Source organism: Lynx rufus, unplaced genomic scaffold (genome assembly GCF_022079265.1).
Source record: "Lynx rufus isolate CCGP_SWC_20201006 ecotype Redwood Valley unplaced genomic scaffold, mLynRuf1.p SCAF_2, whole genome shotgun sequence".
NCBI lineage: Eukaryota > Metazoa > Chordata > Mammalia > Carnivora > Felidae > Lynx > Lynx rufus.
Genome location: NW_025814834.1, coordinates 58,555,257 through 58,843,614, shown reverse-complemented (window position 1 = coordinate 58,843,614; position 288,358 = coordinate 58,555,257). Strand labels below are relative to the sequence as shown.

At 41.1% G+C, this 288,358-nt stretch overlaps 2 protein-coding genes, 1 long non-coding RNA gene and 2 pseudogenes across 4 annotated transcripts; 3 read left to right on the top strand and 2 right to left on the bottom strand.

Moving 5' to 3' along the window:
• The first annotated feature begins 22,955 nt into the window (after nt 1–22,955).
• On the top strand, nt 22,956–29,880 carry LOC124514193 (NF-kappa-B inhibitor beta-like; annotated as a pseudogene).
• Nucleotides 29,881–33,269: 3,389 nt separating this feature from the next.
• Nucleotides 33,270–48,375, bottom strand: CHRNA1 (cholinergic receptor nicotinic alpha 1 subunit). The gene is made up of 9 exons (XM_047085105.1): nt 48,333–48,375; nt 42,707–42,852; nt 42,560–42,604; nt 41,387–41,496; nt 39,108–39,303; nt 38,375–38,612; nt 35,088–35,311; nt 33,696–33,935; nt 33,270–33,401 (listed from the first exon to the last, which is right to left on the bottom strand). The coding sequence occupies exons 1-9, from the start codon at nt 48,373–48,375 to the stop codon at nt 33,270–33,272; spliced, it is 1,374 nt and encodes a 457-aa protein (XP_046941061.1).
• Nucleotides 48,376–92,175: 43,800 nt separating this feature from the next.
• LOC124515684 (uncharacterized) lies at nt 92,176–142,065 on the top strand. Its single transcript, XR_006962860.1, has 3 exons — nt 92,176–92,350; nt 106,079–106,299; nt 141,571–142,065. It is a non-coding gene; the product is annotated as an uncharacterized LOC124515684 (long non-coding RNA).
• Nucleotides 92,761–233,490, bottom strand: CHN1 (chimerin 1). Of its 2 annotated transcripts, XM_047084698.1 has the most exons (11): nt 233,421–233,490; nt 227,416–227,447; nt 224,980–225,093; nt 181,535–181,823; nt 141,520–141,597; nt 117,127–117,211; nt 106,226–106,399; nt 105,390–105,467; nt 102,147–102,284; nt 95,040–95,145; nt 92,761–93,659 (listed from the first exon to the last, which is right to left on the bottom strand). In XM_047084698.1, exons 3-11 carry the CDS (start codon nt 225,081–225,083, stop codon nt 93,488–93,490), a joined length of 1,224 nt encoding a protein of 407 aa, XP_046940654.1. In that variant the 5' UTR covers nt 225,084–225,093; nt 227,416–227,447; nt 233,421–233,490; the 3' UTR covers nt 92,761–93,487. The 2 variants fall into 2 exon arrangements, with proteins under 2 accessions (XP_046940654.1, XP_046940655.1); XM_047084699.1 differs by lacking the exons at nt 181,535–181,823; nt 224,980–225,093; nt 227,416–227,447; nt 233,421–233,490 and adding an exon at nt 179,443–179,521 and having other exon boundaries at nt 92,762–93,659.
• Nucleotides 233,491–244,759: 11,269 nt separating this feature from the next.
• Nucleotides 244,760–273,335, top strand: LOC124514191 (tigger transposable element-derived protein 1-like; annotated as a pseudogene).
• The last annotated feature ends 15,023 nt before the right edge of the window (nt 273,336–288,358 follow it).

Below are 288,358 nucleotides of genomic sequence, written 5' to 3'. Positions count from 1 at the left end.
ACAACCATAGTTAGGAACACCCTGAAATATCAGACAGTGACATGGACCCAGGAATGAATGCTTCCCACAAAAGTAAGCTCATCCCTGGCCAGAGCACCTGAGACAGTACATTTGAAAGGTAAGAGCATACCAACTTCTCTCCCCCCCTTACCACTTGAGCTCTTTATCACTCTTTTATCTTGGTGCTATACACTGCATGGTGTCCGTCTGATGCCTTGTGCTGTGCTGCCTTTTGCTGTTTCCTACCTCATCACCCTACCTGATCCTCACACCATGTGATGGACAAAGAGCAAAGTTTATCAACCCCATTTCTTGGATGAGGTAAGTTGAGTCTCAAGTTGCATGATATGCCAAGGGCACACGAAAGTGGCTGAACTCCCACAAGAGATTTAATTGGGGAAATAAACAAATGGAAGAAGGCATGAATGTCTCCAGTTGTAAGTAATTTCCTTGTCTGTAAACGTCCCAGAATTTTATCTGACCTTGCTTACCAATCACTTTGCTCTATATTACCAAACCCAAAAGAGTTCATGTGCTCGCCAGGGAGCCAAAGTGATAGCAGGGTTGGGTAGGTCCCAAGGAAGAAGATGATATGACTAAAATGTTCAATAACATCTTCCAATGACTGACAAATGGAGACAGAAGATGTGGTATATGCACACATGTATACATGGTACACATACACACACACACACACACACACACAGAAATATTACTCAGCGATCAAAAAGAATGAAATCTTGCCATATGCAATAAGATGCATGGAACTAGAGTGTATTATGCTATATGAAATAAGTCAGAGAAACACAAATATCATATTTTACTCATGTGGAATTTAAGAAACAGAACAGATGAACATAGGGGAAGGGAAGGAAAAATAAGATAAAAACAAACCGGGAGACAAACCATAAGAGGTTCTTAAATACAGAGAACAGGGGCACCTGGGTGGCTCAGTCGGTTGAGCGTCCAGCTTCGGCTCAAGTCATGATCTCGAGGTCTGTGAGTTTGAGCCCCGAGTCAGGCTCCGTGCTGACAGCTCAGAGCCTGGAACCTGCTTCAGATTCTGTGTCCCCCTCTCTCTCTGCCCCTCCCCCACTTGTGCTCTGTCTCTCTCTGTCTCAGAAATAAATAAACATTAAAAAAAATACAGAGAACAAACTGAGGGTTGCTGGCAGGGGTAGGGTCAGGGGATGGGCTAAATGGGCGAGGGGCATTAAGGAGGACACTTGCTGGGATGAGCACTGGGTGTTATATGTAAGTGATGAATCACTAAATTCTACTCCTGAAACCAATACTGCGCTATATGTTAACTAACTTGGAGTTAAATAAATTTTTTTAAAAATCTGCAAAGTCTAGCCTGCACACTTCCATAACAGCTAATGGGCTCCTACAGATGGATGGGGTTTTTTGGTTCCCGAGAACCTCGACCTTGAGGGGATAACAGGCAGGTAAAGACACAGAGCAAGAGCAGAAGGCAGTGTTGGGAGCACCAGAAGGAGAGGCAAGACGCAAAATGCTGATGGCGTACAGGGCTCTCTCAACTCAGAAAGTCAAAGGGTAATTTATACAAACTACAAACGAAACCAAACAAAACCTCCTTGGAGTTACTTTATCCGTTATAGGAAAAGGCATTTTTGAGGAGGAAAAATATACCAATGACTCAAAGTGAAGCTAAAGTATTGTTTTGAAATTGCCTTGGGAGACTGGCAGAAGAAAACCCACCCAGGGTGGGACTGTGTCCAGGGACTCCGCGGCAGCACTGCCTCGACACACAGGGCCAGCGATTGAGGGTGGGGTCCAGGGACTATCCGGGGGACAGCCGTTACAGGCAACTTTAAGAAAAAGGGACAAAGTCTACCCGGTCACTGCTAACAACTTGAGAGGGTTCCCCAGAACGGAGATAAGGCCAGAAGCCAGAGGCCCGGGAAGGAATATTCCTCTGGGATAACGCAGGACCAAGAGCGGGCACAGACACACCCTTTGTTAATTTCAAAGTCTAACCACCAGTCGAAGTCGCCTCCGACTGGGTCAGCTGGTTTCTTTTACGCTTGCAACGTTCTTCAACGGTTCTTTTTTAGAGAGAAAAATGTGTTAGCAGAAAGAGGTAGGGGGAGTGAGACTGAAGTGAGGCTGTCCGGAAAGTCCGGGAGAGGCCCGGGGCAAGGGGAAAGGCGCTGACGGGGACTGGAAGCGCCTCTAAGGTCAATGCGCACATCTAACCCGCGCGTCTATACCGACCACAGAGCGAGCAGCGAGCTGCAGGCGGGAGCCCAGTTTGGGGAGCCGCGTTGCGAGATGAGCTCGATTCCGCCAGCGGAGAAGGCGAGGCGGTTCCTGGGCACGAACCGGCCCGGGGATGCCCGAAAGTCCCCATCCGCCCGAGCTGGGGTTGTAGATGCGGCCCCAGCGCATCCCCGCCAAGCCCCTGCCGCGGGGAACTACAGCCGCCGCGGGTCCCGAGCCCCCACCCCACTCCTCCCCGCCGCGGCCCCGGGGTTGGGGGAGCCCAGGAACGCGCGCGCCCAGGCGGGAGGCGCCCCGCGCCCGCGGCCCCGCCGTCCGCGGCCCCTTCCTTCCCGGCCCGGCCCCTCCCGAGGCCGCGCGCCCGCGCCCACCGCCCGCCGCGGACGCAGCCCCGACGCCCCCGGCCGCCCCCGCCCGCTGCCGCGCGGCGCTCCCCACCCCGCCGTCCAGCCCTGCCCTCCCCGGCGGCCGCGGGCGTCTCCCGGGGAGCCGCCTTGAGACCCCGCGCCCCGGTCGCGCGTCCCTTACCGCGCAGCGGCTCCGGGCGGCTCCAGGGCCCCGCGGCGCCCGGGGCATTTTTTTCCGGGAAACTTCTCCCCGGTCCGTAGGGCTGAGCCGGCCGGGCAGGAAAAGCGCTCAGCGCCGGGAGGCTGCGACCATCCGGGAACTTCGCGGAGATGTAAACCCTCCCCCTCGACTCCCCGTCCCCCCCGCCTCCTGCGGCCCCGCCACATGTGGACGCGCCGCGAGGCCGCCGCCGGCCGTTCGCCCTCTCCTCCGGGCGCCGCGCCCGCCCCGCCTTTCTCCCGAGCTCTGCGCCCCTCTCCTTCCCGGCCGCCCAGAGGAGCGTGGCGAGAGTGGGGTGCTAGGTGGCTGGGGCTCGTGGGTCCCTGTGTCCGCTCCCTGAGCAGTGAAGACACGCGGCGGTGGGGTCCAGGACGGGCTGCTGCAGAGAAGCGGGAACTAGAAGGTGTGTACGACAGAGGGCCCTTTCCCCGGGACCCCGCATCCTCGCTTGCCAGCTCCCCGCCGCTGGGGGTCCGAAGGAAAGCCTTCTCCCATCGCCCTCTCCTCTGTTCTCAAAAGAGTGGGTCCAGCTTTGAGACACCTTAAATTAAAAATTCATGTTATAAATGAACTTCAAAAGAGAGTGGAACCCACAGGGGCCCACGTGCAAGTGCATCCGTCTCCCCGTCCCCTGTGTGGGGACAACGGTGCGGCTCTTCCCGTGGGGAGATGTCGTTCCGCCCCTCCACGCGGGTGGGGTCCTTTCAGGAGTTTCGCCTCGAGAGGGGATGGGCTTATCAGGTACCCACATCCTCAGACACGGTAGGATCACAGTAAACATTTGGAGAAAGTGAAGAAGGTTCTACTCCATCGCCAAGGCTAACTCTCTTTACCAGGCTTGCACCAGCTGAGAAAGCGCCAGGACTCTTAAAGAAAAGTTAACACACACCCAGATGCCCCAGGTACTAGAATGTGTGCATTTGAAAACAACCACAAGGTACGATCAATGTAATAACCACTTGATCATAGGTTAAAATATCAAGGTTGTGTATCCCTCTGAATAAAAGCAAAAAGGGTGGGAATATGCACTCTCAGGGATCGATGTCCTAGGCTAAGGAAGTCGTTCCTCCTTGACTTTAGGCTGTTTCTGTTCCTCCACCGTTCCCATATACACATTTGTATCTTGACATACTCTTAACAGGGACAACAGTGCTTCTGGAAAAAGGTGAAGTAACGTGTAAACCCGTCCTATTGACAAACTTTGGTTCCTAAGTATACCCGTCTTTTGAAGGTTTATTATATATTTGTCTTTCTTTTTAAGCCATTTCTATGGTAATATGCACGGGTTATGTTTTATATAAAACAGGGACCAGTGATTTCCTATATCAATATATTATTCCAGACTTGAAAACATACCCATAGCAGTTATCACAGTGTGGCATGGAAGTTAAACCAAGGAGCTGCCTGGTTTCCTTGCAGGCTCTCTAAAGCCTCTTTTTTTTTTTTTTTTTTTTGCTTCGAATAGGCATAACGAGAATTCTTACCTCCTAGGGTTGTTGTAAAGATTAAATGTGATAATCCCTCTAAAGAGGAGCAGAGTAGTGGCACACAAGTAGAACAGGAACCTTATCTTTGACTCCCCAAAGTTCAGCAGAGGACCTGTGCCCTGGGACCAATACTTGCCAGAAAAAGAACTCTCTTCAGTTTACATCTTTCAAAGATCCACGTAAATTTTAGCATTGGTATACACAAAAGGAAATTATGAAGGTAACATACATGCCCCCACCCGTTATTTCATCATTGGAAGCCCAAAATTAATGATATCCTGAATTGTCCACTGGTTTAAATCGCCCTTGAGGCCAGTGTCCAGAATGCGTCTGGCTCTCTCTCAGACACCAATACTTCTCTCAATGGTCAAAACCTGAATAATATTTCATCAGTGGTAATTTTCTAGATTCAATAAGTGGGCTATAATTGTGTACAATGTTAACATTTGGGAAAGACGAGTGAAGTGTATCTGGAAACATTCTTTTCTAATTTTTGCAACTTAGTTGTAAAATTGAAATACTTTGAAGCTGAAAAAGTTCCTAATATTTTTTAATTAAAAAAAAATGATGGGGCGCTTTGGTGCACAGTCAGTTAAGCATCTGACTTTGGCTCAGGTCATGATCTCACTGTTAGTGAGTTCGAGCCCCATGTTGGGTCTGCACCGACAATGCAGAGCCTGCTTGGGATTCTCTCTCTCTGTCTCTCTCTGTCTCTCTGTCTCTCTCTCTTCCTCTCCCTCCCTCCCTTCCTCTCTCTCTTTCTCTGGCTTCCTCCGCCCCCCCCCCCTTGTGCTTTTTCTCTCTCTCTCTCAAAATAAATAAATAAACTTAAAAACAATGGGGGCACCTGAGTGGCTCAGTGGTTAAGTGTCCAACTTCGACTCATGTAATGATCTCACAGTTCGTGAGTTCGAGCCCCACGTTGGGCTGTCTGCTGTAAGCACAGAGCCTGCTTTAGATCCTCTGCCTCCCTCTCTCTCTGCCCCTTCCCTGCTCGTGTGTGCTCTTCCTGTCTCAAAAATAAATAAACAAATAAATAAATAAATAAAATAAAAATAAAAGAAAGAAAGAAAGAAAGAGAGAGAGAAAGAAAGAAAGAAAGAAAACCTGAGTGCCTAGGTGTCTTGGTTGCCTGAGCGTATGATTCTTGATTTTGGCTGGGGTGGTGATCCCAGGGTAGTGGGATCAAGCCTGTGTCAGGCTCTGTGTTCAGCATGGAGCCTGCTTAGGATTCTCTCTCTCTCTCTCTCTCTCTCTCTCTCTCTCTCTCTCTCTCTCTCTCTGCCCCTTACCCCCCTCGAGCACTCTGTCTCTCCAAAAATCAAAACAAAACAAAAAAGAAGAAAAAAAAAAGAAAACCTAAAATTCTGCAAGAGATACCCTCTTCCTTGGGTAATGCCAAGGTGTAGCTTAAAATGAAGATACTGGTGTTAGTCGTAGGCAAAGGTACTCTGCTCATAAACCTTTGCCGTCATGTATGCTTTGATATAAATGCGTTAATAAGAGAAAATGGTTCGTTGAGTTTTGTTTGAAGATGAAGGTGGTATAGAAATGTCATGATGCGGGAAGTAAGGAGAAGGGAGGGAGGTAGAAGGACATGGAGATTGACTAGATAAAGACAAGTTTAGCAGAGCAGAATATTGTTTAATCCATAGATCTGCTTACCATTTCATAGCTACCGTGCTGGGAACTCTAAACTAGGCTATGGTGTCTTAGAACTTCCCTTGTTATAACGATTAGTTATGTACCTTAAGCACTCGTTTAACACCTGTCTTGGCCTGTAGACTGTAGTAGCCCCAGTTTAGAGGGAGAGGCACATGGCGGGAACTGCTTGCTTCACCACCGTGGCACATTCTTCGTACTCATTACCACGTGATAAAGCGAATGCCACGACTAGGCTGGGCCCTTGCACATATAGAATCTCATTTAATTCTCACAGCAACTTTGCGAAATAGATAATTGTCCCCATTTTATAGGTGAGGGAGCTGTGACTTGGAGAGCTTAGGAAACCTGCCCCAAGATCACTCAGCTGGGGAACCCCAGAACCCAGATTATCCTGACACTGACACCCTTGCTCTGGTATGCAGGCCGTCTCTTGACTTGTTCCCGGGTTGACTCCACCCCTGAGCTTCTGCTGGTGTGAATGGCTTCAATTAACTAGCATCCGGACTCCGTGGTGCCGAATAGCAAAAGAAGAAAATATTATACTTACCTTTGTAGAGAATTTTTGAGGTTCAGGTAGATCTGGTTAAAGGCTGTATGTTACCTTGAATGATTTGGGTTCTCTCTTCTGAATTAATGCAGGGAGGAAAGGGAATGCTATGTAGGATAACATGATTGGCCAGGGGGTTGTACTGGAAATTAGGGTGTATGTGGGGAGGAAAAAATCTGGTCCACAGCTTTGCACTCAGTGGGTGGTCATTGCATAGTTAGTGGATTTACTGGCTTCCAGAACTGAAGGACTCAGCTTTTTTTGTTGTTTGTCTATTTTTGAAAGGGTTGGGGACCGGCGGCCCGCGGCACGGAGATCAAGGGAGACGGAATCCCAAACAGGCTCTGCACTGTCAGGGTGGAGACTGAGGTGGGGCTTGATCCCTTGAACAGAACAGTGAGATCATGACCTGAGCCAAAATCAAGAGTCAAGGCCGCTCAACTGACTGAGTCACCCAGGCACCCCTGAAAGGATTCAGCTCTTAAAAGCTGAATATTTTACTTATTTGTACCACACCTTATTCCAAAACAATTTAAAATAGTAAGAGTTGAATATGATGAAATTTAAATCTTAGCATGGGGCTGCAAATTTACTAGAATGTTTTTGATCTTTATTTTTAATTGAAATATAGTTAACATAGGTTATTAGCTTCAGATGTACAAGGTAGTGATTTGACTTTTATACACATTACAAAATGATCACGATAAGTATAGTTACCATCTGTCGCCATATGAAGTTGTTACAACATTATTAACTACATTTCCTTTGTTGTACTTTACATCCCTGTATTTATTTGTTTTAAAACTGGGAGTTTGTATCTCTTAATCCCCTTCACCTATTTTGCCCATCCCCCTACCTCTCAACCCTCTGGCAACTACCAGTATGTTTTCTGTATTTATGAATCTGCTTCTGTTCTGTTTTGTTTTTTAGAATCCACAAATAAGTGAAAGTATATGGTATTTGTTTTTCTCTGTTTGACTTAGTTTACCTGGCATACTTCCTTCTAGGTCCATCCATGTTGTCACAAGTAGCAAGATCCATTCTTTTTATGGCTGAATAATATTTCATTGTGTGTGTATGTGTGTGTATGTGTATGTTTATGTATATATATATATACACACACGTATATACCCACATATATACGTACCACATCTGCTTTATCCATTCAACTCTCAGTGGACACTTAGGTTGCTTCCATATCTTAGCCATTGTAAATAACACTGCAATGAACATAAGGGTGCATATATCTTTTTGAATTAGTGTTTTGTTTTCTTCGGGTAAACACCCTGAAGTGGAATTTCTGGATCATACCATAGTTCTGGGGTTTTTTGTTTGTTTTGTTTTTTTTGTTTTCAAGATTTTAGTTTTAAGTACTCTCTACACCCATCGTGGGGCTTGAACTTACAACTCTGAGATCAAGAGTCCCATGCTCTGCTGATTGAGCCAGCCGGTAACCCCCGTAGTTCTCTTTTTAAGTTTTTGGGGAACCTCCATGCTGTTTTCCACACTGGCTGCACCAATTTATATTCTCATCAATAGTGCACAACGGTTCCCTTTTCTCCACTTCCTTGCCAACACTTGTTGTTTCTTATCTTTTTGATAATAGCCATTCTGACAGGTGTGAAGTGATATTTCATTGTTTTTTTTTAAATTTTTTTTAATGCTTATTTATTATTGAGAGAGAGAGACAGAGCATGAGTTGGGGAGGGGCGGGCAGAGAGAGGGAGACACAGAATCTGAAACAGGCTCCAGGCTCTGAGCTGTTAGCACAGAGCGCAATGCAGGGCTCGAACCCACAAACCTCAAGATCATGACCTGAGCCGAAGTCGGATGCTTAACCGACTGAGCCACCCAGGCGCCCCTCGTGGTTTTGATGTGAATTTCCCTGATGACTAGTGGTGTAGAGCATGTTTTCATGTGTAGGTTGGCCATCTGTATGTCTTCTTTGAAAAAATGTCTATTTAGGTCCTCTGCCCATTTTTTAAATTGGATTGTTTTTTTGGTGTTGAGTTGTGTAAGTTCTTTATATATTTTGGATACTAACCCCTTATCAGATACATCATTTGCAAATATCTTCTATTCAGTAGATTGCCTTTCCGTTTCTTTGATGGTTTCCTTTACTGTGCAAAACCTTGTTAGTTTGACATAGTCTCATTTGTTTATTTTTGCTTTTGTTGCCCTTGCCTGAGGAGACAGATCCAAAAAAAATATTGCTGTTAGCAATACTCTGATATCTAAGAGTTTACTGCCATGTTTTCTTTTAGGAGTTTTATGGTTTTAGGTCTCACATTTAGGTCTTTAATCTATTTTGAGTATTGTGTATGATGTAAGAAAGTGGTCCAGTTTCATTCTTTTCCATGTAGCTGTCCAGTTTTCTCAACACCGTTTACTGATAATACTGTCTTTTTCCCCATTGTGTATCCTTGCCTCCCTGGTCATAGAGTAATTGATCATCCATAAGCTTGGGTTTATTTCTGGGCTGTCTGTTTTGTTGTATTGATCTATGTGTCTATTTTTGGTTTAGTCCCATGCTGTTGTGATTACTGTAGCTTTACAATATAGTTTAAAATCTGGGATTGTGATACCTTAGCTTTGTTTTTCTTTCTCAGGATTGCCATGGCTACTTGGGGTTGTTTGTGGTTCCATATAAATTTTAGTACTATTTGTTCTTGTTCTATGAAAATTGCTGTTGGTATTTTGATAGGGTTTGCATTGAATCTGTAGATTGCTTTGAGCAGTATGGACATTTTAACATTATTAATTCTTCTGATCCATGAACACAGGATGTCTTTCCATTTGTTTGTGTCATTTTCAATTTCTTTTATCAGTGTCTTGTATTTTTCAAAGTACAAGTCTTTCATTTCCTTGGTTAAATCCATTCTTAAGTATTTTGTTTTTACTGATGCAATTGTAAATAGGATTGTTTTCTTAGTTTCCCTTCGTCCTAGTTCATTATTAGGGTATAGTGATACAACAGGTTTCTGTATATTAACTTTGTGTCCTGCAACTTTGTGGGGTTCATTTATTAGTTCTAATAGTTTTTTGGTGAAGTCTTCCAGGTTTTCTATGTATAGTGTTAGGTCACTTGCAAGTAATGACAGTTTTACTTTTTCCTAAGCAATTTGGATGCCTTTGATTTCTTTTTCTCATGTGATTGCTGCAGCTAGGACTTCCAGGACTGTGTTGAATAAAAGTGGCCAGAGTGGGCATCCTTATCCTGTTCCCGGTCTTAGAGGAAAAGCTTTAGCCTTTGAGTATGATGTTAGCTTTAGGTTTATCATATATGGCCTTTGTTATTTGAGGTGACATTCCATTACTTTGCCATATTCTAATCATTAGAAGCAAGTCACTAAGTCCATCCAGTGTGAGGGTCACGTAGGGTGTTAATATCAGTAGGCAGGGGTCATTGGGCTCATCTTTGGATCATCTTAACCCACCACTTTCATGAAGGTGTTCTAGGTTAAAGTGAATTCATTTGTGTAAAATAACGCACACGGTATCGGACTCTTAACTCAAGAAAAGCTCATTGTCGTTATTGGCGGCGGCAGCAGCAGCAGCACGTCCGTTACTCACATGCATTTTCCTCTTTGGTTTTAGTGTCATATCAACTTCCAAAGAGTGGCATTCACACCATAGCTGCTGTGTGGCCAGGATATCAGGCAGTTTCATCAGGAGACATATCTTCTCAAATGAGATCATATAGGAAAGCCCAAGAAAGGAATTATTTACAAAGGTGTTTAGGAAGAGGAACAAGGAATGGTGCCATGCCCCAAGGCTGAAACAGCACGGAGTTATTACTGCTTCTGAGCCTGAAGGTGAAGGAATATGAGCCCGAACCAGGACAGGGTGGCTTCAGTTCAGGAGAGACCTCTGGCAGGAGTTGTGACCTTCAGAGGCAGAATGATGCCAAGCCGTGGTGACCCAGTGGGGTGAAGAATGAATATCCTGATTTTACTCCTCTCCCTCCAGTACCACCCATCGTCTGAGCCCAGTCAGGAGCCATAGGACAAGGAAACCCACCCTCTTGCCCATACAGGTCAGCCCCCGGGACTAGAGGGGTGAATGGAAAATATCCAATATGGGCAGGCACACCTATTCTCCGTTGGGATATTTCCTGGGAACATGACACTGTGTTCTCTTCATATAAAGGAGGAACTGAAAGGCAGTCAGTTAATCATGAGTTTCCAGGATAACAGTCAGAGAGAGGTGGTGGAAGGGAACACAGTTCCAGAGGAGTTTGATGTAATTGTTGGTTTATGGTGCCCTTCAGGAGCTTTCATTTGGGCGAGTGAAGAAGGCACAGCAGTTTAAATTCATAGCTGGCAGGTGAGCTCAGAGTAAGTGTCTCGGGGAAGTTCATGTGGGCTGTAGGTTTTATTTATTCAGGGAATGAACTTAATGACATGGAAGGTGTTTGCTCTGCTCACTCTGTCTGATGGCTCTGACTGATGATTAAACCTTGCTTTATTGGTCAGGTACCAGTTCGGTTACCTTGTGAAGACCTTAGGTGCTTCCAAAGGCAAATGGTTTTCCAAACATCATTCCCCTCCTATAAAAGAGATCCAGGAATTTCACTTCGGTCAGACAAGGCAGTACAGCTGGAGAAGTGAGACCCTAATGCCATAACCAGGAAATGGGGTAAACCCAAAGACTCAGGTGGTCCTGACCCTGTCTAGTCTCTGCACCCACAGGAAACCCTTGTGGGATCTGGTTAATTGTGAATGTTTGTGTCCATGCTTTCAGCCTGCGGAAGTGGGGGACACTGGAAGGGGGCAGGAAAGGCTACATTTCCCGATTAATTTCTTTAGTTTTAAAATAAGTACTTTATGAAGATGCTGTTAAAAATATGATTGAACTGGGGGCACGTGGGTGGCTCAGTCGGTTAAGCATCTGACTTCAGCTCAGGTCGTGATCTCACGGTTCGTGAGTTCGAGCCCCGTGTCTGGCTCTGTGCTGACAGCTCAGAGCCTGGAGCCTGCTTCAGATTCTGTCTCCAGCTCTCTCTGCCCCTCCCCCTGCTTGCGCTCTGTCTCTCTGTGTCTCCAAAAATAAACAAACTTTAAAAATACATACATGATTGAATTGGAAGGCCACTCTTTATTTTATTTTTTGGAAGACCATTCTTTAAAAGTTGACAGGGGTACTTGCTAAAATATCCCAAGAGTGTTTTTGAAAAATGATGATGTGTCATAGACCCTAACGAGTCACGAATTCAACATTCTGCAGTATGGTCTTAAAAATGACAAAAGTCGGGGTGCCTGGGTGGCTCTGTCGGTTAAGCGTCCTACTTCGGCTCAGGTCATGATCTCACGGTGTGTGAGTTCGAGCCCGGCATCAGGCTCTGTGCTGACAACTTGGAGCCTGGAGCCTGCTTCAGATTCTGTGACTCCCTCTCTCTCTGCCCCTCCCCCCCCGCCCCTCCCCCCACCACTCTGTCTCTCTCTCAAAAATAAATAAAACATTAAAAAATTTTTTTTAAATGACAAAAGTTAAATATATATAAATGTAAAATATGTCAAAACAATAATTAAATTCATAAACAGAATCTAGGAGATGGGGAAGACTATGAAAATCTTTAATTTGCAAAGACTTGTTTATTATCTGTGTTAAAGTACTTAAAGATATCACTAAACTTAAAGCTTTTTAAAACATTGAACATATAGGTATGCCTGGCTGGCTCAGTGTGTGACTTTTTTTTTTTAATTCATTTATTTTTGAGAGACAGAGACAGAGTGCAAGCAGGGGGAGGGTAAGAGAGAGGGGGAGACACAGAATCCCAAGAGGCTCCAGGCTCTGAGCTGCCAGCACAGAACCTGACACAGGGCTCGAACCCATGAACCATGAGATCATGACCTGAGCTGAAGTCGGACGCTCAACTGACTGACCCACCCAGGCGCCCCATGGAGTGTATGACTCTTGATCTCCAGGTTGTGGGTTCCATCTCCACGCTGGGTGTAGAGGTGACTTAAAAATAAAATCTTTAATAAAAAAACCTTCACGGGCACCTGGGTGGCTCAGTCAGTTAAGTGTCCAACTTTGGCTTAGGCTGTGATATCACAGTTCGTGGTTTCGAGCCCCACGTCAGGCTCTGCACTGACAGCTCAGAACCTGGAGCCTGCTCTGCAGATTCTGTCTGCCTCCGTCTCTTTCCCTTCCCCACTTGTGCACCCTTTGTTTCTCTCAACAATAAATATTAAAAAAAAAAAGAAAACTTCCAATGTATACTCTTCTTTTTCGGAAAGGCAAGTGTTCTAAATTTGCTCATCTTTTCTGTGATAAGTGGCAGTTAGCACTGTGCTACCTATCCAATAGTTTAGAACTATTAAGTTCCCTTAAAAAACTAATAAGTTCCCTTAATCTGTCACTCTAACGTACAGTGATATTTTAATGTGAGAGAGAAACAGACTTTGAAAAGAAATTTGTACTATGGAAAAAGTATTGTTGAAAATACTTTAGGGGCGCCTGGGTGGCGCAGTCGGTTAAGCGTCCGACTTCAGCCAGGTCACGATCTCACGGTCCGTGAGTTCGAGCCCCACGTCAGGCTCTGGGCTGATGGCTCAGAGCCTGGGGCCTGTTTCCGATTCTGTGTCTCCCTCTCTCTCTGCCCCTCCCCCATTCATGCTCTGTCTCTCTCTGTCCCAAAAATAAATAAACGTTGAAAAAAAATTAAAAAAAAAAAAGAAAATACTTTAGAAATGTTTAGAAATGTATCAGCCAGTGGTTTAGTTTTAAAGAAAACAAGTTTTACTATCTATAAAAACTCCTATATCTGTACTACTTTAAAAAGTTGGAGAGGAATTTTGAATCTGCTTGAAATCGTCCCAAGTATTTTAGAATGGGGGGCACCTAGGCCGTTTATTAAAATTGTAAAATGTATCAGCTTCTAATAAGCCTGTATGAGTAAATGATTGACTTCAGGAGGAGAGAAATTTACCAGCCAAATTTCATAAAGACCTTTATATAACAGATGAACGGCACGGAAACAATTATTGTGATTTGCTAAATGTACCCATTGCTGCCCTTCCCCACCTGTAGTCACTAACCTTTGTGAGGCCACATCTTCTGTAATGCCAGTCAGGTGGTTCGTAAGCAAGGCGTGTGGGGCGCCTGGGTGGCTCAGTCAGTTCAGCACCTGACTCTTAATTTCAGCTCAGGTCGTGATCTCACGGTTCATGAATTCCAGCTATGCATCAGGCTCTGCCCCTGCTAGTGAGGAAACTGCTTGGGATTCTCTCTCTCCCTCTCCCCTGCTGAAGCTTGTGTTTGCTCTCTCTAAACAAACAAACAAACAAACAAACAAACAAACAAACAAACTTAAACAAAAGCAAGGCATGAACTTAGAATTGGACCTTTAAATCCACTTTTTCCATAAAGGGTTAACCAAGGTTTTTTAATGGAGCAAATGATTAGTGGGTGGGAGGCTGGAAGAGGGATGACTAGACGGAACCCAGGGAATTTTTAGAGTATGAAATTATTTTATATGATGCTGTAATGTAAGGAGACTGTAATGGGCATTTATCAAAGTCCGTGGAATGTGCAACATAAAGAGGAAACCCTAAAGGAAACTGTGGACTTCAGTTAATGATAATGTATCAACATTGGCTCAAGTTTTATAGAAAATGCATCACCCTAATATGAGACGTGATTAATAGGGGCCACTGGGGAGGGGAAAGCGCTGAGCAGGTACATCTGAACTCTGTATACTTTCTGCTCAAATTTTCTATAAACCTAAAACTGCTCCCCAAGCTAACGTCTGTTAATTTTTTTTTTTTAATGAGGCATATTTAATTATAGACCTCTAAGGACATTTCCATCTTTTAGTGACAGCAGAAAGGTACCATAAATAAAAGTGTAAAAATATTGTTTAATTCATTTGCTTTCATTTGTATTTGTGTATATTTAATAATGTCCGTAACAGATTATTCCGGTAATACCTAATTATAATTTGTAAGTAAATCAATCTCAGTCTATGGGGGGGGGGTTGCCTTCTCAGACACTTTTATTGATAACTGTGCACATTCAGAATGTTTGTTGCCGTCTGGACGATGCTTTCCCACAGAGAAAGTAAGCGTCAGCTGGCGCAGTGAATCCCTGGTGGAGGCTTGATAGGCACCCTCAGAGGGTGGTGCTGGGGGGTGATTTACTGCGGCTGCCTTCCCGGGGCCCAGGCAGCACCAACCAGGCAGCATGACTGGGGAAAGTCTGGCCAAGCAGCAGCCACGATTTGGGGCTGCGGGACTTGGTTTATGTGGCCAGATTAAAGAATTGGAATGCTCGTGACCTGACGGAGTGACAGACAGCTGGGGAGCGGGGCTGGAGCCCGGAAGAGTCAGGTCCTCTGGCAAGACTGGCTGAAGCTTGCTGTTGATACAGGAGGTAAGCAACGGGCGACCAGGGCGTAAAGCTCCTGGGTGACCGGGAGGCCCAGCAAAGCTTTAACATGGGTAGACTTTGTCAGCAAGGTCAGTGCTGGCAGCACGGTGGGGCCTGACAATTCCTGTAATCACCAGCTTTGTATCAAAGGTCCCTGGAGTGGTAAGACCCTGCAGGCTGGCCTGGAGAGGATGGACGTGGAGGGCTGTTGGGGACTGACGCCTGTGGGGTCCAGCGAGGAAGGAAGGAAGCAGCTCCCGCTTCCTTACTCACGACAGAATGGAATTAGAAAATGAAACAGCCACTTCCTGGCCTGTGGAAAGAGGATGTTTCCGGGGCGTCCACCAATTAGACAAAACCCCAAAGGCATCCTCTTCCTAATTCCTGAAATCCTGAGTTCTCTGAGACGGTGTCCCATCAGGAACAGATGTCACGCATGGTCTTTTGGCAACGAAACGTTTTCTTCGCACAACATTGTGCCGAGCACTGAATATGTAAAGCAGACATGGGGTCTGAAGGGTGGGCGCTCAGAGGTCTGTCCGTGCTTGGCCTTCCAAAATGGGCCCTGGGGCATGATTACAGGACCACTGCCTGGAGAAGCAAGTCCAAGCCCCCTTGATGGGGCATTTGGGGACTTCCTTGACATTACCCTTATTTTATTCTCCCATCTTATTTCTGGCCACTCCTTGCTTTATATTTCATGCCCCAAAGTCTAAAATAACCTGAGCTGTCTCTGCTCATGCTGTTGCTTGTGCGTGGAATACCTTTGCACCAGCTGCCTCTGACCCAGTCTTCAGAATTCGCCTGTGATGGCATCTCCTCTGATGCCTCTGGGCCCCCACAGTGCCCTTGATGTGCCTACATCTGAGACATTCCCTCTCTCTGCTGAAATTCCTCCTGTATCTGTTACCCCCGCTAAGCTGTAAACTTCCCAAGGGCAGGAATCTTTGCAATCTCTGAAACCTCTGTCCCCATTCCCCTCTCCCAGCTCCTGGCTTAACTGATGCAATTGTTTGAACTTTATCAGACATCAGTTTAGAATTCAAAGGATCCTTTCTAAAAAGCCAGTTTCAGAAAAGAAGGGAGGAGTTCTTAATAAAGGGAGGGAGCTGATACCCGAGAGGAGAGAAGACAGTAGCTGGGGACCGAGGGAGGGAGTCCAGGGGGGTCGGGTCAGGAACACCTCAGAGTCACTGACAGTTGATATCAGGCCTTGGGCTTGAGTACTTGGCCCCACTGCTGCTGAGTTGCATTAGTGGTGGGTAGCTGGGAAGATGTCCCCTGGCCTGCGTGGATAGCAGGGCCTCTCCAGGAGCCCTGGAGGCTTCTGATTACTCCTGAGATGCTTCGGGTCTCCAGGGACTCTAACCAACATAATGGCCTTTGAAAAGGGGGACAGCTGAGCCAGGAAAGTTAGTTCAAGTCCCTGGGGGATGATGATGGCTTGGTTAAGGACTCCTTCAGTTCTGTCTGAAGGAAGAAATGTCTCATTAGAATCACTTGCTCGTGGTTAAGGAAGGAAAGATGGATCTTGTATTACGAGAACCAGATGGATTCTAGGCCTCGTTTTAAAACATTGAACACTCTCCACCTGGGTGTTCTCTACAGACAAAAGGAGCTGGCAATGCCTGCCTTCTCCCCTTCACAGACACACTTCAGGAACAGGTGGAACCGGCTCTGGTACTTGCTGGCTCTGTGACCTTGAGCGAGGTCTTTAAACTTTCCTGGCCTCAGTTTTCCTCATGTATAAAATGGGGACACTAATTGGATCCTACTTCATTAAAACAATGTTTTTTTAATCTTTATTTGTTTTTGAGAGACAGAGTGTGAGCAGGGGAGAAGCAGAGAGAGAGGGAGACACAAAATCCAAAGCAGGCTCCGGGCTCTGAGCTGTCAGCACAGAGTCCAATGCGGGGCTCGAACCCACAAACCGTGAGATCATGACCCGAGCGGAAGTCGGATGCCCAACCAACAGCCACCCAGGCGCTCCTATCCTACTTCATTTAATCAAGGAGATAATCCATAGAAAAAGCTCTTAATACAGGGCCTGATGCGAGTAAGCACTCCATGAAAATTAGCTAAAATGATTACTGCTAACACGGAGTCCTTTGGAAACGCTTAATTGAGGATAAAACAGTTGAACTACCAAGAGGCAAGGTGTCGTACTTGAAGCCATGGGCCAGCAGCCTCAGTATCACGGGGAGCTCATTAGCAGTGCAGAGTCTGGGGCCCTGCCCCAGAGTCTGAACCTGCAGTTTAACCAGATTCCCCAGGTGACTCACATGCAGGTTAAGACTCTGGAAGAGCTGAGGCAGAAGCATGGACATTTCTACCACTTGCTCATCGTGTCTTTTGGGCACGTTCCTTTTCTTCCTTGTGTTTGTCATCTGCAAATCCCTACCTTGTAGGGTCGAGGTGGTGCTTGCAAGACCGTCTGTGCCCAGAGCCCAGGATGGCTCCTGCGCTTTGTAAGTGCTCTTCAGGGTTTGCTGTCCCTGCTCCCCAGCCCCGGGGTTGTGCCACCTTGTCCTCTCATGGGGCCCCGCTCCTGAGCCAGGATTCAGCAGGAGTCAGACTGCCAGGCTCACTCACCAGCTCCCACACCCGGAGCAAGTTCTGCCTGCGCAGCCTAGGTGGTCACTTCGCTGTTCCAAGTCTCGGTTTCCCGTGTGTTAACATTGTAACAATGACTGTGCCTTAGCTCTTGGGGACGCTGAAGCATTGAGCAAGGTGTGCCGCAAGGGGCCAGGCCGAGGCTAGTGCTGCAGGCACATCTCGGCTTTATCGATGTGTGTGCATTGATTAGAGGCCACACTTCAGGCTCAAGTGTGTCCCTGTCCTGCGGGAGGTCTGTGCCTTCTGCTGTCCAACCAACAGGTGCGGGACCTCCCTGGGCTAGAACTCAAGTACCAAGGAGGGTGGGATGTACACCCTTAGAGGCAAAGGAGGGATTGAAGGCAGGCTGGGCCATGGGAGTAAACCAGCCTAACCCCTCCCCAGGACACTCACCTGATTCCCTGCTAGACCTTAGCCCTGTGAGGGTAGGGCCACTTCTGTCTAGCTCACCATCAAGTTTATGGAGTGTCTAGTGTTTTGCCTGCCACATAATAGGTGCATATGCTAGGTGTTGTGTAAGTAATTAAAATAAGAATACTATAGTTATAAGTGTGGTGGCCAAGGGGAACCCCTTCCCTCTCCTCTGTCTTTCCTGGGCAGCCAAGCTGCCATATTAAGACTGACAGGAAGACCAGCATCTCACTGCTGCCTCTATCTAACACCCTCTTACAGATCCTCATGGTGACTCTGCTGTCACCATGAGGAGCATGTGCTTTAAAGGTAGGAACAGTCTGCCCAGTCCCCAGCGGGTTTTTTTCTGTGAGGTTAGTGGACAATCCCTCATCTGTTTCAGCTAAATTTGAGTGGTGGGTGGGCAGAATCCATTGCTTGGAGAAGAATCTTGTGCTTAAGTTTGGTTCCAAGTCCTGAAGGGACCATAACTCGTGAAGTTATCCAATTTAAGTGGATATGCTGTACTTTAAGAGCACTGGGTCACAGGAAGTGAAATGATAAAGGTAAAACTCCGTCACAACTAATGCCACCGAAGGATGGCCTCCTGGTAACAAACTGTTGGCCTTGGTGTTTTTCTCCACAATAGTCGCGGGTGCTATTTTGAGGCTGGTCTTTGGAGAAGGGGAAGAGCAGCCCATGAGGGTGAGGGAGGATGGTGGAAGGAAGGGAGGGCCTGGGAAAACTGAGGGAAAGGTGGCTAAGGTCCTGCTGAGGAGCAAATGAGGACCCGCTTAGACCTCCTCGGGGCCTGGAGGTTTAGTTAGATTGAGGAGAGAATGATCCCTTTGGGGGGAAGGATGAAGAGGAGATTGGAAGGCTGAGGGTCAAGGTGATGAGTTGCATTTTCAGTGCCCTGGAGGCGGGAAGGTATAGACTGGTAACTGGTACCAAAGTTTGGGTGTTGTCTCTCCGAAACCCGACATTCTCAGCAGAAGTTACGCATCTGGAGTGGGCAGAGAAGACTGGCAGGCCTTTTTCTTCATCTTCTCTTTTTGTCAGCTCAAAGGTGATTTAAGAGTTTTCTCTCTCCTGTTGGCCTGAGAAAAGATGGTGAGAAAAGGAGGGAGATGAGCCACGGCCACCCACACCCTCGGCCGCGCACGTCTGCGAAGCCTGAGGCTGCGGGAAGGAGTGGACCCTGGGGAGGGGCCGCTGCTCCAAGGCCTTAGTCCTGTCTTTCTGAGTCAGAGGGACACCTGCCCTTTCTGGGACACAGCAGAGCCGAGACTAATGTGAGTGCCAAGGCTGTCGTTTTGTCAGAAGGGCCCTGGGGGCGGGGGGTGCTGGGGCTGTCAGCCCCTTCTGACCCCCTCCCAGAGGGACTCCCTCTCTTGGGGAGGAGGTAGTGTATGCAAGGCGATTTAAGGAGTGACCTGAAGGGTGCAAGCTATTTAAGGTCATTTAGTGCTTCTCAGTGGGTTTCTTTCCTACTGCTGCCCACAGACCTTCAACCTGGGTTAAGTTCCTGCGTGCACACACACACACACACACACACACACACACACACACACACAGATGCAAGCATCCCCTCAGTCTGGGTCTGAGACGAGCCCCTGAGAGCCCTTCCTTCTTTCATCTGAGTCCTGGAGTGGGAGGGAGACAAAGCCAATCTCAGCCCCTTCCTGAAATCAGCCCGCTCGGTCGTGTGGAGGTGATCAGATGGAACAGCTATCTGAAAGGCTTTGAAAAAGCGAAGCATGAGACTGCTGCACGCTTCTACTCTGCTGTTTACCTTGTGGTCAGGAGAAGACAGAAATGCCGCTCCCAAAAGCAGGGCCGATCTCTTTGTCTCTCTTTCCCCATCTTCCCCTTAACCCACATGAAGCCATCCCACAAACTCCCCTTCCGCCCAGCCAGCCTTGGACCCAGACATGAGGGAAGGGGGGGGGTGGGGTGGACGTAAGGGCACGTGCCTGACCCCATCTTCTGCCCTTTTCCCTCGTTTGGGTTTTGGCATCAGCTGGTTTCCATTCTAGTTCCTGTTCTTCAGGGATATGATCTCGTGCTCATTCTCACATACTGCAAGGCAAACCTGAGTGAGAGAATGATCAAATGAAAAGAAACTCTTGAATCCAAGAGAGGAAAAAGGTGGGCAGAGGAGGGGTGTCAGGGGCGTGCCTTCAAGTCCACCCTCCACATTCTCCAACTTCTTGATCCAAGTGCCTGGTCCAAATCTAGAGTTAAAAGTATTCAATACAAAAAAATTTGGGGGGGGCGTGCCTGGCTGGCTCCGTCCATAGTGTGGCTCTTGATCTCGCAGTTGTGAGTTCAAGCCCCATGTTGGGTGCAGAGATTGCCTAAAAAGAAAATCTTGGAAAATTCTTTATTCTGAGATTATGACTTTTTTGCTTCTTGGTGTTAAAGTTCATTTTTTTGCCCATAAAATGAAGATCGTAAGTGATTTTATTTATTTATTTTTTTTTTTTTAATTTTTTTTCAACGTTTATTTATTTTTGGGACATAGAGAGACAGAGCATGAACGGGGGAGGGGCGGAGAGAGAGGGAGACACAGAATCGGAAACAGGCTCCAGGCTCTGAGCCATCAGCCCAGAGCCCGACGCGGGGTTCAAACTCCCGGACCGCAAGATCGTGACCTGGCTGAAGTCGGACGCTTAACCGACTGCGCCACCCAGGCGCCCCTATCGTAAGTGATTTTAAAAACTATTCATAGTTAGCAAAATAAGATATTGGCAACCTCATGTCAGTCAGTCCCTAGGAAAAAAATTGTTTTAAGTTTTTATGTGACATCCCAAAGTCTGGGAACCACTGGTTTAGAACATTGTCCACCCCAGATGGCTTGGCCAGAGTGACCTTTCACATTTCTGACACGGTGCCCACAGGGAACACCTGCGCAATCCAGCATCTTTTCGTGACAGGTAGGGAAGTGATGGAGCAAACTATTTCTGACGTCATGGATTCTAGGATAATATAAGTCTTATTTTCCATTGGCATCCTTGCACCACAGAAAAATGATTAGAAAAAATGCACCATGATTTTGGCAGCAATGAAACAATGGCTGCATTTCCATTTTTGAGAATTATGTGCATAGAGCAGCTGAACTACACTTCTCCATTAGAACCTGTTTTTAATTAGCTGTGGATCTCTACTGCTTCCTGATTCTGTTGAATTAATTAAATTGAACAAATATGCATTTGGATACTAACTGGACCCGTGCAGAATGAGGAAAACTGCGTGGATCAGATGTGGCTGCTGCTTTCAAAGAAGTTCCAATCCAGTAGCATGATAAGAAAAGAAACTGCTTGATAATGGGAAGAAGAGGGGAGAGGCATGAGAAGACTCAATCTTAGGGTGGGAATCGGGGGAAGTTCAGAGGAGACAGAGGTCATAGTCGACAGGGGACCAGAAAAAGCATGATGAGAAAGGTGGCATCTTGATGGACCAGCCCTTGTGAGCAATTTGGGGGCAGTAACTGTTAATTACCCTAGCATCCCTAGTAACTGGCACCCAGTAAGTACTCAATAAATGTTTGAAGAATTAATTAAATATTAATGGCAGTGGGTGTTCTGGCTAAAATAAAGAGTTACTAAGTACCGTGCTTTTCTCAGACTTAAAATGTTTGGGAACAGCTCTTCGTTTAAGCAAGTTTTATGTGTATTGAGGGATGATTTTCCAGGTTTTAATTCAGTGGCTGCAGTACTTACTTTTCAGCACAAGAGGGAGCTGCTGCCTAGTTTATTTAACTGAAATAGCATTTCTCTAGATTTGCCCCTATCTTCTTAAGTTACCGTGTGGTATATTGTGCCATTTAACCACCCTCCCCCAAATACCCTACCAACCAAAAAATCCTATCACAATACAATACAGTTATTACCAGTGGTGCGTTATTTTCTGAAAGGAATTTCTCCTAAATTACATGATTAGTAGGGGGGGAAAAAAAAGTAACATTTAAAATGTGTTATGAACAAGATACCTCAGACCAAGCTGGAAGGTTCTTCAGAACCCTAAGTAAACTCAGCACTTTCTGGTATCGGCAGTTCTGCTTAGAATCATGCCTGAGGGCCCTATATGTAGACCACAAATCTGAGGTAACAGATATTTGCAGGTGCCCAAGTTTTCCTGAGGGTCAAAGTCTAGCTGAGATGTTGGCTGAGTCCTGGCCTTCAAACTTGGTATGTACATTTTCTGTTGCCAAGAGGTGCAAAGGACAGACTATGAGGTAGCCTAAATCCAGGTGTATATCTTGAATAAGAACACATGATATTGAGAGTTATCAGAACTTAGGGGACAGCTAGCAAGTAATGACAATTTTGAAGGAGTTTTTGCTAAAGGATGCGCTACAGAATTTTCCCCATGGCACATTTAAAAAACAAAAACCAAAAAACTTGAATTACCAAAACCGAATCCACATGGTACTTTTCAGAGACAGCATTTCTATCAAATACAGTGTGTGCTGTTATCTGAAAACAGCCCCTCTGTAAATGATAGGGCATAGATAGTTTAATGTGGGAGGTGGTATTATGAAGGTAAACAGAGATCAGTGTGTTTTTAGCTGTCGGAGAATAAAATGACTTAAAGGGAAGGAGCATTTGCTCAATTCATGAGCGGGTTTTCCGCTGCTGAATTTCATCTTAAAGAAAGAAAACAAGCCATTGGTCTTTCCAGAACTATTTCATTGCTTATGGTTCTTTTTGGAACAGGAAGTCCCAGCTTTCCGCCATCACCAATAGCCAGACTCTCCCATCTCTGAATGCCGTGTTTGTGTGTTCCCTTCTCCCTGTACTGTGGGTCCACACTCTTCACTTCTGGGGGGTGAGGATCAGGGCTTCCAGACTTTTGTGTCGCCGACGTAGCGACACAAAGGTCCAAGGTCAGCAGGGGACAATTCATTTGTGTTTAGAAAAAAAATCACAGCCATGGGTGATTGATAAAGGAGGAAGACACGGGGTCTTCATACTTAAAGGTTGTGTCTGTTGCTTGTTTTTGGTTGGTTGGTTGGTTGGTTGGTTGTTAAATCTTAATGCTCCAGCGAAGAGGTAGCAGGAATGGTGAGGAACCTGGACTCAGGCACCTTGGGTTCAAGTGGCAGCTCGGTGGCCGTGGGCAAGATTCCTGCCCCTCAGCGTCTCCGCTTCTTCATGAGTAACGTGGCATGATGCCGCTGCTGTAAACTTACCACGTTGGACTTTTTGTGTATAAAGGACCCCAAACAGTGACTGGCACATAGTAATGTCATAAACACTATTAGTAATTATAAAGTAGAATAATTATATTTACTGACAAATAGTCAAGATATACTTTGATTTATTAAAAGCCAAGGAGATGGGTTGATGAGAATGTTCTGCAATTGTATATCTGGAATTGATGGTCACAGAGCCTCATGAATATACTAAAAACCACTGAATTGTACACTTTCAAATAGTGAATTTTATGGTGTGTGAATTATATCTCAGTAAAAAAATGTAATAAAGACAAATTCAATAAATATTTGTACTCAACCGTACTCAACCGGGTTTGGTGGAGGAAATACCGCATTTCAGGACATAGCCTCTGCCCCGGAGGGTGTTACTTCAGGGGCACCTCCAGAGCATTGACCACTTTTCCTAGCACCCTGGAGAAGACGTTGCTATCCACAGTTTTTACTCTGAGACTCAGAAGGGTTAAGTAACTTGCCCAAGGTCCCACAGGAAGTATGGGTAGCAGGAACCCAACTACCTTCTTCAGGTAGGGGCAGTCTTATTGAGGACAGACGATTTACATCCATAAAGTAATTAAGGAAGCAGACATCACGGGAGATCATCAGGCCCCTTATATGTGATGAGGAAAATAAAGGAGAGCATAGGTCTTGACCAGCCGGAAGACGGGGGTGGTGGGGTGGGGGGTGTAGGTTCCTGGAAGCAAAGGCCTTTGAGAAAGGGCCTTTACAGGTGGATTTGGTGTTAGTGATGCAGATCAGTTGCAGTGCGGGTAGATGTCCTTAGAGATGTGTAGGAAGGGCTCATAGATCTGTTTTTCCTGAACTAATGTATATGCTCATGCCGAAAAGTCTTATGGTGTGCATATTCACAAACATGCATATATATAGAAATTCATAGGCATTGTGTGGGCTAGTTATACCAGGGCAGGATGTTAGAGAGTGAGGGCAATCTAAAGACAATTTAGGTTGCTAAACCTTTCACTCCCTTATCTCCTAATTGATTAATCAAATTTTTTGAGCGCGTACCCAATACCTGAGAATATAAACATAAATAAAATACCTTTTGGTATTTCGTTTGGGAGGATTCCAAGGTAGGAGTTGATAGCAGACAGGTATGCAAGAAAATACTATAAAGTGGTAAGTGGTTATCTAGCAAAAAGCTAGGAAAGGGAATGGACCCATAGGTTTAAAAGCCCTTTATCAAACGGATGTTCAAGAAATAAAGGTCGTGTGGGGCGCCCGAGTGGCTCAGTCGGTTAAGCATCTGACTCTTCATCTGGGCTTGGGTCATGATCTTACAGTTCATGAGTTCAAGCCCCAAGTCGGGCTCCTCGCTGACAGCATGGAGCCTGCTTGGGATTCTGTCTCTCTCCCTCTCTCTCTGCTCCTCCCCACTCACGGTCTCTCTCAAACTAAAATCAATAAGATATATATATATATATATATATATATATATATATATATATAAAGGTTGTTCAAGAGGTTTATTTTCCCGACTAAAAAATACACTCTGTTACAAAGTACTGTAGGAGGGTCTTTGCTGGCTGATAAAGCGAGAAGAAAGATTTGGGGAAGAGGTGCTCAAAGAGCACTCTCCCCTCACGGTAGGCTCCCTGGGTGCTGAGTGGCCACTTGCCTCAAAGTGGTTTAAATTTGAAGTGGGGCAATTTCCCTGTTCTACCCTGTCCTTCCTTCCTGAAGGAAAATGTGCTGGGGGTTGGTTCAAGGAGGGAGCTAGGAGCCTTAAGGATGTTGGTGGAGAGAGGTGTTAACATTCCTCCAAGAGGCAACTCGTTTCTCTATCAGTGCCCTGTTTTCACCCAGTCCTCACCCAGGGACCATTTTCAAGGTTAAGAAAGGGGCAGTTTGTGATTAAAAAAAAAAAAAAAACTTTTTATTGTGGTGAAATCTGCACAAAATGTATCACTTTAACCACCATACAGTATACAATTCAGCAGCCCTAAGTATGTCTGCAAGGCTGCGCAATCATCCCTCCTCTCCGTTTCCCAAACTTTCCATTATGCCAAACTGAAACTTTGTACCATTAGATAATAACTCACCCTTCCCCCCTGCCCCTGTTCTAACCACTGGCCTAGTTTCTGTCACTATAGATTTGCCTATTCTAAGCATCTCATAAATGGAATCAATCCTACAATATTTGTTTGTTTGCATCTGGCTTATTTCACTTAGTACCATGTTATCAAGGCTCATGTACGTTGAAGCATGTGTCAGAATTTCATTCCTTTTCAAGGCTGAGTAGTATTCCATTGTGTGTATATACATTTTGCTTATCCGTTCATCATTGATGGACATTTGAGTTGTTTCCACCTTTTGACTATTGGGAATAGTGAACATTGGTGTACAGGTCCCTGCTTGAAATTCCTTCGGGTTTATACCTACAAGTGGAATTGCTGGGTAATATGGTAATTCGATTTAGCTTTTTGGGGAACCACCAAACTGATTTCCACAGCAGCTGCACCATTTTACATTATCAATAGCAATGTAGCAATGTGCAAGGGTTCCAATTTTTTTTAATGTTTTATTTTTATTTTGTGAGTAGGGGAGGGGCAGAGAGAGAGGGAGACAGAAGATCTGAAGCAGGATCCAGGCTCCCTGCTGACAGCAGGCAGCCTGATATGGGGCTTGAACTCCCAAAGCGAGATCATGTCCTGAGCTGAAGTCAGATGCTAACCGCTAACCGACTAAGCCACTCAGGAGCCCCAAGGGTTCCAATGTCTTCATGTCCTCGTCAACAGGCACCACAGAAGAGTGTGAACTCCTGAACTCGAGATGAAAAAAGTCAAGTACCGTTTCTGTTTTGTTTCTGTTTTTTTACTCCACTCCCTTCCCAGCTTTGCTTTTTTTTTTTTTTAATTTTTTTTCAACGTTTTTTATTTATTTTTGGGACAGAGAGAGAGCATGAACGGGGGAGGGGCAGAGAGAGAGGGAGACACAGAATCGGAAACAGGCTCCAGGCTCTGAGCCATCAGCCCAGAGCCCGACGCGGGGCTCGAACTCACGGACCGTGAGATCGTGACCTGGCTGAAGTCAGACGCTTAACCGACTGCGCCATCCAGGCACCCCCCAGCTTTGCTTTTTAACAAAACTTTTATCTTGGAGCAATTTTGGATTTCCAGAAAAGTTGCAAAGATAGATGTCTGAGTCTGTTCAAGCTGCTGTAACAAAATACCACAGACTGGGTGGCTTATAAACCACAGAAATTTGTTCCTCACAATTCTGGAGGCTGGGAGTCCAAGATCAGGGTGCTGGCGTCCCTGGGTCCCAAGGAGGACCCTCGTTAGAGTTGCGGACTGCAGGCTTCCTGCTGCGTTACCGTGGTAGAAGGGGTGGGCTGGCTCCCTGGGGCCTCTTCCACAAGGTCATTAGTGTCATTAGTGTCATTCAGGAGTGCTCCACGCTGGTGACTGAGCACCTCCCAAAGGCCCCACCTCCTCATACCATCACATTGGGGATTAGGTTTCCAACATGAGTTTGGGCGAGACACGAACATTCAGACCATAGCAATAGAACTGAAAGCTCCCAAATGCCCTTCACCCAGCACCCCTCAATGTTCACGTAGCCACGGTACGTGAAGACTGGTATGCCGCTCTTAACTAAATACTAGACTTTATTCAGATTTCACCTCCTTTCCACTAAGGTCCTTTTCCTGTTCCAGAACTCAAGTCCAGAACGTGCTACGCTGCAGTGAGCCGCTCTGCTTTGTATTTGCTGAGACACTTTCCTCTCTGAGCCTCAGTTTTCTCACGTGTCCAGTGGGGACAACTTTAGTGTGACCTCTACCTCACAGGGTGCAGTGAGGATTGGAGGGGGTAGGGGAGGCGAGGGTGTTTGTGGGCCGTGAAGCTTCCTGCCAATGTAAAGGGTCGTTACTGAAGCCTGCAGTGTCCTCTCCCCACCACCGGCCACCCTGCGGCCTGCACTAGATCTGGGACTCTTGCTGACTCACTGCCGTGGGCTGTGGGGAGGAGGCTTTCCCACTAGGCCTGCCCTGGCCGGGGCACTCCTGGTGCTCCAGGCCCTGTAGGCTGATTGGGGGGCGGACATTGCCTGGCTGACCAAGGGCTTTGATGGGGTTCCTCCCACGAGTGCTTCCCGTGTGTTCCGGAAGCTCCCCTGGGTGCCGGTAGCTTCAAGCTTTGTGGGGGGAGGAGGCTGGAAGTTATAGATGCTGCTCTCTCCTGGGCATTTGAAATGACCAGTGCAGTTTCAGCAGGCCACAGAGGCAGGACAAACCGTGCGTTGGCTCAGCTGCTTTCGATTCTCTCCTGGTTAGGGAGTAGGGGAGGGGTGGCGGGTTGAGGTGCAGGGGTGAAGCGTTGAGTCTCTTTTGGGAGGTGGCGGGAGTCTAGCTCGCCTTGTCCTCTCCACTCGTAGCTTCCTCTGGGGTTTTGTGGAGGGATTTCCCATCCGCCCACAGCCTCTCTCTGCCGCACTGCTTCCTGGTTTGTGCTTATAGCTGACTAGTGGCCCCCAAAGCTGTGTCTATAGTCCTAATCCCTAATCCCTGTGAATGTGACGTTATTTGGAAATAGGGTCTTTGCAGTTGTAACTACGTTAAGGACCTTATAATAAGATCATTCTGGGTTTAGGGTAGGCCCTAAATCCAATGACAGGTGTTCTTATAAAGTTTTTATTTATTTTGAGAGATGAAGAGAACGCGAGCAGAGAAGGGGCAGAGAGAGAGAGAGAGAAAGAGAGGAAGAGAGAGAATCCCAGATGGGACAAAGCCTGACACGGGGCTTGAACTCATGAACCGTGAGATCATGACCTGAGCCAAAACCAAGGGTTGGACACTTAACTGACTGAGCCACCCAGGTGCCGCTCCGGGTGTTCTTATAAAGGACAGAAAAGGAGAGGACGCTGAGAAGAAGGCATGTGAAGACGGAAGCACAGGGTGGGGTTATGCTGCCACAAGCCAAGGGTCACCAAGGGCTGCCGGCAGCCAGCAGAAGCTACAAGTGAGGCACGGAACCGGTCGCCCTCAGGACCTCCAGAAGGAACCAGCCTGTTAACGCCCTAATTGTGGACTTCCGGCCTTGTCTGTGCTCAGGCTGCCATAACTAGATACCACAGAATGGGTGGCTTAACCAACAGAAATGTATCTGCTCACAGTCCTGGAGGCTGGACATCTGGATTCCGGCATGGCCGGGTTTGGGTGAGGGCCCTCTTCCTGACTTGCCGACGGCCATCTTCTCACCGTGTCCTCACAAGGCGGCGAGCAGAGAGAGACAGCAAGTGTTTCTCCTTAGAAAGCACTCATCTTGGGGCACCAGGGCAGCTCAGTCTGCTGAGTGCCCGACTCTTGATTTTGGGCTCAGCTCCGTGATCCCAGGGTCGTGACATCGAGCTCCCTGTCAAGCTCTGTGCTGACCGTGGAGCCTGCTTAGGATTCTCTCTCCCCCTGTCTCCCTGCCCCCTCCCCTGCTCATGTGCTCTCTCTCTCTCTCTCTGAAATAAAAAGTAAATAATAAATAAAGTTTAAAAAATCAATATTCTTTAAAAAAAAAAAAGGCACTAATCCTGTTGTGGGGATCCCACTCTCATGACTTCACCTAAACCTAAACTCCCAAAAGCCCCACCTTCAAATACCATCCCGTTGGGGTTCAGGGCTTCAGTGTATAAATTTTAGGGGTACACGCTTCAGTTCACGACAGGCCTCCAGAACTGGGAGAGAATAAGTTTCTGTTGTTTGAAGCCACCCAGCTTGCGACACGTGTTTGTGCAGCCTTGGGGCACTGAGGCAAGGCTCTTCCCCGCTCCTCTAGGCCGCCTCCTCGCTGAAACGCCAATCCAAAAGAAGACTTAGGGGCCACGGTCGGGCGACTACGGCCGGGGCACCGGCTCAGGAAGGCTGTGGATGCGCATGAATGGTGTGACAGCGGCCTGGGCTGTCGGGGTCCGGACTCTGTGACTCTGGGAGCACCAGTGCGGGGCGGAGGCGGGCCGGGGCTGTTGTGGGCACCGCTCACCCTTGGCTGTGCCCCTGAAGATGGGGACTGGCACCGCGCTCGGAGGTGATTCATCACCACAAGCCTTTCCCGGATTTCCTGCTGGGCTTTGCAGCTGGCACCGAGTCCCTGCACCTGCAGGATGAGCTGGGCCAAGCAGCCCGGCACTTGGCAGACAGCCTGGGGAGGCGTCCACGGTGCAGAGGTTGTGTGTGGCACGCACTGGGTTGCATGGCAGAGCGTGGGCTGCACGGTGCCGGTCCAGCCCCCACTGGGTGCCCCGAGGAGCCCCTGACCCCTACCTCCCGCGGGCCCCAAACACACCCCCAACAGCGACCCAAGAACCAGCCCGGAGAAGTTAGAGGAAACTGAGGAGGACCGGAAGCTGCAGTTGCGGGTTGAAAATTACCAGGACCCCCGCCCACTCCACGTGGCCGCCATCCTGGAAGAGGCAGACTTGGTCTGGCTGTTCCAGAAGGCCCCAGCCGACCTCAGCAAACCAGAGCCTGTGTGCAGCCTGCACTTGGCAGTGGAGGTCCACGCGGCTGACTTGCTGGAGATTCTCCTGAGGGCAGGCTCAGACCCCGCTGTCGCCATGTCCGTGGCTGTATGCCATGGGGCGGCACCACTGTCAGGCGCCACCCCATCCTCTCCGGCCTCCTCTGCACACGCGGAGCCCCTGAGCCCGAGGACGAGGGCAGCAAGCCTGGCTCCTGCAACAGTGGCGACAGCGACAGTGACAGTGGGGATGAGGGTGTGAGTCAGGAGGAAAGACGGGGTGGCCTGGCTGGGGGGTCAGGGTAAACCAGCAGGCAGGAAAGGGGAGAAGAGCTCCGGGGCAGAGCGTTGAGACTGACCTTGGGCTGCCACAGTTGCAGCACTCGGGCTGCAGTCAGGACAGTCGTAGGCAGGGGTAGTGGGAAGAAATTAAGGCAATGGCAGAGCTGGGACCCAGGCAGAAGTGCAGAAAAGAGCATGGTTGTGGTGACTGGTAAACACAAGCAGTGGTAGGGGGCAGTGTGGGGTGACCTTGGGGGTCAAGAATTGGGGGCTGTAGGAAGATAACCTCGGGCAGCAGTGATCAGACCATGGATGTTGGTGGGGAAAGACCTTAGCTAGCAGCGAGGAGGTTTGCGTGGAAAACCCAGGAAGCAGAGACACTCCCTTGGGCAAAGGAGAGCGTTGAGTGATGGGGCTTGAGGAATTTGGGCAGACACAGAGGGAGGGGGTGGAGGGAGAGACCGCAGGTGGCTGTGGCTGCCCAAGAACTGGCATGGGGCTAGAGCTCAAGCAGCAGCTGTGGCGAGAAACGACCTTGAACATGGTGGTTTGAGAACCAGGAGCAGGGAACTCAGGCTTGAAGGCAAGACTGGCGGAAAAAGTTGGGCAGCGGGCAAGGGTGGCATCGTGGTCCCCAGTGGCTCGAGCCAGCACAGCTACCTCCCGACAGACTCACAAACTCTCCTGGATGACCCCGTCTGATTGGTTTAAACGTTAACATAATTTCTAATTTTTCAAAACTTGCGGTTCTACACAAAACAAAACTCCCGGTTGTGACAACCAGGGGCAGAAAAAGAGACCGCTTAGAGATCTGAATTCTGAAGCGTTTCTGTTTGCACCGGCAGTCATAAATGCACCCCCATCCACACTTACCTGCCTGTGTTGTGGTTCCAGGATGCTCCTGACATCCCAAGAAGTCCTCCTGCTGTGCAGACACGCCCATCTCATGGATGGGGCTACATGGGGCAGGCGGGTCGAGCCCTCAGCAAACACCTGTAGGTGGGGAGACAGATCCCAGCACCCCCTGCCTTCCCTCCCACTAGTCAGTGGTCTCCTGGAGAGCGGGCCGGAACTAAGGGAAGAGATTCCAAAGGCGGAAACCTTCGGCTTGGTGACAGATTGATGGAACAGATATTTAAGGGCCAATGGAGCTACGCGCAGTAACACCGTGGTGTCCACTCAAACTAGTTCTGCTGGGCGAGGAGGGAATGTGTCACACACAGGGCCTTGCTTTGCGGGGCAGGGGGCGTTATTTGAGGTAATGGAAATAGCACAAGAGCAGAGTGAGGAGGTCTGGTTTGTCACTAAATTGCCCTGTGACCAGAGGGAGGTCATTTCTCTAAGCCTTAGTTTCCTTATCCTTAAAATGAGAATGGAAATGACTTTTAAGTTCCTTCCCTGAGTCAATAATCAGTCCTGGGAGATTAGGCAAGCAGCAGATTCTTTTTTGTCCTTCTAATCGTGGTAAAATGTATATATAACACGAAACTTACATTTTTACCATTGTTTTCATTCTTTATTTTTAATTGTGGTCAAATATGCACAGAATGTACCGTCGTAGCCATTTTTAAGCGTAGTGGCATTAAGTACATTCACAGTGTTGTGCAACCATCACCACTGTCCATTTCTAGAACTTTCCCATCATCCCGATCCGAAATTCTACCCATTGAGCAATAACTCACCCCTCCCTCTAAACCTCGGCAATCTCTACTCTACTTTCTGTCTCTATGAATTTGCCTACTCTAAGTACTTCGTTTAACTGGGATCACGAGATTTGTCCTTTTGCGTCTGGCTTATTTCATCAAACGTGTTTTCGGGGTTGACACATACTGTAACATACATGAGAACTGCTTTCCTCTTTAAGGCTCAGTAATATCATATGTACACACTGCTGTTCCACTGATGGACGCTTGGGTTGTTGCCATCTTTTGGCTGTCGTGATTATTGCTGCTGTGAACACTGGCGTGTAAGCTCTCTGTTTAAGTCCCTGCTTTCAGTTCTTCTGGGGTATATACCTGGCAGCAGAATTACTAGATCCTATGGTAATCCCGTGTTTAGCTTTTTGAGGAACCACCAGACTGTTTTCCCTTGGGTTTTCTCTAAAGTGAGGGCACTCTGCCGTGCCATGGGTCTGTGCTGACGAATTACTTCGGGAAGTAGGTTGAAACCAGCTGGGTTCAGAGAGGCTGCCCGGCAGTGCAGTTTACCACTCTCCCCAGTACTCATATGGGTCAGGCGTGTTCCAGTGCTCTGAAGGCCACGATGAGCCCAGGGTGCACGCTTTCTCCTTCTGAGGTGAACTAACTACATTGTGGCTGGAAGGTGGCTCCGAAGGGAAATAAGTTTCTGTCCTGTTCACTTGCCTGGAATTTCAGAAACGGTGAGGATATGTGCATACGTTTCTGATTTCATTGCTAGAACTAAGCCCCCCACACCTGACTGGATGAGGACTGGGGAAGAGGGCAGAAGACCTAATTGGGAAGGCAGGAAGGGGGTTGGCACGAAGACTGAAGCTCTCAAAACCCTGAGGGAGTTACACGATGGCCTAGATCACGTGGGGCGTGTCCAGGGGAGCAAGGGAGCAGGAGATCCCACCCAGCCCCGAGCTGCTGAACTCAGACTGGGTCTTGGTTCACATCTCAGTTCTTCTGCTTGCTAGTGTGGGCAGTGAACTTGAGCTTCTCGAGTTCAGCTTTTTCATTTGTAAAATAGGGACGTCATAAAGTTATGAAGATAAAACAAAACCACGTATGGGGCGCCATTCGCACAGTGCCGGCCCTCACGCTCAGTACAGCTTAGGAAACTAGCTGGCTGTGTTCCTCAAGCCCCGACTACTCAGGCGCTGTGTCAGAGTGGGAAGCCCTTCCCTCACCTCCCAGTTCTAGAAATCTGCTTTAAAGCATGGGTTTTTTGATGCACTTTGCATTTTGGTGGCCATTTCCAGAACTTACATGTTGCCTTTCTACGGCTTCCTTTCTCTCCAAATCAAATGCTTCGTCTTTTGGGGACTGACAGGTGGGTTTTACTTGTACGTACAAAACTGACTTTAAGCAAAGGATACGTTCTTTGCTTAAAAAAAAAAAAATTAAAAACAAACCAACAGAAAACCTCAGTTATTCTGGGCAAAACTCTTCCAGACGCCTTTGGACGTGAATATGTCTCATCAGTGACCCCATTTCATTTACTAAAAATGGTTTCACTCTCCAGGCAGCCAGAGCAGGACTAAAGGGAGAAATGATGTGAAAATACTTGAGGCCATAACCTTATGTAAATACGAATCATTATCATTAATCATAAATACAGAAAATGAGATGTTTGATAAGTGAGCTGTATCAAAATAGACAAGTCTTCCTGTCTTCCCTGCCTTTCCCTGCTCTGCCTGGTGCTGGGAGCAGAGGTGGCCTCAGCTCTGCTCATCCTTGCTGATTTAATTCAATGAGCCGACCTGCAAACACAGCCAGGGTTCCAATGATACAGACAAGCATGAAGACTCCAAGGAGAATGTGGTCCATCACCATTGCAACATACTTCCATTCCTCAGCCGCCTGGGAGAGAGAAAAGTGTTAGAATTTCCTTACGATGGCTTTTGGACTCACCATGTTCATGCTATGCATCAATTATGGCCCACTCAAAGCCCGTAACATCCCTTGGCTGGCATTGTGGTCTTTATTATTCGAATAGATTATTCACAATGTGTTGGCCCACTAAGGTGGCTTAGAGGTCGTCACCAATGCTGCCTCTTGAATGCCAGCCTACTCCTCAGGACAAACCCATCCATCTGTGTTCACGTATTGGATCATTTAAACCCGGAGGTGTGGGTTTCAAGTCACGAAGCTTACGTTATTGGACTCCTGGTCTGACTTCATGGTCTCTGCGATGTATTTGACTCCTTCAATGGCACTTTTTACCTCGGGGTGTTTGATCAGGGGAGAGTGGAAGCCCATGGGTGGAGGCCCCGGCTTCCCAGAAATGTCAGAAATATCAATGTCTTCCGTAAAAATCTTTTTGTCTTGTTTTTCTCTGGATGGTCTTTTCATTGTGGAGAAGAACATGATATTTGGGATAGTGTCGATAAAAACCTAACACGAAAAAGAAATCCATGCATGAATTAACGCCAGTAGTACAAGTATCAAACTCTGACTTTGAATTAGCCGTGTGACTTTAGGCAAATCAGTCAGCTTCGCTGGACCTTAGGGTCTTTGTCCTTAAAACACAAGGACGATACTAGATTTTCTCAAAATTTCCTTCAGACTTACCCCGTGGCCTGTCAAATGACTATGGTTAATAGAGCTGATTTTGTCATGTGAACAGTTCACCACGGGAGGGAGCCCGTGCGCAGCTGTTGGGCTCGAGAAACCAATGAAGTTTAAGCTTCCAGCCTTCAAGGAAACGGCTTCCTTCAAAGCCTTGTGTTAGTTGGATAATATGATTAAAGGAAAAGCCCTTCTGGCTAAAAAAATATATGAGGGTCCAGCCTCCAAAACAGCCACAGTGTTTTCTTCTCCCCATTTCTTATTCCTGAAGAAATGCAACATGGGCGTTGCCAGGAGTCACGTAAGTCTTTATAGATACAGGGACTGATTGTCCTCCCAAAAGAATACATTGCAAGCAGTAGTTTCTCTGTTAATTCATGACAAATCTTTTGCATTCTGCAGAAAACACCCTGACGTCAGTGTCTCTGTGAAGTTTTACCTAAAAACTGACATACTTGAAATGCTAACACTTTTTAAATTTCAATAATGCAAATACCTGAGACCAAGTTCCTCACGAAAACTCACTTTTTGACAATTTCTTGTCAAGCATCCTCTCTATCTCTAGCCCTTATTCTATTCTCAGCAGATGATTTGACCAGCAAAAAATAAGCAGTCTGTTCACAGATTGGGAGACATACAAACAGAAACCTCAGGAATTTCACAGATTCTGAGTAAAAAGTGATATATTCACCTTCTCTAATCAAAGAGACTCTTTAAACGTGAATTTGGAGTGGGCTTTGTTAATTCTGTTTTTCTTCTGTGTATGGGAAGGCTATAGGAATTACTTATCCCTAGAAAGAGGCTAAAAGAAAGTTTCTTCCGGAAATCCTCTAAAAATCCCCGGAAAGGACAGTTCCTAAGGGCCCACATGCATCAGCCAGAATTCCACCAGCCAAGTGGAGGGAGAGACGTTCGTGAGGGCAGTGCTGCCCCACGCGGGGGCGGGGGGGGGGGGTGGCAGGGCCCTCGCTCGCTCACCTTGCGTACCCAGTCGGGCATGACGTGGGTGCTGGGGGAGCGGTGGTGTGTGTTGATGACAATGACCGTGATGATGATGGACGCGATGACAAACACCATGGTGAACAGCATGTATTTCCCAATCAAGGGCACGGCACTGGAGGTGGAAGGGATTAGCTCCACGATGACCAGGAGGAACACGGTCAAGGACAGCAGGACAGAGATGCTCAGAGTCATCTTCTCTCCTGCACGGAATGAAAAAGAAATACAACCCATTCACTGGTTATGGGCTGAATTGTTCTCTTTGGTTTTCTGCATGGAAGTCCTAAGCCTCATGGCCTCAGTGGCAGTATTTGTCGATGAGGCCTGTAAAGAGGCAATTAAGTCAACATGAGTTCATCAGGGAGGGCGCTCCTCCAATGACTGGTGTCCTAAGAAGAAAGGGAGATTGGGGAGCACCTGGGTGGCTCCGCCGGTGAAGCATCTGACTCCTGCTCAGGTCACGATCTCGTGGTGCGTGAGTTCGAGCCCCGCATCTGGCTCTGCGCTGACGGTGTGGAGCCTGCTTGGGATCCCCTCTCTCTCCCTCTCTTTCTCTCTCTGCCCCTCCCCCACTTGTGCTATCGCTCTCAAAATAAACTTTAAAAAAAAAAAAAAGGAGATTAGGGCACGGACACACACAGAGGGGAAAGACCAGGTGAAGCCACAGGGAGGAGACGGCCATCCACAAGCCAAGGAGAGAAGCCTAGAGGAAACCAGACCTGCCGACACCGTGACCTCCAGGACTGTGTGGACAAAATTCCTGTTGTTTCAGCCACCCGGTCTGTGGCACTTTATTAGGGCAGCTGTAGCAGACTAATACGCCACAAAACCCAGGGGGTGGGAACCATGTGACCCGCATACAGCTGGGGACATTTGGGGGGCAGAATTTCATCCTCTGGGACCTTAGCACCTTAGCTCTACTGACCATGGCAAGTGACAGACACTTCCACTAGAGGCCACCAAGCAGCCGAGGGCTGCTTTGTCTCCTGTCCCAGCATTCCACTGCTTGGTGGAACTCAGGGAGCCAGGTACACCAAGCTGAGTGACAAGCTAGACTCCAGGTGGCAGTTTTTCTGTCTGCAACAGACTATCATCAACCTCACAAAGCTGAGCCACGGTCTGACCTACTCGTGACCCAGCAGGTGGATGGGCAACCCAGGAGCGCATGCGTACTTTTCTCGGTATGGGAGGGGGCTGCAAGACCAAAACCGAGAAAAGGACAAAACCAGTGAACTTTGCACATTCATTTAGAGGACAGTTTGGTTTTCTTCTTGTTTTGTCTTTCATATCAAGGGACCAGGGGTTCCCCTGCCCCGACCTCTTCTCACCAGATCCTATCATTTCAGGGTGGATAATTCCCCGTTCGAGTCTCGGTATGGCAAGCCAGGAGGGTGGGGGACTGAATGGCCCTGGAATATTTTTGTGGGGACTGACGGCCTCGGAGGCAGCTCGAGAGCCTTTGGAAGGGACTTCCCTTGGGCTGGTCTTGCTGTGTCTCGGGAGACCCTTGTGTTGTCCCGTTCTCCAGTATGGAGCTTTTTCCCATACTGGATGCTTCCAGATGCTAGGAGTATATACAGGAAATGGAGTGGATGCAAACAAGAAATGATCGATTCCACCTAGTGAGAAGAAGTCTACCGAGTGGGTAGGAAAGTCTTTAAAAGTGAAAAAGAGGGGGCACCTGGGTGGCTCCGTCGGTTGAACATTTGACTCTTGGTTTCGGCTCCGGTCATAATCTCACAGTTTGTGAGCTGATAGCACTAAGCTTTCTGGGAATCCTCTCTTTCCCTCTCTCTGCCCCTCCCCTGCTCATGCTCACTCTTTCTCTCTCTTAAAATAAATAAACTAAAATAAAGATAGGTAATTTTTTGCGAAAAAGAAGATGTAAATATGAAAATTGATCAAGTTACATCAGATTCCTTGAGTAATAATGATAATAGCTAACATTTACCAAGCATTTTCACTGTTCTGCATGCTTTTCAAGCATAAACCATCGCACATATAGAGATTCTGACTAGTTTCCATATTGCCCTAACTAGTAGTCTCTTCACTTTAAGAAGCTTAATTTGTTAGAAAGTCAAAAACAAATTGTGTTTGTGATCATTTGTTTAAAAATAAGTACAGTCATAAGAACAACGGGCATTCTGTGGGACAAGTTCTGCCTTATTCTCTACTGTATCCGTGCCACATAACAATTGTTCAACAAATACATGTCAAATGAGTGAATTCATAATCTTTTTTTCCCCTTGTTATAAAGTTAGACTTAGACTTTGTGTGTGTGTGTGTGTGTGTGTTTATTTGTGTTTATCATTTTGATATAATTGTTCCCTGTCATAAGTTTGAGGACTGTCTGTATCCTTTCTTTGTCCCCACTTGTCTGCCCTAAATTGTTTATGAGCAGTGACTTCTCACAGGCACTTGTGTGCCCTCTTCCCCTTTTCTGGGGATTGTTGGTGTTTGTTGAAATTATGTCACAGATGTGATCACTCAGTAGGAAATAAGGAAGTTGTCCAGGCTGATATGTGAGAAAGAATTGCCACTTGGGAAGTATGGTCGTGTGTGTAAAGATAGTGCCACCTGGAAAACAGACATGCAAAAGCGATTTTCAAATGGCAAGCGGTGAGCAAAAGAGGCAAGACCTGGGAGCGCCTGGGTGGCTCGGTTGGTTGAGCGTCCAACTTCGGCTTAGGTCACAATCTCACGGTTCGTGAGTTCAAGCCCCGCGTTGGGCTCTGTGCTGACAGCTTGGAGCCTGGAGCCTGCTTCCGATTCTGTCTTCCTCTCTCTCTGCCCCTGCCCACTCATACTCTGTCTCTCTCTCAAAAAAAAAAAAAATAAATAAACGTAATTTTTTTTTTTTTTTTTTAAAGAGGCAAGACCTGGCTTGGTCAGGATATAGCAAGTGGCTTCACAGGGGAAGTGGCATGAGGGGTGACCCAAGCCTTACCCAGGATGTCTCTGGGCACACAGTAGGTATTCAGCAAGTAAGCATTGATGGTTATTCGCTTTAACTACACTGAGCTGTGTCTGTGCACCTCCAGGGTCACGGTCAACTCTCTGCCTTCTCCATAGTCTGCTCTAGCCGTGAGCTCCCCCCACCCGTGACTCACCACTGAACGTGGCCTCTCAGTAAATGCATCCTCCCAGCGATGATGATTTGGGCCTGTCTGCTCATCCTTGTTTGTTAGCCCATAATTATTTCTGGTTTTCCCCAAAATAGCGGCACAAGATCTGCCTGCATCAGCAGCCAAGGCACCTGCACCCACCTGAGTCTGTGGGCAGGTAGAACACCAGGCCGGTTAGGAAGGAGAAGAGCAGGCAGGGAATGATGACGTTGACGATGAAGTAGAGGGGCAGGCGCTGCATGACGAAGTGGTAGGTGATGTCCAGGTAGGGGGTGGAGGGGCAGCAGGCGTAGAACACCCAGTGCTTCCAGCCTCGGGACTCCTTGATCACCCATTCTCCGCTTTCCATGAAGTTGCTTAGGTCTGGTTGGTCGCTTTCCTGAGAAGATGAAATGAAACTTTGAAAACCCAGCCACATCACCCTGAGGAGGGGTGGGTTTCAAAATCAGCTGTAATAAAGCAACAGGAGGCGGTGCTGTCGTGTACCCCGGACAGGACCCACGAGGGCCACTTCCGGTTTGGGGCCATAGAGTCCTTTCCTGTAAAATAAGGGGGCTGGGACTATTGGGATCCTCCATGTTGACTACACATTCAAGTCACCTGGGAACTTCAAAACATATTGGTGCCTTAGTCCCACCCCAGACCGATTAAGCCAAAATTCCTAGGACGGAGCCTGGGCATAGGAATTTACATAAGCTTCCAGGTGGTACTCATGGGCACACATCAAGAACCGTCCCCGTATCGAGAATCACTGAACTGGACGATCCCAAAGTTCAAATGGGCGCTGAGAGCCTGTGACTCTGGAGGCGCAGAGTTGGACACCTGAATTACGCGTTTCCTGAGACCAGCCGCATCACACGAGGGCAGCACCTACCGGGTTGATGGCCACCACAGAGCCATCGTAGGTCCAGGTACCCAGCTTCATGCTGCAGTTCTGTTCATCAAAGGGAAAGTGGGTGACGATGATCTCACAGTAGCTTTTGAAGATGGCTGGAGGCGTCCACGTGATGTGGCCAGTGTAGTCCAGGAGCACTTTGGTGAACTTGACAATGGCAAAGTCACCATCTGCACTGCAATTGGGATCAAAGAGGAACATGACTCCAAGTGACGGATGAGCCTTCAGTTCTGCTCGGGGATGTTAGCAGGAGACAGCTGTTAATTATTCAGGTGCTAATTATAGACGCTTTCACTGGGACAGTGTCACTTTTTATCCATAGCAGTGTTTCCCAGGTTTGTCTGATAATAGAATCGCTGGGGTGCTTGTTTAAAATACAGGTTTCCGAACACCATCTGAAGCACTAAATCAGAATATCTGGGGAAGAACCTAGGAATCTAGTTTTAAGGAAATAACAGGTAACACTGTATACCCGATTTTTTTTTCCTTCCCGGTCCTCAGTAGTATTTGTAATGTTAATTTCCATCTATTCCTCCCCCAATATATCTTGAAAGTTAACTGGGGGAAAAAAACAGGAATTTAAAATAAAAACAGGTCCAGTGGCTCGTTACTGTGGTAAGCAGGTTAAGAAGGGCTCTGTTACCTCTTTCAGAACTATTTAGAACTCGATAGGGTGGGGCTACAAACCCAGATGCCTCCATGGCCAGGCAGGTGAGGAAGGCGGTAAGAGCAGGGGAGAGCCCTCTCTCCTCTAAAGAAGGTGACACTCCGCTTTGCTGTGGCTTCCTTGTGTGAGTGAAGGCCCAAAACTGCCAGATATTTGAATTTTTCCTCGGAAGCGGGAAATCTAGATTTTTTAATACAAAGTTTCCATATTTTTGAATGTTGGATTTTTCTAGAGAGACTAAAACTCCAGAGTTCAATGTGATATTTTTAAATTTCCGAAAGTTGGCACTAATTTCTCACTACAAAAATCCAACATGGTAGATATTAAAAAATAACGAGCCACTTCTGCAGGCCTCATTCAGTGGGCAGTCCACTTGACCCCAAATGGCCTGTGTCCTAGGGCCTTGGCCAAAGGCATTTAGAATAGATGTTGAACAAGTGGGTGGGGTCTGCCTTGGTGGGCTTTCGGGGACATATGGCATATATTGGAGTCTCACTTCATTAACCAAGAGATTTTCTTCCCACTGATTTTTCCTTGGGATGGAGGTAGGGCTCTATCCAGAAAACTATGCAGTTTTGGACCTTCCCCAAAGAGACCCAAAGAGCAGAGGGCCACAGGGTCATCTGGGTCCATCTCTATAGATAGAGATAAGTAAAACAGGGTTCTCCCCCTACCAGGGTGTTCCCGAGCGAGTTTGTCAAAAGGAGGAGCAGATTTTAATGGCTACTCTTAGATTCTTGCTGAACGAGAAAACTGACTAACACAAGACACTCTGCTCCATCAGCGTATTTGTCCGAAAAGGTTACACAAATGATTGGATAATTTGGCTCAAGCTTGAATCTCAGGTGCCACTGGGAAATATGTAGTAGAAAATCAAAGTAGGAGGGCCAGCCATAAATGAGGGTGTCATTTCCATTCACAAGCCCCTGCCGCCCTCCCTGGTCAATCTGCGAGAAGGCACAGCCTGCTCACACAGACACATGCTGTAGAATGTCAGGCCGCACATCCTCTCGGCCGATGGTGAATGCTCCTGCCTGGGAAGGATGCTCTTTGAAACGAACGTTCCCTGACAAATGAAGGGCGTATGATAATGAACCTGTCATTAAACCAGAGTGTCTTGAATCACATTATAATTTCACAACATGCAGTCTGTCACGGAGCCCGGTGGATGGGCTACGCAGGCATCCCAGGCCATCAGCAGCACGCGACGCCCTGGGAAGCCGTGACGACGTGATGGATAACAACCCCGGGAGGTTCAGACCTATTGGTAGGAAGGACATTTAATTCCAAGGAACTCAATTATATGAATTTGGGTTCCTTGGATGGCTGCCCTACACCCTTCAGGAGCTCTCAGGGATTAAATGTCCCCCACCCCACAGCCCTGATTCAATTTGGCTCTGATAATTGTTTCTATTCATAACATGAGACACCATATGGCACCCCTAGCATGTCAACTTGGCTCTTGGTTTTTAAGGGTTATTTAATGTGAACAGTGGTGAGAAGCATACTGAGAGTAGCAGCCCTTCCAATAGGGCTTGGGCTCCACCTGCCCCAGGAATGTCGCCCTCCCCAGCCCGTCTGTTTTGCTTACTTGTTATAGAGAACGAGGTCTGGGCGCCAGATCTTTTCCGAAGGAATGTGAATTTTTTTCACGCCACCATAGTCCTCTGGATTCCATTTTAGGTTGTAGTCTACCCATTGCTAAAACATGGAGATGACATTTTGCTAATAAAAAGAGCTAAACACATTTTTCAAAAACCTAAGAGTTCTGATGGGTATGATAGTTCAGATGTGGACAGGAGTTGTGCTCCAGTAAAAGAGGTTTGATTCAGAATTCAGCTTGCACGTTAGTAAACGATAACACCAAACGCCTCTATGGTACTGACTACATGTAGACACTATTACAAGCATTTTACCCATATTCATCTCGTGGTCTTCACAATAGTCCTCTGAGGGAAGAGCAATTATTGGCCCCATTTTACAGATGAGAAAACAAAGGTACTTCAGGGTAGCCCGTCTCCCATACCATCCTGCCCACCCCAGGAAAGGAGCATGACCTTCTGGTAAACATTTCCCCCAAGCAGGCAACATCATTTTATAAAAATGGTATATTTCTTTCCTACCTTATAAAAGTAATAAATGCCCAGCGTAGCAAATTCAGATGACACAGTGTTATGACCTGAACTGCGTCTCCCCCAGAATTCACGTGTTGAAACCCCAGTTTCCAGTACCTCATAATATAACTTCATTTGGAGATAGGGTCTAATTAGGTTAGAATTAGGTGCTTAAGAGAGGCTCTAATGCAACACAACTGGTGTCCTTAAAGAAGGGGACATGGGAAGGCAAACATTTTCAAGAAGAATGCCATGTGAACATGACGTTGGCCAACTACACGCAAAAGAGACAGGCCTGGAGCAGTTCGTCCCTCACAGCCCTCAGACGGAACCAGTTCTGCTGATACCTTGACTTTGGACGTTTGGCCTCAAGAGCTGCAAGAGAATAAATTTCTCTTGTTTGAGCCACCTCGTTTGTGGCTTTGTTTATGATAGGTGGCCTAGCAAACTAATATACAAACACAAAACACGAAGTAAAAAACAAACACACACATACCAACAAATACGACCCATAATCTCACTACACCAAAATATTTATACTTCCACGATGTTGGTATGTAAACCGTGTTACCCAGATTGATTCCCTTTGGGCTCAGGTTAAATTCCGGGGTGATTACCAGCAGCATCAATGCAGTTATCTAGCTGAATACCTGTTTCAGTCGCACATTGGTTGTCACAATCTGATTTACTTCATCCTGAAAAAAGAGAAGACCCCATCTTTAGGGGTAAGGACGGGAGGAGGGGGGAGGGTGCTGCAGGGTGAGAGGGGCGGGGAGCCCAGAGTGCGGCTGTCTCACCACGTTGATGAGCTGTATCAGCTGCAGACCCACGGTGACCTCCACAACCTGGCGGTGGTCTTCCACGGGCCGAACCACACTGTTGTAATCTTCAAACAGCTTTGCCACCAGGCGGGTCTCATGTTCGGAGCCTAGAACGAGGCCAGCTGAGACAGCAAATGACACACACACTGTCAGATTCTGCTCCCCGCCCTCTACAAACACTCGCATAAGTAACTGAGGCGTGACCAGCTAATGGAAGGCACACAGGCCCCCTTGTTGAAGGGCTCCCAGTGCAGCTTCTATTGCCCTAAGTTCTTTTCCAATCGCAGCTGCTGGTGCGGTCCCTTCCCTGGTGGGGTGTGCCAGATTATCCTGACACTTGTGCTCTGAGCAGATGACATTCCTTAATACAGCCTCTGGCTGAATCAGGCTTGTCGCTGCGCACACACAAGAAGACAAGTCCACACAAAAGCCCATCTTCGTATTTCAGAGACTACTCATGGGGCGATGAAATCTCAGGTTGGCTGGCGTCAGATCTCATGATGTGCTGAACAGCCGAAAATTGATGCTGGTTCATACCCGCTGGAATGGCCGCCATTCACAGAACTGAAGACGGTGAGTGTTGGTGAGATTGGGGCACGGTGCAGCCACCGTGGGAGAGCGTTTGGCGGTTCTTCACACGAGGTGCATGCAGAGTGACCCTGTGACCTAGTGATGCCACTCGTATGTGTATCCCTCAAAGAACTGGCCACACAACTTGGTGCACAAAAACTCATGCACCAGTGTTCACGGCAGCGTTATACATAATAGCCAAAAGATGGAAACAACCTGAATGCCCATCAGCACATAAAGCGGATGAACAAATTGCGCCATATACATGCGGTGGAATATTATTCACCCATAAAAATGAATGAAGAGTTGACTCATGGTACAACATGGTTGAGCCCTGAAAACGTGCTAAGTGAAAGAAATTGGACACAAAGGGGCACATAGTGTGTGATTCCATTGATATGAAATATCCAGAAGAGGTAAATCCGTAGAGCTAGCAGATCAGTGGTTAGCAGGGGCTGAGGAGACAGGGGAAGCGAGAGTAACTGCCGATGGGTACAGGGTTTCCTTTTGGGGTGACGAAAACGTTCTGGAACTAGATAGCAGTGACGGTTGCACAACACTGAATGTACTAAATGTCACTAAATCACACACTCCAAATGGTAGTTTTATGTGATGTGTATTTTCCTGTGGCAAATTCTATGTAGTGTGTTTTTTCTTGTAATTAAAAAAATTAACTGCTGGTGGGTCCGTGTCCCTGTTAACTTAATATTAAGTAAACACCACGTGCTTTTCTGACCTGGGTTTGGAGCTCCTCCTGTCTGGAGCACGAGTGACTTCTTAGGAATCTTTACTGCATTTTCCCTCAGGTGGGTGAAAAATAGTATCTACTACTCTTGGACCCCACAGCTTTTCTATATCCAATGTTATGCAGTTCTCACCAGCCTGCGACGAGGCAGGCAGATGGTCATTCTCACGTGAGATCTGAGAGGCTGGAAGACTTGTCCAAGGTCCTGTGGCTGGGGTGGGGCTTGGAAGGAGCCCTGTCATTCTGCGCTGTGCTCCTGCACTGACTCGTGAGGTCACGAGTGTGCCGTGGGCTGTCTTAGAAAGTGCACGAATGCACCCACCGTTCTAACCATGAGAAAAAGCGTTCCAAATTCCAACAAGTGCCTTATGAAGGATCTTTGTAACTCCAGCCTTACGTGGATTGGGGATTGCCTGTTCAGGGTCAGGAGAGGAAGCAGACACATGATCCATTTGCCCTAATTCATGTAAGCAGATCTCCCCTTTCCGCAGGTTATTCCTGAAGCCACCATACCTTTTCCCTGGGCCGTGACAACTTCAAAAATCGCATGAGTGAGAGGCTTTCCCTTGTCCCCAGTAATGTTAACCTCTTGCCTCTAAGACAGGTCATTATTTTTCTTTATTGTTTTTCTCCTTGAATCCTAGGTTTGAAAGAGTTTGTCAACCAAATAACTGTTAAGTTAACCAATTACCTTTCTATTTTTATTAATAAAAATAACTAGCGTATCCAATTTGTTATGTGGCAGACACGCTTTATACGTATTGACTCTTTCTTTTCTCGTAACTGGGTGGGGTAGGCACGGTTCTTGTCTTCACTTTACAGAGGAGGAAATTGAACCATAGGGAGGTTGAGTGAGTTGTCCAGATTTCATAAACGGTGGAGCCAGGACTCAAGCCCAGCGACCATGCTCTCCACCACTATTTCTCACCCAGAACTTTGGACCAGCTTGAAATAACCAATGTCACACAATGAGTCGAAACACGTTCATCCCCACAAAAATGTGTATTTTGTTAGGAAAGCTTCATTGAAGGCCCTGTATTTGTATTACCTTATTGAATCCTTATAATAATCCTATGAGATAAGTCTTTACCCCTAGTTTACGAGTGAGAAAATGGACATTCGGACAGTCGAAGTATGTGTTCATGGTTCCCAGCTGGTTGGAAGTGGGATTATAAATGCAGGCAATCTGACCCCAGGGTCTGTGCTCTTTGTCACCTCCCTTAGGGTGAATGTATCTTTTCCATTTGGATTTTTGAAGCTTTCCGCGTAGCTTGTTAAATGTCTTCATTATGACCTTCCCGGATTCTATGTATGGAACCTCTGACCTAGCCTACCTCATTTCTAGTTTCCCCAATTTTCTGAATCCCAAAGCGTCCATGCAGCACTTAAACACAACGCCTCACCCAAACCACTTGCATTCAAGGACCCTTCAAGGGAGCGTGTTGTCCAAAGACCCAGTTTTTCCTGTCACCCCATTGAGCACCTGGGACACAGCAATGCCCTGTCTTCCACACCCGTCTCTCCTGGGCCCCTCCTGGCTCATGGGTAGGGCACTGTCATGGGTCACTGAGTGCCTTGGCTACAGAGTGTGAAGCTATTGCTTTGGCACTGGCCGGGCTGCTTATCTTTAAGTGACTGTTTATTCCCCTTTGACGGGAAGACCATACTAGAAAGCAACAGATAGAGCAGATGGTCTACATTATGTAGCAGGAAAACTATGCAGGCCAACTCTATGGTCCACTGGGGAGAAGGCAAGGACTGGGAGACAGGCCTGGTCAGCATTCCAGTGACATTCGCTTCTTCCTCTCTCAGTCTCACTAATAACAAGGAACCTTGTTCTTTCCGTAATGCATTTCTAAGGAATTTCTAAGGAGGTCTCCATTTCTTAAATTGGGTTCATTGTTTGTTTCTTTTTTTCCTGCCCAAAGCAGGGTGGAGTAATAGAAAACATACAGGACTTGAAGTCAGAATTCTGTGATTCTGTTCCCAGCTCCAATGTGGTCTGTATAATTAATTGGACCAGTTCTTCATGGAATCAATGAATCACAGTAGATACTTTCTTAAAAAGACAGGGTATAAATTAATAAACATACACACAAAGAAATAATGTCAAAGTCTTTCTTTTCAGCAAAATCATAGGGGTAATCTGTATTCAGATGTTAGTAACATTAATTCATTCATTATTTGTTGAGCACTTACTATATGCAAAGCATTGTTTTAAGAGCTTTGAGATATTCAGAGATGAATTATGCGAATCTTGTCTTTCTACCCTCATGAAGATTGACATTTGTCATTTACCCAAAGAGCTAGGAACAAGTTGCAAAGTAATACGGCGTAAGAAAAGTGGCAGTGAAGTACTTGGGATTCTGGAGACGGAAGAGAGGAAAAGGTTGTGATGAAAGGTGCTATGTAAGTAGAACAGAGATCATTATGTCCCTGATGTGAATGAGAATTTTGGCCACAAAGAACTGATTCTAACTAGGGGAACCTAGCCATAATTTCCAAGTGTTCTTTTTGTACTCTACTGGGTCGATTTGCATTTAAAAAAAATTTTTTTAATGCTTATTTATTTTTGAGAGAGAGAGAGAGAGAGCATGAGCAGAGGAGGGGCAGAGAGAGAGGGAGACAGAATCTGAAACAGGCTCGAGGCTGTCCGCGCGGAGCCCGATGCAGGATTCAAACCCGGGAACTGTGAGATCATGATGACCTCAGCTGAAGTCAGACAACCGACTAAACCACCCAGGTGCCCCTCAATTTGCAGTTTTTATGGAGGAACAGTACGATGGATTGGGCAAAAGGAGTTCTGAAATGTTACTAGTCACTTTAGGTAATTCTCGTCTCAACGTGGTGCCGTATCTCTTGCTACCTTTGACACTTGCAGGCTGTGTTTTCTAATGAGGCCCACAATAAACAGTCTCCGATTGATCTCATTCCAACCTTTATAAATTAGGTGACCTCAGGCAGGTCAGTTCATGTCTTTCAGCCTCAGTTTCCCTATAATAACAAATTTAAGTTGTGGGCCTTGCCTCATCTAGCTCTGAATTTCTCTGAACTCCTATGTGAACTGATACCAGGAAATTCTAGGTTTGATCTAAATATATATCACATGCTGTTTTAGATGGGTAAACACGCATTTTCAGGGGTCTTTGGTATCCTAAGAGATCACCTGAGGATTTTCACATGGAAGCATATCACTTAAGAATTTTCATTGAGTGTAGCATTTGCAGGCACATACACGCTTACACACACACACACACACACACGCACGCATGTGGCACACCCCACTGCACCACCGTCACCAACGCTATCACCACCAGGCCAGTTTGGGTTGGATCAAGTCCAAGTCCCGCAGACTGGAATTTATCAGAGCTCAGGCAATTTCCCTGAATTCTGCTGTTGAAAAACATGAATAATAAAGCTTTTTACCATTGTTGCCCAGAAGGCCTGTGTTTGTCGGAGCAATATTGGAAAAGAGAAATCACAGAATGTCAGCCGTCTCGTTTCTCCACTGGGATGATATCACCAGTAAACTTTTATGTGAAGCAATCAGCAAGCATCTCCTACTTCCCCCTACCGGAAGTTTGGGATCAAGGCTAGCGTTTCAGCTGCTGTGTTGTGACACATTCCAGAGGTGAATGCAGGTCAAGGGCTATGCAAGGTTTTATAGTTTCATTTCAAACCCAAACTTACATATGGTAAAAAAGTAGGCAGAAACGCATTCATAGGGCCTTTTGGTTTTTAACTTTGGAAGTTAAAAAAAAAAAAAAAAGAAAGAAAGACCAAATATGTAATCTCTCACGGAAAGAGTTTAGTTACAATTATTAATAGGATTCTCTTTCCAGCACATGGAGCTGTCAATCAATCTCTTCATTATCAGAATTCTCCCAGAGCAGTAAAAGGACTTGTTAACCAAATTGTCTGTAATTATAAGATGCCACTCTAAGTGCTTACAGTTGTTCAGATATGAAAGCTGCTCCGGGAGGGTGGTAAGGCTGCTGAATCTGATCATAAGGGCAAGTCCGATGCCAGGCACTGATGGAGGCAGAGACCCGCACATCTACTTTGCAGGCTTTGAGCCCGCAGCTCCTATTTTAATTGGATAACACAAATTAGAAATCTTTATCCACAAACCGAATCAAGCCAACAGGAGTGAGAAACTGACAGAGTATACTGCCTCAGGCTGACAAAGCCCTACCACTCTGTATTCCCCTCAGACAAGCAACGTACTGGTCTGGGGGCTTCCAATGCTTCAGCGTCATAGGAGAGCCCCTCGACCCTGGCACTTACCTGAGCAGAGCCCAAGGAGCAGGAGGAGCGGCCAGGGCTCCATGGGCTGTGGGTGCTGGTGTGGATGGGTGCCGCTCGTGGGGACTCTCTGGCTGGAAGCTTGGCCGTTAGAGGGCTTGGAAAGTGAGTCGGCTCAGTGGAGCTATTGTTTCACACCACCTGTTTGTGGTAAGTGACAGCTGGGCTGCCCAGAGCCCTGGGAGCCCAGGGAGTTGCTAAGGGCCTAACAGTATTACAGGGTGCCTCACTTTACATAATTGCTATACCCTTGACAAGTTGACTGTGAACCGCACTGTATGTTTAAATGCACCATGAGTCAGGTTCAGTTAAAATAATTTATAGTAGGGAATGAATTCTTTTGAATGGTGAGCAATCCCCTCCTTTTTGTGTAAACCAGACCCCCATCTATGTGGACTGATTTGATCAGGGTCACTAGGTCTGAGTAGATAGTCAGCTGTTAGTGTAAAACACTGATCATCCTGAGTCACAGAAGTCCACATTCTACACGTAGGACAGTTTGAGTTGCTGTGGCTCGTTCTGGGCTGAGAGTGCATGGGGCTCTTGTGCTGAATGACTTTGAGAAGAGTGTGGTTGGTGCTGAATCTGCTGGTGGAGACTTCCACCAGACTTGGGTTTGGTTTTTAACAAAGATGGCTTCTTCCATAAAACTGGTTTTATTGCCGCCCCCCCCCCCCCCCGGAGCGGACTCTCACTCAGGCAAGCAAAGAGCAGAGTGGTTCAGCTTTTCAATTTCCTTGTTAAAAAACAACAGCCCTAGAAGCCAGCAGTTAGTGACTGCTCAGTCTGAAAAGTATTTTTACCAAAACAGGGAAGGAAGCAGTTATTTAAAAGGAGACCCTGCCTGCTCCTTTCCTTTTTCCCAGATAGAATCAGGTGAGGAAGTTCCCTCGTCTCAAGTCCAAGGACAGTATCCTGACACATCCACCCATTCTGGTGAGTCAAAACAAATAATTAGGGAAAAGGCTTGGAAGGTACAGGAGATAGCTGCAAATTCACATTATTTATATATATTTTTTTCTGTTTAATTTGTGGGAGGTCAGCTCTCTATCCACTAAAAAATTGGTTCTCTCCTTTCCGGAGTATAGCATTGTGACTGCCTAGCCAGAAAATACATCCTTCTACCGAATTCTTGTCTCTAGAAGGAGCCATGTGTTTCTGGGGTTTTTTGTTTTGTTTTTTTTTAGGTAGCCTCCAGGTCTAGTGTGAGCCCAACTTGGGGCTTGAACTCATGACCCCAAGATCAAGACCTGAGGTAAGATCAAGTTGGACGCTCAACTGACTGAGCTACTGAGGAGCCTCTAAGTTTATTTATTTAGTTAAGTAATCCAACACCAACATGGGGCTCAAACCCATGACCCCAAGATCAAGAGTCACATGCTTTTCTGACTGAGCCAGCCAGATGCTTTGTTTTGCTTGTTTAATTCCACAAATAAGTGAACTCATATGGTATTTGTCTTTCTTTGGTTAGCTTATTTCACTTAGTATTATGCCCTCTAGATCCATCCATTTTGTTGCAAATGGCAAGATCTCAGTCTTTTTTTTTTAACTAATATTCCATTGTTTAAATATACCACATATTCTTTACCCATTCATCAATTGATGGACACTTGGGCTGCTTCCATAATTTGGCCATTGTAAATAATGCTGTGATTAACACAGGGGTGCATACATCTTTTTGAATTGGGGTTTTTGTGGAGTTACTGGATTGTAGGGTAGTTCTGTTTTTAACTTTTTGAGGAACCTCCATGTCTTTTCCACAGTAGCTGCATCAGTTTGCATTCCCACTGACAGAGCAAGAGGGTTCCTTTTTCTCCACATCCTCGCCAACTCTTGCTTTTCAGTGTTTTTGATTTTAGCCATTCTGACAGGTGTGAGGCGATATCTCATTGTGGTTTTGATTTGCATTTCCCTGATAATGAGTGATGTTGAGCATCTTTTCATGTGTGTGTTGGCCATCTGTATGACTTCTTTGGAGAAATGTCTGTTCATGTCTTCTGCCCATTTTTTGGTTAGATTATCTGTTTTCTTGGTGTTGAGTTGTATAAATTCTTTATATATTCTAGATGCTCTTTATTGGATATGTCATTTGCAAATATTTTCTCCCATTTATTGGCTTGTCTTTTAGTTTTGCTGATAGTTTCCTTTACTGTGCAGAAACTTTTTACTTTGATGTAGTTCCAATAGTTTATTTTTGCTTTTGTTTCCCTTGTCTCAGGAGATATATCTAGAAGAATGTAGCTGTGGCTGATGTCAGAGAAATTACTGCTTGTGCTCTCTTGTAGGATTTTTGTGGTTTCAAGTCTCCTATTTAGGTCTTTAATCCATTTTGAGTTTATTTTTGTGTATGGTTTAAGAAAGTGGTCCAGTTTCATTCTTTTGCATGGAGCTGTCCAGTTTTTCCAACACCATTTTTTGAAGAGATTTCTTTCCCCATTGCATATTCCTGCCTCCTTCATTGAAGATTAATTGATCATATAACCATGGGTTTACTGCTCTCTGTTCTGTTCTATTGTTGTATGTGTCTCCTTTTGTGCCAGTACCATACTGTTTTGATTATTGTAGCTTTGTAGTGTATCTTGATACTTGGGATTGTGATACCTACAGTTCTGTTCTTCTTTTTCAAGATTGCTTTGGCTATTTGGGGTCCTTTGTGGTTCCATACAAATTTTAGTATTATTCTAATTCTGTGAACAATGCTGTTGATATTTTGATTGGGGTTGCATCGACTTGGTAGATTACTTTTGGGAAGTATGGACATTTTACCATGTTTGTTCTTCTAATCCATGAGCATGGGATATCTTTCCATTTGTTTGTGTCAACTTCAATTCCTTTCATCAATGTTTTATAGTTTTCAGAGTACAGATCTTTCACCTCCTCGGTTAATTTTATTCCTAGATATTTTATTATTTTTGGTGCAATTGTAAATGAGATTGTTTTCTTAATTTTTCTTTCTGCTCTTTTATTATCAGTGTATGGCAATCAACAGATTTCTGTATGTTGATTTTGTATCCTGTGACCTTACTGAATTCCTTTATCAGTTCTAGTAGTTTTTTGGTCCTTAGATAATATCATGCTGTCTGCAAATAGAGAAAGTTTTACCTCTTCCTTATCAATTTGGATGCCTTTTATTCCTTTTTCTTATCTGATTGCTGTGGCTAGGACTTCTGGTACAATGTTGAATAAAAGTGGTGAGAGTAGATATCCTTGTCTTTTTCCTGTTCTTAGGGGAAAAGCTTTCAGCTTTTCACCATTGAGTTTGATGTTAACTGTGGGTTTTTTATAAATGGCCTTTATTATGTTGAGGTATGTTCCCTCTAAACCTACTCTGTTAAGGGATTTTATTAGGAATGGATATTGTACTTTGTCAAATGCTTTTTCTGGATCTATTGAAATGATATATCATTTTAATACTTTGTCTTGTGTTTATTTTTCTTTTAAGATTTGATTTTTAAGTAACCTCTACACCCAACATGGGGCTTTAACTTATGACCCGAGATTAAGAGTCACATTTTCTACCAACTGAGCCAGCCAGGCCCCCCTATCCTTTCTCTTGTTGATGTGATGAATCACATTGGTTGATTTGCAAACATTGAACCACACTTATATGCTGGGAATAAATCCCACTTGATTGTAGTGAATGATTTTTTTAATGTATGGTTAGATTCAATTTGCTAATATTTTGTGAGTATTTTAATCTATGTTCATCAGCAATACTAGCCTATAGTTCTCTTTTTTTGCAGTGTATTTATCAGGGTGCTGCTGGCCTCCTGGAATGACTTTGGAAACTTTCCTTTCTCTTCTTTTTTTTGGAGTAGTTTGAGAAAAATAGGAATTAACTTTTTAAGTGTTTGTTAGAATTCACCTGTGAAGCCTTGTGGTCCTAGACTTTTGTTTCTTGGGAATGTTTTGAATATGGATTCTATTTCATTGCTAGTAATTGGTCTGTTCAAATTTTCTAGTTCTTCCTGATTCAGTTTTGGCAGGTTATATGTTTCTAGGAACTTATCCATTTCTTCTAGGTCTTCTAGGTTGTCCAATTTGTTGGCATGTAATTTTTCATAATATTTTCTCATAATCCTTTGTATGTCTGTGGTGTCAGTTATTATTTTTCTTTCATTTCTGATTTTATTTGAGCTAGCTAGTCTTTCTTTCTTTCTTTCTGTCTGTCTGTCTGTCTGTCTGTCTTTCTTATGAATCTGTCTACAGGTTTATCAATTTTGTTGATCTTTTCAAAGAATCTATTCCTGGTTTCATCAGTCTTTTTCTTACTTTTCTCCTCCTCTCCCTCCTCCTCCTCTTCCTCCTCCTTCTTTTTCTTCTTCTCCATTTCTATTTCATTTATTTCTGCTCTAATCTTTATTATGTTCTTCCTTCTACTGGTTTGGGGTTTTGTTTGTTCTTCTTTCTCTAGCTCTTTTAGGTATAAGGTTAGGTTGTTTATTTGAGATTTTTCTTGGTTCTTGAGGTAGGTTTGTATTGCTGTAAATTTTCCTCTTAGAACAGCTTTTACTGCATCCCAAAGATTTTGAACTGTTGTGTTTTCATTTTTATTTGTCTCCACATATTCTTTGATTTCTTCTTTTGTTTCTTGATTGACCCATTTATTGTTTAGTAGCATGTTATTTAACCTCCATGTATTTGTGTTCTTTGCAGATTTTTTCTTATAGTTGATTTCTAATTTCATAGTGTTGTGGTCAGAAAAGATGCATGGTATGACTTCAGTCTTTCTGAATTTGTTGACATTGGTATTGTGGCCTAAGATCTGATCTATTCTGTAGACTATTCCATGTACCCTTGAAAAGAATGTGTCCTGCTGTTTTAAGATGGAATGTTCTGAAATATCAGTTAAATCCATCCGGTTCAAAGCTACTGTGTGGTTGTTGTTGTTGTTTTTAATCAATTTTCTGTCTGGATGATCTATCCATTGATGTAAGTGGAGTATTAAACTCCTGTACTATTATTGTATTACTGTCAATTACTTCCTTTATGTTTGTTTTTAACTACTTTATGTATATGGGCATTCCTATGTTGGGTGCATAAGTATTTACAATTGTTATATATTCTTAATGGATTGTTCCTTTTATGATTATGTCCCTTGTTATGGTCTTTGTTTTAAAGTCTATTTTGTCCATATAAGTATTGCTACCCCAGCTTCCTTTTCACTCCTATTTATATGATAAATGCTTGCCTATCCCTTTACTTGCAACCTGTATGTATCTTTAGGTCTGAAATAAGTCTCTTTTAGGCAGCATATAGATGGGTCTTGCTTTTTTTATCCTTTCCTGTGTCTTTTGATTGGAGCATTTAGTCCATTTACATTCAAAGTAATTATTGATAGGTATGTACTTAATGCCATTGTGTTACTTGTTTTATGATTGTTTTTATAGATCTCTCTTCTTTTCTTCTTTTGCTCTTTTCTCTCATGGTTTGTAGGCTTTTACTAGCAATACACTTGGTTTCCTTTATCTTTATTGTTTGCATATCTATTACTGATTTACTTTTTGTTACCATTTGGTTTATATATAACATCTTATGCCTGTAGCAGTCTACATTAAGTTGATGGTTGCTTACGTTTGAACCCATTCTAAAAGCACTAAGTTTTTACTCTTTCCCCCCACCCTGTTTTAGGTATATGGTGTCATACTTTATATCCTTTTATTTTGTTAATCTCTTGACTGATTTTTATAGATATAATTAATTTTACTACTTTTGTGTTTCCTACGTTTCTTAATCCTGCTTATGGTCTTTCCTTTATACTCACAGAGTCTTCTTTAACATTGCTTGTAGGGCTGGTATATCATATTGTTTTAATCATTTCTCTTGTTTTTTTTCTTTTTTCTTCTTTTTTAAGATTTCATTTTTAAGTAATCTCTACACCCAACATGGGGTTGAACTTATGACCTGAGATCAAGAGTCACATGCTGTACCAACTAAGCCAGCCAGCCATCCCTGTCCTTTTTCTTGTTGATGTGATGAATTCCTTTAACTTTTGTTTATCTGGGAAACTCTTGACCTCTACCTCTATTCTGAATGATAGCTTTCAAGGATAGAGTAGTCTTGGCTGCAGGGGTTTTGTTTGTTTCTGTGTTTTGGTGGTGTTTTTGTTTTTGTTTTTGTTCTGTTTTAGCATTTTGAGTATATCATGCCACTCCCTTCTGGCCTGCAAAATTTCTGCTGAAAAATCAGCCAATAGCATTATTGGGTTTTCCCTTATATAACTGTTTTCTTTTCTTTTACTTCATTTAAAATTCTCTCTTTATTAGTACTTTTTGCCATTTTAATTACTATTTGTTTTGGTGTGGATCTCCTTGGAGTGATTTTGTTGGGGGCTCTCTGTGCTTCCCGGCTTTGGATTTCTGTTTCCTTCCCCAGATTTGGGAGGATTTCAGCTATTATTTCTTCAAGTGAATTTTCTGCCCCCCTTTCTCTCTTTTCTCTTTCTGGGATCCCTGTAAGTGAATGTTATTACACTTGATGGTGTAACTGAGTTCCCTAAATCTACTTTTATTTTTATTATTCATTTTTCTCTCTCCTGTTCAGCTTGATTGCTTTCCATTACTCTGTCCTCCAGGTTGTTGGGGCATTCTCCTGCTTCCTCTAGTCTGCTTTTCCCTCTAGTGTATTTTTAATTTCAGGTATTGAGTCATTCATCTCTGATAGGTTCTTCTTTATGTTTTATTTCTCTTTGTTGAGGGTCTGAGTCCTCCACTCTTTTTCCAAATCCAGTGAGTGTCTTTATGACCATTAATTTAAAGTATCTGTCTGGGTCGCCTAGCTGGCTCAGTCAGAAGAGCATGTTATTCTTGATAGTCTTGATACTCTTGTTCGAGCCCCATGTTGGGGGTAGAGATTATTCAAAAATAAAATCTTTTTAAAAAAATTATCTGTCAAGAATAGTACTTATCTCCATTCCATTTAGCTCTTTTGCTGTGTTTCGGCCTGTTCTTTCATTTGGGACATATTCTTTTGTTTCCTCATTTTGTCTAACTCTCTGTATCTATTTCTGTGTGTTAGGAAAGTCACCTGCGTCTCCTGCTCTTGAAAGTATGGCCTTATGAAGAAGAGGTCTTGCAGTGCCCTGCAGTGCAGTGTCCCCTCTTCACCAGAACCTGGCACTTCAGGGGCTTCTCCCATATGTGCTGTGTGCACCCTCCTGTTGTGGTTGAGCTGTATTTGCCTTTAGTCCAATCATCTGCAATGGCTCTTTGCCTATTGTGGGTAGGGTTTGGTCCCTATATTGCTAGTGGGTCAGTCTGGGGCCACCTTGGGCTTGAGTTGCCAGACCAGCTGTTTTCCAGAGATGCAGTAGCACCAAACTGCAGGGAACTCTCCCTGTGTTGTCTCCTGAGAAGCTTCTGTTAGTGGACCAGGCCTGCAATCAGAGCAACGGTCTGCCCACAGCCCACTGCTGGGGCCACAGTATGACTGGTGTGTGTAGTTATCTTCCCCTCTGCCAAGGGCAGGAGTCCCTTTGCAGTGGAGCCAGCCCCTGGTGTGGCTGCTTGCTCACTTTCAGGCTTGTGGCACTGCTTTGCATGGGCTGTGGCCATGCTGGAGGATGCAGGTCCGCAGGAGAACTCGGGGCAGGGCATGCAGTGCCAGAGGTTTGCCTGATCCCCTTGTGAGGGGAGCTGCAACTGCCTGGGAAAAGTGCCCCGCTGGGGTGGAGGGGCAGGTCTTTGGGAAAGTGTGGGGTGTAGGGGCGTGTCATTAGCAAGATAGGTGGAAAGTGTTGGCACTGCACTGGTTCCCACAGGTGTCTGTGTATCTAGGCTGGGGGGCGGGGGGAAATGGTGCCCATCAACTCTTTTGTTCTTGGAGAAGTCTCCCTAAGTTTCCAGCCCCTCCAGCACATGCTATGAGATTACAAACAAATCTCCTTTCTGTGTACCCCAGGCATTTTCAAACTGCTGCTCCTGTACTGTGTCTCCTCAGGGCTGTTGGTTTTGTTGCCTCTTTGAGGGTGGAGACTCAGTTTCCTATCACTTTCCTGGCTCTGCCAGAGCCAAGCCCTCTCTTGGCTTGCCCCAAAGTTCCAGGTGTTAAGTCCCACTGACTGTAAAAAACTCATGAAGCCAGTCCCCTTTGGCCTTCAAAGCCAAATGTTATGAGGATTCGTCTTCCCCGTTCCTTGCCTGAGGTCCCTGGTGTGAGAGTCTGTTTCTCTCCTCTCTCCACACCAGCAGCATCTTTACCTCCTGTGGGTACTCCCAAGGGTCCCTTTGGCTCTCAACACATCTCTGCCCTTCCTATCCTCTTTGATGCAGCCTCCTCTCTACATTTAGCCGTGGCGTCTGTTCTGCCAGTCTTCGGGTCATTTGCCAATTTATTTACACTGATGTGGGTGTCATCTAGTTATATCCATGGGATGAGGTGAGCTCAGGCTCCTCCTGTTCTGCCATCTTCAAACCTCACGCTCTTTAGTCTTTTGACTAGCCAGAATGGACATGACCCCCTTGGAAACCACATGTTGGAGGTGACTTTACTTTTGACATCCTGCATCCTTGAGTGACTTCATGGAGGAGGGTACCCCATTGACCTGGTCATCACTCGGCTCTATTTCATGAGTAAGAACAAAACTTTCATTGAGTTAAGCCATTGAAATTCTTGGGTTTATTTATACAGCAGCTAGCGTTATTAGTATTAATACAAAATTTACTCCCCTCCATTGAGGTCTTGTGGTTAAGAATAAACCCTAAAATATATAGCACTGCAGAGGAAAGCAAGAAGATTGGTATTGGAGGCTGAAAAGATGAAAACCCATGTTATAAAATAGCGAATTATTTAATAAAACTGTTACCCTCAGTTACTTGGTGAGCAAAATGTCTACTGAGCCTGTGACTGTAAAAGAGCTTAGAAAACCCAAAGATAGCCCACATCAGTTATTTGCCTTGCTTAGTGTGTCAGTATAAGAGTCAAGCTTGGGAAAGAATTGGCTGTTTCAAGAGGACAAGTGAAAGGAAATAGAACGAATCCAGAAATTTGGAGCCTTCTGCTTTGAACCTCCAAATATAAGTGATAACATAGAAAAAAGGCTTTGAGCAACAAAAGCTCATGAAGACTTCTTATTAAACAGTTTCACCATTGCCATTAAAGGATGTTTTCTTCACACTCAGGACTCTTCTTTTCCAGATAGCTTCAAGAGGGTTGCCATTAAGTTGAAGGAGAGAGATACGGGGTTTGGGATGCAGAGAAGTAAATCAGGTTTGAGAGTTAAATCTAGTAAAGAACCTTATGTGCGCATACTAGCACATAAAAAATGACTGCAAACAAGTAGCAAAACATTGGTTTGTGAGCATAATTCATTCCAAAAACACAGTTGTAATCCAAAGCACGTGTATATCAAAGTGGATTTCCCTCTAAGAAATCATGGAAACTCAGATGATTGGTTACACAACCCAAAAATATTCTTATATAAATGGTTACAATACTGTGATATAATACAAAATAATTTAAAAATACAAAATATAGAGAAAAATAAATTAACTTTCACTTACCTTTGAAAACCTTCATGGTTGGTGTGAGGGAGACAAGAGAGAGGAAGATTATTGTGTAGGACGACTTTCACCATAATGGAATCACTGCCATCCGTTGGCTCAATGGAATCTTTGTCCGCATGGGGGTCATTGTACATGCTCACACAGATATTGACTATAGTACAGTATTAATAAACTGTACTTGCTATATACTGTATTTAATGTAACTGGCAGTAAGGCAGCAGAGGAAAGGGTCTATATCCACAGGCAGGCTGACCTAGAATGAAGCAAAGCATTCCTAAGCTTACTCTTGTACGGAAAAGCAAAGGACTGTCCATAGGTGCTTTGAAGTGACAAAAAAAAAATAGACTAGTGCCAGTTGTGGGCACCTTCCAGTGTTCTGAAAAATCACTGATTTCTGCCAAACACCACGGGAGCATGGGAGACAATCACCCACAATCCCGTAGAGAGAGAGGGAGGGAGAGAGAAGAACCATTGGCTCAGTGTGATCATGTGCATTCAGCATCACCTACTACTCATATTGCAAGACAAGGCTTGTTTATCAAGTTAAAATTTGTTAGAAATGTTTGCTTGTCTTGCGGAACCTTCGCAGAACAAGTTACCCACAATCCAAGGTTTTGCTGTATTTCAGAAGCTTACTAAGTTGGAAGGAATTGTATTACCAAAGAGTTTTTGAACTCAGACTACAAAAACTTAGGTTGTGCAAGCCTTAAAATAGTCCTTGGGTGCTGGAACATGTACTGACAGAAAGCAGGCTACAATATCTGCACAGGCTGCCAAGGAGGGCACTCTCCCCACTGCCCACTTCAGATGTGGCTGTGGAGGTGAATGGACAGGTGAGAACCTCGCAGGGGCATAGCGAGGGGCCACAGAGAACAATAGACGAGGGAGCTCCTCCCAGAGAGCAAAATCAGGGTCTAATCAAGGAACTGTAGCAGACCCTCTCAGGGCCCCCTCCCCTGCCCCATATCCCGTCGGCTCTCACCTCTACTCCGAAAACTCTGCCTACTGCCCACACCTGCCCGAGCGATTTGTTTTCTGGCTATGGGAATGCATGGGACAAGCTGGAAGTGCAAGAGAGTTAATGGCCCCAGAAACAGCCCTCAGCTGCCGTAGGTGGAGAAATACCCCAGCTTCCTCACCCTTCAGATGGGGTAACTGAGGCACGCTCTATGCTGTGACTCAGAGTTCATCCATGGGATTGAGTTCCTGCCTGTGGTAGAAATGGCTTGACAGCCCTTCCTTCATTGGCTTCCTTCTCCTCTCTGCCTCACTTTGTTCATGCCGCACCTCTCAAATAAACCCCTTGTAGGGTCTGCTTTTGGGGGGACCTCAAATCAAGACAGAGTTTCTCCCACTGTCTGGGCAGGGGCTTCCCCAGTGGCTTCACAGTCATGTAAATGGATGCCTTTCCTGCATTTCTACCATCTTACCAACTCTTGTCTATAGATGAACAGTTGAAACTGTAGACTAAAAGAAGAAAATTATTAAAACTGCTATTATCCTCAGGAGTCAGCCTATTTTCTCAACATGTTTATTTAAGTAATTTACATTTATTATGGAAAATGAAAGCCAGATGAACAAAAAGAAAAATGTTTGCCTTGTTATTCCTTTACCTAGAAATTTTCATGGTTTGTGGGTTAATTTTTATGTTTATCTTTGCATGCATGCCTTCATTTATTTATCCATTCATTTTTCACTATCCCAAATCCTTGCTTCATGTTACTTAAAGTCAAGAGCTTCTTTAATTTTTAGGCTTTCATGGATTAACTACTGTTAAGGAAATACTACTTTCAGGAGAATATTAAACTTTTGTTCAGCTTTATTGAGGTACAATGGACAAATAAAATATACAATGTGATGATCTGACATACATATACTTTGTGAAATTCATTTATTAAAATTTTTTTTCTGGGGCACCTGGCTGGTTCCATTGGTATATTGTGCACTCTTGACCTCAGAATCATGAGTTCAAGTTCCACATTGGGTGGAGGGATTACTTTATAAAAATAATTTAAAAAAATTTTTTTTCTTGGGCATTGCTTTGTACAAAGCACAGTTTTAAGTATTTGAGATACATCAGTAAACGAAACAAAGATTTCTGTTCCTCGGGGAAAATGAATTAGAGTTAGTGAAAATGAACAATAAAAAATATATGTATATAATTAAAAAATAAAATTTGTAGTATCTTGTTGTGAAAATGCTATGGAAAAAAGAAAGGTAGGGGCGCCTGGGTGACTCAGTTGTTTGAACATCTGACTCTTGATTTCAGCTTAGATCATGATCCCAGGGTCATGGGATCAAGCCCTGAGTTGGGCTCCATGCTGAGTGTGGAGCCTGCTTAAGATTCTCTCTCTCTTCCCCTGCCCCTCTCCCCCTGCTGGAGTGCTCTCTCTTTCGCTCTCTCTAAAACAAATAAAATAATAAATTAAAAAAGAGAAAGGTAGAGCAGGGTGAGGGGAACTAGGATGGCTGGAGAGGGGATTGCCTGCAAACATGGCAGGCTTCAACAAGGGTGAGGCATTTGAGCAAAGACTTGAAGGGGGTGCAGATATCTGTGGGGTGAACAGCAATAAAAGTCCCGAAGGGGAGTGGACCTGGTGTGCTCACGACTTAGCAAGGAAGCCAGCCAGGCTGGAGCAGAGTGAGCGACAGGGAGATGGCTAAGAGATGATGTCCGAGAGCAGCCGGGAAAGAAGGGACCCAGCATGTCTTTTAGATGTCTACTCTTTGCAAGATGGGGAGCCTCTGCAGGGTTTTGACCAGGAGTGATGTCATGTGACATACGTTGTTAAAGGACAACTCTGGCTCCTGTGGTGGCAAGAGACTGTAGGGGAAACAAGTGAGGTGCTACTGCAGTAACCCAGGTGGGAGGTGGTGGCAGACAGGACCACGGTGGTTACAGTGAGGGTGATGATGAGAAGTCGCTGGATTTGGGAAATACATTTTGATACAAGGCTAACAGATTTCCTGAAGGAGTGGATCTGGATGCAAAGGGAAGAGAGGATGATGGTTGCAGACGATTTGCAGGGGTCTGGCTTGAGATTAGGAAGGATTTAGGTGCTAAGGTGCCAACAAGTGGATGAAGGAAGGCTATGGCTGGAGCTGGTTAAATGGGGAGGAGGGTCGTGAGTTCTGCTACGGACATGCTGAGTTTGACAGGTCCTCGAGAAACCTGAGTAGACAGTTGGATTTAGGAGCTAGGCGTTTAGGGGAGAGGTCTAGGCTAAGACAGATGGTGTGTATAGCCATGGCTGGATACCGTCAAAGGAGTGAGGATGGGCAGGAAAGAGAAGAGAGCTAACATTAACAATCTGGGAAGAGGAGGAACGCAGACAAGCCTGAGGAGGCAGAAGCAGTGAGACGGGAGACCCCAGGGGTGGGGTTCTGGAAGCCAGAGGCAGAACTCTACAAGGAGGAGGGAGTGACCTCTGTGTTAAATGCTGCTGATGGAGTCCATGACAGGAGGACGGGAACGTCTATGGGTTTAGCAATGTGGAGGCCGCTGGTGACCTTGACGCGTACCAAACCTGGCTAGAGTAGGTTTACAAGACGAGGAATCGGAGTGGCTTTATTGCAAAGGGTGACAGAGAAATGAGGTGGTGGGGAGATAGGGCCAACAAAAATTGTGTGCCTTTTTTTTTCCTTTTTTGGTTGGGAAAAGTAACAGCATATTTGCATGATGATCATAATGATCCAACAGTAACAATCAAATAAATAAATTGATTATGTAGTAGGGAGCTGGAAAAAAAGCACCCATAAAACGTTTTCAAAAATGGGATTTACTATACGTACTTTTCTATAACTTCCAACATATACAGTAAATATGTTCCTAGTCAAATAGTGTAGCTGTACATTTTCATTTTTTTTAGAGAGAGAGAGAGAGAGAGTACATGCACGTGAGTGTGTATGGGGAACATAGGGAGAGAGAATCTTAAGCAGGCTTCATGCGCAGCACGGAGCCTGATGACTGAGATCCTGACCTGAGCCGAAATCAAGAGGAGGTCGCTTAACAGACTGAGCCACCCAGGTGTCCCTACTTTGGCATTTTTTTTTTTAATTTTTTTTTTCAACGTTTATTTATTTTTGGGACAGAGAGAGACAGAGCATGAACGGGGGAGGGGCAGAGAGAGAGGGAGACACAGAATCAGAAACAGGCTCCAGGCTCTGAGCCATCAGCCCAGAGCCCGACGCGGGGCTCGAACCCACGGACCGTGAGATCGTGACCTGGCTGAAGTCGGACACTTAACCGACTGCGCCACCCAGGCGCCCCTTTACTTTGGCATTTTTAATGGCTCTGGGATATTCTGGTTTTTGATGGTGCCATAATTTGTTTAACCAACCCCTTATCATTGGCCCTTTGGATGGTTTCCTTTTTTATTTTCACTTTTTCATTTTTACAAACAGTCATGCAGGGAAACATCAGTCCTATTTTTCTGATTATTGCCTTAGGATAATCTCCTGAAATTGGAAGTGCTGGGTCTAAGAATGGAACATTTTAAATAATTTTAATGCATATCAAATAGCCCAGATTTCCATTTTAGAATTGATCAAGTCATTTAGGCCACCCTTCGTCACAGTTATATTTTTCTACTACGCCTCTTCTGTACCGTTACATTTATTTGTGTGATTATGTGATTAATGTCTGCCTCTTCTGCTAGACGGCAGACCAGTGGGTGGGGAGACAGTACCTGTTTTTGCTCATGGCTGTCTCCTCAGCTTCTGGCGCAGAGGCTGCCATTAGAGTAGGCATTCAGTCAATAAGGGTTCATGAGTGAATGAATGAATGAATGAATGTAAAGGCTAATTCAATGAATAGGGTAGAAGATCGCACTGGATAATGTCATGCTGGGGTAGAATGAGGTGTGATTACCAACCATCCCCACTGCCTTGCTGGATACCTGGTGCATAGCTATAAAAGTGTTTGTAATTGACTAAATAATGCATGAATGAGATTATCACTTTTATAAAAGTCCTCCTTCTTGTGTAACTTAATGAAATAGTAATGGATCCTCCCAAGGTCTCTTTGGAGAAAACAGTCTGTGTCTCTATTTTCGTGCAGCTCTCAGTAGCCTGGCCACCCCTTAGCCGATCAAATCCTCTCTTTTCCAGCTCTGAGCGCCTTATTCCAGTGGCCAGCAGGTGGCGACAGCCGGTTATTGAAGAGACAGCGGAGCACCAGAGGCCCACCGGGTGGAGGCTATGTGGGCTGGAGCGTAACCTGTTGTCCCTGGGCTCTGGCAGGGCACTGTCCACCCGAAAATGCCCTGCATGCCGGCCCAGCAGGCTCTTTCCTGGAAGACAGGCTGCTCGGATGCATTCTCGGGGGCCCCTGGAGCCCTGGTATTCCCTCAGAGTGTCAAGAAAGAGGGGTCAGTTCTCAGCCCAGCTCTGCTTTTCCATGTTACAGGGTTTACATTTCCAAGGACTCCGTACTGGACAGCTCAAGAGCCAAATGAAATTCATTTGAAAATCTAGACTTCTTCAGGCTCTGAGATTTTTTAAACTTTTAAATTTAATTTAATTTAATTTAATTTAATTTAATTTAATTTAATTTTAAAGAGAGAGCACAAGTGGGAGAGAGGGGCAGAGGGAGAGAGAGAGAGAATCCTAAACTCAGCGTAGAGCCCAACACAGGGCTTGATCCCACAACCCTGGGATCATAACCTGAGCTGAAGTCGAGTCGGACACTCAACCGATGAGCCACCCAGGTGCCCTTTCAGGCTCTGAGATTTTATCCAGTTCATACCCACTGAGCTACCTCTGTTGTTGTCTCAGTCTGCCTGAAATAATCAGTTTCTTTTAATTCTCTCTCTCTCTCTCTTTTTTTTTTCCAGCCCAGCTCAGTGCCATGCAGACAGGCTGATACTTTCCTACAGCTGTACTGGGTCTGTGATCATTGGATTACATAATTGCTTCTTTGGACATACCATCCAGATGGTGGCCCACTCACCAAGGGCTCACCCCATCTTGGTGCTTTTTTTCCAGTCGCGGGCATGGATTTGCCATCATCCACCCTTACTCTCTCCTCTGTTTCCTTGAGACTGACTGTAGGGAGGAAATCACCATTTGCTGAGACCCCACTGTCTACCAGTTCACTCACAGAGACCCGGTATGTGGGTGTTGTGTTATGGTGGCTGAGCTCATTTAGGTCCTAAGTAGCAGAGCTTGTCTGGACATGAGTCTACTATGCCTGGTTCTTAATAGTCCAAACTGTGCCTCAAGAAGCCCCTTGGAGGTGGCCACAAGAGAAGGGAAGGAGGGGAGAAGGTGGGAGGGTGACACGTGCCCTAGGGTGGTGCTTCTTGGTCCCCACCCTTGCTTCATCTAGAGCAACTGCACTTTGACTTCAAGGAAAACAAATATAAAGAGGCATCTGGGTAGCTCAGTCACTTAAGCGTCTGACTCTTGATTTCAGCTCGGGTCATGAGCTCATGGTTCATGAGTTCAAACCTCAGCACTAACAGCGCAGAACCTGCTTGGGATTCTCTCCTGGCCCCCCACCTCAAAATAAAGAAAGAAACTAAAAAAAGAAAAAGAAAAAAAATATATATGGATGTGTGTGTATCCTGCTTGTAAAATGAAAGCTTAAAAAATAAAAGGAAAGCTTAAGTGAAATATCTTATAAATATATAAAGCACAAGAAGAAAAAATATCTGAGCGTCCTCTCACAGTATATGTTGCCTGGTACATTATGACGCGGCTGAGTCACGGAGAAGTGTGAACTGCAGCTAGAAGACAAAGCAAAGTTCACAGGAACTTTGGCCTTGGCCCCTGCAGCTCCAGGGTCTACCCACCTGACTAACCACTTAACTGACTCAGGAAACGCTCTGGTGACAAAATTCTTCTGTAGCCGGCTTCTCATGGTCTCTGGGACAGACCCAAGAAAAGTGTCTGGGATACACCTCACACAGATACTGGGTGATAGCAACCGGAAGGAAAACCGAAGAAGCCTGGGAGGCCGGGCTGAATGACAGACCAAGAGTTGAGGCAGAGAAAAAGAGGGAGGTAGGAGAGAAGCCTTAGGCTGGGTCTCTGGAGCACGAGGGGAAACCGAAGCGGGAGAGCTGGTCAGAGACTGAGAGAAAAGCACAAACAGTATTTTTCAGGAGTTTGCTGGATATTTAAAACACGCTCCTACCTTTGGCATTTTCTCAAGAGACAGAAAGATTCCAATTGCTTTCAAGTATATCTTTCTGCAGGTCTGAACCAGTGCCAAGACTAGACCATGCTGGATCCCGGGTTTACATCGGTTATATAAGCAAACCAGTTTCTGCTGTGATCCAGAAGAGTCAAAGCCATGAATGTTTCTCAGCTTCCATTTTGTCAGCTGCTTGAGTTTCTATTCTGAGAGGTGCTAACTGTTAAACATTGTTATTCACTTGTGTTCCCTAAATAACTTTTAATTAGTTTTAATTTGGACCAAGAATGTTCTACTGTTGATCCAGTGACAGGAATTATCAAAAATAAAATTAATAACAAACTCACTTCAGAAGAAACTTGCACTAATCTGACAGAATTTTATGATATGTGTCTCAGCAGAGACAGATCATTTACATTTTTAAATTTTATTTTTTGATGATTTTCCTCAAAGCTATCATTGCATGGGTTAAAAGGTTGCTTAAACATTATTTTTCACCTTGCGTGCATTTTTCACGATGGGATTTTTCTATTATTTTTCAGTGGCTTTAATGCACAGGTGCAAGAAATGGAATCATATCAGTAACCATATGTATGTGGCCCATGAAGCCTTGTGTTTTGCTGGATAGTTACGATATTTATTACACAGAGGAAAATGAGCAGTAATCCTTTCCCCTTAAAAATTGCCAAGGAGAAGTCTGTCCCGGCTCTCAGAATATCATAAAGCCAGCCACACAAGAAATTCAAAACCATTGTTGGCGTTTTTCAATCAAGTCTCCCCCTCTCCCCTCAGCTGCCCCCTAACCATTAGGGTATGGTTCTAACACAGACTCAAACATCCCTTTGGCTAAAAAGCGGCCATCTATGGAAGAGCTAGTAATCATGGGGTCAGCCCTTTGCCTTTTCCAAAGTGAGTAAAACCTTCTGAATCCTGCAGGGTAAAAAATCTGGCAAAAATCAAAGAGAAGCGAGGAAGGGTTTCTCCTACATCAGTGAAATAGCCCGTGAGGACCCTGCACGTGACACTAATCCAAGCATGTTCTGGTTTAGTTCAAAAACCTATAGAGACATAAATGTATGAGCCTTTTTTTTTTCCTTTAGTGAAAGAAAGCCTGTGATAGGCAAGCTAAACCTCCAAGTGTGGGGACCAGTTGTGATCTTGCTTACAGTCTCATTTCTTAAATGCTGCGTAATTTGGTCTGGGAACCGCTTGGCTAATTACGGATTGGCGGGGTGGGCCTCGTGTGTTACCGCACAACTGACAGAATTATTTAGTTTTCTGTGGTTTCGTGACCAAGAGTGTAGATGTGCTTGATTATTCAGGTAGTTTTACCTTGTCTTTTTGTTATAGAGACCTTACAACAGATTAAAACATGTGTCAGCTTCGTTGTTATCTCACTAGACTTTTAAAAGATTGGCTAGCCAGGGCGCCTGGGTGGCTCAGTCGGTTAAGCGTCCGACTTCAGCTCAGGTCACGATCTCGCGGTCCGTGAGTTCGAGCCCCAGGTCGGGCTCTGGGCTGACGGCTCGGAGCCTGGAGCCTGCTTCCGGTTCTGTGTCTCCCTCTCTCTCTGCCCCTCCCCCGTTCATGCTCTGTCTCTCTCTGTCTCAAAAATAAATACACGTTAAAACAAAACAAAAAAAAAAGATTGGCTAGCCAAGACTGGATTTTATTCAAACGCCGTTTTATCTGTCATACTACTTTTAAGGACATTAGCCTATTACGTGGCCATGATCAGTACTATTTAAACTGCCAACATCTGGGTGTTCCTTCTGTGCCAACTCAATGCGGTGGCGGTGCTGGCTTAGTTTGTCACAACTCTGGGCACATTGGCAGCCCGGAGGGGTGTCTGGAGCTCCTGGACAGATATGGTGCATCTGTCTGGAGCTTCAATTTTACTTGAAGACTTGGAGGAAAAAAAATTAAGCAATTTAACCATTTATTTAATGTGCTGCCAATGCCTTATTTAATTTGCTGTGAAGCAAATGAAATTATGTATTAGCTCTGTTATGACTAAAACCCAAATGTTGACTAATACTTACAGCGATAGAATAACAACTTGTAAACCAAGAAGTGTGTCTTAGTTTAGCTGTCAGAATTCCAGCCAGAAGCCAACTGGTGATGGCTGAGGGAAAAAAAAAACGATGATGACATTTGTCCTGGGAAAGTGACAGGACATGACCCGTGGGGCCTCCAGGTAAGGTAGCACAAAGCCTGCTGTTCCCATCTCCTGTCAAAGTCCTCTGTGTTTGGACAGGAACTCTGCAGACTATCGGAAGAAGGAAAAGGAAACCTTTAATCCAGGGGAACAGGACCCATCCTGTTAGGTGAGATCCTGAGAAACCAGGGCCTGCTGAGCTGGGCAGAGCCACTAAGGAAGTTCCCTCCCACCACAGCAAAGCCCGCACTGTACTCTCTGAGGCACAAGAACATCCTCCAAGAACTGTCGCCATTACTCTGACCTGGGCATGGCACCTCCAACTCCTGGTGCCTGAGCCCCTACCTTCAATGAAGACCACCCTTTAGGACTCCCATCAGCGAACCTCCTTCTCCTCACCAGCCTGCCTACTGGTGCAGCACAGCCTTGCTCAGGTCTAGTCCTCCACGTGGTCCTGGTCCAGGCTTCCAATTCCTGTCTTCATGTGACCCACTCCCAGGACTATAGACTGGGTCCAGCCAATGAAGAACTGAAAGCCTGATTTTTCAGTGAAAATAAAGACAAATGCAAAATTCACATGAATGTCTAAGCTACGAGACCTCAGATAGGACTGGTGCCGTTCATGGTCCCTTTGAACAGTTCCTGGGCCCCTAGGGGATGTGTTTGTTCTCTTCTGCCATTAAAGTGCCACCAGCAGACACGTTTGAGAAGCCACGCTCTGAGAAGCATCACTACACAGTGCAGGAGACACAGCCCGCATGCGAAGCCCTCCCTCAGAATCGGAGCCCTCGCTCTTCTGATGGCATGTGTCCTGCTGGTAGCAGGGGAATCGCACAGTTCCAGATATCTGGCCTCCCGACTGGATGTGATGCAACGCCCTTGTCCCCCTTCCTGATCAGTGCAAAATGACAGAAGAGTAACACCAGTCGTGTTTCTATTTAATGGGCTCATAAATGATGTGCCAAGTTTGTACAGACTGCTTTTTTTTCTATTTTTCTGTAAAATTGTTTTCAGAAGCACTTCAAGTTGCTTGCGAAAGTCAACTTTATGTTGCCTGTTTTTCGTTGCAAGAAAGGTAAAGACAGTTCTGGCTGGTGCTGGGGAACCTGAGCTCAGAGAGCATGAGGTAGGGTCCAGGGACTTCCCGGCTCCATCATGACACTGGTATCACAGCGTCTGCCCTGCAGACACTGAAAAGCCTTTCTGAGTATGAGACTGTCACTATGGAAAGGTCCCAGGATGATGGGGCGGGGCCCTCCTTGTCCTAGGCAAACAACAGCTGTCCCATTACCTGGTTTTCCTCCTTTCTCCAGCCCTGAGGGCTTTCCCAATACATCTTGCATAGGAAGAAGTACACCACAGGGACTCCCTAATTTGAGATCTGACTGCAATAGTCTGGTTCCAGCCAGGCCACTTCTAGGTCTAATTCAATTAATTCTGGATTAAGTTGGAAGGATCTGACCCTTTCCAGACACTCCCTCAAGCTCTGCCTCTTAAAAATATAATTTCCCAGGGGCGCCTGGGTATCTCAGTCGGTTAAGTGTCCAACTCTTAATTTCGGCTCAGGTCATGATCTCATGTTTCAGTTCGTGAGATCGAGCCCCATGTGGGACTCTGTGCTGACATTGCGGAACCTACTTAGGACCCTCTCTCTCAAAATAAATAAACATTTTATATATATATATATGAGATATACATATATATACAAGATATATATATATGAGATATACATATATATACAAGATATATATATATGAGATATACATATATATACAAGATATATATATATACACACACATATACACACACACACACACGCACACACAAACACACACACACAGAAGTACAATCCTCCAGATTTGCCAATTATTCTTCTCTAGGAAACACAAGCCAAAGATTGGTCTCTGGGAAATTACATATATATATATATATATATATATATATATGATACATCTTATATATGTAAGATACAAGATATATGTAAGATTATCAGATATATATATGTAATTTCCCAGACACCAACCTTTGGCTTGTGTTTCCTAGAGAAGAATAACTGGCAAATCTGGAGGATTTCTTTCTATTCTGGCAGCTAATTAGCATGTTGGTTAGGGGGATCTTGTGCATTTATTAGAAGCGTCACCTTAAGAGCATGCTTGCAAGGTCCTGGCTCTGAGACAAACACCCCCCTCTCCCCGGCTGCACAGGGCTTATGTGTCACTTGCGCCCTAAACCGGAGCTCTCTCATGTACCACATGCATGAGCACTGATACCTTGCAGGTGGAAATTCGTTCCTGAGATGGGGTGAGATCATCTGCCACCGCCCAGATGGCTTCAGAAGGGCAAAGAAAGATTCAGAGGAACTAAGCTAAGAAAGAACAAGGGAATCCAGTTGGGTTATTCTAAGGAAGAACTGGGAAGCAGGTTTGGGAATGAGAGGTTGTTGTCAGAGACCCCAGGGGGACATACCAGGAAGCTTCCTGGGAGTGTGGCCTGAGTCACTCCCATGGACTTTGTGTCAGGGAAAACAATCCATGCCTTCAAGAGGACGTGAGGCTGAAGGAAAACCCTGACTGCTTGGGGTGTGGTGGTGTGGGGGCTGAAGATGGTGGGGAGGCGGGTAGCTGGAGAGACAAAGCAGGCTGGGAGTGAAGAGAAAACTCCGCGGTGCTGGGCTCTCCGAGGACCCGTGACCATCCCGTGTTTTTCAGGTCCTGCATTTTCTCCTTTTCCAATAAAGTAACTCTTCTACCTGGATTGAATGGGGCGTATACATACCCTCGTTGTGCTCCCGGCCACCCCCAGGGACAGGAGGCCGGGACAACTTGGTTGTGCGCATAAACTCTCATGCTTGATTCTTAAAACTCAGTTTCCTCACCCCAAAATTATCCTTGGTGTGTTCGTGGTGTGCCTTTATGCTCTCTGAAGTTGCCTTTTCAAAGCCAGGCTCTTCTCCAAAAATCCACTCTGGCAGGAGATCAAGGGAGGGCCCAATGCTCTCCAGCTACTGATAAAATTCCGAAGCGAAGCTTTCTCAGCATCACCCAGAGAAAGAACCCAGGATTAGCAATCTGGCTCTGACAACTGCAGCATATGTTCCCCCCCCGCCCCACCCCCAGGCCATGCACCTTGTCTGAGCAACATCTCTGTCCCCGGCCAGCAAGAGGACTCACTTGGCCTGGCATGGGCAGATGGCACCGGGTACGACACGCTACCCAGGCCCTTCTCTGTTGTGGCCGACAGGCTGCTTGGCACAGCCCCCTCAGAGCCCTCCCTGTAGGCCCAGAGCCACAGCCTTGCCCCTTGCCCCAGTGACGGGGCTGCAGTTTGCTTATTTTGACATGTTCCTCCCAAACATGCAAGATGAAAGGCAGGAAATGTGCAGTTGTAGTTCCCACAGCAGGAGTGGTTTGGCCACATTGTATCACATTTACAGGCCCTTCATGGGATCTTGGAGGCCAGCGTGAGTGCAGGCGGACCTCAGGCCAGGGGCTGGTCTGGAGTCGCCCACACGGGTGCAGCCAGCCCTCTGTGGATCCCCTCCTCCCCGCCCACTCTCACAAACCCCTGTGGAAGCCATCTCCTCAGAAGGTCACACCCCCTGGGGCCCCCTGCCGCCCAGAGGGCCCTGCCCTGGAGAGGGCCTACTTCCTTCTGGGCCACTCCCAGGCCCTAGTGGCCTGTTTCTGAGCAATTAATGTGGAGCTTTCCCTGCTTTTCCATTTCCCTGCGAACAGGAAGTGACTCCAGGTCTTCCAGGCAGGGCTTTGGAAACCCCCAGTGCTCTAAAAAAGTGGCAGAAATTGACCTACTAAGACCCAAAGCAAAAAAAAAAAAAAAAAAAAAAAAAAAAAAAAGAAAAAAAAGCCAAGGCCTTGCTGTTTTCTCCTAGTGACCACTGGCCCTTCCTGCAATCACCCCAGTCAGATTCTTTTATAAACACACCATCTTTTTCCATGAGACGTAAGTAAGCATTGCTTCCACCCACACTCAGGATGTTAAAACATTGGAAAAATGGATTGTTCTGAACCAGAAAAAAAAAAAAAAACTTGCAGGAAGAATTCCATTTCTCTTCCTCCAGGTGTGTGCCATGTGGCTGCGTTATGAGGGCAGTGGGGACCGTAAGTGTCCATTTTCTGGCTTTGGTGCAGTTAAACCAAACCCTCCATCATTAGGCTGCAGGAAGAGCATTTGCGCATTTCATTTCCTCAGGGATGATTTTTTTTAAGTGGCTCAAATGCACCTGATCACATTCAGATGTGTTCCATGGGAAACAGGCAATTTGAAAGTGCAGTAAAGCCGGCTCATGCGGTGCCCAGATAGAGCTTCAACTTCTTGTTCAGCAGAAGTCACTAAAGGCAGGTACTCAGGGACGATAATGTCCTCTTGTGCCTTTGTCTGGGGCAGCTCATTAAGGTAGAGACCACCTCCGCGTTGACAGGACAGCCCCTTCCTGTGTGTTCCAGGAGAACATAATTGACTACAAAACCTTTTTTTCGATGTCACCACTGCCAGATACAAACCCAATTAGCAGCAGAGTTAACTCAGATGTATCCTGGGAACAAGGAAATAGCACGTTCTACAGCTAATCAGCCCCCTGGAATGCTGGCACATCTGGATGTTGCCGGGAAGGTGGGATCGTGGGGACCGCAGGGGGCTGGACTCTTGCAGAGTCCACATGTTCCATTGATTCCACAGCCTTGCCTTCTGGATGAATGACACAGCCTTCAGGGATTAACCATCAGAGACGGGCTTCTGTCTGCTCAAGGTCTCTGAGTATAGGAGTACCACAGTTTTATTCTGAGGCTGGAGATAATCCAAAAGAAGTCACCCAGGTCTTAATTCAAGTACAGCCCGTGACCTCTTCCACATCTCTGGATGGACTTAAGAAATCCTTTGTTTCTGGTTATTTGAAACTTCTCCCGAGGGCCAAGGAATCATACATTCTGAATCTACTGAGGAAAAGCAAACAAATCATTTTGTTTTGGCACCAGAGGGATGTTCTGGGCCACCCCTGCCTCAGTGTCAATAATTAACATTGCCAGGCAGGTGTTAAAAGCTTGGGCAGAGAGAAAAATACCAATGTGAAAGAAGTACAAAAAGAAATGCTTGCCTAGTTTTCTTACTGTTACCATAAATGGGATTATGGTGATTACTAATCATGGCAATGGAGATTGTAATACTGGATTGTAACTCTCAGCTCTGGGCACCTTGCTTTTAGTGATGAAAATCCCATTTAGAAATAACTTGGGACTTAAGCAACCGAGCTTGAATCAACCAGTCAGAAGCCAAGCTGGAGGCTGGTATGGGGGCTTCTTAGGAGGTCACACTGCGCATTGTTTCAGGGGTCCTCAGCTGCCTGTAAGACATGTTACTCCTGGTATTCAGCTGGTTTTGGGGAAAAGCCCCATGGGTAGAGGAAGCCTGGCTATCACGGTTGTTTGGAGGGAGGGACTAGTGCTTGATTTAGAGGCTTTTCTCCCTCTCATCTGGTAAGTGGGGTGCTCGGTTTGTGTAGTGGAATGGGTCTACTCTGGCCTGGGGCAAGCAGAAAGCGTTTAGAAAGGAGTAGCTTGGAAGTCTCTGGAATCAGAGCCCAGAGGCCTGGGGAATCAGTGGGAGCTCTCACCTGTAAACAGCAGACACCAAATCTGGCTGATTTAAACAGAAAAGGGTGTGTCGAATGGTGATGGGATGGCTCAGAATTACGGAGCAGGCTGGAGAGCCAGCCTAGGAAGACAGGCATGAGGGTTCTGTCTCAGCCAGGCCCACAGGCAAAATCACACCAGAACCCTAGTCCCACAGGGACTGGGCAACCCCTGCTGGGGACATTGCAGCCCCTCCAGGTACCACTGGGACTGGACCTGGCCGTGTGCCTTTGAGCCCATGCAGACACAGGACTCCCCCACAGTGCCTCTTCAGGGTCCTGCCTCATCACAGCCCTGGATCCTTACTCAAGCCCAGGGGTGCCCTACTGCCAGGTGATAAACAGCCACACGTCTGAGTTCTGATGCAGATTCCTCCAGGTTCCAGAAGGGAAACTACAGAGCCCGCTTTTTTATCGTCCATGGGCTATAGTGAGGACGAAAGGAGACAACGTCCTGACCCTGGGAGGTTTGCCTCTCCTCTCCTCTCCCCAGCTGGCTTTGGTCCAAGCTTGATATTCTACTCGGTGGACACCCAGGCTATTCCCTTTTCTTTCTCTCTTAGGCTGTTGCCATTTGTATATTTCTCCTTAGACTCTGCACGGGGAGCGGGGGGTATGAGGCAAATCAAATGTGCCATTGCTCTGGAGATAGCTTCGAGGGGGACAGGGTGGAACTAGCAGTCAACCAAGTGGCCAAGGCCCAGGTGAGACTTGGTTAGAAAATGCCAAGCACCTGTCAGAATTCTCAGGCCCAGCCTGTGAAACAGCTTCAGCTGGGGTCTGAAGCTCCCATGAAGAACAAGGGAGCCACGGCCAGAGAGACCGTCTTTCAGATGCGGCATGGAGCGGTGGAGGCCGGGCAGAGCTCCTCCTCCGACAAGGTAGGAAGGAAAATGGAGTGGGCTGGAGGACACGGGGAGATTTTGAAAGATTCTAACTCGACTTCTCTGTTTATCTTCTCCCAGCTCTGCAGCCGGTCTGCAGTTAGGATAAATTCAGTACAGGAGGAAAAGAAAGCATTTCCTCCCCCTCTCTCCTCCCATTTTAGGTGAGAGGAGGAGGTGGCATGGGGGATAGAGAAAGATCTGGCACGCTCACCAGCTGGTGCTGCGGCTGGAATGAGCACAGCGAGCTTACTCCGTGCCCCCACAGAGAGGGGCCCTCTCTCTTATCTTTGTCCCCAAACTCCTTGGAAATCGGGATGGGCTCAGGCATGGCGGGAATAGGTAGCCCCCTACGCGGTATGATCCGAGGGTCCCCACAGCCAGCGTGCCCCCAGCAGAGCCCCGTCCACCCGGCTCAGGGCTTGCAGCCTCTGGCGGGGGCCACGTTTTTGGAGGACAGTTTTGCTTTCGGAAGGGCCCAGGTGAAATGCAGTCGTGTTGCCTGAGCACAGTAATGTATAAACAGCTCAATCCCCTCCACGGGGCTGGAGGGCTGGGGGATGGTCTGCCGGGCAGTTCTAAGGACGGGAGCTGGAGAGACGGACGCTGATGAGGGGGTATGCGGAGGGCATGTAGGGGTGGGTGCTGCGTGTATAGGGGTCACACGAAGCTCTTGGGTAACAAGGGGCACTGGAAGATTGGAATGAGTGAGGAGTGCTGGACAGGGCACTGGGGTAACTGGTCAGGCCTCCTGACCCCACCTGTCTGTAGCACCGGGAAGAAGTGAATCCGGTTTTCCAAAGCCCTGTTAAAGCCTCTCACTAGAGCCTGGGTCTGGAGGACAGACTTTGTGCTGGCCAGGGAGATGAAGCTGGTGGGGCACAGAGGCTTCAAGTGGGCACAGCTCCCTTCGTAGTCTGGCTCCAGGGACGCGACAGCTAAGTAGAGTTGTATCGGTTCCATTTCCTCAATGCTTTGTTGGAGAATTTTGTTCAAGGCCTTGTAGCTATGGAAACGACATACTCTGTCTCGACTTTTGTCCTGTGCTTTCTCGCAACCATGCGAGGGGCGGTCACATCTGGCCTGGGTGGACAGTCACTCAGGCTTGCTTTGGAGACTGTCCCTTTGAGCTGCCGTGTCTGTACTCTGAGAGCATTAATGCAGTTTATTGCCCTGATGGTAAAATTCGAATTACTGTGTTAGTTATGGTTAAAGGATTGTTGCCATTGGGCTTTTCTGTGGATTGAGCTGTACTGCTTATCACTATAAAAAGAGGTCAGCCGTAGCTTTGTTTTGCTTCATAAACATACTTCTGTGTGTGGCTGAGCAGAGAAACCAAAATGCAGCCACCAGCCATCTGATGAAGGAGGGCTGGTCCATTTGTCCTCTTGGCTCCTTATTGGGAAGTGTGAGATTTGGTTATTATTGAGCCCTGAGTGGATAGGAGGGTCCTTTTCAGGAAGCCCAGCCCAGGACCCAGAGGCCAGCATTGCCAGGGAAGCCCAGGCCACTGGGCAGTTTGGAAGCCTAAAAAGGAGCTATGGACTGGACCGGGCCGGGCCGGGATGTGCGCGTGCGTGCGTGTGTGTGTGTGTGTGTGTGTGTGAAAGCAATGTATTGCTATGTTCGTTTGTCTTGTTTTGGTTTTTTTGCTATGCTATTTTGATAAAGACTTTACAAACAAGTGACTTATTACATTGTATATATACACCTCTGCAATCATGCTCATAGAAATCTGGTGGTGGAACGCAGATGATTTTCTTTATGATCTATGATTTCTAGGCTTCTGCATTGAGAATATCTTCTCTTATAGTTGGAAGAAGAAGGCTGAAAATATTCGTAAAGAGAAGGAACTAACTTCTGTTTTCAAATAACATGTAGAGTAGGATTTTTTTCTAGAATTATATGTATCACTTATGTATCCATCTACCCTCCCACCCCTCTGTGTATTTGTACAGAAAGATATCTAGAGTGATGTTGACCAAAATGTTTGTGATACTTCTTTCTGGGTGGGGAGATTTCAAATGCCTTTGTTTCATTCTCTTTTGTACCTGACTATTGCTTGAAACTTGTAATAACGAGGTGCTTTTTGCAAAGGGTAGTGCGGCATCTCTGCTCTATTCCTGGGGTGAACCCCAGGCGCAGAGCTCAGGTGAACCCTCCCAGCTGGTGAGGCTGAGCGCAATTCTGACCTTACGCCCCAGCTCCCCTGGTCACTTGGAGACTGCCTGTTGAAGCCCTGGTCGGGGCAGGTGCACAGCTCAGCAGGGAGCAAAAAGGGAGCTTACAGGTCACACCTGGGCTCTGTTTAAGCCCGCAGGCAGTGGCTTCCTGAGGCTTTGATGTATGTTTTATGACCGGCTGGCTGGGTTTGTAGCTGGCTAGTGCTCTGTGGTTCACAGCTCCAGGGTGACAGCAACAAGCCCCTGCGTCCGCACCCCCCTCTCCCCCCGCCCCCGCCCCTGAGATTCTTATTCTTGCGCCGTGTCTCTCGTACCCCTGACACCCCCAAACTGGGGTCGGAGCTTCTCCAATAGTCTCCGGGGTTCGGAGGTGGCTAAGGTCAAGGCTGTTGGTTGAACGGTTTTAGTTCCAGTAGGATAGGACTGGGGGCCCCTCCTTGCGTGTAAATTTACAGAGCATTTTTTGAGTTGTTGGAGAGCTGGGATGCAGAGACACTGTCTCACGTGGGGTAAAAGTGAGACTTAGGAAAACGGGTTGGCATTCATTGTCTAGTAGAGGTGAAGGCATACGGACACCATGACCCCAGCAGTCCTGCTCCTAGGCAAATGCATAGGAGCGTTCTTCCTAGCAGCCCCAAGCTGGAGAGAACACACTGTCCATCAACATTTATGGTGCACATGGTCTAAATAAATTGAGCTGTGCTGTACAGCGGAACGTTACAGTCTGTCCAGATAACCCACTCCAGCTTGGTGCAAGGACCTGGGTATGGCTCACAAACACGAAGCCAAGTGAAGCAAACCCTGAAAGAGTATGTGTGGCATCATTTCACTCGTGCAAAATTAAAAACAGGAAAAATCATGCTTTTTAGGGATGTGTATACCAGTGGTAAAAATGTGAAGAAAAACCCAAAAAACAATTTTTATAAAATTCTGGATGGGGTTGCCCCAGGGGGAAGGGACAGGTCAGAACTGGCCTGGGTTCCAGGTTATGAGGGGTTCTTGGGGGCATTCAGTGTTCTTCTTGGGTGGTGGTGACCAGGATGTTGGCTTTATAATTAGTTATTAAACTATTCACTTACATTTCATGTGCTTCTTGGAGTATGTTCTATTTCACAACAGGAGTGTTAAAAAGACAAAAAGCAAAATGTAGCAAAGAGATAGTCTAGCCTCTAGGTCCAGAAATGGCCTCTTCTGTTACCCACAGGCTTCCTTGATTTGGGGGACCCGAAGCAGCATCTTTGTCCAAGTCTCTGACCAGGGTCATAAATCAATATGCTCTTATTTGCCAAGTTCTGTGAGCTCAGTCTTGTGCCAGTTATTGGTGAGCGTCAGGGTGGGAAATGTGCTGTCCCCTGAGAGGACAAATCATTGGAAACAATAGTGAAAACACTAGACCGGGCTCTAGAGACCTCCGGGGCTGGGGAAGTCCTTAGAAAAAGGAACCGTGTGAAGGTGAGTAGAGACAGAGGCAGCGTGGGGAGTCAGAGAGGGTGTTGAGATGAAGGAAAGGATGTTGTGAAAGGTGGCAGGAGATGATGGGGTGTCAAGGAGGCAGTAAAGGCCTGCCTGCCGGGCCAGATGCCCAGGTCCCCATGGGTGAACAGTAGAAGCCAAGTATTGTGGGATTGACAGGGTGGCTCAAGAGAGTTTGGAAGACCAGGGAGATGAGTCTCCGCACCCCCACCCAAAGTTGCTAGTCTGTCGTCAATCAACAGATCATCAATCTGCTGCCATCAGACACGTTAAAGTCTAAGCAGTCAATAGAAGAGAAGTGAACTAAGAAGACCTACAGACACCATGACCCTGGGAGAAAAATAGGCGAGTGAATGTGAGAGAATTAAAAGACAAAGACCGTGATGCTCCTTGCCAAACTTCCTTGGGAAATAATCTCCACCTGCCCCGGGAAACCCACTGATTGTAAGCCCGCAAAGTCTCGCTGTGAAAACAGCAAAAAGTTCAATAGAGAGTTGCCACATGGTCCCACAATTCCACTGCTGGGTATATACCTAAACAACTGAAAATAGGGACCCAAACAGATATCTGTATAGCCATCTTCCCAGCAGCATTGTTCGGAAACAACCCAAGTGTCCGTCGGCAGACGAGTGGATAAATAAAACACGGCCCCTCCATAAAAGGAATATTACCCAGTCATGGAAAGGAATGAGGTATTGGTTCGTGCCATCGCATGCCTGAACCTCGAGGGTATTACGCTAAATGAGATCAGCCAGTCACAGAATGACAAGTACTGCATGATTCCACTTCTCTGGAGTGCCTGGCACTGGCAAATTCCTAGAGATAGAAAATAGAACGATGGTTGCCTGGGATGGGGGGAGGCTTCGTTCAACGGGAACAGTTTTTGTGCAGCGTGACGAACACGTGGGGGCAACGGTTGCACAATCTTGGGAAGGTACTTAGGACCACTGAACTACACAGCGAAAGTGGTTAGAACGATACATTTTGGGTGTTTATGTGTATTTTACCAGAGAGAAGTTCACAGGGGCCACTATGTCCCCAGATTCATATGTTGAAATCTGAACCCCCTTGGTGATGGTTTTAGGAGGTAGGGCCTGTGGGAGATCATTAGGTCATGAGAATGGAGCCTTTCTGAATGGGATTAGTTCTCTAATAAGATGAGACCAGAGAGCTCGCTGCTTCTCTCTTCCACGTGAGGACATAAGACAGTCGTCTGTAAACCAGGAAGTAGGCCCTCACCAGATCTGCCGGCACCTTGATCCTGGACTCCCAGCCTCCAGGAGGGTGAGAAATTAATTGTCGCGTAAGCCACCCAGTGTGTGGCACTTTGTTTTAGGAGTCCAAATTGGCTAAGACTGGCTCAAAACAGTGTTCTTGCATGTTGAGCTAGAGGAGAGAGGGAGGGAGGGCTATGGAGTCATTTACTGAACAGCAGGGAAGGTAGAAAACGAGGTAAAACTTCCTCAGCAAAGATGGCAAGAGATGAAAATGCTGTCCTTGGCTTGTCTCTAGAACTCCTCCCACTCTTGGGCCCAAATAACTGGGCAGACCTTGCTGCTTCCCGAAAAGGAGCCCCACGCTCTCCTTCCTACACTCAGGCCTAAACAAAGGCTGAGCCCCTGATACCCTCCAAGGACCTGTCCCCTGGAAAATTACCTTTCCTAATTCTTCTTGGAATGTACGAGCCCACTCTGGATGCTATCTGAAAAAGAAAACGAATTTAAAAACTAAAGATGCTGCAATATGTTTACATACACGCAGTGGAAAATTTGCTCTCAAACAGCTTGAGCAGAAAACCTCATATCCCCATGGCAACTAGATTCCACCGTGACCACGCATCTCTGCCAGGTCACCCACCCGTTTGTAAGCCTCAGTTCCTCAGTCGCTCCGGGAAACACATGGGGCCCAGATGATACCACCCACGGCGGTAGTTTGCTCGGCTCTGGGACTGCTGGCTGAGGGCTCTGTCCTCATCTGTAAGGGACATTCCCAGAGACCCATCTAACCTGGGGCAGCAGGGGACTCGGGGGCCCGCCGTCACCCTGTGGCCTCCTCAGGGGTTCAGAGGGCTGGGCCGAGTGGATGGAATTCCAAACAGGTGCTGCTGACCGGAAAATGGGCCCTTTGGTAATCACAGGAACTGCAGGTCCTGAGATAACAGCTAGATCCTTAACGCTTTATTCCCTTGACCATTTGCACCATCTTCCCTTTGCTCGATCAGAACAAGTACTTCTTTCAATGCGTATTCTCAGTGCCGTTTCCATGTAGCATTTTTGGAATGGCGGACCGGCGATAAAGCCACGTTCCGCTTCCCTCCAGGAGAGGCTGGAGCTCTCTCTTGCCTGCTGCAGTCACCCTCCCCTCCACCCACAAGGGAAGCCTTGCAGAGGGTTTGGGTAGAGAAGAAAGCCTGCAATTTTGATGTTTCAGGGCCCTCAGCCCCCAGCTGACCACATTCCCTTCTCTCTCCTGTAATACACTTCTTATAATCAGTAGGTTTTGTTTTTAAATTCCAGGCCTGAAGTCTCTTTCCACCCCCCCCCCCAACATTGTAGAAAGCTGTGGGCACTGCAAAAACTGATTTAGTATGTTTGTGCTTTGGATTATATTTGATTGGGCCAGGCTTTTGGTACAGGGAAAACAGACAACTATCCGTGCTGTTAGTGGGTCACATGGGTTTTTTTCCCTTCACCACTTTGCCTTGCCTTTGAGCCGGTTTCCAATGTGCAGGCAGAAGGCCATGCTTCCTAACTGACTGAGTTTCTTGAACGCTGGCCTGGGCCAGTCCTCTGCTGGGCAGTCCCTCAGGCTTCTCAACACCCAACCATCAAGCGATGCAGGGCCATTTGGCATTCATTTCTTGTGAGAAACCCCCAGCTGCCCCTCAGAATGACCTTCCACTGAACACTTTGTCCCTCCCCATCCTAAAATTGGAAAAAAAAGAAAGAATAGTGGCTTGTGGGGGTGTAGGCAAGAAAGAAAAACTTTGGCATAATCCAAATTCACGTCAGGAGATCTGGAGTGGGATGAAAACCTCTGACTTCCCTCCACAGACAAGACCGCTATATGAGTGGAGAAGCTCCCCGTGATACAGAGAACATAACGTGGGTGAGGGATGGGGAGCAGTGTCCCCCAGAGCCCAGACCCTAGCCCAAGCATTTTTAGGGAATGCCTGCCTTATTTTCCCCTTTCCTTCTTTACATTTATTTATTTTGAGAGAGTGAGAGAGAGCACATGCACAAGTGGGAGAGGGGTAGAGAGAGAGAGAGTCCCAAGCAGGCTCCAGGCTCCACACGACCAGTGCAAAGTGCAATGCAGGGCTCGAACTCACTAACTGTGTGATCACGACCTGAGCTGAGTCGCACCCTTAACTGACTGCACCATCCAGGCGCCCCCTTTCTTTAAGACGGTGAAGCTTCTTCCCTTTAGCAGCTCTGTGTCCTCTTGCTCCATCCAGCTGGAGCCATAAGGATTCAAACCTGTCTTCAGATGTTTCCTCTTAATCACTATAATTCATATTAATGGTGATTAATTTTTAATGAGGACATGTCAAAGAGCACGCTGGCAAAATGCTCACTGGTAATTTGAATAACCTTGATTTCGTGAGGCCAAGCACCCTCTTTGTTTGGCCACCTGTTTCACAGGCAAAGCATTGGATCCTGGAATTCTCTGATAATTTATTAGTTTCTTCTCCCAGAGCTGGGAAAAAGCTGCAGGGTGTTTCCAGAGAGGACACGGCAAGGAAGTTAGGCTCCCCGACTGATGTCTCCTCCCACCTCTGAGAAGGCTGTGAAGTGACCAGATGGGGATTTCCTCTGATCTCTCCGTGGCACCACCAGGAGCAGGAATTGTTATCTGGCAAGAATTCACTGAGGCTCATGCTAGGCAGTGTGCACCTGCTCGAGTGGCTTTGGGGCTCCAAGACAAGAGAGTGTCCTGCCTCCCCCTGCCCCGACAGAGTGAATGGAGGCCTCGTTTGGAGGTGTCTCAGTGGAGAGCCCTCTGCACACTGGTGGATTCCAAGAAACCTTCCTTCATTGATCGTGTAGAAACCACACATAATGTGGAAACTCCTCTCCACAGGACAGCTGGCCCAGCACAGAGGCTCTGATGTGTGAGGACACTTCCGGGAGGGGGAAGCCTGGGTGCCCTCTCGCTCACCGTTAGCTTCAGGATGTCAGGTTCATGCTTTATATGCTTGGTACTCCTTAGTTTATCTCAGATCACTCATGCCTAAATCAATGCTTTAAAACCTATGATTAGGGGGTGGGGGGGAATGTTCTTAGAGGAGTTAGTAGGCCTCCTGTGCCTAAGCTAGTTTGCTTAATATCCTGAAGTTTTATTTTTATTTTTTTAAATTTTTTAAAAGTTCATTTATTTTGGGGCACCTGGGTGGCTCAGTCGGTTAAGCGTCCGACTTCAGCTCAGGTCACGATCTCACGGTCCGCGAGTTTGAGCCCCGCGTCAGGCTCTGGGCTGATGGCTCAGAGCCTGGAGCCTGCCTCCGATTCTGTGTCTCCCTCTCTCTCTGCCCCTCCCCCGTTCATGCTGTGTCTCTCTCTGTCTCAAAAATAAATAAACGTTAAAAAAAAATTTTAAAAAGTTCATTTATTTTGAGAGGGAGCATAAGCAGGGTAGGGGCAGAGAGAGAGGGGGACAGAGGATCTAAAGCAGGCTCTGTGCTAAAAGCAGAAAACCTGATGTGGGGCTCGAACTCATGAACCAAGAGATCATGACCTGAGCCCCCCAGGTGCCCTGTAAAGTTTTATTTTTTAATGTAGAATTTTCAGAAACTTTATTATGCTCACATGATTGCAATTGCCATAAACGTGGAATTAGTATATAATATACTAGTATATAGTATTTCCCCAACAAGAGCCCTTGGCTCTTTTTTTTTTTTTTAATTTTTTTAATGTTTATTTTTGAGAGAGAGAGAGAGAGGCTAGAGCATGAGCAGGGGAGGGGGAGGGGCAGAGAGAGAGGGAGACACAGAACAAGAAGCAGGCTCCAGGCTCCGAGCTGTCAGCACAGAGCCCGACACGGGGCTCGAACTCACAAACCGTGAGGTCATGACCCGAGCCGAAGTCGGGCGCTCAACTGACTGAGCCACCCAGGCGCCCCAAGAGCCCTTGGCTCTTGAAGTAACTGTTGAGCTTCCCAAAATATTGTCTGACTGCCTGCAACTAAAGCAAAAACTAAAGTTAATTGGAACTCAAGGCAGTAGCAGGCGCTCATACTGGGGAGTCAGAGCAGGATTTTGTAGGGTTTGAGGTGGTCTGGGCTCAATGGTTAAGACGTGTCTTTTGGGGTGCCTGGGTGGCTCAGTCGGTTAAGCATCTGACTCTTGGCTCAGGTCGTGATCTCACGGTTCGTGGGTTTGAGCCCCATATCGGGCTCTGCACTGACAGCACAGAGCCTGCTTGGGATTCTCTCTCCTTCTGTCTCTGGCCCTCCCCACCTCAAAAAGAAATAAACCTAACAAAACAAAAGACGTGTCTTTCGGGGTGCCTGGGTAGCTCAGTCGGTTGAGCATCCAACTCTTGATCTCTGCTCAGGTCATGATCTCAGAGTTCCTGAGTTTGAGCCCTGCATCAGGCTCTGCGTTGACAGTGTGGAGCCTGCTTGGGAGTTTGTATCTCCCTCTCTCTTACCCCGCCCCCCCTTGTGCGTGCACTTTCTCTCTCTCTCTCTCTCTCTCTCTCTCTCTCTCTCTCTCTCTCTCTCTCTCTCTCTCTCACGCGCGTGCACACACACACACACACACACACACACACAATAAATGAATAAACTTAAAAAACCCTATCTTTCATGATGCGGGGATATGGCAGCATTAAGACTGGTGAACATGGCAAAGACCTCATCGGGGCTCTTGATGGGTAAACTGTTGTTTGATAAGCAAGCTGTCTGCCCAGGTGAGCAGTCCTTTGTCTCGGGTAAACTTATGCGCAGGAACTTCTGAAGCAAGCAGTCTCGGCTTCCAGGGGCAAAGGTCTCCTGGGACAGACAGCTGAGCCACGTTGACAGGTCTTCTGCTGGGTGAGGCTGATGTGGGTTGTCCGAGTTCTCAGGACAATTTATATTTCTTACATTTTGTGTGATGCTCGTCTCATTAAGTGCGGTCCGAGAAATCGAAATCCTTGAAGTGATCCAACATGGTTCATGCTCGAACCCATCTCGTTTTTCTGACTTGACGTGTAATTTAGGTTAAGCTATGCAATCTAGAATAAAATTTGAGCAGAAGAAGGAAGGATTGAGGACACAGTCAGACTTAGATCATAAAGTAGGAGGTGAGACTCTGAAGGGAAGCAGAGGTAGCCAACTATTTGACTGTACTTTCTTGTTTTCTGTACTCTCGATGTTCTGGTTTTAGAGCCCTGATGCTGCTCCTCTCGGGGTAGCTAGTTCCTAAAGCAAAGGACGCCCCTGCACAAGCACGCGTGATACACTAACCAACCAACCCATTCCCAACAGTCTCCTTTATCAAACTCTCACACGCCAAGCCGAAATTCCTCTGCTTGTGTCGGCCCAGGGTCCAGTACTGGACAACCAGGGACCATCCCTGTAGTCCGGAGCCTGCCAAAATTATTCAAACTGCCCAATCCTAAACTGACCCAGAGAAAGTTCCAGAGAGAACCCCAGTAAAATTTCTGGGCCATGCTCTGACGTCTCCCTTTCTGCCTGGCCCTGGTCTGTCCCCATGTGGCCCTGCATGGCGTGATGCCTCCTGTTTCTAGAGGCCTAGGAGCGTTACCTTTCTCCTTCCTGACAATCATTTCCACGTCCGTGCGTCTTACCATACGTGGTTAAGAACAAGTCCTGGGTACATTTTAACACACAGAAAATGAAGCTGAATTCATTTAGCACAACAGGGACGCATTAGAATCACGTGGGGAGCTGCCTTCCCTGGCCTCGCCCACAGAGCATTTGATTTAATTGGTTTGCAGTAGGGCCTCAGGTGAATCTACTGGACGGCCACCGCAGAGAAACACTGAGCCAGTGGTTCTCAAAGTGTGATCCCGGGACCAGCAGCAAAGGCATCCCCTGGGAGCTTGTTGGAAATGCAAATTTGGGGGCTCTACCCCAGCCCTCTTAACTCAGAAACTGTAGGTGGGGCCTGTATCAAGTTCTCCAGGTGATTCCGAAAGATACTACAGTTTGAAAACCGTTGCACTGGGTAAAGTGAGGTAGGGTTGGAGAAGCTGGCCAGCAATGGGCTGAGGGCCCCGGGCCCTCCGTTTATAGCTACACTGAATGCCAGCTCCTGGAGCTCATCGATAGTGTCTGTCCCTAGAATCTTGCTGTGTCCCGTAGATTTTAGTATGTTGTTTCTCCATTTTCATTTGTCTTGAGGTGTTTCTTGATTTTTCTTTTGATTTCTTCGTTGACCTGTTGGTTGTTCAGTAGCATGTTATTTAATCTCTACGTATTTGTGGATTTTCTAGTTTTCTTATTGATTCCTAGTTTCATACCGTTGTGGTCAGAAAAGATGCTTGGTATGCCTTAACTCTTCTTAAGTTTATTAAGAGTTGTTTTGTGGCCTAATATATATAATCTTGCCTGGAGAAGGTTCCATGTGTGCTTGAGAAGAATGTGTATTCTTGCTTTTGGGTGGAATGTTTTATGTATCTGTTAAGTCCCTCTGGTTACGAGTCGTTTAGGACCAATATTTCCTTATTGATTTTTGGTCTGGATGATGTATCCATTGGTGAAAGTGGGGTATTAAGTCCCCTTCTATTATTGTATTGTTATTTCTCCCTTTAGCGTTGTTATTACTTTATACATTTAGCTGTTTGTGTTGGTGCATAAATATTTACAAATATTATATTCTTGTGTCGGATTAACCCCTTTATCATTACGGAATGTCCTTCTTTGCCTCTTATCACAGTCTGCTTTAAAGTCTATTTTGTTTGATATAAGTATAGCTACTCCAGCTTTCTTTGTGCTTCCATCTGCATAGAATATCTTTTTCCATCCCTTCATTTTCAGTCTGTGTGTGTCCTTACATCTGAGGGGAGCCTCTTAGAAGCAGCATATAGATGGGTCTTGTCTTTTTTATCCATTCAGCCACTCTGTGTCTTTCGATTGGAGCATTTAGTCCGCTTAAATTTAAAGTAATTATTATTGGGGCGCCTGGGTGGCGCAGTCAGTTAAGCGTCCGACTTCAGCCAGGTCACGATCTCGCGGTCCGTGAGTTCGAGCCCCGCGTCGGGCTCTGGGCTGATGGCTCGGAGCCTGGAGCCTGTTTCCGATTCTGTGTCTCCCTCTCTCTCTGCCCCTCCCCCGTTCATGCTCTGTCTCTCTCTGTCCCAAAAATAAATAAACGTTGAAAAAAAAAAAGTAATTATTGTTGTTATTTTTAAAATGTATTAATTTAGAGAGCGCACATGCCCTTGTGTACAAGCAGGGGAGAGGCAGAGAGAAAGAGAGAAAGAGAGAGAATGAATCCCAAGTAAGTTCCGAGTTCCACACTGTCAGTGTGGGGCTCAAACTCAAGAACCTGAGATCATGACCTGAGCCTGAGCCGAAATCAAGGATCAGTCATTTAACCGAGTCACCCAGGTGCCCCTAAAGTAATCACTGATAAGTATGTACTTATTGCCATTCTGTTAATTGTTTTCTGACTGTTTTGTAATTTCTGCCTTCCTTTCTTTTGCTCTCTTTATGATTTGATGACTTTCTTCGTAGCATGCTTTGATTCCTTAATCTTTATCTTTTGTGTATCTACGATAGGTTTTTGCTTTGTGGTTACCCGGAGGCTTACATAAAACAACTTATATTTATAACAGCCTATTTTAAGATGATAACTGCTTAAGTTTGAATGCATTCCAGAGCTCTACATTTTTACTCCCCCTTCCTCCACACTTTGGGACATCAAAAACAGTGTTCCTAGAATCTGGGGACAGAGAGCTGATGCGCTTGAACTTAACCTTCGTATGCCCAAATCATCTCCTTTCTCACATAGTTTGCATACAGTTTTTAAAAAGAAACAATAAATCAATATTATGAATTTTCTTTGGTTAAAAAAAATAAAAACTGTCAGGAAAATGTCCACTCCTAGGAAAAGGCATCCAAATGATCAGCTCAGGCCTTGATTTTTATTTTTATTTTTTGGCATGGGCAAGGTTTGGCTTGTGCCCAAGTTGTGCCTGTAAACATATCAAAGGAAACTCACTGGTCTAAGATGGACACAATGAAAACCAAAAGATTTTTATGTATTTAAAACATTCCCAGTTTACAACATTTTACCTCTAGAAGGTCTTTTTTTTTTTTTTTTTTTTTTTTTTTTTTTTTTACTGTTTTTATTTATTTTGCGAGAGCAAGGGAGCCTGAGTGGGGGGAGGGGCAGAGAGAGAGAGAGGGAGAGAGAGAACCCCGGCAGGCTCCGCCCTGTCAGCACAAAGCCCCATGCAGGACTCGAACACATGAACCATGAGATCATGACCTAAGCTGAAATCAAGACTTGGCCGCGTCACCCAGGCACCCCACTGGAAGGACCTTTTTGCCAATTTCCTTCAGTGAGTCATTTTCATCTCTAAACATGACCTCCTCTGCTTTTTGTGTTACCACAGTGACATGGGCAGCTAAGTAGTTGTTTCAGAACTAGAAAACAGTTTCAGGATTTGTAGCTTTACTTGCTGTTACCTTCTCCAATAATAATTGTGACTGTATCTGGACAACAGTAAAACCCCCAACACTTCCCCGCGTTCATGAGAGCGCCACAAACTAGGTCAGCAACATGGCACTTCATATTTCTTGTGTTGTTTTGTGCTGTTGGGTGGAATAAACAAAAAAACGGAAAACAGTTATATTGTGAAATATATTACAACTGAAAAGATTATTAAAATCTCTCTTCAGTGGAGAAACAATGTGACTCCTAAGTCAGGGTTTCCTTACACTATATCGTAATGAATGAATCATAACTTTTAGCTTAGCTTTTCCTTGATTTAAAACAATTTTTTTTTTAGTCGGTTCCACACCCAATGTGAGGTTTGAACTCGTGACCCTGAGACTGAGAGTCACATGCTTTACCAACTAAGCCAGGCAGGCGCCGCTGATTATGTGAAATATCAGCTGATGTGAGATCCTTGTGTGAGATACGGGACTAGTGAAATAATTTTACTTCAAAAAATTTTAAGCATTTGCTGAGAGGCTCTAATGACTTCAATAAGGTAGGAGAATGTGTTGAAACAAATGAAACCATAATAAAAGTATTAATATAATCTTTATTCATAAAATTGCTAGTTGGTCTCAAATAGGATTTGTTGTGTTATAACCTAATTCCCTGACTGTACAAACCAAGGAAAAACAACAATTTCAGTGTTTCTTCTTTCATTATTATTTGGTAAATATGAAGATTGTCGGTCTGTTTTAAATGGTTTTTTTTTGGAGGGGGAGTGCCTGGGTGGCTCAGTCAGTTAAGCGTCTGACTCTGGCTCAGGTCATGATCTCACCGTTCATGAGTTCGAGCCCCACATGGGGCTCTGTGCTGACGGCTCAGAGCCTGGAGTCTGCTTCGAAGTCTGTGTCTCCCTCTCTCTCTGCCCCTCCCCCACTCATACTCTGTCTCTCTCTCTCTCTCAAAATTAAATAAACATTAAAAAAAATAAATGGTTTTTAAAAATTTTTTTAATGGTTACTTAATTTGGAGAGAGGCAGAGCATGAGCAGGGGAGGGGCAGAGAGAGAGGGAGACTCAGAATCCGAAGCAGGCTCCAGGCTCTGAGCCGTCAGCACAGAGCCCGACGCGGGGCTGGAACCCACAAACCACAGGATAATGACCTGAGCCGAAGTCGGACGCTTAACCGACTGAGCCACCCAGGCACTCCTGTCTGTCTTAGATAAATGGTGAGACTGAGCCGTCAGGTTGAGACCATCTCTTGTTCCAGTCTGACCACGAACCGTGCACAAAACTGGCCAAAGTACATGCACCTGGCTGCAAAGGACTGCTCACACCGCCGCCTAGAAGCAAGTGATGCAGGGAGTGAGGGGCTAGGGACCACGGCAGAGGACAGGATGGGCTCCTTCGTGCTCTGTCGTCCTGTTCCACATCACGCACCTGCCCACAGGGAGGCAGCTGAGACCTTATGCTCTTGATGCTTCCAAAAAACTCAGACTGGGTATGTGTGAGGTCATTTTCGTATTTCCTTTTCCTGTTTGTCAAATGAATGTTTACAGTCAACATGAAAGTATCCACGGGATTGTAAGAGTGTGGCTTGTGAACTCACGCCCCGCCAAGGCAAATACGTCCATGCTGTCTTGTTTTAGCTTTCTGCTGACAGCTAGTGCTGAGGCCCACAGGAGATAAGATACTCAGAGGAAAAAAAGGACACAATCCAAGTTTGACTAGGCCCAACAGACCCATTAAGTTCCTTGATGGTTCCTCGAGAACGGGCACTGATCTTGTTCCCAGGCCTAGCACAGTGCCCATCCCCGGAGCAGGCAGGAGATGGGATGGGATGAGGAGTTGCAGACGCAGGGCTGGGCTGCACTTGGAGAGAGCGTGCAAGTAAAAACCAGATCTCTAAAAATTAGAGAAGCTGACGGATCCCTGACAATGCTGTCGTCGTCTTAGCTTTCTCCTGCATTCCAACACAGGGCATGCCTATCAAGGGCCAGAACTGCTCAGTGGTTCAGCGGGACTGTGATGTGTGATAAGTAAGATTACTGTTACTTCAGCTCATGACAGGAAACGCATCTACTTAACACACACAAATGGGAATGCCATACAGGTGTAGGTAAATCAAGTTATAAAGATGTTGAGTTTTACAAGAAGTTAGTCCAATGGGTGAAACACACAGTTGGGAGAAGAGTTTTGGGTATCCTGCTTTTCCAATGTGCATTAAAAAATAAAAGCTTTTTGCTTTTTTTTTTTTTCAACGTTTTATTTATTTTTGGGACAGAGAGAGACAGAGCATGAATGGGGGAGGGGCAGAGAGAGAGGGAGACACAGAACTGGAAACAGGCTCCAGGCTCTGAGCCATCAGCCCAGAGCCCGATGCGGGGCTCGAACTCACGGACCGCGAGATCGTGACCTGGCTGAAGTCGGACGCTTAACCGACTGCGCCACCCAGGCGCCCCAGCTTTTTGCTTTTTAAATCAAATTAATTTGAGAGAGAGAAAGTGAGCAGTGGAGGGGTGGAGAGAGAGGGGGAGAGAGAATCCCAAGCCGACTCTGTGCTGTCAGCACGGAGCCTGATGTGGGGCTCAAACCCATGAACTGTGAGATCACGACCTGATCCAAAACCAAGAGTCAGACGCTTAACCCACTGAGCCAGCCAGGTGCCCCCACCCCCCCTTTTTTTTTTAATTTTAGAATGCGAGCAGGGGAGAGGGACAGAAGGGTAGAGAGAGAATCTCAAGCAGGCTCCATCACTTAGCACAGAGCCCGACGCGGGGCTCAATCAGACCACCCTGGGATCATGACCTGAGCCGAAATTAAGAGAGATGCTCAACCAACTGAGCCACCCAGGCACCCTCTTTCTGTGCTTTAAATGGAGTTATCAATAATACCTCATCAGCTTTGGGGCTGTAAACTCTAAAATATTTTGTTGAAAACGAATAGTGTTGGGACCCTGAACCTAATTTATTCAGAGGTGTTCTATCTGAGCTCATCGAGTAACCAGAAACATTTTGATAAACATCCGTTCTTCCACTTAGAAACATTTTAAATATCAGTTCCGTGAAGAATGACTTCCTCTGGCCAGCTGGTATAACTAACTGGCATTAAAAACTAACAGAAAATGTAGAGAAGGGAAATTGATTTCTCAATAATTTCTTTAAAACTATATATAGAAAATTGAGAAGAAATGGATCTTACAGGGCAGAGTACGGAGCTGCCAAATCTGTGGGTGATCAGAGAGGTTTATTGGTTCCTCCTTCACTCCAGGGGTGGAAATAAATAGTAACTTTGCATCATAAAAGGTCATGATGTAAGAAATCTCCCATTAGTCACAGAGAGATGTGTATAACAGATTCTGGTAATCATGGAGTCTGAGCTCCTCCTAAACCAGTGAGGAATTGTCTCTTTATTTCAAGGAGTGTCACCCAGCAGTCCAGGAATGCTCACAGATGATGTAGCTGCCGTTTGAATCTGCGTGTCCTGAGGGGATGAACCACACATCCGTGTCTTCAGAAACCTACTGTGCTTGTTCACAGAGCTGGTAAACGATGACCTTGTCCGAAGACTCGGTGGTTTATCTAAACACCTGCTTAATACTTGCTCTGATGGGGTGTTGCTTGTGCTCCCGGTAGACCTCGGATTCTAACACGTGCCTGTCAGTTACCCTGGCGCATGCCCGTCCCCTGCACCCACACACTGAAGGTCTGCCCTTCAGCCGCATGGAGAATATGCTGCTTTTGGTCTAAAATTGAAATGGGATTGATTCATCGGGTGCCTTAGAACCTCACAGTGCTATTCACACTTAACCCTGAATGCCCACGCAGTCATGTTGGGAGAAGGCTGCAGGGTTACCGCAGCACCTCGGAGCTCACTTCTACACTTACAAAGGGTGGAGGTGAGTTACACAGCATAATATATATAGATCCTTCTGTGGCCGCCTAAAACTCGTTTGAGACCTCTTGAAGGCATGCACAGTGTTAAGTATTTCTGCTGCCTGGCTCTCCCTGGGTAACCCAGCAGAATATTTTGTTTTAATAAATCAGAATAAACAAATTTTCTCACAGAAAGAAAACAAAGTGCTTACTTGAAAGTCAACCATATCTGTTCCTTTGAGGAAAAGCACAGGGTGACCGTATCCCGATAGAGCATATTTCTTTACAGCTGAATGGCTCCTTTAAGAGGGCTTTGTCCAAAGTGAACATGAGCCACGGACACATAGCCGTTCAGTAGCCTTACCCAATCTAGGGACAGATTTCCGTGACCAGATTTCTCTGACAAATGTACTTCGTGAGTCAAGGGCACCAACTTAAGTGTATAGTGCCTTTTAGGGGCCTCCATTTTAAGAAAGCTTCTATGTTACACAAATCTCTGTACTATCGTATGTATCTGATGTTCAGTGTGATATTTTCCCTGTGGTTGAGAAGGCAGCTGTGAGGGGCTAACTCTATTTAAAAAATTTTTTTTGTAATGTTTGTTGATTTCTGAAACAGAGCATGAGTGGGGGAGGGGCAGAGAGAGAGAGGGAGACCCAGAATCCGAAGCAGGCTCCAGGCTGTCAGCACAGAGCCCGAGGTGGGGCTCGAACTCACAGACCATGGGATCATGAGCTGAGCCGAAGTCGGTCGCTCAACCGACGGAGCCACCCAGGCGCCCCCGTGAGGGACTAACTCTTGAACAACCACACTTTTCTGAACATCTACATTAAAGCAAACTACCAACTTCCTACTATAGTCAGGGGCACAAATATGGAAAAACTCATCTCTGTCAGTTACCATTTTCTTTGAGATAGTCTTAAAAGTATCAAGGATTGAAGTGGCAAAACCAAAAATGAATCTTACATTTTTTACTACTTTTTATTATAATTTTTAAATCTTTATTTTGAGAGAGAGAGAGAGTGCACGCGCCCAAGCAGGATCTGCACGGCCACTGCAGAGCCTATGTGGGGCTTGAACTCACGAACTGTGAGATCATGACCTGAGCTGAAATTAAGAGTCAGATGCTCAACCAATTGAGCCTGCCTTTTTTTTTTTTTTTTGCCTAAAAAATGGCACTCCCCCCGTCAACCCCCGCCTTTTTTTTTTTTTCCTACACATTTTAAAGCAGGATAGAACAGACAAGGAAACAGCCTGGAGGGAGGGTCATTAGTTCAAAGGCAGGCGGGTGGCTAGGCACAGTATCAGACCCCATCCAGGTTTCCTGGCATCTAGATGTACACAGACCACCCTTGGCCAGGCGTCTGGCTGCTGACTCCTCTCAGGAAGCCTGGTCAGCTCAACTGCGTGCTAACAGCATTTCTGACAAACCAAACGTTTAGGAAGTCACTCTTTTCAGTCTTCTTTCCTGCTTCTGATGGCTCTGGAAGGAATGGCTGCCTGCCCTCCCCCCATCCCCACAAACAGGTGAGAAAATATTCTAGCTTTCTGCCGAAGTATGCGAGAAGAAAAATCCAATGAATGGGTATTTTAATTCTAAGCAGTTTTTAAGTTTATTTTTATTTATTTTGAGAGAGAGATAGAGAGCAAGTGGGGGAGGGACAGAGAGAGGGGAGGAGACAGAATCCCAAGCAGGCTCTGTGCTGTCAGAGCAAAGCCTGACCCGGGGCTGGAACTTACGAACCGTGAGATCATGACCTGAGCCGAAGTTAAGAGTTGGACAGTTAATCGACTGAGTCACCAAAGCACTCCTTAATTCTAAGCAGTTTTAAGTTATTATTTTAGGAACTCAACACAAAACCTTACTCAGTATTAAATAAATGGCCAAATACGTTTTCCCAAATATTCTCAACCATGGGGAAAAAGCAAGCTATCACTAGTTTTTATTTCTAAAAGCCAAATTTAATAAATTAATAAATGCATGCCAGGTAACGCAAAATTGCAACTGAAACCCAATAATAACAGAAAATGCTCTGCATTGTACTTTTTTTTTTTTATTGGTGGATAATTTACTAAAGTAACAAATCTGAAAACACATTTTGCTTTTGCTGGAAAGAAAGGACTATGTCAGAGAAGAACAAAGAGAAACCACAAATAAAGCATCGGAGGAAAGGAGGCTTATGTTATAGTCTATGGCAATGTAGCAGTCAGAGGTGCTGTTTCATCCATTTGTGTGCATGTTTATAGAAGCGTCAGTAAACCAATGACATAGAACCCAAAAGCGAAGTCACGACAGATTTACTCTGCGAAACATGCTGAATTACAACCACAGACTACCCGGGACGAAGAGGCGGGTGCAGGCTTGTGATGTCTCCTTTGTATGGGGTTCCCTTGCCAAAGAGGGGGCTAATCATGCAATAGCTTGAGTTTCTCTTAACATGATAAACACCCGGGATTACTAGAACTGGAGAGCGTGTGTTCACTGTTTTACAAGGACAGCTGAGCGGTGCTACTAAAACAACGGAAAGTTCCTTCATTTTAAGCTGGCTATCTGCCATAACGTCTAACCGAGAAATAAGTCAGCTATAAGAGCCAATTAAATTACTATAAAACATTCCTTCATCTGTAAAACATTTCTTTTCTTTCCCCCCCACAAACTAAAATTTAAAATAAAATGTCTTCGTTTTTGATAAGCAGCTCCACCACCAGTCTCTGGTATCGTATATCGTTCAACGCGGCCATCGCGTCTAGTTCTGGAGATCTCATAAGGGTCGGGCCGAAAACAATGCCGAGGTTCTCTGCATTCATAAGATTCTCCTTTTCGTGGAGGGTCACTCTGAAAAATACAAGCAAAGGCGCGTGCCTTCACGTAAGCCACGGCGTTCCGCGCTGTGCTCGAGCGCTACGACAAAACCCAGGTCCACTTATCAACTCGTCCGCTAGCTCCTCTCTCTGTACTCCTCAACTTCCAAGTACGGACTTTCCTCAAAGCCGATTATATTAATAAGTTAAACTTCTGGTGATGACCGAAGCTCAAGTCTGAGTTCGTGTGTCAGGCTGTGTGGGTCAGTTCTATATGCGGATTCTATTGCAACGGCTGGCTGCAAGGGCTGTGTTGGCGAGTAGTGGAGAAGGGGCTGGGTTGTCCTGATTATTCTATCAGCCCTCCTTCCACACTGGCTGCCTAGTCTGCTGAATTTGTGTAAGTTGAACAGTTTATTGAGTATCTGGGGAGAGTGGTGGCCACGGTATGAAGAGATGGCCGAGGGCATAGTATAAAGATGATCTGGTCGGCGAGAATTAGCATTTGCCTTCTCTTCACTGCTGCAGCAAAGGCACAGACTATAATTTGGGAGCTATTCCTTTGCCTTAGCGTGAAGGCCTTAATTGCATCCATATATGAAGCAAACTTGAATTTGCAAGTGAAGTTGTAAGCATATTAAAAGTTTTAGCTCATGGTGCTTTCAAAGAGGGAAAACGTAAATGTTAAAAGCACCATCAGTTACATATTCATTTCTGAGTAACTCATGCTGAGAGGCATACAAAATAGACGTCAAGTTCTGTCTTTTTTGTTTCTAATTAGTTTTATATTTTGAAACTCCAAAACCACTAAAACTTGGTCATATAATTTAAAACCGTTTGCTTCAACTGGTAGAGATGGGAGAGCGACAGAGCAGGGAAATGAAGTTCTATCACCATCAATGTATTTAAAACATTAAACCAGACGTAACCAAAATATTTTACTTTCTATTCCTCCCTTTACCCCTTATTGTACTCCATCATTTTTTTTATAGCAGTTTTCAGTGTTGGAGACCTGGATGCAACAGTCTAAAATCCTGTCACCAAGAGCGAAGTGCCTATTTTAGAGCAAGAAGGAAAGTGAGCCTTCTGGCGAGTTGCTTTGCTCTTTATTATGCTAATGCTAATGTCCTTACAGCTACAACCTTTTCTCTTTCCACACAAAAATCACTGCCTGTCCTTGGCAGAACACTAGTATTTCTAACCTATTTGCAAACCTACACGGGAACTGCAAATCCGTTTACGTCAGAATCAAGTCTGCATTCAGCGCTGTAGCGCAGAACATTTTTACCATTCCTTCCCAACCTGTGCATTTCTTTATTCATGCAACAATTTGTCCTTTCTTTCACCTTTGGTTTCACTTGATTCTTAACATTTGGATACAGTGCAAGTATAAGCTTCAAAGTCTGTAACTTGCCTCTTTAGATGCGCCATGAGGTACCGCAGGGTTTCGCAGTGAGCGGGCGGCAGGAGCTTCAGTGCCTCGTGAAGGGTTTCTAATTGCTCATCGGGATCCATAATTTCTAAAATAGCAAGTTGAATACCAAGGAGAAGAACTTTAACGGACAACTGGTATAAATGGTTCACTGAATTCTATTCTTGTGGTGATCTTCTAAAACTGGTAAGAAAGGCTTTCTCACAGATCCTTGCCCACAGCTTTGGAAAATATTTTTAAGGTTCAAGTCTTGGATTTCCAAAAGGCTTAGTACCATTGTGGCAACACCATTTACTGGGACTTTTGGGGGCAGCACCCACTCGATTGTCTTAAGAGTCTGGTAACCGTGGAATTTGGACACTGGATAGATAGGATGTGACTATAAGGAACTCAGACACAGCGACACACAGATTAAAAACTCAGACATTTTGGGGCGCCCAGGTGGCTCAGCCGGTGGAGCGTCTGACTCTGGCTCAGGGCGTGATCTTGCGGTTCGTGAGTTTGAGCCCCGCGTCGGGCTCTGTGATGACAGCTCGGAGCCTGGAGCCTGCTTTGGATTCTGTGTCTCCCTCTCTCTCTGCCCCTCCCCTGCTTGCACGCTGTCTCTGTCTCTCAAAAATGAATAAATGTTTAAAAAAAAAGAACTTAGACATTCAAATGAAGTCATCTTACAGCATTACAGACATTTTAAGGGATGCTAATTTACTCAAAATATTTTGAAAAACCCTGTTCAGCAACAGTACATAAGCTATGCCACCCCATTGCCCCTTGCAGCCTTTGCCAAAGTCTTAATTGATATTCTGTTTTCTTTTTAAATGAGAAATGTATCATCCAGTATTTATTTCCTTGGTTTTAATTTACTTTTCTATAAAAAAGTCAAATCTACCCTCAGAGCACAAAAATATTCTACTTCGGACATTCAGGAGAATGAAATGCAGAATTTGAAGGCAATTCCAAATGTTTGGAGTGACGACAGGGTCCCTGAAGTAAATGTGGCTCTTCCAAAGGTGTAAACTTTAAAGGGAACAATCTTCATTTGGGCATTTTAGTTCTGCTGTGTTGGCCAAAAACCCAGCACGCTCCTTTTGAGGTCGCAGATTGCGTTGAGTTCATCATTTCCATAATCAGAAACAACAGACATGTTTGTAATTCTGAGCTCTCAAAAAGAGCACCCTAGCACATTCCTGCTTCTCAAATGTCAGGAAGACAGGGTGCCCTTAAATGCTGGGTTGCAGGGCAACCGGAAGGGGACCCCAAACTGTTGCGTCTTAATCAGGATAGCAGCCTTGAAATTCTGGAAGGCCGCATCTGACCACCAGTATCATTCAAGACACAAAACCAGGATTTCTAGTTTTCTAACTCAAAAGACAAATCCAACTCAATGGCAATGCACTGGAGTCAGGTTAAAACTTGGTATGGGGCACCTGGGCAGTGCATTTGGTTGAGTGTCCGACTTTGGCTCAGGTCGTGATCTCACGGTTTGTGGGTTTGAGCCCTGCGGTGGGCTCCACACTCCTGGTGTGGAGCCTGCTTGGGATTGTCCCTCTCTGTCCCTCACCTACTCACACGCATGTGTGTGCTCTCTCTCTCTTTCTCTCCCTCCCTCTCCCTCTCTCAAAAGTAAATAAACATTAAAAAGAGTGATATAAAATGAATGTGAAAAGTTCCTAGCATTGGTAGCACAGATCGATAAGCTTCAGAACATGAAGAGTGACAGAAGCTTTTTAACTCAAAGAAACTTCGGCCATTTTAGAATTTCTGCCCCGAGCTTATCCAGGGTTCCTGATTCTTTTCTCAGTAATAAACAATGTATTATTTGCCATGATAATTGATGCATGGTCTTTGAAACTTTGGATCTTTAAAGAGCAATACTGTTTAAAGAGCAACTGATAACAGCAATACTGTATCAGATACTGAAATTCAATAATTTAATTTCTAGAATTAAATTCCATTTACTATCAAAAACTATTAGTATTTACTTAGTTTTTTTTCCTTTTTATCATAGGACTAATTAATTTGAAACTATACTGTTCTGGAAGTTGAAAAAAGACTAACATAGTTTCCTTTTAATTTTCATAATTAATCCTTGTAGGGAGAATCTTGAGATGGCATGAAATTAAGGACTGTGTTGGTGGGCTAGCAACAAACAAGACTCCCCATTCGTGGAGAGCTTACTTTCTCTCTTGGAGCGTGGCTGACAGTAAACAATGAACATATATCTTCTGGTTTATACTAGATTAGAACAAAGCCAGTGCTGTGGGGAAAAAAACAGAGTAAGGAGCACTGCAGGTGCTGGGGGATGTGATTTTAAATGGGGTGGCCATGACAGACCTCATGAGAAAGATGGTCTTGAGTGAAGACTCTCAGGGCGTGGGGGAATGACCACACGGAGATCTAGGGGAAGGGGTGCCAGGCAGAGATGCAGCCGTGCAAGGGTCCGCAGGGGCGAGAATGCTTGCGATGTCTGAGTAAAGTGAGAAGCCAACCGTGGCTGTAGTGGAGAGAGCCAGAGGGGGATGGAAGGGAGTGAGGGCAGAGAGGTAACGGGGCACCGCATTGTGTCAGGTGCTGCAGGCTATTCCAGGGACTCAGCATTTACTGGCAGAAACGGGAAGGTTCTGAATGAGGCAGAGACGTGACCTGACAGCGCTCACAGTAGCTCTCCTCTGTCTGCCATGTGGGAAACAGACGATGGAAAGGCAAGAGTAAAAACAGACCATTCTGGTAACTATTACAAAAACCCAGGTGACGAATGACTCTAGCTTAGACCAGTGGTGGCAGCAAAGGTAATGAGAAGTTGCTGGAATCTGGGTCTATTTTAACGGTAGAGTCCATAGGATTTCCTGATGAGGGAGATGTGAAAAGGAAAAGAATCAAGACGGAGCTAAGCTTTGGGCTTAGGCAACTGGGAAGATGGCGCCTCCATTAAGATTATGGATGGGAGGGGTTTTGTGGCAAAGGTCAAGGGCTCTACCTGAGGTGTTTTTCAGACATCTACATGATCATCCTGACTGTGGATTAATCCGGTGCTCAGGGAGAGGTTCACACTGGAGATATAAATCTGGGGACGTATGACAAACTGCATTTGAATATACTGACATCAAATCGACACAGGCTCTTCCCTGGAGTTCGTTTCTTTTTTTTTCTACTTAAAGGAGTATTACTCATAATTTTTTCAGAGAACACAAATCTTCTGCCCGACGAAGACCATAGCATAATTTAAGAGAAAGACAAAATGGAACGTATTTAGAGACGAACAGCATCAGCTGTTTCAAATATGTGAAAGGCTTGCATGTGGAAGAGGGTCACATCAAGACCATCGGCAGCGGGAGTCGAGGACAGGCTGATTTCTGTTCACAAGGAGGCCTTTACGACGGTTATATCTGTCCACTGGCGGCTGTCTACCGAGAGAGGCAGTGATCCTGCAGTTACTGGGTATTTCAAAAAAGAGTGTGTCGTAGAAGGAAATCTAGTTAACGTGACCCTTTAGAATATCTAAAAAGTCTAAGATTCTATGGTTCTCAATATAAAATCATGTTTACTCATTTAACAAGAATTTATTGAGCACCTATGATGTAAATGAAAGGACTGTCACAGGTGCTACAGGAAAATAAAGCGACAGAACTCTCCCTTGTAATGAGGTTAGTCTAATGGGGCAGACAAGACATGAATACAGCCTTCCATCATGAAGCAAAGAGTCTGTGCCAAAGGGCCAGGCGAAGTGTGATGGGAACACAGAAGAGAAAGTTGGCCTGGGGGCTGAGCGGAACCGAGAAGAGGAAGAAATGGCCTCTGAGGAGGGTTTGGAAATGTGGATGTGGTGAGGGGAGGAACTAATAAGCATCTGAACCTGTGTCGACATTTAGTTAAAAGCTCTTTTAAGGTATGTACTGCCAGTTCCTCGTAGAGACGTTCAAGTACAAGAAGAAGAAGACTCAGCCAGGCGTAAGGGGTGATTCAGAGGCAGAGCGGAGGGGAACACTCGGCGAGTTCTCATCCCAGACCTCCCTTCAGGACACTTGAAGTTGCTTGGGACAAAGAGCCCTGGGTTTTATGGCCGAGTTCATCTGACTCACTCAAGACTACATGCTGACTGAGTCATCTTTTCTGAGATCTTCTGGGAACAGAGCTCAGAGAGTTCTCGGCCAGAGAAAGATTTCCACACGGAGTCCTACCAGGAGTTGGGTCCCGGCAGTGCTGTTTTCCTCGGGGTCAGGAAGTGTCCATGCATATAATGGCTTACCGTGCAGCCTGGGAGAGGCACCTTCTACATACACCTTGTACTGTCTGTAGGGCAGCGATCCCTTCACTGGTGGGAAGAGGCAGTGAGGAAAAAGGGCTAGGTGGTCCCAGACTTCCAGGTAGTTCAAGGGGGAGTTGCCAGGATATTATGAAGATCTTTAAGCCCTTAAATGAGAGGCCCCAGCCTCTACCACCATCGTGTCCTTTGTTCATTTCCTGTAGCCACGCACCTCCAGCTTCCCGGGTGCAGGTTGTCTGAGGGAGGCTGCAAGAGTGGAGCTCAGACAGCTTTTGCAGGAGAAAGCTTTAATATGCACTCTGAGTTTCTGTTGGCAAGAGATGCTGATAAGTGCCGGGGAATCCTGAGACCTAAAGAACAGGCCCCGAGTTTTCTAAGGGACCCAGTGATAAAAAGGCTCAAGAGCAGGTGCATCAGCTAACACTGTGCATCATTTGGGAGGGGTTCCTGCCTTCCTGCCTTCCCTCTCTGGGCAGGTCTTCTGTTCCTGTTCCACCAGTGGAGCCAGGCAGTGGGCTGCACGCAGAGAGCAAGGGCTGTGGTGTCAGACAGATGTAGCTTTGAATGCCAGTGCCATCTCCGCTAGTGACAAGACCTTGGACAATTCACTTATACTCTATAACATCTCCTTTCTGTTTTTTTTTTTTTTTTGAAGTTTATCTATTTTGAGAGAGAGCAAGAGAGACCGCACATCATGTGAGTGGGGGATGGGCAGAGAAGAGAGAATCCCAAGCAGGCTCTATGCTATCGGCGAGGAGCTCTATACAGGGCTTGAACTCGTGAACAGGGAGATCGTGACCTGAGCCACAATCAAGGGCTGGATGCTTAACCGACGGAGCCACCCAGGTGCCCCACGACATCTCCTTTCTAAAATGACATTGTGGTGGGGCACCTGGCTGGCTCTGTGTAGAGCATGCGACTCTTGATCTTAGGGTCACAAATGAGTTGGAACCCCACTGGGTGTAGAGATAAAAATTAAAATATCGTGGCTATAAAGTGCGCACCGTGATTCCTGGCACCCGGTATATATTCTATAAATCTTAGTTTCTCTTATCTCCCTTATCTACCTATAAAGATAAGAGAATGGCTGTATCTCTGTGTCTAAAGAATGGAACAGACTCTACTGCTGGAGGAGACATGGACAAGGGCACGATGTTCCATAAACAGATCGACAGCAAACACGCACAATAAACATTTATATCGTGTAGGAGTATTATGCCACGGTTTTGGTGTCATGTAAGTCACGCATCAAAATAGGTGACACTGTAAGAAGGAATTTCTACCTTGATTTAGGAAAGTTTCTACCTTGCGCTTTGAAGAGCTCTCTAAAGTAGAACGGGGGGGTTGCTGATGTCCGACGGGGGCTGTTTCGGACACAGATCTCAGAACGCTAACAAATGTTTTGGAAGAATAATAGAGGCAACTGACATGGGTGTGGGGAAAGAAGGTGAAATAATTTGGGAGTCTGGAGGGCAAAAGGCCTCGAAACCCAGTAAGGAAGGCTTGGATGTTTCTTCTAAGTAGATAAAGCGGCTGTCTAGAGTTCAGAATGCGGGTCTGAATTACCGCTTTGTCCTCTACTATTGGGGTGCCTTGGGCTTGGGCACAGAAACCAAGTTTTAATTTTACTCCAAAGTGACACGGGGACAGGAATTCTGTCCGCTTGAGCCCCCACTGTCCTGAGGACCAGAGCAAACTGGGGACCGAGCAGCCCTCGGTGATGCAAGTGTGTATCAAGTGCTTTCGACAGGAGTGGCAATCAGACTTCTCTCTCTCGGGAGGAAGCGTCTGCCCCACGAAACAAGAACCCGTAAGCTCCCTCAGACGGTTTTCGTGATCAGCACTGAATACATCCCCAAATGAGAAGAGCTAAATTCCTACGGAGAGGATCTAGTCTTTCAGGCTCCTAACATGGAAATTTGTAAAAATCAGTGTAACTCTCATGGCTGTTCCCCGCAAGAAATCAGGTCTCCATGGAGCCAACCACAAAAATTCTCAACAAAAGCACTGAAGGGGAAAGTAAAAATTAGAACAAAGCAAGTCTGTACTTCACGAAATTTCAAAGTCAAAAAGTAAATCAGCGTTCTAAGAAAGTGATGTTATTATTTAAAGATCAAGACAACATATGGTTTTTAAGAGAGAAGAAAAAGGACAGAAATAGCCTATCTTTTCTTAAAAAATGGCAATGCCAACACTTAAAATCTGTTAAAAATTCCTTTCTTTAAAAAAAGGAAGTGTGAATTACAGGTATGATTTTTGCACCATAAATTTGGCAAATGAGCCTTTGCTTTTTCTCATTTGCATCTCAACTAGAACTTAAAAAATCACTTCTTGATCTAAAACAGTGCTCCTTAAAGTATGATCTACGGACCGGTGCCAGTTTACAAACTGTTTGTTAATGGTCTGTCACAGGATATGTATAGAAATTGAAAGTAAGAATTTAGAAACTTTTATGAGATCTGACAGAGTAACTTTTATGCTGAGCTGAATCTAATAACAAAATGGTTTGGTCCTGTTCTTCGATTTTATTTTCCTAGTTATTCATTTTTATTCTGCAGAAGCATTGGTGCATATCTAAGGGGCACTGGCATAAGCCTTACTTTGGTAAATGAGGGTTAGCACATTACAAAGAAGCTTCTGATGGCAGAAGTCATAAATAACCTACATTGGAGAGGAGTTCGAAATTTCTGTGAGTATATTAACCGAGGGGAGAGGCGAGGGGGAAATACATAATATGCATTCAAGAAACTCAGCAGGAAAAGCAGGAGAAGTGATTACCATGAGGAGGGAGTCTGTCAGGTTATTGGAATGCGTGCCTTCATACTTACTCGCGGACTCTATAAACTTAGGGTAGGCGTCGTATGTGATGAGCGGAATTGGTAGATCCCTGAAGTACAGTTTCAGCGCACCAGTGATAATGTTGATATCTTCATACATGTTCACAGAAATATCCGCTTTCTCGCCATCTTTGAAGGATGTTAAAAAGAAAAATACGAGTAACTATCTGGACGCACAGCACTGTTTTAATAACACATTTTGTGTTACGGTCTTTTGAGATCATCAATGCGTCGGTTTTTTTTAATATCAAATTCAGTGTGCCGATATATACAAGTGACCAATTTTCTGTGAAAAGCCAAATCTGTTTTTCTGAATTTTCTTTTCTGAAGTTACTTAGCTTTCCAGGTCTAATTAAAAGGGGGGGGAGTAGGAGAGGGCTGAGATCAACAGCAGTGTTCGTAAATTCCACGAGTACTTGAGACCTCCTAGGGGAGTAATGTAGGATTGCTTTCTCTTTCTTTTTATTTATTTATTTATTTATTTTTTTTCAACGTTTATTTATTTTTTGGGACAGAGAGAGACAGAGTATGAACGGGGGAGGGGCAGAGAGAGAGGGAGACACAGAATCAGAAACAGGCTCCAGGCTCTGAGCCATCAGCCCAGAGCCCGACGCGGGGCTCGAACTCACGGACCGCGAGATCGTGACCTGGCTGAAGTCGGACGCTTAACCGACTGCGCCACCCAGGCGCCCCTCTCTTTCTTTTTAAAATAAACCTAGAGAATGTGAAAAATAACAACAGAGGCACTCCTAATTTACAAAAGGCCACCTTTGACTCACCCCAGGCTCCTGACACATGACGTCTGGATGTTGTCTGAGCCCTACGTGTAGGCACACAGTGAGAAGTATGAGAGTAAAACGAAACAAAACTTGAGAGTCTTGAAATAACAAGAGAAGAAGTTATAACACAGAGGAGTATTTTAGGGTTGCTGGGCCTTAAGACTTCTTTTACTCTCCTGCATTTAGTAACTGGTTAAAATATCTGAACGTTCATCTACTGAAGATTTAATTAGTGCCGACTCTGAGCTACATCTTATACTAGCCTTCTTTTATTCCATTTGGCTTATGAACGAGTGCTATCCATTAAAAAGCAGCCTCTCCCCTACACAGATATTAGAATGGCTAAAATGACAACTGATGACAAATGCTGGAGACGATGCAGGGGCCACAGGAACTCGACGTTGTTGCTGGTGGGAATGCAAAATGGGACGGCCACCTGGGAGGAAAGGCAGTGTCTTACATGTAATCCAGCCATCACACTCCTAGGTATTTATCCAGAGGAGATGGAAACTACTTGCGTCCACACAAATACGTGCACACAAATATTTAAGCCACTTTCATTCATGATTGCTAAAAACTTGGAAGTAATCAAGATGTCCTTCAATAGGTGAATAAACTGTGATATGCCCTGACAAAGGAATATTATTGAGCAACAACAAGAAATGAGCTATCAAGCCAGGAAAAGGCATGGGAGAACTTTAGATGCAGATTGCTAAGTAAAGGAAATCAGCCAAAAAAAGGCTACATATCTTATGATTCCAACTCTGACATTCTGGAAAAGGCAAAACTATGGAGTCTGTAAAAAGAACAGCGGTTGTCAGGGGTTCAGCGGGAGAAAGGGAGAACAGGTGAAGCACAGACGATTCTTAGGGTAGTGAAAGTGATACCTCATAGTGTGACACCATAAGGGTGGCTATATGACATCATGCATTTGCCAAAACCCACAAAACTGTACAACATGAAGACTGAACTTTAAACTACTGACTTTAGTTAATGTATCAGTGTTGGTTCATCAATTGTAACAAATGTACTATATTAATGCAAGATGTTAATAGGGGAAACTATGGGGGGGGAGGGGAATGAGAGGAGAGGTTATATGGGAAATCTCTGCACTTTCTGTGAAATTTTGTAACCTAGAACTAATGTTAACCTAAAACTGGAACCCTAAAACTACTTTAGCAAAATGTATTTTTCTTTAAAGAAGCCTCTTTTAAATGTGAAATACCATGACCTATCAGACATTCACACTCCAGTGTGAATTAGACCACCAGTATCTGTTTTTCACACTTGTGTTGAAATCACATACAATGGCAGTGCAAATTGGGGTAGAATGCATTCTGGGAGGAAAAAGCAATTAGATCGCTCCACTAGGGGATCTTGGGGAAGTGTACAGGTGCCTAAAGACCTGGGGAAAGGGAGAGGAGAACATGAAGGCAGAAGAATTATAAAGCCAAGTTATCATCTCTATCAAAACTTTTACTCAGGAAAAAAGAAAGAATGCTGGTATTCTCTCCTGCCACATGGTTCCTATTTCCACTATCTATTATTTTTTTATGAAAATCCAAATTTCAGATGTCCTGTCTCATTATAGGGTACATGTCCAATTTTGGGTTTGGAAAATAAAGTCACCAATCTTATAGTTCAGCTACATGATGTGTTAAACTGAATTTGGAGGTTGATCTGAGAACCTTCTACCATTCAACTAATTTTTTCTATAGTAAGATAGTGTATTCATTGTATATTAGTCCACTCTCCTTTCAGTTCCTGCTCTCTAAGTCCTAGCACTTTTCAGGGACTCGACAAAGACAGGCCTCAGGACCTTTGCACAGATTCTTCTGTTGCCAGGGTCTTTACATATCCTGTTTCTTTGCTATTCAACCATTATACGGCCAACTTCTGTACTTCTCTGGAAAGCCTCTTCTGATCTCCAGCATCCCCCCAACCCCGCAGACTAGGTTAAGTTCCATAGTTATTAATACTTTCCTTTATGGCATTTATTAAAATAAAATCAATAATGATTCTGTGGTGGGGGAATCTAAGTCATTACACTGGGTCTCCACTCCATCAAATATGGTGATGGAATGCATGGACGACAGGCAGTTAGGTGGGCCAACTCCAAACTGGGAAATCTGAGATCTGCAATCACTTAGATTCCCCCAACCACCCTGCCCTATTTTCTCCATGGTATCCGGTAAATTTAATTGCTCTGTATATATTTTGAGGAACATGGACCAGCCCTGGATGCTCAGATACTGGTAATATAGTTAAATTTTATGTTTCTTTCTTACCTTGAAGTGTAACAGTTTAATATAGTAATAAAGTAAAATTACACGCTTTTTATTTGGTATAATAACCAATGACTTAGACAAATAATGAACAGAATAACATAAGGAACTGTGCCTCCTTGGAAGACAGCATTGTTGTCCTAAGTTAACGGACATGCTAAAGAACATACCTCTGTCAAAAGCCATCTTGACATCTTCAATTAAGTCACTGAATCCTGATACTCGATACAGACCTTCAGAATTAAGACCTGTAAAAACAGAGCAAGAGAGCTAATTCGTTTCTTTGGAAATTATGTCTTTCCTTCTTCAAGTTTTAACTTCTTCCCATACTTCAGGCTAGGCAAGTAATGTGTCAGAAAGAATGATTAAATGTACTTGTCTAGAAACCTCTTCATATTTTCTCCTAAAATAAAACCATTTCACTCACAGACTTTAAACTCTGGCTTACTGTTGCCTGAATATCTGTAATCTGGCTCATCACTGTGTCTAATTAGATCAAATACGTTGAGTCTTCAGGGAAATCATTCGTCACCTCAATTATACCATAAATTCTTTTACATAACAGAAGACTAAGATAAACCATGTTAATAGGCCTGTACCAGTCTTTCCCAAATGGGAAAGAATAATTAGGGTGCAGTTCTGTTTTTTGGTTTGGGACGGTTTTAATAGAGCATTTACACCTTTGCTTCTTGGACCTAAGAAAAATGCAAAAAGTGAAAAATGAATTGGTATCTACATGTCAACTTTTATAGACAAGAAGCATCATCATTCATAAAAAAATATTTAAGCATATTTCCTAGAACTAGCTCAATGTACCTTAAAATCAAGCTGGCCAATTATTTAACTTAATTCATTTCAGACTTTCAGATCATTTGACGTCTGAAATCCTCTCCCTCTAAACTTACTGAAGAAGACAACTGGGTTATGCCATGAGGTACCCAGAAGGGCATCAGAACTTGCATTCATGGTGAATTATGAGTGCTGAACCACACGGGCGACGCCTCACCTCTGGATTCAATTTCCCTGATGCACATGTCCACCACCATTGGCCGCTTGGTGATATGGGCTTTCACGAGTGTGGTAAGGTCACAACTGTATACCTTCTTGACATGTTTCAAGTCTGGCTTACAGTCGTTTGGGACCATCTTGGAACACTGCTTATGAACATTCAAACCACAATCTAAATAAAGAATACAGAAAGGAAAAATTCATCAATGTTTTCAGACTTTTGGGCATTCTGGAGTGTTTATTTTAGCAAAAGACACTCCCACCATCCAGCTTGAATTAGGCTTTGAAGGGGGCTAGCTTCCAACAGTTTCTGAAGAGTGGAAAAACATTCTTCCCATCTTTTCTCTTGGAAAATTTTGGTTTTAAGTCAGAAGATGAGAATTCTAGCTCGTGCTTCATCATTTATTTGCTGTGTGATCCCAGAAGAGAACCAATTCAGACAAAGTGAAATTAACATTTATTTATTTTTGAGACAGAGAGAGAGCACGAACGGGGGGAGGGTCAGAGAGAGAGGCAGACACAGAATCGGAAGCAGGCTCCAGGCTCCGAGCTGTCAGCACGGAGCCCGATGCGGGGCTCGAACTCGTGAACCACCAGATCATGACCTGAGCCGAAGTCGGACACTTAACCGACTGAGCCACCCAGGCGCCCCCAGAGTGAAATTAATAAGTGTTTAGATATCTACAAAATGCAGGCGACTAAAAGTTATCCGTTTCTTTAAACTTACACAAAATTATATTTGATGTGGGATACAGAATTCCATTTTAATATATTTGATATGAAGAGAAATCAGACCTCCAAAAGTAAGAGCATCCCAGGGCCCTCTTAAAATTGTGCTACTCATATTCGTATCTGTTCATAACCCTGTAAATAATAAATCTGGTGGCTAGAAATAGCCACAGTTATTGTTTTATTATTAGCACCAGTTCACTGATGCCAAGCACTATTCCAAGTGCTTTACATTGTTTCCATCAAGCTCACAAGACTCTACGAAATAGGGATCGTCATTCTTCTCATTGTATAAACGTGATGAAACCAAGCACAGAGGTGTTATGTAATTTACCTACGGCCGTGCATTTGGCATGCAGCGGAGCTGAGATTTAAGCCTACGAAGGATTCAGGGTCCACGGGTTTAGCACCCATACCATGTTGCCTCTATTGAAGTTTGTCCTCTGCTTTGTAATTTTACTGGGTTATCGCGTCAAAGATGCCAGAACTCCAACATCTTCTAGTGAATATTTTGAGACCTTTGATTGTCAACAAGAAGAGCGCAGTGGAATTTGAGAAGGGACAGAGGAATACAAATATCTTGCCAAATTAGAACCAAGAGGGGTAAATCACAGCTGAGCAATTAACTAAAAGAAATACCATCTTTAAGGTTTTAAAAACATAACTCATTGATGTTTTTCATAAGAACTTGATGCTGACCTCTTATAAATCTGATGCAATTATATCCAGGTCTTAATGACACCAATTTGAAAATCTTACAGTGACGTGACTGCTGCCTGCGGTCACCGGGCGAGCTCAGTTTTGCTTGCTCTCTCGGCAGAGAGGGGAGCACCGCATTTACCTCGCAAAACTGTTAATGGGCCAATGCATTCAAGACGCTCTGCACGGTATAGACCATGAGACAAACGTTGGTGACTCTCATCATCATAATGACTCGGTAAAGCCGCAACCTTGTTATGTCATGGCAGGAACGATAAAAAGAGAGGTAAGGAACGTTAGCTGAAAAGTCATGCCCGGAATCGTTCTTTCGTTAACTATGCAGACACTGCCAAAGTGCAAGGAGAACTCGAGGCCGGTGGTGACGCCGAGTCACTAAGGGAGTGCATCTCCACCTCCTATGCGCAACAGCAGGCTAGGTGCAGAAGGAAACTAAGTTTCTGCACGACTGTGCGTAAGGGAGCAGAACTAGAGATGGCATGGCCAGTGCCAACAGATGCGTGAACATGATCATCACTGAAGAATAACAGCTGCTTCCCTGAATACAGAAAGGCTGCCAGAGCAAAGAGTTTGATCTGTATTATCTGAGGAAATGACCGAACAACATTCTGCAATAGTTAGACAATGTCCAAATGACTGCACGACCCCAAACCCCAATTCCTCTTTATATCTGTTAGCCCCAGATAAGATTTCTGACTCAATCATAAGGCAAATCAATGGCAAAATGGCCACGGAAAAGACCTTCTTTCCCCTGAACGCTGTAATGTTTTATATAACCTCTAAAACTTAGAATTAGATCTATGATCTACTAGCTATGTGATTTCAAGTGAGTGACCTTTCCTGTGTGTCAGTTATGTAAAATAGGAATAATATTTATTATTAGCTCTATTATCCATTATTAAGTTCACGTAAGGCTCTCGTATTAGTAGATGTACTTTCTGACACGGAGTAGATTAGAAGTGTTTACCAGGACTATGTTGTCGTTGTCATTGTCATTATTTAGAAGAATGGAAGTTTTTGAGAGGCCCTTTCTACCTAGCGCCCCAGGGTTTGCTACACGGTATTGTCACGATCAGCTTAAGGTCAGAAGCTAAGTTGAATTCTGGGCCGGTTCTGTTTGTCACATGTGAATGCCAGGTCCTGAAAAGGACCTGGGTGACTGGAGTTATAGCTGCTTCCTCATCTATACTGTTCGAATACATTTCATTACATAAAAATGTCTCCAAAGAAGTACTGAATTTTTCTCTGCTTTTACCAAATTTGAGGAGTTTTCAGCCACTAATTTTTCCAGTATGTTTTCAGTCTCTCTTTACCCTCTTCTGGGACTTCAACAACACAAATGTTAAATCTTTTGCTATTTGGCTACAGGTCTCTGGGGTTCAGTTCACTTTTTTTTTTTTTAATTTTTTTTTCAACATTTTTTATTTATTTTTGGGACAGAGAGAGACAGAGCATGAACGGGGGAGGGGCAGAGAGAGAGGGAGACACAGAATCGGAAGCAGGCTCCAGGCTCCGAGCCATCAGCCCAGAGCCTGATGCGGGGCTCGAACTCACGGAGCGCGAGATCGTGACCTGGCTGAAGTCGGATGCTTAACCGACTGCGCCACCCAGGCGCCCCTCAGTTCACTTTTTAAAGTCTATTTTCTTTCTCTTGTTTGCGTTGGATAATTTCTATTGATCTATCTTCAGGTTCACCAATTCCTTCCTCTGTCTCTGGTATTGAGCCCATCTGGTGAGTTTACTGGTAATAAGGTTTTCAGTTCTAAAATTTCCATTTACAGTAGTTACTTTTTTATCTTTATGTTCTATTTCCTATTTATCACTTGTTTCAAGAGTGTTTATAATGGCTTGTTGGAGCATTATTATGATAGCTAATTTCCTTGTCTAATAATTCCAACATCTATGTCATCTCAATATTGGTACATCTGCTGTCTTTTCTCATCCGAGTTGTGATTTGCCTGGTTCTTGGTATAAAGTGTAATTTTGAACTGAATCCTGGATATTTCGAGTCCTCCAGGACTCTGGTTCCTTCCATTGTAGCTGATAGTTAACCTCTTTAGATTTAGAATGCAAGTCCTGGCTCATTTTTGTAGGTCAGGGTTCAAATATCAAACTAGTTTACAAAGCCTCTGTGATGCGACTGCAATGCTATTTTGCCTACCCTACTTGTACGTTACCCTAATGGCAGGACTTTACCCCACATTCTGGGGAGGGAGAGGGCAACCTCCTGGTTACTGCGGGGTGCAGACGGAAGCCAGGGTGTGCCCAGAAACCTGGTTGAGAAGGAATGCCGCAGGCATGGGAGACAAGAGCTCTGATCGTGGTCTCAGCTGCCTCATTACTGCAGGTCAGGATGAAGACAGGGCTCTACCCACAGGCTTGGGCTGACAGGGTGCTGCTCTTACTACAGGGTGGGGATGAAAGTCCAGGTCCTACTCATAGGCTGAGCCAGCAGGGGTACCTTCTCTTCCTGCAAGGTGGTGCTGAAACATAGGGCTCCACTCACAGACTACCAGGAGAGAGGTGTACCCCTGTTATTGTGGGGGCGGGGGTGAAAACAAGGTTCTGCCCATAGGCGACGGCTGCAGCAGCAGCACTGTGGCTTTTTCATGACGTTCACCTCGAGAAGGGCAGGAATGGCTAAAAGATGTCTGCCCTGGCTGGCCTACCCTTTTCCCAGGGCTTTGGCTAGGAAAAGCAGGCTTTACTTGGGATTATTTTGTGTCTGTGCTTGTTGGCATTTATGGGTTGTGAGCTTCTCTAGATACATGGGAGGTTAAAGAAAAACAAAGGCCACCAGGAAACTTGCTGCTGGGTTCCTTGAGTTGGCCTGCCTGCTTTTCTCCACTTCCAGAGTCTTCTGATAGTTGAAGTATATGTATTGTGTACAGGGTCTTTTGTTATTATTGCGAGGAATAAAACAAAACATATTTGTTCATCTTGTCCAGAAGCAAGTTCCGGAAGAGCTCCTACATAGTATTTTAAATGTATAAAAGTCAGCAAAGCTTCATAATTTAATATTAATGTTGATGTACCTCGTACTCTAAGTGTACAAAGAAGCGACAGATCCAGTTGGAAAGGGCTGTTGGTAACAACCTATCCCAATGTCTTTACTGGATAAAGGCAACAAAGGTCCAAGAGGCTAAATGACTTGTTCAGATTACTCAGCCAGAAAGTGGTAGAACTGAGATGCAACCTTGGCTTCCAGATTCCCAGCCCGTGCTGCTCCCACTGACTGATGGATGCCCCTTCCCACCAGCAGTATATCATGGGTTCTGAGAGACGGTTTCAGCACTGAAGATGAATTTGCTCTTTTCAATCTCTTATTCAATAATGTTTATTTTATCCATTGTTTGTTGTATATACTTTTTAAAAGACATTGTTGTATTTTACTGTTATATATGTAGATATATGTACATATATGGCAAGGACTTTTTAAGTATCAGTGTACTTTTATTTAAGTTTTTATTTAAATTCTAGTTACTTAACATACAAGGTGACATAGTTTCAGGTATACTGTATAGGGATTCAGAGCCTGGAGCCTGCTTCAGATTCTGTGTCTCCCTCTCTCTCTGCCCCATCCCCATTCGTGCTCTGTCTCTGTCTTAAAAATAAATAAAACATTAAAAAAAAATTTTTTTAAAGCAGAGATAAAACCTACCCACTATACTTTGTTTTTGTCATATTCTCTCCCTATGTATCACTCTACATGGAAAACCATTAGAAAGCAAAACAGTAAAATTCTGATGCAGCTATACACCATCAAAACATGAATGGAACTAGTGGTCTGATATTGACACCAACCTTTTTCCTTTGAATATCTGGAGCTTTCTACCGCTTTTAAACATCAGGTTCCTAAGATGATTTGTGACTCATTGGAAAGTGCATCAAGTGACGATTGAGCTCAGATTTAGGAATTCAGGAAGAGGGAAATGTTTTGTAAATTGATATTCTTTCTTCCATTTGAATAAGATTAAACTATGGGACAACATATTCTGCCCAATTTTAGAAATAAATTTCAAAGGCCACATTTTTGGCAGGATTGGTTATGAAGTCCGTCAGATGACCAAAGGACAGGGCAAAGTCATGCAAATAAAGCCTCTTTATACCCTTAAGTCGTGGTGCAATATACCAGCTCTGAGCTTGCTCTGAAAATCCCTGCTGCAGGCACTGGCAGTATGTCAGTATTTCAGTTTACCATTAAGACTTTATTTGGTTATCATACTTATTTATTAAAGTCATATAACTCCTATATAGTTCCATTTCTCCCAAGGAAGCTCTACACTATAAACAACAACAACAAAAGTCCATAAAAGATCGTTTCATTTGTCGCATCTCTTGGTTGAGTAGGTAATTTTTATGTTACAATTAAACCACATTTCCCCCTCCCAGTCCTTCCAGTTAATAAGCATACACTAAACCATATGAAAGAAAAAAAGAAAAGATTCAAATCACATTTTATTCTGTCCTTTATAAATGCTCTATAAATTACTTAGACTACTAACTTTAAGCTACTCTGAGATTTCAGATTTCCTGGGGCTTGATTTCTCCAAAAGATATAACATGATTTATATCGAGAAGGCACAAAAATCTATCTTTTGAAATAAATAGCTGATATTATTTATATTGATAGGATTAAGGGGAAATGTTAATGTGTGTTTTGAAAGGAAAGATAACTTCTCATTCTTTTCTACGAGTGTTTGTATATTATTTATTTTAAAAGTCTTTTTTTAAGTAATTTCTACACCCAACATGGGGCTCAAACTCACGACCCCAAGATCAGGAGTCATATGTCCTACTGACGGAGTGTTCATATTTTTAATAATTGCAAATAAAAGTTTTATTCTAAAACCTATCTCTTAGACGTCCCCCCTCCCTGACTCCCCATCTAGGAAAAGTGGGAATAGTCTGATTCTAATATGTATCAGAAATCATTATTTTTAAAATGTTTTTTATAATTAATTTTTAATTTACATCCAAGTTAGCGTATAGTGCAACAGTGATTTCAGGAGTAGATTCCTTAATGCCCCTTACCCATTTAGCCCATCCCCCTTCCCACAGCCCCATCAGCAACCTGTTCTCTATATTTAAGAGTCTCTTATGTTTTGTCCCCCTCCCTGTTTCTATATTATTTTTGCTTCCCTTCCCTTATGTTCATCTGTTTTGTATCTTAAATTTCTCATTTGAGTGAAGTCATATGATATTTGTCTTTCTCTGACTAACAGAAGTCATTATTTTCATAAGCAAAATTAAGGAATACTTTGCTCTTTGGGATATTGTGAAAATATCGCTACGTGAAACTTCTAGGCAAGTCTAATCAATTTCTCACTAGCTTGTAAGGACAGACAGAACTTTTTAGGTGCAGCCAATCATAGGAGTAATTAAAATAAATTACTTCCACTGCTTTTCTTCAACCTAAAAGCTAAGGGCTTATATACTTTAAGCAACGGATACACTTTATTACTAGAAAAGAGCAATTGCCGTTCTCTGTTGGGGGTGACAGCAATGCCTATGACACACTGGAAAAACAGAGTCTCTTGAATAAAGAACCAACACTAAGTTGACGTGTGATTTACAACAATTATTATCTGGCTTAATTCTTAGAATATTCTGGCAAGGCTAAAGTGAAAACAATTCAGGAATGCTGGTGGAATAATCATGATCTTTTTGGTGGGAGGGGTGTTTGGCAATCTCAGTGATTATGTAACAATAGATTATTTTAACCTGTAAAGCTTACATTTCATAAAGAAAGGAAAAATGGCTTAGGGAAACTATTGTCTGAATGACAATCCTTTGAACTTTGCTTTTATTATTTTTTTAAAAAAAAAATTTTTTTTTTCAACGTTTATTTATTTTTGGGACAGAGAGAGACAGAGCATGAACGGGGGAGGGGCAGAGAGAGAGGGAGACACAGAATTGGAAACAGGCTCCAGGCTCTGAGCCATCAGCCCAGAGCCCGACGCGGGGCTCGAACTCCCGGACCGCGAGATCGTGACCTGGCTGAAGTCGGACGCTTAACCGACTGCGCCACCCAGGCGCCCCTGAACTTTGCTTTTAAAAACTAGTGTGTTCATAAATATTTTAGTGAAAGGAGTACCACTCCCAAGCTGCAGTTCCATACTCCCCTGCAACATTACTTTACTCTCTATAAAGGATGTTGGAGGGAGGGAGACATTGTAGATGAAGAGGACGTTTAATGCCTGCCACTGAATCTTGGTGCCAGGTTTTAGAAAGACCATGTCCACCCTGACTGGCCCTTGCTTGTCCTCTTTGGCTGCAGCGTGCTTAGCAGTGAAGCCCAGAGCTTTCAGTTCTGAAGGGCCAACTTGCCTGTTATTAGCTGGATACAGTCCGATTCCTACACTAACTTTGCCAGCCTGGTGACCGGAACACCACCCAATGCTTTGCATGATGTTTCAAAAAAGCGTTGGGGGGGCGGTGCGGGATACAAAACTGATGCTTTCGGCAAACGCTCCCTTAAAAATTCCTGACAAGCTCTTCTGTCTTGGTGGATTTTGTGAAAAGAAACCAGGACAAAATGAGCTCTTGCAAGAATCGAAAGCAGATAAGTAAATCTCTTTTCAGACGGGCAGTTCGCCTGCCCTTTTTCTTTGGGAGTCATATCTTAAATGTTTAGTGGCTGGCGTATTTGTGTCCAATTGCTGCTGTAACAAATTAACTCAGTGGCTTACAACAGTAGGAGTTTACGTTACAGTTCTGGGGGGTCAGAAGTCTAAAATCAGTTTCACTAGGCTGATACCAAGGTTGTTAGCACGCCTGTACTCCTTCTGGAGGCTCCAGAGGAAAATGTTTTCTTTCCTTGCCTTTTCCAGCTTCTAGAGACTGTCTGCATTCCTTGGCTTGTGGCTGCCACCTTCTATCTACGAAGCGAGTGGCATAGCATCTTCTCTCTTTTCTGACCACTGCTCTGTCCCTTTTTCTGACTCTGCCTCCCTCTTATAAGGACCCTTATGGCTGTGACTAATCTAGGTCCACCCCAACGATCCAGGGTCATCTCCCCATCTCAAAACCCTTAACTTTAATCACAGTCCCTTTTGCCATTAAAAAATGACATAGTCACAGGTTCCAGGAATCAGGAAGGACTTCTTTAGGGAGCCATTATTTAACCTATGAGAGTTCATTCTCTTTCTCTTTAAATTCTTAATTCTTTGTATTCTGTTTTAAAGTGGATGGCTCGAAGATCTAGATGAGCCACTTTGGATCTAAGAATTGTCACAGAAAACAGAACTAATTCAAATGCTAACCTCCACATTTAAAAAAAAATGAGTTGTTCTTATACGTTAATATGGCTCAAATCACACAGAATATAATGCTTTTAAGGACAAGACGTAACATAAAAATGAAAAATCTCCTCAAGGCTTTTCTTTCAATTCCTGCCCTTTATGTACAAGATGTGGAGGGTACTAATGCGGGTAGGTAGGGGAGGGGACAAATGATTTTCTCTTTCCTTTTCCTTCATATTATTACTGTCATAAAGGTTCCAAAACATTTCTTTCAAACATGATTTAGGACTGTAGCGTATCATCAAAGATTATCTCCATATGTGTACCGATTTTCTGCTTATATAGCAAACTCAGAATTCTTATGTAGGTGGGCTTCACTATTTCAGAACATAAGTGATACACATCACTTCTCTAAGTAAAAGAAAAGCTTTTAAGTCAGGGACAGTCACAAAGTGTTTTATGAAACTGCTGCAAAGTCTCGGCTGGTCCATCTGGGTCATAAAGACAAAACATGCTATTACTGAGACCAACATTCCTTGAGCCGGGGATTTATGCTCTGGAAACTCCTCCATTTACCTTTGAAAACCCACAGTGTAGATGGTCTTAAGGACACTACTTTGTCAACACCTTAGGTGCTCCCCTCCAGTTCAGAGGCTTAGCCACAGCCTTCCTAATGATGGTTTTTCATCCTGACTCCATAACCACCAATTGGAAGGACGACAGGGTTGTCCTCATTCATTCTCTGGGCAGAGACTTGCAAACGGGGTTGTCATCCCTCTAGGATAATGGGAGTCAGACTGGATCTGAGCTGAGACTCTCCTTGATGGACACCTGTGCACAGTTCAAAGTCAACACATGGGGAATTCTTATACCCCTGCGTGGCAGGGAGGTCCTTGAACGGATCTGGCTAGTGATGTATGCCTGAAACCTGATCATGCCTTAGTAATGCCGACAGAATAGTAACTGACAGGAGAAGGGCTTGGAACATTAATGTGCAATGCATATTGTACCTTGCTATTAAAAATGCAATTTAGAAGAAAAATAAGACCCTAGAAATTTGTGCACATAATGGGGGCAACAAAAATATTCCATGAAACATCATGCCACAGGGGACTTCTGGGGAAGATGTCAGAGTAGGAGGATCCTAGTATACTTATTGTGATGAGCATTAAGTAATGTACAGAATTGCTGAATCACTGTATTGCACACCTGAAATTAATATAACACGTGTATGTTAATCATCCTGGAATTACAATTTTTAAAAATCATGCCACAAAAGAAATGTGGGTTGTTTTACAGTGATAAACTTGACAGAATTACTACGGTTACCATTTTGAAATACATTACTCTTAGTATACATTTTTAAGTGTTAAGCTTCATGCTAAAAGACATGTTAAGAATGTAGTTTTTAGTTTTACAATTTAAATGGCAGAAATGTCTTTTAAATGTTTAAGTCTGTGTCAGAATTTAAAGTAGTCTGAATAAATGGCCAATTCTTGGTATAGTTGTTCTATACAAATGAATTTCACATGATGTGAATAACTTACTTTCATAAAGCATCTCAATAAATTCCAGAGTTGGTTCTTCATGTGTCAATCTTCACAGTTTCTAAATTTATATCTAAAAATACTATGGTCATATTTTATGAAAAGGATTTCGCATATTCACAATTTCAAAATGTCACAAACAAAATATTACTGACTAAGTGGTTTTTCAGAATTTGGAAACCATCTTTGAAGATAAATTCACAGATTTTTAAAGCTTCAATTTGATTTTGCAAAAATGCAGTAAGGACAATCCAGCTTAACAAGTTATCCTTAAAATTCAGTTCCCAAGGCAACAATCATAGGTCCCTGTACACTGCTTAAAAAAAAATCATTTTATAAATTTAGTTACTGTATCATCAAAGGCAAGAGTTAAATATAACTGCCTTACTTTTATCTCCTTTTATCAGACCTTTTGAACAGGCCAACTTTTTTTTTTTTTTTAATGGACTAATACCGGATCCCTAGTCTGCTGTCCATTAAGCACAAGAAGGTTAAAGGCAGACAAACTTCCAATTTCCGAAGCGGCTGCCTGAGAATCTAGCCTACCGCATGTGTGTTAAAGGCAAACCAGGATCCAGCCCGCGTAACAGCAAATCTCCTTACAACTTATTCCTTCTAACTTTGTAACTTATGCAATAAAGCAAAAAGGGAAGAGCTCTTACCTGCACATTTCACTCCCTGAGCGATAAGACCCCACATGAAATTGGCACAGTATTCACACCAGTGTGGCCCTCTGAATGTATGGACCTGAAAAAGAGTAGTGTGTGACAAAGTGGCCAGAGGGGAAACATACGGACGAGGAGATTGTTTTCTGTCAAAGCACTCAAATACAAGCCATGGTTAGTACTGGAGAGGCACGTTACGGTTACATTTAGAAAACCCTTGAGTGGAACCTACAAACCGTTAAGATTTCTTTCAGAGCTTGATTTCCTCTTTGTTTAAGAAATGGTGACAAATCAGACCAATATTCTGTGATTTACTTTGGAAAACCATTTCTACTGCGGTTTTCCAAATGGTCCCCTTCAGCTGTAAGCAGCCTCATCTATGTGTTATACAAATCCTGGCGCTTTCCAAGTGCTAATGCATGAAGGAGGATAAGGAACAATGTAGAGTGTGTTTGGGTCCCATAAGGATTTTGTCAGATGACCCGCCTTCTGTTATCTGTGACCACAGTTAGGGCCACAGATGGTGAAGGTGATACTGAATCATCAAAAAGGGCCAATTTCTGTTCAAAATGATTTGATATTTACTGTGTTAGTTAAGGGAAAAAAACATATTTTAGAAATTGCAGAAGCTACAGTTAATCAGAAACCCTGAGTATAGCAATTAGGCACATGTCATTCCAGCCGCAAAAATGTTTTGCTGCATTTGATTCCTTTATCCTTAAGAAAGGAATCTCCAAAGAAAGGGTTTAAATGCTAAGATACCTCTAGACTTTTATGTATAAGAGAAGCCATTCTAGTTAACTCAGATGAAAAAGTACTGGTAGAAAAGAGAAACAAGGACTCCAAACCCCAGAATAAGAGAAAACAAATCTGGAATATTATCAATAACACTCAGATTTCTGAGCACATATTGGCTGAAAATGCTCCCAAGAAATAAAAAAGAGGGAGAGGGCACAAGCAAGTCACTGATCTGTATTTCAAAGTACACTGACTTGAGATCATGTCTTACATGTATGTGTTCCTCCTGCAGAAGACAGGAATGTAAGAGGGTGAAAATCACTAAGGGTGATGATTTGGCTCCAACATAAATACCTATTGCAAATAACAAAATTCACCACTAAGATTGTCATTTTTGCTACTGTTCTATTAATGTATCAAATAGGTCTTAGAAACCAGGTACATGATTTTTAAGATAATATATAGAACATTTCTTCAAATTTAAGATGCTTTTGAATACAAGACTTATAATGAACATAAGGCACATATATTCCATTTAGAAAAACCAAGCAAAGTAAATTATGACAAACCATTGATTAGAAGATAAATCCCAATTCCAGAGATGTTAAAATGGAAAAAAAAAAAAAGCATATATTAGAATTGGAGAGAAAAGGTATATCAGAATTCAGAATACTCTAATACTGGCCAAAATAGCCATAAAGCTGTCATGGAAACTTGGTTTTGGTTCCTTCCAAGTAGGTATGTGCCTGTGAGTCCGGTCACCGCCACATGAGCTTGAGCACAGAACATGTTGATTTTGAAAAGCAGGCCATAATCTCGCCTATGTCTTCTAAGGAAAAGCATCAGGAATGCAGACACGGTTGCTTCCGGATTGCTAATGATGCTCAGTGCCTGTAAACTGAAAGCATTTCCTAGGGTTTCTGAAGCAGAGCCCAAGATCAACATTCAGATAGTCTGTGAGGTCTTTGTGTTCGTCTGTGTTCCTCCGAGTGAATAAAACCGGATAAAGGATGCAATCTTGCTTTGCTTTGAGGGGAAGGAGCGAAACAGCACTGATTTGTATTTAAAAAGTTGCATAATCATGAAATAGCTACAGAATCACGATGCTGGTTTTGGGGAAAGTCTTTGGGATACCAACTGGCTTAAATGTTCCTGGATCTCGGATACTCCAGTATCACTTGACTTGGTGAGGTTAATAAACATGGACTAGAAGTGTAGAGGAAGTAAGTTCCAGTCCTGTACTGCCAGTTATCTCATGATACAGGATCTCGAAGTTACATTTGGGAGAGCAAAAACAGAGTAGATGGTGGGAAATAACTTAAAATCGGGCTCATGGCAAACAGCACGGAATAATGACAGGTTATGGCACAACCAATTCTCTTCCTCGCCGTCACAAAAGCAGCGGTGAAAGTGGCATCTGGAAAATCTTGGGACATTTCTTCACATTATATATTGAAGGATATATATTCTTCACGATATATACTGAAGGAAGGGTTCAAAGTGTCTGAGCAGGCTGGCTCTCTAACTAAAGGACCACACGTATATCTCAGAAAGCAATCTTTAGGAAATTATTATTTACACATTTCCTTCTTGGATGGTGTTTTACAAAGGCATCCTGAGCCGCGTGGGGCTGGTGTTGTTTTCTTTTTGTGTAAACCACTTGGAAGGTAGCTTTTACAGCTCTCCAGGTTCTAGAAAGAGCATGGAAGCACCAGAAACTAACTAAACTTCTATTTGTGTAACAGGGTTGAACTGGACTTCCTTCTGAATGTTTGTATCTAAAATTCATACATCTTAAATTCTGTTTTATGACCTCTAGGACTCCACGACAAGGGACTGTATCTGTAAAAATTGAAGTATTACATCCTTTTTGTCTTTTTCATTCCCCTTAGAGATCATCAAAACGGTCATTTTTATTCATTCATGAACATTTTTAAAGTGATGACATATACAAAGATAAAAAGGATATTGGCTCAAGGAATTCACCATAGGTTTCTCCCATTAAATACAGTGTGAAAATGCTCCAGAGAAAGTGCGAGGGAAGCTGGGGGAGGGGCACTGCTCAGGCTTAACCTGTTGGGTGACCTGTGGGGCAGGACTGGGGTGTGCGTGTTGGAGGGATTGCATTAGGAAAGGTATTCCGGGGGCACCTGGGTGGCTCAGTTGGTTAAATGTCTGACTTCGGCTCAGGTCATGATCTCATGGTTTGTGGGTTCAAGCCCCACGTCGGGCTCTGAGCTGACCACCTGGAGCTTGGAGCCTGCTTCAGATTCTATGTCTCCCTCTCTCTCTGTCCTCCCTCACTTGTGCTCTCTCAAAAATAGACATTAAAAAAAAAAAAAAGCTGTTCCAAGGAAATCAACACCACCCGGCTTGAACCAAACAATGGGATGTTTAGAGAATTAAAAGGAAGTTCAGCATGGGCACAGGTGGGGATGACTGCACGGCAGGGTTGAGAGAGGCACTCAGGGCCTTTTCCATGCCTACAGATTCATACTTTGCCCAGTGAGCCATGCAGGGCCTCTGAAGATCTCGAAGGTGAGTGACACAGTGAGATGGCAAGGCTGGCAGAAATCAGGTAGGAGGCTACATGTGGCAGTAGTCCAGGTGACAGATGGTGTGGGCTGGAACTCAGGCAGCGGTAAGAGAAAGGGGTGAAGGACTTATGTGGGAGGCAGAATCAACAGGCCTTGGTAACCAACTGAATCAGAGGCACAGGAGAGGGGAAGAGGGCATTAACAGAGGGAAACAAAAGCAGAACAGGTTTGGAGATGAGGGGGGAGGGCAATGGCAGATTGAAGACTTCTGCAAAAGAGGAGGTAGCTGACAGAGTAAAGTTCCCAAAGGTATCAAATGGACGTAGGATCCAGGGCAGAGGGATTAGCTTTGAATAAGAGGAAAATTATTTTTCCCATTCGCCAAGTTGGGAAAAGGGAAGGAGGGCAGTGGAGGGCTGTGCAGGAGTGATGGGGCCTGGAGGCCAGAAGGCTAAGGGAGTCTCTGCATTAGAACAGAAGTTTAGTTACTGAGCAAATGACGAGTTTGGTGGAAGGGGGGACAGGAACTGGAATTAGCCGGAAGTTCCGAGAAGCAAGTTCCTTTCCTGGATGACACTAAAGTCCCAGAGTAAATGTCAAGCACATGGAAGGAAAAGTGAGAAATACTTTTACAAGGGTGAATGTGCTCTACAGGTTTTGCTTTTACATGAAGTGTTACATAATCAGTGACGTTTAATTTACATCCTAATTTTTTACCAATCCTTAAGAAAAAGATACCTTAAAAAAACTAATTGCACAAGTTACGCAACTTAGAGCAGTATGACGAAGAGCTATTCCGTCCAGCACAATGGAAGCGGGCTGTTCCTGCAGACAAGGCCCTAGGGCTCTGACACCTGCAGATGACTGTGTTCAATAGATACGGTTGTGTTATGATTACCTGCCTTAAAATGACTGAATCAGAATGTATTCAAAATATAATCATTAAAAGGTCAAAGGTTGCACTTTGGGGATTTTTTTCTGCTTAGGAGGACACTAAGAAAGAAGTGGGACAGAATCTGGGAGAAGGGAGGGCTGGACCAGTTCTCAAGGGGTCCAGGGGCTCGGCCCGAAGGCCCACATTATACGAGATGGCAACTTTTGTCTGGAATGCCCTATAATATAGAAGATACCGCTTAGGGATCAGCAGCTGGTCGGCATTTGGGGCATCAGAATTATTGATGTCTTTACAGCAGAAACCACTAGCAGACGATCATTAAGTGACGTTTTCATAGGATTTTTATTCTAAATGGCTCCAGATTCTTATATTTCCGAATGAGAAATGAGTTTGAGTTTCTTCTCATTCTCCAAGGCTGTTGTGTCAGCTCTTTCTCCTCCTCCTTGCCCCCCTCATCCCTTTTCCTATTCGCTGATTCTTAGCTGCGAATGGGGTAACGTGATGAGAACTGTGCTAGCACTGGATGTAAATCAAGAACATATGTCATCTATATTCCTTTTGAAGGCCTTTTATTTTTTTTAAGCTTATTTCTTTTGAGAGAGAGCGCGCGCGCGCGAGAGAGAAAGAGGGAGACACCCAAGCCCCCATGTGGGGCTCAATCTCACAAACTGTGAGAACATGACCTGAGCTGAACTCAAGAGTCGGACGCTTGAGTGACTGAGTCGCCCAGGCACCCCTGAAGCCTTTTAAAAGAAAAACACAAACTTCTGGTTTCTTGTCTGTGTTTCTTGAAGGTTGATGGACAGTGGTATTGAGATGCATGAGGTATTAATAGCATCTTACTTTATTCTATGACATCCACTAATCTTTAGTTACTGTTTCTGCTGTTTACGCTGTGACCTTAATGACAAACACTGGCTTTATAAGGTGGGAAACTGACCAGACTATTTCTTTCTTAGAGTTATTTGAACAAATCACTTATTATTTTCCAAAAAGAAAAAAAAAAAAAAAGGATTCCTTTGGGGAGAGTGTTTTGGTAAAATAATCCAAGAGAGCAGTCAGCATCGGTGTGTAACATGATCAGGGAGGTCAAGGATGGTCCGGAGAAAAGCAACCTTGTAAATTGGCCACAGGTTTTTTTCTAGGCCACTCCAAACCTTGGGTACATCTTGACAAATGAAAGTGACACAGTACATGGCACGAATCATATCTTCATGGACAAAGGGCACTGCAACTAGTTTTAAGGTCCTTTTCTCTTCTGCAACTGGAAGAAAATGCAACACTATGGCCATGACATTTGAGATTGCTTTTCACCTGTGGACAACTCCCTTCATGTTAACACCACTGACATCATTTAGAAACAGAGATGAAGGACCGAGTTAATTAGTGGATCCCAAAAGTCTGTCACAGAGAAGGCATGATCAGGACCAGGCTGAGAAGGGCAGACAGGAAGGGAGGGAGGTGGGTTACTGAGGGGCCCACGTGGCATAGGCTAAGGGTCGCGTGCCTCCTGGACACGGGCCTAGGTAAAAACTGAAGTTCTTCTCAATTGGGCCTGCTGTTATACTGCCCACACCCCGGCTTCTGTAAGAAACCCAGCGCATGTTCTCCTCAGGTTTCCGACATTTGCATCCAATTTGAATGTCAGTAATAGAGAGGCAAAGAAATCTATGCTATGGGAAGAGACAGAAAATTTCAGCCTATCTTCATCACCCCTTCCAAGTCATAACACTCCCTCTAGAAATAAGCCTGAATGCAAACAGTCACCGAGTATGCCTGCAAAGCTTGCTGCAAATGTAAACTATGTTGGAGGCGATAAAAACATTTGGGGAAATGAAATTTTGCTTTGGGGGAAGGGGACTGACATTTGGGGAGGCTCTGGTGAGTCAGCTGTGCAGCCTGTACTGGGTGATGAAGGGAGAGAACAGATGATCAAAATCAAAACAAAAAGCAATGTAGGTAGATAGGCAGCTGAGCAGGAAAGGCTTTTTCTCCACCCCCCACCCCCATTTTTATCTTTCGGGCAACCAGAACATAGTCTTTGAAGTAACCACTTTTAGCCACACCAAGATGCCTTAATTTTGATCCAAATATTTGAAACTTAGAATTTTGGTCCTCATTTTGCCACTTCAGTTAAAGTATTGTGATTTACACCATTAAGTCATGAGCAGAGCGTGTGTGGCATTGGCCATGAGCATTAGCAACAAATCTATAAAACTGTGTAGGGGCTCCCTGCAAAACAAAACAAAACGGAACAAAAAACAGTGGGGGTGGGTACTCAAAACAGGAGTATCTTTAGTATCAAGGCAACACCTTCTTATCACCTCGTTAAATCTAGTCAGAACCAGTGGCCTCAAATTCTTTTGGAAAAGTCTGGAGCAGTAAGGTTTGGGCACCCACTGGCCACGGCAGGCAGATGCGCGGAGGCGCTGGACGACCTGTGAAGGGGCGCACATGCTAACGGCTTCTGTAACTCGCTGACTGAGCGGCACACGCATAATCTCACAAGACTTAACACAGTCCGAAGCATCATTTTGGAGCAGATGACCCATGACAGAACATCAGTGACCTAATGTTTCAAGAGTGAAAAGACACTGTTCAAAATTGAGGGAGATACAAAGTCTGCTAGACCTACATTGGCCAGACCATGAGTCAGTGATGTCCCCTTGAACATGAGAAATAAGAGTAGGAAAAACAGTACTATACCGTCAGACTACAGTAATCTAGTCTTACTTTACTAGTAGGGCAATATGATAATGCGATAATAATGGGTTCCTCATCATACAAAATATTATACAATAAAAATGGTTTTTATTGATTGGTGTCTAAAATGGCACCTTAAGTGTACAGAACAAGAACAAATTCTTATCAATTCCACTCATATAATCCATTTCCCCCCAATTCTACGCAGGCCTTCTTTCGAGGGTTTAGATTTCCTTATGGCTTCCTTAATGATCCACCAGTCCTCACCCCACCTCCCAAATCAACACTATCTCGGTGAGGGAGAAATATCTCTAAAACCATAGCTGAGTTAATTGTGGTGTAGACAAGTGAACTTACTTAGAATCACACACAACCATATTAATGCTCGAACATACACACAGTTTCTTGTGTCCGTGTTCTGTTCTCAGCTGCCAGAGAGGCTACTTAACACAGAGCCAACAATTTGAAACCTAGGAATCAGGCAGTAGAAATTATCAAAGCTGTCAAGGCATTCCATTTATTTATTTACTTTTAGTTACAAGGTACTTTACAAGTTACAAGGTTTACTTTAGGTTACAAGGTACAGAGTATGTAATAAATAACATAAAGATAAATACAACCAGTAATTTTAAAACACTTTGTTTCAAAATATGAGTGTTTAAAATATCAGAAAACCCATGATTTTAACGTAGACTTTTTTTTTTAAGTTTTAGAAGCCAATCTCTTTCTAATTTCTTTTTTTCCCTCTTTCCATAGGAGCTTTAATGAGAACTCTACCTCTAAACTGAATCATGGTTAAAGTTTAAAACTGTCAAATGTCATAACCTAAAACGCTTCACTTTCGAAGCTGAGTTTCATTCCTTGGATGAATAAGTTTGCATTCAAATATCAGTAGTAAAAAATCAACACCGTGAATCAATACTTCAAAACATCAGTCTCCTAAAGTTATATGATGAAGGTTTGATAGGAAAATAAATACATTGGTTGTGCAATAAAAATCACTTACAATCCAGAGCCGAGTGACAGATAATCTCTACACACACATTTTAGATAGGTAAACTGAACACCAAGAGACAAACTAGCCTCAGCCCAATCCACATTATCTTATGACCCACAATTCCTTGAAGCCAAGACTGTCCCACATATAACCAGGTTTCAACTTCTCCTTGGCTTAGTTGTTAAGAATGTCATCGGAAGTTTACTGTTAACATACATTATATTATGAACGGAGGTATTCCTATCATCTATCAGGAAAAAGGTTAGAATAAAATGCACAAGAAATTATTAAACTGTAGTTAAAACCTTTTTTAAAACTCTAGTGAAAAAGAGTCAAATGTTCTTCATTGTTTTTCTTCTATTTCATGGGTTACTGCTCTTTAATATTTCTTTCCTTCTATTACTTGGTTTAATTGGGTCTTTTTCTAGTTTTAGGCAAAAGCTTATTTATTCATTGATTTAAGGCCTTTCTTTCCTAAAATAAGCATTTAGTGGTACAGATTTCACTGTAAGCACTATTTTAGCTATATTCCACAAATTTTGATTTGCTGTATTTTTCTAACGTCTCTTCTGATTTTTTTAATTCATGAGTTATTTAGCAATAAGCTGTTTAATTTCTAAACATGTGGGAAATTTTTCAGGTATCTGTTAGTTTGAATTTAATTCTGTTGTGGCAAAAGGATATACTTTGTATGATTTCAATCCATTTACATTTGCTGACACCTGTTTTATGGGCCAGAATATTGTCTATCTTGGTGAATCTTTCACGTTCACTTGAATAGTATATGCATTCTGTTGCTGAGTAGATAGAATATGTCTGTAAATATCAATTAGGCCAAACTGATACTGTTGTTCAAGCCTTCTATCTCATTAATTTTCTATTCTATAGTCTCATTAAGAAAGAAGTTTCTACCATTGAGAAATCCACAATCTACAATTGCGGATTTGTCTATCTCACTTTTTAGTTGTTGCTTTATGTATTTTGAACTTCTGTTATTAGGTGAATATAAATTTTAAATTATGTCTTCTTGATGAATTTTACCCTCTCTACTCCCAATATTCCTTGTTCTGAAAACAACTATATTTATTTAATATAAATATAGCCACTCTAATTTTCCTTGAATTACTGTCTACACGGTATCTCTTTTTCTTTTGACCCTTCTGGGTCTTTATACTTAAAGTGGATTTCTGTGGATAGCATACAGTTGGATTTTGCCTTTTTATCCAATCTGACAACCTCTGCCTTTTAGTGGAGTGTTTGGGCTATTTCCATTTAAGGGAACTATCAATATGATCTGGTTTAAAATCTGCCATCTTGCTTGTGCTTTCTATATATTCCATTTGTTCTTTTGTTCCTTTTTCTCTCTTCTTCCATACTTTTGAATAAATTGCATATTTTTATGAATCCCTTTTATCTCCACTATTAGCTTATAATGATTTTATTTTTTAGAGTTTGCTCTAAGGTCTATAATACATCTTTAACTTCTCAGTCTACCTTCAAACAATATTAAACCACTTCATGTATAGCGTAAGAATCTTACAACATTAATTCCACTTTCCTCACCCTATATGTATGTTATGCTATTGTCGTCATTTATTTGTATAAACTACGTAATATTAATATATATATATATATATATATATTTGTTTTAGTCAATTATCTTAAAGACACTGAAAGGAAAAAAAACCATCTTGTACATTTACCCACATGTTTAGCACTTCTGGCATTCTTTTGTATTGATCTAATTTTCCACCTGGTATTATTTTCCTTTTGTCCTGAAGAACTTTTTTTTTTTTTTAAATTTTTAATGTTTGTTTATTTTTGAGATAGAGACAGAGCATGAACAGGGGAGGGTCAGAGAGAGAGGGAGACACAGAATCTGAAATAGGCTCCAGGCTCCGAGCTGTCAGCACAGAGCCCGACGCGGGGCTCGAACTCACAGACCGTGAGATCATGACCTGAGCTGAAGTCGGAAGCTCAACCGACTGAGCCACCCAGGCGCCCCTGAAAAACTTCCTTTAATATTACTGCAGTATAGGTTTCCTGGTGATGAATTTACTCAGCTTTTCTTTGTTTAAAAAACAAATATTTTTATTTTGGCTTCATTTTTAAAAGGTATTTTGTGTTGGATATAGAGATCTGTATTTTTTTTTTAGTTGTTGAGGACATTGAAGATGTCACTCTATTGTTTTGCATAGTTTCTGATGAGAACTCTGTTGTCACCATTTTGTCATCTATATGTAAAATGTATTTTCCTCCCCATCTCCCCTCCTGCCTTTTATAAAACTTTGTAAAATATGTAAGAGTACCAGTGACAAAGGAAAATAATTTGTTTCTTCTGTTGACATATTTCCTTACATTAAAATGACCTTTGGGGCGCCTGGGTGGCGCAGTCGGTTAAGCGTCTGACTTCAGCCAGGTCACGATCTCGCGGTCTGTGAGTTCGAGCCCCGCGTCAGGCTCTGGGCTGATGGCTCAGAGCCTGGAGCCTGTTTCCGATTCTGTGTCTCCCTCTCTCTCTGCCCCTCCCCCGTTCATGCTCTGTCTCTCTCTGTCCCAAAAATAAATAAACGTTGAAAAAAAAAAAATTAAAAAAAAAAAAAAAATAAAATGACCTTTAAAGATGTTAATAAACAGCAGTGTAAAAATCATTTCTCTTCTTTTTTAAAAAAATGTACACTGGATTTCTGTGTATGAGTGTGCACATGTAAGATCCTATAAAGCCATAAAATTATAAACACATTATGAAGCTGGAATGTGAAAATACAATTCAAGAGAAACTGAATACATGTTTAATTTCTAAACCCCAGAGACTTCCTTCCCCTACACATTTTGATATCATATGGGAGGGATGAACAGGCTGAGGTAGAGTGTCACTTTAGGAATAAAACTTTTCTTTCCCATAACCTGTGTTTTCTCCTCTCTGCTGCTCTGTTCTCTTTAGCATTGGTTTTCAGCAATTTGATTATGATGCGTCATGGTGTTTTATTCATATATTTTTTTCTATTTGTAGTTCACTTGTAGTAGTTGGGTTTTCATCAAAATTACTATATCTTCAAAATTATTATATCTTCAAATAATTGTACTGTCCCCTGGGCCCTCACCACTGTTCCTTCTGATTCCAATTACACTTTGAAGTTAGAAGGCTTGATATTGTCACTGATGCTATGTTAATTTTTTTTTTTTTTCTTTCTTTCTGGGAGCACCTAGGTGGCTCAGTGGTTAAGCGTCCAACTTCTGCTCAGGTCACAGTCTTGTGGTTCATGAGTTCGAGCCCTGCATGGGACTTTGCACTGACAGTGCAGAGTCTGCTTGGGATTCTCTCTCTCTTTCTCTCTCTCTGCCCCTCCCCCACTTACACACACACACACACACACACACACACACACACACTCTCTCTCTCTCTCTCTCTCTCTTTCTCTCACTCACTCTCTCTCTCTCAAAATAAATAAAGTTAAAAAGAAAGTATTCTTCCTGGGGCACCTAAGTGGCTCAGTCGGTTAAGCATCCGACTTTGACTCAGGTCATGATCTCACAATTCATGGGTTCAAGCCCCATATTGGGCTCTGTGCTGACAGCTCAGAACCTGGAGGCTGCTTCAGATTCTGTGACTCCCTCTCTCTCTGCCCCTCCCCAGCTCGCACTCTTTTTTTCTCAAAAATAAATAAACATTAAAAAATTGTTTAAGAAAGTATTCTTCCTTATATAAAAATATTCTTTCTGCCCTTCATTGTGGGTATTTTCTTTTGGTTCACTATTTTTTTCTTCTTTGATGCCTAATATGCATTAATACCATCCAATGTGTTTTTCATTTCAGACATTACATATACATACATATATATATATATGTGTGTGTGTGTGTGTGCGCGTGTATATATGTATGTATAAATGTGTGTGTGTGTGTATGTATATATATATATATGTATTTTTTTTTAAAGTAATTTCTACACCCAATGTGGGGCTTGAACTCACAACCCCGAGATCAAGAGTACCATGCTTCATGGACTGAACCAGCCAGGTGCTCCCATTTCAGATACATTTTTAATCTCTAGCTTCAATTTCTTTCCTCACTGCTACCTCTAGTCTATTGCTAACTCAATCATGCTACTAAGATGATAATGCTTTGAGGACTTTTAAACAATGTCTCATGCATTATCATGTTTTTCTACTCCTACTGCAGGACAAAACTCTTCTCAGCCCTGAGTGCATTTCAGAAATTGTTCAGCCTATTGATTTCTGGTTTTGTTTTTAAATATTCTCCTCCTTTCACACATATGTAGATAAGTACTTGCGCTAAGAGTTGAGAAGATCCCAATGCAGATCCCTAGAGCCCTTATGTATAAGCTCTATAACTCCAGGTACAGTGCCCCCCAAATTTCAGCTGCTTTTTTGCCTCACCAAACTCCAATCTCTGTGTCTTCCACTTAGCTAGGCCACTGGGCTCTCTTTAGATTCTCTCCCCAGGTGTTTGGCCAAGAAACTGCCTCCAAACAATAAATGAAAACAACCTTACGACCCCTCTTGCTGAGTTCCTTTTTTCAGTATCACAGTACTGCACTACCTGTTCAATATCTGACTGTTGTCTTAAATGTTTTTTTCTGGTTTGTTAGTTGTTTAAGATGGGAAGGCAAATCTAATTTCTCCATGGTGGCCAAAAGTGGAAGTTCAGATTATATACTTATTTCTAAAACTGATCTTTCATGTGAGCTTGAACCTGGGACTTCTCTGGGCTTCAGTTTCTGCATGTGCAAAATTAACTTTATCAGTAATTCTCAATGTCCCTCATAGAAGCTCAACTTCTTCAGGATTCTTTTGTCATCATGCTCTAAGAATAGGCCTCTCCCAGCAATGTGTTACACGGACACTGTGGTATTCAGTAAGTTGTGTACTAGGATTGTGGAATTAGTGACCTCATTCTGTAATTTAATGTTGATGTTGGCATTTCTTATTTTTTTAGCTACACAGAATAAATGTCTTCTCTTTGGATACCAGTTCTCAACCCATATGAATAGTATGGAACTGACCCCAGTTCCAGGACAGAGTATGTGACCTGGATCTAAGCCAATCAACACATTCTATTCTCCTGCCCAGAGTTACTGGTTCAGAGATAAGCATATAAGATAATTGGGCCAATGTCTGCCAGGCCCGGACTTTTTTGTTCAGTCTCATTGTGAGCTGACTAGAGTCTGAGAATATTTAGAGCTGGAGCTTCCGCAGGCCATCGTGTCACAAGTGGGAGATTGCAAATGAATACAGAGCTGGGAGGCAGGGTTCTGGTGCCATTTTAAGCCCCTAAGTCAAAGGATACCAACCACCACCAGACTTTTCCTACTATAAAGGAAATAAAGCCAATTAATCCCCTTTCATTGGGCCTTAACAAGCATAAGAGTTGGGCTTTCTGACATTTGCCACAGAAAGTCTCCAACTGTTCCATCAAATGGTAAATATCAATCATGGGTTCCAAATAGGTTTTTAAAAAGATACTAATTGTGGAGTAATGAGCTATACTGGCAACCATCAAAACAAAATCTCATGCTTCCTAGAGATGGACCTTTTTTTTTTTAGGAACAAGGGCACTATGCAAGCATGTCAGGCAGAGTCATAAGCAGTGGTCTGGGTGTGGCACATATAAGGGCTGGGGCTCTAAACAGAGGGAGTTCTATAAGAGAAAGGAGTGAACTTAACATTTTAGGCCTGATTTGGGCAAATCCATTTGCACAGCTAGCCGAAACAGGTCATTTCTAATACAACAGACTGTAGGATATCACCTAATATGACAAGAATCCCTGGACACCCATGACCTTAAAATAAATACATTTTTTGGTGTTAATTTTTATGTCTGCATAACACTTAAAAAATTCACCAACTCTGTTTTTCATCCCTTTATGTTCATCCCCCAACATAAAAATATTTTTTAAATGAGCACTTGATGATGTTTCAGTGTAATACCACTGGGCTATTTTTCCTTTCCTTTCTAGCTTTCCTATTTTGCACCCAGAAGAATCTTAAGATAATTTGAGAAGAGGGGTTAAGAAGCCTAAAAAAAACCAAAACAAAACACTACCAGCATGATGTTTGTTGGAAAAATAATTTGTAGTGGTTTCTCAGATACCAGTAGTACTAATAAAATATTTATGAAAGAAAAATCAATATTTTCATGTATTCACTTAAAATAATCTTTCCTAGACTTCTCTTCCACTTATGCATGTATCTCTTCTCTCTGTCCTTTGGTCCCTTTGATGAAGGCAATGATATTTTTGTGTTATGTACTAATTACATAAGAATACTGAATGCTGCCTAATCATGACAGTAAGTGTGCTGAGTACAGATAGTTACTGAGTAAGATGTTATGACCTGTGCATATTCTTCAGACATCTGCTTTGACCATCTTATTAAAGCCATGGTAGCCTTCACTCCCAGGGAAGACTTTCCTCTGAGGAACGTTGACATAGGGGGTCACAAAGAAGATGAAGTACGACTGTATAATTTGCTAATTAAACAAGGTTTAAAAATTAGAGACATAAAATATTACATCTGTGTCCTACTGGATTATAAAATAAACAGAATAGGGGCGCCGGGGTGGCTCAGTCGGTTGGGTGTCCGACTTTGGCTCAGGTCATGATCTCGTGGTTTAAGAGTTTGAGCCCCGTGTCGGGCTCCGTGCTGACAGCCTGGAGCCTGCTTTGGATTCTGTGTCTCCCTCTCTCTCTGCCCCTACCCAACTCACGCTCTGTCTCTCTCTTTCAGATATAAATAAACATTAAAAAATTTAAAAATAAAATAAGCAAAATACAAGTAAGACTCAATCCTCAATTAAATCGAAGGGGAGAAGGGAAGTATGATACAAGTTACTGCAAAAAGTTGCCTTTAACATACCAATGTGACTCAGACGTGGGAAAAACTGATCCTTGAAAGTAAGATTATTATGTGGACACAAAAAGCATTAAGAACAGAATTTTGGCAGAGGTGACGTCATCATTATCGTCATTATTATTATTGTGTGTTCTTCCTATGGGTTTATATCCTTTTGTTATTGCAATGAGAGTCACATGCTGGGCTGATTCTCTGCTTTGAGATAAATTTTAGAGATGCCAATTTTTTTTTAATTGAAAAATAACTGACATACAGTGTTCTTTAGTTTTAGGTATACAACCTAGTGATCCAGTATGTATATATATTACAAAATGGCCACCACAATATGTCTAGGTGCCATCTGCCACTATATAAAATTGTGACGATATTACTTTCTAGATTTCTTATGCTGCACCCTTCGTTTCCTTGTCTTATTTATTTTATAACTGGAAAGCCATACCTCTTAACTACCTTTATTTTGTTCATCTCCTCACCCCTCTACCCTGTAGCAGTCATCAGTTTATTCTCTGTATCTGTGAGTTTCAGTTCTGTTTGTTCATTTGTTTTGACTTATTTTTTTGATGTCTGATCTTATGTGTTACTTTTAGAAAATCTCATTTTTGATGGGTCTCAGACTTAGAGGAAGAAGCTCTGAGGACAGCCCCCATCTCTGGGAAACCTGTTCCTGGCATTTTTCTTTCTGGTTTCCTTCATTCTCTTGACCAAAGGTTTAGCATATTCTGCAGCCCCTTCCTTATTTTTTTTTAGCGTGCTGTTTCTTTAGACTTCAGAGCAATATGTTGACTTTTGCATTGGAGGACACATGGAGTAACAAAGCGCCGAATCTTGGGTGCTTTGGTCCTAGGTTTCTTATCTTCTTTGTTTAGCGGATTTCTCACAACATACTGGCGGACATCATCTTTTTTAGGGAGACTGACAAGTCTGTCGATTCTGCTAGCTCTTTTGGGCCCCAGGCGATGAGGCACAGTAGTATCCGTGAATCCAGGAATATCTTTCTCTCTCTCTCTCTCTTTTTTTTTTTTTTTAACAATGATCAAGTTGAAAACACTGAGGTTGGCATCCACAAGGCAACCCCCAACAGATCGGCACCTTCTTTCCCCAGTCCTCCTTGGTTTGTAGCAGGCACGTCCCTTACCCAGCAACAGGCAGACATGGCCATGGATCAAGACACCCTGCTTCATGGGGAAGCCTTCTCATTGCCACCACTGATCTGGACCATGTAACCCTTCCATTGTTCACTCAGAGCATCAGAAGCAACTTCCGTGGCTGTTTGCTTCTCATAAAATGTTTGAAGTTTGCGTTCATCGTCTACTTCAATGAGTTTCTGGCAGCCCGTAACTGGGAAAGAGCTGTTCAGCTTCACCCTAAAACAGGCTACTGCTGCTGAAGTGCCATGAAAAAGAGCTATTTTGATTTGAGCTTCCACATATAACGAAATCGTATAGTATATGTTTCTCTGCCTTGACAGACTTCCTTTCTGTGACTGATGTAGCATAATAATTAATTCATTAATTAACCTCTAGATCTATCCATGTTGTTGCCAATGGCAAGATTTCATTTTTTTATGGCTAATGTTTTATTTTACACACACACACACACACACACACACACACACACACACTCCACCCCACATCTTCTTTAGCCATTCGTCTACTGATAACACATAACACATTTAGGCTGCCTCTATATCTTTGCTATTGTAGATAATGCTGCAATGAACTTAGGGGGGAATATGTCTTTCTGAATTCGTGTTTTAATTTTCTTTGGATAAACACCTAGAAGCACAGATACTTTATCGGAAGGTAGTTCCGTTTTTAATCTTTTGAGGAAACCCCTTACTTTTTCCCCGAAGTGGTCGCAACAATTTACATTGCCACCAACAGTGCATGAGGGTTCGTTTTTCTCCACGTGCTCACCAACACTTGTTATTTTTTCTTACTGATTCTAGCCATTCTGACAGGTGTGAGGTGATACCTCATCTCACTGTGGTTCTGATTTGCATAGAGATAGCAAATGTCTAAAACATTAAATCAGTAGGATGGACAAAACACTGGAAATAGTACAATGTTAGATGTAGTTTGTTGGAGGATCTCACATTAGGATATTAGGACTATGAATCAGAACTGGTTTTGGGAGGCAGCCAGGCTCTCTCTTAAGATGTTTAAAAGTGACAACCCTACATTTTAATTTCAAGGCTGGCTTGAAGTTCCTTTTTTTTAATTGCTTTTTAATTACATTAAAAAAAACCAGTGCACTTAGTTCCACCAACAGTCTCCTTGTGAGAAAGACAAACTTCAAATCTCTCTCCAAATTTTAAAGCAGCATAATCAAAAACAGACAACTGGGACCACATCTAATGATAAATCTAATGCACTGCAAAGGAAACAATCAACAAAGTGAAAAGGCAACCTATTGCTGGATCATAAGGTGGTTTTATTTTTATTTTGGGGGGAACCTCCATACTGTTTTTCATAATGGCTACACCAATTTACATTCATAAACCATGTACAAGGGTTCTTTCTCCACAGCCTCACCAACACTGGCCATGTTTTGTCTTTTTGATAATAGCCACTCTAACAGGTGTAAGCTGACCTCTCACTGTGGTTTTGATTTGCATTTCCCTGATGGTTCATGATGTTGAGCATCCTTCCACATACCTGTTGGCCATCTGTGTACCTTTTGAGAAATAACTATTCAGGTCCTTTGCCTGTTTTTAACTAGGGCTGCTCTTTGCTATTGAGTTGTAGGAGTTCCTTATATATTTTGGATACTAACCTCTTATCAGGTGTATGGTTTGCAAATATTTTCTCCCATTCCATATGTGCATTTTCACCACGTTAATTATTTCCTTTGCTGTGCAGAAGCTTTTTTTTATTTTTTATTTTTTGGGTAGACACATTGTGTTTTATTCATTCAATGACATACTATTTAGCAACGAACATGAATAAACAACTGACAGAACAATATGGGTGAAATCTCATAAACATAATGTCCAACAAAAGACACAAGGACGTACACATTGTATGATTCTGTTTACACAAAAGTCAAAAACAGGCAAAACTGATACGTGGTATTAGAAGGGGTACTTTTGAGGGAAGGGAGAAGAAGTGGCCAGGGCAGGAGGATGAACTTCCAGAGTCCTGGATGTACTACTGCAGAAGCTTTTTAGTTTAATACAATCCCACTTGTGTATTTTTATTTTTGTTGCCTGTGCTTTCAGTGTCCTATCTGAAAAATCACTGCCCACACCAATGTCAAGAAGCTTCTTTCCTACATTTTCTACTAGTAGTAGTTTTATGGTTTCAGGTCTTATATTTAAGTCTTTAATCCATTTTCAGTTGACTGTTGTATATGGTGTGAAATAAGGGACCAATTATTTATTTTTGCATATAGACATCCAGTTTTTCCAGCATCATTTATTGAAGAGATTATCCTATCCTTATTTAGTGTGCTTGGCACCCTTGTTGAAGATAAGTTGCCTGAAGACACATGGATTTATTTCTGGGCTTTCTGCTCTATTTCATTGGTCTGTATGTCTATTTTTATGCCAGTACCATACTGTTTTGATTACTGTAGCTTTGTAATATATTTTGAAATCAGAAAATACTGATGCCTCAAGCTTTCTTCTTGCTCAAGATTGCTTTGGTCTTTTGTGGTTCCATGCGAATCTTACGATTTTTTCTATTTCTGGAAAGAATGCCATTGGGATTATGACAGGAATTGCATTGGCTCTGAAGATCATTTTGGGTAGTGTGGACATTTTAGCAATATTAATTCTTCCAGTATATAAAAGATTAACATTTTAAATTCCCTAGCCTCATAAAATGGCTATGGAGAAGTATAAGCAACGATGTGCAAAACTTGCGAAACGTTTCTTTTTGGATTATTTCGTGGTGGTAAGTAACCTTCCCCATGACCTTTTGCTCTGGCCTTGTACTTGAGGCGTCATAACCAGCTCCTCAGCCAGCATTACAAACTGTAAGAAAGATCCATGGGGCCGAGGCTGAGGAGCTTACAATGCTGGGGGCAATGTAGAAGCCTGGAAATGCATGAGTCTTTGCGGTCCTCCCCACCACCGTTAGGGACAGAAATAAAAAGCAGAGTAGTATGTGTTATTTTTGGCTTCTGTAGCATCTGATAAGTACTATACCAAATAACAACTGAAACCGTGCCTACAGGGATCTTATCGATGGTCTTGTCCAACCTCCCACTTTCCTCCACGACTGCCCTAAGGAGACAGAGCACTTGCTCTGCACTGAGCTTTGTTATTTTTATCTTCTCTTGCAAGTGACCCACATTAAGAACTGGGAATTTGTCTGTGTGGATTTACAGATACATGTATTTGTATAACCTAGAAATATGTATATATATGTATGTGTGTATATATGTATATAAAATTCAATTCAGTATTCTATTTGGAGGAAAACACTTATTCCTTTAAAATGTCTGTTTGCTCCTCCTGTAGGTATGACATGGAGTGTCTAGGATGTTTAACAGTGAGACATTCCAGGCTGCCTTTTACATCAGTCACACTGCATTTAATTTCTTTTATAAGGCTTTTATGACTCAAAACGATATTCAAATTTCTGACCACTTAAAACGTGAACACAGATTCTCCAAATATAAGACCGCATGATGATATCAGGAGTTTTCCTGCATTTAAACAACTCACATGAATCTGACTGAAAGATCGTAACAATACAGGTCTTAAAATCGTGTAAGATGCATTTTTACGTTGAAATGTCCTGCTGCCTAAGAAGTGATTTCAAAGTAACAGCAATCACCACCACCACCCACCACAACAGTCCCTCCTGTCATACTGTGTGCCCATTTAGTCCTTCAGCAGATGTTTCTGCTAAAGAAATGGGGCTGGCGGTGGTGCGACTGCTGGTGGGGATCATACAACGGTGGTCACAGTCCCTGACTGTACAGTGGACTGTTAATATAACTGGTTTAAAAAACTATCCCTCCATGGGTGCCAGGGTGGCTCTGGTAGAGCATCCGACTCTTTTTTTTTTTCAACGTTTTTTTATTTATTTTTTTTGGGACAGAGAGAAACAGAGCATGAACGGGGGAGGGGCAGAGAGAGAGGGGGACACAGCATTGGAAACAGGCTCCAGGCTCCGAGCCATCAGCCCAGAGCCTGACGCGGGGCTCGAACTCACAGACCGCGAGATCGTGACCTGGCTGAAGTCGGACGCTTAACCGACTGCGCCAACCAGGCGCCCCGAGCATCCGACTCTTGATCTCAGTTCAGGTTGCGATCTCGCGGTTCCAGGGGTCGAGCCCCACGACAGGCTCTGCCCTGACGGCGTGGGGTCTGCTTGGGATTCTCTCTCTCCCTCTCAAAATAAATAAATAAACATTTAAAAAATAGATTCCTTCATATATAGGTTATTTTAATTCTTTTTAGAAATCAACATATTAAAATTCTGTCCTCATATGGGCCTTAATTATGGGCCTTAGTAAAGCTTTAACAGTGGAAAACAAAGTAATTATATTAATAAATCTAATGATCTCGATATATTTAATCAAGAGAATTTTAAAGATTTTTGCTTTTATTTTTAAGTAATTTCTATATCCACCATGGGGCTCGAACTCACAACTCTGAGATCAAGGGTCACACGCTCCACCGACTGAGCCAGCCAGGTGCCCAAAGAGAATTTCAGAGCTGTAAAAGACCTTCTAGATCATGTAGTTTAACCCCATGTTTCACACTAACTCTATTTTTATTTGCTGGTTCATTTTGCATCTACTCTCAACGGGTATCAAATGAAGACCACAGGGCTTGGACCTGTGTCCTTCAGAGGGAAGGAGAGACCACTTCCAGCAGGAGAGCTGGCCATTTCGATCCTTCAGTTTGTCAAATAGCAGAATGTCTGGTCTGTGTGCCAGGACTGGAGGTCTTCGATCAGTAATTTTATTAAATATTATAAGGCGCATGCTATAGTCTTATTTAATTATAGTATCAGTTCACATTTCGGGATTCATTGCCTGTATACTATCCTGGCAACATTCAATCCATTGATATGTCACATCTTTCATTTATATGCAGAATGCAAGTTATCTGAGACTCTAAAGTGAACCAGTCGCCACTTCAAGACTACCTTGAAAAAAAGGACTAAACTCCTATTTTAAAGTGTCCTCTCACTATAATCCTTAATGTTCTTTTCTTTTAATTATTTCATTTGCCTAAGTAGCCAGGTGTCTGTGGTTGTTTGCATCCTATGGAAGCTTTATTTTAGAGAGCTATTTGGATTATACCAAACGAAACACCAAATAGTTAAATTTGGAGGGAGGAAGAGGCATACAGAGGATTTCACTGTACTCGTTGGTGCATGAACATGCAACTGCTCTTACATAACATCTAACTCTGCCTGGGAGCGAAGAGAGAAGTAAGAGCTTTCGTTAGCCCCACAGTCATGCTAGGGTTCTCAATTGTATCATGACCTCCGTACCTGGGCAAGAAAAAGTCCTGGTATGGATTCAGAAAAAAATGCCCACTTAGGGGTCAGTTGTAATAACAAAAACAGGAGCTACCGTGTACCTCACGCATACCAGAAATTCAATTTTTCCGAAGTAGAAGCAGCAGTGGTTTCAAGAGAAAGCGGTGTGCCCAAGGTCATACAAATGATCAGCTCCTGAGGGTCAGGGCTGGGTCTAAGTTATCATTGTGTCCAGAGAGCCTCAGATGGAGGATATAAGGATGTAGTCACGGCTGGTGGAGTGCCTGTGTTTTACTTTTAACGTCAGAGAATGTTTTGTTTAGTTTTTGGTTTTGAGTTTGCTCAAGAAATTAACACTTGTTTGTTTCATCTCTCTGTCTCTCCTTCTCGTGTGAGGATAGGGGCAGTTCTTAAAATGAGAGGTTTATCCAGGAAAGGGTTAAAAGTATTTTCGTCCTATGTTGACAAGTTATAAAGTAATCAATTTTAAAGGATGTGGTACATTTATATTTCAAATGATGACCTCTCTGTGAGAGACAACTATGTTACTTGTGATTGATTCTTCATCAAATCCTTACAAATAACAATAGAAAAAATTTAAAAGGCCATGTTACATAACAGTAAGTGGGAAGTCTTCCTGCTTTGTTTCACTTTTTTCTATTAAAAAAACAAACTCAAAAAAACAAAACATCTGTCTGGAGTTGGGCCCGGTTGATTTTTTTTTTTTTTTTTTTTTTTTTTGGTATCTCACCTCGGTGAGTTTCACCAAAGGGATAAGGCATTCTTGGCTTCACCTTCTGAAATGAGATTTGGCAGCTGGTCAACGCCACAGAGCAATGTTATATAACCAGGCAGTTCAAGAAGCAAAAAAGAAAAGCACATTGAAATGAGGCTTTGGAGAGTGGGCTTGTGGTCAGCAGAATCCACTTTTACCAACACAGAAAATAGTCAATGGCAAGGCCGTGTGAACGACTATCGCCATATAAATGCTCAGAGTTCTTCCCATTATAAATGTCTGAACTGCACAGACTCACGTATCACAAGCGGTGACCTTCTAAGTGAACATCTGTGTGGGAGAGAAGTGCTCCTGCCACAGAGTCTGAATTCTTTCGGGGATGTTCTTGGAAGTCAAGTATGACTACCCCTCCCACCTTTCTTTTCTCTTTTTTATAATGCCTCCCCACAGAAATATTTTTTAAAGAACAAAGAGTAATTTCAATGCAAAGAATCAAATTGTGAGACTTCTGACCTTATTAGCAACTATAAAAAATATGTAACACAACTTCACCAGTGTGAACTCTTTCCTGAGCATAACTTAAAAAAAAAAAAAAAAGCCCACTTGATTTTAATTTTTCAGCTCTGGTGAAGGAAGCAGACTTCTTTTTAATGTGCCTTCTTCTCCCCCCCCCCCACCCCCCCCCCCGCCCCAACACAGTTTGGGTAACAAGCTAAGGGTCACAACTGGTCCCAGAGCCAGCACTTTCTGGCTGCTCAAAATTTGCTCATTAAAACCATGTATTAAATTAAAATTGAGAAATTACTGGAAGATAAAAACCAAACAGAGAGAGAATGTGCTTGTTTATGCAAATCCCTGAACAGACTTACTATTTGCTTTTAATCAATGAACTTGACTTAGCACTAAAATGGCTTAATAGGTCAATCTGTTCCTGCTGAACACACCAGAGGGGGCATCTTTGGAGATACATTTTAAAATCTCAGCCATTTCTGAACAGTATGCATAGTTTCTTGCTTAGGAACTTCAATGGCTATTTTTACCTAACATGCACACAACTTGATACCTGCAAAAGAATTTACTTGGGGTCATGCTCTTCATAAAAACCCCGTAAGACCAGTTTGTCTGTTGTGCAAGAAGCAGCCGAGGCCTACTAACTTGCATGTACTGTTTAGGTTCATAAATGGAAGATATGGTTGAGACTAGATACACATACTGAATGGTCTCAATCTCATTTAAAATCAAAGATACTAGTTGAAAGGTAAGTTCCCTAAGAATCTGTTTAAAGAGGGAGAAGAAAATGCTATTTGGTTTACCCTGAAATAGTAGCAGTCTTTATACAACCCAAACATTTTAGAATTTACCCTTTATCCTCAAATGGTCTGAAGATCAAAAGAATCTATTCCTCACTAAAAAAGTAGAGCATATTGGGGGCTTGGTATGTAGCATCTGAGTAAAATAAATGCTAGCGTTAAAAATCAGGATGAATCGCAAATCTGAAATGAAATTTTCTACTACAGAGCCTGGTACCTTCCGAATGAATACATCTGCTGAATAAATGAGTAAATGGAAGATCAGGGTTTCTCAGCCTATCACCTTTCGAAACCGTATACCCTCTTGTATTAAAACGAGTGACATTCTGTCTACACTGAAAACAGAAAACTTCATCGTAAAGTTGTGTAACTACTGTGAAGTTACTCTAGCATTGCTGGTGCGTCCAACCATGGAGTGTTGCTGGCTGTTCTCGTGCACAGCCTCACACTAGGTTTTCCCAGCCAGGCTGCAAACGACTGAAGTTCAAGGCCTTCCATCATGCTACACACGCAGGCAACTTGAATCAACACACATACCGGCTTGACGAAAGAGGACTATAGTTAGTAAAACACATTAACACAATAATTGAAAACACATACAAGGGGAAAGCAGTACTCAAACAGTAAAGAGAAGCTGCTTGTACGAGCAGTGACAGCCCGATGGTGGCCACCCTCCTCTGCTCGTGGTCAGTGCATTAACAGAGGAGAAAAGACAGAAACCGTGGGAAATGCAGACCATCTGCTCCATCCAGATGCAAAAACACACGCCTCTTACAGCCAAAGCTTTTCACCAGAACCGGACGGAGATCAGATCTAATCCTCTCATGAAATATCCGACAAAGGTAGTTAGACAGATTTGCATCATAAAAATAGTGCCAAAATCATTACTGAATGAGACCTTTTAAATGTCAGTCAAGACTTTACCATTAACAGAATACTAAATCAGCATTAGAGAAAATGGAGTTGGATTCTATTAGCTTTAGTCAGCTATTCCTTAAATAAAATCATGCTTAAAACATCTTCATTCCTTAAATAGTAAGAATATTTTAGTCCAGTCATCCTAGTTTGAAAAAGACATCAAAAGCTATTCCTTTAATATTCAAGTAATGTGCATTTCCTTTCTTCTAAGAAAAGGTTAAAAACAAATATTCTTACCTTGAAATTGTGAACCTTTTCATATTTTGGAATTTGCTCGTTTTCTTTCAGAGTTGCTCTTCTAACAAGTGATGTCAACTGCGAATAAGCAAAGAGTTTCAGAGGTTGCCAGATTGTCACAGACGACTTTTGAGAACCCAGTTTCATTCCCAAGGCTGCTATCAATAAATCTTGCTGACGGCCCTCTTGTTTTGATTTGTGAACTGCAGCTCTATTAGTTTTCCTACCCGACCAAGACTCTTTGGATGGCATTTTGGAATTCGCAGGAAAGCAATAAAACCTATATTGATCTATGTCTGTCGATGAACTCTGTTCAGCTAACAAATGAGCATTCTGCCAGCCAGCACAGAACCCTAATCTACAGAGAGCTGCAGAGAAACATCGCGGAGAGGTGGAGGAGGATGATGAAGCACTTCTTAAAAAGAGGTCGACTAACCAGAAAAATTCTTCTTTCTTCCTTTTTTTTTTTAAAGGGCTCTATATTTAAGCTTCTGAAAACTTAAGAGTCTGAACAGAAATAAAGAGTCGATGCTAACATACAAAGCATTCAGCATCTCTCTGTCCCTTTTTAAAAGCCATGCAATTTTGACAAATGATACATTTCTAAAAGCTTTCTTCTCTATTCACTATATTACTGTCCATTCTGAATGAAAGATGCCTACATACTGCCTGTAGTCAGCTTCTAGCAACAGACACCCTGTGAAGCCCCTAGCAGGGAGGGTGGGGAGGGAAGGGATTTGACAAGGAAGGCTGGATTAGACTGGTCACCGTAAGAAAGGAGATAACCAATGAAAATCAAGCAACAGTATTTAAGTGTTGTATTCCTCAACTCTGTCTTTTTTCCTCCCTCCTCTCATGTAAGATTTCTTGCTGGCTCAAGGCAGGAAAAAAAAAAAAATCAGTGGGAAGACAATGAGCAATGAATGAGTCATGCATTATTAACATATGGAATATTTCGTTTACCTATTAAAAGCAAAGGATGATTAACATACAGCACCAGAAGAATTTACCATCACTGCCTGGTAAATTTTGAAAGGCTAATCTATATCCTCCTTTGTGCTTATGGACTGAAGTTAGTTAACAAAAACCCAATTTTATTTAAGATGAGCAAAAGCTGGTATTTTGATGAAAAAGAAAAGGAGTTTAACTAGGTAGCATATTATTTTCATGCAGAACAAGGAGCGTGCATATAACACTGCTAACACACCCTGGAGTGGTCAGTTTAGTCTCCCTGCAAGGAGGAGTTTTGTTGTGAATCTGTACTTAAATGGATCCAATCTTTAATTATTAGTCTCAACATTCTTAATTCAAAGAGCTTGAGGCCAGGTCATCGTGGGAGACAGCTGGGAATAATTTCTCATGTACACAGGTCCCAGATGTAACTGTGCTTATAGGACCCATGGATGCTTGTTTGCTGATATAAAAAAAGTGGGAGGGGTGCTGGGTAAGGGACTCAAACCCAGCTCCATTTAAGAGAAGTACCTATACTTTTTTTGCAAAACTGATATAAGAAGCTCACATTTTCCCATATTGGTTCCCTAAACATCTCCCATCTGTTTCCTCAGGTTACAGTAATTAAGTTGAACCCATTATGATTCTAATTGTTACACACTGCATTTAAAGAACCAAAACCCATATTTAATTTTTTTTTTCAACATTTATTTATTTATTTGGGACAGAGAGAGACAGAGCATGAACGGGGGAGGGGCAGAGAGAGAGGGAGACACAGAATCGGAAACAGGCTCCAGGCTCTGAGCCATCAGCCCAGACAGAGCCTGACGCGGGGCTCGAACTCACGGACCGCGAGATCGTGACCTGGCTGAAGTCGGACGCTTAACCGACTGCGCCACCCAGGCGCCCCCCAAAACCCATATTTAAATGAATTCAGTCCGTTTGCTTAGCACAGACTGTTTATCTCAGATTTCATAAGCGATAGAGGGTAGATGCCCGATGTGGATTCTAGTTTAATTAGGGCACGAAGTTGTCCTTAAACCATGCTGAAGATTAGAAATATTGAATGATTTTCTGAACATCCCCAAATATTTTTTTTATTTACTTGAGTCTATAGTACCTTCTTTAAAAATGTCTTAACTCTTGGGGCACCTGGGTGGGTCAGTCAAACATCCAACTCTTGATTTTGGCTCAGGTTATGATCACACAGTTTGTGAGACTGAGCCCCACGACAGTCTCCATGCGCTAACAGCATGGAGCCTGCTTGGGATTCTCTCTCTCCCCCTCTCTCTGCCTCTCCCTTGCTTGTGCTCTTAAATACATACATACATACATACACACATTCATATTTTTAAAATGTCTTAATCTTAAAAAAAAAAAATTCTAGGGCATCTGCCCGGCTCAGTTAGAAGAGCATGCGATTCTTGTTCTCCGGGTTGTGAATTTGAGCCCCATGTTAGGTGCAGAGATTACTAAAAAAATATATACTTAAGAAAAAAAAAGTTAAAAAAAATTTTTCTAAGTGAATAAAAGGCAGAAGTTAATATTTATACCTATAGATGTTTCATTTCCACAAATTTATATCCTTATGTGATTAATAGAAGACAAAAAAAAAATCCCGTTCCAAGAGAAAATACAATGTAAAGAACTTTCCTTGCCTAACCTAAATTACTTTTCAGCTTAGACCTAGTTTGTCATGTGATGACTAAAAATATAAACGCCAGCCAACTCTTTAATCATGTACAATGCAAGGTGAAGTTTATCTGATTCTCAGTAGACCCCAGAAAAACAGATTTCAAGGGCAAATTGAACACTAATTTTTTTTTCTCTACAGTGTTTAACACTTCATGTTTACATTACTAAGTTAAAGAAAACAATCACCCATGTACCCAAAGTAGTTTTTTGTTTTTTGTTTTTTTTAATTTTCCTGAGTATTTCTGATCAAGGTTCTTTATTGTAGACCATCCCCAGTCCTTCAGCTGTGGTAACCAGAGTTCAATCAAAGCATAAAAAGACTAATGGTAGAGAAAATTCTTGGCTGGGCAAGAGTGAACATTTGTCATTGTTCACTGAGTGAACATTTGACTTTGCACAGTCACACTGTTCTTCCCGAATAATTTTTGTGCCTCATTGGGACACACTGGGTTAACTGCAATTTGTGCAGCTACCTGGGGCAATAAGGAGATAGAAAACAACAGCTCAGGAAGAAGTTCTTAGCTACCCTCAAAGGGCTAGGGGTTTGGTCACTACTTGCCATAATGCAATTTCTGCATTAATTTTGCTGAACGAGCTCTCAAGTCATTAAGAACTGCTAATTCTAAAATTTAGAACGAATATCAATGCTCTGATGTCCCAAATATACACCAGTCATTCTTATATTTGGTCACATTTAGATACTAGAGCATTTGTTAATTATGGTTGTCTTTTATTAAGTATCCATGTTCCAGGCACCAATCTAAGCTAAGCACTTTACATACAGAAGCCCATTAAATCCACCGAAAGATTCCTATGAGGCACATATTATCCTCACTTTACAGCTGAAAGAACTGAGGCCTCCAGCAGTTGGTAGAAAAGAGTCGGGCTCTTAAGCATTATGTATATCCATCCAAGCAAATGAGAAAATGAGAGGAAATTTTAAAGTCTGGGTAGTTGTTTTCCTCGCAGATTCTCTTCAAGGTGGTTCCTCCAGTTATTTTCTCCTTTCGACTTTAAAGAGCGGCAATAGATGGTAAGACAGAGTAAGCAATGAGTAACAAGGGATGGTAAGAAAAAGTAAAAGCTAAGATCCCTAGATCTCAAGTTCAGTGCGCAGTGCATACAACAGGCAACACAACCTGCAAGGCTCCGTCCACACACACCCTCCTTCACTGAACCTGTGATGATCACCAATTAGATGTGATTTTACCCCTCCGTGCGCCTCAGGGGCCTTCACTTGTTCATTAGTTATGAGATGTACCACATTCTACCTCCTATCACAGTTCCTGTGAAGCTACTCACATAGATTGGGTCTTCTACATCTTTGTATAAACCCTGAATTTAGCATAGTAGCGTGCACAAATAAAGGTCCATTAAATACTTGGTTAAAAAAACAAAACCAAATGAAGGGAGCCATTCTTATTGGCAGCCGGTACATTAGGGGGAAAAAAAGATAGGATTTGAAATCAGAAACACTATAGTTTAAATCCTGACCTTGGGAGATTTGCTTAGTGCCTTGGTTACCTCATTTACATACATACGCTGGGCAGTTTACAAGAGATGACATAAAAGAGGAAAAGACTTTCTGCAGATAGTTAGAACTCAGTAAATGACGGTATTATAGGGGTGCCGGGCCAAATATGAGCTGCAGGTTATGCTGTGGAGTATAAGACATAGGTTCTCGTCCTCGAGGAGTTGGTAGATTAATCTGCTTTTGGTTTATACCTTATAGACATGCTTGGAAACTCCTGACCTTCCCTATGGATTATGGTCTTTACCAAATCTCCCAAATTCTAGTCCTAATCCTTTTTTTTTTTTTTTTTGAAAAAGAGAGAGAGAGAGACGGAGGGAGAGAGAGAATATAAGAGAATCTCAAGCAGGCTCTACCCCTAGCATGAAGCCTGACGCAGGGCTCAATCCCATGACCCTGGGATAATGGCTGAAATCAAGAGTTGGACACTTAACCAGCTCAGCCACCCAGGCACCCCCAATCCTATCTTTTAAAAGGGATCTGATAACATGCATATTAGCTGAGGGAGCGGGAATGGGGGGAAGCAGGGTGCAAAGTGTAAAAGATTATGAGCATTTGGTTAAGAAGTGACGAGCACTGTTTCATATTTCATACTGTCCTATTTATTCACAACAATCCCAGGAGTATGTTGTATAATGAATATTTTATAGATAAGGAAATGCTCACGGTCATAGTCAAGAAGTCAAAACTTTGTTATGTGAATCCCTATGTTCAGTCTCCAAAGTCTGGAAGCTCTTTCTGCTAGCTTATAATGAGAGTGGGAGATAAATCCTAGGTGTTAGGGATACAGCCCCCTCACATTCTGGTTCGGTAAAGTGGCTTAGCTGGGTGGGGATCTAAACTGGCAGGGCACATCTCCCACAAGGTCATTCTTGCTGGAAACATCAGCAGTATTTAGCTTTTCATTTTGACTGCGACTCTTTGGCCTGCCTTAGACCTAACTCTGGCCATCCTTGATACTGATACCACTTTTGTACATTCACCTGAATGAGGGAGACTAACCTGGAAAAAGAAACCGAGAACAGGCAGATTCCACAACCCTCTCTGTTTCCACCTCTGTCCATACCATCTGTAATATGGAGAGGCGGACTACAAAAATGGCGTGTGTGTAGTGGGAGACAGTTGTGTGAGGAATAAGAAACAGAAGTGGGAAACAGGTGACCTTGGAAGGGAATACATTTGCTGTTTTTCAGAGAAATTTCCACCACTCACCCATCACACTGTTGTTTGTCTAGTAGTAATACTGAATTTATACTAAACTAGTCTCTCATTTCCACCAAGTGTCGCACAACAGGATCAGGGGATCAGAGCCAGACAAATGTGCTGATCTTAACCCTGTCATTTACTGGCTGTGGCCTATCTTGGTCACATTACTGATTTCTTTCAGTCTTTGTTTCCTTATGTGTAAAACTGACTAAAAATACTTCCGGAATTATGTGAAATAATATATGGGAAGCATTTTGCATTATTCCTGGCACAGACAGTGATCAATAAATAGAAGTTTCCCTCCTTTCTTTGTATCTAGGGACTTTTATCTCCAAGATCGGGGTTAGTCTACTGGGACTCTGAGACACACCAAAGGGCCAAGGCCACTGGCCTAAGCAATGTGAACTTCAGGTCAAATTGTAACGAGATGCTTTAAGGACACATCATAGGCATCACCGTTCTGCAATCCTTACACCTTATCCTGTCTTGGCAATCTCAACCCCCGGGCTCAAACTCTGAGTAATCCCTGTTCTCTCCGCCTTCCCACCTCAAAACCTGCTTACAGGGAAGAGACTTATCAACTTATTCACACTAAGGTACAAATGACAGATTATACTTCTTTTTCCACAAATACCTGGTTTTTAATATGGGACCCACACTTATGCCAAAGGAATAAATCTGTAATTACTGAACGTCAGAACTCACTAAGAGTGTTCTCCATCAAGGTTCTCCACACAACGTTCTAGTTAACTAAGTCAGCATTTCATCAGAAAAGCACCATAAAGAAATGTTCTAGCTGGCATGGCCCAGAAGCTTGGAAAGGTGAGGAGGAACTGGATTAACTTGAGTGTGCCATCAAGGTCCAGCAGGGTGTACCCCTGGTCAGCGTTCACTACAGCTGTAGCTGCCTTACCAAGGTGACACAAGCAGAGAGCACCCTGGAGCATACCAGGCCTGCACCACTTCAGCTCCAGATGACCTGTTACAGCAACCCCAGTGCAGAGTGCACAGGCACCTCCTGGCTCCCGCCTCCACTGGCTTCAACTGCCCTGCCAGGGTGCCCTCTGTACTGGGCACCCCAGGACACCCCAGGCTGCACCTACTTCAGCTTAGCTGTCCTGCCAGGCTGCCCTTCGCACAGTGAGCCCCAGGACAGTCCTGGTCTACGCTCACTTCGGCATTAGGTGTCTTGCTACGGCATCCTCTGTGCAGAGAGCCCCAGGACCTCCTGGCTTACACCTACCTCAGCTTCAGCTGTCCTATCGGGAGCCCTCTGTGCTGACAGCTCTGGGGCTGCCGCAGCCCACGCCCTCTTCGGTTCCAGCCATCCCACCGGGGAAGCCCCAGCATGAAGTATCCCAGGACCTCCAACCCATGGCAATCACAGCTCTAGCCAGCCAGCCAGTCACCAGGCACACACAGTATACACAGGGGGTGACCACACACAAGACCATTCCTGTGAGTTTAGAAATAGTTGTGTTGCCTAATTCATGGAAACAAAAGAAGTCCAGCAAAATGAGAAGACAGAGGAAGATGCTCGGAATGAAAGAACAAGATAAAATATTAGAAAAAGAACTAAATGAAACAGAGATAAGCAAATATGCCTGATAAAAAGTTTAAGTAATGATCATAAAGATGCCCATGGATCAGAGAGAAGGGTAGAAGAACTCAGAACTTCAACAAGAGAAAGAAAATATTAAAAAGAGCCAATCAGAGTTGAAGAATACAACAACTAAAATGAAAAATACACTAGAGGGAATCACCAGTAGGTTAGCAGATGAAGAACAGATCAGCAATGTGGAATACTGGATAATGGAAAGCACACAAGCTGAATAGTAAAAAGAAAAAAAGAATTAAAAAAAACGAGGATACGTTAAGGGGATCTCTTAGACAACATCAACTGAACAAACATTCACATTACAGAGGTCCCAGAAGGAAAAGAGAGAGAGAAGGGAGGAGAAAACTTACCTGAAGAAATGATAACTGGAAACTTCCCTAACCTGGGGAAGGAAACAGACATCCAGGTTCAAGAAACAAAGAGAATTCCAAACAAGATGAACCCAAGGATGTCCACACCATGACAAATAATAATTTAAATGTTAAAGATTAAAGATAAAGAGAGAATTTTAAAAGCAGTAAGAGAGAAGGAAACAGTTACATATAGGAGAACCCCATAAAGCTATCAGATGGTTTTTCAGGAGAAACTGTGCAGGCCAGAAGGGAGTGGCATGATACATACAAAGAACCGAAAGAAAAAGCCTACAACCAAGAATATTCTACCCAGCAAGGTTATCATTCACAACCGAAGGAGAGAGACTGAGTTTCCCAACACAAACAAAAATTAAAGGAGTTCATCACCACTAAACTGGCCTTGTAAGAAATGTTCAGGGAACTTTTGGGGCGCCTGGGTGGCGCAGTCGGTTAAGCGTCCGACTTCAGCCAGGTCACGATCTCGCGGTCCATGAGTTCGAGCCCCGCGTCGGGCTCTGGGCTGATATGCTCAGAGCCTGGAGCCTGTTCCCGATTCTGTGTCTCCCTCTCTCTCTGCCCCTCCCCCGTTCATGCTCTGTCTCTCTCTGTCCCAAAAATAAATAAACGTTGAAAAAAAAAATTAAAAGAAATGTTCAGGGAACTTCTTAAAGTGGAAAAGAAAAGGAAATAATTAGAAAAAACTTATAAATGAGAAGATGTAAAATAGGGATATATATACATAAAATGTGGCAGAGAGAATATAATAGAAGTTTTTATGTGTTTAGTTTAAACTAAAGTGACTATCAACTTAATATAAACTAATACATACTGAGGATGTTAATTACAAACCTTACGGTAACCACAAACCCAAAACCTATAATAGCTACACAAAAAAATAGAAAGAAAGGTAAGAATAACAGTAAAGACAGGCATCAATCAAAAGGAAAGCGAGCAAGAAGAAAGGAGCAAGAAGAGCTACAAAAACAACCAGAAAGCAATGAATAAGAGGGCAATATATATTTAGCTATTAATAATTACTTTAAATGTAAATGGTCTAAACGTTGCAATTAAAAGACATAGGGAGGGGATGCCTGGGTGGCTCAGCCAGTTAAACGTCTGACTTCAGCTCAGGTCATGATCTTGTGGTTCGTGAATTCGAGCCCTGTGTCGGATTCTGTGCTGACAGCTCAGAGCCTAGAACCTGCTTCAGATTCTGTGTCTCCCTCGCTCTCTGCCCCTCCTCACTTACACTCTGTCTCCCTCAAAAATGAACATTTAAAAAATTAAAAAAAAAAAAAGACACAGGGTGGTGAAATGGATAAAAAACAAGACTCATCTATAGGCTGCCTATAAGAGACTCACTTCAGTCCCAAACACACATACAGACTGAAAAGTGAAAGGAAGGAAAAAGATATATCGTGCAAATGAAAGTGAAAAAATAAAGCTGAGGTAGCAAAACTCAGACAAAGGAGACTTTATAAAATAAAGACTGTAACAAGACAAAGAAGGGCATGAAATAATGATAAAGAGGTCAGTCCAACAAGAGGATATAACAATTGTAAACATCTATGCACCCAACATTGAAGCACCTAAATACATAAAGCAAATAGTAACAGACATAAAGGGAGAAATTGAGAGTAGTACAATAATAGTACAGGACTTTAACATCCCAGTTACCTCAATGGATAGATCACCCAGGCATAAAATCAATAAGGAAACAGCATCTTTGAATAACACATTAGACCAGATAGACTTAACAGATATAGAAAGACCATTCCATCCCCAAACAATAGAATAACATTCTTTTCAAGTGCACATGGAACATTCTCCAAGATAGATCATATGTCAGGCTGAAAAACAAGTCTCAATAAATTTAAGAAGACTGAAGTCCTATCATGCATCTTTTCTGACTATAAAGCTGTGAAACTAGAAATCACAAGTAAACAAACTAGAAAAAACTCACAAACATGTAGAAGCTAAACAACATGTTACTCAAAGACCAACAGGTCAATGAGGAAATACAAAATACATGGAAACAAATGAAAATAAAACACAATGGTCCAAAATCTTTGGGACACGGGGAAAGCAGTTCAAAGAGGGAAATTTATACTATTACAGGCCTACCTTAAGAAACAAGAAAAAGCTCCAATAAAAAAAATCTAATCTTATACCTAAAGGAAGTAGAAAAAGAAAGAACAACGTCCACAGTTAGTAGAAGGAAGGCAATAATGAGGATCAGAGCAGAAATAAATAGAGCCCAAAATGCAATAGAAAAGATCAAAAAAATAAAGAGCTAGTTCTTTGAAAAGAAACAAAAACGATAAATCTTTAGGCATCAAGAATAAGGAGGAGAAGACCCAAATAAGTAAAATCAGAAATCAAAGAGGAAAAGTAACAAGGAACATCACAGAAATACAAAGGATTCTAAGAGGATACTATGAAAAATTATATGCCAACCAATTGGACAACCTAGAAGAAATGGATAAATTCCTAGAAACATACAAACAAAAGTGATCATGAAGAAATAGAAAATCTGAACATACCAATTACTAGTAATGAAAGAGAATTGGTAGTTAAAAAAACTCCCAACAAACAAAAGTCCAGGATCAGATGGATTCACAGGTAAATTCTACCAAATATTTAAAGAAGAATTAATATCTATTCTCCATAAACTATTCCAAAAAATAGAAGAGAAAGTTTCCAAATATGTTCTATGAGGTCAGCATTACTCTGATTTCAAAGCCAGACAAAAGCACCACACACATACACACACAAATTATCGGCCAATATCCCCGACATGAAACATCCCTGAACATGAAAGCAAAAGTCCTCAACAAAGTATTAGCAAACCACATTATACAATACATTAAAAGGATCAGTCACCACAATCAATTGGGATTTATTCTAGGGATGCAAGGATGGTTATATATTCACAAATCAATCAGCATAATACACCATGTTAACAAAATGAAGGATAAAAATATGATCATCTCAACAGATGCAGAAAAAGCATTTGACAGAGTATAATATCTATTCATGATAAAAACCCTGAACAAAATCGGTTTAGAAGGAACATACCTCTAAACACAATGAAGGATATAAAAAACTCACAGCTAACATTATAGTCAGTGGTGAAAAACTGAGGTCTCCTAAGATCAAGAACAAGACACGGATATCCACTCTCACCCCTTTTATTCAACACTGTAGTGGACGTCCTAGCCACAGCAGACAAAGAAAAGAAATAAAAGGCGTCTAAGTTGATAAGGACGAAGTTAAACTGTCACTATTTGCAGATGACATGATACTATACATAGAAAACCCTAAAGACTCCACCGAAAAGCTATCAGAAGTAATAAACGAATTCAGTAAAGTCACATGATACAAAATCAATATACAGAAATCAGTTGTGTTTCCACATACTAACAACAAAATATCAGAAAGAGAAATTAAGAAAACAATTCCACTTAAAGTCGTACCAAAAAAAAATAATTAGGAATAAACTTAACCAAGGAGGTGAAAGATCTACACTCTGAAAACTATAAAACGCTGATGAAAGAAACTGAGGACGATACAAACAAATGGAACAATATTCCATGCTCCCGAATTGGAAGAATTAATATTGTTAAAATATCCATATTCCCAAAGCAATCTACAGATTCACTTCAATCCCTATCAAAATAACAACAGCATTTTTCACAGGACTAGAACAAATAATCCTAAAATTTGTATGGAACCATAAATGACCCCAAATAGCCAGAGCAATCTTGTGAAGGAACAACACTGGAGGTATCACAGTCCTAGATTTCAAGGTATACTACAAATCTGTAGTAATCAAAAGAGTACAGGACTGGCACAAAAACAGACACACAAATCAATGGAACAGAATGGAGAGCCCAGAAATAAACCCATGCTTAAATTGTCCATTAATCTATGACAAAGGAGGCAAGAATATACACTGGGGCAAAGACAGTCTCTTCAACAAATGGTGCTGGGAAAACCGGACAGCTACATGTAAAAGAATGAAACTGGACCCCTTTCTCACATCACACACAAAAATAAACTCAAAATGGATTAAAGATCTAAATATGAGATCTGGGGGGGCACCTCAGTGTGAGCCACTGTTAAGTGTCAGCCACAGTTAAGTGCCTGACTCTTGCTTTTGGCTCCAGTCATGATCTCATGGTTCATGGGTTTGAGCCCCATGTCCAACGCTACACTGGCAGCACAGAGCCTGCTAGGGATTCTCTCTCTCTCTCTCTCTCTCTCTCTCTCTCTCTGCTCCTCCCCAGTTCACATGCGTGCACACGCGTGCTCTCTCTCTCTCAAAATAAATACATAAACATTTAAATGTGAAGTCTGAAACCACAAAACTCCTAAAAGAAAACATAGGCAATAATCTCTGTGACATCCGCCTTAGCAACATTTTTCTAGAAATGTCTCCACGACAAGGCAAACAAAAGCAAAAGCAAAAGCAAACTACTGGGACTATACCAAAATAAAAAGCTTTTGCACAGCAAAGGAAACCATTAACAAAATAAAAAGGCAACCTACTGAATGGGAGAAGATATTTGCAGTTGACATTTCTGATGGGTTAGTATCTAAAATATATAAAGAACGGATACAACTCAACAGCCAAAAGCCAAATAATCTGATTAAAAATGGGCAGAGGACCTAAATAGACATTTTTGCAAAGAAGATAGACAGATGGCCAACAGACACATGAAAAGATGTTCAATATCACTAAATCATTAGGGAAATGCAAATCAAAACCACAATGAGATATCACCTTGCACCTGTCAGAATGACTAGAATCAAAAAGACAAGAAATAACAAATGTTGGTGAGAATGTGGAGGAAAAGGAATCTTCATGCTCTCTTGGTGGGAATGTAAATTGGTGCAGCTACCCTGAAAAACAGTATGGAAGTTCCTCAAAAAATTAAAAATATAAATACCATATGATCCAGAAATTCCACTACTGGGTATTCATCCCCAAAGATGAAAATATCTAATTTGAAAAGATACATGCACCCCTATGTTTACTGTAGCATTATTTACAATACCCAAGCTGTGGAAGCAACCCAAATGTCATACATAGATGAATGGACAAAGAAGATGTCACACACACACACACACACACACACACACACACACACACACACACTGAAGTACTACTCAGCCATAAAAAAGAATGAGACCTTGCCATTTGCAACAACATGGATGGACCTACAAGGTATTAGGTAAAATGAGTCAGGTAAAATGATTTCAATGACATGTAGAATCTAAAAAACAAAACAAAACAAAACAAAGCAGAAACAGACCATAAATACAGAGAACTGATAGATGTTAGAAAGGGAGGGGATGGGCAAAGTGTGTGAAGGGGAGCGGGAGATACAGGCATCCAGTTATGGAATGACTAAGTCACAGGACAGCATGTCAATGGTGTTGTAATACAGTTGTATGGTGACAGATGGTAGCTACACTTGTGTTGAGTACAGCATGACGTATAGCGCTGTAGAATCACTATGTTGTATACGTGAAACTACTGTCACACTGTAACTATACTTCAGTAAAAAGCAGAACAAAGGCGGCTTTCCTAAAACTTCCAATATCAAGTTATATTGGAAGAAGATTTGTGGATCCAAGCAAAGCTCACCCTAGATAAACAGATTATTCATACCTTTCCCCTGAATTATAATTTATAATCTAATTTCTCTCCATTAGAGACAAGAATGGAATATATTCCGAGGTGCTTGGCAATAATATGTCACCGTACATTTACTAACTGACAACTGCATGGCTCTACAGTAGGAAATGGTTTACATGGATGATGTAGTTGTTAAAACATTCAATAAGGTAGGGGCACCTGGGTGGCTCAGTCAGTAGAGCGTCTGACTCTTGATTTCTGCTCAGGTCATGATCTCGGAGTCATGAGATAGAGCCCCATGTCGGGCTCCACGCTGGGTGTGGAACCTTTTTAAGATTCTCTCTCTCTTGGGGCGCCTGGGTGGCTCAGTCGGTTAAGCAGCCGACTTCAGCTCAGGTCATGATCTCGTGTTCCGTGGGTTCGAGCCCCACGTCGGGCTCTGTGCTGACAGCTCAGAGCCTGGAGCCTGTTTCAGATTCTGTGTCTCCCTCTCTCTGACCCTCTCCCATTCATGCTGTGTCTCTCTCTGTCTCAAAAATAAATAAACATTAAAAAAAAATTAAAAAAAAAAGATTCTCTCTCTCTTCATCTCTCTCTGCCCCTCCCCTGCACACACATGCTCTCTCTCCCAAAATAAACAAACATTAAAAAAACAATCAACAAGCTACATATTATAATTCTTACTTTGCAGATGATGGAACAAAAGCTTTGAGAGGTTAAGTACCTTGCCCAAGGTCACTCAAAATGTGGCGGGAACAGGATTTGAACCAGGTCTATATGACTTCAAATTCTGTGTCTTTCCTCTAGAATGTCTTGCTCCCCATATCATCTATTGTTAAGATGCAATTCTGAAAGGCTATCATTGGAATAAATTTCTACATCATTTAAATTCTAGTACCCTTCAGATCACTAGCCATTTTAGTACTGCTTATATTTGAATTTATAGTAGCTACCATATTCATCACTTAATCAAAATTTTCAAATGCATTTTAGGTCAGGCAGTAACGACATCTTTACGGAATTCTATAAATTCCTTAAGTTACATTGGGATAAATAACGTTTTATGTTGCACAGGAAACTCTTACATTCTTCTAAGGCTGTACATTTTTATGCATCAGTCACGTCATAATTCCTAACTCGGTCTTCATTACATAGCTTTTCTAGCGTTAACATAATATCCAGCTAAACCGATAATGAAGCACATCAATGCATTCATCTCAGTGTCTAACAAATTTAAATCACACTATACTAACACCGACACCACCAAACTCTGTACACTCTAACAGGTTCCCTGACTGACTCGTATGCAGTAATTTTAAACGTAAGGCATTTGAAAACATAATGCAAACAAAACAAGGACAGCCTTGCATTCCTTAGAGACAACAGAAATGATCAAATTTTCCAGGCACCAGTTCTGAGGGAGTGTTTTGCACTCTGCACGAAGAGCACCAGGCCCCGAGAGGGGGTGGAGTGCTGCACAGCCTGGTTTCCAAGCCTGGCTCTGACTGATACCAGCCAACTCACTGAACTTTTCTAAGCCTTCGACTAAACGAACTCCATGGCGTTCTCTATATTTGTAATGGAAATCCAAGGAAAAAAGAAGGTTCATACTCCTTCAGAATACAGGGACATGAAGACTTGGTTGTGTCGACTGGGAAAGACCAGGTCGGCCATCTCCAGTGAGTCCCCACAAGGCAGCCCTGGCTAATTTGGTACAGGCTTTTGTCTGGTACCTAGTCTTGTAGGCTCAGAAACTCAAGGTGATCATATATATTTCTCGAGAGTGACATTATAATACCAAGTTCATAAAACTGATGGATAAAAGCAGACTGACAACAGTCTATAGTAAGTAGGAGATATAATGATCATAGAGTAGGTGACCAACACTCTCTTTTCTGGTAACATACCTATACTGGAAACGAAACATAATTAGGATGCTGATGAGAAAGAAACCAGAACAAGTGGAGTGGGTTAGGTGAACGGAGTACTGAATGCAGAGTTAAGCCATTTGTTGAATCCTCTACAATTAAGATGACCCTGCTAACTGACAAGAACATTAAATGTCTAGTTAGTGGGGGGCCCCCTCATTTCAAACCAGTGCTTAGATGGACCTGAGCAACTTCCACCTCTTTGAGTCTTTTTCCAGGTGTCTGTCTGTCTATCCCTCTCTCTCAGAGGGAAGAAAAGTGAGTGAGCTAGTGAGCAGAGGGAGAGACAGAGAGAATCTTAAGCAGGCTCTATGCTCAGTGCTGAGCCAGACGCAGGGCTCAATCTCACAACCCTGGGATCATGACCTGAGGTGAAATCAAGAGTCAGATGCTCAGCCAACTGAGCCAGGTGTCTCTTTTTGAAGGTTTTGCATATTTCTGTTCAGATATAAATGGTGATTTTAAAGTCACTTCCTAAGACACAGTCTTATTTTTTCATTTACAAGTTCTTAAAGGATACTAGATTACAGCCCCAGTATACTGATAACAATTTATATAATAGGTGCTTTGGGAAGATAAAATAAATGGGAAGATGTTTCCTGTCCTGAGTTATGGAACTACAAAGTAATATATACATGTGACATACATAAAATTACACAATAAAGCATTCTAGTCTGACACTCTCCAATATTCAGCCATTGGCAGTGATTGGTTAGATGGTAATGATTGTAACAACAGTCTTTCTTGATTCTTCCTAATCAAAAGCTGTAATCGGCCCCCATGGGAAATTCTCAACATGTTCTCCCTCAATAAACCTGAGGGGCTAATAGGAAATGTATCATTGACATTTTGATTTTTTTAACCCATATTTTTGGTATTTATTACCTGCAAGACTTAAAGAAACACTATTACTGTTCTGTAACAGAGGAGATGAAATTAGAGGAACTCTAACACCTTATGAACAATTAGGGATTTTTAAATCTACTGCAAAACTCTGGAATCACAGACATTTCACTTTTTCAGAAAGCTTTTAGTTAGAATGTATATTCGGAAAATACAACTAAAATGCCAACTCACAATGATATTAATAGTATTTTCAGATTTTAAACTGCCACGTGAGGTTATTTCAAGCTATTACAGTCCAGCGAACATTTTGCAATCACCTATTTAACAGAGGCAAGCCAGTGTATCACAATAAAAGCTAAGCATGATATTTTCAGCTTCCTCATTCTTCCAGTGACTTCTATGGATTAGGCTGGGATGAAGTCTGTGTGTTTTGGTTCTTTTAACAAGGGCCTGTTACCAACTTACTTAAATTTAAGTTATAAACGCTTATTTCCTATATGTGTAATTGGATGAAAATATTCAAATTGTGATTTATTTTAATATTGTTTTTAAGCCTCGGGGCACCTGGATGGCTCAGTTGGTTGAGCACCCAACTCTTGATATTGGCTCAGGTCATGATCCCAAGGTTGTGGGATCGAGCCCCACATTGGGCTTGGTGATGAGCATGGAACCTGCTTAACTTTCTTTCTCTCTCTCTCTCTCTCTCTCTCTCTCTCTCTCTCTCTCTCCTCTGTCCCTCTTTCCAACTTGTGTGGTCTCTCTAAAATAAAAAGAAAAATGTCTTTTTAAGCTTCAACAAAGATAAATGTTGATTCATGGTATAAAGTATACTTGTGAAGTTCAAGCATACCTATTTTGAAAACCTGTTTTTATTATTTGAAAATGGTAATAGTGGCCTGAAGGCAAAAAATTTAACTTTCATAGCAATTACCTTGAGAAGAAGTATAAACATGAGCATAATTTATAACCTCACTGTTAGACACTAACTTGTGTTTTCTTGTAATGACACTGCCATGTGGCATGTTTTACATCAAGACAATGATGTTAAAAAAGTAAAAATAGCCTGTATCTGGGCACTTTCTAAAATCAACTTTTTATATCATGTCCATAGTATTTCATTTTCTGAAATTCCTGTTAGTTCACAAGATCCTAAGGAAACTAAGAGAGAACTTTAACAACCCCTAACTTATAAAAGATATATATATATATATATATATATATATATATATATATGTGTGTGTGTGTATACACGTATATATACATGTGTGTATATATATACATATATATGTGTGTGTGTATATATACACGCACATATATATATGTGTGTGTGTATATATATACGCACATACATGTATATATATATGAAGTTTGACATCTTAAGAGTAATTTGAAGCATCTGGACGAGGCCCAGAAATTATCAGTACATTAGTCAATAAGACACAGAAAGTCAGACTACAATCAACTTCTGTGAGCAGGAAGAAGAAAAGATTAAAAAGGATAACTTAACATCTATCTTTCAGTGACATTTTAATGTACTGGGAAGGATCCACCCTGCCGCTTTCCTCTTCTACAAAGGATAGGATAATGGGGGATAATTTAAGTGAAGATCTTCAGTTGGTAAGGTCAAATGTTATTTAAGGCTCTCCAGTGAGCTTAGGCTAGAGCTTTACTACCTTTTCCACTAAAATGTCCCCAAGAGCAACCAACAGTAAGCAGGGGTGGAAGCCACCCAGGGGTGGCTAAGCTCCCCCATAATGCACCCACATAAAAATGTTTAATATAAAAATGTTTTCAGCCCATTACTACTGGGTAAAGGTGATGTTCTAGGAAGATGTTTAGCATATTCCTGTCTTGTTTCAGGAGAGCAGGCCTGGGTGACCGAGGGAGATCCCTTCCAGCAGCAGGCCTGGTTCTATAGCCATGTGACACAGCACAAAGTAATCTGTGAGGTAACTGGCTTAATGATCCTATTCTAGCCTTACTTTACAAGAACTTTCATTACCGTATTCTTCTGCATATTTTGGTTAAAAAAAATCCAAGTCTGGCTCTTATGCACTTTAGCACTTACACAGAGCTTTGGATTCTACAAAGCGTTCTGTCACACACACTACTGCATGGCATCCCGACAATCCTGTTTTTCAGAAAGAAAATTCTGTGATGTTCAAGTATTTGCAGATAATCGGTAAGCAAAGCAGCCATGATGGAGACCCAAGACTCCTAAGTTCACACTCCCTTTCTCTCTACTCCGCTCTGCTTCCCTGGGACCAGGCATAGGATCGCTTAACATGTGATGAGACTGACTCTGACCTTAGGAAAGCCCAGGGTTACGAAGACCCAGAACCAACAGCAAGCAGAAATGTGGACAGGTGAACATGGCCACCCCCAGTTCAGTTCTAAACCTGACAAATGGTTTACCGAGCTTTGGTGATTAGTTTCTGGCAATTTAAAAGCTTTCTTGATTATTTTGATGGCGGTGAGTACAGTGATGTGTTGCTTTTAACTAGGTGTATGCAGAACCTCTGTTCAATGTCTACCAAGCCTGCAATGAGAGTTATGGAGCAGCTTGCCTTTTTATTTTTATTTTTGTTTTGGCATTGGCTTTTCGTGTTCCTTAAATAAAAACAAATCAACAAAAGCACCCTCCAAACCAATGGATTGAGAGAGTAGTCAGTCTCCTGAGCAGCTAATTAAGCTGTCTTTAGAAAGAGGTAATTAAACTTTCCATTAAGATTCACCAAACAGACATACATAATTTATAAGGTGGCAAGCCATTCCAATCTCATGGGTAAACAATTAACTATAAGTCTTATATTTATAACAGAGATTCCACAAACTGGCTAATGCAGGAATTTCATAATTAGATGCACTTTATCTTTAAAAGAATATAGTATAAATAACTAAGAATTTGGAGTTTTGGACATGTGGCCCAAGAGTGTATAAATACTTCATACAGCCCACTAATTCATTAAAAGAAAATACAGAAATGGTCAAAGTATATATGTACAATACACAGTTCTAAATAGTCTTCATTCAGAAGATATTTTATTGACCGACGCCTGGGTGGCTCAGTCGGTTAAGCATCCGACTTTTGATCTCAGCTCAGGTCTCTACCTCAGGGTCATGAGTTCAAGCTCTGTGTTGGGCTCCATGCTGGGCATGAAGCCTACTTAAAAATATATATACAAATAAATAGAAATAAATGAATAAGTAAAGAAGTATTTTATTGAATATCTACTATGTTCTAGGCATTAGTGAAACTGGTGAGTACCAGAGAATAGAGCCCTAGCTATTTTCATAAGGACCTGATATTAAACAAATAAATATATATTTAATGAACCAATTATAACTGGGGTAAGTACTGGATGGATAATGGCTTTATTCCATCCTGTGTGAATCCCAAAAGTCGTATTTTCTAACAAAAGTTGTGTTTACGCATGAAATCTACGTCCATGTCCTCCTTCCAAGCTTCTTCCTCCTTTTACGAGAGGGTGACTTCTACACGTCTTTCCATCCCAGATCTCTTTCTTCTCCCAACCTGGAGGTACCTTCGGCAGCCTCTAACAACCAAACCACAAAGCAGTTTGCTGACCACCTCGTAACAGTCCTCTGATTGTCAATAGCAGGCAGGGAGCTGTCGCTTATAAACCTTCCTCCTCAATCTGCCTACAAGAGTTAAACAGGGATTCCTGGGTGGCTCAGTTGGTTAAGCATCTGACTCTTGGTTTCGCCTCAGGTCATGAACTCATAGTTTGATGAGTTTGAGCCCCACATCGGGCTCCTTGCTGACAGTGTGGAGCCTGCTTGGGATCCTCTGTTTCTCCCTCTCTCTCTGCCCCTCCCCTGCTAGCCCCCCTCTTCAAAATAAATAATAAAAAAATAAACATTAAAAAAATAAAGAGTTAGCAAAAACAAATTTTAACTGAAATTCAGTGTTATCTACACTTAAATAGCTAAAAGCTTGGCTCCTGAATAAAGACTATCTGTAAAAGACCTCAGGTCCACTTACTATCGTTACGCGATCTCAGGGGAAATTTCAGTTTCTTCAGTGTAAAATTGAAATGATGACAGTATCTTAGCATTGTTGGGAGGACAAGATGAGGTGAGATCACGTAGCAGAATGCATGGAATGAGGACACAGCACGCATTCTCAGCACCTAGCATGCAGAGAGCTCCCCGAGACTAGGTGTCGGTGGTTATACCGATAACTACTATCATCATTGGCCATCAGTCTTATCACCTAACAGTGTTTGGAACCCAGCAGGTGCTAAATGTTGAAAGCATGACCATAAATAAGGAGATAAATGTTGGAAGAAGGCGCACACAAAGTTGATGGCATATTTGCAAGCCTCAGTGAATTCTTCAGACTCCTAAATGAATGCCTGTCTGAAGGATTCTAGCCTCCTGTCCTTATGATACTGTCAGAATATATTTGACACAAAAACAGAAAAAAAAAACCCAAAAAACAACTGTTTTCTTCTAATGACCATTCCTTAAAATATCTTATATCATGTGTTTTAAAAAAGGAACCGTCGGCCAGGGGTGCGAAGAAGGGCAGTTTAAATGCTGTTTCCTCATGTGACAGCCAAACTGTATGCAAATGTGAACTGAAAACATGTTGGGAAATTTGTGACAATACAGGTATCTTAGCAACCATAGCTGACTAAAGGATGAGACTGCATGAAAACCACAGGTTGTGTGAGGAGAAGAGGTGCCAGCTGCAACAGAGAGGATGCTCGGGATTCACGGACTGCAGTTTTCAACTCTAAAGATGGCTGAAGCGCTGTGGTCTAAATGATATGCAGGAACAAAACAACTAGTGTTGAGGAACAAAGTGCAGTGAATGTTTCTGGATTAATAAAACCCTTCCGTAATGATGTTAGAAAGAAAAGGGAATTTGGACAGCATCTACCACTAGTAAACCTGGTTTAAAGTTTGATTATTTTCTTCCCAAGAACTCAAACCCACAATTTGCTATGAAACTGTAAGATGAAACTATTTTCAAATGCATGTCTTAATAAGGAAGACATTAAAATAAGAAGTATGATGTTAAAAAAAATAACTTGCCTAAAAATATCTCCTCCTGCGGGATCAGCTGTAGATTTTTTGCCTTTGGATGCTTTTGTTACATTTTTCACTGTTAGAAATATCAAACCATGTCATCAGTTGAATAATGTTTCCTTGTTTCCATTTTTAAAAGAACCAACTCTCTGAGATACTAAGTACAGCATTTAATGCAGTCTTTTATACCAAAGGTACTGGTTTTAATGAACAATAGCGTGTTAAATTAGTTATTGTGGGTCATACATTTAGATCTTTTCTCCCCCCACCAACTCTGTCTCTTCTGTTGTTTCTGCGGTAGATTACATTTAGAGTTTTACACCTCAGTATTTAAAAAAAATTTTTTTTTCAACGTTTATTTATTTTTGGGACAGAGAGAGACAGAGCATGAACGGGGGAGGGGCAGAGAGAGAGGGAGACACAGAATGGGAAACAGGCTCCAGGCTCTGAGCCATCAGCCCAGAGCCCGATGCGGGGCTCGAACTCACGGACCGCGAGATCGTGACCTGGCTGAAGTCGGATGCTTAACCGACTGCGCCACCCAGGCGCCCCTACACCTCAGGATTTTTAAAAAATTCTCCAAAAGAGAGTCTGCTTCACACAAAACGATGTAAAAGATATGTGGGTCCCTTTTAGGGATGGTTTTCTTGAGGAAAAGTATTGTTTGAGTTGCAAGCTGAGCTAGCTGCTTTTTCCACAGAATAGCATTTTTCACTTGGAAGAATGATTAACATAAATATTAGTTATTCAGATTTGGCATTTTCTCAAAAATGAAAAAAAATGAGCCAGCCACCTCAAGGAAAACAACTGACTGTCAATGATAAAATTCAAACTGTCAAGTGAAAATAAGAATTTTGGAAATTTTATATCTGCCATCCTGAACATATTACCAGCGTCCCACCACTTAAATGACTCTTCTGATAGGTCAATGATGATATTAACAAATGTGATTTTTTTTTTCTTTTTTTTTTCTTCAACTTTTTTTTTATTTTTATTTTTTTTATTTTTGGGACAGAGAGAGACAGAGCATGAACGGGGGAGGGGCAGAGAGAGAGGGAGACACAGAATCGGAAACAGGCTCCAGGCCATCAGCCCAGAGCCTGACGCGGGGCTCGAACTCACGGACCGCGAGATCATGACCTGGCTGAAGTCGGACGCTTAACCGACTGCGCCACCCAGGCGCCCCAACAAATGTGATTTTTTGATATCGTATAAAGAAACGTGTCAATGTTTAGAAAACCTGTATAACTCTGTGAACCAGTATTTTCCGAATGGCCAATGCATGATACTATAGAATTAGGCACAGTTGAAAGATCCATTTGGAGTTCAAAACAGATCAAGGGATTTTAGTGTAATAGAATATAAATGCTTATCGTGAAGGTTTCAGATAATACCACTGCACGTTAACCGTTAAGAAACTACTACTTATCTAGGTGGACACACACACACACGTATATATACATATATACACACACACACACACACACACATCTGTATACACACATACACAAGCACTTTAATATATATATTATATATACATATAATATATATATGGAATATTAGTCATAAGAAAAGAATGAAACCCTGCCATTTGTGACAACATGGATGGACCTAGAGGGTATTATGCTAAGTGAAAGAAGTCAGAGAGACAAATACCATGATTTCAGTTATACCTGGAATCTAAAAAAAGAAAATAAATGAGCAAACAAAACAAAACAGAAACAGATTCATAAATACAGAGAACAAACTGGTGGTTGTCACAGGGGAGGGGGTGGAGAGATGGACAAAACAGGTGAGGGGAATTTAGTGGTATAAACTTCCAGTTATAAAATAAATAAGTCAAAGTAAACATAGGGAATATAGTCAATAATATTGCATTAACTTTGTATAGTGACAGATGGTGACTAGACTTCTCATGGTGATCATTTTGTAATGTACATAAATGTTGAATCACTATGTTGTATACTTGAAATGAATATTATTATATGCTAACTATACTTCAATTTAAAAAAAATTCCATTTATCTAGTTTTGGTGAGGTACCAAAGACAAATATCCACAACTATCTAAAAAGGCTATCTGAATACTCCTTTCTTTTCCAAATGCACATTATTTCTATGAGGTCAGATTCTCTTCATATGCTTCAACTAAAATAACGTATCACCACAGACTGAACACAGAAACATTTATGGGAATCCGGCTGTTTCCTAAACATTAAGACATTAAAAAAAAATTTTTTTAGTGTTCATTTGTATTTGAGAGAGACAGCCAGAGCATGAGTGGGGGAGGGGCAGAGAAAGAGAGGGAGACATAGAATCCAAAGCAAGCTCCAGGCTCTGAGCTGTCAGCACACAGCCCAACGTGGGGCTTGAACTCATGAACTGGGAAATCATGACCTGAGCCAAAGTCAGACACTTAACTGAGCCACCCAGGCACTCCAATATTAAGTAAGACATTAAGGAGAATAAGAGAAATGCAAAAAATGCCACTCTTCTAACTAAAGTTGTTCAACAAAATATGATCTTAATAATGCTATTACATTAATATGTATTGGGCTTATTGTTTTTTAAATGAATTAGCAGCACTGAAAAAATCTGTTTTAATTTCCAGTATAGTAAATATCAACAGATATGATTCATATAAATAAAAACTCTTCAGCGCTTCAACAATGTTCCAAATGTAAAGAGCTCCTCAGTCCAAAATGTTTGAGAACCACTAATTGAATCCATTAGCTGTAATCTTTACTGTGCAAAAGGATCTGTGCACTCCATGCATGCAGTTTCTCTCTTTCTCACTTGCTCACTCTCATATATTAATGGGTGTCTGGGCCCCACACTGAATCTACTAAATCAAAATTTCTGTAGCCATCTCTATTGCATATAAAGTTTCACTGATGAGAACTTTGATCTAATTTGACTATTTAACTTATTATTATTTTTTAATACAATTTATTGTCAAATTGGCTAACATACAGCGTGTAAAGCATGCTCTTGGTTTCTGGGGTAAATTCCCGTGGCGAATTTGACTTTTTAATCAAAAACTCTTTATGACTTTGGGGCGCCTGGGTGGCCTGGTCAGTTGAGCGTCCGACTTTGCTCAGGTCATGATCTCACAGTTTGTGGGTTTGAGCCCCACATCGGGCTCTCTGCTGTCAGCACAGAGCCTCTTTAGATCCTCTGTTCCCTTCTCTCTCTCTGTCCCTCCCCAGCTTGTCCTCTCTCTCAAATAAATACTTAAAAACAAAACTACTTATGACTGCGTATTTTAGAACTTCCCCAAAGTTTTATTTTATTTTATTTTCTCAATATATGAAGTTTATTGTCAAATTGGTTTCCATACAACACCCAGTGCTCATCCCAAATCCTCAATACCCATCACCCACCCTCCCCTCCCTCCCACCCCCCATCAACCCTCAGTTTGTTCTCAGTTTTTAAGAGTCTCTTATGCTTTGGCTCTCTTCCACTCTAACCTCTTTTTTTTCCCAAAGTTTATCTTATATTAAAGATTTTTTCACTTTCTTTATTACTTTCTCAGAAGTATGATCATTAGCAATAATATCTTTTTATCTTTTATAGTCACGAATGCTAAACCTTATTGTTACTGATTTCCCTGCTTCTGAGAGAGAAGACAGAAAATGACAAATTGTCAAACTGTGTTAAGAAGACGAGAGGGTTTTGGTTTTTGTTTGTTTTTCTTTTTTTGCTTCTAAATTATAATAAACTCTCTATAGTAAGTTTTACATATGGTCTCTAGAGTATTGATTTGAAAAACCCTTCAACTGCCTTCACAATCTTATTTATTTAGGAGGTGACTGTCAACTCAAAGGTCTTTTGTCAGTTACAAAGAGCTAAGTAAGCTTCAACTTTGACAAGGGAATGCTAATAAGCACTTTGAACACTGAAATGATGAAAACCTCAAGATGTCAACGTGAGTCTTAGTCAACTGTTGAAAATAGAAAAGTGTACAGACTTTTCTTAAATATAATAAATACAAATGCTTTTCATAAATCTTAGTTGCAAGTATATTTCATTAATATACAAATAAGCTATGTTAATCATTTAATATAGTTCGATAATAAAAACTTTAAAGAAATTTATGCAGAGCTCATTCTATTAAGTACACTGTGATTTAAAATTCACATGTTGAATTGTTGACAGCTTTGCACATTTATGTATAATTTACACTATCACCTAAGTATAAAATCCTTTCTCACTTATTTTTGTTGTTGTTTCTATGAAAGGAACAAGACTATTTGGGTTTGTACATTTTTTGTGATGTAAAGAAAGGAGGTAGCATTTGACACAAGCAGCCCTCAGAGAAGTAAGCCACAATACAGGGAAGACTATTTTGTTTCATGTTTTTTATACTTAAAAACTCAATAGTTACAGGTTTCTTATTCTGTAAATTGGAAGCTTTTTAGTCTTTTAACATTGATAAGAGTTTCTTTAAAAACAGAACAAACAAACAAACAAACAAACAAAACAAAACCTAAACCTAAGCACTACAGTTCTAGCATAACATGCCTCAGTGGGTGAAGGGCCCATCTAGACCGAGCTTCAACTATCTCTGGGCAGGTTCCAAGGTGTTTTAATTTCTTCATTTTAAAAAACATTTTTTAATGTTTTTATTTATTTTTGAGAGAGAGAGAGTAAGCAGGGGAGGGGCAGAGAGAGACAGGGAGATACAGAATCTGAAGCAGGCTCTAGGCTCCGAGCGTCAGCACAGAGCCTGACGTGGGACTCGAACTCACAAACAGCGTGTGATACTGTGACCTGAGCCGAAGTTGTGGGACGCTTAACCTACTGAGCCACCCAGGTGCCCGTAATTTCTTCCTTTTTGAGTAATCCAATTACTCACAATAAAGTGATCTACTTACTTTAAATACGAACACAGTCTATGGTTCCATCACTATGATGACACCAAAGGACATTTGGTGGATTTGGTTGTCCTTTGTGATTTCATTCTTAAAAATAAAGCATGCACTATTAAAACATGCCCCCAGAATCCCTTTGATAACGCCCCATAAACCAATCATCCGTAAAGATACCCATGTTATTATAATCCCTACCTTCAAAAGGATTGCTGTGAAAATCAAAGCAGATCCTCTGGTGAAACACTCAGCACACTTTCTGACGTACAAAGGCTCAATAAATGTTAGTTATGTTTATTATTATTTGTAGTCTTACAACCCTTAGACATGTTTATTGGGGAGCTACAAAAGACCTTCAATTTCCCGAGGCCAAAGGAAATTATGTCACTGGCTCGACAACTTACAATCCTAGTTAGTATGAGTCAAGCCTGTATTGAAATGTGCATGTTTTCAGCCTGTCTTCTTAACATAGTAAGTTCTCAGAAGCACAGAATCTTAAGTCTGAAAAATCTCTTGAGGGTTACAAAGAGAACTTATTAGTTGTGAATCATGACTGCTAGACGGGACCTGAATGGCATCTAATGAAGCGGAAGCTGAGTTCTTCAACTCAGTCCTGAAGAGGTTAATGATGTGCTTAAAGTGACATCATTAAAGTCATAAGATGAACAGATATCCTGTCCCAAGGGGATGTCTAATAAAAAAATTGTTTTGAGTGTGTCAGAATGTCTGGATAAGTAGAAGATAATATGATAATTAAAGCTCCCTTTGAAATGCTTTTGTTTGAGGAGCAAAGGTACATCTTCCTGGAAAACAAATCTCAAAAAATAAGAAATTAAAGAAAGAAATAGAACAGATTCTAAATAAAGAGAACATTTGAACCAGATGCTGTGGACTTCTCCAAAGCTATGATCAAACACTAGCATACATGGCTACAGAAATTCTTTGATGAGTCTTAACACCAGATCAGATGCTAAAGATCCATTACCATTTAAGTTCTGTCTTGAAAAAATAAATAAATTTAGCTTAAAAGTTTAGGGGCGCCTGGGTGGCTCAGTCGTTTACGTGTCCGACTTCGGCTCAGGTCATGATCTCGTGGTCTGTGAGTTCGAGCCCTGCGTCGGGCTCTGTGCTGACAGCTTGGAGCCTGGAGTCTGTTTCAGATTCTGTGTCTCCCTCTCTCTCTGACCCTCCCCCGTTCGTGCTCTGTCTCTGTCTCAAAAATAAATAAACGTTAAAAAAAAATTTTTTTTTAAAGTTTAGAATATTTTTTGTATGAAACCAAAAGTGAAATATTCCAAACACTTGTTTATAATCTAATATCACTATGAATTAAAGATATATATGAAAAACTTACCCCCTCCTCAGGAACAATAAACAGTTTCCAAATAAAAGTATTTGTCACATTCACTAAGTAGGCAGGGGCATTTTGGGGGGCTTTGTCTATAAGGAGATGAAGGGAATTCACTATTCACATTTGAAATATACGGTAATTAGAATGTTACGTCCACAAGATATCAAAATAGTTCTTTCTGACTTAAATAATAGTTTTAGCTAATCCCACCTCCCCATCCTCCGGTGCACACTGCAGATATAAGTTATGGAAATCCTTCCCCCTCAAATTGCTTCATTAATTTAGAACCAAGTAACTTCAAAGAGCAGACAAGTGTGGCTGTGATTACATACGAAGCTAAGGTGCAACTCTCCATATTCAACAAGTGCAGAAATATGCTTTTCACATGAAAGTCTTCTCCATTTTATTTATTTACTTATTTTTTGCACGTAGATTTTTTTTAATTTTATTTTTAATTTTTTTTTTAATTTACATCCAAGTTAGCATATAGTGAAACAATGATTTCAGGTCTTCTCCATTTTAAAGATAAAGACTATTCCAACTGTGTATGTTTTTTTAAGTTACCCCCCAAATAACTTATAAATTTAAATTTTTTGGTTAGTTATCATTATTCCTGAAGAAATACTGATTTTTAGAGCATTAAATATTCTGAAAAAAAAATCTCATATTTGAAGGGGAAAAGCCATTTACAAGAATAAACAAAAATCTAAATTAGAAAATCTATTAAAATGACTGGTATAATCTAAATTATGCTAATCTGAATAAGCAAAGGAACCATTTTTATTTAATATTTTAAAAAAATACTTAAGGAAGATTCATTATTATAAAAACATAGCATGCAGGAAAAAAACCACTGGTTACCAATCACTTAACAACAAAATTTCCTGGCCAGAAGAATTTTCCTCTCTGAACCAACATATCATCATTTAAAACATGAGGATAATCTTCAAGTTTCTTTTTAATATTCTCGGTGTATAAGACAGAAAATTAGCTTCATGAGAAGATCCAAAGTTGTCTTGATTGGTATTGGGCACGGTAGCCCAAATGAGCTGTATTCAATAAATATTCACAAAATGAGTGAATGAAAAATATATTAAGAGATTGGTTGAATAATTACTGCATATAAACACAATGTAATGTTACACAGGGGCGCCTGGGTGGCTCAGTCAGTCAAGCGTCCGACTCTTGATTTTGGCTCAGGTCATGATCTCGTGCTTCGTGAGTTTAAGTCCCACATCAGACTCTGCCCTGGCAGCGTGGCGCCTACTTGGGATTCTGTCTCCCTCTTTTTTTGCCCCTCCCCACTGGCTCTCTACCTCTTTCTCTCTAAAAAAATAAACATTAAAATAAAGGAATGTTATGTAGACATTTAAAACAATTGAGCATTATTTGCATGGAAAGATTTTTCATAACCTAATAGTAAAGCAAATTACAAAGGAGTTTGTATAGAAGAAACATGTTTTCTCTCTCTTCTCTCTCCTTTTCTCTCTCTCATACAGACACACACACACACACTCTAGAAGAATAAACAGAATATTGTTGGTTATGTTATCCATCAATAATGGGATTTGGTGTGAATTTAATGCTAGTTTTTAAATGTTTTTTTTTTAATTTTTGTAGGAAATGAACAAGGATTACTTGTACAATAAAAATATAAAAATTTAAAATAATCTGTGCACAGGAAGGCTTGAAGGAAATCTATCAAAATGTTGACATACACTGTGGATGGTGAGGCTATGAATAATCCTCTTTTTTTTTTAGTTCCTATTTTTCAGATTTTTTATAAAGAACGTGTATTTCCTTAAGAGTAGGGGAGAAAACGCTCTTAAATTCATTAATTAGATACATCAACACATGATTCCTTTTTTTTAAATTTAAGGACAGTTTTAGGTCACAGGATCGGACTGGTTCACAAATACCACATATACATATACAGGCATAACATGGTATACTAGTCAGTGTACATAACACATTTCTACAATTCTTCTCTACTCTGCTTCTATTCAGAAGTAGAAGCAGAAGCAGAACTCCAGTACTCTTCCCCCTCCACCACTATACCCAGTCCTCCCAGCCTTAAGAAGCAGTAGACCTCAAAAAGGTGGCCAACAAACCATGCCGAATTCTAAGAGAGGGTCACAAGGTTTTTGAGTTCCTGAGGCTTTGAGAACAGTCCTGGTTCACTGGAGAGCCTACTCTAGTCAAACTGCATTGCAAGAGATTACTAAAATTCATATGTAAATTCTTAAATCTACTTTTAAGGAATTAGGGTGGGGTCAAGGTTCTGCATCTATTAACATTCCCCCCATTCACTCATATTCCAATAGTTTTGTCTGAGGGCGCCAGGAGAAAACTTAAAATCATTTCTCCAGGATTTTATACAACCCACAATCCACACATAGGAGCTTGTCAGACAAGAGATTATCACTCTTCACCTGGGAATGAGAAGAGGAGAACTCCAGTCTTCAGGATTCTTGAGTGGGTTGTACCTGCAAGCTTTCAAGGATCATAGGGAGACATGTCTAAATGCTCTAGTGGTCTCAATAAATCTGGGGAAAAAAAGCTTCAGCGGTATTCCATAGGGAATTCTGAAATCATACCACTGCCACAAAGAACGCCTTTTCCCATCTGAGCCAACTGCAAAGAGGAAGCAGAAACGGTAGTTTTTCTCATTGTGATACTTGGTACCATGTGGTACGCTTCCCACTCAGAGAGTCGGGGACACTGTACTTCCTATCAACTGTGACTGTGACTAGCATCTGCCATGGGACCTATTCCCGAGAGGAAGGGCCAAGAGATGGCAGTGATTAAAGGAGAGCTGGCTGAGTGCTTCTGGCTCAGGTCCAAGATCCCAACAGAGCAGAGAAGATCTTCCTCCCTAAGAATCCTCTCTCATTGTGTTCCCACATTTTTGAAGTTCTTATCATAGATGAAAAAGTGAAAAGCCCATAATGATAGGAGTGAAACCATCAACAAGTCACAGTGCCTTGCAATCGGTACTAAACATCAGTCATTCTTTTGTTGCCCATATTTCTCTAAAATAATATGACTTGAGAAATTTTACATCTAAAATCAAGATAAGAAGGTAGGTATTTATGGGCATCTGGGTGGCTTAGTCAGTTAAGTGTCCAACTCCTGATTTTGGCTCAGGTCATGATCACGTGGTTCATGGGATCGAGCCCCACAATGAGCTCCACACTGATAGGGCAGAGCCTGCTTGGGGTTCTTTCTCTCTCTCCAAAAAAAAAAAAAAAAAAAACAAAAAACTTAAAAAAAAGGTAAATAAGATGATGTACTTGTAATAAATAGAAAATGAAGGTAAAAAGTGCTATACACGTAGAAAACTAAAACATTAAAAAGAATGCCACCTTCAATCAACACTTATAAAAATAAGTTCTTGTCCTGATAGAGATCTAATCAGTGGTTGCACTAGGACTGGGGGAGGAGGTGCGATTTTCTACAAAGAGACACTAGGGGAACTTCATGGAGTAATGGCATGTTCTATATTTGATTGCAGTGGTGGTTACATAGGTATGTGTATTTGTCAAAGCTCATCAAACTAGACACATAACTGTGTGCATTTTATTGTATATAAATTATACTGCAATAAAGCTGACTTACAAAAAATTCTTAGAAAATAAGCCTATAAAGAGATATGGGCTTGTTCATTTGCAGTTTCCCCATTGCGAGGAAAAACAGGACTTTCTCCAGGGATAGGGGAACTATATAGTTTTTTTTTTCCTCACTATGAACTTGAGCAGCAACCCCAAGTCATTCTAAAGTTATTAAGCAAACTATACCCATGACGAGGATCTCCTTCTGCTGAGTGGGTGAAAGAAAGAAAGGTGTAAATCTCTTAGATGGTGCTACATAATCTGCAATTCATATAAAAGCTTCTGCTTTTGGAGAGGAATTTTATACTAAAGGTGGTTTGTTTGTTTTTAATCAAACAATGCTGGTCAATAAGTACAAACTGGAGTAATTTAGAAATTATCAAAGATAACCCTCATGCACTGTTGGTGGGAATGCACACTGCTACAGCCACTGTGGAAAATGGTGTGGCGGTGCCTCAAACAGTTAAACATAGAACTACTCCATGACCCAGTAATCACACTACCGGATATTTACCCAAAGAACACAAAAACACTAATTCGAAAAGATATACGCACCCCTATGTTCACTGCAGCGTTATTTACAATAGCCAAATTATGGAAGCAGCCCAAGTGTCCATTGATAGATGAATGCATAAAGAAGATGGAGTGTGTACACACACACACACACACACACACACATACACACACACACACACACACACACACTGAATATGATTCAGCCATAAAAAAGAATGAAACCTTGCTAATTGCAGTGATGTGGATGAAGCTAGAGGGCATAATGCTAAGTGAAATTAGAGAAAGATAAATACCATATGATTTCACTGATATGTGGAATTTAAAAAAACAAATGATCAAAGAAAAAAAAGACAAACCAAAAACCTATAGAGAAACTATCTTTTAACTGTATACAACAAACAGATGTTTACGGGGGGGTGGGGGGGGGGGAGAAACGGGTGAAACAGGTGATGGGGATTAAGAGTACACTTATCATGATGAGCACTGAGTGATGTATGGAATTATTGAATCACTATATTGTACACCTGAAACTAACATGACACTGTATGTAACTATACTGGAATTAAAATTTGAAAAATAAAACCAAAAATAAAAGAGCTTCCTAAAACAGGAAAAAAAAGAAATTGCCAAAAATAATGTTTAAGTTGTAAAATTTTAGTTCATCAGCAAACCTACAGCATTTAGTGAATTTTCACTGGATGTCTTTAGAACCTGAGGAAATAGAGGATAATAGAGCTGATTCATTCAAGTTACTGAGCAAAACAATGAAATAACGTAGCAGCACACTTAATAGGAATCACATAAACAAGGGCACGATCAGTTGATTATAGAGGTCTAGAATGTCTTACTGAAAGAATCTATTTTTGCAATATAATGCTCAGGTTTGAGCATTTTTCACCGGGTGCAGTAACTCAAAGGAGACCCAAGAAAAGTTAAGGACTAACTTATGAGGCCATTTAAAACAATTAAGGTCTCACAACTTGGGTAAGGAAAGGCTCAGGGCATGATCTGTGAGTCTCTGAGAGGTCTAAATATTAGGGAAAGAGAAAGTACTCCAAGGATAAAGGGAAATAGGATAGAGCAAAAGGCCCAAGAAAAAATTACAGATCCAAATCATTTAGGATGAGATCTAATGTAAGGATTTATTGAAATTAGGGGCAGCTGGGTGGCTCAGTCGGTTGAGTGTCGGACTTCAGCTCAGGTGATGAATTCACGGTTTGTAAGTTTGAGCCCTCGTCAGGATCTGTGCTGACAGCTCGGAGACTGGAGCCTGCTTTGGATCTGTGCCTCCCTCGCTTTCTGTACCTTCCCCGCTCGTGCTCTCTCTGTCTCTCTGTCTCTCTCAAAAACAAATAAACATTAAAAATTAAAAAAAAAAAGCATTTATTGAAACTGGAAAGTTTTATTTTAGAATTGCCCAGAGAATTGGTTTGTGGGCAACATGGGAAAGCCAGATGATTGCTTGATAGTCTCACTCACTCTGTACCCAAATGCTATCACTCCTAAAGCCACCAGAGCTGATTTCTGTTTCAGAGTTAAATGGAGAGGCCACCAATGATTATTTCCTCACCAAAATGCTGGAGACTCTGAAATAGCAATTGTGAAACAATCTCTAACAGCTTCCTTTTCCAACCCTCAAGCCAGTAATTTAAGACTTATTTTATTTGTTAAATTGGCTCATATACAGAGATCTTCCAAAACTGCAGCTGGCTTGGTAAATTACAATTTGGTCTTCCGTTGGCCTGGTTTTTGGAGCTGAGGATTTGATGTTTACTTCCGTTTTCATCTTTCCATCTGGTTTTCCCTAATGGCTTTTAATTACTAATCCTTTCTGTGGGTGATAAGATGAAGAACAGAGGAGATTCATGCAACAGATGTCCGGGGCCCCCTTTGAGTTTTCTTTAATCATTGTAAGTATGAGATTCTCTGGTGGGGTCCACACTGTCCCAACACATGACTGATATAACCATGAGTTTGGGGAGATGCCACTTCTCCACCATTTTGGCTTCTTGGCACATATCCCCGAAGACGTGCATGTAGCCACCACATTTCACCAACTATTTCATATCACAAAGACAATTTTTCTGTTCCTCAGATGCTCTACCTATGGAATAAGGAATGGCCATCCCTACCTCACAGAGACATCCTAAGGATTCTGAGTTCTTAAAGGAAAAATAATATAAAGTATCAAATCAACTTGAGTGACTATATTTTTCTTTCTCGGATTTGGCTGAATTCATAAAATACACTCATTTGTTCATGTAGTCAGTCAACACCATTAATATAAAATCCAAAGTGCTGAACGAGAAGTGTAACAACACGGGGGGTTTAAAGCCTTGAAACTGAAGTGGAATGCCAGAATGTCCTATTAATTTCTGATCTATGATTCTGAAAAAGTAGTGTTCTTGTCTACAAAAGTGTTTTCTGTGATCTGCTGGGCTATTAGAGAAGCAAACTCACATCAGAGGAAGTCCAACTTAATACTTACTGAACTGCAATACTCTTCAGATGATATAGGCAGGTAGCCTCTTGCTATAAAGATGCCTAATTGCTAATTAATTAGGGTGGAAACAATGAAAACATTAACACATAAGGCGGGGTTTCTTTGAGGCAGGGCTTCTATCTTGTACATCTTTTATCCCTTCCAGAGTCTAGCCTGTTTCCTTACAAACAGGAAGCATGCAATAGATGTTGAATTAAATGCAATTAATTTTCATAGGAGATGAGTTAGTGTTCATGGATACTGAAGAAGACATGGGGATGCTATTTTTGCAATGCTCTTTACTTATTTATGTTCCAAGATAACTCTTGAGTAAAACCACAAATCTATTTAGATAGCTCATAGAAGACTATCTAGAAAGTGAAACGTGAAGATGTTAAGGCCAAGGAAGGAGAGGGTTTGCCTAGCTGGATTTGGAGAATAATCAGAAGTTCAGGGAAATTTGAGAGATGTTTGCTAATGGACTCAACATGGGATGCACCTTCAATAAAAGTTCACTGACAGGCAGAGAAGCAGAAGACTAATTGTCTTACATTAATGGAAAGTAGAGTTAAAATACTGGTCAATACTAAAATGCAAATACCATAAAAAATAACATATTCTAGGGGCGCCTGGGTGGCGCAGCCGGTTAAGCGTCCGACTTCAGCCAGGTCACGATCTCGCGGTCCGGGAGTTCGAGCCCCGCGTCGGGCTCTGGGCTGATGGCTCAGAGCCTGGAGCCTGTTTCCGATTCTGTGTCTCCCTCTCTCTCTGCCCGTCCCCCGTTCATGCTCTGTCTCTCTCTGTCCCAAAAATAAATAAACGTTGAAAAAAAAATAACATATTCTAGCCTTAAAAATCCTTAGCATATTATTAGGCAAAGACATGCTTCCTGTTTAGACACAATTAGAGGCATCCTAGTATTTCTAAAAGAGAAACTCCACTGTTGGATGAAGCAATTTGGAGCTGTTTGATGTTATGTTGTGAACGAGGAGGGCACTTCAAGCAATGAAAAGATGGATCCTGAAGAGAAACCTGAACGTGCTGTTTCCAGCAAAAGCTGGGGGAACAGTATTCAGACCCACGAATGGGCATCTGGTTGGTGATCGCTCTGATCCCAAAGTCAATAATGCATTACATACGAGGAAGGCTACTTTATAAAATTTCATGAATATTCATAACCACCAGTATAACCGAATCCATAATCCTCATTTTAGAGACCGAGGCAAGTTGAGACCCAGGGAGACTTAAGGCTTGCTCAAAACCACACAGACAAATATATACTTATATACTGACTATGTAGGATTTTTTTTTTTAACTCTACTTCTTTTTTTTTTTTTCAACGCTTTTATTTATTTTTGGGACAGAGAGAGACAGAGCATGAACGGGGGACGGGCAGAGAGAGAGGGAGACACAGAATCGGAAACAGGCTCCAGGCTCTGAGCCATCAGCCCAGAGCCTGACGCGGGGCTCAAACTCACAGACCGCGAGATCGTGACCTGGCTGAAGTCGGACGCTTAACCGACTGCGCCACCCAGGCGCCCCATAACTCTACTTGATTCTTAAGAAGGATACTTAGAGAAGACAAACCCACTATTAGATATTCTGTAGGGCAACTATAGTCTTTCTCACAAATGACTAAATTGGCTTCTTTATACAAATAGGTGACCCTGGGCAAATCTGGCAGTTCTCCGAGTGCCTGTTCTCCCCTGGAACAACTCATCCTAACCTTAAGCCACAGTGGAAGTGTGAGCATGTAAATACGACCAGGGGAGAGAGGAATGGATATGGATAAAGGCAGGGTTAGGAAGCAGATGAACAACAGGAGCACAAGTTAGGGAAGAATAAGGAAGAAGAAGCAAAAGACAGGCTTTATTTTTTTTAATGTTTACTTATTTTTGAGAGAGAGAGAGAGACGGAGAGAGAGAGAACGAGCAGGAGAGTGGAAGAGAGAGAGAGAGAGGGAAATACAGAATTGGAAGCAGGATCCAGGCTCTGAGCTGTCGGCCCAGAGCCTGACGCGGGGCTCAAACCCACAAACCATGAGCTCATGACCTGAGCCGAAGTCGGTCTCTCAACCAACTGAGCCACCCAGGTGCCCCGGAAAAGACAGGCTTTAAAAAGTGGTAAAGTAGAAAGTCAAAGAACAGTTTTCTGTAGATTGCTTCATGGTACTCCCTCCTCTGATATGGTTACTTTTGCAATGATTAAGTATGGCTTTCCCCGCTGATTTCTACATTGAGATTATAGGGATACAAATAATGTGCTAGCTACGCATTTTTTAAGCAAAGTAAAAACATTTAGGAGAGCTGTTTTGTGGGAGAATAAGACAATTAGCAGACCAGACTGCCTGGGCCCCTTTTGCCATTCCCAGGGACAAAGACTCCTATCATTTTATGGAGATGCCAAAAGAAGTCCAGTAGTTAGAGCAGTTTTTTGGCAGGGCCCTGATTACATTTAAACTTCAAACTTCACAAGGTTTTTCAGTACATATGCAGTCTGGTGATTCCCAAAGAAGTCTTTAAAAAGTGGAATTTAAATGTAAAAGAAATTCCTGAAGAATAAAATAATATGACAGTATGCCAAGCATTGCAATCATTCCAAACTTCCAGGGGAAGAAACAAACACATATATACACACACAGACACATATAGGTTATCTGGCTTGGTGAAGTTCCATAAAACCAACAAATGGATTTTGCACCCCCCTGCCATCACAGGTCACTCTTACATGTGAGGCAGGTTTGGGACTTAGAAGACTAGATTCTAAAGAAATGAGGTCCTGGCTAGATTCTGAGTTCTGACTCATAGCACAGTTTCTGAAATGCAAATTAATATATTTTATTTGGCAGTTTATATTATTAACAGTTATGAGACATGTTCTAAAGCAGGGCTTTGGAGAATTAGAAATTACATTATTAATAAGTATAAAATTATCATAAAAATTGTTGCATTCAGCCATTGGTCCAATATCTGTTAAAGCAAACATATGACATTTACTACTTGGAGAAAGAAACTATTCAAATACAGTTCCAAGATAAATTTTGAAAAAGTAACTAATAAAAGCTGGGTTCATGGCCAGTGTGGATACTACAGTTAAGCCATTTTAGAAGAGAAGGAACTCTGGCTTTTCAACAGGCTACCACTTCATGATTAAATTTCTCTTAATACTTTTTGAAAAGAAATTTAAGTTTCTGATTGATATTTCAAGCTGGAGAAGGAATTGGAGAGTTAATGAAAAAATGACACAGATGTCACTTGGAAAAAAAATCTCCGCCCTCAGAGTATGCCACGAGCTTTCCTAGAGACAGCTAGGGACCTTCAGGATTCACTTCCCGTGACAAAAAACTTTAAGACCATCACACCATCCTGATAACCTTCCATAAAGCTCAGATGCTCAACTTACACTTAAGGACTGAAAAATAAAATACGCATGGCATTCTCCTCCTTTAATTTTAGAAGGAGGAAAGACCTTAAGAGATATCTGATTCAGAATTTCCCCAAGTGGATTTCGTGAAATACTATTTTCCTGAATAATTTTCTGAAGAGTGGCGAGGCGCTTCAGGTAAGTCTGGGAACACTCTTGGAGAGTCATAACACATATTATTAGGTCATTAGAGAAACTGAGAAGCCTACAGAAAAGAAATAGGTAAGTTAAAAAAAATTTTTTTTCATCAAGCCTATTTGAGCACAGAGCCCTTTTTGCAGTAAGCAAAACTGTAACAATTGTAAAATTACTGTTTTAGTGAAAAACCCTTATCTGTGAAGAATCTGAAGTCCAGACAGGCTAGAGGATTGTCCCAAAGTCACACAATTAGTTGGTAGATAAGCTAAAAATAGATCTCACCTTTCAAGACCAGACTTCGGTGCTATTTCTGTCCTGTGTTCTCTGCCTCTTACAACACCTACACTCCTTGAAGGATCACAGACTATAACAAGAACCACATCTTGGAGATCATCTGGCCCAAAGCCCTCTTATTAAAGGCGGGGAAACACAGTCTCAGAGAAGTGAAGCAGTCTGCCCAAAGTGACACAGGAAATCAATTCCTGTAGCAGAACTGGAACCTAGCTCTTAACTCCAATACCAGCAACCTTTCCATACCAGCATCCTAACTCCTGCGAAATCACCACTTTTGCCTCTGAGGAAAAGGTAAGCCCCTCACGGACAAGAGGGACTTTAGCTATTCAGGATCCAGTAAAGTACTTATTAAATCATACTTGTGTCAAGCGATATTTGAAATCAATGAAACACGATTGTCTTTACTTACAAATGTCATCAACTGTGACAGGGAATCAATGTTTCAAGCTCCTGAACAGGTCATCATCCCTGTCCTGTTGGATGACACCTATAAATAAAATAAATCTATTTTTGAGTGAGTAGATTTTAAGCCAACTAGATTTAAGATGCATGCAGTTTAAAGCAAAAAGAAAAAAAAAATTTTTTTTCCATGATCCTTAACTATGTACCGCTGGAGAGAAATACTTTCCGGTGCTAGCTACCTCACTCTATGTGGCCATCAGTGGCCATCAGCAGCAGGCAATCCAGACCATGTACCATCACAGGTGTCGCTGCCAGAATACATGGGGAATGACGGATCCTAGAGCTAAAAGGGTCCTCCAGACATCGTCTACCTCAGTCTCTTTCCTCTGTGAATGCTACTTTCACTTTGTAGGAGGGACAACCAAGACTCTAGGAGGTGAAACGACTAGCCCAGTGGGAAACAGCTGTGTCCTTAGTTCGAGTCTCTTGATTTTGAAAAGTATATCCAGAACACATTAGCAAAGGTCATCATTTGGCCGATCAACTCTAAAAACCTCACATGGACACGTTTTAAACACATTCACAAATGCTGACTTAGAATATTCTATCACACCTGCAAAAAATGCATTGTCAGTATTAGAGATACTTAAATACGAGCATGACTGAAAAATACCATGAATAGAAAATAACCAAAAGTGAGAAAATGGGAATTAGAGAGTGAAAAGAACAATATTAAATACGGCAAGCAATTAGGATTCTACATTCTGGTTACTTCCAAAAAAGATTAGGGTTCCTAACAAACACGAATATATGAAAAACCTTTTTCTACAGATTTTCTACAGTCTGTAATTTAAAACATTGGGTTCGCTGTAGCCGCAAAATGCTACTTTGAGTTAGCTTTGCCAGAAACTAAAATTTAGGCGAGACAATGAACATTAAATTTCCATTCTGTGCCTACATACTTCAAGATAACTGCAAGTATTTTAGGATACCGCCTTGAGGTAATATAGCTGTCACAGTAACGTTACCACCAAACTCATGAGTGCTTACTGTGTGCCTGTCGCTGTTTGGCTATTTTGCACCTACTATCTCCTTCAATCAATCCTCACAACAGTTTGATTATAATTTTACAAATGAGAACATCAAAGCACAGAGAAATTCAGTGACACGAAGTAAGTTCACACAACTGGTAAAATGGTAGAATTTGTGCACAGATCTATTTGGTGACACAATCCAAGCTCAAATCACTATATAATACTGCATTTCTTTAATATGGCCGCGGGAGAGCCTCAAGAATATTAGAGTGAATAACACAATTCCAATTAGAATACATAAAATTCTCCCAACTAAATCCCATACAATGTAAAACATCAAGAAATTCTCTCACTCTTTTTCTGAGGGATAAAGAGGCAGCTAGGGATCATTTTCCAAAGTAAATAGTAATGCCAAGGAATTGAAACTTCTGATGTTAACTTTAAACATATTACAACTAAAATATGACAAAGGAAAAACTTAAATTGTCTCTTAGAATTAAAATACATCTTTCTGATTCAATTAATTCTTAAGAGTCCCGAAGGAGATAAACACTCCTGTTACTCAAGACTGACTGATTCCCAAAATAGTAAAAGTTATCGATAGACTGAATTTAATCCTATGTACTTTAAAGCATGGCTATATATCACTTTGCTAAAGAACGGAACTATTTATAAAGGGAATAAAAAAGTAGTTTTGATAGATTATGCGACCCCCTCAATTTCTCATGTAATGCAGCTCTCTTTTCTTGACCATAGTCATGCTTCTGACCCAAAGCCCTGAGCTTTTTTTTTTTTTTTTTAAAATCAGGGGACATTTTTTTTCAACATAGTTTTAAAACCATGAAACTGATGAAATACGAAATAATATGGAGCACAAATATATACCTGACATAACTGAACAAGAATTAGATATATGCAAAGTTCAGCACCACAGAAACCAGTGACATTAGGGAAACGCACATCTTTTTCAAAGCTCTGTGGAGAAGTCAATCTCTTCTGGCAATAATGGCTTTTTATACGGACCCCAAACAGAAGAAGATAAAGTGTGGTTTCATGGTAGCTTACCCTTTTCTCTGACACCCCATCCTGGCCTGTAGAATCTCTCTCATCATGTGTCTCTTTCAGGACTGGCATATGTTTTTGGTATGCTGGCTCTCTGTTTAAGGTTGTGTATCCTATGTGCTCATAAATTGGGTTTATCGTCATCTTGGCAATGTATTCTGCTGCCTTGGTTTCAATATAGAGAGTAATCAATCCATCAGTCACCAGATCGTGGATGGACTCAAAGCGCTTCTCCCCAACGAAGTGCTTTCCATCGTAGTAGAGCCTGAAGTTTCTGGTTTGACTTCCAAATCTGCCTCAATGAAATGGGAAAGATGTTTTTAAGAAAAGTAAGCAAGTGAATTCTTTCTGAAAAAAAAAAAAAAAGAGAAAGAGCAAAAAAAACTATTGCTTTGTGTGTGTCTTCTTTGTTAAATAAACTGTGGCTAATCTCTGAATCGTCTGGAATACAGAAAATAAAACTTGTGAACACAAAGAGTAAACTTGCAACAACTAGGGATAACTAGCTAAAAGCATGCCTACTCTAGAAGGGAAACAATGTTCTTGTTTATCTTTTTAAACCACTTCATTAACCTGTAGGAAAAGTGAAGGAAAATAAAGCTTATATCCTATTAGAGCACATTCTATATTCAATTAGTCAACTCCATAAGAGATTAAATTTCTTTATTAACATGTTCTCTTCAAGTCGATCAATAAAAATATTCAACATACTTTAGACCCCAGCATTCATGTCTTTTAATGAGAAAGCCCCATTTAATGGGCTCACGTAAGTACAATGCCAGCAATCATTTAAAGCACAGCTGAGTCCAGAACCTGAACCGCACAGTAAGGCAGGATGGCAACAGAAACATACTTTTGTGATTTCTAGCCATGAGTCAGTGACTTGCTCTTTCCTTTTATATAGTCATTTTTCTGTGTCTGCATGTTGAGTGGAGGCAAGAAACGTCAGCAATATATATAAGGCACAGAAGTCATAAACGAATGGACTCTAGATCTGTTCTCACTTTTGGGTCATGTTTTGGTGACATACTTTAAAAAGTGGAGAATAATGGTTTACTCTTCTGATAATTTCAGTATTTTGCCTCCTGATTTTATGAAAAGGGGATGCCGAAAGGCACCAAGAGCCAGTATCATGGTCTCCCAAAGGCAATCCCACGTGAGCCTAATTAAAAACAAAACAAGTCAGAGAGGATGTATTTAATTTCACTGTTAAAAATACACAGAACAACAACAAAAAAGACCCCCAAATACACAGAACAGAGGTGAACTTAAATACCAAAATAATGCCGTGTTTAATACCAAAGTAAAATGTTTAATTAGGACTCCAAACTTTCACAACAATATTATTCTGGTATTGATTATATTCCAGAAAGACAGGACTTAGCAACTTAAGATTCTACTTTTAATTTATCTTTAAAAAAGGAAACAAAATAATTTTTATAATGGCCTGAGGTATCTCTGTTTCTGTAGTTCAAATTGAACTTTAGTAATTATTGAATCTAGAACCTGGCATTCTATCCATGATGGTCCTTCTACTATAATAAAATTTATCCACCTTTAGTCCTTTAAAAGCAATTATATTTTGATTTATACTCAAGTGAATGATCCATATAATTCCAATTTCCCACTGGTCATTTTCCTGTAATGTTATAGACATACTTCTCCTAAGTAAATTTTCATTATAATGTAAGTCTAAAAAAGTAGAAGGTAAAATTTCTACACCAAAGTTAAATATAAAAGTTTCTTTCAGTTTAATATACTGCTTTTATTATTTCCTTTCTGTTAAGACATATTATCTGTTTTTTGAGTAATAAACATGGAAGGCCACTGTATAATTTTTGTAAGAGTCTTACAACAATAATCACTCAGCACTGTTTAACATTAAGTCCTTTTACAGCTCAGGTGTATTCAGAGGCATTTCAATGAGGGATTAGACCATTTTACTCCTTCAGGGGTTTATGATTTTACAGTGCATGTGCACTTAAACTAAAGACTATCCAAGCAATGGTGGTAGGCACTTGTCACTCATATTTATTCTAAAATCTGAACAGTATGGGAGTGTAGGGCAGAAGCGATAATGGCGTTCTTGGCCTCACTTGGGTGAGTGTGGGGAGACTGAAAGAGCTGGTCTAGGACGCTTCACAATGGGCCTATTGCTACCCCAGCTAAGGTGAGGATTTCCTGGCTACCTCTAGGCATCGGGCAAAAAAGACTAAGTAAGTTTGTGCTTTTCTGTTTATCACAGCAACCTGAAGAGACCCAGCACGCAACTCCCAATTCCTCCTCAACCTGCACGTCAGCTCTGGACTTCCGGTCCAGTCGAACTTCCAGTCTTAAGGAACCTGATCCAATAACGAAAGTAACTCATAATATGGGCTGATTAAAATGTAACCTCACAGGACAAGAAAATGAATTTCCATTTTGGAATTATGATTGACTTTTTAGGAAAGCTGCATTATTTTTACTAAAGGAGCCATACCCTCTCATTGCCTAGCCTGTACAGCCCTCTCTTTCCCTTGGGAAGTGACATAAAGAATAGCATCACAGTTTACATCAACGGAGTCTCCTTCCCTTCTGTGATTTGAAAGGCATGATAGAAAATCTTTGAGCAAGGTGGGGAATGGATGTGTCTATTCTACAAAAGAGCCAGAAAACCAGAGATGCTGAATCTAAAGGCAAAGAAAGGATCCTTTCTTGCAAAAGTTTACCACTTACAAACTATCATTCAACCACACACCCAGGAATTCTGTTAAATATTAGGTGGTTCATAATAAAGTTCCTGTTCCCTTGATTACCTCTACAGGATATAGACAAACACAAAGATAAGATGAAATGATGGAATATATATATTATATATATATATATATAAGATGAAATGATGGATATAGACAAACACAAAGATAAGATGAAATGATGGAATATATGTTATATTATGTTTTATATATATATATATAAAACATAATATAACATATATATAACATTATAACATTATATATATATTTATATATAACATTATATATATAACATTAATATATATAACATTATATATATATAACATTATATATATAAAACATAATATAACATATATATAACATTATAACATTATATATATATATAACGTTATATATAAATATATATATATTTATATATATATAATATATATATTATTACGTAACGTTATATATATAACATTATCTCTCTCTCTCTCTCTCTCTCTCTCTCTCTCTCAAGAGTTGCATGCTCTATCAAGCGCCCTGGAATTTAAAGAATTCATCTTCATTTATTTACTTATTTATTTATTTGAAAAAAATTTTTTAATGTTTATTTACTTTTGAGAGAGAGACAGTGAGAGCCAGGAAGGGGCACAGAGAGAGAGAGAAGGAGATACAGAATCCGAAACAGGCTCCAGGTTCCAAGCTGTCAGCACACAGCCCCATGTGGGGTTCAAACTCACGAACCATGAGATCATGACCTGAGCTGAAGTCAGACGCTTAACTGACTGAGTCACTCAGGGGTCCCTAAGAATTCATCCTTAGTTTGTTTTTTAAATCTTTTTTGTTTTTTAAGTTTTTTTTAAAAGTTCATTTATTTTGAGAGACAGAGTACGTGCAAGCACATGCGAGTGGGGGAAGGGCGGAGGGAGAGCAAGGGAGAGAGAGAATCCCAAACAGGCTCTACACCAGCAGTGTGGAGCCAGACACAGGACTCAAACTCATGAACTGTGAGATCATGACCCGAACCAAAACCAAGAGTTGGATTCTCAACTGCACCACCCAGGAACCCCTAGTTTGCATTTCTAAAACATCATTGTAAAAAGGTACATAACCTTATTTAGAAACATTACATTTCTGTGCAGTGATTCATGAAACCAAGTGAACCCAACAACTCCCCTCACACTATGAAAACCAAGGAACTCACTGCTTACTAAGGTCTCAGAGCTACTGCTTATGTCCTGTGCAAAAGCAACTTTGCAGTCTCGAAACAGGGTTTGACCAGGAAAGGCAAGTGTGGGTCCTGAGTGTTTAACAGAAAACCTCAGACTTTGGTATAAGAATAGGTTTAAATCCTGGATCTGCCACTTTTTAGCTGGCTGATTTGAGAAAATCATTCTTCAGATTCTGCATCTAGAGAACAGGAATAACATTATCTTTCTCCACATGGCTGGGAGGATTACGTAAGCATATTTAAGTCAAAGCTAAGTACATACTAGGTTCAATGAACGGTAGTTCTCTTTCTCCTTCTCTGTTAGTTAGGCCTCTGCAGAGAATGACAGAACATGTCATGAAACAATAAAATAGAACAGAAAAGAGAATCAATAAACATGCACTGAAGGGGGCTCAACAAACAACCGGTAACACAAATAACTTGTACCAGAATATCTCTGCCCTGGCTGATTTCACAGTCGACACAAGGCAAGGAGGAGCTCTTTGTGAATTGTCTTCAGATGTCCCTGAAAAGTTTATACTGCCTGGGTGGACAGACAGGAACTATAGCAGAATGCAGAGTGGGGGCTGGTGGAGGAGGGAAAAGCAATGAGTCTTTCCACTGTGACTTGTGAGTCAGGTCTCTGAATTCAAAGGCAAAAGGTCAGTCGATGTAACCATACTGACAGCAGGACGTGTTCCATGGATCTGGGGACCACAACTGCTGAACTCTACAGTAGAGAGCACTGATATGTCAAAACTGTCGAAGCTAAACCATTTTCCTCCATTTTTACAGGAAAATCTTCTTTTCATCTTTTCTTGTATTTATTACCTGCATCTGCCCTCGCTTTTTAATAGCTGTTCATTCTTTGGTGAACATGTCTGAAGCTGTACAGGACCAACTCTCTCTTAGTTAGAGTTCAACAAAATTCATTTTCTCCAAAGTGGTACTGTAGTTAACGAATAGAAAAGAGAGACTGGGATCATCTGCTTTGAACTGCTACTGTTGTACATAATTACCACTTTCGAGAAGTGTCTTTTTCTCCTGTGATTTCAGGTTTTGGTTTTCATGTTTAAAAAAGCTATTTAATGCTGTGCCCAATTGCATCCAGATGAATTTCAAAATATATAATTGTAACATCTAGCTTTCAAAAAATGAACAAAACCTTTAATACCATCCTTTCTATTTTTTAAAAGTAAATCGTACTCAAAACATTCAGTTTAGAGGTACAAAGTGATGAAAATATGTGTAAAGAATAGCCTTTGGGATTTTACTTTACTTTTTCTAAAACCAAGATTACTTCTGATTTGAGGTCAAAGTATTGGGAAATAGCTCTTCAAAGGAAAGTTCCAAGTTAACAGATGTTTTCTGTTAAACAAACAAAGAAACATATACAACACACTTGTCTAAGTTAACAATAAGATGTTAGAACTATTTCCAGAAACCAACATACAAGAACAATTTTATTTGTCATAAATATATATTTGTGTATTGTTTACCCAAATCAAAGACGGTAATCTAATGATGAAATACGAGCATCTCATAAATTTATCTAATCATAAACACATCCTTGAAAAGCTAAAACAGAAACGAGAATATGACGAGGCATTCAGTTAAATACTAAAAAATGAAAGGCTGAGGAAGAGAAAACATAGCTATGTACAATTTAAAAATATTTTTTTCCATCTGAAGCCTTTGTTAGGGTACTACTTTTGTCTAACTGGTCATTGAATTCTGGATGGTGAAATGGGGCAAAAGTATTAAAATACGCGAACTCATGATGACATTCCCTTGGCACAGTAAATTGCCTTCAGTGAAAGAAGCAAGTCAATGTGCCTAACTAAACCTGGCACGCTCTGGAAGGTGGGATGAATACAGATGAATTTGTTGAAGGTCTGTTTAAGAAGCAGTGAGCCATTCCCCCCACCCTCTCCAATCCTGTCTCCAGTCCCACCTCTTCCCGGCTCTGGTGGAAGACTGAAGTCTGGTTTTCTGGATAGGGTAAAACAAGGAGATAGTGAACAGAGGGACACCAGACAGAGTTGAAGGCAGAGGTGCTAGCTATCCTGAAAATTAAGCGAAAAGTTTTTAACACTGAAGATTGAAACCTCCATCTTTCTTTGTCACCTGATTCTCAAAAGGGTTGTACCTTTTCATGGTAGGAGACTGGAGAATTCTGCTCTTAGAAGTCTGATCCGCCCAACTGAAGACTTAAGAATAGAAACATCACCATCTACTTGGCTGGTTTCTTTCAAGCTTTCAGAACTACCAGTCAGCTTTTTAGTGCCAAATAAATATGAACAGTTAGCCAAGGACCACCTGACATCTGAGGAAAGACTCTCTGATAAAGGACAAAGATGGATAAACAAAGAGAATCAAAGAGAGCTGAAGGATAAACACTAGGATGCTGTAAGAAAGGGATGAATATAGAGTATGCAGAAAAAATATAGCATATTCAAAGGAAGAAATGGAAGATAAAGTTGAAAAAATTTTCAAGATCAGTAAGATAGAAAATAGGAGAGAAAAAGTAAGATAGAGAATCAATTCAGGAAGTCTAATATCTAAAAGAGTTCTAAAAACAGAGAACAGAGAAACTGGAAGGGGAAGAAATCAAAAAAGACAATTCAAGAAAATTCATCAAAGTTGAAGGATACAAACTTATACAATGGACAAAAATAAGCCCACGTCAAGAAGGTAAACATGAAAAAGTGTTCAGTGAGTAATCCAGTAAATGCAAATTAAATCTTTAGATTGGTAAAATCTAACAAGTCTGACAATACCAAGCACCGGCAAGGATACAGAGCACCTAACATAACCAGTACCCGGCATACCATTTAACAAAAGGGTTTTGTATTTTCTAGTAAAGTTGGATGTATGCATTCCCTAGGATTAGCAATCCTATTCCTAGGTAATATTCTAGACAATACGACTGATTATATGCACTAGGAGACACACACACACTCTCTCTCTCTGATAGTAATGCTCATTAACGCCTAAACCTAAAAACCACACATTTCCAGTAAAATAGAAAAACTGTAGTACACATATATGATAGTTAACTTTATGTCACTTTGGAGGGTGTTTTCAGAGAAGATTTGCATTTAAGTCAGTGCACTGTGGGTAAAGCAGATTGCTCTCCCATAATTGGGTGGGCCTCATCCAATCAGTTCAAGGCCCGAATATAACAAAAAGACTGGCCTCACTGAGCAAGAGGGGGTTTTCCAGCAGACTGCCTTTGGATGTACCTGCAACATTGGCCCTCCTAAGTCTCAAGCCTACCAGCCCACACTGCAGATTTAGACTTGCCAGCTCCCATAATCACATGAGCCAATTGCTTATAATAAATGCCCCCCCCACACACACCCTATTTGTTTTGCTTCTTTGGAGAACCTTGATTAATATAATGAAATACTAGGGGTGCCTGGGTGGTTCAGTCGGTTAAGTGTCTGACTTCAGCTCAGGTCATGATCTCACGGTTCATGAGTTTGAGCCCCATATCAGGATCTGTGCTGACAGCTCAGAGCTGGAGCCTGCTTTGGATTCCCTGTCTCCCTCTGTCTCTGCCCCTCCCCCACTATCTCTCTCTCTCTCTCTCTCTCAAAAATAAACATTAAAAAATTTAAAAATATATAATGAAATACTATATAGCAAGGAAAGCAAACATATACATGCAAAAACATGGATGGATTTTTACAAGTATAATGTGGGCAAAAAGAACAAGTCACAAAAGAATACATACAATGTGGCCTGATTATATAAAGTCCAAAGGCAGGCAAAATCTAAATATATTATACAGGAATATATATACAGGTGGTAAGACTATAAAGAAAAGCATGAAAAAGATAACTATAAACCGAGCACAATAGTTAAGTATTGTGTGGAAGTGGGGGATAATGACTAGCAAGAGAAATATGGGGAATTTCTGAACTACCATTAATGTATATTGATGTGGTAGGGATTACATAGATTTACATATATTTACATGTAATCAATTTTTAAATTGGGTATATCAGTTTTACATACTTTCCTGTATGTGTTATTTCACAATATGTATGTTTTTAATTATAGCATTCAAGGGGCACCTGGGTGGCTCAGTCGGTTAAGTGTCTGACTTCGGCTCAGGTCACGATCTCATGGTTCATGAGTTTGAGCCCCACATCGGGCTCTGTGCTGACAGCTCAGAGTGGAGCCTGCTTCCCATTTTCTGCGTCTCCCTCTCTCTCTGCCTCTCCCCCACTCAGACTCTGTCTCTCTCTCTCTCTCTCTCAAAAATAAATAAACATAAAAAAGAAAATTAAAAATAAAAATAAAATTATTGCATTCAAATGACAAAGACCTAAATCTGGAAGAAAAAGCAATCAGAAACAGATTCCCTCTAAGTGGTTTACACTATAGACTTTAAGGATATAAATTTTATAAGAGAATTCAATGGTGAGTTTTTAAAGAGAACGAAGTGAGAGTATAGAGCTAAGAAAAACAAATTAAATACCAATACAATTACTACAGATCTAATAAATAACTAGAAATGACAGGAAATGGGATCGATAGGACTGAAAAGCAAATCAATGGCATAGAGATAAGGCTTAAATAGTCAACTGGATGGCTAAGGAAAAGTACAAGAGTAAATCAATTAAGGCATATAGGATAAACACTGAAGACTAAGACAATCCACCATAAAAACTGTGCTCCAAGTTCAGATGCCAACAAATGGAATAGAAATACTATTCAGAAATAGAATTTGGGGACATATTCCAGGCAAGGAAGAAGGAACTGAATCTCAAGACCGAAAGAACACACTGTTTCATGGATGAGCTTATAAAAAAACTATCAACATTAAAACAAATCCTGGTTGGGTGCTTGGGTGGCTCAGTTGGTTGAACGCCCAACTTTGGCTCAGGCCTGATCTCACAGTTTGTGAGTTCGAGCCCACACTGGGCTCTCCACTGTCAGCATGGAGCCTGCTTTGGATCCTCTGTCCCCCTCTCTCTCTGCCCCACGTGTGCACGCACGTGTTCTCTCTCTCTCTCTCTCTTAAAAATAAATAAACATTTAAAAAAAGAGAACAAATCCTGGTTTAAATTACTAAATTTGAAGAGTAAACAAAGAATTTTTTAGACAACCAGGCAGGAACCAGTGTCACTTTCATATAAGGGGTTGGAAGCAAGATTGTTTTCAGACTTCTTTACATTAACAATAAATGTCAAGAAACAATGGATTACCATTAAGTACTAAGGATAGGAAAAAATACACTGAGGATATTCTGTCCAAACAGGCTGTTGTTTAAATTAAAGATAATAGGGGTTCCTGGGTGGCTCAGTCAGTTAAGCATCCGACTCTTGATTTTGGCTCAGGTCATGAGCTCACAGTTCGTGAGTTCGGGCTCCCTGTTGGGCTCTGCACTGACAGTGTGGAGCCTGCTTGGGATTTCTCTCTCCCTCTCTCTCTCTGCCTCCTCCCTGCTTGTGGGCGCTCTCTCTCAAAATAAATAAATAAATTTAAAAAATAAAATAAGATAAAGGCAACAGAGAGACATTCTTGTTATAAAGTTATACCTTCTCTAAGTCTTTAGAAGTCATTGAAGAGAATGTTAGTCTTTTGAAATGCCTTTTTTTTCCTTTATAGTACTGCACTTAGCAGCAGCAATTTAACATTTTAGCATACTGATGGCTTTAAGAAATGTTTCGAATTTTACTTAAGTTAATAAATGACCGTTCTCTACAACAGAACTATAGTTACTAGAATTTCACTTCCATGAAATGCAGTGACTCTTTCTTGATCATGCACTGGTGAATGAGCTCGCTGTGTCTTTAGGATACAATGAACAGAACTGTTGTAATGAAACCCAATTCAAGTGAAAGCCTTGTGAGTGGAACCAGTCTTGATGACCTATGCCATTTTACACTGCATGGTCTTCATAGGGATCCAGAGGACCAAGCCTTGTAAGTGCCTTAAATTCAGGGAGAAGCTTATTCACTGCTAACACCTCTGTTGAGTAAAGAATTTGGTGAGACTACCTTGCATCTTTAAATTTATAAAACGTCTCCTAGACATGTCTTCTTCCCATACCTACTCAGTCTTGCCAACCCCCAACTTGCAGCCTTCTTCATTGCTATCATAATCTTTTAAACCACAATCATTATACAGAAACAGAATGTCAAGGATAAGTTAATGGATGTCACCGCCAAATACATGAACAAATAAAAACTCACTGCTATACGGTACTTGTAACACAGTCACTGATACGGTTTTATCTGACTAGTGATTCAGTAAGGTTAGAAAAGATCATTTATTTTTGAGCAAGTATGTCAGTGTCATTCCAAAAGAGAGGTTTTGTGCCATCTCAAAAACACACCTCATATTTCAGTGTACTATTCAATCTGACAGCTAACTAAGTTATAATAAAAGATTTTTAAAATGAGAACATGTTAGGATAATAAAATGCATATGGCCCAATCAAACACACGTGGAAGGAGAGAGGATGACTTGATTTTCTGGAACCATAATACCTGGCAGAGCTATTAATTATGTGCTTTGTTAAACTTTACCTACAGCTGCTGGCTTATCTACCAATCATGAAATAAAACCGTATGTTGAATGAGTTAAAGTGTAAGGATTCTGTCTTCTCTTATTTTACAAAACTCTTGGGTCTAAAAGGGAAGACTCAAAAGACAGAAGAGATCTTTGTGATTGTTGAATTCTTTGTTGTAAATCCAGGCCCCCAGGCTCCATACCATCAGATTCAGAATCTGCATTGTTAACAAGATCCCGAGGTAATCCCTATATGGCTTAAAGTCTGGGAAACACCCGTCTAATCCAATCCCCTCACATTATCGATGTAGCAAGGAAGATGTTCAAGTTCCTCCACAGTGAAATAGAGAGGCTCATAAAAACCCCAAAGTCCCAAACAAAACAAAATAATAATTAAAAAAGTCCAACCCACTGTTTAAAGCCAAATGGTTCTTTATCTGCATTAGTACTGGCTGCTTTATAGCTTTTTTCTGGAAAGCCTCCTGGCTCAACATGAGTCCGCGTGTACTGTGCTCCCCACTATTGCTAAGCACTGTCAGACCAAAATGGTCCTCAACCAAATTCATCCTCTCATCTCTTCTCCCTTCAGAAAACTGTTCCTTCTCCAACACCCCTTAAGAGAACCACCACCCACACAGTCAACTCCTGCCTAAACTTTCATAATTATCTGAGATTCTTCAATCTCCCTCTACATTTAAACTTTTATTGATTGACTGATCTGAGTCTACGCAAACTCTGCCCATTCTGCCTACAGCCACGAGAGTTTGTTCCAAGAGAGATCCTATCATACTATTTTCCCTTTTGTCCCTTTTGAAAATTGTTAATCGTTCACTATTGCCATAAGAAAAAGTCCAAACACTTTAGCAAATCCTGAACCCTTGAGAATCAGTTATTAGTTTTATTTCGAAAGCACTAGAGACTGACATAGTGTGTTGCACATATTAGACCCTAACTAATCAGCTGCTGAATAGAATTATTAGAATAGAATTAATAAGGGCTTGACTAATGCTTTCATAATTTACCCCTAAGATGGCCAACTGAATGTAACAATAAAAAAGATTCTAAAAAATACATGTGAGTAAACACAGAATTGCCAAAATGTGAGAAGGTTATTAATTTTGTCGGGCATAACTAAGAAAGATGTGGTAATTATCAGGCATAGTGTTTGTCACTTACAGAACTGTAATGGTTTCCATACTGACAATTGGGAGCAAATGAATGAAAAACAACTTTTCTAATACAGTGAACCAATTAAAATAATTTCTACTACACTATTTTCATTTTACTATCAAAGAAACAATATTAAGTATTCTATCCAGCCAATAAGTAAATGCATGTGCACTTACAGAACATATTATACACACATTTTAATCTTTTTAAAACAGGATGGGTCCAGAAATGATGAGTGTATTCATATAATTAACAACAGATTTGGCTTATTCAAGAGCTGGTGCTTAGTGCCACTAAAAGCTTATAAAACCTTGTTTCCATGAGTCCACTACTTCAGGATATAAAAAAAAAAAATCACATTACAACAGAAGTTTATAAGAGCATGGAGTTATATATGTGAGTCCTTGCAGAATTCTATACATATACATAAGTGTGTGTGTGTTTACACACTCATTTATGTGTTTTGCAGATTCCTACTACTTAATCCTCTTAAACAACAAAATGTTTTCTTTAACCATTTTTTGTATAAACAATTCTAGGTATCACACAGGGACTATAATTTAGTATTTTTTAAGTGTTTATTTTTGAGAGAGAGAGCACGCACATGCATGTGCACAAGTGGGGGAGGGGCAGAGAGAGGGGGACAGAGGATCTAAAGCGGGCTCTGTGCTGACAGCCCAATGTAGGGCTCAAACTCATGAATCACAAGATCATGACTTGAGGCAAAGTGAGACGCTCAACCGACTAAGCCACTCAAGCTCCCCTAACTTAATATTTTTTTAAGTTTCTTTCTTTCTTTACTTTGAGAGAGAGAGAGAGCATGAGAGGGGGAGCGGCAGAAAGAGAGGAAGAAAGAGAATCCCAAGCAGGTTCCACGCTGTCACTGCAGAGTCCAACACAGGGCTCAATCTCATGAACAGCGAAATCATGACCTGAGCCGAAATCAAGAGCCAGATGCTTAACCAACTGACCCACCCAGGCTCAGGCACTCCTATAATTTTTTATTATTTTATTTTATTTTTTTTAATTAAAAAAAATTTTTTTTTCAACGTTTTTTATTTATTTTTGGGACAGAGAGAGACAGAGCATGAACGGGGGAGGGGCAGAGAGAGGGAGACACAGAATCGGAAACAGGCTCCAGGCTCCGAGCCATCAGCCCAGAGCCCGACGCGGGGCTCGAACTCGCGGACCGCGAGATCGTGACCTGGCTGAAGTCGGACGCTTAACCGACTGCGCCACCCAGGCGCCCCTTTTTTTAATTTTTTTAAATGTGTATTTATTTTTGAGAGAGACAGAGACAGAATGCGAGTGGGTTAGGGGCAGAAAGAGAGGGAGACACAGAAGCAGAAGCAGGCTCCAGGCTCTGAGCTGTCAGCACAGAGCCTGATGCAGGGCTTGAACTCACAAACTGCGAGATCATGACCTGAGCTGAAGAAGGATGCTTAACCGACTGAGCCACCCAGGCGCCCCTCCTATAATTTTTTAAATATTAGAGTTAACAATTAATACAATTTAATATTTTCTTAAATATTAAGTTTCATTATCATGAATATATAACTAAAAGTTTAGTGTCTGAATATGGAACTCTCTCATTGGCTATTGTGGTATATTGAGTGAACCTCCAATCTACATTGCCCTCAATTATTATTTAAAAAAAATTTTTTTTAATGTTTACTTATTTTTGAGAGAAGACAGAGCGCAAGCAGGGGAGGGGCAGAGACAGAGGGAGACACAGAATCTGAAGCAGGCTCCAGGCTCCCAGCCGTCAGCACAGAGCCCGATGCAGGGCTCAAACCCACAAACAGTGAGACCATGACCTGAACCAAAGTCAGATGCCTAACCAACTGAGCCACCTAGGTGCCCCTACATTGCCCATTACCGAACTTTCAGTTCTTGAATTGAGTTTTATATATATTTTAAAAACTATTTTATTTATTTATTCATTTATTTTTATTTTGAGAGAGAGCACCGGTGTGAGTTGGGGAGAGGGGCAGAGGAAGAGAAAGAAAATCTGAAACAGGCTCCGCTCAGCACAGAGCCCAATGTAGGGCTCGATCTGACAACCCGATGTAGGGCTCGACCTGAGCTGAAATCAAGAGTCAGATGCTCCACCGACTGAGTCAACCAGGTGCCCCTAGTTTATATTTTTAAATTGCCTTGCATGTTATCGCATGTGTTCACCTTTTGTTACTTTTTATCTGCTGTAAGCTTGAAAAACAAAAAGGGAATTTTACCAATATCTGACAGAAAGCTGTATTAAGTAGACTCTAATGGGGATTACTGACCATTCCTTGGCCATCAACACATGGGCTCCATAGCCGCTCTTTAGCCACTCAAAGGCCTTTCCCCTCATTCCCAGCCTCCTGGCTGTATTTTAGAGACCTGAGGCTGCCAACCATCTGACTTCCAGACAAGTCGGATGTTGTTGTAGACGAGCAGAAACAGGCCTAAATTTGATTAAATATACACCTTTAAGTTTATCACCTAGTGGTTATTAACAATCAGCAAATTACTACATAAAGTGTAGCATAAAAATGCCTCACTTTAAAAAATCAATTTCTTAATGTATAATTCATACACAACAAACTACCTCCATCTGAAGTGCACAATTCAATGAGTTTTGACAGATACTATCACAGTCAAGATTCAGAACATTTCCCAACATCCCCAAAGTACCCTCATGTCCTCTTGTGGCCTATTTCTTTGTCCCTTATTCTATTCAACCGCGTATCTGCTTTCTGTCACTATAATTTTCTATTTCATGGAAATGGAATTATGCAGCATATATTCTTTTGTGTTTGGATGTCTCAGTTTTTATAAAGCATCACTTTTAAACTGATGGATACTGTTCTTGTCAGATTTTGAATGAAACTAGACTAGGATTTCAGGCTGTGGCAAAGCAATAAATGAAATTTGTAATTGCTTTTTTTGTTTCTGGGGTTGTTCTGAAATAGCCTCTCATGTCTAATTAAGATGTAAGCATCAGATATAATCAACCTGTTAGTTGGAAACAAAGAATTATCAACATAGCCCTGGTTGCCACTCATTGACTTTTAATGCTAATAAGCAAAAGGTTTAAAATGTAATACACAATGTATCTGTGTGTGTTCATTTTTATAGTACTATTTGCTATTTTTGAGTGTTCTGTGCTAGGTACTATGCATGCCGTATCCCAAATAATCCTTCAACTAGTATGAATTATTACTATTACATCCTCATTTTATTGATAAGGAAACAGACTTAAGGGAGGTAAATAATTTGCCCAAAGTTATGCAGAAAATACTGGAACCAGACTATTAATCTAGGACTGTCTGACTGCAAAGCCACATTCTGAACCACTGACCGTATCTACTGATTAAAAAAAATTTTTTTTATGTTTATTTATCTTTGAGAGAGAGAGAGAGAGAGAGAGAAAGCATGAGCAGGGTGAAGGGCAGAGAGAGAGGGAGACACAGAATCCAAAGCAGGCTCTAGGCTCCGAGCTATCAGCACAGAGCCCAACCTGGGGCTCGAACCCATGAACTACGAGATCATGACCTGAGCTGAAGTTGGGTGTTCAACCAACTGAGCCACCCAGGTGCCCCCCATATCTACCGACTTAAAACCACAGGGCTGGGGTGCCTGCGTGGCTCAGTTGGTTGAGTGTCCAATTCTTGATTTTCAGCTCAGGTCATGATCCCAGGGTTGTGGGATCGAGCCCCACGTTGGGCTCTGCACTGAGCATGGAGCCTCTCTCTCTTGGGGTACCTGGGTGGCTTAGTTGGTTAAGAATCCAACTCTTAATTTCAGCTCAGGTTATGATTTCACGGTTCATGGGTTCGAGCCCCGCATTAGCCTGCTTGGGATTCTCTCTCCCTATCTGCCCCTCCCCCATTCGTGTGCACTCTCTCAAATAACTTAAAAAAAAAAAAAAAGATTCTCTGTCTCTCTCCCCCTCTGCCCCTCTCCTCCACTTGCATGAACGCTTGCTCTTTCTCTCTAAAAATAAAAAAAATAATAAAATAAAAAATAAAACCACAGGGCCAGAAATAAAGCCCAACGATTGGGTTATGTATCTTTTAGAGCAAAACAGCAAAAGAAACATGAATCTGTCCACTTAAGATATCCTTAGTTAAGAGCAATAAATAGAATGAAAAATATCTTTCTTTAGTTCCTACTTATAAGGAAGCGTATCACAGGGAGGCATTCTAGGTCTGACAGTTCTCTAATGCAATTTTATTAAATAAACCCAGTATGCACCAAGCAGTGCATGAGGTTCAAGGAAACCAAACAAATAAGACTTAGTCCCTGCCCTGAAGGAATTTACAATTCATTTGTAAAGACACACATGTAAATAGATTATTACTGTAGGTGGGAACTTGTTCTTAGGTATGCTCTGGGAACACGTGAAGATCTTTTCTGAAAATAAGTTAATAACCATGTGATCAACAGTACCTGGCATAAATATATTCAGTAGAGACTCAAATATAATCTTGAACATTAGGTACCATCCCTAAAAATAAAAACACCTGAGTCATGAATAGATTTCTAAGTGAGCCTCAAAATCTGACAGCAAACATCAATGGAACCCTTAAGAAAAATTTTGAAAGACTTAGCAGGATGAGCCAATTTGTAGCTTGGAGAATGGCCACAACTGAGAACAGAAGCAGGGCCAAAAGCTAACACAACTGTCTGAAATGAGCAGATGAGAAACAGGAGGGAGAAACATTCACGCAGAACAATGACAAGAGCCAGAGGGCAGCTATTTTAGCCTAAGGACATTATAAGATATTCATAGGAGATCTGTTCTACTAGACTCCAGGAAGACAGGACACTTCAAGGGGGCACGGGTGGGAACACAAACCAAAAGAAACATGCAGTATATTTAATAAGATAAGGATAATGTATATAAAAGATATGTAAGAGCAAGATGGATGGAGAGGAAGTCCCAGACCGCACTCCACAGAACCACTGAATGAACAACATATGGACTAAGATTCTCTTATGACAACTCCAGAACCCATTTAAGAAATTGCAGTACCCCAGGCAAGTGCAAAACCATGAAAGCCTCACTGAAACAGGTAAGAAGGGCTACTTCACCTTATCTATGAGTACCCCTTCCCCAAGACAGCACCGTTGAGCTTGGCTTGTGGCTTCTCCCCTAAGGGTGGGTGTGGAGGAAAAAGAGTGGAACATGTTTCCAATATCCTGGCTTTTGGAGGGCTGCCTGAGGGACTGGTTACTATCTCACCTGATTCAGAGTGCTAAGATAACGGGCACAGGTTAGATGTCCGTGGAGGCGGGGAGGTTCTGAAAACAAGGGAGAGTGTCCGATTTGTTACTTTTCCCTCAGGAGAAGGGAGAAGAGTGGGGCATGTATCCAGTGCTCTGGCTTTTCTGAGAGTTGCCCAAGGGAATGGTACCTGTCTTGCCTGATTTGGGAAGGTACACTTTAGATGCTTGGAGGCTGGTGAGAATAAGGAGAGACAAGCAGCTTGCTCCTAGAGCACCCAAGAACCTGCAGTACCAAAGACAGATACCAGATGGTACAAAAGATTACAAGGTCCTGAAAAAGAAACTGGCAAGCCTCTTTTTAAATTTTTTTTAATGCTTACTTACTTTTGAGAGAGAGAGAGACAGACAGACAGAGCGTGAGGTGGAGGGGGCAGAGAGAGGGAGACACAGAATCCAAAGCAGGCTTCACGCTCTGAGCTGTCAGCACAGAGCCCGACTCGGGGCTCAGACTCACAAACTGAGAAGCTGAAGTCGGATGTTTAACCAGCTGAGCCACACAGGCGCCCCGCCTCTTTAATTGAGAAATGCACATAGCCCTGAGAAGTTATACCCTCCAAAAAGTGTCAGAGGCCCTCCAAATCTCTACCTGGGCTGATTGGAGAAGGTCTTCCTCTGTATGAGGCCAGTCTGTAAAGACTGGAAGAAATGGTTGTATTTACAAATGCTCATAAAATTCAGAAAACAAACAAACAAATACAAACTACATGAAGAACCAGGAGAACATGTCCCAATCAACAGAACGAAAGAAATTCCTAGAAACCAACCCCAAGGAAACAGAGATCTATTAAGTATATAACAACGAATTAAAAGTAATTTTCTTAAAGAAGCTGAATGATTTAAAGAGAGCACAGACACAAAACTAAACGAAATACGGGGCACCTGGGTGGCTCCGTCGGTTCAGCATCCAACTTTGGCTCAGGTCATGATCTCACGGTTCGTGGGTTCGAGCCCCACCTCGGCTCTGTGCTGGCAGCTCAGAGTCTGGAGCCTGCTTTGGACTCTGTGTCTCCCTCTCTCTCTGCCCCTCCCCTGCTCACACTCTCTCTCCCAAAAATAAGTAAACATTTAAAAAAAATTTTTTTTTAAATAAAACTAAATGAAACAAAATCAGGAAAATGTTATGTGAAAAAAAAAAAAGAGAATATCAACAGAGAGATAGAAACCCTTACAAAGAACCACACAGAAATTTTGGAGCTAAAGAATAATTAGAAAAGTTTGGTCAACTAATCTTCAACAAAGGATCTAAGAATACCCAATGGGAAAGCGCAGTCTCTTTAACAAATGATGCTGGGAAAACCGGAGAAACACATGCAGACCAATGAAATTGGGCCTCTATCTCACACGACTCACAAAAATTAGCTCAAAATGGATCACAGACTTAAATATAAGAACTGACACCAAAACCTCCTAGAAAGAAACACAAGGAAGAAACTCAATGATACTGGCCTTGGCAATGATTCTTTTGGACAGACACCAAATGTACATACAACAAGAGCAAAATTAACAAGTGGGACTATATTAAATCCAAAAGCTTCTGTACAGTAAAAGAAACAATTAACAAAATAAATTAACAAAATTAACAAAACAAAAAAATTCTGTATTCCTACAGAATAGGAGGAAATTTTTGCAAACCATATGTCAAATAAGGGGCCAATATCCAAAATATATAAAGAACTCATAAAACTTTAAAAAAACCAAAGAATCCAATTAAAAAATGGGCAGAAGAGCCAAAAAGACATTTTTCCAAAGAGGACATCAAAATGGCCAACAGGCAGATGAACAGATGTTCAATATCACTACCATCAGGGAAATGCAAAACACCACGAGGAGATGTCACTTCACACCTTTTGGAATGGTAGCCATCAAGAAGACAAGAGACAACAGGTGCTGGCGAGAATGTGGTAAAAAGGGAACTCTCACGCACTACTGATGAGCATGTAAATTGGTCCAACCACTACAGAAAACAATATGGAGTTTCCTTAAAAAAATTAGAAATCTACCATACAATCTAGCAATTCTGATTCTCGATATATACCCAAAAGAAATGAAAACAGGATCTTAACGAGATGCATGCACTTTCATGTTGACCCCAGCATTTTTCACGATAGCAAATATATGGAAACAAGTCAAATGTCCATCAAATGGATAAATGGATTAAAAAAAAGAAGTGGTATATATACACAACGGCATATTATTCAGCCACGAGAAAGGAGGATTTCTTGCCATTTGTGACAACATGAATAAACCTTGGGCACACTGCAGTAAACAAGATACATCAGGGAAAGACAAATGCTATAGGAGATGACTTATATGTAGAAAAATTCAAACCCGTAAAAAGAGTTGAGCATCCTACTCTTGATTTTGGTTCAGGTCACGATCTCGTGGTTTGTGGGACGGAGCCCCACATAGGGCTCTACACTGACAGCGTGGAGACTGCATGGGATTCTCTCTCGATCTCTCTCTTTGCCCCTCCCACCCTCAAAAGAAATAAAATAAACATTAAAAAAAAACAATTGAAAAACAATCAATGAAACAAACAGCTGGTTTTTTTGAAAATGCCATCAAGATTGACAAGCACTTAGCCACTCTAAAGACAGACATCGAGACAAATGGAACAGAATGAAGAACCCAGAAAGGAATTGGCATGTATGTCAAATGATCTTTGACAAGGGTGCCAAGGCTATACAATGGGGCAAGAATAGTCTTTTCAACAAACAGTGCTGGGAAAACTGGATATCCACATGCAAAAGAATGAAGATGGGCCCTCATCTTATACCATCTACACAAATTAACTCAAAATGGATTAAAGACCTAAACGTAATACCTGAAAATAGAAAACTCCTGTAAGAAAACACAAAGAAAAAGCTTCAGGACAGTGGAACAGGCAATGGTTTCTTGGCTAGAACACCAAAAGCACAAGTAACTAAAACAAAAATAGACAAAGGGGATTACATCAAACTTAAAAACTTCTACACGGCAAAGGAAGCAATCAACAGAGTGAAAGGTAACCTATGGAAGGAGAGAAAATACACACAAGCTGCATATCACATAAGGGGTTAACATCCAGAATATAAAAAGAACCCATACAGTGCGATTTAAGAGATAATAGCATGATTAAACAGTGGGCAAAGGACTTGAATAAACAGTTCTCCAAAGAAGACATAGACAACAAGCATATGAAAAGATTCTCAACTTCACTAAACATCAGAGAAACACAAATCAGAGCCACAATGATGGTTCTGATTAACCACCTTATACCTGTTAGGATGGCTGCTATCAATAAAACAAAATGGCAAGGGTTGGTGAGGATGTGGACAAAGTGGAACCCTTGTGTCACTGTTGGCAGGATTGTAATGGGGCAGCCGCTATGGAAAAACAGTATGGAGGTTGCCCAGGAAATTAAAAAGAGAACTACCACATGACCCAGCAACCTTATTTTCGAGTACATGTCCAAAAGAACTGACAACAGACTTCCAAGAGATATTTGCACATCCGTGAACACTACAGCATTATTCACAGTAAGCAAGATGCGAAAGCAAACTCAATATCCATCAAAGATGAATGGATACAAAAGAATCTGAGGCAAATACAAAAAAAAAAAAAAGCAAATACTACATAATTCTACTTACATCAAGTATCTAAAGTAATCAAACCGATAAAAACAGAAAGAAGATTGGCGGTTGCCAGCGTCTGGGGGAAGGAAGAAAGGGAGAGTCGTCGTTAGGTGAGTACAGAGTTTTAGTTATGCAAGATGAAAGAGTTCTAGAGAACCGATGTACAACAATGTGCACAAAGTAAGCAATAATGTACTCTACATCTGAAAATTAAGAGAGTTTAAAAATACATGTATGGGTCTATACATGTAGTTCAGGAAAATGAGGGTGTAAATTATGATTGCTAAAAAGATACTCCACTGAGACAAATAACTCTCTTTCTTAAGTAAATCCCAAAATATTTCTTCATATAAGACAACAGAAGTTATTATTCTTAAAAAAAATTTTTTAACGTTTATTTATTATTGAGAGACAGAAAGAGACAGAGCAGAAGCATGGGATGGGGAGAGAGCCGGTGGGGGGGGGGGGGGAGACACAGAATCCGAAGCAGGCTCCACGCTCTGAGCTGTCAGCACAGAGCCTGACGCGGGGCTCAAACTCACGAACTGTGAGATCATGACCTGAGCCGAAGTGGGTCACTTAACCAACTGAGCCACCCAGGCGCCCCTAGAAGTTATTATTCTTAACCGATATAATGTACATATGGCTATTTGAAAAATACAAAGTTTCTGAAATCTGAAAGATTCTACTATAATTATTGAGTATACATGCAGAGTTTCCATTTTCCCCTCAAAGCAATTCATGGAAATTGTTTATTTTTATTGACTGTGGAAGGCTGAATATGTATTTTATCTTCAGTCAGAAGACAGAAATGAATGTGACCAAAATCTAGACACTGGAACATTTCCGACACAAGGCGAAAACAAAAGGCTTCACCAATTAATTAAATCAACTCTAAAGCTACATCCACAAATGCTTTATGAAGGACATTTATGAAGTCCTTAACTATTTTTGGCTGCAATATTTTTTTACTCATAGAATTTGGAAAATTTAAAAATTAAGAAGTCATTAAAGCCAAATCTAAAATTAAAAAAAAACCCACCATGCTCCTTTATGTAGGATATATGATATAGATAGATAGATAGATAGATAGATAGACAGACAGATAGATTTCACCCCAATGGAGTATAAAGAACCTAGTTTATATTCCTGAGATAGAACCGGATCTGCTACATAACTCATTAACTTCCCTATTTACTGAATGTAACAAAGATTAAGTTTGTAAGAGAAAAAACCACAAACCTCGTTTCTTCACATCTTCATCCATGTTCTCTTCCTTCTTCCCAATCATAAGTACAAATTTGATTTCTTTCTGTTTTCAAGACATAATGTCACCTACTTGTCATCTCTTCCTAACCTTTGTTGGAAGGTGACATTTGGCTGGGGCAAGGAGTGCAGTTTAATTAGATCGGTGCAGGAATTTAATATGTACCTGCTTCTAACATCACTGTACTTAATTCTGCTCATCAGTAAATCGTCAAAACTCATTATTTGTTGACCAAATGTCAGACTGAACTAGTCAAATTTTAGTGTATGTGCTGCTGAAACAAGCACTCAACTAGCTAAATTTTAAAGTATATCACCACCATACACACACACACACACACACACACACACACACACACACACGTATACACACATACATACATGTATCACATAATGGTATAAATCATACTTAATCTGCACCATGTCAATATTCAAATCACATATATACTTTCGTAAAATGGCTTATAAATAAATATGAAAGAATAGGGGAGTGAAGAAGGAAGCAGAGAAGATATTTTCCTTTCCCATTTTCTATCAATATATTCTGGCAAATTCTAAAATTGGTGTGTTATGAAATTCTGAAATCTGTGTTCTGGCAAAATCTGACTACAGAAAGTTGGAGAATTATTTGGAACTTTGTACTTATTCAAAGAATCTTTCTTATTCCAAATGGATGTTCCAGTTTCTGAAATCCACTGAAATTTAGAGAATAGACAGTTTTTCCTGAAAAAAATATTTTAATCACTTTGTACACTTACTGCATTTTTATTACTTTATACATTATAATCTGAGAGAACACGCATTCATTCTTTTGTATATTGGCAGAGGAGAAGCCTAGCCTTGGACAACTGGCAGGATAAGTGAAGAAAGATTGATATTTGTCTAAGGATCATGGCAAAATTATCTTTAGAGAAAGAAATCTGGGTATATGTGGGGTGGTAAGTGTGTGTGTGTGTGTGTGTGTGTGTGTGTGTGTGTGTGTGTGTATGATATACATATACCTATGTGAATTTTTTCCCCAGACATTTCTAAAATATGTTAGTGCTATTGGCACAAGAATTAAAAAAAAATTAAAACACTCCAAAGCTCAGCTTCATCTCCCATAGCAGTTCATAAAGCAATGAAAAGTTTCATCGACCTATCTAGTGGCTATCTAGAAGTGTTATGTACTTCTATTTTGGAAAGAAAAAAACCCATAACTTGATAAAAATAATCACAGTAGAACTGAAAGCTTACTAGATGAGATAGCTCTGGCAAGCTAGAGACCAGGCTTCTCTGAACTGATCACAAAGTATTCTCTTCTAGGACTATCAACAAAAGGAGATGTGTGTGGTCAAAAGGGTAGGGGAGGAGGAAGGAAAGAAAACCCAGCTTTTCATATTTCCCAAAATGAACAATGTGCCTTTAAGACAAAATCTGACAACAACTCATCTTTTGCTTCTGCATCAAAGGCTACTGACGATCTTCCATTATCTTCCTCCATAACAGACCCTCACTCTTGAGGTGTGAACCTGGCTCCCTACACTGCAGACCACATCTCTCAGCTTCCCTTGCCTTGCTTTCAGGAGCAACCAATGAGAAGTGAAAGTGGTATGAATTTTCACCCCTTCTGCCTTCTCAGCGGGAATGTGGATGTGAAATCTGGTGTCACGTGAGATAAACTTGGAAGCCACACACGGGAAAGCAACAGGATGGAACTAGTCTGTATCCCTTACCTTGTTAAAAAGGGCCACACCAGCCTTGAAATGCCTCCAGATTTCTGGAATGTGGGAGAAAAATAACCATCTATTCTGTATAATACACTTCTTATTCAGTAACTTACAGTCAAACCTAAGCCCAATTCTCAGTCCTCGCTGCACAGATAGTCTACTTTTGTTTCTGGTATTTGGGGGATTCTCTTATATGAGGTTATGTTTTCCTGAGTATAATATAAATTTTTTAAAAAGTAATACTATGAAAAAGTTTCTTCCAGCAGCTGCCACTACTGAGCCTTGTCTAAGAATTCTACAACAGTAACAAAGTAAGAGCCAAAGTAACATATAAACAGGAAGTCCCTACAATATTTTTCACTACCTGAATATTACCACCCCAAAATATGCTTTCGTTTTGTCTGTTATAATAATATGGTAAAAATCATAATTTATTTTGCTGGAATCAAATTCTCAAGAAATTTCCAGGGAGTCAGAACTTTAAACTTCTTGGCTTGTCACTGGGACAGGGTCCTTTGCCTTCTAGGCTCCCACACTTGTTGCTATTTTTCTCATTTCTTTCCAAATGTGCATTTAAGCCAGTAGGATCTTTTTGCATGAAAAAGTGTTACAGGAGGCCTAGCAGCGGAAAAATTTTGGCAGGTGAAAAGGTAGGGCCACAGGAGAGAACACACATGGTATATTACAAATTAGAGAGTCATGGTTTGGATGAGTTTTCAAATTACTGTTACTTGGTTTTAAAATCACTGATAAAAACTTAACGTGTTAAAATCACTGATAAAAATAATAGAAATTACATTTGAACAACAAAAGCAAAGTGAAAGTGAAAACAATAACATCCTGTAAGTATCTTCTCCTTGTGGCCCTGACCCAGTATGTGTCAACTCTAGAATGCACAACGAGGCCAAAAATTGGCCAAATGTAGTGACGATAATACAGAGAGCAGTCTACATCAGGGGCCAGCAATATAGCTCACTGGCTAAATCCAGGCTCTTACGTGTTTTTGCGTGGCTAATAAGCTAAAAATGGATTTTATATTTTTATATTTTTAAATGGCTACATTTTTAAATGGCTAAATAAGTATCTACATAACAAAATACTCTCAACTGGCCTGTAAAGACTTTAATATTTACTATTGGATCCTTTACAGAAAAAAAACAGTACCTGATTTACATGACTAACCATGTCTTTCTGACTAAGGTTTAAGGATAGTTAAATTCAGGGGCACCTGGGTGGCTCGGCCAGTTATATGTCTGGCTTTAACTTAGATCATGATCTCGAGATTCACGAGTTCGAGCCCCGTGTTGAGCTCTGTGCTGAGAGCTCAGAGCCTGGAGCCTGCTTCAGATTCTGTGTCTTCCTCTCTCTCTGCCCCTCTCCTGCTCATGCTCTGTCTCTCTCTTTCTCAAAAATAAAATAAACATTAAAAAAAAGGATATTAAAATAAATTCAATTTTGAGAAGCTTGTGAAGCTCCATAGTACCATAGTCAGTATGATGTTCAGAATAATCCCCAACAACCACGAAAGAAAGTACTACTTAGAATTTGAACCACAATTAGCAAGTAAATTTACTTAGAATTATCTATGGTATTCTGAGATGTCAGTAAGTGCTATTTGTGGTTAAAAATTAGGAAAATACAAAAAGTTGAATAAACTATTGTTTTGTATGCATATGTTCATTTTGCTTTACTCTAAGACTTCTCAGAACCTTAAAATCTTCTAGGCAGGGGTATAATATACACCAATTTCTGAATTTATTTTACCTTACTTCTCTGACTTATTCATATCTTAAAGTATTAGCTAGAATACAGTTTGGGAAACATGTGCCTCATTGATATCAAAATAAGTTAGTGGGCAATTAAAAAGTTAAATGCATAAAATACACCATAAAATCCCGAAGAGAACCAGTTTATCAAATATCTTATAGAGTTAGTACTTTCCACTAAAAAAAAAGTGGAGTAAGTCATTAAGAAAAAGATTCACTGAAAATATGACCATGTACAATTAAAATAATTTCGTGTCAGAACCAAGAAAGAGGAGCCTGGGTGGCGCTTTCGGTTAGGCATCTCACTCTTGATTTCAGTTCAGGTCATAATCTCACGGTTCGTGCAACTGAGCCCCGTGTCAGGCTATACGCTGATAGTGTGGAGCTTGCTTGGGATTCTCTCTCTCCCTGTCTCTTTGACCCTTTCTCTCTCTCTCTCTAATAAATAAATAAATAAATAAATAAATAAACAAACTTTAAAAAATGTTTACAAAGCAAGAAAAATAGAGAAAGCACACACAATAAATACGATAAATGTTTGCATGCATAATATATTAAAGAATTAATAGGGCAATGAACAGGTCACAAAGAGACAATATAACAAGTAACTTGCTTGTGTTGCCTGAACTAGTGATCCCCTTTGGCTGTTTTTCCTACTGAATCCAAAAAGAAATTCAAACTCGGGCCATATGACAGCCCAGCTTAAAACTTGGTCCAGTTCCCCACGACTCTCGGGATAAAGAGCAAACTCCTTCATATGGCGCAGAGGAAGCAGATCAGGCAGCCTCATGCCTTCACTCTCGAAGCTCCCTCTCTGCCCTCCTTGCCACAGAGCCACAGGAGACTCCTTCTGCCCCGTCTTTCTCTCCCCACCCTCCTGCTCTTTTACCTTACTTCATTTGAACATAGCCTTCAGCTCTCACATCAGGCTTGCCTTCTCAGAAGGGCCTTCCATGACTGCAATTCCACGGACTTGGATCAGATTCTTCATAAAGTCACAGCACCCTGCACTTGCCCTCCACAGCACTCACCTCCGGTTTTAACTATACATTTGTGAGCCAACTGCGTTAAACTGAATCCTCTCACTACCTGATAAGCTCCACAAGGCCAGGGATCTTATTTGTTGTGTTCATCCTTGTATCCCGACCACCCAGAAGAGTATCAGAACAACTTTTCGAAAACAAAGCAACAACAAAAAATTCTTCTGAAAAAGGATAAAAATACTATTTATTTGGGGGGCAGCGAGACTATAAAGGTAATATTTTTCTTTTCCTCCTTTTATGCATTTTACGTATTTTCTATAGTGCACATCAATAAAAAAAAGTTTATGATGGACCCAAATTTAAATAAGTAAATATAATAAGTGAAAATAAAAAACCAGGGGGTGAAACTTTACCTTATGAAAAATTAATTCAAATAGCAAACTTATCGTATATTAACATGGAAAATGTTCCCGATGTACTGCTAACTGAAGAAATATACCATAAAATAGTGTACTTGACATGAAACCATTCAGTCATTATATAAATCATATAACCATTATATGATTATTTTATGATTTATGAAACCCTGGAAAGTACCAGAATTTCATACACCACAACTTTTAACAGTGATTATCTTTGGGAAGTGAAATTAAAAGGTTATTTTTTGCTTTTCTACATTTTTAATGTTTTCTGTATTGTATACATGTTAGGAAAAAACAAATGTCTAAACAGCTAGTTCTCTTGTGCATTTACAATATGGTTCAATTTGCAGCCCATTTTTAGGAACACATCTACCTTTTACTTTAAGTTTATTTATTTGAGAGAGAGAGTGTGTGTGCAAGTGAGTGCATGCATGAATTGAGGGGTGGGGGACAGAGAGAGAAGGAAGAGAGAGAATCCCAAGAATCTCATGAACCCTGAGACCATGACCCGAACCAAAACCAAGAGCCACCCAGGCACCCCATCTACTTTTTTCAAGTAAGGAATGCTTTCAACTAACCACTCCTTACTGGGTCATATCAATTATTTTCTATAGTTTGTTTTATTAAAGCATATTTGACCTGAAGTTACTTCATATAAACTGGAATATTTTTTTAAAAGCTCATGGTCCTGATAACATGGTATTACATGTTTAAGTAAATTATCCTATCCTCTTTATCAGTATCAATTTTCTGATCTTGTAAGACTTCTAAATTCTATTGTTGTCATGTGATTTATCACCTACTCTTATATCCAGAAAATTTCCAAAAAGTGATCATAATCTTAACTAAGAGAAGCAGGAAAACATTTTTGAAAAATTATTCTGCAGAACATTATTTTCCACTTATTCCAAATAGCACAAGGTTTGCGGGAAATGAAATGAAACCATGGTAACCAACTAAACCTATCATGAGCTATCAGATCAAAAGAACACATAGTACATTACACGTCAACGCCTACCAGCAGCATAATCTTTCCCCGGTTCCTTTTGATCTTTCTTCCTATACATGAAAAAAAGCTTTCAACCAATTTTCATATTTAAAAAATGTGAAAGCCCCTTTACCAGTATCTACTGTAATTCTCTGACTTTAATCAGAAACTCTGGCTGAGTTCACTTTTAAGAGTCAACCTAATGCTCTGAGATTCAATTAAGAGTTACTGGTTTTTTCAATCACCAGCAAATTACATTTTTTACTTCAACGAATTTTATCATTTTCTAACACAGTAGTAATAGTTTCTTCATGCTAAATCTTCATCTTTGTAAAGATAAAAACACATTCTCACAGGAATTTCTTCCTCAACAGAATCTTAGCAGCATTCCAAACCCAAAGCCAAAATAAATCACAATCGCACATGATACAGAAGAGCCCCATTTTGTCATCTGGTCCATTTTATCACCAATCATCAACCCTCATCATAGGAACTGAAGCTAAATTCACCAACTCTAGCCCAACATGTTCTTAAATTACCAACCATCAGCTAAAACTAAATAAACAAGGTAGTGATGGTTTTTGTGAGACATTAACTGTTTATTCCACAGCTTTTTCACTGGACAGACAAGAGGGCAGGCCTCTGCAAAGACTCGATATGATCTTTACGGCTATGGTTAGCCACTCCCTAATAATGATCACTTAAAATAAAATACAGTATTTTTTTTTACATAAAAATATATGCATATGTAAAATATCATAAAATATAATGTATATCTGTCAGAAAAACATGTATATTTTATGCATGACGAATTTCTGGAAGGATAGACAACTAATTGCGAATGACATAATCTCTAAGGAGTGGAACCAGAAGAATGTGCTGGGAAAGTAATGTAATTTACCACTGTATAAATTTCTCTTACTTAAAAAAATTTTTTTAACCACATCCATGTATTGGTTTCATAATCATAATAGATATAACAAATTACATAAATGCAAATAGGTATTATTTTAATAGATAACTTGCCATTTTTCTTTACCCAAGCTCATTACAAAATTATTTTTATAAGCACAAATGATGACCAAATGATTTTATATTAAAATTTTAGCCTAAGTAATTAAACTTTATATATACTTAATTTGGTTTTTCTTTTTTCTTTTTTTGAGGGGGGTGTCGTGGTGAAAAGTTAACCCTTGAGGATTAGAATAAGTCTTATCCTAAAAGGCTTTAAACAAGGTTGGTAGGCTTTATAAAAAAAGGCAATGTGTTCACTTAAAAGTCTTTATTAAAGGGGCACCTGGATGGCTCAGTCAGTTAAGCATCTGACTTTGGCTCAGGTCATGATCTCGAGATTTGTGAGTTCAAGCCCCACACTGGGTTCTGTGCTGGTGGCTCAGAGCCTGGAGCCTGCTTCAGATTCTGTGTCTCCCTCTGTCTCTGCCCCTCCCCTGCTCTCTCTCTCTCTCTCTCTCTCAAAATAATAAACATTAAAAAAAAGAAATGTCCTTAAAAAAATCTTTATTAAAAATTCATTAATTCAAAAGCTAAGAGTTTAGTTTTATGCCACACCCTTTGTCAGCTTAGAAAAAGTGCTGCATGATTTATTATTATTTTGGATGCTGTTTTTAACAAGTTATATCCTCTATTTCTTAGCTTTTTGTTCTTTAGCAAGATAAGCCTTGGTTTCTTTATCTGTAAAATTCAGAAAATATACTATCTACCACATGGGCTTATTTCATAGATAAAACTGAGTTTTTCAACCTGTATGCCATTAATAGAGGTTGCAGGTTATAAGATATCAAAAATGTCCAGGGGCGCCTGGGTGGCGCAGTCGGTTAAGCGTCCGACTTCAGCCAGGTCACGATCTTGCGGTCCGGGAGTTTGAACCCCGCGTCGGGCTCTGGGCTGATGGCTCAGAGCCTGGAGCCTGTTTCCGATTCTGTGTCTCCCTCTCTCTCCGCTCCTCCCCCGTTCATGCTCTGTCTCTCTATGTCCCAAAAATAAATAAACGTTGAAAAAAAATTAAAAAAAAAAAAAATGTCCAGCCCTGGGGCGCCTGGATGGCTCAGTGGGTTAAGGTCTAACTTCAGCTCAGGTCAGGATCTCATGGTTTGTGAGTTCAAACCCCAAGTCGGGCTCTGTGAGGACAGCTCGGAGCCTGGAGCCTGCTTCAGATTCTGTCTCCCTCTCTCTCTGCCCCCTCCCCACTTGCACTCTGTCCCTCTCTGTCTCAAAAACAAATAAACATTAAAAAAAAAAAAAAAAAGTCCAGGCTTTTCAGAGGCCAGAAAGGTATGATGTGGCTGAGGCCCTTGGGTTGGTCACATCTGGCCACAGTAAGGTAAATATGGTATATTTTTCATCGGGGGCCATGGTATGAAAAAGTATTAGGAGTGCCTGGGTGGCTCAGTCGGTTAAGTGTCTCAGCTGAGGTCATGATCTCCTGGTTCGTGGACTCAAGCCCCGCATCGGGCTCTGTGCTGACAGCTCGGAGCCTGGAGCCTGCTTCAGATTGTGTCTCCCTCTCTCTCTGCCCCTCCCCCACTCACATTCTCTCTCTCTCTCTCTCTCTCTCTCTCTCTCTCTCAAAAATAAATAAACATAAAAAATATGAAAGAGTAATAGAAAATATTAAAAGATAATGCACATAAAGCATTTACCATAGTGCCTGCCTGACACAGGAAATACTTAGTAAATGTTAACTCTTAATATATTTGTAACACTGTTAATCCATTAAAAAGATATTTATATATGCCAAATCATTCACAGGAAAGGAGGCGCATTATCAACACATTCTGGGACTGTATGTGGTTACCAAGGAACAGATCTTAAATTAAGAGAACCTGGTAGGTTTTCTAGCGCACCTTAAAGCAGATACATAAATCAGATTCCAGTTTCCTTTTACAAAGAAAGCAATCAGAGTCAGAGTTCTCTCTCTCATATCAAAGTTCCTGTCAATAAGCCCCAAACTGTACTTGAAATTCAACTCCACCCTAAATGAAATGCTCAGTGGAATTTGCCTTATGTTGTGCCTGAAGAATACAAAACCCAAAAATATCTTGAAATCAGCTTTTTTGATTTCTCTACCTTCGGTTTTAAATCCACTGCAATGTATGCGTATTTTTGAGATGGGAACTAAAGCTTGAATAGGCCGTATACTAGTGAATAAAAACCATACCGAGCAGAAAAATATGAGAAATGAAGTACCATTCAAGAGTAAGGTACAAATCAAAACCACAATGTGGTACCCCTTTACACCCATTAGGATGTCATACCTCCTGTTTAAATCAAAGACATAATAACCAGTGTTGGCAAGGAGTGGAACACTGGAACCCTCATACACCACGGGTGGGATTGTAAAACGGTAAAACTACTTTGGGAAAAAATTTGGCAGGTTCTTAAAATGTTAAACACAGGGCCACAATGTGATCTAGCAATTTCACTCCTAGGTATGTACCCAAGAGAAATGAAAATGTATGTATCTACACAAAAACCTATACCCAGCATTATTCATACTGGCATTATTTACAACAATGTGATTCTTTTTTTTTTTTTTTTTAATGTTTTACTTATTTTTGAGAGAGACAGACAGACGGACAGAATCCAAAGCAGGCTCCAGGCTCCGAGCTGTCAGCACAGAGCCCCATGAGGGGCTCAAACTCACGAACTGTGAGATCATGACCCAAGCCGAAGTCAGACACTTAACTGGCTGAGCCACCCAGGTGCCCCAACAATGTTATTCTTAATAGCCCAAAAGTGGAAACAACTCCAATGTCCATCAACTGTTAAGCAGAGAAACAAAATGTGGTATATATCCATGCATTGGAATATTCTTCCAATATTAGGTTAATAAAAAGGAATAAAGTGGTGACACATGTGACAACACAGATAACCTTGAAAACATGCTAAGGGAAGAAGTCATTCACACAAAAAAAGTATTATTTATGAAATACCCGGGATGTATATATCTATAGAGACAAAAGTAGGCCAATGGTTCCCTGAGGCTAGAACGGTTCAGAATAAGGGAGAAGTGACTACAAATGGGTATGGAGTTTCTTTTTAGGGTGATTAAAGGTTCTAAAACTGACTACGTTGCATAACTTTGTGAATGCAGTAAAACACACTGAATTATACACCCTAAATGGGTGAACTGGTGTGTTAATATAATTTTTAAATGGTTTTAAAAAAAGAGTAAGATGTAAGAACATGCAAAGGCCACGTCTGTAAATAAAATTGGGGGGGGGGGAGTTGCAATCTGTAATACATAGAAACTCCTTGGTTGCTATAGGTAGAAGTTTCAGAACACTCTTTGGACAGGCGGTAAATCTTTCTCGGTCCAGGAAAACAACAACAACAATGACAACAACAACCAGAAAAGAGGAAGAAAACAAATCAGTGAGTCAATTAGCCCTGAACTTTTTTTCTCTATCAGCTTAATACTTTAGCAAGAAGTCATTTAGGTTCATTTATCCAAAAGGGGTATGAAAAAGAGAAAAAAATGGGGTGGGTGTCAATCTGAACTCACCAAACAGAAGAAACCTGGTAGATTTTTTCCCCTTCTTTTTACCTCCTCTACTCTCAGCTTTTAATTGTAATTTGTTAACTGAAAATGAGAAATACATCAAAGGCTCTTAATACTGAAACTATGTATTTAAAGTTTTCTCTCCCTGTAGAAAGATCACTTGAAAAGCCATTTAATAAGAGTGCTTGGTGAGCGTGGAGTCCAAAACAAGAGAAACTGAGTAAATCAAATATTTACTGGAATATTTCTCAAAGTGTGTTCCACAGAGAGATTTCATGAAGAGGGTCTCATAACCAAATGAATTTGGGAAATGCAATCTAGTTCTTAAGCAATACTCACAGGCTCTGGGAAGCACTGTAAGAAAGAAATCCAGTTGATTATGTTTAATGGCAAGACACTCACATGGTTCCTCAAAGTGATCGCCATAGTAGAGAAGAGTGCTGTCAATGTTGGCCAAGATTCCCCTGTTCCACAGACCCTGAACTCTAGAACACCATCTTCTAGAATTTCCCTCTTACCCCCAAAGCTGACCAATTCCTCTCCTGACCAATTATTTAAATAAGCTGATACATTCCATTGAGAGTGAAACCTTCAGAGATTTGGGACTCATTACCTTCCATTTTGACCCAAGGTTGCAACTAGTATCTCCGATTTTTCCCAAAATGAAAGTAACACTACTGAATTTTGTGTGTGTGACTGTAAAAGGGATATACATGCATTGTAAAAACAAAATCAGGCAACTCAAAAAGGTTGTTTTATTTTTTTATATTTATTTACTTAATTTGAGAGAGAGAGAGAGAGAGAGAGAGAGAAAGAGAGAGAATCTTAAGCAGGCTCCATGCTCAACACAGAGGCTTGACCAATGACTCTGGGATGGATCATGACCTGAGCCGAAATCAAGAGTCGGATGCTTAACTGACTGAGCCGCCCAGGCACCCCAGAAAGGTTCACACATCTCTCTGCTTACATTTATACCTAACAGATACACAATTTTACTTAAGCAGTGTAATATCATACATATACGAAAAATGAATTTCATTTTTCAGATTAACATAGATGAATCCATATTTCAATATTTATCAGATAAAATGTTTTTAAAAGAAAATATAATACGTATGTTCAAACACAGTTATAATGGCTTTCTCAGTTTTTAAATTCTCATTTGTTCTCCATTATCAAAAGTTTTTCTAAATAATTCTTATCTTAATGGTCAGCACAGAACTAACAGGAAAGTGCAAGAACTGTGGGTATAAAGCATTCTCTGGAATATTCAGATACAGAATTTGGGGATTATCAAGACTCTTGCACATACGTCATCTTGCTCTTCTCCCAATTTAGAGAAGCTAAAATGAGTCAGACTCAAAAGAAATGTCTTTGGAGATGCCAAATCTGTAGTTAACATTTCTCCTCAAAACAAGCCTTTCAAAAATCTATAAGATATCTAGAAACCCTTTTATTTTGGTTTTTTGTTTTTATTTTAAGTAGGCTCCACACCCAATGTGGGGCTTGAACTCACAACCCTGAGATCACAAGATGCACACTCCACTGACTGAGCCCGCCAGGTGCCCCTCTAGAAACCCTTTCAAAGGTCAGTTTTCAGTAGCCAAAGGAAAAATGCTTACTAAATTAATGACCGAAATGATTCTGGGAAAACTTAAGTCCCACCACACTTTCCACTCATTATTCTTATTGCTCTCACAATGACCCTTCCAAATTACAAATATAATCATCACCCTCTTCTATTAAAAGTCTTCAGTGACTCCCATTTCCTTCAGATAAAGTCCAAATTCTTAAGCATGAAATACCAGGCTTCCCTGGCACACTTCTTGCTCAAACTTCCTGCACCCCCAAGCCCTAGCAACCTGCCATACACCAAATGTTCCACGCTGTTCTATATATTACTTCCTTGGCTGATCTTCCCCAAATGCTTGTTTTTCGTCACATCCTATTCTTCTACCTGGCAAACTTCTAGTCTACCTTTAAGAGCCAACTAAAATGTCTTCCTTCTTGACCCATGTAAATAGCACTAGCAGAATACAGAAACTCAAAAAATGCTACTGTTTTTGAATATCCAGTTATCTGAAGGATTATTTTAATTCCCCCATTTAACAATGAAGACCAAGCCCCTAACAAAAGGCCTTGATACATCTGTGACACACCAGGGATAAATATTTTAAGGTATATATTAGTCAAAGTATGATGGATTTCACTGCGCTAAAATTGTATATTAACATAATTAGGTTTTCCAATCACCTTTAAAATACTGATTTTAAAGTCAGTTTGGAAAATATATATTTTTTTTAATTTTGAAAATAGTATAGCCAACAGAACATCATTAAAACATAATTTACAAAACTCTGGTGCCTGGCCTCATATAAAACTTTCTTTGGAGCTAATACCATATTTTCTTACTATTTACCAAAGCTAAAATTGGATATACTACTTTAATAAGAGACTGATCAGGATGGAAAGATTTGAAGAACTATATCACAGAATGATCTTCACTTTCTAACAAGGAAACTACTTTAATGAATACCTATTATGTCCTATTATGTAACTGGTATCCATGTTCTCTCCCCACTCCACCTTCTTCCTTCTTTTAATACAAGAAAAGAGGGGCACCTGGGTGGCTCAGTCCATTGGGCATCCAACTTTGGCTCAAGTTGTGATCTCACAGTTTGTGAGTTCAAGCCCCGCATCGGGTTCTCTGCTGACAGGTCAGAGCCTGGAGCCTGCTTCAGATCCTGTGCCTCCCTTTCTCTCTCTGCCCTTCCCCCACTCATGCTCAGTCGCTCTCTCAAAAATGAATAAACATTAAAAAAAATTTTTTTAATAAAATAAAATAAAACAAGAAAAGAAAACCAGATTTTGTTTGGTCATCCAGACTTCCTCTCCAGCCTTATCTTGAAGAAGGGACTGACCCTATCTCCCAGCTCTAGAACCATGTGGTTAGACAAGCAATTGGTACAGCATTTCCCTGCATACTATATATCGGCTCAGGGATGGAAAAGGGAAACCTGGAGAGGTCTGGTCAACCTTAAAGGAAGGATGCATACTACCTGAGAAAAATGTTCCCCTGTCCTCCCCTGCCAGGCATAAATAAGGAGGCATACAACTCTAAATGCCCTGACAACCACCTTTTGACCACAAGGAAAGCCAGCCTGAGATTGGAGCTGATGTTGTGAGTGGCCATGAACAAAAACAAAAAGATAATAAGTCCTTGATAACATCACTGGGATACTGATCATCCATGTTATTGCATTTCTGAATTTCTCATTATATGAGGTATTTCCTTAAGTAATTTATTGTTTGAGCCAGTAGAGTTTACCTATTTTGAATTTTTGTTTACATTTACTTATTTTTTTCTATTTTTTTTTTTCAATGTTTATTTTTGGGACAGAGAGAGACAGAGCATGAACGGGGGAGGGGCAGAGAGAGAGGGAGACACAGAATCGGAAACAGGCTCCAGGCTCTGAGCCATCAGCCCAGAGCCCGACGCAGGGCTCGAACTCACAGACCGCGAGATCGTGACCTGGCTGAAGTCGGACGCTTAACCGACTGCGCCACCCAGGTGCCCCCTTTTTTTTTTTTTTTTGAGACAGAGAGAGACAGAGCATGAGCAAGGAGGAGCAGAGAGAGAGGGAGACACAGAATCCAAAGCAGGCTCCAGGCTCTGAGCCATCAGCACAGAGCCCGATACGGGGCTTGAACTCACAGACTGCAAGATCATGACCTGAGCCGAAGTCGGACACTCAACTGACTGAGCCACCAGGGGCCCCACATTTACTTATTTTTGAGAGACAGAGACACAGCACGAGTGGGGGAGGGACAGAGAGAGAATGAGACACAGAATCCAAAGTAAGCTCTACACTCTGGGCTGTCAGTACAGAGCCCAGTGCGGGATTATAATTCCCACTTCACAAATAGGAAACTAAAGCTCAGAGAGGTTAAATATATATAATAAGGTCAGGCAACTGGAACTCATGTTTGTCAAGGTCTAAGCTACTACAGCTATTTCCAAAATTCCAACAGTGAGAATAGGGAATTGCAATCATATTTTGTGACAGATGTTTTAAAATCTCAATTCCTTATTCCCTCTAACCGTCTTCTCTTTCAACCTATACTTTAACTGAAAAGTTTCCTGATTAGATCATTAGTGTTTTATTTATTTTTTTAAGTTTGTTTATTTATTTTGAGAGAGAAAGCACAAGTGGGAGAAGGGCAGAGAGAAAGGCGGGGGGGAGAGAGAAAGAGAGAGGGAATCCCAAGCAGGCTCCCCACTGTCAGTGCAGAGCCCAAACCAGGGCTCAAACTCACAAACCACGAGATCCTGACCTGAGCGGAAGTCAGCCACTTAACCAACTGAGGCCATCCCACCACCCCTATAATTAGCATTTTAAATGTTTCTTCTTCCAGCGTTATTTTCTAGTTTTAGTAAAATACAAACGTAAGATTATATATTTCTTGTTAGTAAAAATGAACAAATTTAGTACATCAGGCCACTGAGAAAAAGGGGTATTTCATATCAAAGGGAACCAATGTTATCAGAGAGCACCATAAATCAATGTAATGCATAACTGTAATCCCGACACCATATTAAATGCACAACATTGATATAAAGACGTGTTTTCATATTTCTAAGAAAATTCTTGGATGGAATCCAAGCGAGTGTGCCCCACATTAAATGAATAGCTTAGGAAGAGTAATAGTAAGGTCCTAGAGTTGAGCAACGGCTCACCTCTCGTACACTTAATGCAGACAAGATAAACAGCTACTGGGGATCACAATATTATTTATAAATTTGTTGAGATAGTAAAGACCTTTTTGCATTCACATCAATGCCATAAAAAATATGTAATTTTCAGATAAACCTGTTGAAAAAACTAGTTTTGAATGTGTTGGGATTAGACTTACATACAGAAATTGTTTGCACCCTTATCAGCAGGTACAGCAGTGGCAATGAGAAAACAGATACCAAATATTTAAAAGATCATTTCATATGATCACTTATATTAGTCTGCACTAGTCTTTCACCTTCTTATTTCACTATTTCCAAGAATTCATGGTGCAGTACTCATGTAATTCTACATTATTTGCAGCGAACAACTGTTTTGATAAGTCATTACTCAAGAATATCCTGGAAAATATGGGAAATTTCATCTGAGAATTAGAACCTTAAAAAAAAGAAGAATGAAAGAAAGAAAATTCTGCACCTAAGTAACACAGTATATGAAACAAGGAACTCAATGGATGGATTTAATAGCTGATAAAAACAGCAGAATACAGGACTAGTAAACTGAAAGGTCAACAGAAAATGTCCAAACTAAAGTTCAGAGAAATAAAAGTCAGAAATTTCGTTCAGAAAGCAAAATAATTTTAGAAAAGTCAGAAAATAATTTATCCTGAATAAACATACAGTTAGAGAAATACTAAAAGAGTTTTTCAAGCAAAAGGAAGGTAATTCTAAGAAAACACAAAATTACAGGAAAGAATGAAAAACAATGAGGGGGCAAATATGAGTATATATGGAAAAATACTGACTAAATGTTTTCTGTTGAAACAATAATAAGGTACGGTAGGGTTTAAGATACATGTAGAAATAAAATATCTAAAAGTAACAAGACAAAAGGTAGGAGGGAGGGAAATGGAATTTAGAGGGACTTAATTTTCTGGCAGTATCGGGAAAGTGATAGAAGCCATCATTTATATTAAATATAAACGAGTCAAGGGCACATGTTTAACCATTAATCTTAATCATTAATCTTTTAACCATTAAAATAACAGTAAAATAATGTATAGCTCAAGTTAACAGGGAGAAAAAAAATGGAATAAGAAATTGATTTATCAATAAATCAACAAAGAAAAAGAAACATGAAACAGTTAAGTTAAATAGAAAATAAATATTTAAACCAAAATATATCAGTAATTACGCTGAATGTAAATGGATAATATACTTTATCTAAAATTAAAACTTAAAAATACCATAAATAGAAATAAGGGACAAGTCACAAACTTGAAGGAGACAAATTCAATTCATATAGAACCCAATGATTAGTATCCAGAACAGATGGACTTTCATGAGTCAACAGGAAAATGCCATGCAACCCAAAAGAAGAAAGGGCAGGGGGTTTGAGTGCACATTTCACAGAAAAGAAAATGTGAATAGTAAATAAACATGAAAAGATTCTCAATCTCATTTGGAATCAGAGACATTCAAATTAACCAGCAGATACCATCAGACGCACATAACGTCTGACGGTATTAAGTGAAAACAAAAAGGAAAACAACAGGAATTCTCTACAGTGTTGTGGAATAAACATCAGCACAACTACTTTGGAAAAAACTGTCATTATTTAATAAAGCAAAAGTAGCACTTTTACATCTAAGTAAATATTCTAGAGAAAATCTTCATGTATACCAGGAGACATTTACAAGATTATTACACATGGCAGGACTGTTTTTAACAGCACCAAACTAGAAACCACCCACCTGTCCACTGATAACAGGATGGATAAACAAATTATACTGTATTTATTTAGTGGCTATATAGCAGTAAAAATAAATGAATTATAGCCATATTCTACAGTAAGAAGAAATATCAGGAATACAATGTGGAGTGAAAAAAACTGAAGAATACATACTACGTTTTCTATTTACTTGAAGTTCAAAAATGAACAAATCTAAACAATGTATTATGTAAGGATACAAACATAAATTATAAGCCTTTAAAGAAAAGCGGCGGGCGGGAGGCGCCTGGGTGGCTCAGTCAATTAAATGTCCGACTTCAGCTCAGGTCCTGATCTCGTGGTTCATGAGTTGGAGCCCCGTGTCAGTCAGCTGGGAGCTGGGAGCTGCTTTGAATTCTGTGTCTCCCCTCCCCCACCCCACTACCCCCACCTCTCTCCCGCTCACATTCTTTCTCAAAATAAACATTAAAAAAAAATTTTTTTTTTAAAAGAAAGGTAGGGAATGATAATCAGGGTAAGTTGGCTAGTGTGAGGGACAGAAAGCAAAAGGAAGGAATAGGGGAGGCATATACAGTACAAAGGAGACTCCAAAGGCAATGGCTTTTCTCAAAATATAGGCTGAGCATGTAACAGTTATAATAACATGTTATTTAATAACTTTTATATTTCTTGTAAGTATTCATTTGCATATGTTTACATTTAATAAAAAGGACAATATAAAACATGCGCTAGTCCTATCCCTTTTCATTTATCACTCTGTATGTACAACACTGAACCTAATTCTTTTCTTCTAGTAAAAAAAATTATATAATGACGTATGTTTTTAAAGAATTAGTTCTGGGGCGCCTGGGTGGCTCAGTCGGTTAAGCGTCCGACTTCGGCCCAGGTCACGATCTCATGGTCCGTGAGTTCGAGCCCCGCGTTGGTCTCTGTGCTGACAGCTCAGAGCCTGGAGCCTGCTTCGGAGTCTGTGTCTCCCTCTCTCTCTGCCCCTCCCCTGTTCATGCTGCCTCTCCCTGTCTCAAAAATAAATAAATATTAAAAAACAAAAAACAAAACACAATTAGTTCTAAAACTATGAAAATCGTACAAATGTTTTCCAAATCAAACTCCTTAAATTATCTTAGATTTTTTTTAATAAGTGGCACTTGCCATATATCATTAAAACTGTAACTAATCTAAACGTCGTCAACATCAATACACAGAAAACTCCAAAGTCACTTTGAAAGACTTCATGCTTCACGATACATAATCTAGTGCTTGGGCCAGCATTCTACCTTCACGTGGATGCCTGTCTGTACGCCTTCAGTGTATAAAAAACTTTCACTGAGCAACGATCATTTTTATGGAACCAAGGGGTCAACATGAGCAAAGGCCAAAAAGCCAGACAAACCTGGCCTGAAATTCAGGCTGGGACGGGGTGTGGGAGAAGATGCTGCTCAGGAGGAAAGTTAGATGTTAACTACGGAAGACCTCCCACGCTGTGTACTGGGAATCTCTTTTCTGATTACGGGAACGCTGGTATCGTGACAGCACACACACAGTACATGGTCCCCCTATGTAATACCTCACATTCTACACAAAGATCATCAGTGAAGGATTAGGCTCCACGGTAGTGGGGAGATGCCAGCGATGGAGGGAGGTATGTTCTTTGAAAGCTTGTGCCCCACTCGACACCACAACTTTGCTGACTACTGCAGCAGGTTTTAAGACTGGTCATGAATGATACTGTGTAAGACACATTCAAGGAAGCAAAGCTGGAGGGAGGGAGATTTCCAAGCAGTTATTGCACTAATCTTGAAATCAAAAAGAAGGGTAAAATTTGAGACACCTGAAAAAAATAAAAGACTGTTGGGTTTGGCCGTGTGAGATGAGCAAGAAGGAAAAGTCCTCTTAACCATGAGATAATACAGGCACGGTACCTTGGGCTTTCCGGTCTATGAAAAGCTATGCAATACGAAGGAAAAAAAAAAAAAAAAAAAGGTGCGCTCCCAAATACAAAAGGTAAACTCGAAATTAAAGTTAATTTTAAAAGCATTAATTTTTTAAAAAAACCTAAACAGGGGCGCCTGTGTGGCTCAGTTGGTTGAGCATCCGACTTTGGCTCAGGTCATGATCTCACGGTCCGTGAGTTCGAGCCCCGAGTCGGGCTCTGTGCCGACAGCTCAGAGCCTGGAGCCCGTTTCAGATTCTGTGTCTCCCTCTCTCTCTGCCCCTCCCCTGTTCATGCCCTGTCTCTCTCTGTCTCAAAAATAAATAAATGTTTAAAAAAAAAAATTAAAAAAAAAATAAAAAAACCTAAACAATCTTAACACCAAAAAAATATATATCTGATATGGGATATAGCGTTTGCTATGATGTGAGGGGAGAGCCTCTAAAGGGAGTAGTGCCGGGGCCTACAAACATCTTAAAATAGAGCTAAGAGAAAAAAGAAAAGTGATGTCTTGGTTTCAGTCTTATGGACTGACTAAATCATAGTGTCATCAGCTAACAAAGGGAATATAGATGTTACAGCATATTTGGGAGTAAAACTGGTGAGTTCAGTTTTGGACACAATGAGGTTGAGGTGCCAATGGGGCAACGTGCGTTCAAGGACGTGTTCCAAACTTAAGGGCCCACGGTTAACGCAGTAAAAGCATAATGAACGCTGATGCCTGTAAATTATAAAACTGGTTCCCGAAGAAATAGTGCATTACATTAAAAACAAAACAAGCTGATGTGAATTGGGAGAAGCACCAGTTGAAACGGGGACTATCAGACACATCAATACGACTTATTTTCATATTCTCCTTAACACTTCCCTGCTGTACATCTAGCTCAAAGCAAGGAAGATCATATTTTAGCATATAAATTACTCACAATGTGTACTCACAAATTCCCTACTCCCACTACCGCCGCTTTTACTCATTACTATTTCTTTTCCATGTGACAATTTTATGGTCATTTTCAATAACAAAAGGAAGGCTGTAGGTTTCCCCAAGACATATGAGTTAAAAACATTCCCAACAATCTAATCTCCTCGATTCTCTATTCTAGGATTTCCTGGGCTGGAGTGGATGGAAAGTGATTCAAAAATGACAGTGAGGAGTAGCATGAGAGAGGGTGAGAGGGTGGGAAAGAGGTAGAGCTTGAGGGCTTTGGGTGCTACTTTTCTCTACAGCAAACCCTTGACCCTAGGGTATTTACTGATGTCCTTCAGTGAAAACTGAGTGACAGCCACGCTAGAAGATGAGTGGCACGATGGCATAATGGAAAGTACCTGAACCTGGCAATGACGCAAGACTGAGCTCAAATTCAGTTCTGTAACTTTCTATGTGATCTCAAAGGGATTTAGGGCAGATGGCAATAAAGGAGAAAGGAAGAAGAGTGTTGTGCAGACACCTGTCCCCCCCTCACCCCCACCCTTCCTTCTTTGTTATTCTGGTCTGTAAATCTTTACATGTACACTCGTTTACCCTAGACACACAGATGACCAGACTATTTGGAAATGGGGTGTTGCAGAATCCTAGAATCACAAAATGTTATGAGTGGAAAGAGGGAAAAACTGACTTTAGGAAGTTCTGTATGATTTATGCCGAATCAGTCTTTAGTTCATTTAGTGGTAATAAAATAACTATCTGAATTCTCAGCCCAGATTTTTTTCCCCTGTATGCCACAATGTAAACCTGAAGAACAATATAATTAAATAATTGAAGGGGGATTTACCATAAAAAGCCGATTTCCACGCATGCAATGAGCTTTATTCTGCAAGTACACAATTAATCCAGAATTCAGTACGAAAAAGTACTGAATTATATTGTTCTCCTTGTCAGAAAGATTAAGTCTTGTGGATGAAATTAAGAGCAGTCCCTGCTCGCTCAAACAGGCATAAGTGATTGGAGAAAGCATTCGACACGCTCATGTTACAGCAATAACATCATCTTTCTGTTCTCTCCTAGTGGCTACCAAAGGAAATTGTCATGTCTTTGACCTTTTCCTTAGGAAGTTTCTACTTTTAAGTCTTTTCGAAAGAATAGATGAATGAATGAACAAAGACAACGGGTAAATATTCCAGGCCTTTGGAGAGGCAGCAATGTAGAGTGAGTAAGAACACAGACTCTGAAGCCAGATTATTTGGGTTCACGTATCAGCTACACAAATTATTAAATGTATGACCTTGGCCAAGTTATTCAATCACTAGGTCCTCAGTTTCCTCATCTGCAACGTGGCGATAGTGACAGAACATATATCCTAGAGTTGCTGAGAAGATTAAATGAGGGTCGAGGCGTGACATAAGGTAAGCCCAATGGATAAGCAAGCTACTGTATTACTGTTCTGTTTTTATTGCAGGGTTAATGGAAATATTTGTTTCTGGGCACTGTACTATAAGCTAAGAACAGCCAAAATACTAGGCAAAGTTTAGTCGACAGGAAAGAGCCAAGAGCTCTCAAGAAAAGCTGCTTCAGCCAAAAGCCATCCGAAGAGAAATGATATTGGCTTTAATTTTATGAGTTACAAAGATCTTTTCTTAGCTCCTTTCCTTATTCAAGAAATAGATGGGAGCTGACACAGCAGGACAGACGGGGGAGAATGGGTAAGATGAAATAGAAGAAAGCAGCTACAATAAAAATGCTTTAAAAGTTTTTCAATTCTTAATTACTGAGTGCTACCATTCATGAGGAATTTTTTAAGGGTCTCAAAGCTATTAAAATGGTAATTAGGTCCCAAGAAAACAAGAACCAATTCAATTACATGCTGGATGCTTTTAAAATTTAAAGCCCTCTATTAAGAGGGTTTTAAATGAAGCACAGTTATAATTACAGGTCCATGACCAACCTTAAAGCCAAAGTGTAGGTTCCTGGCTGACGCTGGCTCTCGCGAATGAGGTAACTCCCCTCAGCCACACTCAAGAGCTGGTCTGCTTCTTCTCGGGAGATCATGCCGTGAAACCTAAGAAAAAAGTCATTTCAGAAACTGAATGCTTTCCACCTTTCTCAATAAAGCAAGATAAAACAAAGCCCTCCACCTAGACAAAGTACTGCCATATAATCGAAGGGGAGCAGTTGGGTTTAACTCTGCTTGTGTTTCTCTGGGCCTGGCTCCTGGCCAGCTTCTCTGCGGTAACGAGAACCGCACCAAAGTAGTTCTCCAATCCATTTAACAATTGTGAAATCAAAATTCACATCCATCTAAGGGAAGATCAAACCACCTCTCTCAAGAGGACAATTTCCTTCTTATGTGGCCAGCTGACCATATGGACGTACTAAAAAATACACAGAAATGTGTCCCATTTCCTTCCTTCACGCTAGTGGCACTGCTCCAGAATTTTGGCTCACAGTCTATGTTGGCAAGCTGCCAGGACCCTGGGTTGCCCTTAATTGGCATGATTGCCCAATAATGTGCATAATCTGCATCACTGGATACTCAAGCCAAAAGCAAACAACAGGAATACTTGCTTTCGCTCCCTGCTAAAACCCTATTTTTGATTAACGTGGACAAAAAGCACGAAGAAAAAACCATAAATAACACATTCTTTACACAAAGGCAGTGGATTCATTTATAGCATTCGGACAGGAAACACTGACAAAGAAAGAAAACGTTAGCGGTGACTGCTGATTAATACTAAAAACTAAAAACCACCTTGTATCTGTATGGTGACTTACAATTTACAGAGAACTTACACGGACATTACATCCTTTCAGTAATTCAAGGATAAGTGAACTGAGAGACTGCTCAAGTGAAACCGCGGTTTTTACTGGTATGAAAGAAACAAACGTCATTTGATTATGGAATGATACATTTAAAAGGCCCTGAAACGGCACCTTAATAATTTAGGAACTGTACTAGTGGGTAAGTGCTGAGCTTCCGGAGTCTTTCTCGGGGGAACAGTTCTGTCTTTCTCAATTCAAGCCTTAAAACAGTTCATGATACAAATGTTCAAATCATAACAATCAGGGCAGCTAGGTCTGAAAGGAGATTCCAGGAATTTCTTATATCCATATATTCCTCAGTCGTTCAGAACCAGGCCCATCAGACTCTGCTGGAGGCAAGAAGATGGTAACCTATCCCTGGTGGTTGCACATTCCATTAGATTAGCATACTGGCATTTTGTTTTACGTTGAAATGACATTAATTAATCAAATTAGTAAAAGTTAGTATTTGTTTTTAAAAACTCAATTAATTTAAAAGAAAATCTCATTAAAGGACACAAACTTTGGAAAAGAACTTGACAACAAGGGTATTTAAAGAACTGTAAAACTGTTCATATCAGTTGAACCAAAATTTCAACCCCAGAAAAAGCTTTATGCGCTAAGATGTTTCTGATGGTGTTATTTTTAATAATATAGTTTAAAAGCAAACTAAATGCCAGAAGCAGCAAAGTGACGAAATCATGGTACAACTATAAAAACCAGCAGTGGCTCCCCCCAACTTATGTGTCTGTGTTCTAGTCACAAAAGTCTTGAAAACTTAGACAGAATTTTGAAAAAGTTTCAAATATTTGCTATATACATCACCGTTTATCTGATACGATCATAAGTCTTGAAAAACAAATGATTTTATTTGAAGAATGATGGGATTCTTCATTTTTAGGTGATTTTTATTTTTCTTTCCAAAGGCCTATATTTCTTTTATATATATATATATATATATATATATATATATATATATACTCAGAAAAACTAGTAGGACTTTAAAAATTATTACATTTTTCATAAAATAGAAAAATGCTCATTATTAATATTAAGTGGAAAAATCAGGCTGTAAAATTGTAATACCTAACTGTTGTAAAACCATTAGGAAGACAGAGCCTCAGAAGGTAATATTTCAAATTGTGAACATTAGTTATTTCTGCACAGCATAAATTCACTTTTAGAAAATTTGGACAATAAAGAAAAGTGTTACAGAAAGCCACCCATCCCACTGTACATACATATGTGAATATATATTGATACACTTAATATATACATACACACACAAATATATACATTTTCCTCATACACATCTAGTATTACTTATCTATATGAATTGCATCTGTATTTTAACATCATTCCATATATACATTTTTCCATGCTCTTTTCTTCTCTACACTTATCTTTATTTTCCATATTTTCACTAATTAGAAGAATTCTATTTCTAATGAAAAAAACAATTTAACTCACTCAAACTTGAATACCTCCTTCATCTTGCTTTTATTTTTACTAAAAGCATCCATTTACCTGCCTCTCTTACATATTCCAATCTATAAAATGTTTTCTCATAATCCATACTCACTCTCTTCCATAATACTTTGGTCTGTTTTCAACCTATTTGGGAAGAAAAAAAAAAAGATATTTGTGAAAATGCAAATGTCCACAACCTAACTCAAAATTTTGCATTTTGTATTTGTGGCAAATTAAAGCATATATATATAATTAAAGCATATACATACAATTATGTATAATAATTATATAGTATAACACTTATATATATAAATATAATTAAAGCATATATATATATATATATAGTTACACACACATATATATAATTACTCAGCCATAAAAAAGGATGGGATCTTGCCATTTGTAATAATATGGAGATATTATGCAAAGTGAAATAAGTCAAAGACAAATACCATATGATTTCACTTATAAACAGAATCTAAAAAACAAAGTGAACAGACTCTTAAATACAGAGATCAAATTCATGGTTGCCAGAGGGGAACAAAAGGGAGGGGATGGGTGAAATAGATAAAGGGGATAAAGAGGTGCAAACGTCCGGTTATAAAGTAAGTCATGGAGATAATAGGGAATGTAGTCAATAATATTGTAGTAAGGTTGTATGGTGACAGATGGTGACTACACTTATTGTGGTGAGCACCGAGTAACCTATAGATTTGTTGAATCAATATGTTGTATACCTGAAACTAATGACATTCTATGTCAATTACACTTCAATAATTTAAAAAAATAAAAAAAAAATAGGGAGCCTGGGTAGCTCAGTTGTTAAGCAACTGACTTTGGCTCAGGTTGTGATCTCACAGTTCATGAGTTTGAGTCCCACGTCGGGTGAACTCGTACCGTGCTTTGGATGAGCTCCAGCCCCATGTCAGGTGAGCACGAGCCCCAGGTGAGCCCTGCTTCAATCCCTCTCTCTCCATCCTTCTCTCTCTGCCCCTTGTGGGATTCTCTCATTCTATCCCTCTCTCTCTCTCTCTGCCCCTTGGTCACTTGTGCCCTCTCTGTCTCAAAAAGAAAAAATTAAAAAATTAAATTACAAACATTTTAAAATTTTTACTAAAAAATTAAAAATGAAAATAAATATATTTATGCCAATATACACCAATAGAGGAATAAGTAAGCTGATTTATAGTAAATGCACAGCTTGGAGGAATGTGTAGCTCTACAGGGATTAACATGAAGAAGTCACCAAGACAAACCATTAAATACAAACATAAGTTAGGAAATAATTATACAGTATGACACCATTTAGGAAAAGCACATTTACATGTAACACTTTAATACATGTTCATAGATATACAGAGTTGTGGAAAAATATATACCAAATTCCAGTGGTTTCCTTCCAGGACGGTTGGGGAGGAAATGAACTGATAGGCCCATTAGAAAGGCAAAAGAGAGGTTTTAGTATTATCTGTAATATAATTTTTTATTTCTTTTTTATACATTAAAATTTTTTCTATTGGAGAGAGAGTGAGCACAAGTGGGGGAGAAGGGCAGAGGGGAAGAGAGAGAGAGAATCTTAACCCAGGCTCCATGCTCTGCATACAGCCCAACATGAGGCTCGATCCCATGACCCTGAGATCAAAACCTGACCCAAAATTAAGAGTCAGATCCTCGGGGCGCCTGGGTGGCGCAGTCGGTTAAGCGTCCGACTTCAGCCAGGTCATGATCTCCCGGTCCGGGAGTTCGAGCCCCGCATCGGGCTCTGGGCTGATGGCTCAGAGCCTGGAGCCTGTTTCCGATTCTGTGTCTCCCTCTCTCTCTGCCCCTCCCCCGTTCATGCTCTGCGTCTCTCTATCCCAAAAATAAATAAATGTTGAAAAAAAAAAATTAAAAAAAAAAAAAAAAAAAGAGTCAGATCCTCAACCGACTGAGCCACCCTAGCACCCCAGTAATATAATTTTTAAACAAAGAATGCATTCATGCATTGCTGATATAGCCAATATCACCTTTAAAAAACAGAAATCAAGATTAACTTTTGTGTAATTTAATATTAGAGTCTTGGACACATTAGGATCTATTCCCTCTGTGGAGTCCCTCAAATCGTAAGATCTTTGGCTGAAGGTAAAAGCTCTTTATCAAGCCTATGGGAATGAAGTAAAATGAAAGGAAAGTTCTTGAATACACCCTACTCATGGATGAAAATTCTCAACAAGTACAAAGTGGCGTGGCTGAGGAACTGGTGGCCATAAATGGTATAGCAATCCAATGGTGTTACAACCCAAGACAAATAGTGATTATGTCCTACATAAAATGCACAATAAGCTTCCACTGATTGCCTAAATAGTCATCTTTGTAACACAAGTGATTAGGTTTTACATTGCTGAATAATTATTTTGCTTTACTCAAAGATTTTTTGAATTAAAGGAAATTAGGTAATTTCCTTAGGATGATTAATATTACTGTTAAAATATGCAACAAGCCCAAAATAAAACTGACAAACCCATTGCACCTTGTCTGCATTTCTATAATGGAAATATCAAATAAAACAAGTTTAAACTAACTCTTTTTCTCTCTTATCTAGATAGTGAAGGGGTTCAGAATATGCCATTTTAGGGTAAGGATTATTTTGCACTGAAGGCGATTAAGAAACAGAGAGCATGGAAAAAACAATTAGCCTGACCCCTTTCCAACTCAAGGCAGGGCATAAATTTCTCTTTGTAAAGGGAGGGGATAGCTTTACAACAAGGAAGAGATAACAGGGAGAGAAAAACACAATGACTCAGGGAACAACTCTTATCATCTGAGGTGACTTGAGTCTGCATAATAAACCTTACCAAACAACCCTTATTTACTAAACATTTCCCAGTCCCCTTCCCACAACTCACCCTAACCCCTCTAAAGCCCAAAACACTTCTGTCTGGTCTCTTCAGCACACTTTATCATCCTTTGTTCAAGTGGTATAGAAGCCATTGGGTGAAACTGCCTCTTTGGGGTTTTCAATTACCTGCTGTGAGCCCCTCCTCCTGTGTGCATATGAAATAGACCTGTTGTATTGTTTTGCTTTTTTAAGTTTATTTATTTTGAGAGAGCGAGCAGGGGAGGGGCAGAGAGAGAGGGAGAAAGAGAGAATCCCAAGCAGGCTCTAGGCTGTCAGCACAGTGCCCAAAGCAGAACTCCATCCCACGAACTCTGAGATCCTGACCTGACTGAGCCAAAACCAAGAGCTGGACGTTTAACTAACTGAGCCACCCAGCCGCCCCAGAACTTTTCTACTGTTAATCTCTTTCGTCAGTTCGATTTGTTGCCCCCAGGCATTGAACCTAAGAGGATAAAGGAGAAGTTTTTCATTCCCTACAACAGCATTTAGATTTTTGCTGACGTCTAAGATGTCAATACTTAGGTGGTGAGCTGGAATAGTCTCTTCAAACTCATAGGATAGCATTACTCTGATACATAATCAAATAAAAAAGGGTTAGTAATATAAGTAATGATTATTATTAATGATCCCAACTGATTTACTTTCAAATACATCAAACTGGGAATCTAAATGTCATATGCAATAATAGAAATGTATTTATATGCTTATACAAACATTTGTATAAGCATAAGCTTCTAAGTTTCTAAAAAAATAATTAAAAAAAATTTTTTTAACGTTTATTTATTTTTGAGACAGAGAGAGACAGAGCATGAACGGGGGAGGGGCAGAGAGAGAGGGAAACACAGAATCGGAAGCAGGCTCCAGGCTCTGAGCCATCAGCCCAGAGCCCGACGCGGGGCTCGAATTCACGGACAGTGAGATCATGACCTGAACCGAAGTCGGACGCCCAACCGACTGAGCCACCCAGGCGCCCCACTAAAAAAATAATTAAAAAAAATAAAGTTCATAATAGTAGTTGAGGGACTTTTTACAGTCTGACATCAATATGACTAAGTAAGACCTGATTTTAAATTAGTACTTATGTTGAATTATTTGCTTTGCTTTCTCTAATTTTCTGTTTAGTTAACATTTTTTTCATGATACCATATCATGGGTAGGAAAAATGGCAAACAAGGGGAACAAAAAAGATTCCAACTAAAAATAAAAGATGTTCATAAAATGCTTTGTAGCTTGGCTGTCATACCTCAGAGAAAGAAAGTTTTAAGTTAATCTACCATTATTAAATATGACATAAAGTGCAAAGTACAAGAATTCAATAAATAGACGCCATTTTACAATATTTGAAATATCAATGGAATTTGTTACATTAACATTTACTGTAGTTTTATAACTAATGAACTATTTTTTCTTTTTTTAATGATTATTTTTTAGTATACAGTGTTATATATTTTCTTTACATATATATACATATATACGTATACATATATATACGTACACGTATATATCTATACATATATATACATACAGATATATACGTATAGATATATATGTATACGTATATATACATATAATTTGAGAGAGAGAGAGAGAGAGAGAGGGAGAGGGAGAGAAAATCTTAAGCAGGCTCCACACACAGTGCAGAGCCACATGGAGGGCTTGATCCCATGACCCTGAGATCATGACCTGAGTTGAAATCAAGATTTGGATGCTCAACTGACTGAGCCACCCAGCCACCAAGAACTATTTTCTTCATATGTAAAACATTTTAATCAAATTCACCAATCACACTCTTTCAAATTAAAGAAGTCTTATTTCTTATCTTATTTTCCACAAAAACAAGAAGAGCTTGTTTAATATATGTTTCTTGCTCTCCAAAGGAAATCTGGAAACTGTAGAAATAAACACTAAAAGCATTATAAATGTTAATTCCCCCCCTCCTCCCCTACAACGTTATAGACTGACCTTTCAGATTAGTTTTTTTTCACTAAGGCAACTTTATCCCATGACTATAAATCAGAACAGTTGTTCCCCCACCCACAAATTTTTCTAATTTAAATTCAAATTTAAAGAACATGTAATTCTGAAGGCAATGTCACGAGAACAGTGAAGCAGAAAATTCAGAAAATTTCCAAAATGTTTAATGCTGCTCTTTTCTAACAGTGGTATTGACCTGGTTAGAAGTTACAGAAAATCATTATCTCTTTCTTGTTCCCACTGTAAAAATAGTACTTGGAGGCAGGTACTTTAAACCTAGTCTGGAAGTCTATACGATGCTTGTAAAAGTTAGGGTATACATATATGAAATTGTAAGAAATAACAGAACCCTGGCCAAATATTTACTATTTTTTTCAGGCAGCAGTCTAGAGTATATATATAAAGTCTACACACAAAGTACAAATGTTCACAAGTGTCAAGATTTTGTTTTGCATTGTTTTTCAAAGTGGCTCAGTTGTTTAGAGACAGAGAAGAGGGGAAAAGGGAGAAAAATACACATTTGGTATTTGCTTCCTACAATGGTAGATTCTGAATTAGTAAGTCACTCAGTACTCTAACTTTGGATCTATTTTAGTTTCCTGTATTAGTCAGGCAGGAGGAAAGCGAGAAGGAAGTGAGAGGAAGAACAGGAGGAGGAATCTTACAACCGCTCAAGGACAATCAAAGACTAGAAATGGAGGGGCGCCTGGGTGGCTCGGTGAGTTAAGCATCCAACTTTGTCTCAGGTCATGATCTCGCAGTTCATGGGTTCGAGTCCCACATCAGGCTCTGTGCTGATGGCTCAGAGCCTGGAGCCTGCTTCAGATTCTGTTTCTCCTTCTTTCTCTGCCCCTCCCCCACTTATTCTCTCTCTCTCTCTCTCTCTCTCTCCCCCTCCCCCCCAAATAAATAAACAAATATATACACACATACATACATACATACAAGACTGGAACTGGATAACCCGGAAGGATGTGCTACATGTAAACAATGCACAGTTTTCCACTGAAGTACAAATTTTTTTCACTACGTTTTCTAAATTACTAGGTTTTTTTGACTGCACTTTATACCACAGAAAATATCAACATGGGTAATAATTAAACTTCAACAAGCCATAATAATTTAAACTTACAACAACTTAAAAAAAAAAAAAAAACAGTGCCAGCATAGTGGAGGAGTAAGTACACATCAAATAACTACATGGCTGGAAATGACTTCTAGGGAAGAAGTGAGAAAAAAGAGATCAGAAATGTTATAGAACTTACAAAGACTGTTTAATTTTTTATCCTCCATTAACAGTAAGATAAACTTCTAGGTACCTGCCGCCCTCCTCAATTCTGTAGCATTCTTGATGATATTTAGATCAAAGTGAAAAGTGCTAAGAACGCAGCTTCCTTTTCATTGTATTTTAGACTTAGCCAAGAAAACCACTAACCTTCAGCATGCCAAATAGGTTATTTCTCTATTTACTGTCAGATTTCACAAATTCGATGAAGAAAACGTATTTACAGGGGTTTTTTTAAAGCTCTGTAATTACTACTCAGTGACTTGCTAAACACCAGTTATTCAGCTTCCTGATATTAGTTTCTTCTTTTATTAATAGACTGAACTAAAAACGGATAACAGATAAATTTAAAAACACAAGATTCTTTGTTCACTACTTTCCCACCTTAGATTAAAGCAACTTGTAGGTTTTGGGAATAGAGAGGTAGAAACCACCAATCTGTTTATGTAACAGTTAATGTGGTAAAGGAGCTCTTTTTGGAATTGTAGTTGTGATCTCCAATTTTATAAATATACTTCTACATTAGGGCATCGCAGATTGTGACATCAAAGCATATCTTACTACCCAATTGCTTACGAACACTGAATTTTAAACAAGAGCAAAAAATGACACCAAAAAGGGGCCCTTTCAAAAGTAAAATAAGGTGAAAACAGGCTTCTGAGTGACAGGCTGATTTTAAAATAAATAGTTGGTTTTACTAATTCAACAAACAGGACTAGTCAGCATTCATAAAACAATACTTTCCAGCCGCATACTTTAAGTGTTAAATAACGAATGGTCACAACACCCAAGAGATCTATGAGCATGATAACCTTTATTTTTAGAACCCGAAGTTCTAAAGCTATATATAGCCTGTCAGCATATAGCAGCAATCAGTTGTGAAGCTACAATTGCAATTCAGGTGCTTTCTTCCCACTTCTGAAACAAACTCTTGTGCTCCCACCCAGCAAAATAAGTCCTCTAAAACAGAGTAAACATAAAACAAATGCTTTATACCCCCAATTCATTCACATAACCAATGTCTTCATTAAGCACCTACTTATGTGTCAAGCACTGTTCAAAGCACCTGGGACATACTGTTGAACAACACAGACCAAGATCCTACCCTCACGGAGCTTATATTCAAGGAAAAGGATATCGCAATAAACAATAAAGATAATAAATAAGTAAACTACACAGTATGTTACAAAATGAAAAGTGTTATAAAAACAACGCAGAATAAGTAAGAACTATAAATGCTGGGGGGTTGACAAAGTAGAATTTTAAATACAGTGGCTAGGATGGGCCTTACTGACAAGGGAAGACTTGAGAAGACTTAAAGACTACTATGAGGAGAAATATTAGAGAGAAGAACATTCCAGAAAAAGGAGTTGGTGCCAGGGCTTGGAGAGAGGAGCACAGTTGGAGTATGTGAAAAACAAGAAGGCTGGTCTGGTTGAAGCAGGATGGGGTAGAGAAGAAGAGACAGGGAAACAGTAGGAGATAAGCACAAAAAAAATAAAGTGGATGGGGAGATTATATAGGGCTTCAGAAGCCCTTGTGAGGACTTGGCTTTTACTCTGGGTGAAATGGGGAGCCACTGCACGGTTCTGAGTAGAAAAGTGACGAGATCTGACTGAAGTTCTAAAAGGAAACTTCTGTGATGAGAGCAGACTACGAGGGGAAAGATCAGTTAAGGACTATTTCAGTTACACAACTGAGAGATTACTGTATGTTGGGGCAGAATAATTTACGATGACAAATTGGCTTAAATATATACCAACTAGACACAACAGAAGTTTATTTCTTGCTTGTATAACATCTCTAATGGATTAGCATTCAGGTCAGGAAGACCAACATCCAAGCAGCTTCCATCTTTTAGCTTTGCCACCATCTTTTCGAGATCCCCTGTTTTTATCTGAATCCAAGCAGAAAGGAACGTAGCACAGAGGAACTTAGATGGGAAGGTTTAACGGGTCCGGCATTCAAGTTCACTTCTATTCCACAAGAGAACTGTCATATAGATGAAGATGGAGAGATTTAGCCCAACCAGCTTTCTAAAGAAAGGAAGAATGAATTTAGGTGGGTGTCTAGCAGTTCTCACAGTTCATACCCAAATGGCAGCCGTGGAAGCAAGGGGTAGGATTCTTGACGTATCGTGCACATATTCTGAAAATAGACCCAGTATGGTTTCCTGATTAATCATGGGTTGGTGAGAGGGGGGGGAAAAAAAAAAGAAAGAAAGAAGAAGAAAAAACCTCAAGGATGCTGCATGGTTTTTGATCTAAGCAACTGGAAGGAACAGCCATTAACCGACACGTGGGAAGCTTTGTTTGGTAAAGCAGGTTTGGGGAGGAGGGTAAAGTTCAGTTCTGTTTTGGATGTGTTATATTTGAGATGACATCAAGGGAGGATATAGAAGAAGCAATTGATTACATGGTCTGGAATTTGGGGAAAGAAGACTGGACTGGGAAATGTAAGTTTTATTAAAACCTGAAACAGCAACCTCACCAGGGAATAAACAGAGGCAGAGAAGAAATGCAGATCAAGGATTGAGCCCTAGAACACCTGAACACTGAAGCCAGGGAGAAGACAAACCAGCAAAGGTGACTGTGAGGGCAGGAGAAAAACCAAAAGGCTGTTGTCCTGGAAATGAAGTGAGGAGAGGGTATGGAGAGTCATCATCTGTACCACGTGCTGCTGACTGGACAAGCAGAACTGGCCATTAGATCGAGCAAATTGGAACTCATTGGTGACCTTGCCTTACGCAGTTCTACTGGAGCGGTAGTGGGTTAACAGCCTGACTGAAGTGGGTTTAAGAGAAAATAGGAGGAGCAGGATTGGAAGCAGCAAGTATAGGTAACAGTTTCAAGTGTTTTCTACAAAGGGGAACAAAGAAATTGGGCAGGGCAGGTGGAAAAAGTAGGGTCAAGACAATTCTTTAAGATGGGAGAAATAACAGGATGTTTGTGGGCTGATGTAAAAAGCAAAACACTGCTGATGATAAGAGAGGGGAGATTGCTAGGATTGAGTCCTCAAGGAGATGAAAGGAAATGGAATCGAGTGTAGTGGACAGCTTACCATGATTTAGGACAACAGGCAAGAATGCAGAGCACGTGGACCCAAACCCTGACGGCTGGGTAGATGTGGCACTGAAAGTTTGTGGAAATCCTCCTCTGATTGCTTCCATCAGGAATAAAGTAGGATATAAAATTATGAGCTGGGAATTAGGGGAGGAAGAAGGTATTGAAGGTTTGAGGGGAAAGCATGGTATGATTACCAGTGAGCAGGAAGTATCAACTTGAGGTTCATAAATTTCTTGTGAAGCCTATTCAGCACTTCGTTTTCCTCCAGCCATATACAGTTTCTTGGAAGTACATGAGGAGTAGGCAGATGTAGATTTTAAACAGGGTTGTGGTTTTGCCAAGCAAGTATGACATTAGAGAAGATCGCGAGAGGGAAGCAGACTGGCTCGCCATCATCTACCTAGACTTCTCTCTCATTCAGCTCCATGACTCTCTACTCACCAGAGTCCTGTGAATTCTACCGCTTCACCTATTCCCATTCCCGCCCCTCTTGGTTATTTTCAGGAACAGTGTCGTATTATGTGCCTTCATCACTTTCCCCTAGGATTATTGTAACCCCTCCTAAACCAGTCTTTTTGTCTCTAAAATGTCCATCTTCCTTTCCAGTCCATCTTCCACACTGCAGACAGAATGTGCTTTCTATGTCTAAGTCCAATCGCATGAACACACTTTCACTCTCCACAGCTATCAGGATAAACTCCCAAGGTCTATGCTTAGAACACGGAAGTTTTTATTAGCGATGCTTGCTTAGCTCTGCGGTCGCATCTGCCACACTCCCACAAGAACTCTGCACTTGCCCACAGGAACTGCACACGTGTAACCAGGCAACTGCCACCAGATCTGCCGTAATGCTGGATTCATTGCTCCATCCTCTAGCTAGACAGGAAGCTCCTTGAGGAGAGGGGACTTGCTTTATTTGACTTGAATCTTGAAGACTTAGCAGACAGAAGCCCCTCAGAGAATACTGATTCAATGAATAAATACACACAGGCCACAAAAAGAACTGGAGCCTCTCTAAGAGCTATAGGCATTAATATACGTTATTTTTGCAAACCATATAACAAGAGCATTATGTTGCAAAGTAAGGTACGCAACAATATTCATTCATCCAACAAACATTTATGAGCCTTTATTACGCAGAAGTCATCATAGCCAGGTGCTGAATATAATCTGCCGGGGTGAGACAGTAAGTAGAGAAATGATTACCGTCAATTTCATACTTCTGTAACCAGATTTGAAGAGAGACTTTTTAAAACATGTGCTGGCAAAATGTGTATCAAATATATATCTAACCGGTACTGTGACAAGAATCAGAATACAACGCGAAATGTGTAACTTTCTCTGTATTTCTCATTACACTAACAGCACTGAACTTGAGTTTGATGCATTCTGTCCAGCCTTAGCCTGCCTTACCCATTACCCTAGAAAACACAACTGGTTGTTATAATAAGAAGCAGCTTCCTCAGAAATGCTATCCAGCTCCCTGCAACACCAGCTCCAAATTGTGTCACAAAGAGCAGAGATTTGGTTTTGTGCACTTAAAAGTCGTAACTACATTCCCACTCTTTGGCTGCCAGAAAAAATAAAAAGTGTATCCATTTTGGGGCGCCTGGGTGGCGCAGTCGATTAAGCGTCCGACTTCAGCCAGGTCACGATCTCGCGGTCCGTGAGTTCGAGCCCCGCGTCGGACTCTGGGCTGATGGCTCAGAGCCTGGAGCCTGCTTCCGATTCTGTGTCTCCCTCTCTCTCTGCCCCTCCCCCGTTCATGCTCTGTCTCTCTCTGTCCCAAAAATAAATAAACGTTTAAAAAAAAAAAAAAGTGTATCCATTTTAAGACTTTGTGTTTAAGGATGCTCAAATGCCAAACTAGTTTGATTTACATCACATTAGTACAAATCAACTAAAGATATGGAAGTTCTTTGATATCTCTACTCAAATATACATATTGTGTACCTGTATAATTTATACCTGTATCTGTCTCTCTGTCTCTCTCTCTCTCTCTCTCTCTCCCCACCCCCCCCCACACACACATTTACTTGAATTCAACCAGGTGCTTGACATAAAATAACAAAATCAGGGTGTCTGGGTGACTCGGTCAGTTAAGTGTCTGACTTCAGATCCCCTCTCTCCCTCTCTTTCTGCCCCTCCCCTGCTCGCTCACTCTCTCACTCTCTCTCTCTCTCCCCCTCAAAAATAAACATTTTTTAAAAAATAACAAAATCAGGGGCGCCTGGGTGGCTCAGTTGGTTGAGCGTCCGACTTCGGCTCAGGTCATGATCTTGCTGTCCGTGAGTTCAAGCCCCACGTCGGGCTCTGTGCTGACAGCTCAGAGGCTGGAGCCTGCTTCGGATTCTGTGTCTCCCTCTCTCTCTGACCCTCCCCCATTCATGCTCTGTCTCTCTCTGTCTCAAAAATAAATAAACATTAAAAAAAATTTAAAAAAAATAACAAAATCACTTTACATAACTGAAAATCTCATAAGTATATATGTGATATATTTATTATAAGCTGTATTTCATTGCATTATATATTTATACATTTCTACATCGACCCAGAGCTGCATACACAAACATATACACTTTACAGGTGATAAGCGATTTCTAGGGGAAATTCTGATTATGTAAGACTTTCACTTCACGTGCTAAATTCTGAATTCACTCCACTATAAGATAAAACTGCACTCTAACAATATTATTAAGAATCATTTTCAGGCTTTTAAGTATTTGCTTAGTCTCTAAAGCATGCCTAAAATACTTAGTTGTGGACCTGGACATCTTTCCTTCAAAAAGAACTATTTATATTTAAATTTCAAAATTTTTCTCCTAACAAATAGCCTTTAATAAAAAACGTTCTATATTTCAGGGCACTGGGGTGACTCAGTTGGTCAAGAGCCTGACTCGTGATTTCAGCTCAGGTCATGATTTCACTGTTCGTGAGTTCAAGCACTGCATTGGGCTCTGTGCTGACAGCAAGGAGACTGCTAGGGATTCTCTCTCCCTCTCTGCCTCTTCCTACTTATGTTCTCTCTCTCTCTCTCTCTCTCTCTCTCAAAAATAAATATTTTTTAAAATGTTCTATATTTTAACACTCATAATGGCAATTGGAAAGATCTTCTGAAATTAGAAAAAAAGCATTACAATTTTATTTTGTTAAATTATGTTATTTCTTACTACCAGATATACCGTGTTTTACAAGTTCTGTCTTCAATAATTTATGATTTGTTTGAACAGAATTCAGGTTTTAAAATACAGTGTTATGTGTCTTAATCTGATGAATGCTAATAGCAATTCAGCTGAGAAAGTGCAGAATATGGAGCTCATCACCGGGTAAGGGCTTAGACCACAAGAGAAGGTCACAAAACATGGCTGGCAACTAAATGCATACTCCCTTTGGGTGTGCCTAATTCCCCAGCCTCTGAATTGATAATCTGCAATACAGTGCTACGGTTAGAAGAAAAGGGAAGGGAAATGTTCACGTACACGTGAACAGGGTCAGTTCTCCCTCTCTTATGACTGCAGACATTTCCTTAAAGACAATGTCATTGGACCATTTTTTTTTTTTAATTTTTTTTTTCAACGTTTATTTATTTTTGGGACAGAGAGAGACAGAGCATGAACGGGGGAGGGGCAGAGAGAGAGGGAGACACAGAATCGGAAACAGGCTCCAGGCTCTGAGCCATCAGCCCAGAGCCTGACGCGGGGCTCGAACTCACGGACCGCGAGATCGTGACCTGGCTGAAGTCGGACGCTTAACCGACTGCGCCACCCAGGCGCCCCTGGACCATTTTTATAGTTACAATTAGTGCCCATAGAATTTAATAACCTTTATTTAAAAGAACCATCAGTTTATCTACCGCATTAACTTTTCTCTTTTTCTCTCCCTATTCCGGTGGTAATTAAATCCTGTTTCCTTTTCCCCCTTAAAAACACAGTGGCCTCTTAGTGCTTAATGTCCCAAATCCAATTCCCCAGTTAAATATTTGAGGTTGAACATCAACTGGTTACTCAGTACATTTTTATCTTTAGTGCTCATCACTCCCAAGGACCTTTAATTCTCCCACACTATTTATCATTTAATCAAGACTAAGACTGAAACTTTCTTTATCCAAGAAGTATTTTTACATTAGCTCCATCTCACTGATGAACGCTTTACTTTCATTTCAAATAGATATCTAAATTATTTGACTGTTTTGCAGGAATTTAATGAGATTGACTATTGCTCAAAGTAGGCTATTAGCGTTAGTGACATACTCTTGATATCTATATTTATAAATTTAACATTACAGCAATATTGAGTGGGAATGTCATGTCTTTAAAATGAGACCATTTCCCACTATTTATTAATTGTCCGTTATCACCTGGTGAAAACAGAAAGATGTTGTTATTACAGAAATTGGTCACATACAGAAATATCACTACTGACTTGCTAATTAAATATGCATATTTTATGCATGCATAACTACCCTTTATTAAGCAAAGTTGAGTAGCTAATAGGTTATCAGTTTTGAACAATGTGTGAGGGTGGTTACAGTCTGATAGAAGGGCCAGTCCACAGTAAATCCTTTTGCACACAAAGCAGCATTCCTTGCCCACCAATTTTTAAAAAATTTTTTAAAGTGTATTTGTTTTCCAAAGAGACAGAGCATGAGCGGGAGAGGGTTAGAGAGAGAGGGAGACAAAGGATCAGAAGCAGGCTCTAGGCTCCGAGCTGTCAGCACAGAGCCCAAAGTGGGGCTCAAACTCACAAACTGTGAGATCATGACCTGAGCCGAAGTAGGACACCGGACCGACTGAGCAACCCAGATGCCCCCCTTGCTCTCCAATTTGCCCTTAGAACATGATTACTAACTTCTTGTGAAAGAAACCTAAGCAGACTGAAAACAATTTAAATAAGAAAATTTAGGGTCACCTGAGTGGCTCAGTTGGTTAAGCATCTGACTCTTGATTTCAGCTCAGGTCATGATCTCACAGTTCATGAGTTCAGGCCCGACATGTCAGGCTCTGTGTGGGCTAACAGTGTGGAGCCTGCTTGGGATTCTCTTTCTCCCTCTCTCTCTCTGCCCCTCCCCTGCTCACACACACTCTCTCTCAAAATAAATAAATAAAACATTTTTTAAAAAAAGAAAGAAATTCATCTTTAAAAGAAAACGGGAAAATTTAAGTAAGAAAATCTCAATTGTATCCCTTGTTTTCCGGTACTTATATGCCTTCCTTTAACCAACAGTATAGAATATGACTCTCTTGTTTTTCAGGGCATGGCAGTATTTTGTCAACTACGTCACAAAACTAAATCAAGAGAAATTATTTTCAGAGACTCTAAGAGCCATCCAATCTCCTAGCATTCTATGTCGTCTCTTTGTATCAAGGTGGATCAACAGAAGGCTACAGTTTAGCCCTTTAACAATTAGCTTCAGTAATTTGTTGCTCCTTAATGTTATGCCAACTGCTACAAGAACCGATCATAAACCTACTTTTGCTGTAAGACTGTAGCTGCTCAATGTAAGTAACATCAACAAATGTATTTCATTTAGTAAGCTACATAATTTTTTTAAAGAATTTAGTTCAGGTAAAAACTGTATCTTATTAGCCTTTCTGATCCTTAAGAATTGCGTACTTTATTACTGTGATTCCCTTTTCACACAATTTTATTGATCCTTAATCAGCACTGCAATCAACCGGCATATATGTGTTTTTTATTTTCCTCAACTTTTCTTTCTGAATTCCTTTTCTTATGTCTTCATTTAGGTGGCCTCAAATTCTGAGAAAGGCAAAGTACAGATATTTCTCAATAAAGATAACTGCGTTAATAACACTTCCAGACTTTGCACAGAACTACTGCCAATATCTTACTTTCTCTTAAAAGTTTAAAAAGTTGTGTCTCACCAGAGTATAACAGAATGAAACATTTTACTAGATAGCATTTATAAAAAAATGTTCACTACATATAAAATTATTTCGTCATGCTTGATCATGGCACAGTAGCAATAAAATGCAATCATCAAGCGCTACCCCATACACACAGACGTGCAGACTGGACGCCTACAAATACTTAAATTGCAGCAGAACACTTAAAAGATAATCTCATGAAATCCCTAATTTGATAAATTAATTTTATGACTATACGCTTTCAGGGCTGTTCAATGTTTAGCCAGTTTTCACAATAACAGAATCCATTTCACATGTTTTTAAACAATGGAGAAGCAATTCTTTTTAATAGTATATCATCTAAGAAAGTTATTAGGATTCCCTATTACCTAATATATAGTTCATATTCAAATTTCTCTAATTATACCCAAAATGTGCAGCCTTAAATAGAGAGAGAGCTCTCTGTCTCTACGACCCTCTCAAGTTAGGCATACTGCATACGGTGGTCAAATCTCTTTAGTCTCCTTCATTTTAGAATGTTCCCACCACTATTATTTCTTTTATGAAAAGGACATTTGCAGGACCGATGTCTTATAGAATGTACACATTTTGGATCTGTCTGATTCATACTTCACGAACAGATTTAAGTGAAACATTTTTGGCGTAAGTACTATCTAGATGGTATTGTGTATGCCTCATTACATCACATCCAGAGACACGTCAGTTTGTCCCAATACAGGTAATGCTAAAGTTGATCATGTAGATAAGGGTGAGCATGCCAGATCCCTCCACTATAAAAATATATCTTTCTCCTTGCAATGCATAATTAGTAGGGTGATGCCTTAAAACCATGTAAACATTCTCTTCACCTACAGTCTTTTTACTCAATGGTTTTAATGTCCAGTGATGATCCTTGCTTGACTCAATTATCAGCACAATCATTATCACTCCTTCTACATGTTTAGCTATGTTTCTGCTGTAAAGGACTTTATATTCCATCCCTCTGTTATTGTTTTTTTTCTTCTTTGTATTGGGGTAGTTTTTTTTGGTAAGCATCATTATGGACCAACAGATTATCTTTTCTGTGTTATCTGTGGTAACCCTTCAAGTGGGCTCCTAGGGTCTTTTGACATGTCCCCATCCGTTTGAGTTCTTCTTGCTTTCCGATATAAAAGGTTCTAAGCAGTCATTGCCCCATGTTCTGGAATCAGGAATTCTTGTAAGGAACACTGGCTCCTTTCAGTAGGAGATAGTATTTGGAAACCAAATTTGGGCACTGAGTATGTTTACTCTTACGAGGGCATCACTGCTTCTAAGCCCTTTCCACGGACTGCGATAGAAAATATACTTTTAAAAATCTGTGAATTCACATTTATGCCTCCAACTCGAATTCAAAGCTCCATATTTATATCTCCCACGAACACTGGCTCCCCAAAATCTAATATAGTTACTCATTTTTTCTATCCTGTCTTACACACAAAATAATTTCAGAATTACCACACAAAGTGCTACTGACAACAACAAATTTCTAAGTATAAAGATCTCTTTGCAGGTTATGATTCTTAGTACATTTCCCTCTAAGTTTGTATGGTCAGAATAATGTTTATAAGCTATGTAAATTAATTTTGGGGTGAGGATGCTATGAATTTGTTAGGTTCATTTGTTTCTATTTGTATTCAATTTTAGGGTTTGCTTTTTAAATCATTTTTTACTTAATTCTGTTGTTTGAATATGTGAAATATTTGCATAGTTCAAAAGTTGCAACTATATAAAAACATCATCAGAGAGGTCTGACTTCCATCCTTATCCTCCCCACTCTGCCCCCCGCAGCCCCACCCCTGCCCACTCCTTACAGATAACTATTTCACCGGTCTCTGGGTTAATCCTTCCCGTTTTTCTCTTTTGCACAAAACGCTTTACTTTTTTCCTATTTTTCCCTTTTTTACTACTAAAAAGGGACCATAATTACCATACAGGCACAACTCATTTTATTGTGCACTTGACAGACACTGGGGATTTCACATGTTGAAGGTTTGTGGGAACCATGCATCCAACAAGGCTGTTCATGCCATTTTTCCAACAGCATTTTCTCACTTTGTGTCTCTGTGTCACAATTTGGTAACTCTCACAATATTTCCAACTTTTTCACTATTATTATGTTTGTCATGGTGATCTGTAATCAAGGATCTCTGATGTTAGCATCATCATTGTTTTGGGACACCACAAACCTCACCCACATAAGACAGCAAACTTCATCCCTACATGTTGTGTGTGTTCTGACTTCTCCACCAACTGGGCATTCCCCATCTCTTTCCTACTCCATGGGTCTATTCCCTGAGACACAACAGGATAGAAAGTAGGCCAATGAATAACCCTACGGTGGCCTCTAAATGTTCAAGGGAAAGAGTCACACATCTCTCACTTTAAATCAAAAGCTAGAAACAATTAGGCTTAGTGAGAAAGGCACGTCAAAAGCTGAGAGAGGCCAAAAGCTAGACCTCTTATCCCAGTTAGCCAAGCTGTGAATGTAAAAGAAAAGTTCTTGAAGGAAATTAAAAGAGCTACTCCAGTGAACACATGAATGATAAGAAAGCAATAATGGAGAAAGTTCTGGTCTGGATAGAAGATCAAACGAGCTACCACATTCTCTTAAGTCAAAGCCTAATTCAGAGCAAAGCCCTAACTTTCTTCAATTCTGTAAAGGCTGAGAGAGGTGCGGAAGCTGCAGGAAAAAAGTTGGAAGCTGGCAGAGGTGGGTTCATGAGCTTTAAGGAAAGAAGCCGTCTCTGTAAGATAAAAGTACAAGGTGAAGCAGTGAGTGCTGACGTGGAAGCTGTAGCAAGTTATCCAGAAGATAGAGCTAATGAATGAAGGTGGCTACACTAAACAACAGATTTTCAGTAAAGATGAAACAGCCTTATATTAGAAGAAGACGTCATCTAGAACTTTGAGAGAGGAGAAGTCATTGCCTGGTTTCAAAGATTCAAAAATCAAGCTGACTCTTGTTAGGGGCTAATGCAGGTGGGGACTTTACGTTGAAGCCAATGCTCACTGACCATTCTGAAAATCCTAGGGCCCTTAAGAATTCTGCTCATTCTACTCTGCCTACGCTCTATAAATGGAACAATAAAGTCTGGATGACAGCACATCTGATTTACTGATTATTTTAAGCCCACTGTTGAGACCTACTGCCCAGAAAAAAAGATTCCTTTCAAAATATTACTGCTCAGTGATCATGTACTTGGTCACCCAAGAGCTCTGATGGAGATGTACAATAAGATTATGATGTTTTCATGCCTGCTAACACAATATCCATTCTGTAACCCATGGGTCAAGGAGTAATTTTGATTTTCAAGCCTTATTACTTAAGAAATACATTTCATAAGGCTATAGCTACCATAGATAGTGATTCCTCTATAGATCTGGGTAAAGTAAACTGAAAACCGTCAGGAAAGGATTCACCATTCTACATGTCACAAAGAACACTCATGATTCATGGGAGAAGGTCAAAATACCAACATTAACAGGAATTTGGAAGAAGTTGATTCCAACTTTCATGGGTGACTTTGAGGGGTTCAAGACTTCAGTGGAGAAAGCAACCATAGATGTGGTGGACACAGCTGAAGAACTAGAATTAGAAGTAGAGTCTAAAGATATGACCAAATTGCTGAAATCTCATGATAAGACAGGGGAGTTGCTTCTTGTACATGAGGAAAGAAAGCGGTTTCCTGCGATGGAATCTACTCCCGATAAAAATGGCATGAACACTGTTGAAACGACAAGGATTTAGAATATGACCTAAACTTAGTTGACAAAGTGGCAGCAGGGTTTGAGAGGATTGACTCTTGATTTTCAAAGAAGTTCTGCTTCTTTCAAATGCTCCTCAACAGCATTACATGCTACAAACCGTACGTGAAAGGAAGAGTTCATCAATGTGGCAAATTTCATTGTTGTCTTATTTTAAGAAACTGTCACAGCCACCCCAGCCTTCACCAGCCACAACTGATCAACTGCAGCCATCAGTATTGAGGCATGAACCTCCACCAGCAAAAAGATTACAACTCACTGAAAGCTTACATGACAGCATTTTTAGCAATGAAGTATTTTTAAATTCATGTGTGTAAATTGTGTTTTTAGACATAATGCTATTGCATGCTTAAAAGACTATAGTATAGTGTAAACATAACTTTTATATGTATGAAAAAACAAAAAAAAATCATTTGACTCTCTTTATTGCAATATTGGCTTTATTGCAGTGGGTCTAGCCAAATCTACAATATCTCCAAGGTATGTCTGCGTATACACTTTCTACCTGGAATCATTCCGTATCGGCTCACAGAAACTTCCTTATTCCTTTTAATATCACAGTTTATTCAATCGGTCCCCTATGGACTGATATTTAGGTTTTTTCCCTAATATTCTGCTATTACAAATAATCCTCTAATAAAAAACTTTGGGCGTATATAAGTCCATATTTGTACAGGTAATTCATCAGGGTAAATCACTAGAAATTGGACTGGTAGGTAAATGCAGGTTATCGATTTGTCAGATATCACAAAATTCTCATAAAATATAACACTTCACATTCCCATCAGCAATATATGAGAGTGTTTCTTCACAGACTTACCAACTAAGCATAGTCTAATCTTTTGAACTTTTGCCAATCTAAAAAGGTGGAAATGGTCTCTCTGTGTATTTTAATTTGCATTTCTCTTATTGTTTGTGAAGCTGAACATCTTTTCAGTACTGAAAATACGGTGATAAGTACCGTTCATGTCTTCTGCTCATTTTCAAAACCACAATATAAATCTTTCTTTTAATGGGAAAGTTACTTCAATAATGCCTTCAAACTTTATTGAAGAATGTGTGACTTAACCGAGAAGAATACTAACATCACTTGAAACTACACTGTCACATTCTATACTCCAAATAGTCCATTAAAAAGTGACGGTTAGTACAACTGAGGAGAACGTTAAGAAAGATGCATTCAAGTACAACTTTATGAAGCTAACTAACATAACTGGCCAATCCCACAAATAACCATGCCACGGGAGGAAGGTCAAAGTTTGGTAAACAGATGACCGACAGGCATTTTGGTTTTTTGTTGGTTTGTGGTGGTTGTGTTTTTTTCAGATTTTAATTTAAATTCTAGTTAGTTAATATAGAGTGGAATATTGGTTTCAGGAGTAGAAGACAGTGATTCATCACTTGAGAGACACGTTCTTATAACAGTCGCATCACACCCACCTCATTAGTACAGGTAATTCTTCGAGGATGAGGGGCTTCCTGCTGCAGCTGATATACTGTAAAGACAGAAAGTAAATCATTCCACATCAGCTCACAGATATCTTCCTTGTTCTTTTTAGTGTTATAGGTTGTTCAGTTAACCTATGTCTCTCCTATGGCAGACACTTAGGTTTTTTTCTAATATTCTGCTATTACAAACAATTCTAAATTGCCCTTCTGTAGAAAGCATAAATATATTAGGAATCACAAACTGGCTGCTTTTTACAGAAAACTGTGGTACAGTTCTATTTGTTATTAAATTAAAATCTGTTAATAGCAACACGAAGAAAATAAAACAAACTAAACTTAGTGAAAGCCCAAAGGCAAGCATAAATAGAAAAATCATAATCCACACAAATGTCTTTTTACCTTGTAACAAATTAGTACTGGGTATTTGGCTGTGTTCTCCAAAATCTGGCCCTTTATTTTCCTGAATTCTTGGTGGTTGTATTGCATAAGGCACGTCTCTAATACAAGCAAATAATGGTTATATATGTGTATATTTTTTAATTTTTTTAATGTTTATTTTTGAGACAGAGAGAGACAGAGCATGAGCAGAGGAGGGGCAGAGAAAGGAGACACAGAATCCGAAGCAGCTCCAGGCTCTGAACTGTCAGCACAGAGCCCGACGGGGGGCTCGAACTCACAGACCAAGAGATCATGACCTGAGCCGAAGTTGGACACTTAACTGACTGAGCCACCCAGGCGCCCCAATGGTTATCGATTTTTAAAGCACATTATTACATATCAAACTTGAAACTAAAATTAGGATTATGGTAGAAGTGACAGATGTGTTTTTCTCCCCTATTTATATTGCAAACATCTATCTTCAAAGATAATCTCCCCTAAAAACAAAATTTCTGAGCCAAAGTTACCACCACTTCTTCAAATAGAGTAAATGCAGCAAAAGAAGGAATTCAGATACTGAAATAATTTGCCAAGGAAAGGATAATTTTCAGAGTATCTGAAAATGAATCAGTGAAAATTACACCAATACCACGACATTCTAGCCTCACTTCAGGTTGATTTGTAATGAAGAAAGAATGAATAGAACACGGCGGTCATCAGAGAAAGTATGTTTATGTATATCTAAGTTTATCTCTGGGAGGGAATTTTTCTTCTCTTTCTACATATATAATTGCATATTATTGAATTTAAGCGTGCTTGGGTGGCTCAGTTGGTTAAGCGTCCAACTTTGGCTCAGGTCATGATCTCACAGTTTTTGAGTTCGAGCCTCATGTCGGGCTCTGTGCTGACCGCTCAGAGCCTGGAGCCTGCTTCGGATTCTTTGCCTCCCTCTCTCTCTGCCCCTCCCCCACTTACACTCTTTGTTTCTCTCTCAAAAATAAACAAACATTAAAAAAATTTTTTTAATAAATAATAAAAATCCTCAACTTAGACTTCTTGCTAGTTCTATTTTCCTATTGGTTCATATTTGTAAAGTTTTAGAATTATGCTGGGGGGAGCTCAGGCATTGAGGTTACTAAAAAAAAAACAAAAAACTAAAACTCAGTAGAATTGTCTCCAAAAATTAAAAAAAAAAAGGAAATATGCCATTTTTTAAAAATGATGGCTACTAGGAGACATTTAGAGATACAGAAATACAAACTGCCTATACTACATTTAGTGATCAATATTCTTCAGAGGAAAAAAAATCATCACCATGATTCCATAACAGTGTGAGGCTTCATAGATGCTCTTACATAAAAAATGTGCAAGGTACAAGTCAGAACAAAGAGAACAAAGGTAAACTGAAAACCAGAAAATGCAGACAAGAATTTTAAATAGGTTTCTAGCCAATGATATTGCAAGACAAAATATTTAAGAAGAACATTAGTCATTTTTATACATTCTTTGAACTATACTTCCCATAAACAAAAAAGGCACAGGCAGGGGTGGGGAAAAAGTCTCTATGGCAATATTTCTTGAGATTATTCATATTTTGCTTACTATAAGTAGCCCAAAGTAGCAACCTGCTGAAATAAACCTATCTGTTGTTCTGGGAACACAAAACCAAGAATCTGAATAGCTGACCCTGCAGGCAGCAAATTTCGGCAACTTACAAATATCAAAACTTAGGATAACTCAACACTTACAAAGATGTTGATAATGTATGTCTAAAGTACAGGTTTCTCAGGTTGCTTATGCCACTCCATACATAAACAAAAACTTACAGTGATGGCGTCAGCAGTAGTGTATTCATGGATTTCTTTTTAAGGCTACTTTGATTATATTAATCCCATTTCCACTTTTAAAAAATCTGAAATATCTTTTACTTGAAGAGACAATATTCTCAAGGACAAGGAAGGGAAAATAAAGGGCAAAGAGCCTAGACTCTTTTGAAAAGATTTTTATTCTAATGCACAGTTTAAAGAGCAAAACAGAATTCAAAGGTCTCTCATATGCAGGAAAGCAATTCCTAAAAACAAAAACAAAAACAAAAACAAAACAAAACAAAACCACTTTTGCCTGTTTTCATCCATTCATTCTATGAAGACAGCCTTCTGACTTATCATTTATATAGCCCATAGTTCTTTTCCATATAAAGAATTGGGATCTGAGAATAATTAGATTGCTTGAATTCTCAGTTAGCTTCTCTTTTCATTAGTTTTTATCAGCCAATGTCAACAAGTGGCCTCAAGTTCAATATGGAATTTCATGCAAGCTCAGAGAGATGAGATGCATTCCAGGCATGCAAACCATAGACAGACCTTATGGAAACACTCCTGTTTTCCCACAATTACTACTTCTACGCTGTTCCCAAACCCTGCTATAAATTAATTTTTCAATAATGTGTACAAAATGAAATGAATCTTCATATCTAATGATTTTAATATTTCTATACCACTTATTAAGCACTATAACCCACCCAATTTAAAATTATTTGTATACTTACAGTAAGATTTCCAAACAGGAGGTCTATATTCATCTGTATCTGGAAGAATAAACACCAAGTTAACATTATTGAGTATTTATATTTTAATCACATATGGTTAATATACATTAAATTAAGTTATATTAATATATATTTAATATACGTTTGTTGATGTCTATGTGTCCTAGGCATTGTGTTAAGACTCTAAAGGACATTCAGAGGCTTTTTAGTCTTGATCTTTATTTTCTTGGGAGCACAGTTTCACAAAGATGTTCAAAGAAAGTGACTGTATTTATTCAACTGTTTAGCACATAAAAACACCAAGGTTAATTTTTACAGCATGCACTCATTTCTCACAGGCACTGACAGTCAATAAAGTCTTTGTATCTCTGGGCTTAATTCTACAATTAAGGGATTCTCAGATCCCTGAAATTATTGGAATTTTTTCTTTTTCAGTCAAATTCACCAGATAACAGTTTTAATCCTCAGAAGTGTATCTCCCCATCGTATTTGGAGGATTCCAGTGTAACTGGTTTTACTAACTTCAGGAGAGAAGAGCAGCAAGGTACTTAGCGTCTTCATATATCATGAACAATCAAAACCAGGAAAGGAGAAACACTTCAGTGGAGGAGAGTATCCAGGGAGCCACAAAGACCATGAGGTGAACATCTGCTTTTCAAGTCCATTTCCCCTCACTCTGCTTGAATGAGGGTTTAGGAGACAGTGTAAAAGAGGATGTGGAAAGAGATGGAAATAAAAACACTTGCGGGAGATGGGGAGAGTTAGGAAAAGGAGAGGTACCAGTGTGGTCTGGCATCTCATCAGTAAAGCATGGCTCAGTAATAATGTTTCTGGTCAAAAGCTCTGCCTGCAATACCATGTAGCTAAATCGGCTGACATAGCGTCTCGGCGTGGGAATACGTGGCCGGCTACCTCGCCTGGTTCTGCTACCACCCGACATGAACCCATTAAGGAATCTGGTCCAAAAAATCCTGGTCTCCACGGAGGTAAGTAAATTTACGAAAAGTTTATGGAGAAGGCTGACTCTAGCATATGTAGGTCAAGTAAAAATGATCATAGACTCAAAACATTCTCCTCAACCTTTAAAATGCCAACACTTCACTTATGTTATCATGAACCACACAAATATTTGGAGTCAGAGGGCTACAGCAAGACTATTGATGATAGGCATAAGAACACAAAAAGGAAATTCTAAGTCATGTAGAAATTGCTTGGCACCCAGTAGGAGTGTTCAAATATATTTTTTAATGAACAAAAAGATGACATGAATAAATGAGTAACAAAGTAAAGCAGCAAATACAGTTGCTTCTCGTTATTTCAAGTTCTATTCTACAGAGTCACCTTGAACACTCAATTAGTGAATACTGAACCACTGTTCCTTGGGGAAAACACAAAGTTAGGTTCCTATATGCCTCTGGTCACAACATTCTCATCAACCTATGAATACATAACCTTGTTTGTTTGTTTCTGTTTAAAGACACCTTATTTAATAAATATTGTGATTCATTAGCACTGAACTCACAGCCAACAGCTGTATACTGTAACTCATGCCTCAGTGAAACTTATCCAACACATGTTATCTTCTCCGTAAGAGGCATCACAGCCTTCTTGAGCTTTGGAACCTCAGAAAGCACTTCATCACTATGTGTGGGGGCTTTAAACAGAGAGGACAAGGGGAGCTCCACATTTTGTCCTTCTCCTGGTCCTGGCTGTACAGGCTTCTTCCCTTGGCTGATTACAATTTGTACCTTTCCCTGTAATAAATCCTGACTGTGAGTGAGTTCTAGGAGTCCTTCTAGTGAATTATCAAACCTGAGGGGGTGTCAGAATTAAGGAAGCCTTTGGGACTGTGCCCTCTAACTTTGTAGTTAGCCCTAATTCCTCACAAACGCTGTACAAAGCCTGTACCCAAGCAGTGATAGCCTTCTGCAGATTGCTTTGACTTTGGAGAAGGTGAGAAAGAGGCTAATTCTCAAAATCCTGCCTCTGGAGAATTGTGTATCCAGTCCTAGATAAGACTTTCTTAGGGAAACATCAACTTTTACCTAAAGCTGTGTGGCTTTAGGAAATTTACTACCTCTCTGTATCTTATTCTTTATTTATAAAATGGAATAATATCATCATCTGAAATGGGAATAGTGACAATACAGGTTTCTTGTGAGGATCAAATTAGGTGTCATACATAAAGCACCCTGTGCTTAGGAGAGCTTTAGTAAATGAGTACCCTCTCCTGCCCTCACCAATTTAAAAACATAATGATGTTACCATATTAGCCTCAGGCCACTGCCAATGATTTCAGCTGTGCGTTCTCTTCTTATTATTTTGTTCTTCCCTGTATACCTACTATATTAGAGAAGGCATTATTATTCAAGATGCTATAGATCACAATTATGTGGCCAAATAAACTGAGCATTTAGCAAATAACCAAGAAATAGTGGGAGAAAAGTTTGAATTTCCTTTAGTATTAAAACAATTCTAGGGGCGCCTGGGTGGCGCAGTCGGTTAAGCGTCCGACTTCAGCCAGGTCACGATCTCGCGGTCCGGGAGTTCGAGCCCCGCGTCGGGCTCTGGGCTGATGGCTCGGAGCCTGGAGCCTGTTTCCGATTCTGTGTCTCCCTCTCTCTCTGCCCCTCCCCTGTTCATGCTCTGTCTCTCTCTGTCCCAAAAATAAATAAACGTTGAAAAAAAAAAAAACCAATTCTAATGATTAGTGACTTTTAAGAGTGAAGCTTGGAGTTGTTTGAATTTTTTTAAGGTCTATTCATTTTTGAGAGAGCGAGACAAAGGGCCAGCGGGGGAAGGGCAGAGAGAAAGGGAGTCACAGAATCTGAAGCAGGCTGCAGGTTCTGCGCTGTCAGCACAGAGCCCAATGCGGGACTTGAACTCGTGAACAGGTTGAGATCATGACCTGAGCCAAAGTCGGACGCTTAACCGACTGAGCCACCCAGGCACCCCTTGAGTGAAGTTTGGGTTTTAAAAGTCTTTTCCTAGCCATGTATTTTTCTGCTGATGGGAGCGTCAACTGGCACAACCTCTCTGGAGAGCAATTAGCAATACTTATCCTAAGCCTTTCAAAGTGTTTAACAGGCACCTGTCATGACAGAGCTCAAATAAGATGCTCTTTGAAGGAAAACCCTTAAAAATTATGACAATCTTTCTAATGCTTAGGGAGCCTTAGGTCACCTTGGTCTTTTTGTTGACCAAGTTAGGCAACGGGCAAGCACCACTGTCCTCAGAATCAGGGGAAAGCAGCCCATGGACGGGGCATGGCTAGATGACTTAGAGAAACAAGCCCCAACCTCTTGGTGGGCAGAGTTAGTTGCTAGAGTTGGGGAGACGGATTTTTCTAGGACCCTAAGTCCTTCTGGAAGGGAAGAAACATCACTCCAATCTTTGATTCCTCAGATTCAAAGTTAAGGAATTCTGCTCCAGAAGAAACTCATAATCCAAACCAAGTTCCACTGGCAAGAAAAGGCAGAGACACTCCTGAAGTAAAATGACCTTAAAAGTGGATTAACTGAACCGGTGATCTGGGGCCACACAAAAGGGCTTATGGGTTTATTGGGGAGGACAGATTCCGACCCAGCATGAGACTGATGCACGAAGTGTCCTCATCCTCCCTGGTACACTGAAATCATTGAGTGTAAGAGCAAGAACTAACAAACTGCAATCCGGACCTCCAAGTGGGGTCACTACTGTGACCGTAGCAGGATTCTCGCACAGAGAGTGGTGACACAGAGGCTCTTCTTCCCAGGAAGCAACTTTATTCCTGCCGGCATCGCTCAGTCGGGTTCGTACCCAAAGAACTGAGCCCCGAACGCCACGGGTGTAGTTTTTTTAATATATTGTTTACTTCTTTGTCTCCCATATATGGTAACACACAAACATGTAGTCTGATTAAGTGGCCTCATGTTACAAGGTCATGAAGGAAGTTGTCAAGTACGTGAATAGCAAGGTTGCCTTGAGGGTTTTTTTTTCCTTTCCTCAGGGAGGGGACCCTACCACCTGACCTGGGCCAAGTCTGACCAGAAACAGGATCCCAGCGGCATTAGATAAGCAATTATCACAAACAATATGGGGCTGGTCTTCAACACTGACAGAAACTGATAAAAATAAGGAAGACAGAGAGTGTACTGTTACACTGCACCTCTCCTTCTGCATTTGGAAGAGGATGGGACCACTGTGGGACTGAGTAAGACTTCAGGGGCTCAAACCTACAGGAAGAGGCTGCCTAAAGAGAAAGACCCTGGACTTCCTGATAACTGGGGCACTGATTACCAACACCAACAACAAACAAGGGGGCATACTTGGCCCCTGAAGTTATATAACAGGTCATGTCAGTTCCTTCTGCATACCTTCTGACCCAGCAGTTCTGTTCTCGTTCTAGGAATTTACTGTAAAACAATTAAGGATGTCTGGAAAATAGCAATATAGAAGAGTATCACTGCAATATTCCTTTAAGACTGAAAAACTGGACTCAACCTAAATGCCCAGCAACTAGAAACCAGTATGTTCAATTACTGTATATTCCAGCTTGAAGACACCTTGACTACACCAAAAGGAGTTTATCTTGTAATCTGTTAAAAGTCTGTTTTCTTGGGGCCCTAGGTGGTTCAGTTGGTTAAGTGACTGACTTCAGCTCAGGTCATGATCTCACAGTTCCTGAGTTCAAGCCCACAACGGTCCCTCCCCCATCAGCACAGAGCCTGCTTCGGATCCTCTCCCCCTCTCTCCCTGTCCCTGCCCCTCCCCCCCTCACCTCTCTCTCAAAAATAAAACAGACATAAAAAAGAAAGTCTGGGGTTGCTTGGGTGGCTTAGTTGGCTAAGTGTCCAACTTTGACTCAGGTCATGATCTCGTAGCTCATGAGCCTGGGCTCTGCATTGGGCTCTCTGCTGTCAGAGCAGAGCCCGCTTAGGTTCCTATCTCCCCAACTCTCTCTCTCTCTGCCCCTCCCCGGCTCTTGCTTTCTCTCTCTCTCTAAAATAAATAAAAACATCCAAAAAAAAAAAAAAAAAGTCTGTTCTTCTTTAAATATTTTACATCTTTTAAACCAGTGGTTCTCAAACTTTTGGTTTCAAAAATCCAGATTCTAAAGAGCTTTTAATATCTACTGATATGAACCACATTATAGAATTAAAACAAATTTTAATTTGTTTTCATTTGTTTTAATAAAATTTTTAGTTGCTAATTTGTTAAATAAGGTCATTATATTTTAACACTTTTATGAAAAATAGCTATTTTTTCAAAACCAAGTATTTGTTTTACATTTTGCAAATTTTTTTCGTGTCTGGTCTAATTGAAGACAGATTCTCATACCTGCCTCTGTATTTAACCTATTGTAGTATCACTTGCCATGTACCTTCTGGAAGATTCAAGTAGACACTTGTGAGAGAAGAGGAGTGAAAAAGGCAAATAATGTTGTCTTATTATTCTAATTTAACTTTGTGGAAACTGAAAAAAACTTGAGGAACCCCAGAGGTCCCCAAACCATACTTTGAGAAGAACTGTTTTAAATCGTGATCTTTTTGGCATATCTAGGATATGGGGTATGGTGGGCTAAGATACATTTCATCTAAGAAAAGAAATACAAAAGGTAATGAAGAAAAGAGAGGAAATCGTGTGGTCTTTTAACACTTTAAAGTCCTTTCAGCCTATTGAAAGGAAGTTACAGGCCAATAAGTCCCAAATGTCTGTGATCTGCCTTCAGCTGGCAGTCTCTAGGGCTCCCCTCCCCCCTTTTTGATTCCGTCAGGGAAACCACCCACACCAAGCTTATAAACATGACAGACTTCCATCACTAGAGCATGACTGAGAATGACAGACAGACAACCTATGATTCAGGGAGAGCTCACCTTAAAACCATCTTAAAAACTCAGGGACAGCTGCTTAAAATAACCTTAGTATGGTATGGATGAGTCTTTAAATTAAGTACATACCTACAAAATCCATTAAAAGATTTTCTCCATCACATTTAAGTGTCAGTAATACTTTTCTATCTACACAAAAGAAAATTTTATAAGAAAAAAAAAGTTATGCTGCCACAGACAATGTTAAAATAATCAGAAAGTTTCGTTCACTCAGTAAATATGTATTAAACACCTTTGGGTAAGAATGTCAGTTACAAGGTGGGTCCAGATGTAATTTATTTAGGAAAATAAGGTGGACATTATTACACAAATAAGATAATAGAAGTAAAACCATGATTTTGTCAAAATTCCTGGCAAGAACAGGTCCCCAGTAAGTATCTGCTGAACTGACGAAAGAAAAGAAGGAAAGGAGTCGTCACTTTTAGCCAGAGCGCCAAGAAAGAAAAACAGAGATGGTATCCGCTGATGAGAGTTTTCAAAGACCGATGATTTTTAAAGTCAAGGAGCTAAGGAAAGGAGACTGGAGGTAAGAGGAAGAACACCATTCTGAACAGAGGGAATACAGTGATAAGGACACAGAAACAAGAGAGTTCAGAAGTGTTTGAGGAACCACAAATAATGCAGACTGGTTGAAATAAAAGACATGTTGAGGAAAGCTTGAGATGCAGGCACTGGAGGGATCCTGGGCTGAGTTGTCCAGGAAGCATCCACAAGTAATGAAATGTGTTTTCTTCTGCTTGGTACTTACTTCCCACTAAATACTCAGATGTCTGCCGAGAGAGGGGTGCTATAGTCAGGTCCAGACCAATTCTCAATTCTCACGAGGTAGAAGAAATAGCCAGTAAAAAAAAAAAAAAGAGAAAGAAAAGAAAAGAAAGAAAGAAAGAATACTTGCCAGTAATACTGACGGAGCAAAGATGCAGAGGTGGGGAATAATGGGCTCAGAAGTCACAGGTGCTTAGTCTAAGCAAGTGGAAAAGTAGAAAGGTTCTGTTCGAGACATTCTCCTATGTGACTGTAAGCAAAATCTAAACAAATAAATGCAGAAAGCCAAAAGAAAAAAAGAGAGATCAGTAAACTGTATGGAAAATGAAGACCAAGTTGATTGGTATGTACCGTCTGATCGCACTTTTAGAAATGAAAGAAAAGATGTGTGTGTGTGCATACATATGGGGGCAGAGAGCCAACGAGACACAATATGGAAGATCTAGAATAACATACCATCATTTAAGTCACATTCATGAGCTCTATATCAGCCTTTCTCATTCAGGTTCCTCATCTGACCCACCTAGCACAGAAAACGTTCTGAGTGACTATTTTCTCAGTTCCCCCACGTATGGTAGATAACCAGTGTCTCCCTAGAAGCACAGGAGAGAAGTTAACTTATTACATACAATGGATGCCCTAGGCTGTTGGGACATTATTTTTTCCCAGAATCCGGAAGAATGAAGTTTCTCTAGATGGTGTTTTTTACTTGTCTTATAAGACTATGTGGTTTTTTAAAAAAAAAAAGTATTCAGGGAATATATTACATTTGTGCTAAGGAGGAAAAAAAAACTGTTAAAAACTAAAAGTGTAAGTTAACTATCTGTAAGAAGAGAAAACCGTGGAAACTGATTCAGATAAAGAAAAGTCCCATTCGGGGCGCCTGGGTGGCTCAGTCAGTTGGGCGGCTGACTTTGGCTCGGGTCACGATATCACGGTCCGTGAGTTCGAGCCCCGCGTCGGGCTCTGTGCTGACAGCTCGGAGCCTGGAGCCTGCTTCAGATTCTGTGTCTCCCTCTCTCTCTGCCTCTCCCCCATTCATGCTCTCTCTCTCTCTGTCTTGCAAAAAATGAATAAATGTTAAAAAAAAAAAATTAAAGAAAAAAGTCCCATTTAACAAACTCCACAAGACTAATTTTTTGAGTGGGCTCTTGAAATGAACACACTAGCCTAGAAATCATACTCCCAGTCTGAGGCCTGGGAATCAAATATAAGCTTTGTGGCAAATGTACACATTTTGAGGCATCATCTTCCTCTATGGTCTTTGAATTCCCCTCAGAATCTCGTTGCAGGTCCTCATTTCCCTCTTCTCCCTGTTCTAATCGAATCTGCTGAATGGGAAGCTTTCATTAAGAAAACGAGAAGTTGCATAATTAAATTTTCTTTTCTTTTTGGTTAACTGCTAGAATTGTGAGTCAAGGAAATCTTACTTTTACATATTTTGTCATGTCTATAAAAAATTATTCCAATTTTTTCTTGCTTTTCAAAACTTGAAGATACAGATTTTAAGCAAGTCCTAATGTTAAACTTATCTTTGCTATAATTTTCTTCTGTGCTTTTTTCTCTAAGTATTAATATTTTCAGGACATTCAATTTTCCTTTAATATTAAAAATTTCAAAATGCTCATCTGTCTCTTTAAGCAATGATTAAAAAATCTTAAGAAAATATATCTAGGATAATATCTGATTGGATATAATTTACAGTATCAGGGCTATTTGGGAGGTACTCAAAATGTTCATTTATTGACATGATTAAATATATTTATAAAATATCTTAATATGCTGAATTTTTAGAATAAATATAAAACACTGTATGACTGGGGCGCCTGGGTGGCTCAGTCGGTTAAATGTCCGACTTTTGGCTCAGGTCCGACTTTGGCTCGTGGTTCATGGGTTTGAACCCTGCATCGGGCTCTGTGCTGACAGCCCAGAGCCTGAGCCTGCTTCAGATTCTCTGTCTCCTTTTCTCTCTGTCTCTCCCTTGTTCGCACTCTCTCTCTCTCTCTCTCAAAAATAAACATTAAAAAGAAATTTTTAAACACTGTATGATTGAGTAAATCTTTGTGTTCTCTCCAACTGGATCCTATTTATATCCAGTATGTCTATGCATATTGTTGAAAATGACTGACTTTAGAAAACAAAACAAAATTTTTTCACTGTTTATATGAATAGTTTGTGTATCATTATATAGTTACGTTAAATGAATTCTTTGGTTTAGAACAATATTTTTCTGTTAAGTTTAAATCTGCTTAACTTTTTATTTAAAAGATAAATAGTTCGCCGTAGAACAGACTAGAATGTTAAATTTAAGCTGTTTGTTTTAGGCTCAAACCAAAAGTTTTTAACAATATGATGGATTTTTCTCAAAAAGGACTATGTTGCATTTTAAATGAGGTTTAGACTAATGAGGCATGAACACTCAAAAACTGTGATTAATGTTTTAAAGAACATTTGTTTCAGATTGTCTTTGGTTTGAAAATTAGCAATTTTGATTTCTGTAAAAAGAATGACATTTATTGACAAGAAAAAGAGTTTTTCTCCCCTTCAAATGAAGACCCACCTTTCAACCAACTGGCAAGAGATTCCCTGTCCTGCTTTAATCAGAAAATGAAAGGCATTAATGACATGTTGCTATTCTGTTTCTGTACCAAATTCTGGCATACTAAAATAATGAGATGCTTGTGATCACAAAAGTCTATTTTACTATAAAGTGATCTTTTTAAAAGAACAAGGGCATAAAATCCACAATAAATACCAAATAATTACTACTGCTAATATTTGAGAGAGTCACAAAGAAAACAACCAAACTTCTTACTCTAAAAGAAATATATTTCTTAGAATATGAAAATTCAGAGGAAAAAAAGGCTCATAATAACATAAACAATTTCAACAAGGAACAAATAAAAAAGTGCTTCACTAGGTTTCTAGGTATCTCCTACCTTGACTAAACTTCTTTCCTAGAAAATGCTTCAAAACGCGGAAAGGAAGCATTTCAACTAAGATAATTAAAATTCACTCTGGAAAGTGATGGCCAAATCAGGTCAGTTAAATTCACCCTTAGAAAACACAAAGTCATTTAAAACTGTTCCAAGTTGAGAACTGATGTGTCATGATACAATTCTGACAGAAATAAACTATTTTTAAACCCAAAGATAATTGTTTTTAATTCTTCAGAGAATAATGACCCAGAACTGCTAATACATGGAAGAAAATTTCTGACTGCAACTACAGTGCTCACATTCAGTTTCATCAAAGATCTCTAAAACCAAGTATTTTGCAAATGCAGTGTTCATCTCTTCACCATGGACCCACAGCTTGAGGCCAACAAAGCCTCCTAAATGAGATGTGAACCAAACTTGGAAACCTCTCCTTTTTAAAACTCAAGTTTGGCTTTTAATAAAGACCTAAGCAATGTTTCCTCTAACCAACTTGGCAGACCTCGCAAGCAGACTACACAAACAAAGTCTTTCTGCTTACTCAAAGTTTTCACTATAGGCTTGGAAACAAAAAGCTATACACGGGAACTGGGTCATTCAGCTCAATTCAAAGGTAAGGGTTGTCATTTTCCAACCTACTATTTCTTCTTCTAGACAGCAAGTCATATCTCTCTGAGGTTTTCTCTTTAAAGAATATGATAATTTCTGATACTGTTTATCCAACTTGTTGGCACATTAACAGAAAGTCCTCAGATAGGCCTACTTAACACCAGGTTTCTGATGGAGAACTTCAAGAGGAGACTTAGCTGCCGCCAAGCCTCCCGGTAACTTCTCAACATTCTCAAATGGCTCTCGTTTGGATTTCGTGAAGTAAAAAAACTCACCTTTAATAACAGGACATATTTCCTAAAACCCTCTTCCACAAAAAATAGATGACACGAAACTCAATAATAGCAAAAAAAAAAAAAAAAAAAAAAAAGTATACCATTCTACTTGATTTCCCTATAGCTCACACACCTAAAATCAGACGGCAATGAATTAACTTTTTATGAAGTCCTTGTAATTCATCCTTAAAGGAATATACCATATGGCATAGACATTTCACCACACACACAAAAATACACCTGATTAACACTTCTTCCAAATCCAATAACTTAGACTTTTAACCATCCACAGCACTTGAAGTTACAGACAATAAAAATGTAATCACATGAAAACTCCTGGCAGAATTTTTACTTTTTATAAATACAAGTTCTGGAAAACAACCAAGTAAAACTATACTTTTAGTGGAGATCTTCCCAGATAGTTATCTAAGAACCATAACCCTGTTGTCTCAAATGCTCTCATTTCCTTCAGTAGAAACAGTACAAAGTTGATCCTTGAACAACACAGGTGTGAACTGTGCAGGTCTGCTTATACATGGATTTTTTTTTTATAACTACAGTACAGTACTGTAAATGTACTTTCTCTTCTATGATTTTCTTAATAACATTTTACTTCCTCTAGCTTACTTCATTGTAAGGATACGGTATATAATACATACAACCTACAAAATATTTATTATTAGTAAGGCTTAGTAGTTAAGTTTTGGGGAAATCAAAAGTTAACACTTGTATTTTCAACTGTGTGGAGGTGGGTGGGTCAGCACCCCTATCCCTGCAACGACCAAGGGTCCACTGTGTATCTTCCTTGTTCTTTTCTTACAGGAAAAGCTGCAATGTTTTCTCTTAGTTGTTATTCATCTTTCAGACAATTATTCCCAACCCACGCATTTCCCATAAACCAACATAGTTTTGTAGCAAAAGGAGTCTATCGCCATTTTCTCGGGCTTAGCAGTTGCACTAAAATGTGTTTATTAGAATGTGCATTTTTTTGGACACAGATTCATATAATAGTTAGGATTCCTTCATGATGAGAGTCAACATATCATTTTGCCAGCAAGCATTAAAACAGCAACCTTTCAAAATCTTGCCTTATATCAGTGTTTTCAAGCTTTATCAAGAAGACAGGTACTCAGAGCAGGGATGTAATAACCCTTAAGTGAAACTCTACTGGGAAAAGAGAGATAATGCTATTAGTAATAATTTGACATCACAGATAATGGAGATGGGAAAAGATAGCAACATATTTTATGATAATTTCCTACTGCATTTCTTTTAAACTGGACTTCTCTGGGAAAATCAGTCACCTAAAGAAAAAAAAAAAGCGGATTGTGAAGAACATAGAGAAGTTTGCTTTAGATTACAAGACGTGGGGCCAAATGTGGAAGAAGGCAGCTCAGAGCTGTAGGAAAGAAAGCAGAGTCTGATATGGAAGTAATATTGTGTTAACCACAAATGAGCAGAGCTGGATAATTCTAAGCACATGCTAACTGTCCCAAGGTATAATAAAATGCTCAGCATGTTTTAATTAAATGTGCTTTGACTACACACATGACAGTCCAGGCTGCCAAGATGAAAAAACTCTTTGGAAATGAGAACTTGTGTTCCAAATTGATAGGTACCTATTTTTCTTCCTTTGAGAGCAGGACCTGGGGCATGAAAGCGCTCTCTTGTCCACAGCTGCATCCAACAAGGCCTGAAATGAACATGTAATAGACTTATTTGTCTTAAAAGTTCCTGCAGTGCAGGGACAGGAAGAGCAACTACCTGAAAGTATAATAGAAACAAAGGTCCATCTTTTCTCAATTCTAAAATCCAAGTGCTTTGAAAAGTAAAAGTATTTTTGTAACTCATCTGGCAGCAAACACTGGTCTGTCCTAAACCTAAAAGTATTTTCATAATTCTTTATAATTCATTTGACGGCAAAAACCTCACCTGAATGGATACAAGAATATTTACAGTCTTAGGGCACCTGGGTGGCTCAGTCAGTTGAGTGTCCAACTCTTGATTTTGGCTCAGGTCACGATCTTATGGTTCGTGGGTTCAAGCCCCACGTCAGGCTCCACACTGATAGTGTGGAGCCTGCTTGGGATTCTCCCTTTCCATCTCTCTCTGCCTCTCCCCCACATGCTCTCTTTCTCAAAATAAATAAACTTAAAAAAAAAAGAATATTTACAGTCTTTACTTATTCTGTTAAGTGTGACTGTTCATTTCACTGCAGAAATATCAGTGTATGACTACAGAGTGTTTTCTCAAACATTGCTGGAGTGTCATAAAATACATAAATACGAAATGTATTACCATTTTAAAATCTGAAAAATTCTAACACACATCTCTTGATAAGTGATTACAGATCCACTACTGTTACTATTATTTATAGCTGACCATGTTAAGACACATGTGAGAATAGGCCACTGTTCTGCTAGATTCTCTCCAATGGCTTCCTACGTCACGCAGAATAAAAGCCAAACTCTTTACAAATGCCTACTCAAAGAGAACCACAACATTGACCTCACCTGGTAATTTGTTGGAAATGCGGAATTGCAGGACCAATTCCCATCTATGAGTCAGAAACAGCATTTTCACAAGACCCCCAGCTGATGTGCATGCATGTGATTTTTTGGAAGTGCTGACCCACAAGACTCTGGAGGGTTCTTCGTACCTTGCTAGGTTCACCTCTTCTTTCCTCTCACCTACTCCTCCCCAGTCTCTGGTTTCCTTGCCATTTGTGAAACATAATAAGAAACACTTCCAGGTAGCTGTTTCCTAGAACTGGAATGTCCTCCCCGCAGGTATCTCTCCTGACTTGCTCCCTCACCTGCTTCAGTTCTTTCCTCTAAATGAGGCCTTCTCTGTCACCCTATCTAAAATGCTCAAAACCCCCTGACAATTCATATTCTTCTATTTCATTAGTTGTCATATTTTTTCTCTTTAGTACCTGTAACTATCTAAAGTACCAACACTTTACCAAATTCTGTTGTTTTTTTGTCTCTTCCCAGTAGAATGTAAGTTTCATGAGGGCAAAGAATCTGTTTTTCACAGTGCCTGGAACAGCAATTTTCAGTGTGGAGTGTGGACCTCGTGGATCACTGAGACTCTTTCAAGGGGATGCACAAGATCAATTTTCGTAATTATACTAAGAGTTTATCTGCTTTTCTCACACTCCGTGCAAAAGCTGTGGTGGGTAAAACTGCTGGGCTTCAGTGCAAAGCAATGCAGTAGCACCAAACTATCAGTTGTTACTGTACCCTTCACCACCACATGCAATCGGGCTTTAAAAAAATTCAAGGGGCGCCTGGGTGGCTCACTCTGTTAAGCGTCCAACTTCGGCTCAGGTCATGATCTCACAGCTCGTGGCTTCGAGCCCCGGGTGGGGCTCTGTGCTGACAGCTCAGAGCCTGGAGCCTGCTTTGGATTCTGTGTCTGCCTCTCTCTCCGCTCCCCCGCACCCCCACACTCATGCTCTGTCTCTCTCTCTCTCAAAAATAAACAAACATTAACATTTTTTTCTAATTCAATTTCACTTAATATTCTTGATGAAGGAGTTTAAAAAGCATTAATTTTATTAAATCTTGACCACTGAGTATGTATCTTTTTAATATTCTGTGTGAGAAGAAGAGAGGTGTGCACAAGGCATCCCTACAGCAGGATATTATCTGGGGGAAAAGCATATGTGAGATCATTCAAGCTGTGAGGTGGACTAGCTGCAATTTTCTTCAACGCCATTTCACTGGAAAGAAGGACTGACAAACTGTGTCTATTCAGACCTGGCTATATCTGGTAGATATTTTCCTGAAAATGAACAAAGTTACTTTCTCACTTCAATGACAATAACTGACCGTATTTATTGCCAGGCATAAAATCCAAGCTTTCAAATGAACATTAGAATTTGGAGCAAATTGTATCCACCATTATGAGCCTGACAGTTTGTTAATATTTAAAGACTTATCTCATAAGATTGATAGTGATATTAAAGAATGTGATTTGTTAATACACTGTATAGTGAAATGTGCTAACATTTGTAAAATCTGTGTAACTCAATGAACTAATGTTTCTGAAATGACAAAATACATTATAGTACAAAACCATGCATGGATGAAAGATCTAGTCAGACAAGATAGACCAACGGATTTTTTTTTTAAAGATTTTTTATTTAATTAAGTAATCTCTCCACTCAACGCGGGGCTCAAACTCACAACCCTGAGACCAACAGCTGCACGCTCCAACTGAGCCAGCCAAGCACCCCTAGACCAATGGATTTTAATGTAACACCATGAAATGTTCACTGATACGGTTTCAGAGTCTACATTTCAACTGACCTTGAAGAAACTACCACTTGTTAAGTTTTAGTGTAGTATCAAAGAATAATCACTATTTTAAAAGATTATTGGGGCTCCTGGGTGGCTCAGTCGGTTAAGCGTCTGACTTTGGCTCAGGTCATGATCTCGCAGTCCGTGAGTTCAAGCCCCACATCAGGCTCTGTGCTGACAGCTGGGAGCCTGTAATCTGCTTCGGATTCTGTGTCTCCCTCTCTCTCTCTGCCCCTCCCCTGCTCGTGCTCTCTCTCTCTCTCTCTCAAAAATAAACATTAAAAAAATTTAATAAAATAAAGATTATTAAATACTTCCCTCTTTTCCAACTACATACTTGTATAAGGCCAGATTTTCTTCATATACTCCAATCAAAACAACACATCATAACAAATGACTGCAGATATGAGCTTTCTTTCTTTTAAGCTAGACATTCAAAGAGTTTGTAAAACTGTAAAAGAATGCCACTCTTCTCACTACTTTAAACATATAGTTATTTTCATAAAATTTTGTGTTAACATGTAATGGGTTTATTATTATTTTAAAATCAACTGATAATTTTTTTTTTTAGTTTCTCAATTCTATTTTCAAATACAGCAAACAGCAATACATGTGACCCACATAAACAAATGCTCCTTAGGTTCCGCGGTAATGTTTAAGAGCATTAAATGGGTCCTGGGATGAAAAAGTTTGAGAGCCACTGGCCTAAGACAATACCTAGTAGGTAGCAATAAATTTTGTTGCACTGAACACTTGCATTGTGCTTGGCTCTTACTAAATGCTTTCACACTTACTTCGTTTATACCTCAAGAACAACTTTATAAGGTACTGTTACCATCACCATTTTCTAGATAAGAAAACCGGTACTTGAGAGAGACGAAGGCATTAGCTTAAAGTCGCAAGCAGTGGCGCCAGCACTTGAGCTGAGGTCACATGACTCTGGATCGCATGCTCCTGGCCGCTACCGATACTATGATAAAGGCATGCTATGTTAGAAACAAGACCAACGGTGCGAAGCCAGGTGACTAAACTTAAAAATATGAAGGCACTAAGAAGGAGTCAACATAAAAAGTGAAATGCATTAGGAGGAGAACATCTAAGGAGGTTCATGTGAGCAGAAGAAAGGCCAGGCCAACTTCTTGGAGGCAGAATGCAAATGTTTCAGGAAGTACTTCAAGCATAGACCACACGGGCACAACAACTATCACAGGCTGAAGAAGGACAATAAAAACCCTAAGATGTTTACTTTGTTTCCAGACTGCCTTCCAAGGATAATAAATCCCTTCTGGTCAGATTCACTCCTGACACTATTAAAGTCATCTTACTGCTGTTGGTTTCCCTGTAGCTCAAGCTTGAGTATAACCTTCAATGAAATGTTCAGCATGCTCTTTGGTTGCCACATCCAAACAGAGTTTCCACTAATCAATTTGGGTTGCCACCTATAAAGAGACTAAATCTATCAACTCCAAGAAGTGCCTCCTCTCAAGCCTACAGTAAAGTGATATCCTGAAGTTTTGTCATCTTTTAAAAAATTTAATGTTTTTATTTATTTTGAGACAGAGCATGAGCAGGGGAGGGGCAGAGAGAGAGGGAGACAGAATCTGAAGCAGGCTCCAAGCTCTGGGCTGTCAGCACAGAGCCCAACGCAGGGCTCGAACCCACAGACTGTGAGATCATGACCTGGGCTGAAGCTGGACGCTCAACCAACTGAGCCACCCAGTCGCCTCTAAAGTTTTGTCATCTTGATTGAATTAGTGACAAGAAGGGCATTTAATGTCTGCATTTTATGAAAAAGTCCTGTAAGGCCAAGAACAGTAATTTCTTCCCAGCTTCAAATTTTCCTAGGCTAAAAATTGCTGCTAGAATATGCAGATACACTTTTCCACAGTCTTGAAATTTCTACTTCCTGTAATATTTAAACCATGAATCACTCTTGCTAAGGATGATTTAAAAAGGAGTGAGCTAGGTTTGGGAAGGAAAAACAGAAGATGAAGTGGGTGGCACATCAGTAGCCATGATGTAGCGATGTAGCATTCAGATCGACAGTGGAAGTCAGGGGGGAGAAAGCAAAGTCAAGTCCTGGAACTGTTTTCCCCACTCTATTGGGACAGAGGTCAAAAGTCAGTTACAGTGTTCACTGCTGTGTTAATACGTTCAATGTTGACACTGTGACGAGTTAAGCTTGACAGCCCTAATCAGGAGGTTTGAAAAAGTTTGACTCAACTCTACATATGGAAGACCTGAAATAGAAAAGTATAACCTCTTAATATGTACAGTATCTGCAACAATGAAAAACAATGAATTTATAAGCATATTCTCAAAATTTGGGGAGATCCTAAAAAGCTCCTAGGATATAAGGAAGTAAGAATAATAACTAATGTTCTTTCTCTGGTCTTCTAACTTCATTTTAGTTTGGTGACTATAAAAGGAAAATGAAGAGGGCTTTCATAGCTTCACCAGTGATCTAGGATTACCCTAACACTGGAAACCTTCAGTTCCTCAAACACCAATTCTTCTACATGGGACCATCAAAGTAAAAGTCTAAGATCAGAAAGAGAATGCTGAATAACAGTGACGATGCTCGCTGGTATTTTCCAGAGTTGAGTGGGCTGGTGTCCAATGATCATGCCTCCTTCCATCACTGCCTATGCTTCAACATATGATATACAGGACTGCAGCAATTCAACATTTTGCTGGATCATAAGACAGAAAACATGTAAATGAAACACAATTATTAGTATTTAAGATTCCACAGAATATTGTGGTCTTTTTGCACGACAGCAATGGACCAACTTAGACTGCTCAAAGCCCATTCCCAAAACACAATTTTCTTAGGAAGGGCAGAAACCAAGAACAGAAGCTAACATTACATCCACTAGTGTCTGGGAAACTAATGACTGAAACAAAGTTGCAGGATGTTTTTCTATGAATAGATCAAACACTCAAAAGAACCAGGATGGGTGGGTGCTTCACCCAAGAGTACTCAGGAGGAAGAGGAATGATACATTGTCTGCCAGGCCAGTGTTAAGTTTCAGAAAGGAGGAGAGGACCTGCCCTATACTAGCTTTGTCAGAACTGGTTACAAGTATGGACTCTGTCTGTTGGACTAGTGCTCACTAATTGTGTGTCTCACCCTGGGAAATGAATACTAGCTGTTATTATTAGAAAAAAAAATTAACTTGATTCCTGAGGTAACAGACATTAAGGAAATTCGCAGGGAAAGAAATGTAGATGTCACTAGGAAGATTTTCATAGACAGTCTTCAGAACATGTAAGATGCCATAACCTAAGCCATTACCTAATAATACTCCTTTTTGTCATTCTGCCACGAGCATTTCCTAAGCTACTGAATATCTTCTGTAGCATAAGTGGCAAAGAGTTTAACAGAAAGTGATCATCTGATTTGGAGTCAAAGATGTTTAATTCAATTCCAGCCACCATTTATCTGTTAAGACTTCACCCCCCATGAACATGACAATTATATATATGACAACCTATGACGTATATGCCAATATTACATATCATAAATATATAGTTATATATATTACAAACATTTAATTTATATCTATATACATAACATATGTGTATATATATATATATATATATATATATATATATATATATATATCAAGCACGGGCACAGTAAAAAACAGGTTCTGGTTAAAACTGTATGCAGAAATGTCTGAGTTAAACCAGTGGCAGGGATCCTTTATACAAAGACACCTAGGACTCCGTGAATTCCTACCAGCTCTGATGGGAAGTGAGGACTACTACCACGTAAACAGAGAACCTGGAAGTCTCTCAAGATACCACACTTTCAATGTCCTTATGTAAAAAATGTCACTTCTTTTTTCCCTCACTTCTACTTCAGGATCAGAAAGAATACTGTGTCAATGCCCCCACACACTTCACACATGTAATGTTACAGTCCAATAGTTTTACCAAAATGAAAAGCAAGATGATCAGTTTATTTTTAAATATCTAAATAGAGTCTTCTTTTAACTCCAGACTTGATACAGCTTTCTAATAAGCAATATTATTTGTTACTCAAAAAGCAGACTGAATGATTTATGTCATGCAGCTGTGAACAAGCATTTTGTTGGAAATACTGTGCATGCTTTACTGCACTAACATTGTTAGAATGCCCTCAAGGATGCTGAATACTACAGATTGGAAAACAAAAGGTCATTGTCACAGGAAAATGAAAAAAGACTTATCTGATTCAAACCAACATCAAGCACAGAGAAATGACAACAATAGAAAAACATTTCATGTCCCTTTATCAGTCTGTAAAGGAGAGTGATTTATCTCTAATAAGACTTACAGTTCTTGTAATATATCATAACAAAAATAAATGAATTCATTTAATTGTTCACAAGTGACAATTAGATCACATTCTGTTTTCTCATAAATTTAAAAATATTTGGTGTACCTTTGAAAGTCAATGCAAATATGCTGGTAGTAAATGTTTTCCCAACAGCAATGAAATGCTCAAATTTAAAGGTAATTTCATTTATATCATTAATATATACCCATACATGAGACCAGATTATTTCACACATACTGTATGTGTATATGAAATAAACAATTTCAGAAAATTTGAGTCCTCAGTATAAAATATGTGCCTGCGATTTTTTTAAATGTATATTTATTTTGAGAGAGAGAGAAAGACAGAGTGTGTGTGTGTGTGTGTGTGTGTGTGTGTGTGTGTGTGTGCACTCGTGCGAGCGGGGCAGCGACAGAGAAAGAGAATCCCAAGCAGGCTCCATGCTTTCATGCTGTCAACACAGAGCCAGATGTGGACCCTGATCTCACCAACTGTGAGATCATAACCTGAGCCAAAATCAAGAGTCCGACACTTAATTCATGAGCCACCCAGGCAACCCCTGTGCCTGTAATCAAAAACAAACAAAAAACAAAAACAAAAAACCTCTTGATTTTCTATGTAAATAGGCCATAAAAAATGATAAAAATAACAGGTGACATACTGACAGAAGCTACACTGGCCACTGGGCATTAACTGTCCTAACAAAGTTGCCTAACAGACAAGGAAGGTAATTTCTGCATTTTACTAGTACATGTAATAGTTTCTGAAAGCACAGGAAGTTATTTTTTGATAATTTTTTTAATGTTTGTTTATTTTTGAGATAGAGACAGAGCATGGGTGGAGGAGGGACAGAGAGACAGGGAGACACAGAATCCAAAGCAGGCTCCAGGCTCTGAGCTGACAGCACAGCTCGAACTCACAGACTGCGAGATCATGACCTGAGCTAAAGTCAGATGCTCAACCGGCTGAACCACCCAGGCACCCCTGAAAACACAAGAAGTTTTAAGAAAACTCCTGGTGTCAAACAAATGCATGTTATTAACCTCACCATTTTATTCCCCCTACTACTCAGCAGTAAAAGGCTGATACAATCAGGAGCAAGCTAGACTAATAATTAAAAGGTATATATTTGTGTTTATTGTATAAATACAAGTCTTGCCTCTAAAAGAAAAGTGTGGGGAAGCAGGGGGAATGGTTTGTTTTTCATATATTTGAGAATTCTTATTTCTGTGAATTTTTTTCTCCATTTTTTTTAATTTTGAGAATATCCAAGCCTACAAAAAAATGAAAGAATAAGTACATTGTTTAGTGCATCTTTCATCTACATTCACTAATTGCTAACATCTGCCCCATTTGTTACCTCCTCCCTCCTCTAACCCCCCAAAACAATTTCAGAGTAAGTTGCAGGCATCACAAAACTTCACTCATACATAGTTTAGCATGTATATCCTGAAAACAAAAATTCTCCTATACGCACACAATACCATTCTCACACCCAAGAAATTTAACCCCTTTGTAAGCCAGGAAAAACAGTCATTGCTATTTACTATATGGGTCCATGAAACTTTTATTTTACTTTTTGTGTATTTAAGTCATTTTTGAATAACCTACCAGTTCAAGACTAAAAGGAGAGTGAAAAACAACCTATTATAAATTTAATAAATATTTAAACATGGCAAGCCCAAATTTGATTCCATATTTTTCTGCTTTGAAAATAATACGTCTTGACATTATTTTTTGAATACAACTAGTTGCTCACCAACAGTCCTACGCGAACCCACATACTCATTTTGTAAGTACTGACTCCAGGTCTCAACTACATCTGTAATAGAATGTAGCTTCTCATTGAGCTGGCTCTTTTTCTTGCACTTACATTGTCAAAATGCAATATTTCATATTTTAAAAATATCTTCTTAATGTTCTAGCTTATAACTATTTCTGGTTCTTCCTCTTACACTTACATCTTCAAAACATAACACTTCTGAAAACTCAGATGGCTCACAGTTTTGTCAGAGAGAGGAAAGTCATCTTCTTTGCTCCATAATTGCAAAACTTTTTAGATTTGTAAAAACTAATTAAAATGACCAATCCAATAAGTTTGTCATTTCCACACCATCTCTTTCCTTCCTGTCACTTCTGTACACACACCTATCTTAAGCACCTGTCCAGTTAAGAACTGTACCAGGTGTATTCAAGTGCACAGGCATCGGGAAAGATGAAAAAACTAACACCCTCTGTCCTAATGGCAAAATGGGATGGTCCCGATTCTTGATGCAAAATATGATGCAATGAAATGTTTCCTGTTGAACGACTAACTGGATATTAATACCTGATTTCCTTTTTTCCTTAGACACATACTGTTCATTGTCAATTCTTGAGTTTGAGAATATTCGCCTAACAATTAGTTGGCACTATTTTTTTTTTCCTATAAGCGGCCAGATAAGGAGCCAAATATCTTCAGCTTTGCAAACCAAACCACCCCTGTCTCAACTACGTAACTCTGCCTGTACAGTTGGAAAGTAGCCACAGACAACATTAAACAAATACACATGGCTTTTCCCAGTAAAATCTTACTTTGGGAAACAGGTGGTAAGCTGGCTTTCTGACCCTGGACCTTGGATATCATCACTTGGTAATTTACGTTCTTGGATTTCTTCTGTATGATAAATTTAACCATCATCAATAAAGTCTAGAGGACTATATGTTCATCTTCTCATTTATCTAAGAGTTGTGAAATGTCTTCCTCTGTCAAAATACTTTCCTTTGCCATTATGCGCAGGAAATAAAAAATTCTAAATTTCTAATTGTGTTCAGTGAAGTGTGTTCAGTGAAATTTTAAAACACAACTACAAAGATAGTGACTCCAAGCTTCTCTTATACCTTCTTAAAAGACGATGCAATACTTTGGACAGCACAGTAAGAAAACTGGACAACGACAAAACAGCAAGCATGTATTCCACAACCACAGTGTTCCTCTGTTCTCTTGTTAATTTTAGGGTTTTTTAGCATAATTGAGAATAAAACTGGTAGGTAATGATGAAATAATTCCTAGGATGAGAAAGTGGCAAAATGTTTCAAGATACAGGAAAGATAAGATCATAAAAATCCCTTAATGTATCTTAGATTTATAAAGAAACCCATATGGTAATGGCAAAATATTGTTCTATTTTTTAAAAGGTAAAATTTCCTTTGTTCTTTAGAAGATCCCTAACAAATAGTTAGAACTTCCCCAAAAAGAAACTCAGTAGTTAATACTGAATAAAAAGGACCCTGACAGCATGTCAAGATTCAAACACATCATCAAACATACCCAACTACGTGAAAATGTCCTTTTGTTTTTTGATCCAGGATCCAAAGTTCATGCATCACATTTGGTTGCTATGTCTTCTTAGTGTTCTTTAAACAAGAACAATCTTGCTCTCTACCTTTTTAAAAAATCTTTCATGACAGTGACATTTGTAAGAAACCTGTAACTTGTCTTATAGGTGTCCACATTCTGTATTTCTGTGATTACTTCCTCACGATTCAGATCAGGACCTGTTACATACTTTTCCAGTCCCTTGTTTAAAAATTATTAAGAATTGCAAGATGGCAACGGCACAGCATTAAACCCAAAGCAAGGTTCTTCGGAGTGTGGAGCCGTGTGTGACTGCTCACCTCCACATACCCACCAAGCCAGTCAGGATTCGGAATAAGCATTTCTGCAAGCCTACCACACAGATGATGATTTAGACTCCCCACTGTATCACATAGGAGACATAGCCATTTTGTAAATATTAATTCCAGACTTCAAATACATCTCTAATCAGTTCTAGTTTATCAGGACTTCTGGCTCATTTTCTTAACTAGCATTTGTCAAAATGCAATAAAGACTCTAGATTTAAAATACATCTTAATAGGGGCGCCTGGGTGGCTCAGTCGGTTAAGCGGCCGACTTCGGCTCAGGTCATGATCTCACGGTCTGTGAGTTCGAGCCCCGAGTCGGGCTCTGTGCTGACACCTCAGAGCCTGGAGCCTGTTTCAGATTCTGTGTCTCCCTCTCTCTCTCTGCCCCTCCCCTGTTCATGCTCTGTCTCTCTCTGTCTCAAAAATAAATTAAAAAAACATACAAAAAATAAAAAAAAATACATCTTAATAAACTGTAGCTAACGTGAAATGTAGTTAATGATACACAGTAATTTTTTTTTAATTTTTTTTTCAACGTTTATTTATTTTTGGGACAGAGAGAGGCAGAGCACGAACGGGGGAGGGGCAGAGAGAGATGGAGACACAGAATCGGAAACAGGCTCCAGGCTCTGAGCCATCAGCCCAGAGCCCGACGCGGGGCTCGAACTCCCAGACCGCGAGATCGTGACCTGGCTGAAGTCGGACGCTTAACCGACTGCGCCACCCAGGCGCCCCTATACACAGTAATTTTAAATTGCTCCCAGCATACTATCCTTACCCTTCCATGCTGACTGGAATAAATTCATAACATAAAATAAAATGTTTTCAAAATATCCTGGAAATAAAAATGATACCCAAACTTTTAGTGACTCAAGAAAAGAAAATGTGCATCATCGTCAATCAGATAAAATCTCACCCATCAAACACATACCAAGTGCCAACTATGGATGAGACCTTGGACTAAGTTATACAGAAAGGAATATGAGTAGAACACAGTCCTATACTGGAGAGTTCCATAGTTTAGGGCTGACAAAAGACATGAAATATTCACAACGCAGTGTGAGGAATGCTACAATAGAGTTACTAATACCAGGAGAGCCAATTTCAAGCCCAGACTCGGCCATTTACTAAATTTTAGGAACACCCAGCACATTTGGCATAGGATTCAGTGGAGTCACAATAAAAAAGGAAGAGCTCTGGAAACAAATTAAGTGATATAGAAAAATGACAGGTATTATCATTATCAAGCATAATAACTTGTTCTTGATACACAAAGTGATTATTTCATTTGATAACATACTCATGAGTCATGGGTGGTTTCCCAGATGATACGCTAGGTACGTGTTTTAAAAGAAAGCAAGATCAACTTAATAATGTCACCCAAGCTAAAATCTCTGTCCTCTCTGTTCTTCTTTCTCTACAGTCAACCCAGATGGGCAGGTTCTGGCCACCAGTAACCCGCAGGGTATGAGGCAGTATTTGGACTGTACGTAGGATTAACGTGGCACATCTTTCTAAAGCAATTTGACGCTAAGATTTATAATTCTTAAATTTTTGTATTCCCAGCTGACTCTTGCTCTTCCCTAGGGCAAGGGGAGGTTACAAAAGCCCTAAGAATAGAAATGCTTCCTAACAAAAACATAACTGGAACTGTTGGCACTTTTATGTTATTAGGGTATTATTCTTGCTGTCAAGTCTAAGTGAACAATAAAAGCTAATGCTCTGAGAAAAAGACAGACTAGTAACACTAACCCACACCACCTCTGCTATCTTCAGTTCACCAAGAAAGTATAAGGACCCAACAGCAAGATTTAGAAGGGGAAAAAAAAAAAAAAGTTTTCCCCTAGGAACCCATGTTTTGTTTGTTTGCTTGTTTACTTGAAACAAAAACCCTCACAAAGTCCCACACATCAGTTCAATTTCCTGCTGCAACTACATTTCATCAGGTTTATAAACACTCCTTCTCTGACACTGTGAATTCCTGTGGTATAAAAATAGCTGATGTCCTGTTTTTGCATGTGAAAATTTACAGTGTTATGATTTGAAAACAGTTTTCAAACGAGAGCATGGTTAAAAAGGAAAAGGGTGCAAAATTAAGCTTACAGTACATATGGAAGTACAAATGATGACCAAAAAAAAGAAATTCAGGGGCGCCTGGGTGGCTCAGTCGGTTAAGCATCCAACTTCAGCTTAGGTCATGATCTCACAGTTCGTGAGTTCAAGACCCACATTGGGCTCTGTGCCGACAGCTCAAAGCCTGGAGCCTGCTTCGGATTCTATGTCTCCCTCTCTCTGTCTCTGCTCCTCCTCGGTTCACGCTCTGTCTCTCTTTCTCAAAAATAAACATTTTTGGGGCTCCTGGGTGAGCTCGGTTGAGTGTCCGACTTGGGCTCAGGTCATGATCTCACGGTCCATGAGTTCGAGGCCCGCGTGGGGCTCTGTACTGACAGCTCGGAGCCTGGAGCCTGCTTCAGATTCTGTGTCTCCCTCTCTCTCTCTGACCCTCCCCCATTCATGCTCTGTCTCTCTCTGTCTCAAAAATAAATAAACGTTAAAAAAAATTTTTTTAATAAATAAATAAATATTTTTAAAAAAGAGAGAAAGAAATTCAGAAAATAGCTGGTCGTCTTTTTCTTTTTTTTTTTTTTTAGTGCTTGTTTTTGAGAGAGAGCGAGAGAGAGAGAGAGAGCGAGCTTGAGCAGGGGAGGGGCAGAGAGAGAGACAGAGACACAGAATCCAAAGCAGGCTCCAGGCTGCGGGGAGCCGCACGCGGGGATCAAACTCACAAACTGTGAGATCATGACCTGAACTGAAGTCAAATGCTTAATGGACTGAGCCACCCAGGAGCCCCTACACCTGGTTTTCTAATGGTGATTAGGACAATATGTTTTTCATCACCACAACTAATGAATCAGTCATAATTTGTAGTCATCATCTCAAAAGGCAGAAGATGTACTTAAAAAATGACTTTAAAATGGACAAATCGTTGTGAACAAATGAACCTGAATATTTATTTATATTTTCTATATGCACACCCTCCTTGACTTAAGATGGTTCATCTTACGATTTTTCAACTTTACGATGGTGGGAAAGCAACATGCATTCAGTAGAACCATACTTTGAGTTTTGAATTTGGATCTTTCCTGGGCCAGCCATGTACAGGAGGATCCTCTCTCGTGATGCTGGGCAGTGGCAGCCGCAGCTCCCAGTCGGCCAGTGAGCACCAAGGGCAAACAACCGGTAAGCTTACAGCCATTCTGTTTTCCACTTTCAGTACAGTACTCAATAACGTACATGAGATACTCAGTGCTTTCTTATAAAATAGGTTGTGTGTTAAGGATTTCCACCCAACTGTAAGCTAATATAAGTGTTCCGAGCACTTTTAAAGTAGGTGAGGCAAAGCTATGACGTTAAGTAGGGTAGGTGAATTAAATGCATTTTCAACTTACAACGGGTTTATTGGGAACAAAATCCTATTTAAGTGGAGGAATATCTGGATAAGAAATACCTGCAAATGAAACTATCACTCTTGGAGCACCTGGGTGGCTCAGTTGGTTAAGCGTTCAACTTCGGCTCAGGTCATGATCTCATGGTTTGTGAGTTTGAGCCCTGCATCAGGCTCTGGGCTGACAGCTCAGAGCCTGGAGCCTGCTTTGGATTCTGTGTCTCCCTCTCTCCCCGCCCTTCCCCCGTTCGCTGCCTGTCTCTCAAAACTAAACATTAAAAAAAAATTTTTTTAATCAATAAAACATTAAAAATATTTTTAAAAATATCACTCTTGTAATGAGTTTATAATCACGTAAATTTGGCAGGAAAAACCTCAAAGATATTTTCCAACTAAACCACTAAAAACTGCCATAAAGGTCAGTTTAAGAATCATTGTGAAACATAAAATTTGGCCAAACTCTGTGCTTTTTGTATAGTTGAATCCACATTTGGCAAAAGGAGGAAACCAAGTTAGAGCAAGGTGCCATCATCAAATGACATCCTTCAATGTGCTCAAAGATCTATTTAAGCAGCTGGTTGAAGAAGCTAACCTGGCTCTTTAACTTCACGTTGGATAAGAATTTTAATAATCCGGTATTTGTTCATCTTCTTATAATAATATCTACACGGGGGCGCCTGGGTGGCGCAGTCGGTTGAGCGTCCGACTTCAGCCAGGTCACGATCTCGCGGTCTGGGAGTTCGAGCCCCGCGTCAGGCTCTGGGCTGATGGCTCAGAGCCTGGAGCCTGTTTCCGATTCTGTGTCTCCCTCTCTCTCTGCTCCTCCCCTGTTCATGCTCTGTCTCTCTCTGTCCCAAAAATAAATAAACGTTGAAAAAAAAAATTTAATAATAATATCTACACGGATATGTCATTTTGTGAAGTGCTTGATGACAGAGCACGAATTTTGAGACCTACTAAAAAATTCATGGGCATATATCCAGAAATTGGGCTAAAAAGAAGATCGGCTAAATTATGGAAAGGTTGTCAGCGGCAGGGCCATTGAACACCCCAGAAGCCACTTTATCATTCACAGAACCATCATCTTTAGTCACTGAGTATTCCTTTAACAAATATTTTTGAGACAATAAAGAATGTTAACTTACGAATAAGTGACTTTCAGTTTTCCATACAACAAAGCAGTTTACCTTCTCAGCAGATAACGCAAGTATTGAAACTCTTAATTGAAGCACAAAAACACTACCCAAGCTACTCAGCATCCTTCCTGATGGCCGCCTGAACACATCTCACAAAACAATAAAACAATTCATCCCATTTGAACAGATGTATATGAATCTGAACACTCTAATTCAATGCAGTTTTCCAAAAGTGACAATTCATTAGCATTTTGTCCATTAACTAAGGAAAGCAATAGTAAATACTTTTTTTCCAACAGGGAAGAACATTATATTAAAAATAGTCAATTATGGAGAATATCAAAATTCCCTAATGTTTTTAAATGTTTATTTCGAGAGAGAGAGAATGCACACGCACCCCTACAAGCAGGAGAGGAGCAGAGAGAGAGGAAGAGAGAATCCCAAGTAGGTTCCATGCTGTCAGCGCAAAATCTGATACAGGGCTCCATCCCATGAACCATGAGATCATGAGCTGAGCCGAGATCATGACCTGAGCCAAGATCAAGAGTTGGAAGCTTAACCGACTGAGCCACCCAGGCGCCCCCTAATTCTCCAACTTTTAAGATAACATTTAGTTCAAAGAAATATCATGCTTATAGTTACATCACTTTATGACACAGAAATGTCCCTCAGCAATCCCTAACTCCATGCATTCATTCTCCTCTACCTCTGGTGGCAAGTGTGAAAACAAATGTAAGGGTATGTTGCTTGCTATAAGTTACTTTTCCCATAGGCAACAGCACATCCCTTCACCTGGTACCAATCTCTTTCAGTAGTTTAAAATAGTTATATACCAAGGAATTCTACGTTCATTCGTCATTAAAAAATTTTAAAACACAATGTTCTCTTACATGTACATATCCCCTCCCATGATATTCACAAGTATTTTACTTGGTTGAACTGCATTCTACTAAAGACTCCAGTATAAAAAAAGCATTTCAACATCACCAAAAAGAGAAAAAAAGCTGTCTAAAGAAATAGGCAAAGCTAGTCTCTACTGTTAGATGTTAGGATGGTGACAAACTTTGGGGAGACATGCTGGGATAGCCGGGAAGGAATTCCAAGGGGGTCTGTCTATGAGGCTGGTAACGTTCATTTCTTGACCAGAGTACAAGTTACATAGGTGTGTTCATTTTGTAATAAAGCATCAAGCTTCTGACTTCTGTATTTTACTTGTTTACTTATTTGTGCATCTTATTTAAATATGCTCATGTATCATGTATTTTTAATGTATCATACACTTTAAAAATGTATCATGTAACATACACTTTAAAAATGAAGAAAAAAAATCCTTGAGGAATAAATAAATATGGCTCCTTACAGTTCCACTGTTCTTAGTAGAACATCAGTGGTTCTACTGACCGAGTCTGAGGAGGGTGCCATAATTACCTCGAATAGTGCTTGTCACAGGCCAAAAAATCTCAGGGAGGCTCCACGCGTAAATTTAGCATTCCACAGTTACAGAATAGAAGAAGAAATAAGAAAAATGTACCTAAGCCTAGAATCAAGCTTCCAAACTCAGGCATTCAGAAAAAACAAGTCAATCAGTCAACTAACTTTAAAGGCAAATCCTTGCCTTGACTATTACATACATACCTACAATTTCAAAACATGGGATGAAAAAGAACACGAACACATTTCTGTTTAAGCTATTTAATTTTCCCTTGTTTTCAAATGTGTACTATGAACCTAAAGACAGAAGGAAAGAATTCTAGTCCTTTTTTTTTTCCATTTTCAGAAATATTTTAGAATTTAATTCTAGAAAAACAAAGTAACTGTTGTTTAAAAAAACCAACAGGCCTAAAATGGAGTCACATGTGCTAAGTCCACATGACCAAACCCAGACTTAACACCTAAACTAACTGCCGTTTCAACCTTCCCCAAGAATGAAAACTTAACCCATCAGTCTGGAATTTTCCTGGTCAGCACTGGTTAGATAAACCATCTGATAGCCCCTATGTCCCCCGCCCCGCCTCCCAAAAAGGTGACCCTGCCGGAAATAATCCTTTTTTTTCTAAACCCATTTGTGACTTCCTGGCCCTACCCCTTTCTGCCTTTAAAAACCTTTCCTCTTCTGCAGCCCTCTGGAGCCTTTGTATTTGCTAAATGGTATGCTGCCTGATTCATGAATCTTTGAATAAAGCCAATTAGATCTTCAGATTTACTCAGTTGAATTTTGTGTTTTTAACACTGGAAACGGGCACATTTGAAAGTGCAATCTTCATTTTATCAATGGAAAATCAAAGCACTTTAAAAATAAAATCTTAGGATCTCAGTATTCAAAGATGCCAGTGGATGAATCAGCACTGTGTGCTATGTGTACATCCGCTCCATCTGCTCCCCTATTCCATTTCTCTGACCGATGTTTCTCAAGAAGTTCCTTAGCTCAGAAACTAAGTTAGCTTAAATTCAATGTTTACATAAATTCAGCGAAAATTATTGACTTTAAAGAGATTGTGTTTTATAAGCCCACATAAAGCACATCTTGCGCAAAACAGTATGATGTAAATGATGGCAACATGAAACTCAACACTAAACCCTTGATACAGAAAAGGGCAAGCTAACAAAGGAATGGGTTCACTGTGCAGCCTACCCACAGAACATATTTATTATGCAAGCTTAGCAGCCAGCACATACAATAATTGTTTTAAAAAAGAACCCTTTAGTGATTCTTTCTTCACATATAATAGATTCCTTCTTCCCAAACCCTCACAAGAATGGTGAAAGAAATGACTACTTTCACAACCATCTAGAGTATTTGGTTTAAGCCTTAATTTAATTTTTCAAGTCTGACTTCCTTTTCAACAGAAAGTTCCTTTTATTGTTCTTATTCCATAATATGCCTTTGATTCTATTGCTTGACCACTTGTCTGATGAGGCTGAGAAAAATCAGACCAATGGAATGCTACAGACCTAAACCTAACTTGCTCTAAATTCTACTGGATATACTTTCCTGTCTTAGTCTTTTATGAATATAGCTCTTTTCGTTGAAATTATGATCAGGATTTCAGGAAACAATAAAAAAATATAAAACTTCCTTCGGCAAAAATAAATAAAACTTCCCTTAGCAACCTCAACACAACTTCAGTATAATTCCCTTCCCTGACAACGATGTTAATGTGACCAGTAAACATGTAAAATAGTGCTAATTACATGCTAAATATACAGGGGTAAAAAGGAGCCTAATGCAAACCGTGTTAGGATGGATTCCTGTTACCCTCCATTACTGTTCCACTTATTAAATTGCATTCTTAATTAGAAATTAGAAATTATATTCCAAGTGTACCTTCCAGATTTTAAACTGACAACAGAACAATTATTTTAGAACAATTACTAATGGCCAGGTCCTCATAAATGCCAATATTTTAAATGTTTAGAAACCATGCATGTAAACTACCTCTCATAAGTCATATATATTCTTTAAAATAAGTGTTCAAAGGCAAACGGAATGGAGGCAGCTCTTTGTATTACTCAGATGCTAGCATTTTCAAAATAACCTTAAAATCTTCAACAAGTACTCTTAATTCCCATAATAGAAATGAACACTTTTCAAAATGTTCAATTGAAACTCATCAATTTTAAGGAGTCAAGCCTTCTGGAAACCTAAACTTTGAGAATAAATTATTTACATGTTCCTTCTTATTTTGTTGCTGAATTTCCTTCCTTATGCTAAGGAAAAACTGAGGAAGCAGGTTGGGAAGCGCCATCTTGTGGGCTTCTTAGGAAATATTTTCACTCTATTCACCGGTACAGTTCTAGAAGCAAATTATTGTAATTATTCAATACAATATTTTTAACATTCAAAATGTTACTTGAATTTAAATCAAAGTATTCCCTAATGGTTAATTTTCCAGGGTCCAAATGCCAACAACTATAATAAAGTGGCATTTGTAGATTTGGGATAAGATCTTCCTTCTAAAGCACTTGATGATGATATATTTATAGCCAAACCATCACATTTTATCTTTACAACATCCTCAGGAGTTAAGGCTGGAGAGAGAGATATGTTACACAATAATGAAGCTTGAGAAATCTGCATACCAAAGGAATTAAAAAAGCATCTAGGCAGTGGAGAACTTAGAATGAGTCTTATAATTTTGTAGTGTGGCAAAGTCATACAACAGTGCCTCACAAAATAGAAGCCTTTTGTTGTTTATAAAAACTAAATCGAGAAAGTTATCAAGAATTCTAAAATTTAGTGGAACTAATAAATCCACTGTGTGTGTGTGTGTGTGTGTGCATGCACGTGTGCGTGTGTATTTGTGTCTTATGTCCTGTAAGTAAGTTTACAAATTGTGTTAGGAGTTAAGGTACATAGTATATGAAGATGAAAAAACACAGAAACAAAAAAATGAAAGACTAATAGGAAAGAAAATGCCCCCAAAGTCACGTTTATATGATTCTCTTTACACTTTAGAAATAGTGTGATTCTCTCAGTTTACATATTAAGGAAGAAACATTAATTGATATTCTAAATTTACAAGTGGCCTGGAGTTGCCTTGCCACCAGCCCAAGGATATGTGTTCTTTGCCCCACACAGTGCTTTTTCTAAAGGCCCAAATTAAACACCAACATTTAAAATCAGGAACTTCCTCAGCATTCCCTATTGTCTGTTACCCATCTGCCCACTGAAGGCATCTGAGCTGTGGGCCCTGGCTTACATTTTTGTCTTTCTAACTTAACTTTTCCTTCAGGGTTCTTTTTCCTGGTACTTTTTGGTGGGGGAGTGCGTAATGACATTCAAGCTCGGGCTATGTCTGCTTGAGGGTTCTTCCCCAATTTTCTACGCGGGAGGGGCTTCGCCTCAGTCCTGCTAATGGCTCCTGAAGCAGCAATGCCTGGAGGTTTACAGAATATTCATCTGTTTTAAACTACGTTCCGAGATGCAAAAGTTTGAGAGAGCTTTCTGCTTCACAAAGGGAAACCCAAGCCTACTGTTGGTGTGAAGGACTACGGAGATTTGTGTTATGGTTTGACATTTTCTTTGTGGGAGGGGGACGAAGTCCAACTACTTGGGGGAAAGAGGGGAGAACATCACTTCGGTAGAGCCGAGGCTGATTTAAGATTTGATAGCATCTTAATTTCTATAGCCTCCCACATCTGTTTTAATAAAATTAGCCCAGAACACATCATTTTGCTAATGTTGCTAATTATTTTTTCCATCAGCTTTTGATTAAGTGAAAATCATTCCCAAAAATTATTTCTAAATTTTCAAATGCCTCTGTTTTCCTAAGGGCAATTACTATACTTCAAAAACAAGATAAAAGGAAAAAGTTTTGATTAGGAGAGTGAAATCAGAAGGCACCTTGAGCTGAATGAGGTCTCACCCCAAAGGAGTTACATCCTGAGACCCGTGTGCAGTCACTGCTCCCTCCCTCCAGTACCTGAGAGAGAGAGAGAGAGAGAGAGAGAGAGAGAGAAGAAGGAGAAGGAAGAGGAGGAGGAGGAGTGGGACACAACTCCCGGATTGAGGGACACTAAAAGAGAGCAAGAGCTCCTCTGTCTGGAGACACCGAGAACAGCAAGGGAGGGGGCAGCATGACAAAGAGGCTCCCGTCTCTCCAGAAAACTGCAGAGCCATCTGTCTGAAAAATTCAGGATGACAGGCCTCTTAAGTATTCTGCAAGTCTCCCTTCTGTATAGTAATGTCTGTTTCCTTTTTTTAATTACTGTATTAATCCTTCTTGTTCCTTTTTCTTATTTTAAAATAACTTATCTTTTTAATTTCAACTAAGAGAGTGAATAGACAAGTTGACAATCCTTTCTCATTCAAGGAAAATAACTGAAAGTGTTCAGTCAACTTCTAAATATTATGGATTGGATTAAAAAACATGGATTTTTTTTATGGATTAAAAAAAAACATGAATTGTGCTTTTGTGCTCTTATGTGTAACTATATATTTTGCACACATATATAATGAACATCTTTAAAACATTCAAACCTGAGAATATCAACAAATGCCATCCGAAGACTTAAACAGGCACTATCACCCAAAACAACTTATAGTAGTAGATATAGAGAGCAATCTCATCAAAAATTTTTTCACAGTTAAATAAAATACTATTAGCAATCTGTGAAATGTCCCATAAACCAATGATTTCCTCTTTTGCGGGGGGGGAGGGGGGTTCAGCACATTCTGAAAAACAATCACTAACATGAGCTTTTTGGTCCACTGCTTTGTGCTTTCTATTCAGCAACTTTAAAGACACGTAATGAGCCATTTTTTTTTTAATTTTTCAAATTATTTATTTTGAGAGAGACAGAAACAGCGTGAGTGGGGGAGGGGCGCAGAGAGAGGCAGACAAGAGAATCCCAAGCAGGCTCTGCACTGTCAGTTCAGAGCCCAACACGGGGGCTTGACTCCATGAAACTGTGAGACTGTGACCAGAGCTGAAACCAAGAGTAGGACACTTAACCAACTGAGCCAACCAGGCGCCCCAATGAGTCATTTTTTTAATGGAAGACGAATATACAAAAGTCCTGTGAACTTGGCTAACCCACCAAGGTCTAAAAGGGAGGCTCAAACGAGGAAAGGCATTCCTTCACACTTCCTTGCTAATAGCCTGAAAAGGTCTAAAAGAACAGAGAACAGATATCAAGCCAGAAGTACCCATCATTCCCCTTACATTTAGTGCTGTCTGTCCAGAAGATGGTTTCTGTCTCCAGTTAAATACTGGACACCCAGCAACATTAAAAGGGCCAACAAATGAACCTGGATTCACAAGCCCTGTGTTTGCAGAGCCTGTTTAGTGTTCCTTGTCCTTTTGCAAAGTTGGAAGAAAGATGACGAGGCTTTTTTTTTTTTTTACACACTATAAAGCGGTATAAAGCCAACCAGAATTTCACCAGAAACTTTTCAAAAAAGTTAAACCGACAAAAGTGACCAATCTCTAAGTAAATTGTATGTCTACCCTTGACATGCAACAATACTGCAGGAATATATACATTTCATCCTTTAAAGACTCAAGATAATTAGACAATAAAAACAATATGAGAGATTATGAGATATGTTTACTACTGCTAACTTGATTAACACATTATAAAGTTGTAGGAAAAATTAATGAGTGCTCTATGTTTCTACCCTGGAAATTGCTAAACTACAGAAGCACTGGGGCTCCTGGCTTGCTCAGTCAGTGGAGCGTGCAACTCCTGATCTCTGGGTTGTAATCTGGAGTCCCACACTGAGTGTAGAGATTACTTACAAATAAAATCTTTTAAAAAAATAAACTACAGAAGTATCATGGTTTAAGAACTACTTTATTCACTTAATTATTTTTTGAGCACCTACGACAAGCGAAGCACTGTGCTAAGCACTGTTGAGTACAAAATAAGAGAATGAATCTTACCTTCAGACACCATCAGCCTAGAAAATTATAAGGATAAATACTGTGAGAGGAACACACTGGCCAATGTCACAGGAGATGTGCACATAAAATGATAACGAATTCAGAAGACAAGGGATTCCTTTTGAACGGGTGCAGGGGGCGGGGGTATGGACTGAATGAAGTACTGGAAAGAAGGGCAGAGTAAGAGCAGGAAATACAGAGCAGGGGACAGATATGGAAGAACTGGCAGGAGCTGGCAGCTGACTGGGTGCAGAGGCAAGGGGAGGGAGGCTGCTTGAAGAGGGAAAGCTAAGGATCTGGCGCTGGGACCGTGTGCTGTCTGGAGTCCGCAGGAAATCCTGACAGAGATTTAGAGGGGGGGCCAGGGCGGGGCTGGTGTCAGAGACTCGGGAATCACCCACGGAGCGCGCAGTATTGAAGCCGACATACTCCCAAGGGAGAAAGGGAGGCCTGGTCTTGAAAAGCAGACATTTTGGGCAGCAAACAGAGGAGACTGAAGAACAGTGAAAGGGAAGAGAAGGAGTAGCGGGAGAACACAATGCCCTGAGACAAGAGAAAGAAGATTCCAGAAAGAGGCAGTCAAAAATAGCAAAGAGTGCAGAACGATCAAATATGAGGACTGAGGGGAAGCCACTGATTACTGGCTACTAAGTGATAAGGCACTTCCGGCCCAACAGAAGCCGAATATGAGGTGGTGGCCGTGACAGGAAGCTCCCCTTGAACAAACCTGAGTCAGGCTCTGCCAGGCCCTCTTCTTGACTAGCGTCAGCCTTGTCCCCAGGTCTTACCAGGCCTGCAACGACATTTGAGCACGAATTCTCCTATGTCAGTTTGGAAAGAACCCTCCCACCTTTGACATCTGATCAAATTCCTCACCCTCACCCTTGATATCTGATCACCCTGACCTGCCCTCATCAAGAATCCTGTTAGGTCAGGTTAGCAAGAGTTCCCCCTACCTTGTCTCCTCTTAGTACTTTTCATCCCCTGACATACCCTGCAACCTGCTCCTTGGCTATAAATCCTCTCTCGTTCCCATATTCAGAGTTAAGTTCTCATATTCCCTCTTTCCTACTGTGTTCCTACCACAATAGTCTTGATTAAATCTTCCTCATTTGTTTGTTTTTTTTGAGAGGGGTAGGAAGGGCAGAGAGAGAGGGACAGAATCTCTGTCAGGCTCCGCCACGCAGCATGGATCCCGACATGGGGATCGATCTCACAACTGTGAGATGATGACCTGAGACGAAATCAAGAGTCAGATCCTTGAGGCGTCTGGGTGGCTCAGTTGGTTGGGCGTCCGACTTCAGCTCAGGTCATGATCTCACACTCTGTGAGTTCGAGCCCCGCGCCGGGCTCTGTGCTGACAGCTCAGAGCCTGGAGCCCGCTTTGGATTCTGTGTCTCCCCCTCTCTGCCCCTCCCCTGCTCATGCTCTGTCTCTGTCTCAAAAATAAATAAAAACATTAAAAATTAAAAAAAAAAAAAAGAGTCAGATCCTTAATCGGCTGCACCCAGGCGCCCCAAACAGGTGTCAGAAATTTTTTTTCTTCAGACTTGTCCTTTTCCCTAGTGCTGAATGACATTCCCAAACACCTACGTACAATCAAACACTGTCTAGGAAGAGATGGTATAGACAGGGTTAATGAGTAAACAGCCACCCAAGAAGAGGAGGTGGGACATACAGAATGCTCTTTCAATAAACTTCTGCCAAGAGATGGAACACTAGTAACTCAGGCTGGTACCTAACAGGGTTCCAAAGCTGAGGAAAGGCTTTCTCACCCTGACCAGGAAAGCATGGCTCTAATGTAAGGGGAACGAGCCAGGGGAGAGGAGGAAACTAATGAGACAAGACGGAGAAAAACAAATTCCCATGCTGATTATTTTCAGCCCTCTCGCATTATATATATATATACATATATATACATATGTATATGTATATGTATATATATATATAATGCGAGAGGGCTGAAAATAATATATATATATAAATATATATAAATATATATAATATATATAAATATATATAATATATATAAATATATATATATAAATATATAAAAAATATATATATATTATATATATATATATATATATATATATATAGTAAATCACCTCATTTCTTTCTGGAACAATGAGAGGTATTAATAAATAACAAATGAAATTTTTCTTTTATGCATTCAGAAATATGAATGTTTAAATCTGTAGCACATTTAAATCTGTAGCTCATGTAGGACACAGATTTATTATTATGGGAGAAAGACTATATTGTTTTTATTTTCAGACCTCTAAAAGGTTAAGTTGGCCATTTTCATACTGAATTCCTATTCAATTTGATTATGTTCCCTTCTGTGAGGGTAAAACGTGAACAAACCAAGCTAATTTATGTGCAATTCCTTTGTACCACTGAAATGAAAAGGAACAATAGTTTAATGAAGTGGAATCTGTTATCTAATTATGCCAAATAATTTAGAAACATCTGCTGATGGTTAGTAATACTATAGTTAAACCTCAAAGAATCTGCTCCCAGGGAGATTTCCATTTTATTCAAGCCCTTGTAAGCTTCCAGTTGGGAAATCCATATTAGACTATGGAACCAGGAGATGACATAATAGCACCTTTACTGTATTAAAAAAATTAACAAATGAACAAAAAAATAAAGAGAGGGTGTGCATCATATTGATTTGGGCCCTGAACTTAAGTCCCAAATTTAAGAAACACAGTAGCCTACTGTAATATCCAACATTCATTCGAGTATTTGAGTAGCTGGGATGCATCAGACACTGTGGCGGCTGTTGAGGATACAAAGAAGAAAGCTACAACTTTCCCATTATGGAGCTTCATCTAAAAGGAAAGACAAGAGAATATGTCCACCAACCACTATGTCACCACATAATAAGTGGTAGGACAGAGATGTGCACAGGGTACAATGGATGCAGAAAAGGTGTAACTAACTCACAGCAGCAGACTACTTAGAAGCCTATTCAAACTGAGTTTTGCAAGATGTGTAGAGATATGTGAGTGCAAAGAAGGGCCTCGGAAATGACTGTGCCAAAGGCACACGGAGTATAATCCTTTCTGGAAACTTCAAGA

Excerpts from the sequence above, each read along its gene's own strand:
- CHN1 (XM_047084698.1), bottom strand. The coding sequence starts at position 225,083 with ATGATCTCCCGAGAAGAAGCAGACCAGCTCTTGAGTGTGGCTGAGGGG. Across the intron at positions 105,468-106,225 it reads CAGGGAAATTGAATCCAGAG|GTCTTAATTCTGAAGGTCTG; the intron begins GTGAGGCGTCGC and ends CTGTTTTTACAG. Across the intron at positions 95,146-102,146 it reads TAAGTTTATAGAGTCCGCGA|AAATTATGGATCCCGATGAG; the intron begins GTAAGTATGAAG and ends TTGCTATTTTAG.
- CHRNA1 (XM_047085105.1), bottom strand. The coding sequence starts at position 48,375 with ATGGAGCCCTGGCCGCTCCTCCTGCTCCTTGGGCTCTGCTCAG. Across the intron at positions 41,497-42,559 it reads CCAATGTGCGACTGAAACAG|CAATGGGTAGACTACAACCT; the intron begins GTATTCAGCTAG and ends TCCATGTTTTAG. Across the intron at positions 35,312-38,374 it reads CTACCTGCCCACAGACTCAG|GAGAGAAGATGACTCTGAGC; the intron begins GTGGGTGCAGGT and ends CATTCCGTGCAG.